Genomic DNA, 229,852 nt, shown 5'->3' with positions numbered 1-229,852 from the left:
GAAGTACCCAGTGCAGCGTGGGTCCACATAAGCCTGACTTTCAACTTAAGGCCTTTCTGCCTTATTTTGATCCTGCTTGGGCCTTATCCCTGGCCTCTTTTAGGGCTCTTCTAAATAGAGGGCAGCTTCCGCTGCCTGCTTCGTGTTTGTTGTACGTTGTTAGGCAAAGGGAGCACCGTGCTGGACCTAGGCGCTCTTTCTTCCGGTGGTTTGTGCTTCCACACCGGAAGCACAGCTTGGATCTGTTTTCTTCCTTACAGTTGCCCGAGACGTGTCCATATCCCAGGCATTTAAAACATTTTGTTACTTCGATTCTTCTTTAATTCGGCAGCTTACAAAGCCAACTCGTAACCTGCCTTCCTCTTCTACTTGTCTGGCAGTTGTTTTGTCCACCTTGATTAAAGCCAGCCTCTGTCCTCTGGCATTTGGCTTTAAGAGAGTAACTTTTGGCTCCTGGCTCTTAAGTCCAAAAGTCCTAGCGAAAGCCTTTTTGACCTCGTCTTCCTCAACAATGGCATCCAGGTCTCGGACCTCTAAAGTCACTTTTCTGCTGCTTATTTCGACAGTACCTTGTGCGGCTACCGACTTTTCAATTTGCTGTGAGAATGCAGTAGCATTCTCTACACCTTTGGCCTTAATAAGTATGTCTCCTTTTTTTGTAGTGACAACACTTTGGATTGACACGTCAGTCTTATCGGGGTCAAAATTCGCTTTCATCGTCTTCAGCACCGTTGCAAAGGTTTGTCCTCCAGCCATCTTCACTACTACTGTTGTTGTGGCGTCTACTTTTTTCTTCTGGCTTGTTTTGTCATTCAGAAGAATTTCTTCTTGTTTGCCACTAACTGTTCTCTTTTTTTTTAAAGACAAAATATGCTGGCGTTTCTCAGGGCTGTCCGATGGGCTCCTGTTTCTTTCACTACGTTCTATTTGTTTTAGGGCAGTGTTCAAGGTCTTCTTCTGAACATGCCGTCGAAAATTATCTCGCCTTTTTTCCCTCCACTGCAGCGATTCAAATGACGACTTCCAAGCGTTTACGTACGTTTCTTCTTCGTAAAGAAAGCCTTTTCTTAGCACCTCTGCCTCTTGGAGGTGTTCTAGCGCGGCTTTTAGCCCATTCTTAACAGCGTTCGCTGTGTTGCCGTACTTATCGTTAATTAATTGTAGCGTCTGTGTTATATCTTTCGTTGCTGATTGAACTTTATCAGCCAATTGCTGTCGCTTAACTCTTAGCTTAGCACCATCTTCTTCAAAAGAGGCAAGCTCCTCCCTTGTCTGGTTGCTGAATACTGACACGTTGCTGTCCTCGGTGTCGTTAGTGCCTATACTCGACAGGCTTCCTCTTCGTCCTTTGTCCGTTAGAAAAGGCCATGGAACATTTAGCAGTCCCTGTTGGCCATGAGACACGTCTTTGTGGCCCCCCTCAGAATCCGTGGGGCCTGCGTCAGTCACCCGGGCTTTCACCGGATCGGAACTGACGGCGGATTCCCTCAGAAAGGTTACCGCCTGGGGTACCTGTTTTACATTGACGTTCTTCATTTTGGCATCTTTTTAGTTTCGTACTGACCCGCGAAGGCCAGCACTACCCTTTTTTTCCTAGAAATAAGCATTTGGAAAGGGTTAAAACCAGGGCAGCAGCCCTCTCTGTTACCAGAGAGAGATGCTACTTGCTCGGGCCGGCCGGGAGTCGCCACTCTCCCTCAGTATCACCCGCGGAGACTGCCGTGGCGTTGAGTAACAAGTGTAAGAAGGGTGTTCGTGTGTAATGTATGTATTTGTTGGTACACAACAGTCATCTCAGCAAGACGAGCGGCAGGCGTACAGTCCCGAGACCACGCAGACAACCCAAAAAACGGGCTGGCGTAAGGCACTAAGGTGCCGTCACATAGCCTCCTCAGTGGTAGTAAGCCTAGATTAGTCGGCCCACCACGTCTTTTTTGTTAATGAGGCGTACAACCATATCAGATGTGGTTACCCAGACTTACCCGGGCCTCATCATCCGGCTTCACCCGAGGCCGGGCCCCCAACGCAAGCGCGGAAAAGGACCCGCCACACTTAACCCAGAACAATCCGTAAGTGTCCCTGTGTTTGTTTAGTAAGAGTGTGTGATGCATGTATCTAGTAGTAGTAGTAGTAGTAGTAGTAGTAGTAGTAGTAGTAGTAGTAGTAGTAGTTTTTTTTTTTTTTTTTTTTTTGTGGAGGGAGGGGAAATGCATTGAGGCACACCGCAGGGACAGCGGTAGTGTGGGACTCGGTGGATTTTTTTTATTAGACCACCCATACCCACTAAAACCCCCCCCATGCCGCGTGGCTTTTGATCCACCCCGGAACCGCGTTAGCATTACTTCGGGGTGGAGCCACCAGGGAGACCATCGCGTCTCACAGCATTAACGAGCTAACTCGCCACCATTTGCTAGAGGTGCTGATGCTCTCGAGTCCTGAAAAGGACTCGGGGTCCCTGAGGACCAGCACCCTGTCTAGCGCTTCATAGAAGGCCGCCTACTCAGCCAGCACCACTATAAGCTTAATGCTTTCCCTTGCTGATAGGTAAAAACTACCCAGCGCAGCGTGGGTCCACATAAGCCTGTCTTTCCACTGAAGGCCTTTCTGCCTTATTTTGACCCTGCTTGGGCCTTATTCCTGGCCTCTTTCAGGGCTCTTCTGAATAAAGGGCAGCTTCCGCTGCCTGCTTCGTGCTTGTTGTTTGTTGTTGGGCAAAGGAAGCACCGTGCTGGACCTAGGCACTCTTTCTTCCGGTGGTTTGAGCTTCCACACCGGAAGCAAAGCTTGGATCTGTTTTCTTCCCTACAGTTGCCCGAGACGTGTCCATATCCCAGGCATTTAAAACATCTTGTTACTTCGATTCTTCTTCGAATTCGGCAGCTTACAAAGCCAACTCGTAACCTGCCTTCCTTTTCTACTTGTCTGGCAGTTGTTTCGTCCACCTTGATTAAAGCCAGCCTCTGTCCTCTGGCATTTGGCTTTAAGAGAGCAACTTCTAGCTTCTGGCTCTGATGTCCAAAAGTCCTAGCGAAAGCCTCTTTGACCTCATCTTCTTCTACAATGGCATCCAGGTCTCGGACCTCTAATGTCTATTTTCTGTCGCTCATTTTCACGGTACCCTGTCCGGCTACCGACTTTTCAATTTGCTGTGAGAATGCAGTAGCATTCTCTACACCTTTGGCTTTAATAAGTATGTCTCCTTTTTTTGTAGTGACAACACTTTGGACTGCCACTTTAGCCTTATCGGGGTCAAAGTTCGCCTTCATAGTCTTCAGCACCGTTGCAAAGGTCTGCCCTCCAGCCATTTTTACTACTACTGTTGTTGTGGGGTCCACTTTTTTCTTCTGGCTTGTTTTGTCATTCAGGGGAATTTCCTCTTGTTTGCCACTACCTGTCTTCTTTTTCTTTAAAGACATAGTATGCTGGCGTTTTTCAGGGCTGTCCGATGGGCTCCTGTTTCTCTTACTTCGTTCTATTTCCTTTAAGGCAGTGTTCAGGGTTCGTTTCTGTACATGCCGACGGAAATTATCTCGCCTTTTTTCCCTCCACTGCAGGGATTCAAATGACGACTTCCAAGCGTTCATGTACAAATCTTCTTCAGTAAGACAGCGTTCTCTTAGCACCTCTGCCTCTTGAAGATGCTTAAGCGCCGCTTTGAGCCCATTTTTAACAGCGTTCGCTGTGTTGCCGTACTTATCATTAATCAGTTTTAGCGTCTCTGTAATGTTATTCGTTGCTGATTGGACTTTATCAGCAACTTGCTGTCGCTTTTTTCCGAGCCTAGTGGCACTTTCTTCTAAAGAGGCAAGCTCTTCCTGGAACTGGTTGCTAAATACCGACACCTTGCTAACCTCGGTGTCGTTAGTGCCTATACTCGACAGGCTTCCTCGTCGTCCTTTGTCTGAAAAGAAAGGCCATGGAACATTTAGCAGTCCCTGTTGGCCATGAGACACGTCTTTGTGGCCCCCCCCAGAATCCGTGGGGCCTGCGTCAGTCACCCGGGCTTTCACCGGATCGGAACTGACGGCGGATTCCCTCAGAGAGGGTACCGCCTGGGGTACCTGTTTTACATCGACGTTTTTCATTTTGGAATCTTTTTAGTTTCGTACTGACCCGCGAAGGCCAGCACTATCCTTTTTTTCCTAGAAATAAGCATTTGGAAAGGGTTAAAACCAGGGCAGCAGCCCTCTCTGTTACCAGAGAGAGATGCTACTTGCTCGGGCCGGCCGGGAGTCGCCACTCTCCCTCAGTCCCACCCGCGGAGACTGCCCTGGCGTAGTTTTTTTTTTTTTTTTTTTTTTTGTGGAGGGAGGGGAAATGCATTAAGGCACACCGCAGGGACAGCGGTAGTGTGGGACTCGGTGGATTTTTTTTATTAGACCACCCATACCCACTAAAACCCCCCCCATGCCGCGTGGCTTTTGATCCACCCCGGAACCGCGTTAGCATTACTTCGGGGTGGAGCCACCAGGGAGACCATCACGTCTCACAGCATTAACGAGCTAACTCGCCACCATTTGCTAGAGGTGCTGATGCTCTCGAGTCCTGAAAAGGACTCGGGGTCCCTGAGGACCAGCACCCTGTCTAGCGCTTCATAGTAGGCCGCCTACTCAGCCAGCACCACTATAAGCTTAATGCTTTCCCTTGCTGATAGGTAAAAAGTACCCAGCGCAGCGTGGGTCCACATAAGCCTGTCTTTCCACTGAAGGCCTTTCTGCCTTATTTTGACCCTGCTTGGGCCTTATCCCTGGCCTCTTTCAGGGCTCTTCTAAATAAAGGGCAGCTTCCGCTGCCTGCTTCGTGCTTGTTGTCCGTTGTTAAGCAAAGGAAGCACCGTGCTGGACCTAGGCACTCTTTCTTCCGGTGGTTTGAGCTTCCACACCGGAAGCAAAGCTTGGATCTGTTTTCTTCCCTACAGTTGCCCGAGACGTGTCCATATCCCAGGCATTTGAAACATCTTGTTACTTCGATTCTTCTTCGAATTCGGCAGCTTACAAAGCCAACTCGTAACCTGCCTTCCTTTTCTACTTGTCTGGCAGTTGTTTCGTCCACCTTGATTAAAGCCAGCCTCTGTCCTCTGGCATTTGGCTTTAAGAGAGCAACTTCTAGCTCCTGGCTCTGATGTCCAAAAGTCCTAGCGAAAGCCTCTTTGACCTCATCTTCCTCTACAATGGCATCCAGGTCTCGGACCTCTAATGTCTATTTTCTGTCGCTCATTTTCACGGTACCCTGTCCGGCTACCGACTTTTCAATTTGCTGTGAGAATGCAGTAGCATTCTCTACACCTTTGGCTTTAATAAGTATGTCTCCTTTTTTTGTAGTGACAACACTTTGGACTGCCACTTTAGCCTTATCGGGGTCAAAGTTCGCCTTCATAGTCTTCAGCACCGTTGCAAAGGTCTGCCCTTCAGCCATCTTTACTACTACTGTTGTTGTGGGGTCCACTTTTTTCTTCTGGCTTGTTTTGTCATTCAGGGGAATTTCCTCTTGTTTGCCACTACCTGTCTTTTTTTTCTTTAAAGACATAGTATGCTGGCGTTTTTCAGGGCTGTCCGATGGGCTCCTGTTTCTCTTACTTCGTTCTATTTCCTTTAAGGCAGTATTCAGGGTTCGTTTCTGTACATGCCGACGGAAATTATCTCGCCTTTTTTCCCTCCACTGCAGGGATTCAAATGACGACTTCCAAGCGTTCATGTACAAATCTTCTTCAGTAAGACAGCGTTCTCTTAGCACCGCTGCCTCTTGAAGATGCTTAAGCGCCGCTTTGAGCCCATTTTTAACAGCGTTCGCTGTGTTGCCGTACTTATCATTAATCAGTTTTAGCGTCTCTGTAATGTCATTCGTTGCTGATTGGACTTTATCAGCAACTTGCTGTCGCTTTTTTCCGAGCCTAGTGGCACTTTCTTCTAAAGAGGCAAGCTCTTCCTGGGTCTGGTTGCTAAATACCGACACCTTGCTAACCTCGGTGTCGTTAGTGCCTATACTCGACAGGCTTCCTCGTCGTCCTTTGTCTGAAAAGAAAGGCCATGGAACATTTAGCAGTCCCTGTTGGCCATGAGACACGTCTTTGTGGCCCCCCTCAGAATCCGTGGGGCCTGCGTCAGTCACCCGGGCTTTCACCGGATCGGAACTGACGGCGGATTCCCTCAGAGAGGTTACCGCCTGGGGTACCTGTTTTACATCGACGTTTTTCATTTTGGCATCTTTTTAGTTTCGTACTGACCCGTGAAGGCCAGCACTACCCTTTTTTTTCTAAAAATAAGCATTTGGAAAGGGTTAAAACCAGGGCAGCAGCCCTCTCTGTTACCAGAGAGAGATGCTACTTGCTCGGGCCGGCCGGGAGTCGCCACTCTCCCTCAGTCCCACCCACGGAGACTGCCCTGGCGTTGAGTAACCAGTGTAAGAAGGGTGTTCGTGTGTAATGTATGTATTTGTTGGTACACAACGATCATCCCAGCGAGACGAGCGGCAGGCGTACAGTCCCGAGACCACGCAGACAACCCAACAAAACGGGCTGGCGTAAGGCACTAAGGTGCCGCCATATAGCCTCCTCAGTGGTAGTAAGCCTAGATTAGTAGGCCCACCACGTCTTTTTTGTTCATGAGGCGTACAGCCATATCAGATGTGGTTACCCAGACTTACCCGGGCCTCATCATCCGGCTTCACCCGTGGCCGGGCCCCCAACGCAAGCCCGGAAAAGGACCCGCCACACGCAACCCAGAACAATCCGTAAGTGTCCCTGTGTTTGTTTAGTAAGAGTGTGTGATGCATGTATCTGAGAAGAATGTTTTAACCGCCGCTTACTTCTATACACGACGGGTGCTAGTTTTTGTTGGCCCGCATCAAGCAATGGAGTGCCACCCACGGAAGCAGCAAAAAGCGAAGAACACGGAGCACAAGTAGAGCCGGCCCATACATCCACACCGATAGAGGCATGGGGCACTAGTCCCCCGTCCACATCGCCGCAGATACACACGCCAGCGCCACACACGCCCCCCGATCCACGCCCCCGACAACCACCATAGAGAGCCACCCCAGCTGCCCATCGTCACCTCTTATTTCAAGAGGATGCCCCTATCCGCCACCCGGGGAAGCGCCCGGTATGGAGAAACCAGCGAAAACCCCACCCGGGAGTAGTAGTAGTAGTAGTAGTAGTAGTAGTAGTAGCAGTAGCAGTAGCAGTAGCAGTAGCAGTAGCAGTAGCAGTAGCAGTAGTAGTAGTAGTAGTAGTAGTAGTAGTAGTAGTAGTAGTAGAAGCAGCAGCAGCAGCAGCAGCAGCAGCAGCATCAGCAGCAGCAGCAGCAGGGACAGCGGTAGTGTGGGACTCAGTGGATTTTTTTTATTAGACCACCCATACCCACTAAAACCCCCCCCCCATGCCGCGTGGCTTTTGATCCACCCTGGAACCGCGTTAGCATTACTTCAGGGTGGAGCCACCAAGGAGACCATCACGTCTCGCAGCATTAGCGAGAAAGCTCGCCAGCGGTTGCTAGAGGTGCCAATCCTCCCGAGTCCTAAAAAGGACTCGGGGTCCCTGAGGACTGGCACCTTTGTCTAGCGCTTCTTTGTGGGCTGCTTTTTTACCTTCGTGCCTAGATCACCTCTGACGGCCTACTTAGAGCCCCTGCCTCTTGCGCGGCAGCTCTTTTCTCTTCTTTCTTACGCCGAATGACAGTCCCGACGAAGCTATCCACTGCCCTTCATCCTTCTTTGGTGCGTAGCATCTCAGAGATGATAGTTTCGGGGGTGAGTGCCACGCCAAGCCTGTCTATTACCTGCTGGTACTCATGGTACCATCTCTTACACACGAAGAACGTATGTTCGACGGTATCATCCAACGCAGGGCAGTAAGTGCATCTGGGTGATGCTATCACCGCCATGCGATGAAGATAGGCAGTAAACTGGCCATGCACGGAGAGGAACTGGGTGAGATAGTAATTTACCTCTCCGTGTCCTCTTTCCACCCATAGCCGCAAGTGAGGGATCAACCGATGCGTCAACCTACCCGCACCAGACTGACTCCACTGCTGTTGCCACATCGTTAACGTTTTCTCCCGCCTGTCGCTATCACTTTCGTTGCCGGAGCCCAGGAACTTTGTTTGCAGCTCCAACGTCCTAAGCCCTCGAAGCTCCTTATAATTATTGGTATCAATATGAGATTTCATTTTAAGAAGGAGAAATAAAAAGTTTTATTTTAGGTTAAGCCTCGTTTCATTAAAATTCTCAAATAATATCATTATTGTTCGTTTTCCTTATTGTTTTTAATTAATTAGACTCAAAAATCTGCTTAGTATATGCTACCCTCTAATCGGCAGCCTTAGGAAAAATCCACTATTTAAAAGAAAAGGCTTTTGTGTGATAAATTGACTACAGCATAACTAGATTTTTTTTGCACTTATGACAATTTTTTTAACAATTATTGTTTTAGGAATCTCTATCTCAGTCCAGCTTATTTCTACAGTACGTTTTACTGTTAAGTATTCTGATATAATTTAAATAATATAACAATAATAAGCTATTGTAATATAACAATAGTGATACATATACTGAAGTGCTAATATACTTGCAAATTAGATAAAAAAATCTTAATAATGATAAATGTGACAACAAAGCCATGACTAAACCAGACACAAAAAAAAATCTATGTGAAGATATTAATTTAAGTATAGTATAAACACATCAACAAAAACCGTAATATCTTAGAATATAAACATCAACTTGTGCAGAAAATACAAACTGCAGAAAACTAATCATTGTATTCATGAAACAATAAAATTTTCATCAAACAAGGACTTGAGCTCGAAATAAGAAAGACCCATGAGAATAAGAAAGGCATAATATAAGGAAAAAAAAAGAAAAAAAAAGGAAAGGAAAGAAAGCTTGGTAAGTACACATACATTTCCCATGTCCGGAATTAAGATCTCCGTCGACTTGGTCATCACGTATACACATACGCACGTAGAAGAACAGCATCGGCCTATCAGGTATAAGTACACGAGCACCGCACGCTCCGTCCTTCGAGCATCAGACAACCACGCAGAGAAAGAGAGAAGAAACCTCACACGGAGAATAACCGAAAAAAAGAGATGAAGAGCCTCGCGGTGGAGAGGACGAAATGCCTCGCGGCGTAAATACTAATACCCAGCTTGGAAATCACTGTATCTCAACGATTTGCTTTGCTGCTGCGCATACACACACACACGCACACACACACACACACATATACAGGTCGACCACCTGTGCTTTATTCTCTAATATGCATACACTTATAACCCTCTCGTAAGGAGAGCCTTCTTGCATTTTTTTCTTTTCTTTTGCTCCCCCCTCTGTAATATCTCGCTGCTCTCAACTCAATCAGTAGGTGAGGATTTAGTGTACTTAAACGAGCGCTCGTTCTCCTTTTTTTTTATTTTCTTTCTTACTACATCCGTGGCATTATTTCTCTTCTTGGTACTTACTTGTTTGCACCCATCGTTACGTTTTTTTCCTCTTTTCGGTCCGCTCCCGCAACTTTCACAGAGACAGTATCACGCACCACGCGTTGTATGCTCAAAAGATCGGGACGACGAGAAAAAAAAATAAAAAAAAAAAAAAAAGGAGAAAGGAAGAATCGCGCTTTAATAAATGAGCCTCGCGAGTATATTTCGCGGCCAAGCGTTCAGGACGCCCGATAAGTTGCAAAAACGCGTGATGTGCATTAAGGATCCCTTTTCGGTGTATTCTCCTTGGTTTTATTTGTACCTGTCAGTCTTGTAAATTAGCTCTAAATTACCTAGACAGTAAACTGTTTTTTCGTTTTCAGTAGTTACTTGCGCTCACGCATTATGCAATTGAAACTTGTTAACCAAAGAATGTGTTGTTTCACAAAAAATGTCACGAATGCTCACATTAACATTTTTTTCTGGGAAAGATAGATTTTATACTTTTGATTAAATTCCTTTATCGTTTGGTGTAAAATATCTGATAACAACCTTAATATGAGGCACTGAATCATAAAATAACAAAAAAATATATATATCTATATATAAATCTATCAAATGCTCTTACATTCGTATCGGGAAACGATGTTTCAAAATTTTTATGTCTGCTCAGAAGTGAAGATTGCTTAAATGCGATAAAATTTTCAAACGTTTAAGGATTTTTGTACTGCGTTGGTTTTTCCAATGAAGTTATGAGAAAGCTGCCAATCTCAATGGTTTTTGATTACGTAAGATATGTAGCTTAGGTAGGCCAAAAGAAATTTGATCTTAAAAAGTTGGCAGAACTCATGTATATGGAAGCTGAAATGTCATTAGCTCCAAAAGTGATTAAGGTACAAGCAAACAATTATAAATACAGCCAAGAAAAATCAAATCGATCTTCTCATAGAAATGTAAGTCAAGGCACAGTTTTTACAACAGCTGTATTGACTTATCAAAATGTGCAAGCAAGAAACATAAGAATTGATTTTCTCAGCGTTGTGCGCTTTGTCTTCAAAAAAATCATTTAATAGAAGATTGCGAGTTTAAGAAAAAGACTTCAGCTCAGCGCTGGAGATTTGTGCAATCACGAAGATTGTACAGGCTCACAAAACAAAAAAAATAGTTTCCGAGTTAGGCATGTGAAACATGTTTTCTTACGTATTTTTTGGTGCTGAATCCGAATCCAAAGTCAGAATGGGAGGTCTCGTGGGGAAGTGAAGATATTAATGATCCTTACACATTAAGCATTCGAACATGATGGATAAGGTGTTTTAGCCTTATTTTTTGAATTTTTTTACTTTAAACAGCGATTGACTCAAAATTTCCCCGCAAGACCCCCCATTCCGACTTTAGATTCGGATTCAACACCAGAAGATACGTAAGAAAATATGTTTCACATGCCCAATTAAGGAACTTTTTTTGTGGGCCTGTGTTATGTTTTTTATGTTTAAAAGAAGGATATGCGCGCGATAATTGTATCAAAGAGTACTGTAATTTATGAAATGCCTGACATCATATTCTTTTACACTCTAAAACTTTAAATCACAAAAAAAGACCCATAGCTTTAATTCCAAAACATGTGGAAAAGAGCACGCGAAAGTAAACTCAGAAAAATTTAATTTATGATAACAGTCAGGAAGATTATAGCTGTTTTTGCCATCAGTACAAAAGCCTTTAAATTAATTTATGTATTACTCGAGAAAAGTGTATGGTTTTATTATTAAATTTAAGCAACATTAAGAAGATAAGGACAATAAGCACGTTAATGAATATTCTTCTTTATTGTATTATAGAAAATGAATCACATTTGTCAGCAGAAAAAGTTGATGTCAGGATGAAACGTGGTTGTACAATTTACTCCTTGCCAAATGTTTTAGTTGTAAAAGATCTCGCTTTTTCTAGTCAAACTGTGGACGCAGAGTTGACAAATGCTTGCGCGATAAAAAAAGAGTTGTGGTTACTCCTTTCAATGAAATTTCTGCAATGCTGTTGGGTCAGCGTTACTGTGAATTGATTTTAACTCAAAAATTTTATTTTAAAAAATTAAGATTTTAGATTTTAGACGAAACGAACGTTAAATTTTGGACGTTTGAATCGTAAACTTTCAATTACAATGAAATTTTTAAATAATTTAATTACATAAATTAAAGTATGTAAGGTCAAGTATTCAAACCCAAGCCATATTAAGTCATTCATGCGAAAATTAAAAACTGGGCTATCAAAATGAAATTCGGAGAAGTCGTTTATAAATCTTTTATATTGCTATTTGTATTGCTATTTTAGTTTTTTCGACTCTCTTCAGCTTTTGCCATACAAGAGACCTTTTTTGCTTTTAACTTTTTGCCGTAACTGTACAGCGTGGCGTGCATGCCCCTTGCAAAGTTCTTGTCTGGCGACTCGGTCATCCATCCTACTGGGTACTATTTACAGGGCGCAGCGATTGTTTCAAGCACACCCTGGCTATTACTAAGTTTAATGAAAAGATATTTTTCAATAAACCATCTAACTCGCTGTACCGACCTTTTTATAACCAACAGAGGATTCACCCAGTGAGCTGACCAGGTATTGGCTTTCCTTCGAAAAGAAAGCCCCTGAAGATCTAGACATCGCCAGAAAAATCGACTATTCGTTTTGAAAACTTGATAAGTGGTGTTTTGGCATCTTGGGTACTTGTCCCATCGAAAAAGCCCGAGAAAAATATCTCGAAAATTTTCGACAAGATTCGAACCCACGACATCTCGAGTATCTCCGACTAGGAGGCTAGCATGCTAACTACTAAGCCACCGAAGCTCTAAAATCTTTTATATACCTCTATGTGAAATTTCAGATAGGCTTGTAGAATAAAATTACAAGATCGAGTCGTTTGAAAATGTCGTTGAGCACTCGTACAACACGAGCTTTCATGGACGTTAACAATTTTGTTACGGTAAGTCATACGATTACTTTTCGTAGAGCTGGGCCAAGATGACCAAAAACTAGTTATAAACTAGAAATCATCTTTTTTGTAATATTTCGTTGAAAATTTTACCTTATAGGACAAAATCAAAAGATATTGATTAAAACGCAATCATACATTTGCTATTTACTATGTTAAAAGCAAAGGTGATAGTGGACTGCTAGTTTTTTGAGGTTAATCGCAGTAACGCAAGCTAGTTTTTAGAAATTTTAACATTGTATATTACGATTCATCATGTGACATGGGTGCTTCATTTAATTTGATAAAGAATATTTAATAAAATCTTTACGAACATTGACAACTTCAACGAAAATTATCTATTCAGTTGCACATTTGACTCGTGCATGAACCACTTTAAGGTGCAGCAGGCGAACACTTACTTTCCAGATTTCAAAATACGAAAGAAAAGTACAATTATAGGTGTCTTTCTACGATACATAAGGAAATTTTGATATTTTCGCCAGTATAAAAAAAAAGAAGGATAAAACTCTGTTTTATAAATTAAATGATAAATTTTATAACTTGATGTTATAGGAATGAAATATCTAAATTCGCTTAATAGCCTGGGGCCATAATAGGAAGTATTAAAGATGGAGCACTAAGTCGGGAACAGGGTTGATAATTATAATTGTAGAGAAGGCTAGTAAGCTACTCAGCCATAGGCATTTGCATCAATGGTACCTGACCGACCATTCATTTGTAATTTTCAGGTTGTTTCCTTTTTTTATTAAGCTATTAAGCTAGTCTTTTAGCCACCAGCAGTTTTTTCAAACGACACACAACATCGGGTTAAATATTGATTTTTTTTTAATAAACGCTAGTTGCCTGGCCGTCGGCATTCAAACCAACAGATACACAATGTAGCGTTGTTTAGTTAATTTTTACTTTTACTCCGTGCCTGACTACTGTATTTGATTATTATTTTTTTACTCTTGGTTTTTTGTTTATTTTTGTTTTTTTAATTTTTTTTTTTTATTAAAATTTTTTTTTTTTTTTAAGAACACCAAGCCCATCAAAACCGCCTAACCTTTCACTTTATAATAAAGTTAGTTTTTGTTTTCACCGGAAAAAGTTGCTATAAAACCCCGGCTGTTTCGAGACGGGTTTTTCCTTCTAATTCTCCATCAGAGTAATTCCAGAGTTTTTTCCTTGCCCCACAGGTCTTCGGGCCTGGGTGAGTGCAAAACAGTGTTAAAGCTATAAGTAGGCATTAGCGGATCTGATGCCAGGTGACAGGCAGGGATCGCCAGCCTTACCAGCGAGGAGTAGTCCCTGAAACATAAAGCTTCTTTGGGGATATTAATTAGCCTAGATCTGATGTTTTGGCAGAGTGCTGGCTTAACCGGCGAGGAGTACATGTCCTGAAATACGGAGCCTCTCCGGGAAATGGCTACACAGAGGTGAGTTGGTGGCTCTGGTGACTAGGCTAACGGACTGTAGCGGTAACCAGGTACAAAAAAAGTTAGCTTTCTTAATGGGGATTTCATTTTTTGTGTAGACTTCTTAAGTCAACCTGTTATAATTAATAGAAATTTAACATACATGGTTTTAAATTGCATAAATCATTGGTTCATTTGAAAAAAGATTGGTTAAGTTAATGATATTTTAAATTAAACTTCCTTTTTTTAAGCTCCTTGAAATACTTTAGAGTCTCTGTAAAAACCAAATACTAGGATGTTGAGCACCTTTTGGTCATCATTTTTCGAAGATATCAAGAAGATAATTGACATACAACTACTGGTTTTTTTGACGTTACATATTTGTATTATAATTTTTTGATACACTACACTCTATTTATATTTATTTATATTTTTATCATGTACGTCTACTTTACATGTTGGTTTTGCATTTTGGAGTTGATCATTTTAATAAAGTCAGATTTAGTCTGTCACCCTCAGGTTTTCCCCTAACTAGGGATAAACCCTAGGTAACTGCGTAACCCACATTTACTCTTATGATCTCGGAGAACCAAGTACTCAGACGTTGCCTAACTAAGGGGCTCACACTGAGTTCATGTAAAACGAGATATACTCATGATAAATAACACTAGGAACATAACCTTAATATGAAAAAACCCCTAGGATGTCTAAAAATTTATTAATTCTTCAATTCCAGACGCAATCCTAGTCTTCAAGTTTTCGAGTGCGCTGAATCGGAATCTGAGGTCAGATTTAGTCCATCGCCCTCAGGTTTACCACAAGATAAAGAAAAACCTTGCCAATAGCATGAATAAGTTATTTCTGTGGCTCTGAGGTTGCCTTATCTCTAAACCAGATTCCAGATAATAAGAAGATTCTAAATTCTATTGCAGTGGTCTCATATTATATGAAGCTGTGGAGTACCTCCATTCGAAGCTTATTGCGAAAGACTTGAATCATAGTTGGGTTCCATCGTCGATATGTAAGGCTTGTAATAACATGTTCATGCGCTGAAAGGCTGCAAAAGAGCAAAGAGAAAAGGTTCAACTCAAAACCAAACAACTGACTCGTTGGAGAAAGCCCTAAGATGAATGGCAATGTTATTTTTGTAATACGAAAGTATCTGGGTTCAATGTAAAAAATAAAAGTAAAATAGTATACGCAGATGTTTGATCAGTTACGAGAGAGATTGAATGTGATCCAATTAATAGGAAACAGAATGAAAATTTACCCTCCCCAGTGAGTCAATCAAAAACTGATGTCAGGGGTGATGATTTGAGTGAACAGGGTGATATATGCAACGAATTAGATAGATCTGACGACGTAGATGAACCCGAGGATGAAGAGGAATTTGAGGACAAAGATGGAGACTTTAAACCATGCAATGATAAAAAGAAGCCTATTATATTGTATACACAAAAAGCATTGAATGACTTGATAAGAAATATAGGACTCCCAAAAGGTGCGGCAGAATATTTAGCTTCAGATCTGAAGAGGAGAGGTATGCTGAAACATGGTGTTAAATCAACTATCTACAGAGATAGAGAAAAAGATTTCCGTGAATACTTTGTTGAAGAACAGACTGAAAAAAGTAAGCTAATCTGCTGTAACAACGTTAAAGGGCTCATTGATACACTGAAGCCTGATGTATACAAGTCTGAGGATTGGAGGCTTTTTATCGAGTCTTCAACCCAGAGCTTAAAAGCAGTGTTGCTCAATAATAAGAATGTGTTCGCACCATTGCCAATCGCTCACTCAACCCAGTTGAAAGATGAATACATGAATTTGAAATTCCTTTTGGAAAAATTCCATTCTTCAGAGCACAACTGGCTGGTATGTATTTTATCAAAAAATCTTACTCATGATTTTGGGACAATAATCGGGATTTACCAAGACATTCTGCTATCTCTGTTTATGGGATAGTAGGGATCGCGAAAACCAGTTTAAAAAATCAAAATGGGATCCAAGACTGACATTTCAAACAGGAACACACAACATCATCGCTAAGCCACTAGTGGAATCTTCAAAAATTTTGATTCCCCCACTTCACATCAAGCTTGGACTGATGAAACAATTCGTCAAGGCACTTGATAAAAATGAAAATTGCTTCTAATATTTGAGTCAAAAATTTCTACAAATTTCAGATGCCAAGTTGAAAGAAGGAATTTTCAATGGACCTCAGATACACAAAAAATTTTAAGGGATCCTTAATTCGTTACAACATTGACAGGTCCTGAAAAATATGCTCGGCAAAGTTTCCAAAAAGTTGTCGAAAATTTTCTAGGTAATAATAAGAGACATGATTACAAAAAAAAAGTTGCAAAACTTGTTACAAAATACGGTAAGTTGGGGTGTAATATGAATTACAAATTTCATTTTCTTGATTCTCATTTAGATGAATTTCCAGAGTTGTGAAGATTTCAGCGAGAAGCAAGGAGAGAGGTTCCATCAGGATATAAAGAAGATGGAGAGGAGATATCAAGGCCGTTGGGATATCAATATGTTAGCTGACTACTGCTGGACCTTGCTGAGAGAGGATCAAGAAAGAAAAAAAAAAGAGATGGAACCCCCTTCACAGGTCGTTTAAAGACAAGAAAACAAGGTATTATCGAAAAACCATACCATAATCCGTTTTCCGAGAACAGATAGTTACAATTTTTATTCATACAAATTTCTGATTTCAGGTCCATATTGATAGGAAAGTCATCATTTTGGATATTGAACAGTGGTGGAGACGAAGAGAGAAAGATGCAAGATAGTTGGAATGATATTGACAGGATCCATTGTCATAAAGGATTTTCCTTGTTTTAAGGTTATGTTCCTAGTATTATTTATGATAAGAATATCTTGTTTTACATGAACTCAGGGTAAGCCCCTGAGTTAGGCAACGTCTGAGTACCTGGTTCTCCGAGATCATGAGAGTAAATGTGAATTACGCAATTACCTAGGTTTTATCCCTAGTTAGGGTAAAACCTTAAGGTGATTAACTGAATCTGACTTTGGATTTGGGTTCAGCGCACCCAAAAACTTATAAGTATATGGATTTTGTCTCAAACTCAGATAACTTTTTTCGTGTGTGCCTGTGTTATACAACTGCTGTAGTATTACTGGTTGTTAAATTTACTTTCAATTGACATCCATTAACACAATAACATTTAACTTTTTGCTGATTTCTGATATTGTAATTTTTAATTTCTTAAAATATACGGCTTTGAGAATTTTTTTGCAGAAAAGGTGTTACAATGTTAATAAATGTTTTATAATGCTTTTGTTTGTCTCAACCAGGACATTTGTTTGTTACGTTTTGTTCAAAATGGTAGCAAAAGTCAAGCAAATTCTTAACTGCAGTGTACCAACATGAAATAATGAGTTATCCTCAAGAGGAATAATCTTTTAAAGACTACTGAAAAATCAAAGTAATTGTGAATATTGGGGTGGAGTGTGGCCTTCCACGTATTTGGGCGATCCTTTGTCTGCGTGAGTTAATAAAACTATGAAAGTGATAAAAAAAACTTGTTTCCTTCAAATGTCCGCCAAAATATGTGCACATTTCTTAAATCAAAGGTATAGGACTATATTTCCGTAAGGTAGTAGCTATCAGCCAGTACTTGCAGTACGGTTGCCGTGCTGAATACTTATTTATAATATTAATAATTTATTCAGGACTATGGGGATAGTTATTAAACTATCAGCGCTGCGTGCAGGCTGATTTTATAAGCTGGGAAAGTAGTATCTTACAAAAAAAACAATATAAATAATACTATGGTATCATTGTTATCGTACTATAAATGACGTTCATCACAGATAGCGTTTTGCGTACAATCTTCCTGAAATTTCATCAGGATGCTCGTAATGATATTAGAAAGTCAAATGTAAAGTTTGAGACTGTTTCACAACACCGTTTTTGAGATGTTGAATGTTAAAAAAACTTCAATTCAACGCGTAACCTTATGGAGGAATCACATACAAATGGAATTTATTAGAAAACGGTATGTAGAATTTTTTCAATTTTTGAAGTGAAACTTCTTATGTTGGGCCGTAAACAGCCGCGTGAGGGGAAAAGCGTTACGAAAAAACGTAGCCACCCACCCTGCGGCCCAAGCCCTCTCCTCAATCTTCTCTCTTACACTCTCTCCCTCTTGCTCCGTCTTTCTCTTTCACAGCGCGCGCACTCTACTACTGTCTACTGATCCGTCTCTCTTTCTCTCGCATGTAATCCGCTTTCTCCCTTCCCCTAACGCTGTTACTATACCTATACATGTATACATATATTATAGGTATGTTAGTATGTATGTTTCTACGCTACAACTATACACTAAACCGATGCGCTTGTTCAAGCTGAGGTTTAAGTATGGAGAAAAGAGAGACAAAGTATACTTATGTATTCTGTATACATATGTACGTGTTGCACATCCCGGTCATTACATACATGTTCATACGTATACATGTATGTGAAAAAACGAGTGTATAAAGTTTTAAATATGTATAATATGACTTACTTTTGAAAACAAGAAAAAACGCTGTATCTTAACAGGCAAGCAAAATTGGCTAAAAATAATAATTTTTACGGGTTACCCAAAGGAAAACTACATGGTCAAAGTGCACGAATATGGAGGAGTTGGACTAAGCACAAAACACAGCCTTAATTATTTTTTTTTATGACTGAATCTTGAAAAGAATGGGAAAAATAAATTTTATTTTCTATGCCGTATTTGGCAAATTAATATGCATATTTACAAAATCTTCGAAAAATTTTTGGTACAACACATCCTTTCAAAGTTCAAAAAAGAGTCACACCTTGAAAGAGAATCCAGATAGGCCGAAAATAATTCCACGTATAGAAAATAATTTTTGAGGTGCAAAAATATATGTTACATGAATTTATACAAACAATCGTTATAATTATAAAAGTAGTAAGCCATATCTCAAAGGCAAAGCTACATCTTACATATCCTAGCTATAAATTAACTAATTTTTCATTATTTATCATATATTGTAATAATTGTTACGTGAAAAAACCTGTACTATTGTTATCAATTTTGAGATTAGTAGAAATTAGTTAGAAGGACGTGTAAATTTTAATTTTAAATTATAAATAGTCATTGAAAACAAATTGAATGAGAAGATACAACTTTACAATGGAAAATAGCTATATGTCTCTTGTTTTCCTTAGTCTCAATAGTGAATTATTTTACTTTTATGATAGCCAAAGTAAAAAATAATTTTTATTTGTCAGATACAATGATTTTAACAAGAATTGATAGTACATATACTTATGATGTCATATCAGTTGCACGAATTTTATATAAAAGTAATTTTTGTCCCGCGTAACTTAACAAAAATATCTTTTTCGGGGCACCATGGTGAAAATTTTTGTTTTGTTCTGCATTTCATGACCATAAATTCGTAAATATATAAATACGTATATCATAGCAAACATGGAAATACTTAGAATGTTTGAGTCACATGTTACATAAGTATATGTATTTTATGCATGTGCGTGCTCGAATACGTAATAAGAATAACATTTTCACTATGTTAATATTGGATGTTTAAGGACCTTTAAAAATTAGGTGTAATCTGATAATTTTTTCAGTTTGTGTTATACCGAGTTTAATAACATTTGAGTTGGAAGTTTCACTTTTGCCGGGGTCCCGAGACCCACACCTGGTTTTTTTTTTGCATGACGCAATACAATAAAACTAGTATTATAATCAATTTTCACAGATATCGACAAATTATTTTTGCAATTAAATAATAAAAACAGTGTCAGATGCCTATGTATAGGTGTACTAATGCATGCAAAACAGTTGCAGGCGCTGCCGCATGCTGGCTCCCCCCTCACTGCACTCTCTACAGTTCCCCTCTAACTTTAATGAACGTCCTGAAATTAAAATAAAATAGTATTTATTTAAGATGATTAAATCAAAGCAAATGAGTAATTAATTAAAAAAGATATGTGTGGTCTCGGGGAAGGTCGGATTTTTCGCTGTATCAAGAGTTGTACTAGTAGGCTCATACATAATCAAAATTTAATATTTCATGATTTTTCTAGTGTTAACAAATACATTTACGTGTTTAGAGTGTGCTGTTTACTTACGAAGTAAAGAGGGTATATTATGAAGGTTCCAGCCAAAAATGAAGAATGTTAAAAAACGCTTAAACAAAATTACTGGTATTTTTGTAAAAAAATCTTTATGAGCGTATACAATTGCACAAAAAGCAGTTTCGAAATGTCTCTTAGTTAAAAGTAAGCTTGTTAAAAATAAATTAACGAATTAAAAAGAAAAACCCTAAAAAGATTACTTTCAATAAAATTTAAATAATAACCTCTACAAGAGCCTATGGTAAATTGTAAAATAAAATGATTTTTTTTTCGAAAGTATGTCTGGTAAGAATATTAATAAAATTCATACGCATATTAAATGTTTTTAAAAAGAACAATTTTTTTCAGTATTACCTAGCATTCATTATTTTTTACTAGAACCAATTTGAAAAACATATGTTTTGAAATAAATTAAAGTTTTACAATACCATCATGTTTTAAAAACTTAAAAAACGTTCGGTCATTGATTGAATGCATCAAAGTAGCCATTAAGAGATCGAGAAATTTATTTTATTACATTTTAAATAAGAAAACCTAGTTTCTTCAGTTTTAAATACATGTTTCCAGCATGTCTCTTAGCATTTCTTCATCGGTATTTCTCATGAATTTCAAATTAATCATTTTCTAAATCTAGACTACTAATTGTTATATTTTTTCTCTTGGAATTTTTTTATGCCTATGTATTTCAAAAATACTTATTAAAAATGAAAAATTTAAACTGTATCTTATGGACCCCAAAACGCTCTCTATTGGTCGAGACCGTTGTGACGTCACGAATACATTAGCAGCCTCCCTTTAAGCTGCAGAGGATGCAAAACGTATAATTTTCGATTAATTCTATTGTATTTTCGGAATTTTTTTCAATTAAAAAGTGATCGTAGGTCTAAAATACGTATTACGTGTACATTATTTTTTTTTTTACAAGTCTGCGCTCAGTGCGAAAATAGAAATCGTAAGTTACTTAACCCAATTTATGTAACAACTAGCGGCCAACCATCTCAGCTTCGCCCGAGACTCACTAAATGTAACACCGTAGTGTGTTGACATATAATGTGAAACGTTTTTAGTTAGAAATTTTACATATATTTCTGACACTTCTCAGAACAAAAATCTTCTTATTGAAAAGATGTTTGTTTGGAATCCATACAGTTTATTTGACCAAATAATAAGCTGTAAAAATTAAAAAAAATATATCCTGAAAAGTACCGTGCGTTCCTTATGCCATAAAATAATCGTTGGCCATGAGGAGCCGTTAATTTGCAGTTTCTCCCGTATAATTTACGAAAAGGGCTATTTTTAAAAGCTATTAAGATTTAAAACACCCCAAAAATATCTACTAAAAAAATTTTTTGTCTCTTATCTCACAACTTTATTACCAGAGCCACAAAGTTCTGGAGCTTCATCTCTACATTTTTTATCACCAAAAGAATACAAAAACATTTTCTACTTATTTAAAAAACTGGAAGATTCAAGAGATTACTGTGAGGGTACAACGAAAAGCTTATCTCTCATGTAATGGATTCTTTATTTGCCGATTTTTGAGCTGCTGTTCCAATTTCGATAAATTTTCTGCGTCAGTTTCTTGACACCTGAAATTGTATTTATTAGATACGTTTGAAGCTTTTCTTCCAATTCACCCTCTTTCGACTTTTGGCATGCTTAAGACTGTTGTGACCCCTCAAGACTGTTTTTTGTCAACTTTTTTAAGTTCTAATATATTTGTTGGAAAGGTAGTCCAACGTCCGATGGCCCTAAAAAAGACCGGTAAGCTTCTTAAGTAAACTCTTTCTTGACTGAAATTAACAGAAATTGTGACTGCCTGAATACCTCAGGGTAATCTTCTCTGGGCTGCTGTTAAAGCCCCAGACTGATCGGGAGAAAAATTACAAAGTCCGAAGCTTTGGCTAGTTAAAGAGATCTTTCCCAACGTCTCCTGATATAACGTCGAAGACGTTGGTGTCTAACGCACCTTTTTTTTGCAGACTCAGTTATTTTGGTGATATAAGATAGAGAGATTGGTTCGTAATGCTTGCCCGTTGGAGACTGTCCCCTTGGCTCAAGTTTATTTTTCCTGCATAGCTGTTAGGTTCTTCCAGCGCAGACCTTGGAGAGGATAGGTGATTCCTGGTTAAATGCTTAGAGTCGAGAGGTTCGTCAGTTACCGGGGTCCCCAGCCTTGCGACAAACAACTCTGCTCGTGATGTTTGCCGGTGAATGACTGACTTCGTTTAATAGTGGCCGTCTTTAGTTAACATAGTCTTTTAGTCAACGAATTGCTTCCAGAAATGGTAGTAAAAATGTATTTGTTGGCAAGGTAGTTTAAACTTAGGTGGCCCTCAAAAGAACCGATGAAATTGATGGTTAAGTAGTGAACGTAAATGCTTATAGTGGCCCTGAAAAGGGCCAGTGATGAAATTTCCAGCTATTTCTAATTATTATTCTTGATGATAGAGAGCTGGCTGTGGGTAGCTTTACGCTTACCCTCAAAGTCTTTATGCACAGGGACTGTGATGGAGGGAGGTACGCCGCTGACCAAAGAATATCTCGTCTTCGGGTTGTTCCCCGGATAACCAACCACTCATCGTTAGTCGGGAAAATGTGGGTATGCCGTTGGGGATACGATCTCTGAGAAGGTAGCCGTTGTGGCTACCTGTGCCCCTCAGGGCTGTCTTATCTGGCTTACATTTGAAGCCAAAAATTCTCTGACAGCACCAGGCGGGATGGTTGAAAGGCAACATACCCTTGAAGTGTTGGAGCAGGTTGTGCTCTGGCTAGATACGGCTTCTGGAATTCCGCCGGAAACGTTATTGGTTTAATAATTTTTTATTGGTGGCACTCGTCAATCCTGGAGATCCAGGGTGAATGCAGACCTAGGTCACTTGCCCATTAGAGAAGAGTGTCGTCGGTAATCGGGATACCCAGCTGCACGACTATCATCTACATCCTCGATGCAGCTCGATGAACTGCCGGTAGACGACGGCAGAAATTTTTGAGACGCTCCGGCCTACTATAATCACACTTATTAAATACTGTTGCAGCTAGCCTCGATTTTATGTTGACGCCACCTAGCGGATTCTACTGAACTAAAGTGAAAAGCTGGAATGTTTTTGAAAAACTTTGACCTTATTTACTTCTATTGTTTTTAAATTTTTCAAGATAAAAACTATACTAAAACCATCTAGAAAGTTTTAAGAATTAGTGTGCAAAATTTTAGCAAAATCGGTTGAGTAGATTATGCGTTTCGTGATTACAACGGTTTTAGCGACTTTGCTATATATATTAGTAAGACATATACAAATTTTTTCACCAAATTAGATTACAATTTATTATTTTGTTTTATAAAGAATATGGATTGTAACAAGGATGGGCCATTGAATACTATAAAAAGCAATTCATACAAGTCATGTTGTGTTTCTTTGTGCCACAGTTTATCGTTAAAATGTCCAGAAAAAATATTTTTTGGTGTGCCAAAAGACTTGAAAATAGAAAAAAAATGGTTATAACTGGCGAGAAGAGAAGATCTGCCAATATCAAGTATATTTTATTGCTGTAAAGATTATTTTGATGTGAGTGAAAGCAACCTATATTTGCAATTACGAGTAAATTTTTTTTTATACAATGATTTTTTTGTGATAAAAAATGATAAGGAAAATTCTGTAAGGTTTCGCATTTATGATAGTTTTTAAAAACTAAAATCTGATTTTTTCCCTTACAAATTTCGATGGCAACAACAGAATTCGAAACTAAGTTTAACAGTTGAAAAATTGAAAAGAAAACGTTTAGTTCAAGTAATTTTTAGAGAATGTAACGATAACTTACTATCCTCCAGCAAGAAACATGCAGTTATGAATAAACCAGCAAGTAACACTGGCATTGATTACATTTTAGATTGTAACAACGAATGTCTTAGTCAAAATACAGTTGAAAGTATTGAATGTCTAACTGTACCTGATATTACTACTTAATCTGAGATAAATGTTAGTAGTTATACCAAAGAACCTTCATCTTTTGGAAATGGACCTTCTACTCCAGAAAAAAATTAAAAGCATGAAAAAATTTGTTGATGTAGATGTACGAGTTAAAATGAAGAACCTCGTACACTTTCGAAACAAATCAGTAATATGCAAACCTTCAACAAAAATGTATCATGCTATGGAAAACCAACGATCGCCGATGCAGCTTGCTCACCGAAACCAGTGAGCAATTATTCGTCAGCTACCAAGTTCTCGACAGTAATATCCTCTGATTTTAAATTAATTTCTGAATCGTACATCCCAACATCGCATAGTGGAAGTAGTGATCAGAATAACATTGATGCAAATTGTTACGAGTTCTCATTAAATATAACAGTATTGAAGATAACCGAATATGTAATAAAAAAATAATCCAAAAAAGTTTATTGGTATACCTTCAAATTGTTTGTGGATCATCAATTTATCATAGAAATCTCCCAAAATTAAGGAGGATCACATTTTACTTGTCCTTATGAAGAGCAAGACAAACGACACTTACAATCGCTTAGCTCATCAATTTGGCCTATACACATCTTAAATAAGTAAAATCTACAATAGAAACTACAAACACTTGGCTTATTTTTTGAAAGCATTAATTAACATTGTATCAGAATTCCAAATTGTACAGAATCTACCCATTCCATTTAGAGCTTATTACAGTTAAGTGTTTATTATCATTGATGCCTTTGAAATTCAAATTCAGAAGCCATCTAAATCTGTTCATCAAGCTTTGACATGATCTCAATACAAAAAATGTAACACCATTAAATATCTTGTTGGTTGTACTCCAGATAGCACCATTATGTTTACATCCAAGGGCTATGTTGGCAGAATTAGTGATGTAATGCTTGTTGAAGAATTTGGAATGATGCAAATACTGCTAGAGAATTGTGCTGTAATGGCTGATCGTAGGTTTAAAAGTATTGAACAAATCTTGGCAAAAAAAAAATATTAGATTAGTACGTCTACCAAATGTGTATGAATCTAAAAAATCATGTAAAGAAGAAGTGATTGAAACAAAAAAAATCGCAAGTTTACTTATTCATGTAAAAAGAGTAATAAGACGTTTAAGGGAGTATCACATGCTAGCTGCACATGCATGTTTAGATTTGTCTTTAACGCCCGTACTCGATAGCATAGTTACAATTGCTTGTGGAATAATTAACTTACAGTTACCAATAATTAGAACGTTAATTAGTATTGTACATTGTAAATAAAAAAAACTATCTATGAATGTGAAAAACGTGCTATATAATAAACATTGAGTACAAAAAAATTTTACAAATGTTCTTCATAAATTCTAGTTATTGATCTCATTCATATTTATCTACATGTCATGTGTCAGTACTGGATGAATGATATTTTTTCAAAATGCAGTAGCTTTTTCAAGCAAACTAGTCATATATTGGGCATCATAATTGATCTAGTACTAATAAATAATCTTATTTTTTTTAAAATGACTGTCAGAAACGCAAAATAAACCTTTCCTCTTATTCACTGCTTTCATTTATAGCATCAATTAAGCTGTGTATTTGGGTGCTACCTTTCTATTACATACATAATTTTTCATAGTTTTTTCTGATGTTGGACATTTGATTTTAACAATGAAATCTTTACCAACACTATCTGGTGATGCACCAAATATGGGGGAAATCAATACAAGTCCACATTTTTGGATGATATAATCTAGTTTTTCAACTCCAAGAACACTACGTCTTCTAAACTTTTTCCTCGTATCATACTGGAAGATTGATACTTTTTTGAAGCTCCTACTACTCTTTTAACTAAACTTTTATCTGAAATTCAACAGTGTGCAGTTTTATAAATAACAGATGCTGTTATTCCTCCATATCTTAATTCATACCACAATAAACTGTCACTTTGCTGTTGAGTTTTTATTTCTATTTCTTTGCATACATAATCATTCAATTCTTTCGATGCTGATTCTAAAAAATTTGTGATGTTGCTTCTCTGCTCTACTGGCAACGACAGAAGTATCTGCTGAATTGATAATTTATACAGTCTCTGTTTTTCAATTTAACTGTATACCTAAAAAGGTGAACTTCCACCTGATTCTTTTTTAGCTCCTTAACGACGTTATTAAAAAAAAAAAATTACTATCTGGAAATAAGAGGTCAGGTTCATTAGAAGCAGAATTCTTTAAGTCAGGGCATAACAGAAATTTATGTTTTGTACCAACTTCTGATAGGACTGATTTCTTCCAATAGCATACAGTTTCAGTGGTAGATTTTTCTTGACTCCAACGATGAGCCCACATTAAAAACGCGAATGCGTGCTTGCAACCATCTATACAACTAAGCAAAAGTAAAAACTCAATGTAAAAACATTTTTAAATGTGTAATACAAGTGCAATAGAAATACCTACAGCTGCAGCACAACTTAAGCATTGTGCACTTTTGATGACTCTATTCTCTTAATCAATGAGCAGTAAAAAAAAATAATTTGTACTACGAACTTTGTGTTCCAGACAAATCTGAGATTTCAGGGTACATGAGTGACCTCTCTTGACATGCACATAATTTACAGCATTATCTCCATGACTTTCTCTTGCAGATCTATATTTGAGGAAAACAACGGATATTCAATAAAAGTGTAAACATCATTTGTGATGGTCAAAGATCAGTCCCTCATCCACTACTGGAAGATTCCTTCAGTCGGCTTTAGTATAATTGGCTTTTAATTTATTAGCCATCTCTAAATTTTTACTAGTCAAAGAAAGTAGTTTTGTATAGAAAAATAGTTCTGTAATATATATAGATATATAAATGAGGTTAAGCAACTTACTATCTTTATTTTCGCACTTAGCGAAGACTTGTTAAAAAAAAAATTAATGTACACCTGATACGTATTTTAGACTCACCATCACTTCTTAATTGAAAAAAAATTCCGAAAATACAGTAGAATTAATCAAAAATCATACTTTTTGCATCCTCTACATTTTAAGGAAAAAATGTTTATGTATTCGTGACGTCACGACGCCAACGGTCTCGACCAATAAAAAGTGTTGTGGGGTCCATGGGATACAGTTCAAATTTTTTATTTCCAATAATTATTTTTGCAATGAAAATGGCATCGAAAAATTCTGAGAAAAAAAATGTAATAATTAGAGGTCTAGATTTAGAAAATTATTAATTTTAAATTCATTGGAAATTCTAATTATATTAGCTGTACAAGACCAAACACCATTTCAATTATACCATACACTGCTTATGTTGACAGTTATAACAAGACTTTTTTATATTAAGACGTATATTTTTACACATATTTAATAATAAAAATATTATTTAATAATATTTTATGTTAAATTTGTCAAATTCAAATACTTTTATACATTAATAACCCAATTAAATAGCGCACTTGATATGAACTTCATCTCGCAGCTTGACGCGTTGTACACGAGGATGCGTATTGAAAAAATTCCAATTCCAATAGTAACAGACTTTATATAAACAATCTACTTTGCTACAAAAAATGTGTCAAGTAATTTTAATTTGTATATTACTTCTTCAAAATAAAGTCAAATAAGACAGCCTCGATACTGCAGCAGAAGCATAACATGGCGTCACAATTAGTGGATGTGACTGTCAGGATAACACCAAGAGTTAGCTTGCTCGACTTTGAATGAATAGATAATACACGCGCTATAACTGATTCATAAAGTTTTCGTATAAAAGTAGATTTTTTATATTATCTTTTAACAATAGTAGCATAACCATTTGTTAATTTTTTTATTATAATGACTATTATTTTTAGATTTGACATGCTGGGAGTTGTCTCCCATCCAACAAACGTTAAAAAAAATAGCTCACTTAACCAGCTGTTTTTACGCTTACAACTAGCAACAATCTCTAAAATTATACTAAATTAATAAGTCGGCAATATTTACTTTACTGTTTGTATATTTCATTAATTATTTTACATATAAAAATTATAAATTTTCGAATTTCAGTAAAAACATTTTCTGACGTTAAAAGTGTTCATTTACACTATTTCAATACTTAACAATACCATGTTGTTTCAAGCACTGTTAGATGTTTCGTATTCCAATATTTCCGTTTCTTCTTCAATATATTGTATAATTTCTTCCGTATTTAATGTCTCTTCACTTTCACGGAGATCAGAAAGACTGTTAAGCTGATTCTTACAACTGTTTTCTTTAATGAATATCTCCTCTTTCTCTTTACTAAAATTACTATAACATTGCTTTTTATCAAGTTCTATTGTTTCTTCAAGTTTGATGGGTTCGAAAATTTTGCTATCATTTAAATTATCTTGATTACTTTCAAGTGCATATTCTCTACTTACAGTTTCAAGAGGATTTAAGTGTTTGCTTATTTGAGAGCAAGACACCATACTTATTTTTAGATCACGAAGTAAAATATCATCGTGTGTTAAACTTTTTACAAAATACTCACCATTTTCACTACTTTTCAAAAACGTTAAATTTTCTCTGGATTCAGCTCTAAAATTTTCTACTTCTAAATAATTACCAGTTTCAGTTTCAGTTGGTAGTACTGTCAATTCCTTTTGATTTTTTTGATACTCATTTGAGTTATCAAAACTAGTGATAACTATAGTGCTTTCATTTGGTACGTTACTCAAATTTATATTGTCAGATGATAAATCTCTGGAGGGTGACGTGTCAAAGCAAGTTCTGTATTTTTTAGAACAATTGTCCTCATAGCTTGGATATGAATTAAGATTTTTAACAGGAATACAATTCACGTTTCCCTTGTCACTATCATTTCTACGTTGCTTCTGAGAATTTATAACAGGGAACACTGAGTCTGTTACATCAGTACAACTATTGTTGTACTCGGCACATCGAATAGAACCTGAGATGGAATTTTGTAAACATAATGATGATGAATAATGTTTATGATTTGCCTGATGTTTAGACAAGAGTAATTCTGACAGAGCTACATATGAACACAGCTGGCATTTTGGAAATGAAATATTTATAGGAAGAGGTATGTTATGTTTAGTATACATATGGTAAATCAAAATGTTACGCTTAGTCGCTTTGTATCCACAGTACTCACAGATTCGTGGATCAAACTTGATACCATGAACACCTTGCATGTGTCTTCTATAAATAGAATAATTTGTATACATTTCTTCTAAATTACACTTCGTGCACTTCCAGGGTCCACTTTTACAACCATCCAAAATTAAATCATGAAGATTTTCCGAAATGACTTCATCGTCATGACAATCAACTTTCAAGGAATCTGATGTAAGTACTACGTAAGAAATCTTTGTTTTTCCGGACGAAGAACTTTCCAAACTTTTAGATTCTTTTTGCATTATTTTTAAACGAATGTTCTTGTTACGTTCAACTAAATGAGGATATTTTTTTAGAACCTCTCGTATAATGTGTGCATGGTTACTTACAGAAGTGATAGGTTTGATATTAATAATATTTTCGGTATTTTCATTATTTTCTTTTCCACTGTTATTACACCGGAATTTTTTTACAGAAGGCGGTTTTAGATCTTCTAATTCTACAGTAGACTCTGACTCTAACCAATTGCTAGCATCTGGACTAGTATTTCGCTTACACTGATCTCCTAAATAACTTTGATAATCAACATTTATGAATTTATTAGATAACGTGTTAGTAAGCACCTTTTTCATCGCTTCACCTTCATTCACATCTTCAGAAGCTTGCAAAATAGGTTTAGTATTGTATGTAATATCATCGAATGATGAAAACACACCAAGAGTCATGTCTTCTATTTCAGGAATATCAAATCGCGAGGGTCCCTCTGTATTACTTACATAATATTTTTCGAAATGATGGCTGGTACTATAATCATTTGGTGCATCAGTTAGCAATCGACTATCTTCCGTTTTATCCATCCGCAGTGATCTGAAACAATTTAAGATACAAGGTTGAAGATATTATCATACATCAACTTCAGATAAAGATATGCTTATACATTTTTTACATTTTATTTGAGACAAAGGTAAAATTATTTTAACAGATTGATTATGAAGCGTGATGAGGTATAAAATCAGTGTCAGCAAAAAGACCTGGCTTGAGAAATAGGTGAGATCTCCTTTAGGGCAAAGAAAGTGTATATCAAGCTAAAATAATTTGTTTTTTGTTGTAGTACAAAAAATAGTAACTACCGCAAATGATGCTTTGATAAAAACAAGCTATAAACATACCCTGTAGTGTAAATAATGTAATCATGTAATTTAGAGAAGATGCTACTTAATAAATGTATGTGTGTGTGTGAGTATGTAATTATATGTGCCTATATAGGTATGTATAATTATTGATGGGTGCAAACCATTTTCTTGATTTTCATTGTCTACTTCAGGAAAATAGGGAAAATACAAGACATATAAATTATTTTGTGTTAATTTAATAGTTCAAAATAAGTGTTTGATATTAAAATGTACACTAAACTGATACAAAGAACTGTATTGTTGAATATTTAGAACGATTGGTAAATATCATAGATTTTTTTGCATTTCTATACTTGTGCAGTCATTGCATTTTTAAGTATACTTATAGAAATCGACTAAGTAGAAAGTCTTGGAACCGTTGTTCGTTAAGTAACCTAAGGTACTTTCTGTCATGTGGTATTTCTGCGGCTTTGGGGTGCTCGCAAGAGAAAAAAACTCGAACGCAGGATAAATTCCCTTTATTAAACTCAAGCAAAGGAAAAGTTGGTGTATATGCCGCGGACTTAATTCTGCTCTCGACTCGTGACCAACTGATCCTCTTTCGTTTCGAGTAGCTGCCCAACTAGACTGCCCAATAAACTAACTGCTACTACGTGGGGCAATTCTTCTTACAGACTTTCTTATTGCGTCTTAGTTCTAGTAGCCGGGTGACCACGACAAATGCATTACGCACATCATTTCTGACATGTCTGAGGCTATGACGTCGACATCCTCAACAGCGATTTTTTTACTGGCTCGAATTTCGTGATAAAGTAATGTTTATGTTCTGTTGTTTGCATTGTATAATGTTCATCCATTTGAAAGAAAAAAGTTAGTTTTGAATTCGTTGTCTCTGTGTCTTACAGGAATTATTTGCGGTATGTTTTTATCGTGTAATTTTTGTTTATGTTACCACCCTTTCGTCATTTATAATAATCGTGCAAGACTACAAAAATAGTTTTTCTTATTTTCTTAAATACAATACGCACAAACGCGTTGTTTCATGTAAAAAAATCTTTAATATAAATGGTAACTTAACATTTCTCTTGTTTATATTATTCTACTATTTGTGTGTAAAAAAGTGTAGCTGCATGCTTACAACATCCATTCATTATGTTTTAGGTAAGATTTGATGATTCTGTTTATTGGACACATATAGAAAATTTTTTGTCCTTTTAAATTGTATGTATCTCACTAATATATAAAGCAAAGTTGCAAAAACCGTTTGAATAGTTAACCGCAAGACTACTCAACCGATCTTGCTGAAATTTTGCATACTGATTCTTGACACTTCTTAAATGGTTTTCGCATAATTTTTTTCTCCAAAAGTCATTAACAACAGCAATAAATAAGCTAAAAATTTGCAAAAATACGCTAGATTTGTGCTTTAGTTCAGTTGGATCCAAACGACAAATCACAACGACCTAAAACTGAATTAAATAAGTGTAGTTATAATAGGCCCGAGGATTTTTGTAGATTTCCATAGTCATTCACCGGCAGTATATCAAGAATAGAGTTGTTAGTCGTGCAGCCACATATCCTGGCTACCGACGACATTCTTCTCTAATGGGCAAGCGACCTACGTCCAACCCCACTCTAAACCAGTAAGATTAGAGTGCTACGAAAAAATAGGTGTTCTGAACGCCAACGTCTCTAGCATAATACCAGGAAACGTCTGGCCAAAGCACAATCTGCTTCAACACTTCAGAGTTTTGTGGCCGTTCAACTATCTGGCTTGGTGATGCCAAAGAATTTTTTGCTACAACAATAAGCCAGGCCAAGCAGCTCTAAGGAGTACAGGCATATACATCGGCTAAAAAAACGTCAGAATCAATGGTTTGTCTCAACAGCGTACTCACAGAAAAAGTATTCTAAAGGCCCATTTTTTCGATTAACAGTGAGCTGTTGGTAGTCCGGGGAACAATTTGAAGATGAAGTATTTCTCTGGCCAGCGACATACCTCCTTTCAACACGCTCTTCACATGCAGAGACTCCGAGGTCAAGAGTCAAGCTAGCCAAGGTCCACATATCTGAATCATTCAACTGCAGCCACCTATTAATTACTGAGAATAACTGGAAACATAACCACTGGCCCTTTTCAGTGCCATCAGTAATATTTACGTTTACTATACAATCATCAATCTCATTGGTCCTTTTTAGGGCTATCCAACTTTTAACTACTTTGCCAACAATATTTTTTTCAAACTATTTCAGATTAAAACCTTGGAGCGACGTAAGACAACGATATATCCACTAATATAGAGCTATATAAAGCCAGCTGATATTAAACCAAGTCAGTCATTCACTGACAGACGGAGTTTAGAGCAAAGCTGTTCGTTATGAGGCTAGGAACCCTAACCACTGACAATCCTGTATTATTATCTTAGCTATTAGCGTTTACCAGGAATTATCGTTTTTCCACAAACTGCTCTCGGCTTAATGATCTTGCTCACTGGTCTTTTTTAAGGCCATCTAAACTATTTCACCAAAAATATATTTTTAAGAACTATTTCACACAAAACTCTGGAAGCGACTTCCGATAACGATTTATGTACTAATAGTAGAGCTATTGTTAAAAAAGAAGTAAATTTATATTAGTTATTTAACTAGTAACATCTATTGTGTGGCATAAATACTATAAGTGCAAGTTGATAAGTATATATACTTTGTACACAGAAAAAAAATTTGTGTTGAATGAGTACACGCTACTTGTGGTAGGAAACTCCAAGTAGATACCGAACTTATACAGTTTGTGGGGACCTTCACACACACATGTACAATGCTGCTCTCCGTCCTTCTCCAAACATCCGCTATGTGTCTAACCATTCAAGTAAACCTTCTCGCAAGTGTCCGGATCTCATGTTGGTTAATATATAAGGGCGTTTAAGATGAGCTAGGGTATCCCTACCAATATAGGTGTCTAAGGCAGGGAGCAAGTCATCAGCCTTACTGATGAGTCTTGGCGTGCTCCTGGGATGAAACATCAAACAATCTTTTCTCTCTGATCATGGCATCACTTAATCGCCATAAGTTCAACTAATTGGGAACCATCTAGCTCACAACATTGTACTCGTACAGCTCAAGGCAGCTTTGAACTTTTTGAGTCCGTGGAGGGGGTACTCTTCAAACCCAATGGATTGGACTATTGGAGTACGACCTCTAGAGCTCTTGGCTTCAGCTATGTGTATATCTTACTAATGTATTAAGCAAAGTCGCTAAAACCGTTGTAATCACTAACCGCGAAATCTACAGAACCGATTTTGCTGAAATTTTGCACACTAATTCTTGAAACTTTCTAGATGATTTTAGAAAAGTTTTTATCTTGAAAAATTTAATAACAATAGAATAAATAAGCTCAAAGTTTTGCGAAAATACGCCAGCTTTTCATTTTAGTTAAGTGGGATCCACTAAGTGGCGGCAACATAAAATTGAAGCTACCTAAAACAGAATTAAATAAGTGTGGTTATAATATGCAGAAGCGTCTCAAAAATTTTTGCAGTTGTCTATACAGGCAGTTCATCAAGCTGCATCAAGAATGTAGATGATAGTCGTGCAGCTGGGTATTCCAGTAACCGACAACACTCTTCTCCAATGGGCAAGTGACCTAGGTCTTCTTCCACCATGAACCTCCAGAATTGACGAGTGCCACGAATAAAAAATTATTCAAACCGATAACTTCTCCAGCGGAATACCAGGAAACTTGTCTAGCCGGAGCACAACCAGCTCCAACACTTCAGAGTTATGTGGCCGTTCTACCATCCGGTCTGGTGCCGGCAGAGAATTTTTTACTACTAATATAAGCCAGGGAAGACATCCCTAAGGAGCCCGAGCAGCCCTAACGGCTTCCTTTTCACTGGTCGTCCCAACGGCATACCCGCAGAGAAGGTATTCTCTAGGCCCACTTTCCCGACTAGCGATGAGCGGTTGGTTATCCGGGGAACAACCCGAAGACGAGATATTCTTTGGTCAGTGGCATACCTTCTTCCATCACGAATTCCGTATACAGAGACTTTAAGGGTAAGAGTCAAGCTACCCACATCCAGCTCTTCATCATCGAGAATAATAATAAGGAATACCTGGAAATTTCACTACTGGCCCTTTTCAGGGCCATTAAGTATTTACATTCCCTACTTAACCATCAATCTCACCGATTCTTTGTAGGGCTACCTTTTTAAACTACGTTGCCAATAAATACATTTTTACTAACATGTCCAGAAGCAATTCGTCGACTAAATGTTAACTAAATACGGCCACTATTAAACCAAGTCAGTCATTCACTGGCAGTCGTCGTGAGCAGAGTTGTTCTTCGCAAGGCTTGGAACCACGGTAACCGTCAACACTTTACCCTCTCGACAGGCATTCAACCAGGAATCACCGATTCTCTTCAAGATCTGCGCTGGGCGAACCTAACAGCTATGAAGGGTAAAAATACTTGAGCCAACGTGCACGCATCACGAACCAATCCCCCATCTTAAATCACCAAAATAACTGAGTCTGCAAAAAAAAGGTGGTTTAGACACTAACGTCTTCAGCTTTATACCACGAGACGTTGGGAAAGATCTGTACAACTAGCTCCAAAGCTTCGGACTTGATAATTTTTTTCCCGATCAGTCTGGGGCTTAAAAAACAGGCCAGAGAAGATCACCCTGAGGTATCCAGGCAGTCACAATTTTTGTTAACTTCAGTCAAGAAAGAGTTTACATAAGGAGCTTACTGGTCTTTTTTAGGGCTATCGGACGTTGAACCACGTTTCCAACAAATAGCCTTTCGGGGTCACAAAAGTCTTAAGCCCGCCAAAAGTCGCAAAAGGGTAAATTGGAAGGAAAACTTCAAATGTATCTATTGAATACAATTTTAGGCGTCAAGAAACTGATGCAGAAAATTTATCGAGATTGGAACAGAAAATTGACAAATAAAGAATCCATTACGTGAGAGATCATGTTTATTGTACCCTTACAGTAATCTTTTGAATCTTTCAGATTTTTAAATAAGTAGATCATGTACTTGTATTTTTGTGGCGATAAAAAATGTAGAGATTAAGCTTCAGGGCTTTGTTGCTCTGGTAATAAAGTTGTGAGATAAGAGACAAAAAGTTTTTCTGGTATATATTTTTGGGGCGTTTTAAATCTTAATAGCTTTCAAAAATAGCTCTTTTAGTAAATTATACGGGAGAAACTGTAAATCAACAGCCCCTTATGGCCAACGATTATTTTATGGTATAAGGAAAGCACGGTACTTTTTAGCATAATTATATTTTTTTAATTTTTACAGCTGATTATTTGATTAAAAAAACTGTATGGATTCCGATCACATATGTATTTAATAAGAACATTTTCGATCTAAGAAGTGTTAGGAATAGATGTAAAATTTCTGATTGAAAGCGTTTCACATTACATGTCAACAGACTACAGTGTTCCATTTTGTAAGTCTCTGGTGGAGCCAAGACGGGGAGCCGCTAGTGAATACATGTGAACGTCTTAAGCGTGTCTTGTGCTGCGATCATCAAAACATAGGCATTGTTTGAACGTGTTGTTGAATAACAGCGAACAAAGGTAAGTTTTAATTACAATAATGTTAATTATTTAGTAGAAAGTTATGTTTTGCTATTATTTAAATAAGAAAAATGTGTAAAAACACGTATACGTGAAGTAAAAATATAGATTTGCACTAACGGCGAAATGAAAGTTGACAGATTTTTTTATGGGAACTCTGCCGCATCAAATGTGTTATTCTGTTTCGAGGACTTGTTACAATTTCTCGTAAATACATATGAAATGCCAACAAAGCTAAAAAACTTTTTGTTTACTAATACATAACCTCTTATCTGAGACTTGCTACTTTACGGCAGGGTATGTACAGGTGTACTTAAACATGCACCGTGTACCACCAAATATACCTATAAGTATTTTGTTGTTACATTCTAATGTTTGATCGTGTGTATGTGGAATTGTGCTTGGTGTACAGTACACGATACGCGGTGCGCGGTGTATGGTTAGGTGTATCCATGCACATTTTTAGATATAAAAAATAATTTTTCTGCAACATCAAATGTATGATGATTTATACAGTGAGTTTTAGTTTCAACTCTTTACCCCTGCTAAAATGCTGAAATTAAAATTTTTTTGAAATATTACAATAATGACTAGTAAACTGTTTTAAAATATCCAAGTTTTTTCAATGATAGAAATTCTTAATTTTCAATATAGTTTTTATTTATCAAAACACAAGAAGTGATATATCTTGTGCTGTTTTTTCTTCGTGCAACTTAAAACGAATAATACACATTTATGATGTATAATTTAATTAGAAATGTTTATGTGTACGTTGGTCATGTGTTAAATTTCTTATTAAATCTCTACTCCTGATAATGCGTTGTATTAATAATATTTTGTACATCTTCAGCTGATTGTGTGCATGTTTTTATAGACATATCATCAGGATGCAGGATCATACAGAAAGAGGTAACTTTAAATTGAGTATTTCATTATTCTGAGCACATGCAACTCAGAAATAATACAAGAGTTTTTGGTTTTTATTTGCAAAACAATAGTCGATATGTGTTTTACAGCTGATTTACAAACCCCGCTCGACGACGTATTTGACTTGCGATCTGCTCGTGTCCATTTGTCTGTAAGTGTTGCAAGCGCAAATATCAGTGGACCGATTCTTGATTATTCTATTAAAGTACCAGAGATTTGTGGGGAAGACATAAGCCTTAGACAGTCTCAGCCTAAGAAATCTCGAGTTCAGTCAGATTTACAACAATCAAATACAAGCTTAACGAACGCATCAACTTTTGAAGGTAACAACTAATTGTATTATTAAGAGAAAATATATTTTTAGATATAATATACGAGCTTAACATTAATTTACTCCGTAATATAGACAATCCAACTAGTTTAAACGATACTATTGAATTGACACCAAACGAGTTTTATGAAAAAAAGAATGCAATTTATTATTCATTGTTGAATTCGAGCAGAGGTAGATCTGCATTAGCTTCGTACCGTCTTGATACGATTAAGCTTGAAGGATCGTCTTTATTTAATGGATTTATTCACACAGTATGTGCTTTAATCATTTATTATAAATTTTTGAAAGGGAATCATGAGTGTGTATATGTCTTCTAAATTATAAAAAAAAATTACATTTATGTCTTTATAAAACTATATTACATAAATGTAATTACTTTAACCCATACATTGCATGTTACTATATCTAGCATTCACAAGGATCGTTTCATGTTATTGAGAGAACAGTTAATAGACTTGCTTCCTTCTCGAGCACCCGCAGAATGGTATGCTCTAGCTACGAATGACGTGACTGCAAGAGGAGGTTTGTTTCATTCATATAGACTTTTCCGTCAGAACTCAATAGGAACTGGTTTTTTCCAAGGTCGAGAAAAACCAACTCAAAGAGGTTCAAATATTTTTAAGAGATATATTACTTAATCAATGTGTTGTATAGTTTTACTAATCTTATATTTGTAGTTTTTCACCTTTTCGATTCGACAGTATGGGACACTGGGGAAATAGATGCTATTTTATTTAAAAAATGAATAGCATGGATCAATGAAAGAATTAGTGTGTACAAAAGGTCGACCATCCAAGAAGTTTTTACTCTTTACGCGTGCTTGATGTCTCCTGATGGATTGACATTAGTATGTAATATATACATAATTATTATTTCATTATAATATTTCTTAACAAATAAAAATCATTTATCCATTAAAAGAAAAACTTTTTTTAACAAATCGGACTGCTATATCAAAACAAATAATATCTTATGCATCTGATTCAAAAAAACAACAAATTAAATATGTTTTAGAGTCAATAATTGCAGCAAGTGGTACAAGTACACAATTTATTAGCATCAATTAATAGTATAAGCTTTACCTTACTACTTCATACAAATCAGTTATCGCTTTGAATCGGTAGTCCGGCCATATATAGTTATTTGTGGTCCGTTAAATGGAGTGACATCCACTTACATGGTTATTAATTCAAACTTTAAGTTTGAATATAAATCAGTGATAGACGCAGTTGACCAGTTATATACATTATTCAGAATAGTAGGTGCGAGGCACATAAAGCATTTGAAAAATAGTTGTCAATTTCTTAATCACCATGTTGTTAATTTAGAAGAAAATCCACTATTATGTATTATAAAACTTAGTCAAAAATTAAAAGGCAAGACTAGTGTCTCTAGTGTACCAACAAAGCAGGATTTCAAACTTAAATTAGGATGTGAAGTAAAAATCATTTTTTCATTTATTTATTAATAGCTGAAAATGCATCGAACTTTGTCACTAATATTTTAGTAATGAAAGTTATTGTAAAAAAATATTTACTATCCAGTTTTTGTCACCCACACTACTTTTTTTATTTTTATATGAATGAATAGTATCATCAATATTTAAAAATGTCTGAAAAATGAAGCCTCAATAACGCTATCTCTAAGTTGTGCTAAAGACTTGACAATACTCCAACTATTCCTCAAAATGCTGTGCAAGATGTTGTCACTCTTTTTGATGAGTTCATTTCTGATTATTTCATTCCAATCATTAACCACCACGTCGAAAAAGAAATTTTGAAATCGTCCGAGAAGTTTAATGTACAAAAAATTAAAAGTATAATCAACGAATACAAAAACGTATTTTTTAATTTAACTACAGAATATAAAAGGTTCAATATGTTCCAAAAATTTTCTGGTTTTATGCCACCGGAAGAAATTAAAATTGGGACGACCATTCACAGACCAGATCCAAAGGTACGGCTAGTAGACGTATATGTTGCTTACAGACCAATTATAAAAACTTTAAAAGTTTTTTTCGAAATTCATGGTATTTATGATAAAGTTATTACTTACATTCAAACCCTAAAAAACGGAAAAAATTTTATACGTAATACAATGCAGGCCAATTTATGGAAAACAAATTACGCTCAGTCAGAAAAGCTAACACAACCTTTGTTCTTCTATTTTGATGATTTTGAGCCAGGTAATTGTTTAGGTAGCCACTCGGGTGAGCAAAAACGAGGTAAAGGATACATTTTTAGATCTCGTTACAAAACTGAATTGCATATTTTTAGCAACAAATTTTCACTTAAAGTATAGAAAAGAATTTGGTAACAAAGTTATATAGTTATATTTTCACGCTTGATTCAAGATTTAAATACCTTAAGTTATGAAGGGATCGTTATAAATTTGGATCGAAACACACAAAAAAAATTTTTTATAATTGCATACTTATTTTCGGTGATAACCTTGGATTATATGAGATATGCAGCTTTGTTACCAGCTTTACAGGCGCTCGCTGTTGCCGAATATGTAGTGCTGATACAGCACAAATTGCTATTATGATTACAGAAAATAAAAAATTGTAAAGAAACCGTAGCAATCAATGTGAAGATGTTTTAAAAATAACCATGTAACTGGTGTAACGGAACCTTGTATTTTTAACGAACTACGTGACTTCCATGTAATAGAAAATCAATGTATTGATTACATGCACAATTTCGCAGAAGGTATTTAAAAATATTCCTTATCAAGAATCTTAACAAACTAAATTTTTCATGGAAAACTTCTAACAATTGGAACATTTAAACGGCGCTTACAATCATTTGATTTCGGTAAAATAGAACCTATCAACAAGCCGTGTAAAATTTCGAAAGAACCTTCAAAGAAAAATCAAAAAGGATTTCAAGGAAAGATTAAAATTAAACAATCATCTTCTTAAATGATGTGTCTAACTCGATACTTAAGTCTAATAATTCGTGATCGAATACCAGAAGGAAATGAAAATTGGAAAATGTATTTAGTGTTGTGTCAAATTGTAGGGATACTATCATCCCCCAGATATGTTGACTCAGACATATATCAAGTAAAATACCTATTAACAAAACATAATGATGAATACATTAAGCGATTTGGCAAATTAAAAACAAGAATGCACGTTTCTAACCATGTACTCATAGTGTTAAAAGATAATGGACCGATTGTGCATTTCTGGAGCATGTCTGGGAAGACAAAAATTATAAGTTTTTAAAAACCATTGGTATCAATACGAGTTCTACGGTTAATTTACCGTTAACCATTTCAATAAAACATCAGCTACATCAGTTCTATGTATTGAGATATTGTGATATTCTTAATATAGAAATTGTGTATGGAGATACTGACTTACACAATGATACTGAAATCAATTAATTTAAGCCTAACATCAACGTTTCTGATACTTTTAAATTTGTTGTTATTAATGATAAACATTATACATCAAATACCGTAATTGTTTATCAAGTCACTGATAATGGTCAACAATTTTGCATGATTAATAAAATTTATAATTTACAACATTTTTTTTTCTTGTAAAAAAATTACATACTATATTTTTGGCCCTCCATTATTATGCTTATAAAGTTTTTGTTAATAGTGAAGACACAGCGATGTATGAATCCAAAACGTTACCACAAATAGAGCCGTGTTTACTCGTTGAACTTAATGCGGAGTATTACGTTGCCACTAGATATAATATTAAATTTGTTTCTATAAATTTATTTATCATACTAAAATGTTGATTGAGTTCAATAAAAATTTTTTACAGATCATGCATTACTATACTTCTTACTCTAGCATAATGATTCATATTTTATTTATTTACATGAATAATTATTAGACATAATACAAGTATAGGACATTTTATGCAAAAAAATCTCGCTAGAATGCGCTAGTAATGAAATAAGCAATAGAGAGCTACTAGCCTCTTTGTATGATGCCTTATATACATGAATACGTTTGTATAAGTAACGTTAAAAATATCCTATGCTACGCATAGTTATACTTTAATGTTCGCAACGCAGAGTCGAGACGTTGATATGTATATACATATACATATGGCTGAAGCCAGGAGCTCTAGAGGTTGCACTCAAATAGTCCAACCCGTTGAGCTCGTAGAGTACCCTTTCCACGGACTCAAAAAGTTCAACACTGCCTTGAGCTGTACAAGTACAACGTTGTGAGCTAGATGGCGCCCAGTTAGTTGAACTGTATAAGTTCGGTACCTACTTGGACTTTTCTACCCCGAGTAATGTGTACTCATTCAACACAAAATTTTTTTCGGTGTATAGTGATACAGTTAGGTAGACGAAACATGTCCGTTGTCGCGCACGCACGCTCTCGTAGAGTCTCTCTCGGTACCAAGAGAGTAGACTTTGTAATCCTAAATAATTTTTATTTCTGTTATTAAATATATTAATTTTAGTGTCAATAACTGTAACATTATTGATCTTTTATCTCCTAATAAATATATTTAACAGCTATAGAAAGCCAGCCGACATTAAACCAAGTCAGTCATTCACTGACAGACGTGAAGAGCTGAGCTGTTCGTTGTAAGGCCGGGAACCCCAGCAACCGACTTCCCTGCATTATTATCTCAGCTAGAAGCATTCAACCACAAATTATCGTTTCTTTACAGTCTGCGCTCGGCTTACTGAGTCTTGCTCACTAGTACTTTTACGGCCATTTAACGGTAAACTACCTCACTAACAAATATTATCATATTTAAAAAATTGGCGAGAAATAGCCCTTTAGGGCTAAAAAAACTGTTTAACAATGCCTAGGATTGCAAGAAGACAAATCGGCAGGAGAACTTTAAATGCTTTAAAATTTTACAATTTTAGGCATCGAGAAACTGACGCAGAACATTTACTGAAATTGGAACAGCAGCGTCAAAATCGACAAATAAATATTTATTTCAGTGACAGGTCAGCTTTTTATTATAACCCTCACATTAATACACTTTAATCATACGGCGATTTAAATAGGTGAAGTGTACTTATTATGGTGCTAAAAAATGGAAAAATAAGGCCCCAGGATCTCGTTCCTCTAGTAGTAAAGTTTCTCTTAATGCAATGGAGAATCCTCCTGAATTAAAAACGTATAATGACGAATGAACATTTTCTATCAAAGCATTTTCTTGACAATATTAAACGTTATAATACTCAATTCCAAATGACTTCATTTAAAGGCAAAGAGATCTGAGAAAGAAACTTTATGCCAACTTTCAAAATTTAAAGTCAAGTGTACTCTACTTGATACGCAGTTTACTTCCAGAAAAGGAAAAAAGTCCGCACTGATAGTAAATTTATTTCATATCTGAAGCACAACAAATTTTTATTCACACAGATAATACTTTTAAAAAAACTAATAAAAACATTGAAAAAATTTGTGCATGATTTCAATCCCCATAAGGACCTTTTATATCTAATTATTCGAGATTTATATAAATATAAATGTCGAACAGTCTATAAACTTAAAAACTTAAGATTGATTATTTATGCTGACCGTACCCCTGTTGGCAAACTTTGGGGACGATACAATACGCCGAGGGTGAATGAAGTTGCTGCACTAATTGTTGACGAAAAAAAGGTCCCTGAGATATTCTTCTACATGGTTGACATGGGCGGTTGGAGCGAGTTTCTGAGCTCCCCCGATTAGACGACTCGTTGCAATATTCTCTTATGGATATTCTATTGATATACCACTTAACAGTCTTCCAAACAAAATTGTTTCTTGCATGTAATTCTACTCTTACAAATTTATGTTGAGAATTAACAGTATAAACTACCTGCTGTATTATAAGAACTTACTAACTTACGATTATAACTATTTGAATGATTTCGTTAAGCAAAATCTTCTGAAGCTAGTTCCAAATTAGCGACAAGCTCTTACTTGCCTTATTGATAGTGTCCCGCATAATAGTAGAAAAATCTTCTTCCTAGGTGCTCCTGGAAAAAATAGAAAAACATTCTTAATTAATCTAATGTTGACCAAAGCAAGATCTGCTGGAAAACTTTCCCTTGCTGTAACATCTTCTGGCATTGCTTTCAGTCTCTTGAGTAAAGGTAAAAAAGATCACTGTACTTTTAAGCTTCCACTCTGTGTTCTTTCTGGAGAAGATTACACGTGCCCAGTACGCAAAAATAAACCTCTTAGAAAAATTCTTCAAAATATAATATTCTTTAAAAAAGATGAGTGCACAAAAGGGTCATAGAGCTCACATTGAACTAATTAATAGGACATTACAAGGTATAAGATCAAACCAGAAATTCATGGGTGGCATTATACTCATTTTTGCTGGTGATTTAAGGCAAACATTATTAGTAATTCCAAGAGAAACTAAAGCTGATATCGTTTGTACCTGTTGAAAATCATCATTTCTCTGGCATTATGTTGAGTCTCTTTATTTGTGCATTCATATGAGAGTACATCTCTGTGGAGGAAACACAAAATTTCCAATACAGTTATTAAAAGTTGGCAATGACACGATGAAACACGAAAATGGTTTAATCACTGTAGATCAGTCGATGATTTAATTTCTGAAGATTACTTAGATATTAAACATTTATCCAACAAATAGTACCAATGCTTACGTGAGAGGGCGATAATTTGATGAAAAATGCTACAGCAGAGGACAGGTTTGTAGCTAATTCTCAAGAGTACCTCTCTATTGATTCACTCATCACAACCGATGATAATGTTAGTTATTCTCAGAAATTTCAAAACTCTCTAAATCCATTAGAATTATCACCCCATAAGTAAGGTTTAAAAGTTGCATCTCCAATTATGCTACAACGTAATCTCTAATTCGCCAACCTATGTAATGGGACTAGACTTTAAATTAAAACTTTGCGAAATAATTTTATACAAGCTACTATTTAAACAGGTCCAGCATCAGAAAAAATAGCTTTTGTTCCTAGGGTTCAGATGATACCAACTGTTTCAGTTCAAGCATTAAAAGTTTTTGGTAAAAGTTTGTTTTGACATGACAATTAACCAATCGCAAGGACATTATAATTTTTTCGGTGTAGGTTTGAAAACTGTGTGTAAAGCTTTCAAGAACTGGTAATCTACATCATCAGATTGTTTTACATCCTTCTGGGAATAAAACTTAAAATATTATCTTACTAATGTATAAAGCAAAGTCGCTTAAACCATTGTAATCGCTATCCGCGAAAACTACTCAACCGATTTTGCTGAAATTTTGCATACCGATTCTCAATACTTCCTACATGGTTTTAGTACAGTTTTTATCTTGAAAAATTAAATAACAATGAAAATAAATAAGCTCAAAGTTTTGCGAAAATCCACCTGCTTTTCACTTTAGTTCAGAAGGATCCGCTTAGTGGCGTCGACATAAAATTGAGGCTACCTACAACAGAATTAAATAAATGTGATTATAATGGGCCGGAGCGTCTCAAAAATTCCTGCAGTTGTTTACGAGCAGTTCATCGGGCTGCATCGAGAATGTAGATAATAGTTGTGCAGCCGGGTATCCCGGTTACCGACGACATTCTTCTCTAATAGGCAAGTGACCTAGGTCTGCATTCACCCTGAATCTCCAGGATTGACGAGTGCCACCAATAAAAAATTATTATAACCAATAACGTTTCCGGCGGGATTCCAGAAGCCGTATCTAGCTAGAGCACAACCTGCTCCAACACTTCAAGGTTATGTGGCCTTTCAACCATCCCGCCTGGTGCTGTCAGAGAATTTTTGGCTTAAAATGTAAGCCAGATAAGACAGCCCTGAGGGGCACAGGCAGCCACAACGGCTACCTTCTCAGAGATCGTATCCCCAACGGCATACCCACATTTTCCCGACTAACGATGAGTGGTTGGTTATCCGGGGAACAACCCGAAGACGAGATATTCTTTGGTCAGCGGCGTACCTCCCTCCATCACAGTCCCTGAACATAAAGACTTCGAGGGTAAGCGTAAAGCTACCCACAGCCAGCTCTTTATCATCAAGAATAATTATTAGAAATAGCTGGAAATTTCATCACTGGCCGTTTTCAGGGCCACTATGAGGGTTTACGTTCACTACTTAACCATCAATTTCATCGGTTCTTTTGAGGGCCTACTAAGTTTAAACTACCTCCCAACAAATACATTTTTACTACCATTTCTGGAAGCGATTCGTTGACTCAAAGACTATGTTAACTAAAGACGGCCACTATTAAACGAAGTCAGTCATTCACTGGCAGACGTCACGAGCAGAGTTGTTTGTCGCAAGGCTGGGGACCCCGGTGACCGACGACCCTCTCGACTCTAAGCATTTAACCAGGAATCACCGATCCTTTCCAAGGTCTGCGCTGGAAGAACCTAACAGCTATGCAGGAAAAATAAACTTGAGCCAAGGGGACAGTCTTCAACGGGCAAGCATTACGAACCAATCTCCCTATCTTATATCACCAAAATAACTGAGTCTGCAAAAAAAAGGTGCATTAGACACCAACGTCTTCGACGTTATACCAGGAGACGTTGGGAAAGATCTCTTAAACTAGCTCCAAAGTTTCGGACTTTGTTATTCTTCTTCTGATCAGTCTGGGGCTTCAACAGCAGGCCAGAGAAGATCACCCTGAGGTATCTAGGCAGCCACAATTGCTGTTAACTTCAGTCAAGAAAGAGTTTACTTAAAAAGCTCACCGGTCTTTTTTAAGGCCATCAGACGATGAACTACCTTGCCAACAAATATATTAGAACTTAACAAAGTTGACAGAAAACAGCCTTTAGGGGTCACAAAAGTCTTAAGTATACCAAAAGTCGCAAGAGGGTGAATAGAAAAAAAAACTTTAAATGTATCTAATAAATATAATTTCAGGCGTCAAGAAACTGACGCAGAAAATTTATCGGGATTGAAACAGCAGCGTCAAAATTGACAAATAAAGAATCCATTACGTGAGAGATCAGCTTTTTATTGTACCCTCACAGTAATCTCTCGAATCTTTCAGTTCTTTAAATAAGTAGAAAATGTATTTGTATTTTTGTGGCGATAAAAAATGTAGAGATTAAGCTCCAGGACTTTGTTGCTATGGTAAAAAAGTTGTAAGATAAAAGACAAAAAATTTTTTTAGTACATATTTTTGGGTTTTTTTTAAAAATCTTAATAGCTTTAAAAAAAGCCCTTTTAGTAAATCATACGGGAAAAACTGCAAATCAACAGCCCCTTAAGGCCAAAGATTATTTTATGGCATAAGGAACGCACGGTACTTCTTAGCATAATTAAATTTTTTTTTATATTTACAGGTTATTTTTGGACCAAACAAACTGTATGGATTCCAAACAAATATGTTTTTAACAAGAAGATTCGTGTTCTAAGAAGTGTCAGGGATAAATGTAAAATTTCTAACTGAAAACGTTTTACATAGCATGTCAACATACTACGGTGTTCCATTTAGTAAGTCTCGGGCGAAGACCTGGGGCCGCTAGTACATAATAAAGTGTAGTGTTAAAAAAAATAATTTAAAACTGTATTTTCTATCTGTTTTGAATCTTTACAGCGCTTTAACAAATAATTTTTTTCACATATAATAACGTGCAAATTCATATTTGTTTTTATACAAATTATTATTTGACCATAACTGTATGGATTCAAAAAAAATTTTTTTTAGTTAAAGAAATGTCAAAGATCGTTAAAAAATTTTCAACTGAAATTATTTTACATTTTGTGTTGACACACTGCGGTGTTCTACCTAATGAGTCTCGGGCGAAGCCGAGCTGGGGGGGGGAAGGCTGCTACATATTTTGGAAAAATGTGTTAGTACCTGAATAATCTCAATTGTTTCTTCATTAGTACACTTTTTTCCATAAGAGGAAAGAGAAGGACAGCAGACACTAAAAAAAATTGAATGTCTGTCAAGTATGATTGAATGATATTTGCGTCTTAGAGGGAGAAGCAAAATATAGAGAAGTTTGCAACGCGTCTCGAACGAATCAAGGGTCGATTGTCTCATTGACAATTTATTTTCTGAAATCTCCAACTATTTACCGGTTTTTAGGAGTGTTGGAGGTTTCAGATGCAAAGGGAGGGGCGTGCGCACCTATGCAGGCCTACTGCGTAGTGTAGCACACATCGGGCAGCAGAGAGGGAGTATCGGAAGAAATCAGAGTAAAAGAATTGTGAAAGATACAAGAAAAGTGACAGGTGAGATAGTAGAGAATAACAGAGAGAGAGAGAGAGAGAGAGAGAGAGAGAGAGAGAGAGAGAGATAGAGATTGATGATTGAAAATAGGTTGAGAATAGTACCAAGTTAGAGACAAGGAATATAATAAGAGCCACCTAGACGACAGGACAGCTGCCGCGAAGAGAATCACCGGAAGATAGCTTCAGGTAGTGCAGCGTGATCGTGAGAATATTGGAAAAGTAGATGAACTCTGCATAGTACACTAGAGTCAGGTACGAGGATAAAGGTACCGGGGTGATCCGAGCGAGCAAGTGTGTGGGTGCATGCGGGGATATAGTGAATGTTAGAAAAGCATAAGTGAGTGTGAGAGAGATTTTCGTTTTAGTGGCGTGCGTGAGGACGGTGGCCGATGGTGTGTCTGGGTGTGTGCGTGTATTTGTGAGATAGATGAGGGCCTCCTTCAGCTAAGCCAAGGAAAAGTTTGACAGTGAGGACGGCCAGGACACGTATACATTAATACGGGTATAATGATCTTCAATGCACCGTGTATTTATGCACATATTTGTATAAGTGAGAGAAAGAGACGATTAAAATATTGAGAGTGTGTAAGTGAGTGATAAATAGCACTGATGCGCTGTAAAAACATATAAGATTTAAGTGTATTAGGTTTTAGCTAGTGCTCCATTGTTTTCCCCTTTTTAGTTTCCGTTCAGGAGTATTTGGCGTTCCCCAGCCGAATACCTGTGGCAGACCTCCTATAGGAGAAGAAGCCAGTGGTAGGGACTCGGTAAGTGACGCACGTGAAAGAGTTTTTGTGAGAGGATCCAGGCGGCTGTTTATCGGCTGGAAAATCCTCGTCAAACAGTACAGTAAAAGATTAATTAGTTTCAATGGTACATTCATACGTATACAATCTTTTTTAATTCATCTTCTGTTACGTATTTTACGCTAATTGTTTCCATTTTTTTTATATCGGTGCACTTTCATAATACGTGTAGGTGTGTTAGAGTGTTTTCAACTTTGCTAAAATTATCATTTTCTTCTTTATTACTTCTTTTCACTTATGTTAGAGTTGTAGCTGTCCCAAGTTTCGGTCTTTGTGATTTACCACCGTTAACCGGTAAAATTGTGTCCCATACAAAGCTGTTCTTAAAGGTACACATGTAGTTATGCAAGTATCGTAAATTTTTGTATCTGGACCATTATTAGTCTCAGCGTAATGTTGTTGTTGAAAGTTGATTCCAAAGGATTTAAGCTTAAGATGTGCCCCCTAAGGGACTAAGGGACCGAACATTAAAAAGGAGACTATAACTTAAACTAATCAATTGTAATTATTGCAAAGGCCACGCCTAAAATTAATAATTTTAGTTAGTTACTATCTTGCTTTTCTAATAAACGCATCTTTAGGGCCTATGTTTGACAATATACATGATTTCGTGCTAAGATTTTTAATTTGAGCACATTTCGTAAAAAAAAAAAAAAATTATCATTTAGGTAATAAGTGAATTTCGGCCTTTATAACAGAAAACGAAAGATCGCCGAATTTAAACCCTAAACCTTCTTTTCCTTTATCAAAATCGTTTTTTAATAATTTATAATTTTGATAACACTCCTAACCTTTATGGTCCGTCGCAACTGGTATAAGCTTGTTATGTAAATGGCCAATGTTAACAACACGTTTATTTTAACTCCTTGTACGTCTCATGCATTAGAGAATTAATATAATTATACCTCGTAATAACGTTATTTCAAGAGACAAAATGTTAAACAAATTTGTTTATAAGAACCATAATATAAATTGTGTATTTTTATACCTTGATGATAACTCCTTACATGATAAAATCACACTATTTTACTACTAACTCTTTCTTTGTAGGTCCTTAATCGATTGTTACTCTAGTCCAGACCCTCGTCCTTTAGATATATAAGCTATATATCTAAGTATGCCCCGTTTCATCCTTAGTCTCACGTCCAACTTAACAAATATGGAATTATAATTAGTAGTCTTGTTAATTATTCTCGTAAAATTAAAATGTTAATTACCTTTTTAAGACCTTTTTTTAACACTAGTTTATACTTTTTTGTATGGAAATTAAAGAAAGGCTGAAAATTAAATGTATGATTTTTAATTATAAGACCGATGATTTAAAAACAAACGTGTTAAATGAATTATGATACATAATATTCTAAGATGATAACAATTGTTATTTCTTCATTAAGTTACTTTTTGTTAGTGAAAATTTCAATAGCTAGGTGGTACAAGTTGATGAGGTACAGTTTAACAATGGTTGAAGTGTAGTTTTGGTTTCAAGTTTTTTGTGATTATCAGGTACTTGATGGCACATAAGTATTTGTAACAACGAAATAAGAAATTTAACACGTGTAACCGACAGTATTTTAGAACTTATGTTGCTTTATAAAGCTGAAATCTACGGCCGAGCAGAGCCTGTTCAAGCCCGTGAGACAGTGAGAGACGAACAGCAAAACTAGCAGAGCGACTTCTCTCCTCTCTTTCGCTCTCACGGGCTTAAATAGGCTTGCTCAGCCGTTGATTTCTGCTGCATAAAACAGCGTTTGTTTTAAAGTACTCTTGTTTCTACTTATTGAGTACCTAACTTTATCGTTACAAACGTTTATAATCTTTGAAGTATACCTTATAATCACGAAAAACTTGAAACAAAATAAGACTTTTTACGTGGTTATGGCGTCCTTTACTAGCTTGTGCCACCTAGTTATTGAAACTTACTGCCGACAGATGGCTTTATCATCGGTACTTACCAAGCGTATAGTTTTTTAAAGAAAAATTTTACTGGGATAAAAATTACCCCTAAACTACGGTAAAAAGTATCCTGACTGTCGCAGTGTCACACTTTTACAGTTGCTTTCACGGGAAAAATGACAGTTATTTTTTTCTCCGTGTAGTGATTAGCTTTGGTATTACAAAATATTATTGCTTCGTACCACCACTGACCAACTCAAAACTGAGGTAACTCAAAACGCTTACTGCTTATACTTTATTAGTCAAGAATGTGTCACTTCGTAACACAAGCACCGAATACTAGATGACCATGGAGGATTTCTGACCACATCATTAGTAAATGAAACATCACTTGATAACACTAACGCTTCAGTTATTTATTGAATAGTATATTTTTTATTGGGTAGTGTTTTAATTATCCGTTATATATTCAATAAGTGTTCTAGGTCACCTGGTAATAAGCGCTAATGTTATGTATGGTTTTGATTGATTTATTTAGTAGTCAATAGTCACCCCCGATTACCTGATGATTAGCGCTCGTTTATTTAATAGTGATTTATTAATTTATGTAGATGCCAACAAGCACCCAAAAATATCTAGTGATTAGCTTGGGTGTTACGCAGTATTCTTGCTTCATAATCTGATAAAGTAGATTTAGTTAGCACCCCAACATTCTTGGTGTTTGGTGCTTATATCAATAATTAATGGTTAATATTTGAATAGAGTTTCTTTAAAGGGATCCAGCTTACCTAGTGTCTGGTACTTTTATTATGAACTAAAGCTTTATTATGTAAAAAAAGTGTCCAGTCAGCGCCCAGAGTTACCTGGTGATTAGCGCTTGCGTTATTTATTGTTTTTATTTCAATTTATTAAGTTTCCTACAAGCGCCCTTTAATAATTAGCGCTTCTATTACGAAGTAATAATTTATTAACTAATAAAGCAGTCAGTACGCGTTTCGAGTCACCTGGTGATTGGCCCTTGTGTTGTTTAATCGTACTTTATTAACTAATAAAGTGACCAGTAAGTACCCCGGGTTATCTGGTGATTTGTGCTCGTATTAATAATTTTCAATTAATGCATGTATGATTGTTTATGGCACTAAGTGATGGGGTTAAATAGTTCATGATAAATTGGGTTATGTGGTTATAGGCTTTGAAATTTCTGGGCTAAGGGGTTAAACACTTAAGGGTGACAGGGTTATTGGATTAAAGAGCTTAGGTAAAAGTTTTTTGATTTTTTCGGGATTTTGGAATTACTTTTGAATTTTGTCCTAATCCTACTAAATTGTGCTGCTTACTATTGATAGTGCTAATTCAATTCGATTGGGACATCGGGAATAATTTTCTATGCAGCTCTGGTTGTACCACTTATTATCAGTATGCATTTGCACTTACCGGATGTAAAATTTATTTTTTTGTCTCAAGTGTTAAGCAGCAAAATACTGTCAATAATATTTCAGGACAATCGAGCTTGCAATTTGTTTATCATACGGTTTTAATTTTTTTTGTGCAAAAGTTTCAGTATAAAGTCACGAGAAAAAATTTTTAACATTTGTTACAGTTAGTAATGTTTTCGATACTTTAAACTTCAATTATCAAAAAGCTTTGATTAATACTTTATCTTATTGTTGTTAATGTTTCAAACTGTATTTTTTGTGGAAAAATTGGTGAACGCATCGATTTTAAATATATTAGAATATTAACTTCATATTAGGCAAAAAGTATCTAAAGTATCTATATCATCACTTATTATTTATTAGTAAGCATTCGAATTTTTTTTTATTATAAATAATAATCCAATAATGTACGTCTTAAAAAGAGCATTATCAATAATATTTTGAAACAGTCGGGCTTGCAATTTTTACTTTAGTAACTCCACTGTTTCTAGTAAAAGTGCAAGGCTCTTTATAACTCCAGCAATTAGTAGCACTTTGTCAGTAAGATGAGTCGTCTGATATTTGTAACTCAAATTATTAAAAACGTTGGTTGATACTGTTCATACTTAACCCTTAATATTCGTAATAATAACATTTTTAGCAAAGTGGAGGCACGAGTTAAACTGAACTGTGTAAAATTTGGACTGTTAAGAAAGTAAATGAGTGATTAGGTAGTAAACACAATAAACAAAAAGGATTAACTAACACATAACTTTATTTAATATAACGAATTAAGATTAACAGTGATTTTTCTAGTTACTTTCACGATACTGAGAGAGCCAAGGCGTGAGCGTGCGTACCTGGCAACGGCCATAGTCAATCTGCGTAATTATATATACTCTTGCTCTGATCGTGTCCTGTATGAGTTGCATCTACGCCGTACAGTAGGTGTCGCTAACTGCGACCAACATAAATTTACTTATATTTGACACGCCTCCTCAAATTTACATTACATTCAACATTTCTCTGAATTTTTGAACCTTATTACGTGTTACTGGCTTTGCCAGAATATGTGCGACATTTTCATTCAAATCAACTTTTTTATATTAATGAAATTTTTCACACAACTCTCATTGACAAAATATTAATTTATAAATAAAAGTATTTTTCCTTACACCTCCGCCGAAAGTTCGTTCCATCTGACCCGATTTTGAGCTAGAAAAAGCCTCATATCAGTCCTGCCATATGTGCGCAGAACAAAGTGCGCAGATATATATATAGTTATATATTCAGCACCGAGAAGCAGCAGTAGTTATACACTACATATATATATATACGGCTAACGGAGTTATAACCTTTATAGTTTATACAACACAGAAAATCATTGGATATTTATTTACATAAATTATTGGACATATATATATATATTTTTTTTTTGCACAATTTACATGCATATATAAATTTATTAATTTCATATGAACAGAGTACACAACACAAAATTAAAACTACCAAATTAATGTTTTTTGATCAGTTACTTTCACTTTAATGATTTATTTAGTATATAAATGTAGTATTTACATGTCATATTACAAAAACAAACTATGAAATCTTTTATTTAATCGAATTATGCTTATCACAATTATAATAGTTATTGATAATAACCTGATTTATTTTGCACTTACGGATATAAACATTAGGATTTTTAAAATGATTTTTATAGGATCCATGATTCGAATTTCAACGGATTTCTCTTCCTCTCGTTTTGCCAGCACGACCAACCTGCACAAATCCTCAGCCCAATCTGATTCTATATAATATACTACAGTCTCGGCGAGCGTATATATATATATATATATACCTATACACATGTACACTCATCTGCGTGCATTTAAGTGGTATTGTTCGAGCGACCGATCGATCAACAATAATGCATAATGCACTAAATCTTTGACTGGATTTTTGAACCATCGTTTTTAACAAAACTAATACCGTGGTGACGAACTTTCGGCGGAGGTGTAAGGAAAAAAAGTATACGTACCACGGCCAAAAGTGGGGCTACATCTGACCGCGCATCACCGATAATATAGCGCGGTCAGTAATAGCCCCACTTTCTGGCCTAGGTACGTAATATACTATCAATGTATTCAGAAGTTATGAGTTTAGAATTTTTCGTAAAATTACCGTACTTTACAATACTTATAACAGCACTTTTGTCTTCATAAATTCTAATAGGTTCTTCAAACTCAACGTTGAAATTGTTTGAAATGTTCTTAATCACTTTCAGCTCACTTACACCCTTAGATCGTGCAATATACTCATCTTTAGTTGACGATTTTGTAACACTGTTTTGTTTTCTCTAGTTCCAAAAAACTACATTACCATTTAATCTTAGAATATAACCTGCCGTAGCTTTCTTGACATTTACATTACCCGCCTAATCAGAATCAACATAACAATCAATGAGATCACCTTTATGATTCCTTTTATAAACTAACTTTAAATCTTTTGTCAAAAGTAAATATTTCAAAATTCTTAACACATATTTAAAAAGTGTCCTATTGCAACTATTTGAAAATCTACTCAGATAATTTACTTAAAAAACTTGTATCAGGTCTTGTCCCTGAACTTATATACAACTAAGCTCCAACTAAGTTTTTAAATTTAATCCCTTTACATGCTGGTTGTACTGATTCTAATTTTAAATTTTGTTTTATTGGAACATCATACAGTTTTAAATTCTTAATACCATACTTGTTTGCTAATGTTTCAATATACCTTTTCTTATCAAATTTTTCTTTCCTTTTTTCATAATCGTAATCAATATTCATACGTTAATATGTTTTTACTTCTCCTAGATCTTTTATTTTAAATCTTTTCGACAGTAATCTTTTAATATAATTAAGTTCAATTTTATTGTTTCCAAAAGTCAATAAGTCATTAACAAACAAAATTAAATAAATAGTTTCATTTTCATTAGTTAATACACACAGACAACTCTTCACTCTTACTTGTTACAAATCCTAATTCTTGAATATCTGTATTAAAACACTTATACAATAGTCCCGGACTTTCTCTTAAACCATTCAAAGCCTTACATAATTTCAAAACTTTCTCGGTAGTTTCTTCATAACCTCTAGGTTGTTTAACATAAAATTATAATCTTTGTTTTTCATTTTTTTTTGTATTTAGTTTTATTTTTATTTCATTGTATTCTTTCATGTCTTTTTGTATCATTTTATATCATTTTTTAATGTCTTTTTCGATTTTATTCCCTTTTTTTGATTACATCTTCTAATAATTTTTCATATTATTTTTCATTATTTTTTTTTTAGTTTCCTTAACTTTATGTATTTTTTTTTTTTTTATTTTTTTAGCAGGAAGAGATTTCTCGTAAGTGACTTCGGTTTCATGAAAATCTGATGTTTTTAAAATTCCAGCCCCCCAAGCACACGACATAAATAACTTCGTTCTAAAAACCTCAATTTATTATTTAACCTTATGGAAGAATCACGTAAAATAGCATTTATAAGGGAATAATCTGTTGAAAGCTCCTAATGTTTTGTATGATAGATTACTATTACATAACCGTATAAAATTTTGAAATTAATCCACAAGTAATGTTTTTAATAAAATAAGAAAGAAAGGGTCCAGTATTCGCAAAAGCGCATATATAGGTATATCCATATGAAAAAAATAACTGCCAGAGTTGCTACATATTGGCGCTCCACCTACCTCTCTAAACTTTTTCCCCCCTAGCTGTGATGAATGTTTATAACTCAAAAATCACCTTAGTTTTAAATACAAAAATTATGAAAGAATAAAATGAAATGAAGATTAATTACTGTACTTATAGAACCTTGTATGAATAAACCATTGATAAAAAAATGATGAAAAAAATGTAAAGCTGTTGGAAAAAAGTTGGAAAACTTTGGAAAAAATGAAAAAATTGTTAAAATAATTATTTATTGATTTATTTGAAAATTAATGAATTAATGAGAATTAAATAAATATTCATTAATGTGTGAAAAAGCTGCTGCTAAAAAAATTTTGTTTTTAAGTTTAGAAAATAATTTTTCAATTTAAAAAAAATAGTTAATCGAAGAAATAATTTAATAATTAATATAACATATTATCAAACAAAATCAATTAATAATCAGTAAATAAATATTTAAATTCAAATTCAGTTACAAACCACCGTATAAGTAGAAGAAACCGGATTCCTTTGCCAGAAGCAATCGTAGCAGAGTGGGTTACCCGAGTGGGCCGGTTGGCGATCAATGTCTTCGGTGTGGGCGAGTTTGAATTGGAAAAAGTGAAGCTTTGCGGTAGTTGAGCCAGCAGAGACCAGGTAGATGAGCCATCACATGAGCCACGATAGGACAGGGCCCACCCCATTTTTGCGCAAAGCTGGCATAAATCTGTTCTGAAACCTTCGAGAGTGACTGCCGATACGTAGAGCTACTCGTCTGAGCTGGCTTGGAATGGTCTAGCTGACATATCCATTTTGTTTACATACTTTTGTAATGGTGGACTTAATTTTCTGATCAAGCCTAGTAGGTTTTTTTTTTTTTTTTTTTTTTTTAACGTAAGTCCTATAATCTGACGTGAAATTAGAGCCTGAGTCCCGAAGAGGAGCATTGGCATGATACCAAATACTGATGCCGGTGTGTCGAAGCAGCTGTTCGAGCATGGACGGCAGTCAGTCTTCTTTGTGCGGGTGAGCTTGAATTGGTGCGTCGTCCAACGTGGAATTGAAGCGTGAGTTCCGAAGAGAAGCATCGGCGTGATGCGAAGAACTAATGCCGGTGTGTCGAAGCCGGCGTCCGAGCATTGGCGGCGATCAGTCTCCTCTGGGCGGTCGAACTTAGGAAGTGTAACGTCCAATGTGCAGTCGGAGCGTGAGTCCCGAAGAGGAGCATCAGCGTAATGCGAAGTACTGATGCTGGTGTATCGAAGCGGGTATTCGAGCAGGTTGTCGAACAGTCTCCTCTGTGCGGTTGAGCTTGGGTGGTGGCAGTGTAATTTGAAGTAGTTCGGCCTGTGAACCAAAGTGCCTGACGAGTTGGTTGAACTGGGTGTATGGAGGCTTCTGCATATTTCTTGAAGGATGACAATACCATATACTGACTCTCTGCTTCTCGAGTGAAGAAGTTGCATTCCAACAGTAGCTGGGCCCGAGAAACTTCAGTGGTAACGTTAACGATGATTATTGCGGAGGCTGATACCCGCTCTAATTTTTTTCGGAGACTCGTTGCAAGGTGCAAGAACCTGCTGTGTAACTGATGTTCACGAGTTTCGAAGTTGGTTGGTTCTTCAGGTCCATATCCTTTTCGTGCTTGTTGTTGAGTTTTTGTAGGTTAGGTGTGTCAAGCATGTTCTCCTCTCCTACACTCAGAGATACTTTCCATTTACGTGCACAGTGTACGTTTGGCGTTCAGCCGCGTGGTGGCGTGTCGACACCCAACTAGCTGAGTGAATACCGAGCGCTCACTCAGCTTTCAGAGGAACAAATTTCGTTCACTCACAAATCCGAGTGAATGCACTCGACGGGCCGTACGAGTGTCTAACCGACCCTGAGAATATCATACGTATATATGTACGTACACGCGATAGACATTGCTGATTTTGAAGGACAGTATTTCTTTACGGAAGTGTTGTTACTCCAGCAGGAAAAGTTGACTAATATATTACAAATATTTTGCAATAGATTTCATAAATAACGAGTTAAAAACCTTAAATTTTGGTGTTTCAAATAAAAACGTGTCGTTGCCGATTGATATGACCTATGTCAAAAAATATCAAAAATTAAAAATGTCATCAGCAGAATCACTGTTTTTGGTAGAAATTTTGGTTTGATTGCAGGTAATAAAGTGCCTCATACTGATAATGCATGGCAATTGTATATATTTTTACGAAATATCATCCACATTTTAACATCTCCTACAATAACTAAGACCGATCTTTTTCAGTTAAAGTTTTATATAAATGAACACCATAAATTGTATTTAAATTTGTATGACCATTCAAAACCAAAATTTCATCTGCTAATTCATTATATTACAACGATTGTTTATACGTTGCCCCTAGGCATCGATTGTCAAGTCTAGTGCAATGAATTAAAAAATATTAAAAGTTATTGAACGAATTTTTGATAAAATAAAGTTTTGTAAAAAAAAATTCCGTCTTACACTTATGACTTAAATTTGATTTCTTGTACAAGTAACGACAGCAATGCTATCACCCTTCAAAATAAAATGATAAACATCATGTACATCCATGTATGTATGTAATATGTATGTATACGTATGATCTTCTCAGTGTCGGTTAGACACTCGTACGGCGTACGGCGTACGGCCCGTCGAGTGCGTTCACTCGGATTTGTGAGTGAACGAAATTTGTTCCTCTGAAAGCTGAGTGAGCGCTTAGTATTCACTCAGCTAGTTGGGTGTCGACACACAACCACGCAGCGGAACGCCAAACGTACACTGTGCACGTAAATGGAAAGTATCTCTGAGTGTAGAAGGAGTGTTGTTAGTTTCTGATTAGACGTACGTCAGTCAGTCGTAATGATTGACTCTGAGGCTCGTGGATACCTCCCTGCAGCAGCAGAAAGTTCTTTGAAGATGGCCCCACGGGCGCCAATTTGTTAAAAGCAGCCTATTGGGGTGGGTGGCTTTAAACAGTGAAAGGAAGTTGGGGTGGGCGAGAATGTCGAATTGGTTGTAGAGATGAATTAACGGTGAGAACCCTGGATTTGAGGCTCAAGGCGTGATGAGGCAGTGCTTCGGCTGGATTTCAATGCCACCGCTGGAGCTGATGCCGCTAATAGGTGGTTTGGCAGGGACTCGTTGCAGTCAAGAAGAACCCGTTGCCAGTATATTTGTCTGCTTTTCTTAGCCGTTAGGTAATAGCGCTAAGGTGTGTAGACAATGGTAGGTAAAAGTAGGTTAAAGAGCAGCGAGGCACTGAGTTTTATATAGTAGTTAACATTGCTGTTTTATTAACATCAATTAGTGCTCTAGCCACTGCCATAGCGTAGGTCTCATCGAGCTAGTGAGAACCTAGCTTTATTTTAACAATTAATAGAATAATACCCCGGACGGTAAGAAATGTTACCTGTTATAACTCTTAAAGTCATTGAATTTCTATCTTACCTACAAGTATTACAGTCATTTTTCAATACATCGAGCTAGAGGTGAAAAACAGCGAATAAAATTTAGAATGGGAACTTATTTAATCCTACGATGCGAGTGAGTGCGCAGCTCGTCGGTATCTCAAGTGGTAGAGCAACTATCTAGAAAATAAAAGGTTGTGTATTCGATCGACACACCTGGGAAGGATGTTTTTCTCATTTTAACTTATTTCTTAAGAAACTCTCTTGAAAAATAGAAAGTCAAGTGAAATTTAATTTTAATTTTTGAGTATGTTTGCTATCGAAACGGGCATAGATGGTTTTAAAGAGTGTTTATATAAAAAGTGCCGCCACCTACATATGCTCCAATTGATATGATGATGAATGTATCAATATTACCTGTCATAACTCATAAAGTCATTGAATTTCTAAAAAAAGGTAATATTAAAATAGATTAATCTTATTATATAAGCAGTTCTTATCAATAAAAATAATACACAATCCATAATATGGTTCTATCTGGCAAATAAAATAAGGGTTTTTTTTTTTTTTTTTTTTTTTTTTTAAATTATTACAAGATGTAAAAGTTTTAATGTTCTAATCAAGACGACTTAAAAGAAGTTGAAACAAACTATTTTTATTGAGGAAAAAATCACTTTTGTTTAAAATTTGATGATCTTACATTTTACTAGAGAAAAGCCAAGATTCACTTATAATCCTAATAATATTAATTTAAAACCGAAGCACGTCATCGTATTAGCTGTAAAAAATTAACTTAAAAGATACTTTTTATCGAAATATTTCGTTGCACCACTCCAAAATAACTATGGTGTACACATTAATTGGGACGTATAATGTATTCATTTATAAATTGTCTCTTAGTTAAGTTATTTAAAACTATTAATTTTGTGCATGCAGGCGTTTCGAATAAGCATTTGTTAGCTTGGATAATTTTATTTGGAACTTGTTAAAATTTGGAAGGTTTTGGTAAATTGTTTTTTTATTTTGCATTTATTTCATCTTATACTTTTCTTATCGCCTCGTTAGTACAGCAAAAAAGTAACTAGTTAAGATCCTTACATTTCTGTGTTCTTCTTTTTGATACGGTCATATATTCGTCAAAGTCTTTATTAAGCATGATACATGTATATGTGTTTTGACTAAAAGCAGACAAAAGTGTTAGATTTGCTTATTTCTTGTATATGTAGTAAATGTGCCCACTATTATGCCTCTCTTTCATTTTCCTTTGAAGCAGTATCCTCTTATTTAAATATAAATAAATTTGTTCATGTACCTCGATTCAGAAATTTATATTCTCAATCATACTCTTTTTGTTGAATTTTAGTCATATTTTTTTCTTTTCAGGTTTCCAGTTCAGCTAAAGAGATGTTTCTAAGTACGGAAAATCAGTAGGCTCCTGCCTTCTTCCATGATAGTTAGGATATTCCACAACTGCCTTCCACGCATGGTATGAAAACATAAGGTGTGTCATTGCGTACGGCAAATCAGACTTTTGATCCTAAATAAAGCCATGTTATCTAATCCGCCAATTATAACAACAAGGAATATTTTGAAAATCAAACAAATGTTTGTCAACAGATTCAAAAAATCAACATTTTTATCAGTAATTAACTAAAAAAACAAAAAACAAAAAAAAAAAAATTACAATGAATGAAAATAAAACAAATATTTTAATTTTCTTTAACATCAGTGTCCATTAAAAAATCAAGTAAGCAATTTTACATGATTTAGCAGCAATTCTTTTTGAATATAACTCCATTAGGCTTTACTTTATTTTGCATATAGCCTTATGTATGTCCTTGTTCTAACAAACCAGTGAAGGTATTTTATGCTGTTCTCAAATATCATACAAATCATAAAACTTACAAAGGGTAATATATGTACATAAAAATTACACAGTCTTGTATATCTATATCAATCTCAGTACGGTATTATTTGCAATGTGCACATGTGACAAAAATTGAACGTCATACTGATACATCTTATGCTTTTATATTGTGTTAGTGAAACAAATATTTGTATTATTTTTATTTTTAAACAATACAAATATTGATCAAGTATATATATATATATATATATATATATATATATATATATCCCTAAAAAAGACCAAAAAAAAAAAATACATTCTCAAATTTTCTTTAAAAAAATAGAGAAAACTCTATTGATCATTTATTGCTGTTCCAAGAGCCGTAGATGATAAAAATAAAAAGGGGAACGTCACATGTACAATTTATTCCACATGCTATTTTTATTTTATCCACTAATATACTAGCAGTTCATCTTATTACCGCGTTCTATCTGTTTTTTCTAGTATTATCATAATTTCTTTTTTTTTTTTTAACCTAAGCTACTGTGTTTTATTTTATAGGACGAGTCTGGGGCTCGAGGAAAAAAATAAGAAAATGAATAAATATTTCTACATGTTTATTTACATTTTCCTACTACCATGTGCTATTGATTTTTTTTACTCTGTATTTTTGTCTGGTGCAGGTGCTCCTAATGAGCATTTTTTTTTTTTTATACACAAATCATTCTATTTGCATTATTTCTTTGTAGTTTAACGTTGTAGGCAGCGGTAACGTTGTAAAGTCAGTGGCGATGATTCCGTACGGTTTACTTATTATGCATCGTATTCTTCTTTTGACGGTTATTTTAGAACATGTACTATTATGACTTCTACTAAAAATCTCGCATTTGATTTATCATAATAATATTTTGATAGCTATTGATTTTTTATTTCAGTCATTGCTACTGTGGTTCTCAACTGTGTAAGTGTCATGAAGTTTCATGGGAGTTTATCTTGTTGGCCGAATATAAGTTCGTACGGGATGTAGCCTATCCTCTTATCTTTAAATGTGTTGTATGCAAATATGCACAGTAACAGTAGTTTACTTTTTTTTTTATTTCTTGAAGTACGCTTTCAAACACTTCGCTACAAAATAGTTAATGCGCTCTATTGCGCCACTGCTTTGCAGGTGAAAAGTCTTGTAAACTCTATCGTAATTTTGTTTCTATAATGAGTCTTAAGGTCTGATTATCGTTTTTATGAAGTACGAAAGTAATCTATAAATGTATTCATTAAGGCTCTTACCATCGCTTCAACCGTCGCTATGCGCAGTCAGTCTTTTGCTTGTACATCGTATACTTTATTTATTCCCGTATGTCGTGTTCTTTTTCTGCAGATTCGTGATACTTCTTTATAAATTCATACCACTGGTTGACAGATGGCACTTATCGTGTGTTCGTGTACAATGAATCTTTTATTTTGAAACATTTGAAAATTACTTCAACTTGCAACTATCGGCTTGGGTTTACCGTCACTAAATCTTTAACTATTCCTACGATTTTTATGAAAAATTTTGATGACTATTAAAAAAGTTATGTGGCGTATATTCTCATCACAAATACATTTTCTGTCTTAGAGAGCATCTTCTTTACATGTTTTTACATCGTAATAAGGTAATGTGAGATTTATATACTCGTTTCTACGAATGATTTGTGCGTTAGGGATACTGTCCATTAGTGTACAATAAGCTAAGTTATTTAAATATCTAAATAGATGATTGTTTACTTTTATCACTTTTTGAAATTGCAGTACGACTTTATCATTTTTAGTAACCCTTGGTAGGAGTTACCGCGGAAGTCTCATTCTGCATACACTGTCTTTAGTAAGTTTGTTTTAAATTGTTGTTTTATTTACGTTCGGGTTTTTAAATATTATTATCAAAGTTAATGAATGCGTAATTTCAATCTTTATCTTCTTATTTTTCTAGAGACATATCTGACTCATCTTAAAGATGGGATAGTGGAGAAGCTTTAATGGTGGAGTTTTTGGTAGAGGTGAATTTCGGTCTTTGAGTAACTTCTCTTTTTATATTTATGTTTCCGTTTCTTTACCTTTAAAGTTTATTTTCTTCTTCTTAATTCTACTACCTTGATTATTTTCTCTATTTTTCATTTACTTCCCTTGTTAGTTGTGCTCTTACCCTTATTCTCGTCAGATTGTTTTTATAAAATTTGAATAAGAGCCACTCTAGATTCGTATGTTCATTTTTGTTTTCCATAATATTCCTTTTTTCAGCTGTTAACAAGCACTCATCATTACTATTTTTTCCATAAAATTCTGGTCAACTATTATTCTTGGTGATGCCTGAATACGTATACATACATTCTTTTTATATTTTTGGGAAAATACAAAAAAAAACATTCTCTGTCATCAAATTCGTATCCATGTTCTAAAATATAGAGAGTAACCTTCTTTGTATTCTCTTCTTTGCGCATGCAGGCTGGTTTACCGTGTATAAGACTCTGTGATAGGATTTCCATGCCGTTATTATTTAGTCATATTCAAGTCATGTTTTTTCTCTTTTGTTCTGTGGTCCGCACTATATGATGGTGCAACCTACTATTTTTATTCCTAATTTAATTTGGTTTGTAACTGCTTTCTTTTGTTTTTCCAGATCAGATGCTTTAAGAACAAGTTTACTGCAACGTGCGTTTTTGATGCTTACTCTTGCTGCTCTTACTTTTAAGATTATGTTCCTTTTTACAAGAGGTTAGAGAGAGACTAAGTAATTTTTTATATTTCTGGATTAAGTGTTTACATTATCAAACAAATTCAGGGAGTTGTTAAATCTTTTTCACATACTCAGGTAGTAGATTTTTTCACACTTTCTATCTTTTTTTGGGTCAGTTTTTATCTGACACTTTCCTACAATGTACCCCAAAACTTTCACTTCGTTTTTCAAAAACCGACACTTTTTCGGTTCGGTTAAGAAGTTTGTTCTTAACAATCGCTCCAAGAGTTCAATATAAGGTTTTCAATGGTTTTTGAGGTTTGACGCCAACACCATTATATCGTCTACGTGTACATTATATCTCATGTTCATGTAACACAGCCAGAGCTAGTTTCGTTTACTCTTAAAAATGTGTTAAAAGAGTCAATATAGCCTATAGACTTTCTTTTGTATTCTTTATGTCCGTCTATTCTCAGAAAGGCTGTTTCATGAGCGTCGTTCTCATGCATCTTGAATTAAAAAAAATCTTTGCTTCAAGTTGATGACAGTACCTTTGTCATATTTTCTAGTATGTCACTTCAAAAACAACTCATTATTATTTTGTTCAACTGACCAAACCTGTTGCCAAGCGCCAACGTTTTTCACCATCTGGTCTTAAATTTTCTGGGACAATCCACAAGTTTAAGTTATAAGGTGACTCTAAAGGTTTAAGTATGCCTCGTTCGATTAAGTAGTGTTGTATTTCAACTTTCATCTGATCTTTTAGAGATAGTGGAAATCTGTATTGCTTTGTTACTGTAGGCCTGCCTGAAGCCGCATTACTTCGATGGTTTCATATGTTTGTCGCTTTTAACGGTTCTCTATTGAGTTCAAAAACATACGGAACAAATTCTGTAAGTTCCCGCACATCTTTCTTCTCTTCCTTGTTGCAGCTCAATTCTTTGACTATTTGCAGTATCTTGTCAACTTGTACTTCTTGACTGACTAATAATTTTTACTCATTTCCTTTTTCATGTCTTTAAATATTTTTGGTGTTAAAGCTATCGCATTCGTAATAATGTTCTTTCCGTCGCTCATATTTCCTATGCTTCTATCAATGCAACCCTCTGTACTCTTACTCTTGTAACATAATCCTTTATTTCATTGAATCTATCGTTTATTTTTACTATTCGTATTAACGCTTACTCTAATGCTACTTTGTCATCTCTATCGCCGTCTGATCAGTCAGATATTTAAATGGTTTTGTTTCTTATAAATCAACTGTTGAGACTAGTATACTCGTAGTTTATCTGATGTATTTCAACACTTAGCATACGTCTTACCATTATCGACCATCGCTGTAAAATTTTCAAATAAAATACCCCTTTTTATTTTTTGTAGCCGCACCCAACCAATTTTTACTTATGTACGCGGTTTTTTCACGCATGTGTATTATTTGCTTTCGTAATAATTTTAAAGCTTTCTGACTTTGAAAGCAAATTTTCGATTCCATTATATCTAACTGTATTTTCTCCGTATTCATTTGGCTGCCAATTAACTTAAAAATGTCTCATCGAATAATACCTTCTGTTTTCATGGGAAAGTCATGAGGACCATGTGCAGGGTATACATAAAATTTTCCAGAGGTAGGTATTTTTATAGACCCAAAACCTGACGAGTTTTATGAGTCATATGTTTTCATCCTAAATTTCTTTTTGACACTTGACACTATTCTGAAATGTGAATAATTCTTTTTTATTATCAAAATGTCTGTACACGTATTAGCATGAAATTTTACACTTTTATTTATGTAAAGATTTTTTTAAATTACTAAGGGTGATGTGCGTTCTACATTTAACAAATTTAATTTCACTGTGCGAAGAAGTTGATGTGTTCCTTCTTATTTCTTAGGATTAGGATTTTTATTCATATGCGCGGGTTGTCACGTTCTTCCTTTTTCATTGCATTCGTATTGTATAGATATTTTCTCCTGGTGCCCCAAGTGAAATGATTAATCCAACGCAGAGTTTATCGTATTAGCTCACCTTTTTTCTGCTGTAGGGATCATGTCATATGCACATGTTCCATCAAGAGTCTTCTACACCTCATGTTACTCTATATTGTCCTTATTTCTAAATGCTTGCAACTTATCTCCGTTCGACTCCTTTTTTATTGCTCTATCATGCTAAATGATTAGAGAATTTGCGAAACATATTTCTTTTGTTCTTTTGGTAATTAAAAAATTCCTATTTATTTATTTTTTGTCATCCTCCCATGACTTTTCGCACCAACACAAAGAGTTTAGCTCATGCCCTTGTTAATATGAGCTACATTGTATATTATCCATCATGCCGTTATACTCATCCATGCCAAATTTTTCTGCGAAAGCATCACTGTTAACAGGGTCCACTATGGCGTCATACTTTTTCCCAGAATAATTTCTCGTATATCTTCAATTATACGTTATCATCGTTTGACAAAGACCTAATTCATTGTCTATGATGATAGTTGCCTTGATAGCCATTTCTCTGATTCAAAACCCGCTAAGATCTAATTGTATACAGCCTTCAGGTCATAGATAAATTGCCTTATTGCTTTTTTATCTAATCGTAATTTTACTGCAGTTTTCTTGGCCTGTAATAAATAATGGCTTGCATGGTATGACATAATAATTCCATTATGAAACCTCTGATGTCTAGACTCGTCCACAGTACTTCATGAGTAATTTATTATTTTATTGTAAAATTTTTTTCAGTACTACTAATACAGTTTTTGACCTTTTTATTTCGTCAAATCTTCTAGAGAAAGGGAGCTGGTAAAAAATCGTCAAGGAAATAAAACAAAAACAGGCATGTATAAAACTGATTTACCGCTATACCTCTCAGTCTATTTTTTGGGGTTCGGAATAAAATATCACTTATATTGATGGGAGATGGTCGATTTCGTTAATGTAACCATTTTCTCGACTAAGGGGTAATTAACAGGGTCGATATTAAATATGGGTATGCCATGAGCGAGGCTGTTTAGTATCGAAATAATATTAAAAACGATATATTTTAGTCAATAAAATTTTTCAGGAATAAAAATGCAACAGTGGTTGTTTTAAAACAGGGCATCTTAAATACATGCATTATTTGCACACATAGGTCACCTGTGCTTTTATGGCTTATGCGGTACATCTAATTATTCTGTTGTGTACTTTCATGTATTTGAGATGTCCTTGAGGATAGTGATAGTATATTGAAAAAATATTGGACACATATAAATTTGTCTCAATAAATAGTCCTGCTCTAAAAAACCACTATTGCATTCTTATTTATGGATTGTTTTGGACAGTAAGAGCAAGTAGTACGTTACAAAGAGGTTAAATTTCTATGAATAATAAAATTAGTATGTCTAGATAGTCAGGAACCAGAAAATAATTTTAAAAACTTGTATTTTACGACTGTTGATCAATCGAAATTAAAAATAGTGCTACAGTACATTTCTGTGTATACATATGCCGATGCTCTGTTTTCGTATATTTGTCGCTTATAGGTTTATTGTCAGTGTCTTCAGCCTACATAGTGTTGGACTGAGGTTAAGAGCTGAGAGTAGGGGAAGTGCATAGCTTTGCGCACGCCACGAAATTTGTGGTCAATTATTTGCGAGAAAAACAAAGCGAGGAAAAAAGACGATAAAGTCAGAGAAGACAGAGCGATCGTGCCACGTACAGGACATTTTTCGTTGTTTCTGTGTCATGTTTCTCGTTGGTTTTGTGTGTCGTATTTTTCATTGTAATTCTTCACCCGTGCCTGCAATCAGATTTAATTATGAGTGAGTAAACATTGATAACTTACACTGCGTGGTGTTTTTTTACTATTTGTAGGACATGTTAGATTTCAATTTTTAATTGAGTATTGAACACTATATCTTGTTGCGTTAACAGTTTGTGGTAAAGTTTCTTCGTTTTTTTTATAAGAATCATGTCTATACTTAGTATCACAAGTTTTGACCCACTTCAAGCCAACCCTCCATTCACAGATTATAATATAACTATAATCTTTTTTAAACAAAGTTTGCATTTATATTTTATCAAGCCTTGAAAAATTATGCTATTAATTGACAAGCAGGCAAAAAAAATATGTAGATCTAATCAGATTTTAAGAATAACAGCATTTTTCGGAAATACTCGGGAAAAGATGATCTGCAATGAGGGCTCCAGGAATATTGCAATGCTACTTTACAGTATACAAAGTATAGACTACTTTTTCTAAGCATATGTGGTATAGCTCACATACATACATGAAAAAAATTGAAAAGGACATAAACCAGAATTGTTAACGTATTATTAGTACATATCATTTGGGCACTAGTCTGTTTCTTGAAAGTTAAAAAAAACAAAGCATTTGCAATAACAAACCAATGGATAGTGGGTGCTGAACTACCCAAGTGTGAAGCTATACTTTTATGAAATTTTATGGTAGACAATGTATAAATATAAATATACCTTCTATAAAACGATATTGTGTACGAAGGTGGTGCACTTATCGTTGGAATAAGTAAATAAGTACATGTACGTTGATTAGGTGTGTGTTTAGCAGAGTATAGTCCTCTGCCGCCCTATCGGCTGCGTCTATGCGACGTCGCCGACTGATTTCTTAATTTTAATAAATAGGGAAACCGCGGTACAAATATAGGTAAAATTAGAAGTACGTTAAGAGATTAAATTCACTTTAACTAGAACTGATACACGAATTTACAAACAACTATCGGAACACTAAAAAATATGCTAATTTTCGCGTGGACTTCAAAACAAAATGATTAAATTCACTCGACCTTTAACACTAATTTGAATAACTCACTGAATTTAAACTATAACGGAGGAAAGGATGGCGTTGGGTTAAATAAAAGGAGACGCTATGTATGAGCCACAACGAAGATATATTTGTGACTCAAAGGAGGAAACTCCGAAGAGAAAACCCCCTGGAAGAACGACCAACCGATACAAAAGTGAAAAATATGAATAGAGGTATAAACAACTTCCTGGTGGAAACAAAAGTGTGTGGATATGCGTATGTGTGAAGTATGTGTGAAGTATGTGTGAAGTGCGCGTCCGCACTGTTCTCGCTCTCGATCACCGTTACACGGTTCCGCTGACGCGGATTTTCGCCGTGTTTGCTCGCAGCACGTCGATTTGAGACAACGAACACTAATAGCAAGAAGAAAAAAGGATATAACGCGTGATGTTAAACACGTGTACCCGGTATGCAAACGATGTAGGAAACTCCCTCCGCACGATGAGACAAGGAAATCCGATAAAACCAGCTAGTATTCGAGATCGCAGTAAAAACTGTAGACCGCTCAGTACGAACTGTAACTTCGGAATGACCGCGCCCCCGCCGCATCTTCTTAATTTTCGCATCTCGGCCGTCGGCGGCTCCACCCCTCTCCCTTCGATTTACCTTAAGTCTCTCGGATGACGTCCACCAATTAGCGCGGTAGAATAAGACAACTATATTAGACAATGCCGACTAAACACGAACAAAAACGATCATGAAAACGAATCCTTTGCCGGGTGCTCGACGTGTTGCGATACGCATCCGTGCTGCGAGGCTTGCTTCTCCGCCACTCACGTGGTGGCCCGTACGTTTTTAGTTGTTTACGACTAAACAGTGTGGTTTCAATAAATATTTTAATACCTAATAAACAAACAATTACAAATAATATATTACGTAGTCAAGAAAAGTTTACATTAAAGCCATGGCAATACGTGCTGATAACATATCTAATGTGTTAGCTTATATCTCGTGTCATGCTTATGTCTGTCAGATACGCTTACACACTTATTTCTAGTCCATATATAATACCCACAATATTTTTGTACTTAAAAGACTAAAAAAAACCATCCTGTAGTACCACTTTATCTTTAATAGGGTAGTATTAGATATCAGAGAATATTGTTTCAGAACGTATGTGGCACAGGTTTTTCTGACAGATATTATTCAAATATCGAACGTTATTATATATTTGAAATAGCATCAGAAATATCTACAAAAATTGCAGAGCGTTTAATTGTACTTTTTTGTAAACATATTTTATTTTTAAAAAAATCTTAATTTGAACATGTGACTTTATTGAAGAATAACGTAAAATTGCCTTTATAAGGAAATGATCTGTATAAATCTCCCAATTTTGTTGTATGATAGATTAGTTTTAGGTAAACCTATAAAATTTTAAAACAAACCCACAAGTTATTTATTTAATAAAACAAAGAAAAAGGGAGCGAGTATGCGTAAAAGCGTAAATGTAAGTTTATCTGTATGAGAAAAATAGTTGCCATAGTTGCTGCATATTTGCGCTCCTCTCATCTTTTTTAACTTTTACCCCGATAACTATGATGAACGTAATTGAGTCAAAAAAACACATAAGTCGAGAATGAAAAAATAGTGAAAGAATAAAACGCAGTAAAAATAAATTAATGTTGCTGTAAAACCTTGTTTGAATAAACTATAAATGGAAAAAGATTTAAAAAATGTTAAACTACCTCAAACATTTTTAAAAATTTTGTATGAAAAGGAAAAAATTGTCCAAGCAATGATGTATTTATTGAAAAATCAACAAATTACTAATAAATCAATAAATATTTATTAACATTACAGAAAAGCAGCCGCTAAAATATACTATTTTATAAGTTAAAAAAAAAAAAAAAATTGTTTCTCAAAAAAATCAGTACTCAATGAATAATGTACTAATTGATATAATTTTTAACCAACTAAATAAACCAATAAATAGTGAACAAATTGTGGAAATAAAAATAAATTACGAACCACACCATAACAAGGACTAATGGAATTTCTTATATCAGGACCGCTCATAGCATAGTGGGTACGGTATTCGGCTTGTGCGCAGTAGATCGCCAGTTCAAATCTCAAGGTGAGTTTTTTTTAGAGAGTTAGTAAAATTATCATCGATAAAATTTAATAAAATTAAAAATGTATACTGTGGTGACGTGGCATAACGGTATGGTGTGGTGTGGATGGGATGGACTAGAGCGTGGAGTGATGTGGCGTGACAGGGCGGGATGAGGGGAGAATAAAATCTGAAGATTAGAATTCTGGAATTGTTTATTTACTCTAGCGCATAAGGCGCCTATAGAAGTATAACTAAGATTGCTAAGAGAGTGAGAGAGTGAGAGAGAATAAGAGTAAAGTAGAAGAGAGAGAACGCATACGTGAGAGCAAGAATCAGGTTGTCCGAGAGGAAGACGTTCGGGTCGGAGAAGAGAGCTTGGCGGGCGTGATCGCTCGAATCGCGGGTGAGCCGATGCATTCGAGGTGACGGGAAACTGTAGCACTGCGTGTCAAAGAGGTGTATCGGGAGTGTGTGTCTGTGTGTGTATTCGAAGCAAAGCGTTGTCCGAGTCTCGGTAGTCAGCGAGAGGTCGACTGTCCACTGCGGTACGGCGATATGCGTGTGTGTATTCGAAGCGAAGCGTTATTTGAGTCTCAGCAGTCAGTGAGAGGTCGACTGTCTGCTGCGGTAGGACGTAATGCATGTGTCTATTCGAAGCGAAGCGTTGTCTGAGTCTTGGCAGTCGGCGAAAGGTTGACTGTCCTCTGCGGTAGGACGTCGTAGAGTGTGTGTGTATGTAAACGAGTTCGCAGCGTTGTCTGAGACTCTCTTCACATAACAAATTATATCTAACAATATTATCTGCGTAAGAAATAAACGTTTGGCAGAACGCAACAAAATCCAAGCGATACCGTGCATGTAAAAACGAAGTGACGTAGTCAACAGAATATTAATTTAAAATACAATATTAGTTAAATAGGATATCAATTTAAAATTATAAGCTAAAAGTCTATACTACTACAAGTTAATAAATTTATTAATTTCATAAACTACATCTTAAATGTATACTTTTCTGGTTCATTTATGATTTTTTTTTTTTTTTTATACGTTTTTTGACTGCTGTTACAGCTTTTTTTTTTTAAAAATATTTTTTAACAATAATACCACTTATTCAGAAGCGGCGGAAAATCAGTTGGTTACCACGCCTTGCAAGCTATTTTTAGCTTGGACAGTAATGGTTTTCTTGTTATACGTACTGCAAGTACATTAATCTCTGTTTATATCTATTTAGGTCATAAACGGGGTACATAATTCAGTTTGCTGCTGCACCGCACTTAACTACAAACCAAACTTCAGCGGGTGCCAGAGCACAGATATATTACATCTGTCACTCTAATTTTTTCAAAAAATTTCAGCAGAAATTTAGAAAAGGCTTTTTGCATGCATGGAAGAAAACGGTACACACACACGCGTGGACGCACACTCACATACCTTTTGTGCGTTACACCCGTGAATGACGTAAACCTCGCGGTAATTCATGCGCGTGAATATAAAGATATTTATAACATATAAGAATATTTAAACGGGGTATGAAATATTATGTTGTTTGATGAGACGCCTCCACCGCATACATATTTGTGTACACAGCCGTAACATAACCTGAGGATAGCGGGAGCGAAAAAGTTCCCATTCGCTATAATATTTAGTTCATTTACGGCGAATCCGATAAAATCTAGAGGAGGAAGTGCAATAGGCAGGATCGCTGAGTACTGTGGTAATGAAAAAATGCGTGCACTCCCACTTCAGTGACCCCCTGATGACATCACGCTTGCGCCATCCCCCGCTGATGCTGTTCCTGTTATGTGCGTGTGTCCAGTACTCCACGTCACCCAGTGGCCATAGAAGAAGTTTAAACTGTCCTGTGTGGTAAACTGTATGATGCAACGCTTTCTCTCTCTCTCTCTTTCTCATCTCTGTATCCGTGGTGAGTGCTGACTGATCGTGCTTCGCATGCGCTCTTAAAGGTTGCTGTCTATTTGCAATTTACTGCCATACTTTGTATCCGTTTTGTTGCAGATTTGCTCACCAGTAGGCTCGTGCATTGTTTAAGTAACAAACTATAGGGCTTTCTAAATTTATTGAGCCACGGAGGGTTAGAATCTGCATCGGAGACTTTCAGAAGTTAGACCATCTTTTGCCTTCTCCCGTAGCCCCTCACAAGTGCCAAGCCTTTCAGGTCAGCTGATTGGTCAGACACCTAAACACACATCCACTGATGACTGACGAATTTCATGCTGTGGCACCTGCGCTGTGACCAGTCAAGCGCATTACCTGAAACATCTATTGTTATCTCAGGCGCCCTACTCTACCTACGCTTTTGCCACCGATAACCGGGAGAGAAACTTTTATAATTTCACCGCCTAGGCGTGAGGCTGCGCTGGTGCTGGTTCACTCTGACACCCTTCAGCTTGTGTGTGCCTGGTCATCATGCTGCCCGTGGTTTACCACTTGACGTCTTATAGCTGTTGGTGTTTTCTCTTAATTGCTGTCTGTTGCCTACACTCCCACTTTACTAGGCCATGAGAGCTGCCTTGCTGTACCCCGTAGTGTGGACAATCAGTGTTTTGCTTGCTTAGCTGCGTCGCCTGCCTTGCTGTATCGCTTACGTCGACATTCCAATTTGTTCCATCACGCTCAGTAAGAGTCCAACTTGTAATATCTGTAAACAATCTATTTTAGGGATCCATACCAGAGCCGTCTGCACGCAGTGCTCGGGGACATTCCACTCATTCTGCTCAGCGTCACCAGATTTCTCCAGCCACAAACGTCCAAGCTGCTTCATTGCTCAACAATTCCTCCACATCTCTTATTCATTAGCAAATAGAAAATCTATCTACAGCTGCTACAACAATCTTTACTTATGCCAAGCCCCCGGCCTCAGCGCTCTCCCCAACACATGCAACTAAATACTTAATTTCGCCCCCCCACACCCTTATCATCACAAACCTCAAAAGCCCCCAGAATTCTTGACTTCACCTGCACCCCAACCCCCCCAGACTCATCTCATACCCCAGACTCCTCAATTAATATCACCCAAATGCCCATCTCTCCCACACACGCTCATTCTCACTCCTCTACCATTAGTCCACTTCCATTGCCGCAGAACACCCTGTCCTGGTTTCGCAGTTTCTACACTATTTATTCTAGTAACAACTATGAGCTGATGACTAGAATGGGCAGTCACGAGTCTCGTCTTAACGCTCTTGAGGCCACATCTGATCGAATGGAAATTTGCATTATTGGACTTCCACCCTCCCCCCCAGAACAGTACAAACCTCTAATGACTGAAGTTTTTGACGCCATTGGCCTACACAACCAGGCTAACCTTATCGTTAGGATTCGACCATGGATTAGAAAAACGCTACCTCCCAGCGCAGTCTCGGCTGCCACCCCACAACCAGCAATCTCCAGCCACTCTCATTAGTGGCCGAGTTTTCCACGGTAAGGATCCGAGATCTAGCCAGCCCACCTCCATAACCTTCTACTCAAGGCTTGAGAAGCACAGCGCCATCTCAATTACCTGCCAGCGATAGTTAAAGCACACGGATATTTATGCGGCCAAACCGCTCAGCAGATCTCATGCCCATCTTTTCCAAAGAAGACCTTGCTTGCTTACCACCACAACCCGCTCAACTCAGACAATGACTAGTTTCTCCCCGGCCTTCTACCCCCAATCATAAATCGACAAACTCCATTTCTGTTATCCACACCAACAAAAACCGCCTCCATCCTTCCCATCATATTCAACTTGAACTCTTAGTTGCGGACATGTCACCAGATGTTATCGCTATTGCCAAAACCTTTCTTACGCTTAAAACAGTGGATGCAATCGTCGGCATCGGAGGCTACTCCTTATTTCGGGTCGATTGGGTAGGGAAAGAGGGGGGCGATGTTGGCGCTTACATTCTCGAATCATTCAAAACAACCATTCGTGCAAGTTCAAACCCAGATTTTAATAACACACCAAAATTTTTTATTCTAGGAATAGCCGTAGCATCTCACAAAACTTTTTTTGGGATTTAATGAATCGAAGGCAACGTAGGTTCATATTAACAAAACATTTTATTTAAGAGAAGGAAAGGGCTTACGTGTTAACCGTTGGACGGTTGACAGCGAACTGAACTGAACTGAACTTATCTGTGTGTATAGTCATTGACGTCACATATAGGTATACGCGACGCGACAAGTTTGAATCGAGCGAATTAAGTAGCGCATTAGGCGAGAAGTAATAAGGCGAGATTTATGCATGAGTGCGAAATAATGAAAATATACGGGGAAAGAAATTGTAATACTAACACGCCCCCTCAATGAAAATCCGCGTATAAGAAAACACAAAATATAATAATAATTTAACAATTAAATTAGTCCAAGCTTCTTAGAGCATTTCTCGTGGGACGGTGAACTCAGTGGCTTGGTGAGAACATCAGCGGTCATCTCGTCCGTTGGAAGGTACTCTATATTGATGGGATGATCCTGGAGAGCACCCCTTATGAAGTGGTGTTGTATATCGATGTGCTTGGATCTTGCCTGGAAGATGGGGTTACAAGCCAGCTTCCCAGCAGACAGATTGTCGTTGAATATGACAATTTTGGCCAATTCAGGCTGCTTAAGTTCTCGTAAGAACTGTATGAGGTAGATGGCCTCTTTGCAGGCCTCTGTAAGGCATATGTACTCTGCCTCAGTGGAAGATAAGGCCACGGTCCTCTGCTTACGTGAAGACCAGGATACGGCTCCTTCAGAAAGAGAGATAGCGTAACCTGAATAGGATCTGCGGTCGATGATACACCCTCCCCAGTCCGCGTCGGCGAACGAAGAAACTCCTCGGTTATCCTTCGAGTAGACGAGTTTTCGGTCAGTCGTCCCTTTTAGGTAGCGTAGTACGCGTTTAGCTGCTATCCAGTGAGAGTGACCGGGGCAATTGTTAAATTGGCTCAGCATATTTACTGCGTAAGCAATGTCAGGTCTAGTACCAATGGCAAGGTACATGAGCGCCCGGACAAGTTCCCTGTACGGGTAATTGTGAGTGGTACTCGCAGGTTCTTCAAGCTTCAGTTTCTCGCCCAAAGCGACGGGTGTCTTGGCGGGCTTGCAGTCAGACATCCCAAATCTGGTTACAATCTCGGCGGCAAAGGCACTCTGACTCAATGTGATGCGTCCATAAGTCTGCTGTATGTTTATTCCGAGGCAGTAATTAACCTTACCGAGATCTTTAAGCTCGAAGCTCCATGAGAGTCCGCGCTTGATTTCCTGCACACGTTTCGAGTCATTTGATGTGATGATGATGTCGTCTACGTAGATTAGGAGGTACGTGATCCCGCTTCCTCGATTATCGGTGTAGACACAAGGATCGGAGCTTGTAGGTATGAGTCCAATGCACTTGAGGCTTTCATTTAGTTCAAGGTGCCACTGACGACCGGCCTGACGAAATCCGTAGATGGCTTTCTTGAGTCTGCAGACCCTGTTTCCGAATCTCAAATCTCGTAGGATGGCGGTCGCTTTGCGCGCCAAATCCGGATCCTCCTCGGCCTTGGCCATCCTTGACAGTGTTTCCTCCAACAGGTCCAGCGTTCTCATATGAGCTGTGGTGTCAATGTCACCGTGCAGGTAGGCGGTAGTGACGTCGAGCTGAGACACAATCAGGTCGTACTTTGCAGACAAAGAAATTAAAAGTCTCAAGGACTCAAGTCTTGCCACCAGTGCAAAGGTCTCGACAAAATTAACTCCGGGTATTTGGGAAAATTCCTGAGCGACAACTCTGGCCTTTCGGCGTGCCAGCGAACCATCCGCTCCGAATTTGTTTCTGAGTATGGTTCTGCAGCCAAGCACCGTGCCGTCCGCAGGTCTATCGACGAGCTCCTAGGTGTCGTTGCTGATGAGGCTCTTCGTTTCTTCGTAGATGGCGCCGAGTCATTCTGCGCGTTCTGGTCCGCTCAAGGCATCCTTCAGGGGAACTTCCGTGGCGACCATGGCGATTTCGGCGTCCGAGGGATCAACGTCCATTGCATCGTGCATGAAATCGTCCGACTCCTACGCTTCTTCTCCTATCCAATCCCTCGTTGGGTGTGTGTAGACAGGCTCAGCTTCGCGCGACGGAACGTTTCCTACACGGTTGTGCTTATCTACGTTGACGTTTACAGGGGGTCCTAGGAGAATTTCGCTCCGGTGGAATCCGCGGAAAGGTAGCTCCTCGTCATCCGTCAAGTCTTCTTGCTGAATGTCGTACTCAACTTCTTTAGGCTTGATTGGAAGAGTGACCTCGATGTCCAGGTAGTCCACGAATTCCTTGGAATTTTTGGATGTTTTGACTTCGTCGTCTGGTCCGGGACTGAGTAGGAACTTGACGTCCCTTGAGTTGCAAACTTTATGCTCGCTCGGGATCCAGATGCGATACGTCGACGACGACTCCGTGTAACCAACAAATTTTCCTGGTATTCCTCTTGCGTCGAACTTTCCCTTGGTTGGTGCCTTGTCCAAGATGTAAACCCTGCATCCGAAGGGCTGCATGAGCTGGACACTTGGACGTTCGCCTTTCCAAAGCTGATACGGCGTTCCGTGGGAGATAGACTTGGTTGGACAGCGATACCGGACGTAGTTGGCCGTCGTGATCGCTTCTGCCCAGAACGAGGGTGGCAGACACGACTCGATTAGCATGCACCTCGCCATCTCGACGAGTGTTCTATTTTTATGTTCGGCCACACCGTTTTGTTGAGGTGTGTGAGGAACCGTCGTGCGATGCTCTATGCCGTTGTCTATGAGAATTTTCTTGAAACTGTTGTTTATGTATTCGCGTCCGTTGTCGGACTGAAGTGCCTTTATCCTTCTGCCTGTCTGGTTTTTGGCATAGTTTTTAAATTCGAAGAATTTTTCGGCAGCTTCACTTTTGTTTTTCATGAGGTAAATAGCACACCATCGACTTTTGTCGTCAATGAATGTAATGAACCAGCGGTTAACTCTCATGGATGCGTTTCTCATGGGTCCACAAACGTCAGAGTGAACGAGCTCAAGAAGCTCGTCGGCGGAGCTCTTGCGGCTGGAGAAGGGGAGGCTGGTCATTTTGCCCGCTAGGCACGTCTCGCAGGTATTCAGTCCTTCTTCAAGTTTGAAATAGAGATCCTCTACGCAACCACTCCTTTTCATCAGTGCCATATCACTCGCGTTCAGGTGTCCAAGACGACGATGCCAGGCGTCCGCCTGAAGTGGCTCGGCCCGTGCGCACGTCTCGACGTTTCCTTCGACACAAAATAGATTTCCGACCCGGTCAGCCACGACTCTGCCATTTCCGTTCGAGTCTTTGACTTCGGCGCTGCTCTGCTTAAAAGTAACCTCATATCCTGCGTCGACAATTTTTGCGACTGAGATGAGGTCAGTCCGTAGGTCGGGTACGTAGAGCGCGTCTTTTAGCGTCATCGTGTCGCATCCGTTTTTAACGATACCGACACTAACGTCGCCGTTCGCTTTTATCGTCGTGGTTGCATCACTGGCGAGTCTCAGCTGATCGTTTGCGGCTTTCAGGTTTGTAAATGCTTCCTTGGTGTTGCACAGGTGCAAAGTGCAGCCACTGTCCATGCACCAGAGATTCGCTGTGTTCATGTCTCGTGCTTGTGCCGAGAAGCAAACATTGGCTTTCTCCGTTTCCGCTTGTTTAGCTTGTGCCTTCTTAGCGTAGCAGTCGGCCTCCTTATGCCCAATTTTCCCGCAGAATCCGCATTTGTACTTCGGCTTTTGCTTGCCTTGCTTGTTTGCGCTTGCGCCGTCTCTCTTTTCGTCTTTTTTCTGTTTTGGTTTTCTCGACTGTGCAAACATGGCGCTGGTGTCGACTTCCTTTTGTTGCCTGGCGTTGTACTCTTCAATAATTTTTATCTTGAGCAACTCGGCGTTGGGTAGGGTGTCACGTGACTCGATCGCACACCGAAAATTTTCGAAGCTACTTGGAAGGCTGTACAATAGCAGAATGGCCAGGAGTTCTTCGTTGACTTGTATTTCCATGGCCTTGAGCTTGTCGACCGTGTCAAAGAAATTATTTGTATGCTCTATCAGGTCAGCGCCTTCCTGCATGCGCGACTGTGTGAGTCGCTTGAGGAGTGTGGCCTTTCAAGCCGGTCCCTTGGAGGCGTAAACCTCCTCGAGCTTCTTCCAAACATCCTTCGACGTAATGCAGCCTCTGCTTGAGTTCCGAAGGCTTTATCGCTAGGATAATGTCGGCTTTTGCCTTTCGATCCTCGGTCAGCCATCGCGCTCTTGCCTTTTGAGAGTTCGTCAATTCCTCTCCTGCACCTCTTCTTCTTTATCCTCCGGTCTTTCACCTCATACGTATTGCCACGTATTGTTTTTGATCAACAATGCCTCTATTTGGATTTTCCAGGTGTCATAGTTGTCCCTGGTCAGCATCTCGAGTCGTGCTGTGTAGGACTCTGTGCTGTCCACCATTTTGATTTGATGGCTGCAGGAGCTCTTTCTCTTGATTTTGGTGTTTCTTGCTTTCACCTTCTCGTTGTCTAGACTTGTGGCTTTTACGACAACACGCGTCTCGCGTTACCTGGGCCCATAACCTTTTGGGATTTAATGAATCGAAGGCAACGTAGGTTCATATTAACAAAACACTTTATTTAAGAGAAGGAAAGGGCTTACGTGTTAACCGTTGGACGGTCGATAGCGAACTGAACTGAACTGAACTTATCTGTGTGTATAGTCATTGACGTCACATATAGGTATACGCGACGCGACAAGTTTGAATCGAGCGAATTAAGTAGCGCATTAGGCGAGAAGTAATAAAGCGAGATTTATGCATGAGTGCGAAAAAATGAAAATATATGGGGAAAAAAATTGTAATACTAACAACTTTAATTACCATTATTTACCGTCGCCCCTCAGCTGCTCTCCCTCATCATTTTTCTTCGACACACTTTTCGATCATCTACTGTCTTATTCAAATATCATCATCACTGTCGATCACAACATTAACATCCTCACCTCATCCTTCTTATCTCAGTTTCTATCCACCAACATTTCTGAATACTCCCTTTATCTAGCTCCCTCCAAGCTGACTTACCACGCCTTCTACCGTAATAACTCCTCCCATACTTGGATTGACATCTTCATTATATAAGACCCCTCTGCGCTCATTTACTATCAACAGTCCCCCTCACTCTTCATTGCCAGGCATAACTGGATAAAAATTGCCTTTTGTTTCCTCCATATTCCACGTACCTCTAAAATCATCACGGCCCACAACCTAAAACACATAAACACCGAAGCACTCTCATCTCACGTTGCCACGTCCCTTTCATCCGTAACTACATTCGTATTTCATTTGAATCCACTATCTTTTGACACTCTCACAGCCCACTTCTTGACCGCTATGCTCGAAGCCTTTGATTGTCTTGTCCTACAGGCCGATCACCCTGTTATCGCGTAGGAAGCCCTAGGTTAAACTCCAGATCAGAGACATGATGTCAGCAAGGGACCACGCCTATCGTGATGCCAGGCGCTCGGGTCCAACCTCTGAGATTGGTCTGTTCTTCGTAAACTCAACCTCACCATATTGGTTTTCCTCGATTTTTCTAAAGCCTTCGACACAGCCCTCCACCTGAAGTTTCTTCATAAACTAAAATGCTCCAACTTTTTCAATAGTGCCTTATCTCTTGTCCACAGTTACCTCTTTAACCACAATAAGGAAGGATAATGAGGAAGCCATCTTCAACTGTCGATCTGCTCCAATGGGCGTTCCCCAAGGTAGCGTCCTCGGCCCTCTCCTCTTTTCCCTCTACATAAACGACCTCCCTGCCTCCCTCTCCTATTCCAACCGTATGATATACGCAGACGACAAGCAAATTTACCTCCACTGTCCATTCGCCTCTATCAACAAGGGCCCGTCTAAATCGAAGCCATAGCATTTTGGGCTCATCAAAATGGATTACAGCTAAACCCTTAAAAATCTAAGGCCATGATCATGAGTAGCCTTGCTTATATCACACGACTGGACCTATCATCCCCCATGCGCATTCACATTAATGGCATCGTAATTCCTGTTGTGGAGAAGGCAATGAACTTGGGTGCCATCATTACCTCCACCCTCCACTGGATCCTGCAGGTTAACATAATAAATCAAAAAATACACCACACATTCCGCTCCCTCAGATTTCACAGACAGGCCCTATCCTGCAGCTTGCGAAAATCTCTCATTGAAAGTTTAGTTTTCCCGCACCTGGACTACGCATCATCCATTTTCTTTTAACAAGATGCCACTCACAATTCAAAAATACAAAGAGCCATCAATGCTTGTGTTCGATAAGTAGTCGGCACTGTCCCGAGAGCCGCTCACGTCACACTACTACGGTTGGACCTAAGCTGGCTCGGCGACGTAGACGAGAATACCACCTGGTGTGTCTTGCTTTCAACACCATTCGCCATCAATGCCCTACATATCTTGCTGATAATTTTTATCTTGCACACGAAACAGCCTCAAATGCGCGCACTTTACGCCACCCTCATCCCATACTCATTGTACCTCCCTTTCGCACCCGAGCTCCCGATGGTTTTTTTATATTCAGGCCTCTAATATCCTGAATTCGCTGTCCCCTATCAACCTTGCCGATTACACCTATTCATCATTCAAGACCATGCTCCATAACATCTTTCCTTAGCTAGACCAAGTGAGTGGAACGAACGTGTAGAGCGCGAGGGAATAGTGCATAGTAGCGACAGCAGCGCTTTTCGACTGGATTTCCCGCTGTTGCGGGTGGCCTGGATATGGGAAAGATCCCCCCCTCCCTTACATTCATGCACGATTTTAAACTGTCACTCTGCACCTCATGATTGCTTAGACTTCTTCTCACCTCGTTCATCAACCATAATCTCACACTTACCCAACTGCCCCAATTTCGCACTCACCCTCTTTACACCTGCCTCTTATATTTTTCTTACAGCCTTCTCTAGCCATCGTAATTCTCCAACTATCAAATCAATTCTCCAAGCCACCTCATGGTATTCATAAATAAGTTACAAATATTAAATTTTTGTACCTATGTATTTTAACACTGCGATACTTCATCTTGTCTATACCTTTTGAATTCTCTATTTTTTATCTATTAGCTTTGCTGTAATTTTTAGCTCTTAAGTAATAGTTATAAGCTTGCAAATGTATTTTGCTTTTTGGCCAGATGGGGATCTTTCCATAAAGCATAATAAACCCTCTACACACTCTCTCTGTTGCCTTAACACATAAAATTATGTAAAAACATCAAATCATAAAAAATTCCAACACCTAGATAATATCAACTCCAAGTGGGTTTCACTACGCAATACTATTACATACAGCCCACGAACGCTGAATAAGTGGGCGTACATGCTCGCTTACGTCTCTTCTCTTCCGTACATATGTAAGATCTCCTTTGAAGGAGAAGAGAAATCGTTTTCACGTTTGTAAGCGTGAGCGTCTATATCACTTTACACAATTTTCGTGCATGTGTTCTACCAAGTATATTAAGTAATTGGCTGGTTTGATCCACCATCTCACGTCGTGTGCAAGAAAATCTAGGAAAATATAGGGCTGAAGCTATGACCAGCCTTGCGTTTGACGCGTAAGCCAGGCCACGCGATGGATACACGGCTTGTCATGCGCACAACATATTAGAATTTTTCTTTCATACCATATTAAAGGTCTAGAAGAAAAGTAACACCGATCTGAATTTCTTACGAAAAACTAGTTATTTCGTCAACTTCTCTTGAAAACTAGCTTTTTATAGGAAATGTATTTAAGCGTAGCACCACTGTTAAATTTCTTGCGAAGCAAAGCACCGTTGTTAGATTTCTCGCGATAAGTAGCAACGCAGTCAGATTTCTTACAAGTAGCACTTGGTGCATATTTTTAGCGAAGAGCAGCTATGGAAATACTTGATTCAATTTGAAATAAAGCGTTTATCAAGTTGAAAATATTGAATTCATTTGCCGAGTTTTTAAATTCAAATTAAATTGAAAAACGTCAAAGTGATATAATATTCCTTTTTATCAAATGTAAGTTTTTGTTTATTCCCAAGGTGGACAGCTGAATTTACAACTGTATGACTTTTAGCATACATTAAGAATTCTTGTAGTCCCAAAAAGCTTTTATTAAACCCATCGGTATCTAGCATCAATATAATAACTTATTTCGTTAAACATTTCTGTTCCTCCGCGTTTTAATTTTCAAATTTTAATGTATTCTTTGTCACTACTTCTATGAATGTAGTCATAAATATATTTTATGCTTTGGATAAATTAACAACATTTCAAAATAACATAACATTTATATTTTGTCAATAAAAATTTAACACAAGTTACAACCATTTAATTATCTACTAAAATTTTATCTTTCGTCTAAGTTTTGTACATATGTTGATCAGATATGTTATTTGTTCTTTTACATTGCGGGTAACCATTTGCCTGGAATGTACTTTAAAATGTAGTACATTTGTAAAAAGTTTTGAGAAATTTTTTGTACACTTCTGGTTAGAATGAACCATTCCAGGACTATGTTCTGTATAAGAACCATAAATAACAAGTTTAATGAATAATTTTATAAGTTCCTCATCATCCGAAGAAATTTAAGCAGGAATAAAAGGATCAATTTTTTTAGGCGTAATATTTTTTTAACAGGACGGAGAGTTTTTGAAATGTGTGCATGAGGTAGACCACGTGACTAAAATTTAATTGTATAAGCGTATTCCAACACTTGACCAAAAATAAAATTGTTAATATGATCTAAAATCGATCGTAATTTACAATAAAATAATCCAACTGTAATATTTTGAATATCATTTGGTGTCGTGTTATTTGAAAATTTGGATAAAACATGTTAATATTATAAATTATTGTGGTATACCACATTTTTTTATTACAGCTATTGCATCCTTGTAATGTTTTCGCATATATCTTGTACTTCTGATGAATTTAGATAGCAGTATGAAGAAGTTTTCAATTTTTTTCATTGTTTTTAAATTTTTAGAAATATTAGATGCCTTATTAGTAATAGCATTAAATAACCGTTAGTAAAACATATTTTTAAAATCTTTCCAATTATATCTCAAATGATTAAAACGGATGTATTCAATAACGGTATGAGAATGTATAAGAAATTGTTAAGTTAATCTTCCCCCATATCATAATGGACTAAAATTCTCGTAATCTGATCCGTAAGACAGTCTGTGTTCATAATATTAAGACATACTAAGTTTTCTATATTTCGTTGAGTAATTGGTAACATAATCGATTTATTTACCAAAACCTTCTAGAGAAAAAAATTACGGACTTACCATCTAATCAATGAAATATGATGGTTTACTTAAAAATATTTTCTTAGTACAGTTATGTACTGCTTCAATAAGATTAACTTAGTCTGCTTTTCGGTTTGATTGCAGTTCTTTTAAGTTTAATCTTTGATCAATAGAAATATCTCCATATATATATAAACTATTTAAGGATTTGTAAGGTCAGTAAAGGTCAGTAGGGTAGGTTGGTAAAAAATAATATGAGTCTGAATATTGAATACGATATTTGCATACACTTAACACGTTATTAATATATACATAACCAGTAAATGATATTTACTAACATTTATACATACATGAATTATTTCATTTTCAAAGTTTATGTCTCATCGTAGTTTGTTCATAAAATAATATGTATACATGTATGTGTATGAGTAGATGTCGGAGTCCACGAAAGTAGGTTTAGTGTCAGTAAGGTTCCACAGAATTCGTGTAGTGGGATGTGGGAGTAGTAGGGGCTCCAAACAAAAAGTAAGCCAAGTTAAAATAAAAGTAAAAACGATAGAATTTTACCTTTTTTGTAGGAGACAGCGTTAACGACCGACTGGGGTCTGTGGGGGGGGGGAGGTAGCAAGGAACTTGTGGGGGGTATGTTGGATTTGGAGGGTTTGTGAAGATTAATACACACACTGATATTTATAAAGCAGTACCATGAAAAAATTGTTTTTGTACTCAAATGTTTAATTCAATGTATGATAAATTCAATAAAGATCAAATCACTATTTTCGAAACTATATGCAATCGAAAAGATATAATTTTTTATAGATGACCCAAGAGGTTCAGGAAGAACATTTCTTAATAGAAAATTAATGTATTAATTTATTTTTAATATTGGATTATATTTCAGAAAATCACTGTTTTCGCATGGTGCATTATACGTCGCGTTATCACGATGCAAAAATGCAAATGAAATTTATATTTAAATAGAACGAGATAATAATTTGAAAATAAAAAATACTACTCGTAGAAAAATTCTTGATAGTAAACAATGTGAAATAAATAAAAAAAGTTAAATTTTTATACATTTGCAAAAGTATATAATTTCACTTAATACTATCGCACAGTTCATTTGAATAATAAATGAATATATAAAATCATTATTTAAATGTTGTCCTATGATATAATGAGGTGAATTTCAATGATTTTATTAGATTTTTTACTTTTATAAAAAAACAAAATTGTACTGTATTATTACACGTAAATATCATTTTTACGTATACTGTTGAGTTTTATAAAATATCTTTAATTCAAAAAATATTTCTATTAAATGACTGATTTATTAAAAAAAAAAATATATAGTCAGTCCACGGATTAAATATTTTTTGAAATTATTTGTTATTACTTATTTTGTATAAAAATATCTTGTAATGCTTGTATCCATATTCATTAATGCAATTGTTAAACGTACTGAGAGTTGAGGAAAATAAAAACTAGCACGGTATAGTACTACCTCAAAGGTTGTGTGAAATGTGTTGACAAATTGTATAGATACAATAATTATTAAGAGAGTAGTGGAAAATGTCTGAAGAGGGCTAGAACAAAAATTAGAGCATTGATCAGATTATGCTATTAATTAATTATAATGCTTCTCATAAGCTTTGAGGTAGGAGACAAAAGGTTCAACTCGAAATCCAATACTTTATTTTAAGATAAGAGTTGTGTAATTAATAAAACTTTTTTTTAGTTATAAATCATCAGTCACGTAATTACATACTTTGAAACTTAAAGTATATTTTATATAAATATTTTTATAGAAAAAAAAATGGAAATTTCAGAACGGAAGTTCAACTAAAAAATTTTGTTGAAATTTATGACATTTTTGTTACAATTAAATATAAAAATTTTAATTTCTCTCACAGTATCACTTAATTTAAATTATCTCATTCAAGTAATCGAAGCGGGCATTATGACTTATTACAACATAATAATGTCAGACTTAAAAAAAACTAAAGGAAATAACGAACAAAAATTTGTATTGCATAAAAATAAAGTTGCAAGATAATATAAAAATAACAATTTTAAATAAAAAATAAGGAACTTGTAGCGTCACAAATAGTAAAATAAGATTAAAAAGTAATATTTTGTTAAAAAAAAGTAAGTCAACAAATGAAACAGATATAAGTGAAAATGATGTGCACAAAAAACAAAAAAATTATAAAAACAAGCTATTGAAGGAAACGTTCTTCCAAAGAAAATAGGTCGTCATATATAAATACAATTTACTGTAAAAAGGATTATCAGACATGTAGAAAAGATTTAGGTATCATATGACAAACATTACCTTGAATTTTTAAATTATAAATAGCTTTTTTCTTTACTCACAACATTGGCAGTATATCATGCAAAAGAGAAAAGATTATTGTAATATCGAATAATATATCTAAAACCATCATTGTTTCAATAGTTGCTTTAATACATTATCATACAGACTTAAAGCAGGTACATATATTTTTCTACGGTTACAAAAATTGAATTTTTGTCATTCAGAAATCTTTGCAAAACATTCGCTATGTTAATAATTTAAAACACGTCTGTTATAGATGAGTAACAAAAACTTGGGTAAATCAGAGAGTTCGAAATAATTTAACAATAATGAAAAAATCGCATTAATAAAGCAGAATCTTTTAAAATAATATGAACAGTTTACAGAATACTTTATGGTACATTTAAAGATGCTGCTATTGCTTTAGATTCAGGGGAACATAACTTCCCAATTCATAATATTTTTGAAGAAGCGTGTAACATTATGCTGCCATGCTATTTGAGAACTCTTTGTGCGTGACGCTTAATATCTTGAGAAATTTAAGGCAAAATTTTAAGGAATGAATTAAAATAAGTTTTATTAAGGATTTTGACAAAAAAAAAAAAAAAAAAGATAAAATGCTTTATTACTGCTTAACTAAATTATTCAATCGAAACAAAACTCCAAAAAAATTCTTAAAAAGCCTTTGATTGAAAAAACATTTAAAAAAATTTCTATTAGATATTGGAGAAGGAACAATTGAAACATTGCAAGTACCAAATACATGGAAAACAACTAATGTTTTTTTAATAATTTTGATAAAGATATTATTTTTTAATAAATAACATGACACTAACTTCAACTAACAAATATACTTAATTCTCAAATAATAAAATTGTAAATTATTCAAAAAGAGAAATGAGAACATATAACACCATAGATCATGCTTCTTACAAAGGTAGTGATAAATCTGATAGGGGTGTTTGTATGAATTTTTAATTGTATTTCGAAACGATATTCGTGAAGGCTTATCTCTGCATAAGCTTAATTTGAAAATTGACATAATTGTTATGAAGAATTTAAGATAAAAAAAATTTGCGCACCATAGCACTACCTTAAGGGTGGTGTGAAAATGCTTTAACAAATTTTATAGATATAAAAATTTTTAAGGGAGTGGTGGGAAAATTTTGAGGAAGACTAGAATATGTGTTTAAGTATAAAAATATAATTTCAACGGTGTTCGCTTTAGAAAAATTGCTCTACACTCTGTTCTCAGGAAATACCACCGTTTCATATCAACCTATATATTTTTGTGGATTAAAAATAAAAGAAAATGTGTACATATATGTGAAAAATGTAAATACATGCATGTATACGTACATATACGACACGTACACATATGTATGTATATCGTAGTCTGTGATGATCAGTAGGGTCTCCCTTAGATTCTCAAAAAATTGTATGTCTGGGGGAGGGGGTGGGTGGGAGCGATGGGTAGCTTTGACAAAAATCGTAATTTATTGATTTTAAGATTTAGAAAGGTTTTTATCTCAGCAAAGTTTAACAATAAAATGTATTAAAGATAAAATAAAATGTATATATATATAAATAAAATGCACACACACACGCGCGCACGCACACACACATATATATGTTTTGTTTGTAAAGATTGGTAGTATATCCGTCAGGTTGTCCAAAAGTGTTGTAGGGGCAGTGGCGGATCAAGAAAAATTGCGTGGAGGGCAGCAGGAAGTTTGTGAGAAACATTGAGGGCTTAGACAATAATCGTGATGTATTAAAATAAGGGGGAAAATGACGACATTTTACCTTATTTTGTGAGAGAGTCTGTGGGGGCTGTAGACAGTTGTGTGGAATAACGCACTTAGTTAACTGTATTGTATAGGAAGATATATATCTTATGAAGCAATTGAAAAATAAGATGTTTTTTTGGTAAGCTTTTTTAATACTCACCTTTCATCTGAAGCAACTCGTATCGTTGACGCATGTGTTTCTTTGATGTTTAAAACTTGTTTATCTTGCATTCCTAAATCTGTTTCTATATTTTGAATGGTAACAGTCTGGGATGTATGTTTTTCTTGTTGAGTATCAAGCAGTTTTACAAGTACAGTAATATTCATTTTTTGTGCTATATGATACAAAACATTTTCATCCGAATTTCTATACTCCAGTTGTCCTGTATAAATGAAACTGAAACATAAAATAATATTACATCTTAAGTTTTACAGCATATTCATAGAAAAATAGTGCACATATTCCGAAGAATATTATAAAGGTTTTAACGTTTTTTTTTTAGATATATCTAATTTATTTATTTTTATTTAATTTTTATTCAATTTAATTTATTTTATAAAATAAAGCTTAATCGTTCATTGGAAATGCAAATGCTTTCATAAGCAAATTTTAAATAATATTTATTTATTGCAAAATTGAGAAATATAAGTGTGTCACAAGTTTTAATTTAATCTATTTGTTATACTAAATAAAGTGATGTAGAATTTTGTATTGTTAACAGTGCTATGAGCAATAACTCAATCAAAATTTAAAAACACGCTAAATTCGTTATATTACTTCAAGACATTTACATCTATGATCTATTGAATATTAGATGATCCTACGGTTGTTCATTACTGGAAGTAAATTTATTAAGTCGTTCTTAGTGACTTAGAATTTACTTTTTTTTTATGAGTTTGCTATATTACAGAATATTATCTAAAAATGATTTTTTAATATTGAATTTTTGACCCTGCTATTATCATCATTGGTAACTCTGAAATAAACAAAGTTAATTTGAACATAGGTAAGTATATACAAAGAACACGAAAAAATTCTCACAGTGAATAACATAGAATAAACATGCAAAATTGGCTCTTAGAAGCTCATCGCTTAGTATTTTATTGAAAAGTAAATGTACATCATAATACGTAAGTTTTAATAAACCTTATCATAAAATAGTGGAAGATATGTATATAGGCACTTAAGAGAAAAAAATTAAACTTTAGTGCACTCTAAGCATTAGCTATAAATAAACACATGAACTGTAGACATAGGTGCTGGATTACAAGATCTGGTAAAACTAAGACTGTAAAAATTATATTTAAAATTAGATACATTTTTATGTTTACTACATGCAAAATTAAAAAAATGAGGTTGTAAGAAACTTCAAGAACATTCCTGCTAATATGTTTTATTTGGCTGTGAATGTCTTTGATTTCTACATCAAAAACATTAAAAGTGTGTTATCTCTAATATTTGTACAGTAGACTTTTAAACCTCAAGGTAAAAGCAGTACTAAGGTTCCGTACGAATAAATTTGAATCAAAAATCTATCTCACCAATTCTTGTTCCTTCACCTCAACTCCTTCCTTCTAGGAAGTTCCCTAAGTAGGTAGCTTCATAAGAAAAACGAGCTACTCCTAAAAGGAAATAAAAGGGAGATACTACACTACTAGACCCAATAAAAGAAATTTTATTTCATTACATTAAGCTCCATTTATTTGCTTTACGTTACAGTTCATAATACACCTATCCCATTTACGTTCCACTGTTTCTTCTAATCGATATACGTTAACATATCGTTTTTTTCGACTGGGCTCTTACTGGGCTTCTTGGCTCAGTGTTTTCGTCCTGCACGACGGCTATATAAAGACTTATTATGCAAAAAAAGGTACACTTATACATGTTCACTCATTTCTTTCTTTTTCTTTCAGTCTTGTGTTCTTCTCGACGCCACTTGGGGATATACTCCTCAAATTCCTTGTCTTCCCTTGAACAAACTCTGGTCCATTGTTTTACTTACTCTGCACTTCTACTTCGACTACTTTCGTCTCTTTTTTTTTACTTTCTCTCCTTTTCTCTCTCTTTCGGCATTGGTCTTTTGGGACGCTCTGCCATGTGAAGTAAAAATGCGAAAATCACTGTCCTGGTTGAGGGAGGCTTTATATAACTATTTGGCTAGGCTTACATAGCCTGGCCTTACAAACTACTTAGCTTTTACCAATATCTAGCCTATATCATTTGGTCACATTAGAATGTAATAATTGTAAGATACAATTGTAATCCACTGTATTATCATGTATGCTATATTTTTAGAAATTGTAAATTTCTTAGGTCCTTGTTTTTTTTGTGTTTATGTTTATTGTTACGGTACTAACAATGATTTGTTGCCATTCACTCCTTAGCATACATAAATTTTGTTATCAGTCAGTCAGTCTATCACACTCTCCCTTTCTCTCTCTCTCTCACTGCCTCTCTCACTCTCTAACCCTAGTCGCTTGGCATCTCGATGCTTCCAAACGTGCACCCTTGCGTCAGTGGCTAAGTTTTGATCTAATTACCTGCCGTGCTCAGCGCTTACTTTCCATTACTCTTCTTATCCTATGAGATGGAACTTTTCTATGCTACCGAACTCTATGTATTGGAAGTATCCTGCTCGTACTCTCTTGTACACTCTCATACACTGATCTATGTGTGCGCATCTTTCACCCAGGTCTTTTTATAGTCACAATTGCTACCATACATACACACTGGCTAGCTTTGGGAAGTTTTAACAATTTCCAAAGGGAATAGCTCATTCTCCCACTAGGGAGCAATAGTAAGTGCACTTTCAATTAGCCAAAGGCTCCACGTTGATCTTATTACCGTGTCAACAGTTATTTTTCTCAAGCAATTTGACTTATGGCACTTATACCAATGGTTGTAGTCCACCATGGTTTAAAATGAATCTTAGATAGGTCAATTACAGCATACAAAACTTGCATTTCTCCTTTTTTGCTTGTAACTCTGTCTCCATCAACATTTGCAAGGCTACCTTCAACTGATCGTCACTTCTATTACATGTTTTATAAGTGCTTGTTTCCCTATAAATTTATTAGTCTATCCTAAAGTATACTAGCTGTTTAATCTCAGTTCACTCTACCATAAATCTTCATGTTTACTTATCCCTGCACACTTTGGCGCATTACTAATATTTTTGAAAAAACGCCTATCTTCCTTAAGTATTCAGAATGATTTTCGGGCCAATTGTAGATCCATGTCAAATATGTTTTGTAAATATCGTTTGAAGATAATATTAAGATTTATATCTGTCACTGCTCTAATCAAAATTTTTTGCACGTGTCAATTAATTTTAAAAGCTGCTAATACCCTTTATGAGATAGCACACACGCTAACGATGGCTGCATTTATAGGTTCTAATAGGTTTCTCAATCGTTCGGCTAATTTTCTATTTTCCAAATCCTGGTTCTATTTCGAATTTGCACGGCTGACGTTCGAAAGTTTAGCTTGGTAACAGCAGCCCGATGGTCTGTTCTCCACTGGAAGAACTCGGCTAGAGCTGAACTTTGTGTTTTCATTTTTGTTCCCAAAATCCGTATAAAAAAGTTTTCAAAATTCTTCGTCAATCAACTGAATTTGCCTTTATTTCTTAAAGTTGCCATTTTCTGTCCTGTCTCTTATTATTTGACCTCTCAATCTTCAGTCATTCTGATGGTTTCAGAGTCCAAAATCGTCTACTTGTACGTCTTGGTTCAGATCCAAAACTTAAGAAAATTCAGAAAATTTTTTTTGAGTGCGGCTGAGTATGTGTGTGTATGTTTATGTGTGTAATTCATCATATAGGTCAGTTTTCTCCACCGATTTTGATACAGTTTAACCATTTTTTATTTATAGATACACAAAAATTTTATGATAGTAATAATAAAATAAAAATATACAAAAATACATACAGGTGTTTATAGGTGTATAAGTGCATATGTACATAATTAATACATTAATCATATAAAATGAGGAGATTTTGATGAACCTTGGCCTATATTTAATGTTTTTTTTATTTATTTGTTTTTACAATCACCACTTAAGCATAATATCTAAATTTTGTCGTTTAACTTTTTTATTTACATTTCATCATATTCAAGAAATTCAGTATTTAAAAAAATTGATATTTTAGCTTGTAATTGTTATTTATAAACATTTCACAAGAAAAGAAATTGTTAAATTTTTCACCAGAACTATCATGATCATGCGGATGTGCCTTGGAGTGCGTAGGCATATGTACGTATATAATCAGTTGTATTTCAAGACTTTAGGACTGCATTAGGAGATTTCGATTAAACTACGATTAATTTTTTAATTTTAAATACGTGTCAATGTGTGAGAAGACAATAATAATAAAACTAATTTTTTTTAATTTTTATTTTATTGGTTACGAAAATCAGATGTTGTGTTCAAGCATAATGTGTTACAAAATTGCAAACATTAAATTAAATTGATGTTTATTTTTAAGTTATTTTCTGATAAAACTTCAAGAGATTAAAACCTTTTTCATGTTAGTTCTTTATCCCTTCCCTTACTCCGTGTGTATATCCAATAAATAAAATAATTAAAAAGCCATATGTGAAGTGTATGTCTTTATTTCAATAAAAATTGTCTTTAACCTAAATAGTAAGTCAATATATGTTCCAGCCACGCTGAACAGACACATGTCCAAAAAACCCCCGATTGAAATTTAAAAGACGTGTATTTTGATAAAACAATATAACAATTATGATAATAATAATAATAATCATAATAATAACAATCATAATAATAATAATCATAATAAAGAAATAATGTCCAACTGATCTTTTTTTTGGTTACGTCTGTTCACTAAGTGGTCAGCTCAGCTCCAGGCTAACTTAGGACGCTTGCGCATCGGTATTTACGCTCGAGCCCATAGGATAAGGCCGGTGCTCGGCTTACAATCTTTCTCAAATGACACTATTTCTACGCAAAGCATGAAATGAAGAATAACTGGAGGGGCTTTATGCCAGGAAAGGCTCGCGAAAAGCAGAACACAGACATTTGAAAATCATAAGAACTAAATCTATATTAATTCACTGGTACAAAACATGTGTGTATGTGTGTGTGTGTGCGCACACTTGCGCGCGAGTGTGTATGTATGTGTGCATGTGTGTACTTCGCTCGGCAAGGCGCGTACAGCTGGGGAACGCCTTTCTCTCAGAGCTAACAGCACACAATAATTCGACTGCGTAGGAAGACAGTTTATGCAACTAATACGCTTTTCAAGCACGCACTGCACTTATCTGGCGCTTTGTAGCCTCGTGACTTTAAGGCTTTTTACAATAGTAAATACAAACTGCTAGAACAATTTATGTAAAATACAGTAAGTTTCATAAGTTTCACGTTACAAAAGAGTTGAACCAAGAAGTTCACTAGTATGTTGGAACTAGATGTTTTATATTAACCTAGTAAGTAGTATTAAATAAATAATTAATACAAATACATCGATTCTTAAGGAATAGATTAATTATTGCAGGTTAATTGTAATAAATCATTTTTTAAATTTGAGTTGCAAAACTTTCTATAATTCTGGAAATGTATTTGAAAAAAGCACTCAAATGTAAAAATAGAACTAAAACAATATTGAAAACAGCACACCTATTATGACCAGGATTGCAGTTATGGACTTAACTGTTGGTAAAAGATGTTGTTTAAAAGGTTCTTTGAGAAAATAGCTCAAGGACTCATTTTTTCCCTTTTAATTTATATAAGTGTAAGTGATTATTTGTCATGACAGTTGGATTTAATCTGGAGTTAAAATAAATTCTTACATTATTTTAACGAGTAAAGTTAAGCGTATTCATTAATTAGAAGAGAATATAATTTCACAAAACTTACAATAAGTATTTTTAGGTCTCATAACATAAGGTCCTTTCCAACACTACAATTTTTATCATTTTACAACTAGCAACATTTAAATACATGTTTATTAATTAAGTAACAACTATCACAAGTTGGTACTATTACTTAAACTTCTTATACTTCTTGCAGTCTTCCAAGTAGTTCCTGAAAACTAAAGATATTTTTTCGAAGCCACATAAAAACGATGTGTTTTCTGCTTTCTACTGACAAAGGAGCTTTTTTACTATTCCTTTCTCTTTAGCGTAGTCCAACACTTTTGATTCCAAAAAGAACACGCAAGCTGCCTCAGCTGACATAATAGACCTTTGATGTATTTCACGTCAAGTATACTTACAAGACGAAGGGAATCAAAAGTTCAATAAAACTTGAGAGGCCAGAAAAATATATAAAAAAATAACCCGCTTACTCTTAAAAAATTACCACAGAAATAAGAAGCAGAAATAATCATGGCCCATATTTTTAATTACAACTTTTTCCGCAATAATACGTTAAGTAATAATAGTACAACAGAACTCTGAAATCAGTTATAAATACCGAATAAAGTTTCTCAATGATATTTTTGCGCTTATGAAGTTTACAAATAAATTCGATTAAAATAATTTTTAAAAGAATTTCACAATTATTCTACCGCTACAATAAGCAACTCAACAATTTCACAATAAAAATCGTATAATTTAATGGAATAATAACACTGATGTGGATTGTTTCTGCTTTTGAAAATTATTACGCAAGTTGATCTATCAATTCATGTACGAATGCATTTATTTGTACATAGTGATCAGTTGCACCACAAATCAGCATTTTATATTTAATTAGATTCACACTCTTTATACTGCCAGTATATGCTGTAAGGTATGAGTGAAAAGATGAGACGTCAAAATTTAATGTACATAGATGTTTGTGGGACTTCACCCACACATGCTCTTTGCGCATCAACTCCCACTCAAGTCTCAAAGTATCCAATAAACATAAACTATTAAAACAAAAAAAAATTTTTAAGGTGCCTTCGGAATAAGGTACCATAGTAAGCAAGGGGCTGATAAGGTGTAAATATATTTTTTTAAGAGAAGGGTCGACTATTTGAAAATAATTTATCTCGGTCATATCTTAATTGAAATCATTTTGATTTTTCTAGGAAAACCACAATAGCCTACTGTCTAGTTACCGAAGCCACTCTCTCAATACTTCAATGCATAGGTGTATTGCTACACTCATTACTAATCACCTCAACTGATTTTAAAATTATTATAGCATGGGCACAGAGAGATTTTCTCTTATGAAACTCGTGATCGTTATCACATCTTGCCACTTAGGCAGGCACCCTCTGCACCAATGATGCATAGCATTAACTCAACACTGGGTAGCCTTTCCTCCAAATTCCAAGTGTCCACTCCTCGCTGATAAACAACGTACTCTCTGCCAAAGCATCGGAATCAAGCTAATAAGTATCATCAAAGAAATGCCATGTTTTAGACACAACTTTTATTCAGTAAGGCCAGTGCTCCTTGGGCTGACTATGTGCAATACACACAAGAATTGTGCACATTTTTGTTATGCATAAATTTTTGTACACAAAATATTATGCACAAGCTCATTAATAACAACCCCAAAATATTTTACTACTAGCGACCCCCCGTCTCGGCTTTGCCCGAGACTTACCAAATGTAACACCGTAGTGTCTTGACATGTAACGTAAAACGTTTTCAGTTAGAAATTTTACATATATTCTTGACACTTCTAAGAACAAGAATCTTCTTATTAAAAACATATTTATTTGGAATCCATACAGTTTATTAGGTCAAATAATGAGCTGTAAAAATAAAAACAAATGTAATTATGCTAAAAGGTACCGTGCGGTCCTTAAGACATAAAATAATCGTTGGCAAAAAGGGGCCGTTGATTCGCAGTTTCTCTCGTATAATTTACGAAAAGGGCTATTTTTAAAGCTGTTAAGATTTAAAATTTCCAAAAAATATGTACTAAAAACAATTTTTTTTTCTCTAATCTCACAACTTTATTACCAGAGCAACAAAGCCCTGGAGCTTAATCTCTGTATTTTTTATCGCCAAAAAAATATAAATACATTTTCTACTTATTCAAAAAACTAAAAGATTTAAGAGATTACTGCAAGGGTACAATATAAAAAGCTGATCTCTCACGTAATGGATTCTTTATTTGTCGATTTTGACGCTGCTGTTTCAATGTAGATAAATTTTCTGCGTCAGTTTCTTTACGCCTGAAATTGTATTTATTAGATACATTTAAAGTTTTTCTTCCAATTTACCCTTTTGCGACTTTTGGCATGCTTAAGACTTTTGTGACCCCTAAAGGCTGTTTAAGTTCTAATATATTTGTTGGCAAGGTAGTTCGACGTCCGATTACCCTAAAAAAGACTGGTGAGCTTTTTAAGTAAACTCTTTCTTGACTGAAGTTTACAGCAATTGTGACTGCCTGAATACCTCAGAGTGATCTTTTCTGGTCTGCTGTTGAAGCCTTAGACTGATCGGGAAAAAAATTATAAAGTCCGAAGCTTTGGAGCTAGTTGTAGAGATCTTCGCCAACATCTCCTGGTATAAAGTCAAAGATGATGATGTCTAAAGCACCTTTTTTTGCAGACTCAGTTGTTTTGGTTATCTCAAATAGGAAATAGGTTCGTGATACTTGCTCGTTGGAGACTGTCCCGTTGGCTCAAGTTTTTTTTCCCTTCATAGCTGTTAGGTTTGCCCAGCGCAGACCTTGGAGAGGATCGGTGATTCCTGGTTGAATGCTAAGAGTCGAGAGGGTAATGCAGGGTTGTCGGTCACCGGAGTTCCCAGCCTTGCGAAGAACAATTCCACTCATAACGAGTGCCAGTGAATGACTGACTTGGTTTAATAGTGGCCGTCTTTAGTTAACATAGTCTTTTAGTCGACGAATCATTTTCGAAAATGGTAGTAAAAATGTATTTGCTGGCATACCTTCTCTGCGGGTATGCCGTTGGGACGACCAGTGAGAAGAAAGCCGTTAGGGCTGCTTGTGCTCCTCAGGGCTGTCTTCCCTGGCTTGTATTAGTAGTAAAAAATTCTCTGACGGCACCAGACCAGATGGTAGAACGGCCACACAACCCTGAAGTGTTGGAGCAGGTTGTGCTCTGGCTAGACACGTTTACTGGTATTCCACCAGAGAAGTTATCGGTTGAAATAGTTTTTTATTCGTGGCACTTGTCAATCCTGGAGGTTTAGGGTGAAAGTAGACCTAGATCACTGGTCTATTGGAAAAGAGTGTCGTCGGTAACCGAGATACCCAGCTGCACGACTATTATCTACATTCTCGATGGAGCGCGAGGAACTGCTGGTAGACAACTGCAGGAATTTTCGAGACGCTCCGGCTTATTATAACCACACTCATTTAATTCCTTTGTAGGTAGCCTCAATTTTATGTCAACGCCATCAAGCGGATTTTACTGAACTAAAGTGAAAAGCAGGCGTACTTTTGCAAAACTTTGAGCTTATTTATTGCTATTATTATTCAGTTTTTCAAGATAAAATCTGTACTAAAGCCATCTAGGAAGTGTCAAGAATCAGTATGCAAAATTTCAGCAAAATCGGTTCAGTAGTTTTCGCGGTTAGCGATTACAACGGTTTTAGCGACTTTGCTTTATACATTAATAAGATTATATTTTTACGTGCATAAAATTCGTACCAAATTAACGTACGTTTTGTACACATCTTATTTACATAAAATGTTGTCTGAACAAAACTGCGCTGATTTAGACATAATTATCGTCCACAAAAAAACGTTATTAAAAAAAATTTGTGATTGTTTCCTACTAGCTTGTGCATTACTTTTGTTTAGAATAATTTGTGCACAACGGAATTGTGCACAGTTCTTGCATGCATTGGATATAGTCTGCCGCTCTCTGCCCAGTACCTGGCATCGGATCCGCTAATACTTACTTAAAGCCCTAACATTGTTTTTCATTCACCTAGGCCTGAAGATTTTGAGGCTAAAAAAACTTGCAACCACACTGAAGTAAAATTCCATGAAAAACCCTATCTCCTAAACATCCAGGATCCATACGGAGCTCTTTTTGGTTTAAAACAGATTTAAAAAAAGTAAACTCAATAGGAAATCAATCCCTCGACTCCTAGATCGGCGTTGTTTTAATAACAAGCATGCTAACCACTGATCCAATACTCGTTAACTTTATGTATAAGTTAATTAATTGTACGTATTGTACTTTAAAAGGGAAAATATTTTCAAAAACAAAAAGGAGCCTGCCGCATTAATATCTGCGCATGCGCAAAAATGGCTGATCACTTTTCTCTAGATTTTTCCAACCTATAAGTGATCTATTGCGTTTATCTAGAGTTATAATCAATTTTTTTTTAATTTAATTTAATGATTCAATTATTTCCAATAGTACACCAACGCCACCACACCACACCTCACACGAATGGTCCCAATATTAGAAATTCAATTAGTGCATGTTATGGTGTAGTTAGTAATTTATTTTTTAGGTAAATTTTTATTTATGTGTAATAATTGATTTGGTGTGATTATAAATTGAATAAATGAATAATTTATTTATGAAAATATGCTTTTTTTACATGTTTTTTCAGAAAACTTGGAAATGAGTGTATTCAAGTAGAGCAGCTTTCTAATGTATTTATAAATATTTATTATTTTATAATTAATTTGTTACTTTGTTAATAAATAAATATGTTAAGTGACAACTTGCGTAAATAAATAAATTTTCTATTTTTATTCCGTTTTATATTATATTTACTCCCTCCATGATATAATTTTAAGACTCTTAAAAGAGTCGTACTTAACAAAAGTCGTCACCTAACAAAGCTGACTCTGTACTTCATGGCTCTCGGAAGTGTCAAGTAATAACCGAAGTAAGCCACGAAGCCTAAACACATGAAGTTAGCAAGTACCGGCCCCATAGCAAGTAAGACAAAGAAGTTTAACTCAAACTTCGTGCAAGGTGCATTTTTTTGAGCAGCGTTTTAGTGAGTAGCCCACTGCCGCTCATCGAGTGCAGTACTTCATTAAACAGGTAGCTTGCTAAACATTTTTGTTAAAAAGTGACTGACTATTTTTTTCCTATCACTTTATATGATTAATTCGTATCTGAATTGAATAGAAATAAATCAAATAACAACAAATCGAATCAAGTGAAAGTAATTAAAATCATTATACTGATCTACCTGAAGTGGCTATAAATAAATAGAAAAAAGAATCACCGGACGACAGATTGACAGAAACGAAGTATAATAAAACCAAGGAGAATAAAACTAGGTATTCGATCTTTAATCATTCTAATACACACACACACACACACATATATATATACACATATATGTGTATAAATAAATAAAAAATCACATTACGCTGAGGAAAGTAAACAACCGAATAGTTGGACATACTGCTGGTCCTGCGGCCCGTTAGAGAGCGTGAGACTCAAGTCCACAAACATCCAGCTTCCACCGGATGATAAAGTTAAATAATCACGATTCATCATTTAACAAAATGTTAATACAATTTTTCATTTTTTTTTTAAATTTTCAAAAATTAAAAAAAAATTTTTTTGTACTGTACAAATACAATAATTGAACTTTATTGTGTCTTATTCTTGTACAAATTTTTCGTTCGTAATTGAAGTGATTTTTTGTCAAGAGGAACACTAATGTGTGCAGTAAAGCTAGCAATTGTTTTTTTTCATGTGGATGTACTCATATACGTGCATTTAGGCACACTCCATCCCCTCTTTCTAAATTTATTTAAAAACCAACTTGTACGTCAATTTAAAAATTTGATAGGTTTATCTAAAAGTAATCTTTTGTACCCAAAAAATTCGGAGATTCCTACAAATCATATAAATGCCATTAAACGTGATTTTTTCATATGGTTCATCTGAAATATTGATTTTTTTAAATTAAATATGTATAAAATAATAGTACAGTTAAATGAGTTACAATTTTTGTGAGAATTTTTTATGTAATTTCAATATACGTTTGATATTTGAGTAATATCTGTCAAAAAAACCTATCTGTGATGACCGTCCTGAAGGGACATTCACTGGCATGTAATACTACCCTATTGAAGAAAGAGATACTACAGGATGGTTTTTCCTAATTTTCTAGGTTAAAATTGTATTTTTGGTACTAATCATGGACTGGGAATAAGTGTGATAGCGTATGTTATAGATGTGAGCGTGACGTTACAGATGTAATCAGCGTATAGGCCATAGGAAGTTGCTTTGAAACTATCGGGAAATTAGATGAAAGCGCAGTCTTGTACCGGCCAGTCTATATTTTATTTTTATTTTATTGTGCCGTAACATATTGTTTACAATCGTCAACTTATTTAATATTCATTGAAATCATACTCAATTGACGTAAGTATACTTATTCCCATGACAATTGCAGTACCTTCGTACACAATATTGTTTCATAGAAGGTATTTTTATACTTATAATTATGTTGTTTGACATATAATTTTATAGAAGTATAACTTCCTGTTTGAAGCAAAGCACCCACTGTCCACTGGTGATCATACATTTTTTATGGCATGTTTCAAAAAATTCAATGTTATTTCCTCTTAATTAGGTTTAATGCATGGTATAAGAAAGGATAATAGACTAATAAAAAGTGCACTAGATATATATTTATTTATGTGCAAGTCTAGACAGTATTATTATATATATTTCGAAATTGTTGGATCATTTAAAATTAGGAATCAATCACTTTCAATTATTGATTATTGCAAGTTTTCTTTAATCTTGAAGAGTAAAATAATCTACAGTACCAAACAATTGAAAATCATTTCATCACATTGTAAATTGAAAACTGGTCTCAAATTTGACCTAGTCTTGATATAAAAGAGGAAGATTATCTATAACTTTGCAATTCGCACTAAGAACTTTGGCAGGTATCAAAATGCATTTCTCTTACCTATTAGAGTACTCTGAAAGTTATAGTCATCTTTACTTTTTACTTCAAGTCCTAACCACACCTAAGATCCACTTTTAAATTCCAAGTGTACTAGATCCACACCGATAAAGTACATTTTCGTTTGGACTGAAACTTGATTTTATACCTTAAGATAAAACGATTGGTATTTTTAAGTTTCATCTAATTTTCCAGTGTCAAATCTATAAACAGCACCAAATATCAAAAAATTACTTCATCGCTAGGAATCCAATGATTGCTGCAAATCAGAAACTGGTCTTAAGTTTCATCTGTATCTTAAAATGAAAAGACAAGATTACTTTTTCAGTAACAGGATTTGAATACACCTGGTAAGTCCATGCTAACAACTCCAAAAGCTCTGGGTAAAAAGTTCCCCAATCTCAATAGTTGCATATAGGCCATTTTGTTCAGATTCACAATTTTTCATTGTCGCTAAGTCATTTTCAACCTTACGTGGTATCTTTTTACGAATTCTGTTACTTTTTGGAAAATATTTACTCAGACGTACAAAAATTAAAAGGTGAAAATGGTATGGATGTATATTTAGGAAAGAAAATAAATCCTACAGCTCAGTATAAGATGGAAGATGACTGAGTTGTGACTTCTAAAAAGTAGCCAATACCTAACTATTGAAATTGGAAAAACTGCAAAACTTAATATTGAGAGCTATAGCAAGCGTAAACATAGATTGACCAGGTTTATTCAAATATTCTGAGTTTAAACGTAATCTCGCTTTTATTTTTTGTTTTAAAAACTTGATCGAATTTGAGATAATAACTTTTGACCTGCAGCAATCATTAGATTTCTAGCGATAAAATGATTTCTTACTGTTTGGTACTGTAGCTTGATTTTACACTTGAAGAATAAACGAAACTTGTTCAAATCAGTCAATTTAAATAAATGCTAAGTCTTCTAAGTTATGGAGACTTACGAATGCACTCAGTGTATATAAATTCTACTAAGAAATATGGTGACGCTAAAGTGCAAACGTAGACTTATTTCCACAAGGGACACCATGTAATGTATTTTACAAAGTTAGTTGTAATAATTGAATAAAAGACTGTCACCCAAATAAGACCCAGTAGTGGATATCTAAATTAAAAGAAAAGCATACTTGTGATAAGAGGACTGACAATGATTATACCTTTACCAAACTCTGTATTTTCTTAAAAATTACTTTTTCCATAACTTAATATAGATTCTTAGAAGATAGATTAGAAAACTTGCATACTTTTTATTGTTCTTATAACTCTGGAAGAATAAGAACTGGTTGAATTATTTGTATATAAATAGTGTTTATGGTAGAATCATGTTTATATTTTAAGTATATTACGTACATATGTATGTATATAAATTTGTATTTAAAATCAATAAAACTACACGTTTCGTTATAAAGCTCCTTTTAGTGCAGTATGATCTTTTTAGTAAAAACTTTTTTTAATAATATTAAAGATATTTTTATATTCGTAGATTTAATTTTGTTGTAATTCCTAGCTTGAATAATAGCTATTGATCTATTTTCCTTGTAAAGTAGAAGTTTTATATTAATACATAATAAACAAATGTGATTATTAATTACTCATAATAAATTCGGTTGAGAAATCATGCCAAAATTATTTCCTTTTTAAAAAATGTTTGACGTAGTTAGGCTGTATATATAATATCCATGCCGACAATAACTTTGTACTTGCATAATCTTAACTGTTATTGAAAAGTAGTTTGTAATACAGAGAGCTTATTGATGTTTCTTGTTTGTTAATTTCTTAATTGTAGTGCTTCTTATTTCTAATTATTCGTTAGTTGGTATTTTATTATCCTTAAGTTATCTGTGAGCATCCTTGTAAAGTGCGGCGACTGTCGTATCAACGAAGTATTTTATACTTTCTAATTTATGTTCCAATAAATATATTGCTTCAATGATATGCTAACACCCTGTACAGTGTTGCTAATTTTGTCACCAGCGGTAGTACAGTCTTTTCTAGATTGTGCTATTCACTATCAAAGTTAAGATCTTCAGCTTTAGTTTCTTAATCGATATTATTGTCAGGCAATTCAGGGTCTGTGTAATTGTTTAATTTTTTCTTGAACTTTTCTTGATCTAGTTTCAGTTTATCAGATATTTTTCTTTATTTTTGTTATCGTTTTCCCTTCTTTATTGGTTGACCTTATTTTTGTTCAATTTATTACAGTCAATTTCTTTGTTTAGTATTATTTGGTAATTTTGGTGTAACTTAAGCCAAGGTCCTTTCAAAGCGATTTTGCTGCATGGTAGCGTGTATTTTTTCAAGCGACTTGTATTCGGAATCTTTGATACTTTCATTTTACTTTAAGATTTTGTTTTGGAGATATCACAAAGATTTTCTGCGTTTGGCTAGCACATTCACCTGTTCCATTACTACTGGATTACGTGATAATGTGTCTGCAGATAAGATTTAGTCTACTTGAGCTGTAAATTATTTTGTTTGCGTATTTGGACAATTTAAATCTCCATTTCTGCACTCGTGCATTGAGATCTGCCATTTAAAACCATACAAGTAGTTCGTCATCCATGGCTACGGTAAATTTATGACGGTATGTATATAGAAAAAAGTTTGCAATCAGTGGAATATTGGTAGTGCTTCTTTCTCGTAAGTATCATATCTAAGCTCGGGTCCTCTCGATACACGAGAAATATACACGATGGGTAAGTCGTTTCCAATTTTCGCTTGTGACAAAATACCTCCTATAGTATAGCTTACGGCATCTGTTATTATAATAAACGGCTGATTCATGTCAAAGAATTATAAGAACGGTGCCATTTATAATGCTTCCTTTAGTTCTTGAATGACTATTTCTTAATAACTTCTCCAATAAAAATTTTTATTATCTTAGAGCATTTACTCAAAAGATTAGCCTTTTTGGCAAAGCCTTTAATGAAACACCGGTAAATTTTGTGAATCCTAGAAATTGCCTAACATTTTTTATGTTTTTAGGATGAGGGTATAACTTTACTGCTTTAATTTTTGAAGTCAGGACTTAGACCTTTTTCAGTTATTATTTGCCCTAAATAGTTTACTTCTCGTTGCATCAGCTTGCATTTATTAGGTTTTACTTTCCGATTTGCCTTTTTTAATCTTATTATTACAAGATCAAAGAGTCGCTTGTGTTCTCAAAGTGTGTTCACGTAAATTACAATATCATCCATGTACACTAAAGTCCCCTTGCCTATTAATCCATCGAGAGTTTGTGTCATAGTCGATGGATACTTAACAGCAGCATTTCTCAAAACCAAAAGGCATCCTAACGAATTTGTAATGTCGATTTGGGGTAGAAGACGCTGTTTTTAGTACGTCCTCGGGGTATACTGAAATCGGATAAAAGCCTGATTTGCAATCTATGACTGTGTAATACTTAGACTTTATCACTTGATTTAATATATGACTTATGTTAGGAAAAGGGAAACTCATCGGTATTGTTTCTCATTATTTGATGATCTGAAATCGAGAACTACATGCCATTTAGGATTTCCATCAGGACTTGTCTTCAGAACAATACAAAGAGCTGTATCATAGCCAGATTGCGGCCACCGTGATTCCATTTTCGATCAGTTCCTGTACTTGACGTTCGACTTCATCCTGAAAAGCATGAGGAAGTCGGTACTGCTTAGTAGTTACAAAAAAGTCGTCGATTGTTGATATCTAATGTGCATCTATGTTAGTGGCAATGAGCTCGTCACTTCCTAAATAAAATCTTTCATTGTGTCTGTTAAGCAATTTATTAGTTGGTTCCCTTAATGGTTCATTTACATTACTTAAATTCATTATTTTTGTGAGTGAAGCTGTTCTTGACTCAGAAATAGAGTGTGCAAAATTGCTGCTATCTTCTTGTGAGAATAAATATTTACTGATTTCATTTGGTATATCGAGTTCATTAAAAGTTTGATCTATTGAGTTTATACATGTTTCTCTTTTATGAAGGCTAGAAAATTCATTGATTATACCTCCGTTACAGAAAAAATCCCAAATAAAAGAACATCGCTTTCTAGCTCTGAAAACGATTCTACTTGTGATTCGCACATATCAGTCACATCACTCCTTGACTTGTTCAAATTACTGTATCCAAGCTATGACTCTTGTCGGCAATTAAATTCTACGTCTTTGTCTCTTACTGAAAGGGAAATTTTTTCCTTATTTACCACCATAATTTTATTTAAAAAATTAAGTCTAGAACTAAATTTGGTAAGAAAATCTCAGCCAAGAATTCCTTTGGATAAAAGTTTGGAATCGTTATCGATTACTGAAGAATTTACATAAATACCACTCAGACAAATAGTAGTCGAGTCAAGATTTTTCTTTTGAGTTTTGTCGATTCTGCAATTTTCGGACGAGTCGTTTTTTTGATTATACTAATTTCTGATCCAATGTCTACTAGTAGTTGTCTTTTAGGTCTTTATAAGTTAAAGCATAAAAATTCTTCTTGAGTCCCATCAATATTCAAGTGACACGTAGAGATTGAGTTGCACCCTAAATTTCGTTTAAGACCGATATTTCGTCCTGGAAATTTCAAGAATTTGTGCTTAAAGTTCAGGTCACACTTTGCATTTAGTAAGCATTTTATTTCAGAAATTTATTTTTTTTTACTAAAATATTTATAAGTCTAGTTACAGGTGACTTAATTGGTTAGGGTGAGAACCTTTTTTCTTTTACTTTGCTAGCAGTATCATTGAAAGTATTTTCTTTATCTTTTCTTGCGGTAGAGTAAAATATATTGGTTTCACGTATCGTTTGGTTTAATTCACTATTATCACTTTTTTCAATATCCAATGATCGGACATTTTAATAATTTTCATAGTTTACTTTTACTGATGTTTAAATTTTGGTTACAAGGCTACTACTATGCACATTGATCGACTTTACCTTGGAGTGTTTTACTTTGTGATGCTTGTTACCGTGTGAAATGTTTATTGCTTATTGCTATAAACGGTAATGAGAGTGCGTATTATTAAGCATAGCTCTCTTATTTTCTAACAAGTTTGGTTTATTCCCTTATGTCCTCTAACAGGGCTGTCATGTAGTGTTTGTATTATTTCATTACGTTCTTGAATTTATGGAAAATTGATCTTAGCGTACCAGACAGTAATTTGTGTAGGGATTTTATCAAAATTTGTTAATAACATTTTTGTTATCAATCCAGATTCTACTTTGTCTGTAAGATCTCTTCTTCTTGAAATTCGAAAAGTTGTAAGATTTCGTCACAACAACATTTTCCTAAGTGATTTAAAAGCTTTTGTGAGACTTTCTGAAGTTACTAAATTGGTAGGTGTTTCACTAATAATGATTGACAGTATATTATGTCCTCCATAAGGTGTTATTATTATTTGGCTAACTTTTGGTTTCTTCGATTTCAAATAACTCAAGTTCAGTGCACCTATCGATATCAACAGTCTTGAGACAGATGTGACTGGTTGACAATCATTGCCAATAAACTCTACTATATTGTCTCTTTTGTATGTAAAATAATATCTGGTGGTAATAACATTGTTTATTAGCTTTGCTCTATTTACGTTCTTATTATTGTCAGTACTACTGCTACTATCATTAAGGCTAACATACACCTTTCCGTACTGTTGTTTGTATCGATTAATTGGTGAGAAAGGGTATAAGTCCGATAGTAGCATAAAATCAGGGGCAATCAGCAGATTTATTGATTTATTTGCAGTTTGTTTGTTTGTTTGTTGTTTTCATTCAAGTTATCCAGGGTTTTTTTTTTGTTATTTGTTACAAGTCAGGTGCTTCAGATCGTCTATTTTTCGCAGGAATAGAAGTACTCGTAAGCTTCGGTGTTCTAGATCTTAAAGGTGTTTTTTCCTGAGTACGTGGGGTAATTGATGTTTCACTAGTCCTATATTTTCTTAAAATTACATCCTTATTAACTGGAGGTTTAAAATCTGTTCTACGACTTGATATACCTGCAGTTCTTTTAATTTATACAGGATTACTAAAACAATCGGAATCAGAAGGGTCTATTTCGGTTATTATGTCTTGAATTTTGAGATTTGGCGTATCTCCATCAGAAACGCTAGTTATTGATAAAAAGTCCGTATCAGATTGTTTGGGTTCATCATTATTGTTAGACTTGTTCAAATATTCTTAAAGACTTTAGTTGAATTTCTTTGTTAATTTTTTTATTTCTTGATAAGAAACCTTATTAGTTTGACTTGCCATAATTTAAGGTTGGTCTTCAAAAACGTCGTTATTTAAACCTTTGCTAAGTGAAATGGGTGTAACAGAGATTTCAGTATTTGTTGCGTTTAAGTCTGAATAAGTATCGGTATTTGAGTCTACTTTCACTTCAGTCAATTCTTGTCGTAATTTACTTTGTCTAAGGTCATACACTGGTGGTTCTACATCTTCTCCTGGCGATTCTTCAGTATCACTTGAGTCATTTTCGGAAAACATACTTGTCCTTTACGATGCACCAAAGTTAATTATATCTCTGACTGGTAATTGTGGCATTTCTTTATTTTTACTTACAAAATTCACTTTGAATGAGCTAGAATCTTTTGATGCGTTTCTAGTGACATTTTTTAATATACTCAGTCGAGATGTAGATGATGACTGTAGTTGTAGAAATGTTTTTGATCAAGTCCTTTGAGTAATCACACTATGACCTAACTTTAGCCGTTTCTTGTTTGTTTTTGAATTGAGGCGTCGTCCAGGGCCCCTGGCTAATTTAGGTACATTTGATTCTCATTTGGTCATGTTTTTAGGTTTTGTAACTTTTACTGTCTCCTTCAGGTTGTTGGAAATGCTTTAGGTTTGATTGTCGTTAAATTATATGTTATTACTATTCTTTTACTCTGATTTTGTAATTCTGGATTTTTCTTTTTCTCTATTTTCTTTCGACCTATCATCATATCTCTTGGTAATGGTAATCCATTGTTTATATTGTTTTCGCATAAAAAAATAGTCCTACTGGGTGTCTAGACAGTGCATCAGCATTGGTATTGAGTTTTCCCGGCTTGTATTTGAAAGTACATTCATAATCGGTGAATTTAAACATCTAGCGCATTTAACGCTGACCCGGATCTTCTCTTGCATGCATCCAATTCAACGGCTCATGATCGGCTACGAGAACGAATTTACTTCCTAATAAATACGAACGAAAATGATGCATTGCGTATAGTGCAGCTAAGCACTCCTTTTTAGTCGTAGAATAATTTATTTCGGCTTTACTTAGAGTTCTTGAAATATAGGTGACAGGATGATCAAACCCATCTTTTTCTTGACTTAATATCGCTCCAATAGCGTAGTCAGATGCATCTGTTGTCAACTCAAATGATTTACTAAATTCGGGAAATTGTAAAATAGGCTCTTGACATAGATGGTCTTTTAGTATTTGAAAAATCTTTTTTTGCACTTCAGTCCATTCAAACTTTTCTCCTTTTTTTCATAAATCTGATAATGGCTTAGCTACTTCTGAAAAAACTTTAATAAAGCGTCTATAGTACCCTGCTAGTCCTAAGAATTGTCTAATATTTTTTGTAGTTTCTGTTTGGGGAAATTCTCTAACAGCCTGCATTCCTTTAGGGTTTGGTTCAATTTGTCGTTGACTTACGAAATGCCCAAGACATATTACTTTTTTCCGCAAAAATTTAACTTTATCTGACTGGAGTACTATATTTGCTGATCTTAACGAATCGAAAAGTAATCTAATTTTACGATCGTGATCTACTAAATCTTTTGCATAAATGATAATATCATTGAAGTACACTAGCATCACTACCCTCCATCTTGGATTTCTATAGCTATCAGGTTTTTTAGGAACGATCCAGAAGGGTGAATTATACGGTGATGACGAGGGCACAACTATTCCATCGTAAAGTTTTTTTGCTATGTGTTCTTCTAAAACTTTTTTATGAACTGGTTGGTGATGATATTTCTCAGTGTTAATAGGGATGGTATAATCGACCAAACCGAATTTATAATTGTTACTGTCTAATTTAAACCTGACAAACCAGATAACTCGGAAGAAGATCTTAAAACTTTATTAACATTCTTAAAATGCAAACTTGACAAATTTTAAGGTGTTTTGTTAGTGAGTGGTGATTTTAACTCACGTGTCAGAGCTAGCAATCAATTACCCAAAGAACTAGCTGAAATCTTCTCCTTCAGAGATCTTCACACTGCCCAAAATACTATATTAAACAAACAAGGTAAAATATTATTACAGGGAATAAGCAATCTAGGCCTGGTTTTTTGCAACGAAAGAAGTCAATCTGACCCGCAGGGAGATCTTTCTTGTTTCAATTGGAACAGGTACAAGCACGTGGATTCTACATGGGTATATTGGAAAAGCTTACAAGTGTTTGGGGATTTTGCAGTTTTTAATATTGTTTCCTCGGATCAAGTCCGTGTAAAACAATAATAAATGTAAACCAAAAACAAAAACCACAATAAATGTCAACCATGTTCATCGAACGATTTTTTTGACTTTGAAAGCTGATCGAACTAATACTAAATTAATACTTAAATGGAAATTAGCTACGTTTGACAAATATAGCACCAATTTAATAAAGATCCTTCAAAATCTGTATGACCGAGTCTACATATTTGCCAACCTAGTGGTACATTCATGGACAAAATTCAGATAACCCAAGCTGTCTTGCAAGGCAACTCATTGAGCTTACTCTTTTTTTGAATTTTATTGCATGACATTGAGAAGTTTTCAATCAATGAAGGGCATATTAATATCACAAATCATGCATATATACTAAGAGGAGTTTTTTGCAGATGATCTCACTCTTCTGGCTAAAAATCCAGTAGATCACTAATCAAAACTCAACAGACTTGCAAAATACACCCATGCTAAGAAATAAGAAGTAACCACGGAAAAAACAGTATTCATGGAGTTCAAATAAAGTTCCAGGGCATAACCAACACTGGGTGTACAATTAAACAACGCCTCCCTTAAAAAAGTAAAAGAGTTTACATATCTAGGTGTACTATTTTTTCCGCAGGTACATTCAAATCTAATTTTAATAAAATGCTATTCAAGGGCAAGGTGGCTATGGGTTCAGTACGGCAAGTACTGTAGACAGCAAGAAACATAAGCTGGGACTCATAGATTAAGCTTTTTTACGCTATAGTTACATCAGTCGTACTATATGGTTCAGGCATCTGAGGGTTTGCTCCCTTCAAAGAAATCAAGAAATCTATATACTTTTTTTCCAGCGCTTTTTTTACCTACCAAACTATACTCCAGGATAAGCCACTAGAGTTAAGACCAGTAGTTAGTTTTAATTCTGTAGTGGTAAGTAGAGCCTTAAACTAGTGGACTAAATTTCTAAAATTGGATTCTTCACGTTTACCTAAACAGAGAAAAAAATTAGGAGCAAACGCACAGTGGCGATGGAAATCCCCCCCCCCCCGTTTTTGACCCTATGCGATTGTCTTGTCTCTTGTCTTGTGACGTGTATGCTTTCAACGCGTGTAAACTGTAACCAGGAGTGGCATTGGCTTAGTAGTAAGCGTGCTTGTTACTAATACAACATCGTTTTAGAGGTCGTGGGTTCGATTACCGCTGAATGTAGATTTTTTTTAAATACTGTTTTTACCAGAAAAAGTTCTTAGGAACTCCCAGCTGTTTTGGGACGGGTTTTTACGTGGAACTTTCTTTTAGAGTGATTCTAGAGTTTTTTCCTTTCCCCACAAGTTGTTGGGCCTGGGTGAATGCAAAAGAGAGTTAGGGCTATCGGTAGAGATTATCGGATCCAATACCAGGCGCCAGACAGGGATCGCCGGCCTTATCAGTAAGGAGTGATCCCTGAAACATGGGGCATCTCCAGGGATGCTAATTAGTCTGGATTCGATGCTTCAGCAGAGAGCGCCGGTTTAACCGAAGAGGAGTGTAGACGATCTGAAATACGAAGTCTTCTCTGGGGAAGGGGTACACAGTAGCAAGTGGACCCAATGTACCATTGGTGCAGAGAGTGTCAGCTGAACTGGCAAAGTGTTCCAGAAATATTCCCACTGTGGCCATGATATAATAGGTATAATATCAAAGTAAAGGATCGGTAAATAGGTGCGGCAATACACCCCACACAAAGGTGGAGAGTGGGTGACCCCTGTGACTGGGTCAATAAGCTGTCGCGGTAACCCAGTAGAAAAAATAACCCAATAACCCACAAGCATAAGCGTTAGCCACGAAGTAAGCGTATGGAGGCACTGGCTCTTATTTCATCGTGTCTATGGGACGTTCTTTTATAAACCGAATACCTTTCTGACCACATCTTACAGTTAGCTAAAAGTTTTTTTCATGTTCTATATTGAAAAAAAGGGATATGTGTGTGTATGTTTTTTTTTAGATCTAATTTCATGTAAATTAGAAGCGATAAAAAATTTGGGAGCTTGATGATTTTGGCTTGGAGACTAACTTTCAAATATTCATATTTATGATTTTATTAAAGCGATATTTTTTTTTTCATTTTAAAAGTAAAAAAATGAACTTTCATAAAAAAATTGTTTCACAAATAATTATCCACAAATTTATATTGTTATAAGCAATTAAAATATTTAAATCAATTTTTAACAAGTGTCCCATCCTCGTAGCTAGTTTTTGATATTACTATCGTATTTTACATAAAATTTACTGTCGAAAACTTATTTTTGTCTATTTGGGAAACAACTATAATTATTGCAATCACAGATTCTACCGCAGAATACATCGTGGAATAGATAATTATTGAAAATTACTACTCATTAATCTGAGTTTTTGAGAATTCTTTGTCGTATTTTTAATAGATGGAACTTATCTTCTTACTTAAGTATAAATTATAACTAATTTTCGCCTACGTTATCCATTACAATGCAGTTATTTCTAATGACTCACATTTTTTAAATATAATTATGAATACGTATGACTACATAGTCAGTTGAATAAAGCTTAATACCTACCTGAGCGTTGTTCATTGTGGCTGCAAGTATTCGTTTCGGATTTATCAGAATTTTGAAGGAAAATTAATCAATAGTATTAAGTACAAGCAGTGAGTTACAACTGAAAGAACTACATTTTTATTTAGTCAATAAAAAAGAAAAGTTTTAAATAAAAAAAAGTTAAGAAAAAATGAGTGCATTGTGATTTGTTAGTTTTTCAAAAATTGCCTCAATAATTCGGAATGCTGTTCAAGGTATCTATTAGTATAATGATCGGGTAACAACACATCCTTTTTCAATATATTACAAAAATGACAAAGATCAATTGAAAGTCAAATATTTTGTTTCCATTTCTGAATATTTAGGTTGTGACACTATGGCTGTTCATCGCTTTCAAAGACACGTCGTAGAATTTATTTAAACTAATTTAAAAGTCATAAATAAAATAATCTATTTTTTTTATAGTGCAAGTGGACAAAATAAAAACAAAATATTTTTTATAAGTGTTACTTATTACATATTTTAAAATAGCAGCTGAGTGGCACTTTTTTTAATCTCACATAGCAAAGAACAATGTGACAACGTAGGTGGAACATTAAAACGGTTTGCTGCTAAAGCTAGTTTTTGATCAGTAAATAATCCGATAAGCACACCGAAAGAGTCATTTAACTAGGCGTCTGTAGCTCTACTACATATAACGAGTCACTATTTGACTAATAATAATTATGAAGAAGAAAAAAGATTATTAACGCGTTTTCAGAAAGCTATAACAATAAAAACCACTTTAACGTATTATTACAAAGTTCCAGTTTCTCCTGAAGAATTGGAGGCAAAGTGATTATCATTGCACAAAAAAAAAACTGTTGTAAAACCTTTTAAATACACAAAAGCTCTACACGTATAGTATAGTAAATTTTCACATAATGTAGTACAAGAGTGAGCGTAAATATTTAACAATTTAACTTAGAACAAAGTACTTATTGACCAATAATATTGTATTAAAATCCTAATAAATAAAAGAATATACTTGCTACAATAATGTTTTGTATTTGTTTTTTTAAATTTATTTACGCAATAATTTTATTTGCTAATCAGTACTACTTAATTGAAAATGTCAAATAATAGTTTATTTGAAAAAAAAAAAAAAAAAAAAAAAACTTTATAAAGCAAGAAAATGAGGCATGCGATAGAATCCGCGTGCCGATAAAACGTACCACACAACTGAAATTGATTTGTTTATAATAGTAATAATAATTACCCCAGTGAACAAAAATACGTTTTCGATAAACAATTTGACTATCGAAACGATACATTCGTAGAATATGATGGTAACATTAAAAACTAGCTACGACGCTGGTGCAATTCTTAAAAATTGATTTAAATATATTAATTGCTTCTAAGATTATGAATTTGTTTATATTTATTTTTTGAACAATTTTTTTATTCAAATTCATTTTTGACCTTTTAAATGAAAAAAAAAAATCTAACTTGAATAGAACCAGAATTCTGAATTTTTGAAATGTAGTCTTTAAGCCGAAATTATACTTTTAATCGCTTCTATTTTTCATAAAATTGAATTTTAAAAAATGTGTAGTCTTTTCTTTCGATATAGAACATGTAAGAAAAATTTTTAGACGAATCGACAATGTGAGGATCGATTTTTGTCCAAATCTGTCTGAATTATAAAAGAACATCCCCTATGCGTTTCCGGGAGAGAGGAGATACCGTACTGTAGTCAGATATAGTGTGTAGTAGACTAGTAGTGTCTACGTACCGAAACATTGCTGGTACAGTACGGTACACTCTTTTTTCCAAACGATGTTTACGATAAGGGAGGGGGCATGCAATACGTTTATGTGCAACAAAACACTCTTTTTTATTCTAAAATATTAGGTTTCAAATTATATTTACCTAATAGTTGACGTACAAAAATTTCATGTTTTATTTAAAGGCACTTCTTTTGAAATCTTACTATGATTTGTGTTGATTAAGGCGTTCTTCGATAATATTGTTAAATGTGCTGATATTTATATTAATACTTATTGTGACTAACGTTGCTTCGTTTGCTGTTACGCTTTTTTTTTAAATTGTCATTATATCATAATAAAAACTTGTAATATTTCAATATTTAACAGTAATTTATCAAAAGATGTGTAATTTCAAATTTTGTTTTCGAAAATATAGAAAAATAAGTAAGTCAACGTAACTTTAGGGAAGGGGTTTAACTCTGATTTACACAAATTTTACACGGAGGAGGAGGAGGGGGGTCAAAAAATCGAAAAAATCGTCCATGGCATTTGGGTACGACCTCTAACGACTAACTCTAAACACAATTGGTTTACCTTAGTAAAAAGTCTTAATCAGAACTAATCACGAATATCTAATAAAATGTTAAGACCCAAACTCGATTATATTGGTCGTACCACCCATCATTGATGAAATTTTTAAACATAAAATACGCTTCAAAAAAAACATTGATCGGGTGAAACTCTTAAACTTCTGCTTTGACTACTCCAGACTCAAAAACCTCGTAGGAATCACGGATAAGCCCTACCTCAGTATGGCTCTACGCTGGTTTTTTATCTGGCTTCTGGCCAACTGTAAAGTAAGTAGTACGCTTGCAGAATGTATCAATATTAAAAATACAACTCATAAAATAATACCATCAGAGGCATGCTTTCTCTGCAATTTGCACTTACTGGAAACACTAGAAAATGTCTTACACGACTGCCCTAGTCACCAAAACTCAAGGCTGAAATACTTGAAATTCAACTACCTGCAAAAAACTCTATGCTGTACAAATAAAGATGAAGTTCGAAATCTTTTCTACTTTTCGACTGAAGCGATGAATATCAGGTCCTTTATATCTGATTAAAAGGATTTATGTTATTAAATAATATCAATAAGTCCAAGGGTCAAATTGAATCTCTGTTTATCGTTTCTTTTATTTGCTATCAATAAGATTAATTATTTGAAGTGCCAATACGGTCCTTTTATTTTGTCTCAACTTACATATATGTATTTCTGTTCTGTAAAAATGAATGTATACTCGTAATGGGTTGTACCCTATATAAGTCTCTATTAATATATGTATATATATATATGTATGTAGTATTTTTCTGTTTATCTTTTGGGAAAAATTTAGAAATAAGAAACACATTTTTTATAGCAACGTTCCGTCGACAAGTGCGTCAATCTCTTCAGGTCTTAGTAACATAAATCATCAAATAATTTTTCTTTTTATTATAGTCGTTTAGACATTTCTGAAATTATTTGTTCTTTATAATATGGCTCATCGTCCAATATTTTAACATCATCCCATTTAAAAGTTACTGTACGAAATTTTATACACCACATTGGAAATATCTAACGAATTTGTTCTATCTTTTCGTAGTTCTACAATGTGATTTTATTTTCGTTATTCTGGTAGTGCTTGTACTGAACTTTTTAAAATACTGTTTTATTTAGTCAAATAATATATCTGGATTCTTTTGGTTTTCTTGTGATGTTCATGGTGTGTTTCTGACTCTTGGTATCTGTGGGTGAGTGGTATTTTTGCCCTTTCAACTAGCTTTGGTGCTCGAATTGCACAGTGTTCACTCCTAACCTCAAACTGTCTTTTGTGCTGTTTCCTGCCACATAAATCTCGATAATTTTGGTTACTGCAAGAAGTCAGTGAGCTATAGGTCCTACTGTCACAACTGAAACAAGGCATATCACGCTTCTTGTGCGGCTTTCTCTACGACCAATACGGAGGAGGTGTACCGTTGCTCCAGAGATATCTACTTGCCCTCCCTGACGAATCATCTCCAATCCAGGAGTAGTCAAAGAAACAGCGTTCTGAGAGCTCAGAAGTCCTCCACCGCTGTCAAAAATTTATTCACTTCTGTAAACATGCTGCTTGCGGATACTGTTGAGGGCACTACGCTAGACGACATAAAGAATTTAATGAACTCCTTGCTCCTTAAAATCACTCAACTAGAAAGCAAAGTTGAAGCAAGTAATCTCTTTCAAGGCTCAAGTTGATAAACAAGACGAAACCATGAAAACGTTGAAATCTTTAGCAGTTTCTATGTTGAACGCAAATAGACGGCTTGATACCTTAGAGCCATCTTCTTTTACTCAGAATTTTAAAGAGGTTTACGACAGACTTGCCGAAGTTAGAAGCCGTTCTTTTCATTCCAACGAGACAGCTCTGGATGGCTTTACGACAGAGATGGAGGATAGGCTCAAAAGGTCTCTAAATGTCATTCCTTATAATGTTCCGGAGCCATCACCTGATTTTAGTCAGGGTACAGATAGTGAGGTGGCTGCATATAATATATTATCAACTGTTGGAATCACCAACATTAACCAGTTAGTTCGCCTGAGTGAATTGCTCTCTGCAGCTAAACCTAGGCCTCTGCTTGTCGCTCTGTGCGGCAAAGGAGAAGTCATGCATTTGATCTTACAACGCTCTAAGTTTCCTCAGCGTATCAGCATTTCCTCTGATAAAACCAGGACACAGCGAGCTTATCTTTCTAGGCTTGTGGATGAGGTGAAGCGGTGTAACTCAACCAATCTAGCCATTAAGAGAGAATAAAATACGTCAGAGGAACTCCAACGGTTATTGATAAGCAACAGTCCTTTCATTTAAGAGACTCACGTATGAATGTCTAAGATTTTCACGAACACTGTACAAAAGACTAACAGCGAAGTCAGAATTAGGACTAAGGATTGATATTCAGCAATTCTGGAACTTCATTAAAGCTCGCTCAAAATGCAATCAGTTTTAGATATGCTAAGCCTTAACTTAGACCACGCCTTTACTCCTATCGATATGTGCAACTTGCTCATTTAACACTTTTCCACTGTCTCCATTCCAGCTCCAGCCATTCAGTTCTCCTGGACATAGACCTCACTTAACTCTCGTCGACTACACTTGCTGTTATGTTACACTTAAAAAACTCTAATCATTCTGGCCCAGACTTAATTTCATCCTCTTTCATTATCAGTTGCTCTTCAGGAATCTGTATTCCTTTTGCACTTCTTTTCACTAAATCTCTGGCTGAGGCCGTCTTCCCAAATTCTTGGAAATAAGCTTACATTTTCTCATTTATAAATCTGGAAATCCAGAACTGGCCATTAACTACAGACCAATCGTTCTGCCAAGTACTGTCTGTTCAATCATCTAGTTTACCAAAAACTTTCTATACATCTCTTACCGTCTATCTCACAACATCAGCACGAATTTACTGAGGATCGCTTAACTGTTACAAACCTTTTAACGCTTAGCCAGTATGTCTCATTTGCATTCGAGACAGGTGCTCAGGTTGACATTATCTTCCTAAATGTGGCTAAGGCTTTTAATAGCGTTCCCCACAATACATTCCTTGCTCTGGCTAGCTCTTTTGGTATTAAGGGCACATTATATAGATGGCTCGCCTTCTTTCTCACAGAAAGAACACTGAGAGTCGGCCTTCTTGGCACCTTGTCGGATAAATTCGTGGCCATCTTTGAGGTACCACAGGGCTCGCGCATTGGACCACTCCTGTACACTAGTATACACTAATCACAATTATTCTTACACATCAAATTACTCGCTCCTTACCTGCAAAAATTTACATAAATACCATTATGGGTGATTTATTTACAGACTTATCCATAATTTCATGAAACGCCATGATCTGCTTGCTCTTTTCTTTGTCAGAAATATTCAACATGACCTCAAAAATGCCCAATGTTTTACAGAACGTAACTATGTTACTAACTACCTTTTCCACTCCCCTACATCCCGCCTCAAACGTTTACTCGACACCGTTACCCAAAATTTGCCTGAAACCGATAGCATACATGTTCTCAAGAATAATTTCCGTCAAAACTTACTCTTAAAGCACTAGCTCGTTTCGTCCTTGACCATCACTCTCCAGTCTTTCTATTATTTCTTCTCTGACATTGACTTTATAATATTTTGTTGATTGCTTTCTTAGAGACTAATTCTCTTGTTAACTAGCCTGCACACTCAACTAAGGTTGCACTATTTGTTATTAATTAACAGTCGTTCGATCTCGTTACTGTATACAACTTCCAATTAGTATGGATGTATCCACATTATTAATTTATTCAAGTTAATCTGCCACATATAATTCTACATATCTTATACTTTAGTTATTTCTTTAATTACTTAACGTATACATCCTTGTAAAATTTATTATGTGCTACGCTCGGCAACACACTTTTGTTATTTGATTGTAATTGGGCCCACGGCCCATAAATTCAATAACTAAATAAATAAATGCGATAGAAAAATAAGGCAAGCTATTAATGTTATTATTTTTACATGGTTCAAATGCATTGCTTAAAGATTTGTCAGTGCTTTCGAAAGTAATTTTTTTATGTATTTATCAATACAATAAGTAGGATATCCGTTTTCGTGCAGTACCTGTCTCATAATTTTAATATTATCACTATAGAACGAACGATCTGACAATTTTATGGCCCTGTCTAGAAAACGACATATGTTAATTTTTTGTTGTTTCTAATAGGCTAGCCAAAAATTCAAAAGTCTGTTTCCAGTTTTTTTTTCTGGAACCGATTTGTTTTTCTTGTAGTGTTATGTTTAAACATTTTAATATCCAAGAATTAATCTTGCAAGTAATTGTTGTTGAAAAAATTTGCGAAAAAATGATTTTGCATATGTAATAATTATATTGATTATTGAACTTATTTATATAATAAGTTATATTGATAAAACTAAAGAGATTGACGAACAGTTGTTTAACAAAAAAATTTATGATGCGAACATGGAGGAAAAGAAACATAATGGCTATATCCTTCTGTATTATACGGTTATTCGTACGGGAAATATCACAAAACCTTTGACAACCCCAACAGACCCCATTAACCACCACAACCTCTTACCAACCCTATCCAAAGTTAAAAAAATTTCGATCGTTTCATCAATCATTTTAACTCACAAAATTTTTATTTGAGAGTCCCCACCCTCTATACTATATACTACACTATACTATACTACAATATAAAGCTGTTTGTGTCAAAAATTCGACAGGATCCTTCAACCTCCAACTGCGCTTATAGACCAGAAATCACTACGCAGCAACTTCCGATACATCAAGGGAAAATACAGTTTTTTGCTCTGTTATTTCAACTTAAAAGATTTTTGTCCAGACTTTTCACAACTATCTAAGAACATAAGTAGTTATTACATTTCATACTCCATAGTATGAGTATACATTTAATAAAATGAATGTTATTTTGTTTTTTTTATAAGTATTTGGTTTCTAGAGGGCAAAACTTTTGTATGTTATTATTATTTTTTAATCGTAAATGACATTTTAGATTATAAATGTATTTTCATAACTTGATAACAACTCAAACATAAATTTTTTTTTCGTACTAATTTAAAATAAAAACTGAATGGGTCACCTCATTAAAAAAACGGATTTTTGTGAGTCACCTTACAGAGCCTTACGAAACTACAGAGAAATAAAATTTTTTTTGCCCCTTTGTTGAATAAAAATCATAACATGCAGATAATATACGAATTTTTACAATTAGATATTATATATATGTATATATGTATATATATTCATTCCTATATTATAATATAGTTCTATCGGTGAGGCATTCTACGCAACCCTCCACAGCCCCCACAGGCCCCCATTCACCCCCCCACGGCCCCTCCCCACAAAATAAGGTGAGAACCCGCCATTTTCTTTCTTATTTTCACACATTGCAGTTTTTTCCAAGACCCCCAACAGCCCCCCACATATTTTTTCGTGACCCCTCACCCCTCCACACCACTTTTGGGGAACATAACATGGATCATACAGTCTTTCTCGGACCTACAGACATGTACGTGTCGTATACGGATTATCTTTTATTTTTAATCTGCTTCATTATTAAATTTCTTTCAAACAAAACTGTCTAATCGACATGATTCATCTCATCGTCAAGAAGAAATTTGAAGTTATAATTGATTTATAGGGGGTCGTTGCGTAAAGCGTCTTTATTATTATATATTAAATTATAAAGTTATCTATTATATCATATAGTTAACTGTGTGGGGCATTCCAAGCAAAATCTCACCATATATAACCATGTATATTGGTAGTTAAAAGATTATTTATTCATTTATGTTTTACTCAAAGTCTTTCAATGAGAATATAATTTAGTACATCCTAAAAATAATATGTTATACATATTTTTGTACTGTAAAAATGTTCATTTGTAAAGAATGTTAATTAATAAGAACATGTTTTTTTTACAATAAACTTTTTTTTCATCTATTTCTCCACACCGATCAGATGGCAAATAGATGGACTTTATACACCCGGATAATTATTAACCATTTTATTTGTACAACTAAGAGAACGATAAGAAACCAATTCATATCAATTGTAATTCAATTTATTTGTAAGTATTAAGTTCTTGGTACGCTAAGTTTTTTTTTTTTGGCATTTATAATCAACTATGTGTAAAATGTTAGTTTTTATGTGTATGTATCATATTATTTTGTATATGTGTTAATCAAACCAATAGATACATAAATTTAAATTACATTTATTTTATCATTAAAACAAACCGTGAATGTTTCGCATTAAGATGACTTATTTTATGAGTAAACTTGTAAATCCCTATTAAATCGCGAAGACTTAGGTCTATTCCTATTCTGTTTTAAATTAATTTTGAAACTGGTGCAATAGATGCACTTAATGTATATTTATGGGATGTATTACTAGGTAATAAGTTTTGTCTATACGTATAAGAATATTCAAATCATGTTGTTGTTATTAGATACATTATAACCTGTAATCAAAACTTTTTTTTCCAAACTATATTTTCAATATCTAAATTGTTTTTTTTATCGATTTAAACAAAAATTCCATTTTTATTATTGCATCTCGATAAAGCCACCTACAATTAACAGAGAGAAAATGAAGGTTTTTTCATGAATACGTGGAAAATACAGTAAGATAGCGGAGGATGTAGAGCTAGGTCCTCTGCCGACACCGAGATCTTTTGCTTGTTGTAAAGAAAAGCCTAGATCAGGAGTGTGTGTATGTTTACTGTGTAGTGTGGTTTATCATATCAGTTGTGCTGACAAAAAAAGTTTAAAGGTATCGGAGATTTTTTTGTGTTATGCGGTTGTAATGAAGATACAACCTATAAACTAGCTCATTTTGTTAAGTTGGATGAAGGGGCAGAAGATATTGCTTGTAAGATAATAGAAAAATTAGAAAAATTAAGAATAGAATTAAATACGGTGAACAAGAGAAAGGAACATTTAAAAAGAGAGAATCAAATTTTGAAGGATCAAACAACAGCACGCGAAAAGAAGCAGAAAGATCAAGATCAAGAGGGATATAACTACGATAATCAAAAGGAAATTAATTGACTGCAGGAGAATAATATACTATTGAAGGAGTTGAATCAGGAATTAAAGAGTAAAAATGAATTATCACAACAACACATTGAACTCATGAAACCAAAAGACGCATAAACAAGACGAAACTAATGAAATATTAAATAAAATAATGTTAAATGAAAACTCAGAGAAAAAAATGTTTACGTTGATTTCTTAAAAAAAGTTAAAAATGAAATAATTGTATTGAAGTGTGAAACAAATAATAAGATTAAAAGCCTAACGACTAAGTTATTTAGTATTAAAAATTCAAAAGTTGAATTTATAAAGCTTAAAAACCCATTACGCAAAATTATTGGAGTGAATATGTCTGACATTTCAAATAAGGATGAGGTGGAAAAAGAATTGAATGCAAAAAATAATATCACAGAACAAGAAATTAAGGTTAACAACATTCATAAGCCAAATACATATGGATCCTCAAATATCATAATAGAAGTGCACAGCAATACATATTTCATATTGATAAGTAAGGGATATCTATGCATTGGATGCCAAAGATGTAGGATTTCTGATGAGTTTAACTTATTAAGTTGCAAAAAGTGCTGTAGATACTTTCATAATAAAAATAAATGCAATAATATGCCAAAATGTGCAATAAGCGCTAGACACCATGAAACTAATAAGTGCAGTGATACAGAGCAAAAGTCTATAAGATGTACATTGTGCAGTAAAGCAAATACAAAATATGATCTTTCTTTAGATGATAGACATGAAGTAAGTGAAATTAGGAAGTGCTCTTCTTACAAGAGACTACTTAATAGAGTAATTAAGGAACTGACTATCCATTTGAACCTGATACTAAGTTTTTATCAAAAACAAAAAAATGAAAAGTGTTGATTATCAAGAAATCACTAGAAAATAAATAACCTATGACAGTGTCCTAGAATACTTACATGAGGTAATTGATGATAATTTACAAATGCTATTTACTAATGTCAGAAGTACACACTCGAATAAACTGCACGTTGAAGAATATTTTAGTAAATTCAAACATCAACCACACATTTTGATATGTACAGAGGCCTGGCTGGCTAGTGGTCCAGCATTCTTAGATATTGAACATTATAATCAATACACCAATTGAAGTAACATTAATAAAGCTGATGATGTCATAATATATATCAAAAATAACGTCAAGCACTTAATAGAGACCCAAGTACATGGTAAACTTAGAGCATTAACAGTATCAGTCAGACATGGAAAACAAGCAATAAAGATAACGGGTATATATAAGTGTTTTGACTACAATGACACAGATTTTTTTATGACCTAAATACGTTTCTACGTACGAGAGCAAACGATAAACACCACCTTTTCATAGGTGATCAATTCAACTTCTTAGAAAAAGGCTATATACCTAGAGTACAAGGTGTAACAAGACCGAGGAACAGCATCGAACACGAAGAAACGTGCATAGACCATATATTCATAAGAACTAGCTTTAATTAATTAAGATATATAAGTTTATTGAAAAAATAACTGATCACTACCCAATCATTCGCCAATTGGATTTTATATGCAAAAGCAAAAATGTTTCTACAGTCATTGATTATAAAAAACTATCAAAAGAGGCAAATCGAGTGGAGTGGGATGTTATTGATAATTTGATATTATAATATAAATAATGAAAAAGATGTAGATATCACTCTAGGTTCTATGATGAAAAAGGTTAGTAACTGCATAACACATTCACTGATCACACCTCAAAAAGATAAGATCAGAAAATCCTGGATTACGCCGGCTTTAAAAAAAATCATGTAAAATTAAAGATAATCTATACAGAAAGTGGAAAAAAGACAGATATAATAAATTGGTATTCAAAGAACATAATAAATACAATAATATTTTGAAAAAAGTATTACTAAAAAGAAAAAACATGTATAAAAGTACAATATTAGCTAAATATTATAATGAGAAACTATGGTCTTATATTAAGAATAAGATCCACAATAAGAAAACTAAAGTAGAAAACTTTGACTGCATTAAAAGTGACAAGGGAAATCTTATCACTAATAATATTCAAATAGCAGAAAATTTTAATAATTACTTTAGTGAGATTGGAAATAAAACGGCCATGAGTATTAAAGAACCAAAGATAAAATATGATACTAAACGGGAGTGTTGCTGTACATCAACAATATTTATGAAGCCTTGCACTATAGAGAAGGTGTTGGAGGTAATATATGGAGGTAATAACATCACTTAAGAACACAATTTAAAAACAGCAGATGCGATACCTATATTTAAGGGAAGTAATAAGCATGAATTTAGTGATTATAGACCAATATCATTATTATCAAACTTTGCAAAATTTTTTAAAAAATTAATATATTCTAGATTATATAATTTTTTAACATCACATAAACTTATATCAGAAAAACAATATGGATTAAAAAAAATAAAGGGTGTACCAATGCACTTGCTTCACTAAATGATTTTGTAAATACTGAACTAGATTCATCAAATCCAACTGCAATTGCATTCATAGATGTGAGTAAAGCTTTTGACTGCGTTAATCATAAAATACTATTGAGCAAACTCGATAATTTAGGCGTAAGAGGAATAACACTGAAACTTTTTAAAAGCTATCTTAAAGATGGACTTATCAGAACTACTGTTGATGATGCTAGTAGTAACTATAAAACAATTAACATTGGAGTCCTTCAGGGTACAATACACGGTCCTGTGTTGTTTCTTGTCTACTTAAACTCACTACTTCTTCAGGTTCACTAACATTGACAAAGCTTTAATAATTACCTTTAGAAAATACACAGACTCAGTAGCTAATAATTTTACTGTCATGGTTAGTGGTCGAGAAATAAATAGAAGAAGAGAGACCAAATACCTTGGTCTAATTCTGGACAGTAAGTTTCGATGGGAAAGCCATATCAATAAGATGTAAAGAAAACAAAATATTTGCTCTTTGTCTTTTACAGGCTTTTGAAAATCAGCCAATTACTTACTGTACACTATGCTCTGTTTCACAGTATCACGACTTATGGGATCCTAGCGTGGGGAAAAGCATATCAAAATGTGTTGGGCCAATTACAATCTTTACAAAAGAGAGTTGTAGAACTGTTTTTTAATACTAAGTATGATTATATAAACTTAGTAAAGAAACCACTGGAAATTGAAAAAACTTATAATTATAAATGTTTACTCTATCAATATAGAGCGCTGCAGGAAAGGTACTTGACCGGTACAAGCAAAACTAGACACAAAAGAATCCCGAATCTAAACAGTCATTTAAATAGTGGGAAATATCGTTATAGATATAGATATATTGTAATATTTGACAAACTACCACATAAACTGAAAATTTTTAACAATACAAAACAGAAAAAAAAAAATTTCGAAAAACTCGTATAAGAGATTTATAAAATAAGTTAGACTTGAACTTCTGTCCCACATCTTATTAAATTTTCTCTTGAAATTATGTTACAACATTGCCAACTAGTTCTGTTCCCTTATCTAAGTAACCCTTCTTTGTTTTTTTTTTTTATTATTTTTAGTTGTAAGATTTCTAGATTTAAGTGCTCCACTCCAGTGTACAGGCACATTCAGTGCCTCCTTGCTGAAATACATTTAGTTTATAGTTATAGTTTTGATTCTTATTAGATAAAAATTCAATACTTCTTATTTGATAGAAAAATTAATGCAAAATTGTAAATGGTTAACATATTACATTATTATTATGATAATATTACATATGATATTATGTATATTATGTGGTGAATAAAAAAATACAAAAATACAAATCATCCTACATTATCAAAACTTTGATGTTGAGACTTTTTTATAGTCATAACAAATGCTACAACTAATGGAAATTGTTTTCTGTATAAAATAAAAGGTAATGATGAAGTATTTTTGATATTTATTGTTATTTTCGAAATAAAAACTTTATAACCATTATTTTTTCCGTAACTATTTTGCCTCTTACTTTATACTTCACAAATTTAGTAATTCGCAATCGTGTACTGTTACCGCAGCCGTCTGATGTACAAGAATTTCGAATAAACGCTACTATTGTAGCTATTTTAAATTCAAGTTCATGAGGTGGCAAGCCTTCACTAATGTTGTTTAACATTTCTACGGAAAAATTTGTATGAATATTATCATCTGACTTTTCAACACCTTTATAGGTTGCATTATCGATGCTGTACCCTGAATACAGCTTGTCGATCCGAAACAATTTCCATTATTATTTCCAGTAGGAGATGTAGGATGAAGTACATACGAGAGATAAAAATTTTTTACAAGAGTAGAAAATCTTAACTTGCTTCAATAATACAATTAACAATTTTATGCATGTATAAATTATAGATATTACGTTAGAAAGCAATGGAATAAGTTTTTTTTGCAATAACCGAAAAATTCTAAGGATTAAATGTTATCAAAGATTAATAGATCACATAATGCGTAGTGCCTCGAATAACTCTAAAAATTTTGAAAACAATAAAATTGGAAGTAATTTTATTTTACCTTCAATGTACATCAATAGTACTAGGTATATGCAGAAACACAACTTAAATGCAATGGCAATAATGCGGAAGTTTAGACGACCTGATTTTTTCTTTACCGTAACGCTTAACCCTAAATAAAAATTTATAAAGCAAATTTTTAAAAACTTTCCTAAAGGTACCACTTTGAATGATACACCGAATATAACTGTTAGATTATTTTATACCGAACTGAAATTAATTTTAAACGGTATACCTGAACACAGTATTTTCGGAAAAGTTATTGCTTACGTTTATACCATTAAATTATAAAAAAGAGGATTACCTCATTCTCATATTATTGTAATATTGCATCCAAACAATAAATTATATACTACTACAGACATAGACAAATGTATTTCAACATAAATTTTGCTTGATTCACAAATACAAAAATTAGTATTTAAACATATGCTTCATGGACCTCATGGTAAAGATAGTACATGTCTTACTAGTGACCAAAGAGTTTGTACAATAAAGTTTCCGAAAAAGTTCAGTAATCATAAAGTTTTTACGAAAAATAAATATCCAAACTACAAAAGAAGTGACAATAGATGTGATAATCACACCTGTACAATCAAAGATACTGATGAAAAAATTTTAGTTGATAATTCAATGGTAGTACCATACTATTCAATTTTATTAACGAATTATAATTGCCACATGAATGTTGAGTATTGTGCATCTATTCAAAGTATAAAGTGTATTTTTGATTATGTTCATAAAGGAGGGGATAGAGCACAACGTTAAATAACGAAAACAGATACGAGTGATAAAACAGACAATGTAGAAATTGTGTCAAAGTTCTACGGTTGGTTAAACTATAACGTATCCATTTTCATGGAAATACTGTAAAATTATGAAATTGAAAAGTAATATGTGGTGTTCAGATTTAAGATTTTCATATTGTTAATGGACATTGGGAATAGGACAATAAAATCTTTCGAAATTTTACAGGGATGGTAAACTGACGATGTTTCTAAAAAAATTTATCGGGATGGTGTAAATCGCTGCCTATGGAAAGTAATTCTTACAATTCATAACGAACTTTTGTACATGTCAAATAAAAAAATTTTGAATTTTATTTAAGAAAAAAAAGGACCTATTACAGCATAGATTATGCAAAATATGAAGGTAGTGATCGCACTCATAAAAACATAAGCATAAAGTTTTTTATGGAAACTCTGAATAATATACATGAAGGATTACAGCCATATGTTTCAAATTTTAAAGTCGATGCAATTGTTAAGTTGATAAGAAACTTGAGAATATTTGATGGATTCTGCAATGGCATGAGCCAACGTCTGACAAAATTATTTAAATGTAATTGAGAAGCAAAAATGACACCTAGTAAAAAGTTTTTATTTTAAGAATCACGGTTAATACTGGTAATAATTTATTTTTACCGTTCATCATATACAGAAAGCAATTTTCAATATGTCTACCTTTTTCCATGACAATTTATAAATCGCAAGGTCAAAGTTTTGATAAATTAGGATTTTACTACAAAAGATCTTTGTTTTTTCATGGTCAACTATACATTTTGGTATCAAGATGTGAAAGTCCTGAGAATATATTTCTACAAAATGATCCGGAAAACCAAGCAAACATTGAAAACATTGTATGGCAAGAAACTATTGATTGTTAACAATTTTATTATTTGTCAAAGTTAATTTCTTATAATTTTTTATTTTTGTCTAAGAATTCAAGTTTTTTTCTTTTTAAATATGAAATACATCGTGAAAATTAGAGCTCTAACAAGTGAAAACATAAAAAAAAACTGATACATTAAGATACAGTATTTTTAAGTTCTTACATTAAAAAAAAAAGAAATGCTCACATTACAAAATTTTTCATGCATATTATAACTTGACATTTATCTTGAAAATTGTGAATTGTGGTAAAAAATTGATTTTAGGAAATTAAAGGACAGGACAGCATTTAGTTTCGGACTAGAAATTTTATTATAACAAAAACCGTCGTACATTTTCAAACGCTGATTGCATAATTATAAAAATTCTATACTTTTTTTTTGTGTCAAATACCATATCGCTGCTATGTTAAATATCAATTAATAAATATTTTTATTTATTCGATTATACAGATGCGTACATTTTTCTTTTACAAAAAAGCCTTTTAATAAAATGTTCATCTTTGAATACTCTAATTTCAAATATAAGTTGTATTTATTATATAATAAATAATTTTGATACGAAACTACATGCTGTATGTATATTTCAAGTATATTGGAATACAAAAAATATCGTTCAGAAAAGTAAGCAAACTGAGAAACAGTTGATTGTTCATCTAACAAGTCCATCCTTTTGTATATATTAGTTTTAAGCTATATGTTGATGTGAAATGTTTAAGTTTTCCATACTCTTGGGGGGTTGGCACGTGAAGCGTGCAGAGGAGCGAAGCTCCACTAGTATATTTATATGCGCTAGTGGGGCTTTACCCCCTGCGCTTTAAGTCCTAACAGTAAAACTTGTAATTTTTTTAATAGGGTACAGGGGAGTTCTGTCTTTCTATATTTTTTAGGACTAGCTGGCTTTTTGTCATACTATGAAAAGATGTTCTATCACGAAAATACAGAAACATCTGACGTAAAAATATTTTTAATTATTTAACCCTGTAAGTATATGGATCATCATCCTAAAACTATAATATTTTAAGGGTTGAAAAGAACATACGCTTAAAATGGATTTTTAATTGTTGAAATATTTTTTCTGTTTTGTACGTGACCATGATAATCTAAAATTTATTTGGACCTGCTAGATCTGCATAATAAAAATTTTTGCGGCAACTTTTTATTCTAGTTTTGATAAATAGATGCATAACAGGCTCTTATAAAATTCTATTTTAATCGAAATAACGGGGCTCTCCATAAAAACTTGACTTTATTCTGACATCAATATCATTTACTTACCATTAACTCTAACACAGAATTTTACTCGTTGTTTATTGCTAAGTATATGTATAAATATTTGCGCCTTGTTGATTTTACAACAAATGGCGGCGGTTCTGCTGCTCACTCTCTTGAAGCTTACTATGTTATAGAGGTTCGAGAAATATTTTTATGACTAATCTACAATTCGTAAAGTGACCCAAATCTTTTTAAATTAGGTCCTGGCTTCACCAACTAATCAGCACGTTCTTCTCTCTTAGCAAATCACACCGGAGGAACAGACAAGATGTGTCTCCATGCATGTTGTCTGCTGTTACTTTCGTGCAAGAATTAAGCGGTTTTAATGGCAAATCTTTACTTGATACGTATATTTATCGTAAAATACGTGGGTTGAAAGTACTGCACCAGAACTAAAAAGTAGAAAAATAACGTCATAAATTTTTAGTGAATTATTCATCGTTCCCTGAGATATTAGGTTGAAGTCAATAGGGTAATAGGCAGGGGTAGATAAATGACATACAACTAAGATTTCTGACACACACATGTTAGAAATCATCGAAAATGTAAACAACGTGTCATATATGTCATAAGTGGCATCAACATTACACTGAGAAAAGTTTCAAGGAGCTGCCTGTCTGAAGTTGAGGATCAGAGCCCCTATTACTGTTGAGCAGCTACTACCCAAAATTTGAGTAGCTGGCCCTTAAGGCAACCAAGTAGCAGGCATACATTCTCATTGAGTGACATTTCGAGCTTGGGAGTACTATTGCGATTCGTAGACTTAATATAAACAATTATCCGCTTACAAAACATCTGTCGTCCATAAATAGTACAAGAAAAAAAATTATACTTATATGTGTAAGTAACATAGCACTGGGGCCAGAGGTCGACAAAAGTGACTAAAATTTTTGTAGACACGAAAATTAAAAATTAAAATACGTATCAATTACAGCGATTAAAATTTTTTCCAGCTTTGGCTTGTGCGCTCATCTTGTTATGATGTGAGATTAGAAACGTGACCATTAAAAGGTGTTACGAAGTACAACCGTGTGGTTTTAAAAGTGATTTCCGCTATAACCAATATTTCAGTTCAAATCGTGGGACATATAATATGTCATTAAAAAGAAATTGAAAAAAAAAATTTGTCAAAATTGTGATAAAGAATATGTAAGATGAGAACACCTGAAAAGACACTTAAAGTTATGTAATCAAAATAAAAAAGATAGTTCATTTAAACATAATAATTCGGTGTTTGATTTTTTTTGAATTATTGTAAATAAAAAAAAAAACTAATTATTACAACAGGTGATTAATATTATAGCAAAAATATACAAAAAAAAAACGAAATAGATATTAAAGAATATTAAAACACTGCACTTGTGTTAAACAAAATAACGTATTTGAAGTCTTGATGAAAACAAATAAAGTTCATACAGATAAGAAAGAAAGCAAAAGAATTTTCTTTAATTTTGCATGGGGGCTGTCAAAGGACCGACTAAAGTTGGCATGGGGGTGTTGACAACCCCTCTAAAACAACTATATAATATAGGAAAATTCAATGAGGGGGAGCTGGGGGGAGTCCGAGAGGATCTGGAGGGGAGGGAAGTGAGGAAGAGTGGACTTAAAATTATCAGGATTCATTTTATGGGGAAATCAGAACGAGTTTTGCCTTATTTTGGGGGAAGCTGAGGGGGAGCCTGGGGAGGAGCCTGGGGAGGAGCGGGAGGAGTTAGTACTCACCCTGAAACCATAAGACTATATAATATAGAAAGATATAAATTTATGCACACGTGCGCGTGTTTGTGTGTGAATTTTTTAATTTTAAAAGACCCGTACATGGACTACTTTAATTTTTATTTTTCCGAGTATATTAATGTTTGTTACACTATTTTGATATTTTCAAATATTTTATTAACTTCTTAAAAAATTTGTTCTCAAACAATGTTTTCAATAGTATTATGGTCGTTTTATTGTAATTGAATAAAAATATTTTTAGACATCTATACAATGCTGCATACAATTGACCACGAGAAAAAAAATATTTGCGTTTCACATAAAAAAGGTTGTATTCCTTAGAAAACATACGATAAAAAAAAATTATTCTCTAAACATAATGTAATACTGAACGAAATGCTTCTGATAAGGAGTGCGATGAGCTAAGTGATCGCAACTAGACCAGTGCCTAAAAAATGATGAATGGTGTACTTTTTGATGTGCCAAAAGCTACACTTGCAGAGCAAAAATAATCTGTACAATTTTCTAAAGTTGTTGGTGGTATTTACATATTACTAGGCTCTAAAAAATAAACACTTGACTTGCTTCTGCGTCTTTCTAGAGCAATTAATGTTGCACCTGACATCAGCTGAAAAAAATGATTTTCAACTTGACGCCGCACGTATACTTATGTATGGTTATATACACAGAAAAGATAATATAAATTCACTACATATTACAACATGCCTTCTTAAATTTAGCGTGTTTCCTGTTTCCTTCTTTTTACTTCGTTTTATTTTAATTTCAGTTGCATAAGTTTTAACATTTAAGTATTTTTTTATAAATAACTATTTACTCAAACTTTTTGTTACAATGGCAGATAAATTTTTGGTAAAATTAATCTTAACTATATCAATACTTTCAATTTCATAATTTTCATTAATAAAGTGATATTCCACTCCATTGTGCTTGGAATTTTTGTAGAGTTTCTTAATTTAGCTATAATATCTATGCTCAAATTATCTTCATAAATCTTTATAGGCGTATCAAATTTACTATTAAACATTTTATACAACGAATTCCTTACAAACAATACTTCAGTTACTGTTTTAGATAATGCTGTAACTTCTGCAAAAGTTAAACATTTTGTTACATTATTTTATGTATGGGTTTTCCAAAAAATTATACTATCAAACAATCTAATTACATAAGCTGTTGTCAATTTTCTGTTATTATTATTTTCAGCATAATCTGAATCTACCATAAAATTTAAAATATTACTCTCCTTATAATTATATATTATTAATTTCATTTCTTTTGTTTCAACCAAACAATTCAAAATTCACATTGCATACTTAAAGTAAGTTTTATTACAACAATTTTAGAATTTGCTTGAGTTATTTACACTGTAAGTGATATCTGGTCTCATCCCTGCACTTATATACAAAAATTCCCGAATCAAGTGTCGATAATATATTTGGTCTTTACAATTTCTGCTTATTCTAACTTTAACTTTGTTTCTATAGAAATGCTATAAAGTTAAAAGTTTTCTGATTAGTATTTTTTTTCTAATTAATCAATATAAGTTTCTTGGCTTACTTTCATGATTTTGTTTCTTTATCATAATTGATATCAATTCCAATATATTGTTTAATTTTTCGCAAACAATCTATAACAAACTTATGTAACAACTTTTGTGCAATCTTATTTGTTTTCTTAGAATGTTTACAGTAAACTAACAAATCAGCTACTAAAATTAGAATATAGATTGGATTTAATTCTTTCTTAGTTAAATGACAAAAATCGTAATAATTTCGTGTAAAACTTTCTTTGCTTATGAAATGATTAAAAGTATCATACCAAATTGTGGGCCTTTCTTTCAAACCATACAATGTTTTCAAAATAAGGAAATAGATTAACGATCGCTCGAGGACAATAAGTAGACACCACTAACTTTTGACAAGGCAACGTTTCGCTGGCTTAGGTTCTGCCATACTCATCAGGGAAAAATAATTTGTTGACAGCAAACTGGCGTCACTGAAAAGGGTACGAGTGCAAATTTACTCTCGTCAACTTTAAGTCTATATTAAGTAATGGTCTGACTCTATGTAATGAAGCTGTCAGAACGTAAGCCAGCGAAACTTTGCCTTATTAAATGTAAGTGGTGTCTACTTATTTTCCTCGAGCGATCGTTGCTCAATTTCCTTATTGTATGTTAATACGGAGGACGACTATAATTTAACTATTTCATACAATGTTCTGTTTAATTTAAGAACATTGTTTTTATTAAACCGTAACCTTGTGGTAAGTTTACCTAAACCTCTAATTTTATTTTTTATTAGGCACGACTGATACTCAGGAGTACCTCATATTTTTTTCAGAGCGAAAAGTGTAAGTACCTTTGAAACTAATTGTTTTTGTGTAAAATAAGTTTTGGTACAAAAAAAATGCGATCGCGGACCTCAGCGTCAGGGGTGTATGTTTGTATGTACGGGCGTAATAAGTTTTTTTATTAACTCATGCAGTTTTTGTCGGATTGGGCTAAAATTTGACTAATAGCTTTGTCTTTTATGTCTTACGTGATGGTTTAAAATCTGTAAGGTTCCCTCTTTCAGAAAAAAAATGGCAGTCATTCTAAGATGGTACTTTCAGTGAAAAAAAAAAACAGTTTTTTCGCTATAACTTTATAACATGATATTTTCGAGATATGCTGTGAAAGACAAAGTTGTAGATATCCTTGGAATACAAATTTTTCGTTTTTTAAATTTTTGTCCAGGATGTAACCCAAACGTTCTGTGAGCCAAAAAGTGCTCAAAAATCGCAAAACCGTAGTTTTTCCCGAACTTATTTGTTCTGTACTTTGAATTATGATAGACTTACATGTATTGTGAGCAGTCCTCCCATCTTGGCTTCGCCCGAGACTTACTAACAGAAACACCGTAGTGTGTTGACACGTAATGTAGATATTTTCAGTTAAAAATTTTACATCTATGCTTGACTTTTCTCGAAATAAAAAAATTCGAAAAAAAAAAATTTTGATTGAAATCCATACAGTTTTGTTATTTTTAATCATAACATTTCAGTATAAATAACATTTTTAGTTTTATTCCTAGAAGGAATTAAAACAATCTGATGATGTAGATCACCGGTTCTCAAAAGCCTGACATACAAGTGAACATGTAAAAAGCAGTTTTATCCTAAATCTACACTTACAAAATTATAAGTCTGTCCTTTCAACTTGTTAAATGTCATGGCAAAAGAAACTTTGACCGACAACTGTAAACGCTCAAAATGAAAAGGTAAATCAATGGGTATCATCCTAATTCTAGTAACAAAAGATATTTTTCCTGATGATGGACCTGTTGAAATAGTAGCTTCTACAACTTTGTTTTGCAAAGTCTGGCATCATTAGGCAGGTTTAGGGGTTGAAGATTACGTAATAGCATAGCCAGAGATCCAACTTTTAAACTTTACTTATGAGATGGAAATTCTGATGGAGTAAGGGCGTTTAAAAATTCCAGAGAATAATTAACAACATCTTTAGTTGCGATGACTGAATCAACAGAAGGGTACTCTAGAAAATCAGCTGCAAACTTTTAAAGAATATTGTTGTTAATTTTATCTGCTGTAGCATTTCTTGGTGAAATTATTACTCTTTCATATGGAAGCTCCGGACGAAGACTACGCCCAGATTGGCCCTGGACGAAAATTATGCCCTTTTGACGTCCCCGGAGAAGATTATGTCCTTTTTTCTAGTCCAGACGAAAACTGTGCCCTTTTTTCGGTCCCAGACAAAGACTATGCCCTTTTTTTCGAGTCTGGGCGAAGACTATGCCCTTTTCTGGCGTCCAGACGAAGATTATGCCCTTTTTTTCTAGTCCAGACGAAAACTATGCCGTTTTTTCCGAGTCTGGGTTAAACTATGCCCACATCTGGACGAAAACTAAGTTAAAGAACATTAAAGAATTATTTACTGACTCCTCTAGTGTTGTACTTCTCTTAAACTAAAAAAAAACCCTTCAGATTTGCTGATTCATGCTTTTGGCGGCCAACAGCCACTAGTACGCTGGAAAAAGCTCCCGAAACCGAAGCTCCTAAAAACGATTCAACATTTTATATTAAGGTTTCACGATACTTGTATTCAAGTCTATACGAATGCCTTTGTAAAAAAACAACACGAATCTATTATTCTTAGCAAGTCTAGTGGCTTTAGTATTTGGAGTTTAAATAAGTTTTTGAAAAAAAAACTTTTTTAAGAGATTTCGTAAAGTAAATATTATAAAAACTGTAGGCAACAACCACTATATAACTATATTTGACTATATATCTAATTACAAACACAAATAAAAGGTGAGCGTAAATAAATTTCACTTCGTTAGGGCTCTAGAAAAGTGCAACATCTTCGTCTACGCTTGGAGAAAATGGAATAATCTTTTCCTGGACTAGAAAAAAGGGCATAGTTTTCGTCCGGACTACACAAAAGGGCATAGTCTTCATCCAGACGCAATAAAAGGGCACAGTCTTTGTCCGGGACTAAAAAAAGGGCATAGTTTTCGTCTGGCATAAAAAAAGGGCATAGTTTTCGTGTGGAATCCCAAAAGGAGATAGTTTTCGGTCGGACTAGAGTAAAAGGCATAGTTTCCGTACGGACTTAGGAAAAGGGCATAGTTTCCGTCAAGGCTTCGAAGTAGGGCATAGTCTTTGTCTGGGGCATCGATATAACCATTGGTACGATTTGTAAGATAAATTTTCAATATCCAGGTGAACGTCAGAAATTAAATCATCGACAATTGTAATCAGTTTTTCAATATATTGATCCATAGTAATTAAACCATTTTCGTTTTCCATCGTGCCATTGCCAACTTTTAATGACTGTATTGGAAATTTTGTGTTTTCTCCATAGAGATGTGCTCTCATACGAATACGCAAATGAAGAGATTCAACATAATGCCAGAGAAATGATGATTTTAAACAGGCACAAATAATATCAGCTTTAGTTGCTCTTGGAATAACTAATAATGTCTGCCTTAAATCACCAGCAAAAACGAGTATGATGCCACCCATGGATTTCTGGTTTTAACTTATACCTTGTAACGTCCTATTAATTGATTTAATATGAGCTCTATGACTCTTTGTGCACTCATCTTTTACGATAAATATTGTATCTCGAAGAATTTTTCTAAGAGGTTCATTTTTGCGTATTGGGCATACTGGAAGCTTAAAAGTACAGTGATCTGTTCTACTTCCACTTAAGAGACTGAAAGCAATGCCAGAAGATGTTACAGTAAGGGAAAGTTTTCCAGCAGATCTTGCTTTGGCCAACATTAGATTGATTAAGAATGTTTTTCCAGTGCCTCCAGGAGCATCCAGGAAGAAGATTTCTCTACTATTATGAGGGACACTATCAATAATATAAGTAAGAGCTTGTCGCTAATCTGGAACTAACTTTAGAAAATTTCGCTTAACGAAATTATTTAAATAGTTAAAATCGTACTTACGTCTGATGAAATGCTCAAAAGGATTGTTAGTACAAAGCTCATCTTGAACTCGAGTCTTTAGCCCAAATTATGCCAAATTCTTTTCTGAAAGAGAAATGACCTTGTGTTTAATTTTAATTAAACCTCTGTTGAATATTTCTTCAAAGATTTTTAATTCACAATCGTTAAAGTTGTCAAGTTGTCAAAAGTTAAATTTGTCAAGAGTAAAGAATATCTTCGCATAATTGGTGATTTAACATATCTCACAAAATTTGAAGTTGCGATAGCTCACAAAGCACTAAAATGATTGCAAATATGTCACGTTATTCAGATAGATTTTCAGACAAAGCAGCATCTGCGAGAGTATATTTCGTTGATCATAATTTTTTTATAAACCAAGTGCGTAGCAAGCAGCTTTAAGAGTTGCATTAGTTGCACCATCAAGGATTTTCAAGTACTTAAATAAAGTTGGACCTCGAACATTAACTTTCAAAGATGGAAACACTCTGATTGGGTGGGATGAATCGTATAAACTGTACCTATGGCTGAATTTTTTTACTCCTGACCAGCTTGAAACAACTTTTTCTTGTTTTCTTATCACAAATTTATTATTGTCCCATCGGTAATAGACGGCAACTTTTAAATACCAGAGTTTTAGCAAAATTATCCAGTACGCCAAATTCAAAAAACGCGATCAACGTTGTTTTTCTCAGATTTTTGAAAATTTGTTGAACGGTTTGCTGATTGATGTAAGCTCTTTGATAATTTCCAAGGAAGATATCTAAATATAGGATATGACAGGATATAAGATTTTAGGACACCATGTGTGAATCTTAATATAAAAAAAGCTAAGAATTCCTCAGAGGAACAAATATAGAGTCCGTTGGCACAGTTCGCGATTTCGTCAATATTTTCAGGTGAAAAAGTAGCACGAAACGTTCCTTTGTTAATGTATTTCGAAAAATATTCAACTGCTTGCACTAAATGACAACATTTGACATTAATGTGAACATTGAAACATCGAGATAAGATGGGTGAGTACGGAACAACCCAACGGTTATCGATTGATACATATTTACCATCAATTGTAACTATAAAACATGATCTTCACATGTAGAAGATCTTCTACAATAAGCAGAATAGCCGTCATCTGCAGTTTGAGTTTCTTTTACAAAATTCCGAGGATACTGTTTTGTACAATTTTCAATATTCACAAATGGCGAAGCCAAGAAAATTTGCTCATTCATCCTTTAAATTTAAAATCTCCCGCTCTCCCACATACAAGTAACAATGAAAGTGTATTGGTGAGACGCCAGTGTTTAAATAATACATCTCTATCTCTAAATTGCAGCTTGTTCTGCTGTCCTCTGGCAGTTGAGCTTTCTCATGATTCATCCTCATTGGTCATAATTATTTGATTCTATTGCACGTAGCTTTGTTTTTACTTCTACACCACCTTGCGGACTCTACTGAACTAACGTGAAAAAATAGCGTAATTTCGCAAATTTTGGAACTTTTTTATTGGTGTTGTTAATGGCTTTTTCAGAAAAGAGTTAAGTGAAAACCATTTAGGAAATGTCAACAATCAGTGTGCTAAATTTCAGCAAGATCGGTCGAGTTCTTTTCACGGTTAACTATTACAGCAGTTTTAGTGACTTTGTCTTATATATTAGTCAGATTTTTTTTTGCATATTCATTTAACATCTAACACTTATTTATTTTTGGTTTTTCAACAATGTCTCGAGTATTATTTCTATTTTAATTTTTGATTTTAATATTCACAGCTTCTTGTCGTTTTTTTACTTTCGTTAGAACTTATCGCCTTTTCGAATGTACTAAGTGGATTTTTATTAAAATAATTTACATAAATAACATAAGTGATTAGATAAACATACATCTCAATCGGATTTTTGTTCTTTCAAATTATTTCATGAGCTTTATATCATCGATTTTTTCTGATTCAATTTCATTTACTTATTTTTTATGTTTACTTTTACATGAATAATTATTTTTATTTTTTTTTTGCTATTACTTCAACATTGTTATTTACATTTTTATTTAAAAAAATTATTTTCATTTTATCTTTATATGTCTTTACATGTCTAGCTACCACAACTCGATTATTTAATAATACTCTTTAACCGTTTCCCTCGTAATGAACTGCAATTTCTAATTGTGCTTTATCATACTATTTATTTTTTCTTTGTTATTCTGGCTTTAGTTCACGGATAAAAGGTGGGCAAGGTAATAATTCGATTTGTTTGTGTTTGATAAAATTGTACATTTCTCGATTCAAATATTCAGTCTCCTTATCACATTAAAGTTTTTTAAATTTTTTAATTTAACCAATTTTTAACTAAATTAACACAATTAATAAAGCAATTTACAGTTTTTAATCTCCTTTCACACCGCAAAATTTTGTTTATTAACTATACTCGCTTTTTTGAATCCCTTATTCGACATTTTACTTTTCATGTAGTTGGACATTTCATTTTAATGTTTTTTAATTTTTCTGGTGTATCATCAATCATTTTTTTTTAACTTATTATTATTAATATTAAAAATTAAGATGACAACGCTCTGTGACATTTTTTATTATTTGTTAATTTTTCATAATTGGTACTATTTTTATTTTTCTCTTTGCTATGTCCTTACATAATCTTATCTCTGCTTACAAAATTTTTGCTCTGCTGTTGTAGTTCTACCTCTGCGTAACGGCCTCGGCAAAAAATTTTTCCCCAACAATGTTTTTAATAGTATTACAGTCGCTTAATGGTAATGGAACCAAAATACTTTTAGAATCTTTGCATCGACACAATGCTACCATAAGATAATTGACCATAAGAAAAAGGAGGTTTACTCAAATAAAGACTAACCTGATCAAAACTCTGACCTTGAGATTTATTTATTGGCATTGAAAATACTAAAACTGTAGGAACGTGTTTTCTATACAAAACAAAAGGTTAAGAAGAACTATTTCCTGAACATCAAGAAATAGTAACGATGTAAAAGAAAATTTATGTCTATTTTTTTTACCTGTGATAATTTCTCCATAAATATTGAATTTATGTTATTTTGAAACTTGTCGTCTTGTACCATTACACCGTGCATTGTTGATAATTGAATGTTTTATCAACATCACTACTGCTTCGATTTCCAAATTCAATTCAGATATTTTGTATGGCAGGAGGCTTTCTGTAAAAATATTCAAAACTTCTATTGAGAAATTTATGTATGTCATCATCAAATCCATGAATACCTTTATTAGTAGCAGTGCCTACACTATAATACATGACAATATTTCTTCCATTTTATTAGAACTTTTATTATTCAAAAAGTAAGTGTATTCATCGTGTGATATAAGTATTGCACAACAGAAATTTGAATTAAAAAATTTTCTGAATATATTTCATTGTGTATCACGAGTAATCCAATTTTTAGGAATATTAAAATTTTTGAAAACAATAGTTTAGAAAAACTTTTATCTATTGATCGCAAGTTGGTTTGTAACTGAAAAATATTGAAATATTTCCATGAATGTGATGATTTAATTGTTATAGATATTATTATACTTCTATCACTACTTTTTAACACACGTAAAATATCACATTACGTTGTTTTAAATAACTTAACCTTCTCCTTCTGTTGGTTTTATATTAGTTTATTTTATATTACTTGTAAAAAAACAAAAAAAAAGAAAAAACATCTGATCACTTTCCAACAAGTTACTTTCAAATTATTAATAAACTTCTGCACTCGATGAGTGGCAGCGGGCTATTAACTAAAACTCCGCGCAAAGAAATGCACCTTGCACGGAGCTTACTATCAACTTCTTTGTCTTACATGCTATGGGGCCGGTGCTTGCTGACTTCATGTGTTTAGACTTAGCGACTCGCTTCCGTTGTCACTTGAGACTTCTGAGAACAACGAAGTACACAGTAAGCTCTGTTGGGTGACAACTTTGGTTAAGTTTGACTCTTTTAAGAGTCTTAAAATTTTATCATTGATGGAATAAACATAATATACAATAGAATAAAATTAAAAAAATGTATTTATTAACGCAAGTCGTCACTTAACATTTCTAATTGATTATCTTAATGACCATATGAGAAAATATATCTTAGAAGTATTCATTTTCATTTTGATCTATTTTAAAAACAATTTGAATGAAAATTTACTGAAAGTTTTTCCTTCATTCATATGACCCTTTTTTTTAAAAGAATTTTGTCATTTTTTAAATTCTATTCATGATGTGGGGACCTGTTTTCATTTTAATCCGTTAATCATTTCACCTTCTTCCTCAATTCTTGGACACGGCAGCCATGGGACTGCCAGCTTAAGGCGACTCCTAGGCAACACACGTACCCCATAATAGTATCTGACTTACAGAATTTAAAAAGTAATAATTAGTTTTTGTACGTAATAGTTTGTTATTTTCAATACATGAATAATTTACGTACCATATCAGAGCTTCGATGGCTTAGTGGTTAGCGTGCTAGCATCCTCGCCAGAGATACTCGAGAGGTCGTGGTTTCGAAGCCTGTCGAAAATTATCGAGATATTTTTCACGGGCTTTTTCGATGGAATCAGTACCCAGGATGCCGAAAAAATCACTTATCCGATTATTATAATTAATAGTCGATTTTTCTGGTAATGTCTGGACCTCCAGGTGCTTCCTTTTAGAAGAAAAGCCAACATCTGGCCAGCTTATCGTGTAAAAATCACTGTCGGTTGTAAAAAGGCCCGTTTAGTGAGTTTAGATGGTCTTTATTATTTATTAGATGGTGGATTAGAAAGTATCATTCTATTAAACTTGATAATAGCTGGGGTGTACTTAAAAGAATAGCTGCGCCTTGTAAATAGAACCTAGTAGGATGGATGACCGAGACATCTGAGGGGAACTTTGCAAGAGGCCCGCACGAAAGACTCACACACCATGCGGTTAGGGCAAAAAAATTGAAAGCAAAAAAGGTCTCTGATATGGCAAAAGCTGAAAAGAGTCCTAGAAATGAAAATACCAATACCAATACCAATACTTATCATATCCTTGTTCGTGAATAACACTATTTCTTAAATAAAGCTATTTATTTCGTAGACGGCTTTTTTGTTTCTTCAGACTGTTTTTCTAGGAAAAAAGATTTGCTATATGAATCATTCGTAAATAATTTTTTTAAGTTATCATAGTTATAAAACAACAAATTTTTTTGAAGAAATGTATAGGTCATTTCACCAAAAGCAGTCTTTTTTGGGTCCCAGTCAATTACAACTTCACGTCTAAAAACTTCTTAAAATAATTAAGTGATGTATTTTTCTGAAGGCATTACATAATTTAAATCATCAAAAAGTATTACTCTAGTTTGATTTGCAAAAAAAGGCCTAAAATAGAGTCACAGGTTCATGTCTCAATCAAAAATTTGCAGTTTTGACGATGATTTTTGATGAAATTTTTCCTATTTTTCTATTCCAATAAGCCTGTTCCACAGACTCGCAAATTTGTAAATTCGACCTCCCCAGAATGAAAACCTGAAGCCTGTAACGCTAAAGAATGTTTTTAATTTTTTTTAAAGTGAATACAAGGGCGCAAAGTGTGACCCGAGGGCGCAAAGTGGCAGTTGCACTTTGGGCCCATGGTGAGAAAATTGCACTTTGCGCTACAGGTAAGAAAAACATTATACGGACACTCATATTGGTACTTTGTGCCCTTGTAACGTAACGTACTAAATTCTGAAATCCAAGAAGTTGGCTGTGACAAAAAATTTTATACTTGTAAAATAAATTAAACAGTTTTATTTTCTGAGCGGCGTTGGCTCAGTGGTAAGCGTGCTTGTTACTGACACAACACTGTTCTAGGGATCGTGAGTTTGATTCCCGGTGAATGCAGATTTTTTTTAATCTGTTTTTATCGGGAAAAGTTCCTATGTAACCCTAGCTGTTCCAAGGCAGGATTTTCTGTGGAACTTTCCTTCAGAGTAATTCCAGAATTTTTTCTTTGCCACACAGGTCTTCGGGCCTGGGTGAATGCAAAACAGTGTTAAGGCTATAGGTAGGGGTTAGCGGATCCGATGTGCCAGACAGGGATCGCCAGCTTTACCAGCGAGGAGTGGACGTCCTGAAAAATGGAATCCGCTCCGGGGAAAGGCTATACAGTTGCAAGTGGACCCGATGCACCACTGGTGCAAAGAGTGTCAGCTTAATTGACCAGGTGTTTCACAGGAGATACTCGCACTGTGCCCATGGATTAGGTGTAACATCAGTAAAAGGGTTGGAAATGGGTGCGGCAATACATCCCTACATATAGCTGGTGAGTGGGCAGCCCAGCAACCAGGCCAGTAGGCTGTTGCGGGAACCCAGTAAAAAAAAAAAAAAATGTTTTATTACTTATAGCAGTAAAGTTCTATATAAACAGTGTATTCCGTACCTGGGGTGTTTTTATGGGTTTGGTGGCGACATGCATCACCAGGTACGAAAACTACCGTTTCTTACCTAGGGTAAAGAGTACGACTTGTGCGCCTGAAGCGCACTGTTTTAGTGTGTTTGTGCCTGAGACGAGAATTACATTTTTTTCTAGGGGGAATGAACTTTCAGCCTGGTTGTGCCAAAATGTTGGTTCTCACTTGAGAGCGCAAAGTAATTAGCTGTCGAAAAGTGTGCCTTAGGGCGCAAAACACCGCGCCCGAGGAACGAAATGGTAGTTTTCGTACCTGGTGGCGCATGTAGCCAGGATAAGCACCAATTCCACCAGCTTCTTAAATCCTGGGAGCTATTTTTGTAGATATAATACTTGAGTTTTATTATAAAAGTTTACAATGAAAAGTAATGGTGAGATAGTAAAATCCGCAAATATAACTGAACTTACCTACGCTCGACTAGCTATCAGAGGTTGTAATTAATAATGTAAAATGATTGTGTGTTTTCGAGATTTTGACTGTCGTATCGATTGGTTATGAAACTTGAGCATTACATCGGCTCTACTAAGCCAGCTCCACCAAGATACCAGGCAGACTTAGACACGAAAGTAGTACATATGCCAAATGTACTTTTCAGGTACTCTTGAGGGGTGCTTGAAAGTCAAGGTATGCCTTTAATAAAAATTGTGCAATAATTCGTCACAATACAAGGTTTGAAGAATTTTACACTCGAATTGCTCCTCCATCTCTCAAGATACAAAAATGTTGCTTCTGACATTAGCTGCGAAGAATGATTATGTGCACATATAGTACGTAGTACTTCAAAATCCCTTTAAGCAAAAAACTGTCCAGAATTGAAGGGAATTACTGAAAATAATATGCGCTTAAAAAAATATTATGTTTTACTTCACGTAAATAAAAATTCACGGTGAGCTTGGTGGGATGCCTTTTGATTATAAGCTACACAGCCCTATTGGAGTTGTTGGATCATCTTATTCTTGATAGCTGTTGACCTGTTAATCAGGTAAAGGAATGGAAATATAATACTATCAGAGTGCACCCATACAAGAAGTTGCATTTTTTTTAGGCTCCTGTTACATAAGCACGTTGGCCTTCGTTCACGTTGTAGTTTCTGTGGTGTTAGGTAAATGCGTTTCACGCTTATATAAAGGGGTTTTCATCGTTCTCTTGGCTGGTTCAATTCTTCAAGGAAACAAAACAACACTCCTGGAAATCGAACCGTTAAAAGATACGGTAAAAAATTACAAGTACAATGAATTGAAACGTTTTTCAAGACGATTAGTGTTAGACTTAATAGTTAGCCTAATCTTAATGTTTACCTTAATCCTTGTATAATGTCGTATACAAAGACGATTTCATCAATGAACAGTTGATAATGCAGAGATGTCGGTGGCCTTGTGCAACTATGTTTTACATACACTTTTTTCCTATGTTAAAAGTACATATTGTTTTCTCCTTACTTTGACTTTGCTTGCCCCTAAATAACGACACATTCATTTTATTTACCTGTAAAATTTAACCAAAAAAATTCATTTCACTAAAACTCTCCCCCCCCCAGATTTTACCATGGATAAGATAACTTTGTATAGTAGGGTTTCATTGTAACAACTAATATCCCTCACTCCCTCACGACTCTTCGCCAAACACTATATGTATTTATACGCAGCTCGTGTATGATGTCATACTTTATTAGCGTTTTTTATTTGTATCACATATTTCTAAATATTGTTTCAAATGTTCTCATCTTATGCAACTGTTTTTAGTAGGTAGTTTCTTTTGCTATAAGAATAGCACCTTAAGCGGATAAAACCTTTTACTTGATAAGACTACGATTACATAATATTTTCATTACGATTTTTTGGTTGTTCAAAAACTTCGTTCTTATTAATATTTTAAATTTTAAATATGTTTTTAGATTCCAATTCCACAAAAATTTTTTTAGTTTTTTTACTTCGTGATAATGCGACATACAATTGTCTATGAGAAAATATTGGTTATGCAAGATCTAGATCTAATTCATTAAGACTTTGATATTAGGAAAAATTGTCTACATATAATGTTATTTGGTGCACGAAGACTTTATTTCTTTGTTTTTTCCTAGTAGTTATTTCAGTTTTGATGCTGTATTCGAATAATTTTGTGATGTTTGATCTTATACCATTATAAAGCCTTTCTGGTATACATATTTCTATTATTAATTAACATAACACAGCATCAATACTTAGATTTTGTTTATCTGGCGAGAGTCTTTTCTCATACTTTTAATTATTACGTAGAAAAATTTGTGTAAATATTTTTATGTGTTTCATCTACTTTTTTAACATATAACATAGAATTTCTTTGTTTAAAAAAAACACGTGTATATTGTGAAATGTTAAAATAGCTATACTTTTTTGGAAGCCATCAGTGATACTAAAAGTTTTACAGCATATGTTATTTGTCTTTTACCTTTCAAATATTTTGGAAATTGTAATATTCTTTTTTTCTATGTCCAACAACAATGAAGAAAAATTTTTATTCATTTATTTTTTTTGATAATTGGCCACCACAACAAACGTGTTTTGAAGTTTTTTACCATAACGGGCCATGGCCTAGAGGACGCTAGGGGTACACATTGGTAGGCTGCCTTAAAGACAATGATAGACATATTCAAAAGTATATATGTGTTCCGAACAATTACTCCAGGAGGCACGGCAGAAAAACATAAGTGCGCTGTCTTGAAAACGTTTGTAGACATTTCCAGGAGTTTCAGAATATTACAGTAGAAGACCAAAGTGGGCGTTGTGGAAGGACATCAGTACACTGTTTCGAGGACGGCAACAGATGTGTTGAGAAGATTTTTAACGTTATTTACCTCGTGCAGCAATCTGCAACAGCTTTACCTGCGTAAAAAATAGTTACATTTACTTTTAAGTACAGCATAGCCACCTACGGGACGGCAACTTTCTGTCCTATTTCTGTAATGATAACGTATTTTTTACAAATAAGATAATTTGCACTAGCGCTAAGCATAGCTTTTTAACTGAAAATTACTTTTTTTGAAGCATCATGATGAAAAAAAGTTTTCTCATAAGTAATTCTCTCATAAATAAAGTACATGTTATTTATAAATTATTGCAAATTTTACCGATGGTGGCTCTGATTCAGACTTCTAGACTAAGCGAATAGATCACTATTACAGGTGCCTCTGTGATTATATGTGAATGCGCTACCTTGAGAGCGTAAAGGTACGTATCCAGAAGTGCTCAAGTGTTATAAATGACTACTGCAGGGAACGCTGAGATAAGACGTAAGTGTGCTACTCCAGTAACTTAGGGACGTTAACAAGTCTGTTCTAGAGTTGCTAAGTGTAACGGACAATGACCTGAGGGGGCTCTGCAGGAAAATATGTTATAAAATAGATAGTATATAAACGTAAAGAACAAGGACTATCTTTGTGTAAGTTTAGCGACCACTTCACGGTCATCCAGTGATGTAACTGTCTTTAACTTGGGCATATCGCTAAGTTCTGTAAGGGGACACAAAATTATGGAAAGTGCTCGAAAATGCATGCTATGCGTGAGTGCCAGAACCATCCCTCTCTGTGTTGCGCGAACTGCAAAGCGGCGAAGATGAGAGGCAATATTAATCACTCAGCATTCGATCGTTAATAATGCCCTATTGTAAAAACTAGAGTATTAAATAAATTCGAACAAATTGACTATGGGGAATACGGATAGTGCATACGGAGATACGCGTTGCTTTCGTTTCGGCCACTTCAACGCGCAATCAGTTTGCTCACATAGTGATGACATACGTCGCGTAGTTCAATGCAATGACCTTCATGTAGTATCAGTAAGCAAGACCTGGCTTAGTGAGGACTAGCTTGAGACTAGACATTCTGTACTAGGATATACAATCTATAGGAAAGACAGGGACAGCGGGGTCGGTAGAGTAACGCTTTATGTGCACTTGTCACTCAGTGCGAGAATCACGTTCACCTCCAACTACCACGAACAGCACTTAAAAAGACCAGAATTTATTGGGGTTGATGTGATTGCATATAATGAAAGGCCTCTATTTGTAGCTGTTTACAACCCCCTGAAAGCTAGCTACTGGGCAGAGGTAGACAATGCCATGTTGCTCTGCTACTTGGGATACGATGGGGTAATACTTTTGAGGGGCTTAAAGATAGACTGGCCCATTTTGCGCAATTCCTTGGCTTCGTTTGGTCTTAGTGTCATACCGTTTAACCCAACGCACCGTGCTGATAATTCAGATACAACCATTTATTATCTGTGCGTTAGTTACCCGGAGAGACTGCTTGCCATTCAGCAGACACCGGCGCATTTTATATCACGACCTGCTTACAGCATCCTTAACATATAATGTGCTCGATGCAAGCCGGAATATTATCTGGCGTCGCGATCACCAGGGCTTTGACCTGGATACTCAGCATACAAAGCTGCAGCGTTGAAAATTAGGAATAGGATTTGGTGAGCTTGTCGACCTCAACATATCGACGGATGGTATCTCGGTGACATCTTCCACTGTTCTAAGCCAGCAGGACGAGACTGGCATGGGGCGTGAGCATCCGTGTCTGATGTCATTTGGATGGGAGAACTTTGACGAAAATCAGCGTTTCCTACAATTGCACTAACAGAAAAATAAAGCTTTTAACCATAAATCTTAGCTACGCTAGTTTCAATAGCATAGTAAGGTGAGGTTTGGTCGTATAAACTCGATAGACACACGCCATAATGACTTCGCTATAGACAAGCAATAACGACGAAGCTTTGTTAATTAGTATTAACTGAGTTGTTTAATGAAATTAATAAAATTTATAAAATGTATGTCATTGTTAGCATTGTGGATGTGTGGGTATGTGATCAGGCAATAAAATTTACAACACTATCTTTCTTATTATAAAACACGAACACGTTCATTCTCACTATCTTGAGTGTATGTTATCTTTAGTCTTTACAATCAAGGATACAATCGTAAGCTGAACTGAAATAAAGCATGATGAAATCAAGTAAGGAAATACGAAAATCAGGGAGTGCGTATCGACAGACTGACCATGCGAGAAGGAATAAACTATAGGTATTAGATGCTAAAGTGCAGCGTCACGGCGTCTCGTCTTGTTGCTATTGCGCATGCTTTAGAATTGAGTTACGAGCGCCAAATATACATCTAGCACTCCCTTCCGTTCGTATCTGAATTTAATAAAACAGTATAAAATAAAAAAGTAAAGACATGTTTGATTATTAACACTGAGTAATCATATATAGAAGAATAAGTAATCAGCTGAAGATGTGGAACACGTCGGCTTCTTGACCACTCATTGGGGTTGGTTGAGACAAGCTAAAACATACACAGAGAAATACATTAATCAGCATGTCTATTACCATTATCTATCTATTATCAGTTTATTAATTTTACTATCTCAAGTTCAAGTTTAACTATCATGCAATTAACAATGATTGACATTCAAAAATTCTTTCGTTAGTCTTTCATGCAGTTCAAACGGCAAGGGTTTTGCAAAAATATCTGCCAGTTGTTCCTTGGATGGAATCCATTTAACGATTATTTTTCCTCTGGCTACACATTCTTTAATGTAGTGAGCTTTGATCTCGGTCATGTGTCTTAGTCTTTTGCCACCATCTACCGTAACACTTGCTCCGGCGGCTTTGTTGTCACACCAAAGGTCCGCAGGCAACAGAGTATATGACAATATTAAGCTGATTGAGTGTTTCAATCCTATCAGCTCCTGACTTGCATTACACATCGCCACGTATTCTGCCTCGCAGGTTGAGATTGCAACATAACTTTGTTTTCTCGTCTTCCAAGCAACTGTATCGCCATACAATCTTATGAAGTATCCACCTGTCGTAATTAAGCCTTTACAGTCTACCAAACTCGCATCTGAAAAGGCTTCCAGTCTATTTTTCGGGCCTCTGTAGGTTAATTTCAGAATTATGGTGTGTTGCAGGTATCGAAAAACTCGTTTGACCAGTCTCCAGTCATCTTCAGTTGGGCAGATTTGGTGTCTACATAGTACATTCACAGAGTACGAGATGTCTAGTCTGACTGTGTTAGCCAGGTACAGCAGGCCTCCAACTACTTCTCTGTAAGGTACATTTTCTTCAGTTTTAGTTTTTTTTCTGTTCTCGACTTCCTTCTCATTTTTCTCTGTCTTTTCTTTGCCGATTCCGGACTCGATTTATCACCATTGGTGTTCTTGGTGGTTTTGAGTCGATAAATCCAAACCTTTCCAGAACTTTGTCGATGTATGGTATTTGCGTAAGTGAAATTGAATTATGTTTTCTATCTCTTTCTACTGTGATAACTAGGAAAGTGCCAACCTCGCCAAGATCTGACATCTCAAAGTCAGACTGCAGACCAATCTTAATTTCTTTTGGTTTACTTACACAATTTCTTGCTATCATGATATCATCTACATATGGAATCAAGATTAAAAGGTTAACTTTTTCTTTCCATGCGTAAAGGCAAGTTGCATTGGTGTATGTTTGTGATACTAGTTTCAGTGCAGCCACACAAAAACACTTGTTCCATTTCTTCAAGCTGATCTTGAGTCTATAAAGAGCTTTTTCTAAATCACATACTTTATTTTTCTTAAGTTAATCTTCGTCAAACAGACTTCCAGGTAACTCTATACATATTTCTTCCTTGATTGAACCATTCATAAATGCTGTCTTGACATCCAGCAGACAAGTTTCTAGATTAAATTTATTAAAAGTTGATATTACCGATCTCACAAGAGCCAACCCACATACAGGAGCATACGTCTCTTGCAAGTCGTACTTATTCCTATCTTTAAACCCAGGAATCACCAACCTCACTTTAAACGTCGTGGTTTTCATCTTCATCTATCTTCTTCTTTAGGACTCATCTGGAATCTATGATGTTCGGCTTGCTTCCTTCAACATTCATAGTTGGTTTATCTACAATTTTCCATACTTCATTTTATGCATCGATTCCAATTCTTCGTAGATTGCTTTGAAGTTTTCTTGAACAAGCTCTTAATTTTTCCTCAGTCGTGCTCATTTTATCTCGACTCCTTATTCTCCCTCCGTTTCTAATAATACTTCACGACTATCTTTATCAAACTTAATGAACCACTCATCTTATTTAATGTCTATCTTATGATTATTTCAGTTTGCTATTATGTCATTTTCCCAGACATTTCTAAATACAAGTCTTTCATGAAATCTTACACCCAGAACCTCATAAAATTTGCATTCTCTGGTCTTAGAAAAATGTAGCCGGTAGTAGTATAGCCAACTAGTACTACTCGTATACCTTGTGGGCTGTATTTGGTTCCAGTGTTCCTTTGTATCTTAATAAAGGTCACACGACCAAATCTTATTTGATTTATTTCTATCTTTAGATTGGGGGTAAAATTTCCTAAGGGAGCTGTTATTTTGTTGGACAGGTGTGGTGTGCGATTATATGTATATACTGCAGCATCTAAGGTTAGATCCAACATATTCCCCCGAAACCTGGAGTCATATATGTAGGTTCACACTTTGTCCTGCAATGTGCGATTGATTCGTTCTGAAACGCCATTATATTGAAGATTGTCTGAACAGACCAGTTGAGACTCAGCTCCCAATCTCTGGAGAATTTACACTGTTCGACCTCCTGCAAACTCTGTGCCTTGGTCAGTTCTGTAATAGCACATCTTTGCATTAAAGTCCAGTAGATTTCGTGCACTGGTCGCAAATTTGTCCATATAATTTCTTGCTTTACTTTTCACTTTCACAGGGTATGGCATCGTCAATCTTAAGTAGTCGTCTGTGTGTACTATCATAAATTTGTATCTTTTAGGATGAGTTGTTTCGATGCCCTCTCTCTTTTAATGTTAAAAGGCAATATTAAAGTTTTAGCAATTTGATACACTTTGCATAATGCAATGAAGTTATCGAACACAGACTTATTCAAATCTTTATTGTCCACAAACTTTCTTTGCAATGCCTTAAGATATTCCTCTGATAAATGCCCGAATCTTGCGTGTCAGAGCATGGCTATGTTATTTCTTTTAAGTATTTTACCCCTTTATTTAAAGGGACTTTAAGCCTCTGAAATCTCACTAATCATTAGTTCTTTACTGTCATTAACTTTTCTATCTTTAATGGTTTTATCAAATCAAATTCATTGTTTGAGATTATAGGTCAGCTCTTGCTATAATTGGTACTGACTTGCTGAACCTTTTCGGCCATTGCTGCACAGGCACTTTCTATCATTAAGCAATCTATAATTTCTTTACGCTTCTTGTTGTTGCTTGTACTGTGACCATCTTGCACTAGTCCCACTATCCAAGAAAGACTCTGTAGACATCGGAAATTAACGTCTTGTTACAGCGTGGGTCAAATATATCTGTCTTAAGGTTGTCTAAATAGATACACATGCCTCTATTAACAAGCTGACGAAGCGACAGCAAGTTTTCAGCGAGCATATTGGCGCATATCACTCTATTTAGAACCATTTTGTTTTTGTTATTACTACCCAAAACCCATCTTTCTCCCTCCGCTCTTAAGTTCAAGGAGGAATTTTTATTTGCGCATTTAATCAATTTTCTTTCATAAATTCTTAGTTTCCGCCATGCACGTAGAGAGCAAAGTTTCGGGTCCAACAAAAAATATACTACTCCATGCGTTGGCTCTAAGTTATTCTATATTACTTTAACCTTCTTTATCCTTAACGTAAATATTTATAGGACAAGTCCTTCTCGCTTTTAAACAATCTGTTAGTATCTGCAATTTTCATATCTGGTACTTTATTGACAATCTTATGGTAAAAGCCATCTCTTTTCTTATCTTCAGAGTTTTACAAACAAGTTCAAAATCTATCAAAATCCATTCAAAATTCATCATAGTCCATCGAAGAATTCGCAAAATTTAGTTTCACTTTGCTTTGCGAGATCAAATCTAACAGTGTGAATTTTGTTGTGTATTTGATACGCCTTCATCTGTATATCACTTCTTTTCATATCATTAATTTTTGCACTATTACTGTGGGATAAGTAATAAAGTACACTTGGTCTTAATAATCTAGGGATAATCCACCTAGCATTAAATTTAAAGTCTGCTCTTTATCTTCAATCAACTTTTGAATCTCCTAAGTATCTTTCTTGTAGGCTCTTTTAGTCGGCTCTATCTTCAGGTCGTTATTTTTGCCCGCCATTTTGTTATGCAAATTATCTATCTGTTTCTTTAAACTATCTTTTCTATTTTTTAGATCCTTGAATGTGCTATCTATAGTGCATGTATTAATCGGATCCTTTTTTTTTTTTTTTTTTTGCTATCTATTATTGAAGTTTATTAATCAAAATCTAATTAACTTTCTCTTTTTCAAATATTTAATGTGCTATCTTGTTAGAATATTCTTGTATCAATTAAATCTATCTTGCCATTTTTTAAAGCTTTAATTAGCTTTCTTGTTAAAATAATCTTGTATCAATGGAGTCAATCTTTCTATTTTCAAATCTTTGCTATTTTTAGTTGAGGTATCATCAAAACTATCTTTCTATTTTTCAAATCATTAATTTGCTATTTTGATAAGGTATGAACCAAATTTATTTTTCTGTCTCTCAAATTTTTATTCTTGTCTTCAGATGCGGTATCAATCAAATTTATTTTTCTATCTCTCAAATCTTTATTCTTGTCTTTAGATGAGGTATCAATCAAATTTGTTGTTCTATCTCTCAAATCTTTATTCTTGTCTTTAGATGAAGTATCAATCAAATTTATTCTTCTATCTCTCAAATCTTTATTCTTGTCTTTAGATGAGGTATCAATCAAATTTATTTTTCTAACTCTCAATTCTTAATTTGCTATCTTGTTAAAGGTTCCCTTTGTTTGTGTCTATCTTAAATTTTTGTTTACACGTGACTTATTTTATTCAAATCTTCTATGTTTAATCTATCTAAAGAGCTTTTAACTGAAATGTGCTGCGTTGTGCGCGTAAGGTTAGTGGTTTCCTTATAGGAGTAACACGGAGATCGAGCGTGAGTAAATCTGAAGGAAAATGGCACCAGCATCATATTTAACAGGCATAGAGAGAGAGAGAAAAAAATGGCCGATTAACAGTATTTATTCTACTACGCGCGCCACCAGCCGTAGCGTGAGAAAACGCGCACGCTCAGTTCGGCTGAACGCAAGCCGTAACCGAAACGCGCACCTCCCCTCCTCGCCTCGAGGCGTCCCTCTTGACGATGACTGACTGATTTAGCGAAAAACGCGTCTCTTTTGTCACGATGCGGGCACATCTCTCACATAAACAAACGCGTGCCGGCTCTCGAATTCTGCAAATCTCTGAACAAAGAAAGCCTTCTAATAAAAGAATCCTCAATCATGCAATCTTAAGTGAGCTGTCTTGTTCCATCTTAAGGCAAGACACAAATCTTTTAAAGAGAACGATAAACGAGCATGAGTAAAGACAACAACGCTTCACGTACATACCGAGTCTTTAAGGCAATATATATATTTAGTACTTACTGCTGCTCACTTTCTTCTTTATAGCGTCCTTCCTTATTGCTTCGCCCAAGGCCTCGAGAGTTGGGCCATCGTTCGCATCTCGAGGTCATTCGGCCGCTGCACCTCCATCCCGACTCTGCTTTGCCGCCTCCTGGGGCTGACCCTCGCCCTTATCGGAGAAAGTTGGGGTGAGAGGACTGCCAGCTCCTCCGTCTCACAGTGCTCGCCACCCGACAAAGAGCTCGCCGTTGCTTCCGCCATTACGGTAACACGTAATAGTAAAAAAAACACACACACAGGGAACGCGCGATGAGCTCGAGCACGAAGCGGAAAGAAGAAGGAGTGAAAAACTAAACGCGATCGAGCAATTACGCACTCACATTACAATTTAGGGCCCATAACCTGTTAGCAGAATGGGTTTATGTGTAGGCGATTGGGAAAATAAATGTACAACACTCTAACTTTTATTATTAAAAACAGACACGTTTATTGTCACTATCTTTAGTCTTAATTATCTTTAACACTTTACTATTTTAAGTACAGTAGCTAAACAAACAGAAAAGGTAGGATCAAATATAAAGGTTATACGAAGACAGAGAGTGCGTGTACAAACAGACTGACTGACCGTGCGAGAGGGAATAAACTATAGGTATTAGACGCTGAAGTGCAGCGTCACGGCGTCTCGTCTTCTTGCTATTGCGCATGCGTTAGAATTCAGTTACGAGCGCTAAATATACATCTAACAATCATAAATACACGAACGATTATTAGAATAATAAATAGTAATATTTGATAACATAGTTAGAATTTATGTCAATATCAGTTAAAAAATTAAATACTGAAACGAATAAAAAATATTTATTGCAAACATCTGAGTGTTTACTATATAGTGTACTTTGGTGCAATATAAGATTCACTGTCATCTCTAATTAATAAACGAAAATGTATATTTAACAGTGAATAAACATTGCTTAGAATATAAAATTCTGGCATAGAAATTAGCGTGGTTAAGTCTGCTTGACTGCGTAGTTACTATAGCGAGAAACTTCAGCTATTATTACACGAGTAGACCAAAGCCGTTTTGGCATGGCAACGTTAGTTATAACTGTGACATTTTTCTCTGAATGTGATACTGTCCATTAATGGACTTAGATACGAGAATAAGCATATTTTGACTTTGTTGACAAGCACCTGCACATAGAAGTGGATAAGCTTAGGAAAAATTCAGTTGGCACTATTACTTTACCAACGACAAAAATCAAAATTATAGGTGTACCGACGTCCTCTGATCGGCCAGCAATTGACATTGTATACACTCTGCTTGTGTTCTAGTCCTAGAGGTGCACCCGGTAACGCCAGGCAAGAGCAAGGGTTGAGACTCGGATGGAGGCCTTTCGGGTCCTCAAACTGGAGCAGTCCCCTCCTTCAAGTTTCTCGTGGTAACCTTCAAGTCTACTATTACTAGAGACTTTGTAATAAAGGCGAAAAAATTCTATAAGAATGTTGCATTTTCAGCGCTTTGCCCTGGCTCGAGCGATGATTCAATCATCAGGCTGTATAACATGTTACAACGTTCAGTCCATAAACTTTCCTTAAAAACCAAGGATGTAACTAAAAAATGTGGCTACAAGTACGCGTAGACGCGTTAGGGTGAGATTTTCGTTTGAAAGGAGGACAAAGCCTATAAAATACGGATTGCAATGGAATCCGATCTCAAAAATATAACATGACTTACTAACTAGCCTTCAACTAGATCTATGTATGCTAAAAAGGATTTTCTACGGGTAGTGCATATTAATGCTAACTCTATGGCATTACACATGGGAAAAATCGAGTGATTTTTAAGATGATATAATATTGATGTTCTTTCCATTTCCGAATCCTGGCTTACCCTGTTCTGTGACTCTTCCTTGTATGCGATTCCTTTATACATATTGTTTTGGAATGATCATGGCTTCAAATCTAATACAGGAAAACGAGAATATGTGCAGGGTGGTGGTGTTGCATACTATGTAAAAGCTACTCTCTAGGATAAGGTAGTAAATTCTTTGAAGATATCTTGCGCGAATGAAAATGAATTTCTGTTGATTGAATTGAGCTCTGGGCTCTCATATAGGCTTTTGTTTTTGGCGCCTTCGTCAGGTATTCCGTGCGTTATTCTAACCTTCATATGATAGGCGATCTAAATACCGATATATTGAGAGATGACTACTACGCGGCACACTTGCAAAGGCACTTATTTGACTACCCAATGACATTGGATCTATTTAAACCACGCACCAAAGTAAGAATGCCCACACTTAAATTGACCATATAGCTGTTGACTCATTTAATAGGGTGTCGTCTACTAGTCAATCTGGTATACTTTCTATTAATGGCCATGGTTTTATTTACGCAGATTAAAAATTCGAAGGAACGGATTCCAATAAGTTGCATTTACACTCACAGAATTTTCGGGACTGCTCCGCGGTAAGATTCTCGGTCGATCTCGACGTGAAGATGCGACGCAAGAATCATACTCTATATAGTACCGATGTCAATTTGGCTCTCACGACATTCAAAGAGATAACCATTAGTGTCTTGGATAGGCATGGCCCCTAATGATAGACATGTTAATCGCTTGCAGAGAACGCCTGCACCTGGGTTTGCAGATGACCTTAGGAGGCGCTGCAAATGCTGTGACCAGCTCTATAAGAGGGCTCGGCACACTGGTAGGACCCATCTGATGGTGGAATATAGTAAGACTCGAGTGGCTCTAAAATTGCGTTCGTTGCGAGTGGACCTCTTTTACCACTTTATAGTCTCTCCTCGGATCTCTTGGCTGATTTCTACTCATCAGTGACGTGCAGGCATGCTCCCTGCTCGAATGAAGATCTGGCAAACGTAGTGGGTCAGCTTCCAGTCACGGTTTCTTGTTTTGCCAGGTGACGGTCATCTACGTGCGTCAGGCTATATTTGACTGTAGGGCTAAAATACGGAGTAAGAGTAGAGATGGTTTGTCTCTTAATTACATCAAGGACGTAAAGCCTCTTATTGCACTCTTCCTGACCCATTAATTAATACATCATTGGTCTCAGATATTAAGCTCAGTATGTGGAAGTTATATTCAGTAGTGCCACTCTTGAAGGCGTCAAAATCCTAAGTTTCCTTTTGAGACTCGACCAATCGTGAATCAGCTTCATCATACAAAGGTATTTGACCGTCTGCAAGCAAATCAGATCTATCAATACTTAGAGCCTGCATATCTCTTGTCGATATTTCAGTTTGGATTTCGTTGCGGGTTCAGCACTCAGCCTCCGGTTTTACGAGTATCGGATCATCGTGTTTTACTCTGGACCCACAGGTACTTACATTTTTCGGAAAACTCAATTCGGTTTTTCCATTCCTACCTTACCAGATGGTCACAGACTGTTGTGAGCTTGTATGGGAGGAATACCAAGCCACGCCCTGCTATGTCTGAGATACCACAGGGCTCGTCATCTAGTCCAGTTCTTTCCTTTATCTTTATGAATTCCCTGATTTCGGTGATGTGTCACTACAAGGCAATGATGTTTGCTGATAACTTGCAGATCTACATACAGTGCCAGCCACCCCGTGGATTTGACAGCTGATATCAGGAGACTGAATGAAGATGCTAAGCGTGTCGTGCTTTGGGCTGCTAGTCATGAACTTTTGCTAAATTTAAGCAAGCGTAGAGCGCTGTTATTCGCGACAACTTAGTATCATATGCGCATAAATTGAGCTGACTTACATTCCGTATTAGTCTATGGCCATCCTGCCCTCTTTGTGCCTACGGTTAAGAACCTTGTCATTAAGTTCAGCGAGGATCTGACTTGAAATGCTTAGATGTCACGGGTGTCGTCCTCCGTCAACAGAGCCCTTTATAGGTCAAGATACAAGGCTGGATCCCTCTCATAGAGCATTAAAAAAGTGTTAGCTAGTGTGTTTCTTCTGCCATACTTCGATTACGCAGCGTTGGTCCATCTTCATACGTTAAAGTATCTGGATACTAAACTGCACCGCTTATGCAACACGGTTGTCCACTTTATTTTCAGAGTAGGTCAGGACGTGGAACTGAGGCTGTACTATGGACGTTTGGGTTGGCTGACTAGCGGATCATGACAAAGGTATCTTTTAGAACAAGCCGTCTATCACCTGCTAGCAACGAGCAGAGCGCAATACCTGCGTGATCGGCTGGTTAGGGCTAAAGGGGCGTCACGTTCAGTGAGACGAATGGTGAAGGAATTTCACAGGTCTTTTGTCTGAACGGTTACGTGTCATTTACCCTTTTAAAAAGTAAGTCAACGTCAGGGGGGGGGGCAGATGGGCTCTCTTCAATCATGCTTAGATTATCTGTCAATTATATTGCATTCCACATTGAATTTTTAATTAATAAATCGTTTGAAGATGCTGAGTTCCCTTTGTCCTGGAAGCGTGCATTAATAATTCCTAAGGAAAGGAGCCAAGTCCTTGAATTCACCATCAGAAGCTCGTCCCATTTCAAAACTGACTGAACCTTTTAAGATTGCCGAAAGACATGTTCACCAAAAACTCTATACACACCTTGAAACTAACAAGTTTTTAAACCCCTATTAAGCTGGCTATCGAGCTGGCCATTCCACTCCGACTTTTAGGCATTTTCGCGTACTCTATATTGGCGCGAAATAGTCCCACCTACTGGGCTGCACGTTACTCATTGATGCTCTCTCACTCACAATTAAGAAGATCCACACGCTTATCACCGCAATATCTGTTATGTCCTGCCTTTCGCACTGAAACTATGAGAAATTTTTTTTTTGATTCAATCAACTACACTTCCAATACGGCTACGTCAAACAATATTGGATCCAACTCTTATCGCCTCATTCAAACGCACCCTATTTACTCATCAACTCACTCTCAACTCAAATCATTGGAACGCAGAATGCAGACTTTCCCCTCGGTTCTAGATTACCCTTTACTTTTTGCTTTTCATGCCAATTGTCACCCATCACCCACCTCTTTTTATATTCATATAGATATACATATAGATAGATAGATGAAATTGTATTTTTGTTGATTTATAAATAATTAATTATATTACATTCTATTTAAAATTGCAAAATTATTTTGTATATTTTACTACAATTTATTTTCCACTGTAATTTAATAGAAGCTAGCTGTATGCTATTGATGTATAGCCTATCTATGCAGCTGTATGTTATGGTATTCATTTAATTTCTGGTTGGCTATAGATGTTAACTACGCACCACAATAATTTCGTTTCAAGTTATTTATCAATTTTTTTAGCAAAATTAATTTAAGTTAAGGATAACTTCTTGTATATTTAAAAAATATTAATATAAAAAAAATTTTTTTAAGACTTCATACTAAAATCTTGTTTTATGGGTATTACAGTTATGTTTTCGTTGTGTGAAAACGTTTTAGAAGAGCTAGAAAAAGCTTTTTGTAAACCAAAAAATTTTATCAATGTTTGGCAAAACTAAAAAAGCAGACCAATCAATGCTCAAAAGCTGCAAACCATAAGAGATATTTAAAGAAAGTATCTGAGTTTAGTGAGTTCGAGTAAACACCAAATGACCCCACCAACAAACGGTAAGAATGTATCTTTAGAGTATGATTTCATTTAAGGTGCTTTATTTATAGGCTTAGTCAAAATTTCAGTAGGGGGGTTGTAAAAAGTGTTTGTCCTGACATTAAGCTAAAGTATTGCTGCTTATGAAAAAGCAAAGAAGTATTTAGACTTGATAGACAAGAGATAAAAGAATATGTTGAGAAAGTATTTAAATAATATAACGATTTAACGAGTAGTTATAATAATAAACTTGAACATCTAACAGAGTTTCTAAAGAACTCATCAAGAATTTGGAAACAGAGAAAAAAAGGAAAACTTTATGTTGAATCAAAAATGTTTTAGGTAGTGGTGGACAACGTGAGTCATATCTATTTTTGTAGGCCCTAGATGATTCAGAGTACCCAGTTTCAATTAACTCACTAATTATTGGTGTTATCAATATGAAAATTATAAAAAAAATTAATATATATTTTCCAGAACTTAAAGAATCTCATAATAGCCACCAAACTCCACATATTTTGTTACTTAAAAAACGTTGCAGCTAAAAAAATTACGAAATTCATAAGTATAATTATCGGAAGTGTATTAAAATTTTGAAAAATTTAAACTTCTTTAATAGAACATTTTTGAGTCATGTTCAAAGAATATAGGTATCCAGTTCCAGATACAAATTGCAACTAGAAAAATTTCAAAATCAATTGTGTACAGATGCATCGCACACTGGTGTGAATTTTCGAGGTTTCTATTGACATTTATTTAAGTATCCTCAAAGTAAAGGGCAATTAATAGTGTTCTCTCTTAAGTTAAATAGGTTTTTGCTTTTGTACTTTCTTTCATTAAATTTCATAGATATTTTTTTTTATGTTTATTAAGAAAATACTTGAAAACATATTAACCCATGTATATTTTTTTAAAACTAACATACTTTCTGTACGTATTTTGTAAAAAAATAGCATGAAAGCATCAATAAATTCTCACCTTAAAAGATTGATTGTTAAGTAAATAAAGTCTTTTTATTTGTTACGTGATTGGTTAAGACTGGTCACATGGTTTGTTTGGCAAGATTTAAAAAAAATGATATAAATAAAATTGTCGAAACATGATATTAAAATTATAGGGATTTTTACTGTTTGTTTGCATGTATGAAAATTAAAAAATTTGGATTTTAGTGTGGTCCATTGGAGTTTTGAACTTTCAGCCAGACCCTCAGTTTTACAGTTAATTAAGCATTAACAAAACAATAAACGAGGCTTGTGCTTATCCCTACGTACCTTTTCGTCCATAAAAAGCTTTTTTTTTTAAATATATAATACGTATGAAAAATGTCCTGCGTTTTTTGCTATCTAAGCATTATGTCTATATTTCAGTGTTCTGTTTACATGAAAAATTACGATTGCTCATAAAAAAGTTATGTCCTAAACAACTTTTGTCTTTAACATTGTCTTCTATATCCATCCTATATGTTTTCAAGATATTAATGAAAAACGCCAAAAAAATAGAAAAATACTTTTACATTAAATAACCCATGACACGTAACTTGTTTTATGTAGAGACTTTCAGGTATTGTTCCTCATATTCTTTTTTAATTCTAAGCTTCAACACGCTTTGTTGGAAACAACTACCATGTCAAAAATCATTTGCCTAGCACTTTGAATTGTTACTGGTAAAAGTTTTACTGCTATCCCTGCATTTTAGGAAAATCATTGGACATCTCAAATAAGAAACCACCTACTCATTTCTTCTGATTAACTACTGCTTTTGTCCATTGCCAGAAAGTTAAATGATATTTATTACTTACTGAAAATTAATTTAAAAAATGTGTGTCTTATGATTGTCATTGGAATATCATGTTAAGTTATTGCAGCAATAATACAGTAAGCCAGTATACATAGATTCCTTTATCGTGATTTTTTATTTAATGATTTACTTTGAAGCATGTAATGATGTTTATTTGAAAGAACGTTGAAAATTTACTTAGGCTCAGATTATATAATTTCAGGTATACGCTTACATTTAAAGTGTAATTTAATATTCTGCGCAACAAATGATAAGTCTACCAAGCACACATCTTATAATGTCTCAAGAGGAATTAAATGGTAAAACTTTCAACTCTTTGAGATAAAATAGACTAATTTACGAGATTACGAGATTTTAAATACATCCAAAGATACAACTGTTATATTTTGTATTACCTCAAGACGAGATATTCTTTCGTTAGCAGCGTACCTCCTTCCTGTACGGTCTCCATACCCAGAGACTCCAAGGATAAGAGTCAAGCTACTACCCGCAGCTGGCTGTCCATCATCAAGAATAATAATAAGGAATAACTGGAAATTTCACCACTAGCCCTTTTCAGGGCCATTATAAGTATTTACGTTTCTTACTTAACCATCAATCTCATCGGTTCTTATAAGGGCAACCTAAGTTTAAACTACCTTGCCAACAAATGCATTTTTACTACCATCCGAAAATGATTCGTCGACTAAATGACTATGTACAGCCGGCCACTATTAAACGAAGTCAGTCATTCACTGACAGACTTCACGAGAGGAGTTGGTCGTCACAAGGCTGGGAACCCCGGTGACCGACGACCCTATGTTACCCTCTCGACTCTCAGCATTCAACCAGGAATCACCGATCCTCTCCAAGGTCTACGCTAGGAGAACCAAACAGCTATGAAGGAAAAATAAACTTGAGGCAACGGGATAGTCTCCAACGGGCAAGCTTCACGAACCAATCTCTCCACCTTAGATCACCAAAATAAGTTAGTCTGCAAAAGAAGAAGGTGCTTTAGACACCAACGTCCTTGACGTTATACCAGGAGACGTTAAGAAAGAGCTCTACAACTAGCTCCAACGCTTCAAACGTTGTAGTTCTCCTCTCGATCAGTGTGGTGCTACAATAACAGGCCAGAGAAAATTATCCTGAGATATACAGGCAATCACGTTTGCTGGAAACTTCAGTCAAGAAAGAGTTTACTTAAAAAGCTCACCGTCCCTTCAGAATCTTTGGACGTCGAACTACCTTGCCAACAAATTGTAATTACAACCTAATAAGGTTAAAAAAATAGCCTTTAGGGATCACAAAAGTCTTAACTATGTCTAAAGTCGCAAGAAGTCGAACTGGAAGGAAAACTTCAAATGCATCTAACAAATACAATTTTAGGCTTCAAGAAAATGACGCTAAACATTAATCAAGATTAAAGTAGCATCAAAATCGATAAATAAAGAATTTGTTTAGTGAATGATAAGCTTTTTACTATCACCCTCATAGTAACATCTTGAATCTTTCAGATTTTTAAATAAGTAAAATGTGTATTTCTATTTTTGTGGCGATAAAAAATATAGAGATTAAGCTCCAGGACTTTGTTGCTGTGGTAATAAAGTTGTGAGATGAGAGAAAAAACTTTTTTTTAATTACGTATTTTTTGTGAACAAATATGTTTTTAATAAGAAGATTTTTGTAGTAAGTAGTGTCAGAAATAGATGTAAAATTTTTAACTAAAAACGTTTCACATTACATGACATCACTTATCGGTGTTCCATTTAGTGAGTCTCAGGCGAAGACGAGGGGCCGCTAAAATGTTATATAATAAAGACTAAAACTACTGTTAATGCACAAAGAACAGATAAAGTAATACCGAGATTCAGGCAAGCTAAAAAAAAATAAAGCACGTTGTCACACTTCTTTATAATAATTATTTTTTGATTTCTACAAATAAAGAGCTGCAAGATAAAGTAATAAACGCAATGAACAAAACAGATAGAACGAACACGAGTTATGGTACTATGAAGTCGTGATGAACTTGACGACTGAAACATTTTTCCAAGCACTCTAATTGTGCCTTCACACGGACACTCATATACACACAAAATTGTAACTTTCATTACTTCTAATTGGTCAAGCTTGTATAATCTTCCCCGATTTTTTTAACGGGATTCTTATAAGAAAAGAGAAAAAACGACCATAAAAGTCTCTCTCACATCTTAAAAAAACAAATTTCTCAAGTGAATTCTGTTAATTTCATGTCAGGGATACTTGTACATACTAAATAATACATCATGGCATTGCTGAACCAGATTTTTGTCATATAAAAGTATGAATTCTGACCAACTTGCAGTGTTTATTCGTAATACAAAATAATCAAGAGTTTATTCGTAAAATTTTTTTGTAATTCTTTTCGCTGTGTGCAGTAATCTAAAACAGCGCTACCTAAATGGTAAGAAAAGGTGATGTTGGATAACACGAGTACAAAGCCTCTTATGTGCTGCAAACTTTGGTAATTATTTTTCACAGTTTTAATGCATTTTTAATACTTCAAAGTATGGATTTCCAGTGTTAAAAATTTTAATTATTTGTTTTAAACAGATTTAACAATTTTTGGTTACAATGTTTATTAATTGTTTTTAACTATAAAATGATAGTTATATGTTTAAAACATATTCTTGACACTGAAAATTGATACTTTATGTATGAAAAATGCATTAAAACTACAAAAAACCGTTAACAAAGTTTGCAGCCTTCAACAGGTTATGCAATTGTGTTATCCAGCACTATCTCTTTTTGCCGTGTAGGAGGCGCTGTTTGAAATTACTGCACATAGCGAATATAAGACTGGAATTGATTAAAAGAAAGCTACCATACTGCTTGACAACAAGGGCTTGTTTCATAAAATAATACAGCACAACAAAAAAAGTACTAATGTAGGGTAATTGTAATTAATTTCAATAAAAAACAAGGTATTATATGTTCCACCGAAAGTCGACTCCACAGGTCAGCGCGTGCGCAACCACACATATAGGTAGGGTACAGTATAGAGAGAGTGTCAGAGATGCGGGCACGTCACGTTCTTTCCAGCCACCGAGCGCGACCAGATAGCAAACAAGAGAGCCAGAGAGGTGAGCGAGCCGGCCAAGCGGATCTTTTGTCGTTTTCCGTTTTTTGTGTGTGCCGTGCACATTTTCATTTACCCACCGAGGGAGATTTTATCAGCTTGTCGTCTGATCTGTTCGTTGGTTTCATGTATGTACTCGCTTTATGAGCATTACATGTTTGTGTCCAAGTATTAGTGCGTCGCGTTTCAAGGTCAATTCGACAAGTTCAGACAAACACGCACATGAATTCAATCACGAGAATCTTGACGCTTTTTTAAAGCTCACAATCAAGAAGCGTTTAATTAATAAATAGTGCGAGCCTAAGATGATGTCGTTAGTGAATCCAATTTCGAATGTCGCACAGCGATTGACTATTGTGACGTAATTTTGGTATTCACAGTTGAGAGTTGAATCATGCGATATAAACTTAGATGTAGCTTAGTCGGATTCGTGGAAAAGCATTTTACTCGACAATGTGATGTGTTTCAAAAAAACATCACACAGAAATAGATCAGGACACACGAGCCCTCTTGTTTACTTGACGTGAAAACACAAACAATTCTGCAAACCCTCTTTTTTTTTAATACAAGTGCTCGCACAACGGTATGCATATTCGTGCGATCACCACCATTGACTTTCTTTACGAACACACGAGATAACGTATCCAGGCATGAATTAATACATGTGCTTCGTATTCAAATTTTCATAAAACTAATAAATTTTTTTGTTATTATACACAATTGAGGCATTCAGCCTTCATAACTAGTGAAAGAACAACAGTTCCCTCATTTCAAATCATGCCCGTCAGGGTCGTCAGTTAAGGCACTCAGACTACATATTAAGAAAAGAGACATCAGTCACTTTAATCCGAAATAAGACGATCAGAGAAATTTATGCGGTCGTTAGTGAGACAACAGTCTATGCGACTGAATACAGACCTTTGCGTATACAGGTAAAATCCATGGTATTTATTTGTTCAGCTGTTCAATTTAATGCGTTACAATTACGTTAACATGTTTTATTTGCATATCTTATTAATTCTGTTTCTTCGTTTTTTCGTATTATTTTTGTTCAAAATAATGCATTATATGTATCATTTACTGTTGATTGATTTGTGATTTCTCAAACAATAAAAAGGGTTTTTTACATGTTTTCCTTATAAGTACGTTGTATTTCTTTGTTGATGGTTTTTTTTTTTTTTTCTACCGGGTTACCACTAGAGCCTACTGGCCTAGTCGCGGGGGCCACCTACTCACCACCTATGTGGGGATGTATTGCCACACCCATTTCCAAACCTTTTTCCTCATACCCTACCTTAATCCATGGGCACAGTGTGAATATCTCCGGTGGAACACCTTGCCAGTTAAACTGACACTCTCTGCATGACTGACACCAATGGTGCATCGGGTCTAATTGCCACTGTGTGGCCTTCCCCCGGAGAAGACTCCATTATTCCAGGACGTCCATTCCTCGCCTGTTAAGCCAGCGCTCTCTGCCGAAGCATCGGATCCAGGATAATTAGCATCCCCGGAGAAGCCCCATGTTTCAGGGACCACTCCTCGCCGATAAGGCCGGCGATCCCTGCCCGACGCCTGGCATCGGATCCGCTAATCCCTATCTATATAGCCCTAACACTGTTTCGCATTCACCTAGGCCCGAAAACCTGTGGGGCAAGGAAAAAACCCTGGAATTACTCTGAAGGAAAATTCCACAGAAAAATCCGCCCCGAAAAAAGCCGGGGTTACATACGAACTTTTCCCTATGAAAACAGTTTTTGAAAAAATTTGCCATTCACCGGGAATCGAACCCACGGCCCCTAGAACTGCGTTTTATCAGTAACAAGCACGCTTACCACTGAGCTAACGCCGGTCTCTTTGTTGATAGTTATTATATAACCTTATATTTATCAAAACTTATTATCTTAATTGGAAAAATTAACATTTAGAAAGCTTGGGTTTCACTTAAATTATTAACAGAATTAGAGATAAGACAGGAAAATTATATAAAGTAAGTAATTATTTCACGCAAAGTATTTACAGTAAACCTCTTTGGTTCACTGGGAATTTATACAAAAAATAATATGCACTTGTACATTGAAAGATTTGAAAGTATATCAATTGTGACATCCCCACCTAAGTAACAGATAGAGAGATAGAGACGTTTATACACCACATCCCACTATGTCTTAGATTACCATAGTACCATATGCTGATTGTTTCCTAAGCTTTAACGATAGAATGTTACGATCTGAGATTTTATGTAAAAATTTATTAGGGACAACTAAATATAAGCTTTAGAAAAGCTTTGATTTTTTTAAAACATATAAAAGTTTCTTTGGTTGGAGTTATGAATTCCATAACTTTCAAGGATGTGACATTTTTTTAAATACAAATCACTATACTAAATTTTGATCAAACAGTTCAGTTAGAATCTGAGGATTTTGGCCATGTATTAATGGAGAATCTATTTATCTTTTGGGAATCTTATACTAACATTTCATTGAGTATTAGCAGATTAATTGTAACTCGTTATTCTTAATCAGCTAAGTGCCATGAAGGATAAGAAATCACCTTACAATGATGACTGCAAATCTTACTACAGACAGATCGTTAGCAAAATTGTTAAACATAAGTAAATTATCTTCGATGGACCAAAATTACTATAATAATCTGTGACTAATAAGTATTGAAAGTGATTTTACTATTTTACAAACAGTTCAAAAAAAAGCTGAAGATAATCTAGGAGTTTTATTTGTAAAAATAAAATTTGAGTCACAACTGACTAAATAATCTTGTACCACACAGTGTAATAAGTAATCAATAAGATGCACTTTTTTGGGTAAAACAAATAAATCTCTGCAACAGCATTGATAATTTATGTTACAGTTCCAACTATATAAAATAAATATAAAAATTGGTAAAGTTTATGAAAAATGAGCAAATGCATATTTATTTAGTCCATATAGTTAAACTTTTTTTTTTTAATTTTAATAACGGTATTAACGAATTATTGTACCCAATTGTAATTTATTAATTTGAAAAATATTTGGTTTTGTGAGACTAAACTAGCTTCGAATTATGATAATTTTATGTTAATTCTTTCTTCTCACATATGCCCTAGAAAAACCAGCCTGAGCCCCACTCTAAGCAGAATAGTTAGTCTTGGATTAATAATAATAATAATAATAATAATAATAATAATAATAATAATAATAATAATAATAACAATAATAATTCTCCGAGGGTATGGAAGACCTTGTTGAAGATCGCACTGCTTGCAGCTTAGATCGGGTAAGGGAGCTTCAAACCAAGAAACATACTACCCCATCCTGTATAAGAGTATGCAACGATTACAACATTTTCTTCAGAGTTAGGCCAGAATGGTCAAGCCAGACGATGAGACTTAGTAATGCCAGGTAACCACATTTGATAGGGATGTATGTTTCGTTAATTAAGACGTGATGGGTTGAATAATACCGACTTACTAACACTGAGGAGGCTACAAGGCGGTGCTCCAGCCAGGGCTGCCAGACTCGTGAGCTGACTGGGGGTATGTAGGCCTAACAACCTTTCTCTGGGGCGAGCCCTCTCGATATTTTTTGCGGATTTATCGAAGGGAAATAAAATCATCGAGACGCACGAATGGGAGATGTTGGACAATATAAAAAAATAATTATACACTAATTGTATTTGGGATGTATCGTCATAAACTTGAGGTACACTTAAAAGAAAAATTATTGCACGCTTGGTATGATAATATAAACGTGCAAAAGTTATTTAAAAATAATTATACGATAACAAAGCCTATGAAAAACAAATATAACGTTCATATGGAAAAGAAAAAGCAATATCGCATGATTGTGATAAAAATATAACCGTTCAAAAGTTATTTAAAAATAAATATATGACAACACAGCCTTTCAAAAACAGATATAACGTTTATATTGATATTTCGTACGCCAAAAATTACAAGTTTCACAGGATTTTTAAAGGAAATCACGAACATTAAGTCTCACGAATAATTGAAGATTTGTCGATGTACAACTATTACCCTAACTTATTTTGATCATTTCAATGTCAAGAAATTTATTATATTTAATTTTTTTACAACATTGAGTGTAGTAACAGACAGTCTTTAAGTTTAATTTTTGCCAGTGGTCCCGAGACTTACACTTTGGATTTTTTTTTCTATTAATATGAGAAGCTTTACGTATAAAAAGTAAAGCTTAAATCAGACTTTACTGAGTTTTATTAATAGTAAAAAAATCAGGATTTAGAAAAATGTTTCTAGTACATTTTTTTTGTAGTAAATTTTCGTTATGACAAGATAAGTTTTAATTTTTTTGGTTCTCTTTAAATCCAGAACCACCCTAATACGATAATATTTTATTTTTAGAACGTGCTCTGTTAGTAGTTAAATTAAAGACATTTATAGATTTAAATGTATTTAATTTAACTTTTTAAAACGACATTTTGTGAAGAAAAACAAAAGTTGTTTAAACACTGCAGATTTTTCACTTCCAAACGTCTAACTTTCAATAAAATTATTTCAAGAGTTTCTATTTTGTAAAGCTGATATGACCATAGATATTTTGTAGCATATCTTGGTGCTCATTCTTTTGATGTTTATTTTTATTTAACATACAAATAATTCCACTGCAAAAATATGTCTGAATTTTTCCTCAACCCCTAAACAAGTTTAACTCGACAGTTATTCTAGTGGGGTTCTAAATGCCAAAAGTTTAATCGTAAGATTTTATAAAAATAAGTGTAAAATCATAAAATACCTTATAATGGATTTAACATATTCATAAGGCATATCTAAAGGCATTATGATACCATCTGTACTGCATAAACCATTATTCTGCTTGTTTTCAAGTTGAAGAAAATAATCAGTGCATGTAGATATGACTAATCTGTGAACCTGGAATTGAATTTTAATAATATATTGATGAGAAAAATACACAATACATAGAACAAACTAAATTTAAAAAATTAACATTCAATTTTATGTTTGCAACAGCAAAAACAATTTCTACCAATATGTCTATGAAGCTAGAAAAAAAACTCATAAGATGCTGATTATCCACTTTATTTGACAGTGCTTTAAAACTGTAAGATGTTTTGTTTTTAATATTATTTTTGTAAACATATAGGAAGGTTCCTTACAAAAACTTAATTGAATATCACAGCTACTGGTTCAACCGTTTAATTCTAAATCATAAGTTAGCTTTCATCATCAGAATACATTTTTTAAAGATAAATTTCGTTATCGTATTAGTTAATTATCTAAGATCTGTTTAAAAAATTTTTTTATGTACATTTACAAGTTATTTCAGGTCCCCACACAGGTCTTATTTAGATCTGCAATACTATGTTATCAAGCATATGTACTCTATCGTTATTGGCACAGTAAGAAACTGCTTTAGATTTGTTGTGAATAAATAATTTACACAGCAATAAGGACCTAAATTTTGCAAAGCTTGCAAACCTTTGGATCATAGTTGAAAACATGTACACAAGAAAAAAGTTTCCCAGAGGTGCAAGTCAAGTTAGTAAGGTCTTGAACTTTAGGGCATGTATTGCCAAGCCCAAGCTACAAGACCACTGTGCTGTTGTAGCCACATTGAAAATTTTAAAGATGAAGACAAGTTTAATGGAAAAAGCAGGCTGGCAATTCTGCATTACTCTGCATGTATACGATAAAATATTCACAAACCACCTTGGATTTAATGTGAATCAATCACTTACACAACAATAAAGACATCTTATTTTACATGGCTTTTGAATAACGGGCCATAGTTGGACGTACGCACATTAAAAAAAGGTTTTTTCAGAGGTAAGAGCCTTGTAACTGAAAACTGTCTCAAATTCGTAAGTATATGTTATCGAGCCCCCAAGCTACAAGAATTGCAGCCTAAACAACTATGCTATAGTAGCTCGGTTTTTTAATAACTTGATAACTAAAGGTTACATGACAAGTGATTTAGATAAATAAATTTTGAATGGATATAATGTATAAAAATATAGGTAAAATCTTAAACTAATAATAAATCTTAATATTTAAATTGCATTTTTTATAATTAAAGAAGATTTATCTCTTTAAAACTACAAAACATTAATCTATAACTGTAAAGTCATTGTAATTGAAAATACTTTGTTAAAAATAAGAAAAATTTTATTATATTAGTCATTAGCACGATGATTACCAAAATCTGTTTCAAAATCTCATATGAATTGTCATAAAATTCAAAGTAAGCAATGAACCTTCAATAAGAAATTTACAGTTCACTGTTTTTCAATTTTTTAGTTCTATCAAAAAAAGACTGATGACTTTTATTATTAAAAAATACAAAAAAAATAAACACCACCTCATAAATTCTAAAAAATATATACTGCACTAGAAAAGTTTTTGTGTACATTACAATGTCGTCTATATGTACAAAGGTTCCCTTGCCTATTATTTCTTCAAGTGCTTTAGTCGTGGCTGATTGATATTCTATTGCTGTGTTTCTTAATCCAAATTTGTGTTAAGTGCATCGTCTGGATAAGATTTGCTGAAACCCTGACTTAAAATTGATCACAGTATAGTACTTCGAACTCCTAACTTGGTCTACTACGTCGGTTAAATTTGAGAGCGGAAAACTTATAGGTATCGTCTTTTTGTTAAGAGATCGGAAATCAAGAACTACGCGCCACTTAGGTGTTCCATCAGGGCTCTTTTTTAACACAATCCAAAAAGCAGTACTATAGCCAGATTGCGATTTCTTTACAATTCCTTTTCTAGTAGATCTTGTATTTAGCGTTCGATTTCAGTCTTTGATCCGTGGGGTAGTTATCCGAGGTACGGGATGAAAGGCCAGAGCACAAGGTTAAATAAATACTTACAGAAGAGAGTATTAACTCTTTAACTCTATTTATTTAATACAATATAAAACCACACGGCTTCTCCACAGCACCACTCTGTAGGTTTGATATTCAGATTTATAACGACGTAACGGTGTTAGCGGTAGCACGGGTACTGCAGAACTGCCTCAGCTGAACTGCGCGTCTCGCTGCGAGCCTGCGCGACCACCGCGCGCAACGGCTGAAGGATAGGGAAAAGGGGGAACCATCTGAGAAGTACCAGCAGCGTTGATGGCAAAGCTATTCAGCTAGACACTCCCTCCCTTTGCCACTCTATCAGCTCTGGTCGTCTAGTTTCCTCCACCTGTGAACACAATGGAATTGAATATCAGTACTCTCCTTTCAGATACAAACCTCTAAATTAACTTAATCAATTTAATCCAAAATTATAATTCTATCTTTAAGTTCTCTATGTGTCTCCAATGGTAATGGTTTAGTCATAATATCAGCAACATTCTCTTTTGAGTGTATCTAAAGGACTTTCAACTTTCCTTGATCCACACATTGCTTTATATAGTCTCTATACGTTACTGACATATTTACTCTAACTCCTGATTTTTCTCTCTTCACTAGGTTATTCGTTATTTCCTCTAAATCCTCGTCGAAAATCTTAAGTTCATGACAACCGTCCATCATAGTACACTTGAAAGCCGACATGTTGTCACACCAAATTGTAACAGACATCAGAGTTCTCCCTAATATGTATCTTATTGACTTTGTCTAGTGATGTTAACTCTTGACAAGGATCGCTCATCGCCAAGTATTCGACTTGACAAGTAGACAGTGTGACGTATGTCTGCTTATGACTTCTCCATGCCATTTTATCTCCGAACAGCCTAATTATATAGCCTCCCGCGGAGGTAGAGTCTTTACAATCTCTAAAACCTACATCTATTGACACCTTTAGTATTACAGCTCTGCCTCTAAAAATTATGCCTATACTTGAACTTACTCTTAAATACCTAAAAATTCTCTTCAACTTCATCCAATCCTCTTCTAATGGTTTCAGTTGACTTCGAGATAAATAGTTTACTGCAAAAGCTATGTCTGGTCGCGTATTATTAGCTAAATACGTTAGACTCCCTATAGCTTGTTTATATGGTACTCTTTTGATTTCATATTTAACTGTGGTGCTCTCAAGTTTTTTTTCTTCCAGTTTATATCTCTTGGATCTGTTACTCACTTGTCTAGTCTACATGGGTGTATTCTGTGGTTTACACTCTTTTATATTAAATAACTCTAAGATATTCTCTATGTATACACTCTGATGCAATATGTATACAATCTGTTTTGTCAGTTCTATTTCTCTCTATACTTATGCCAAGAAAAACTTTAGGTTTGCCCAAGTTTTACATGTCTAACGCTTTGCTTCAACTCTTTGTGATTTCATTTATTTTATCTCGAGCGTTCCCTGTTATCAGCAAATCATCTACGTAAAGTACTACAAAGATTAATTTTCCTTCTCTCACCCAAGAGAAGAAACATGGTTCATGAAGATCATTCTCTAAGCCTTATTTTAGCATCTCTGCACTAAATGTTTTGTTCCATCTCTTTGTATTTATTTTTCATCCATACAAAGCTTTCTTTAATTTGCAAACTTTGCTCAATTTAGTGTTTTCATCTACCTCTAAATCATCAGGGATCACCATACATGTTTCTTCTGTAATTTCTTCGTTTAAGACAGCAGTTTTTACGTCCATTTGAGTAACGTCTAAGTTGTATTTGTTCACAATTTCTAGAACTGCTCTACCTACACTCAGTCTAGAGACAGGAGAGTAAGTTTCTTCTAGATCGTATATATTCTTGTCTTTAAATCTTCTAATGACAAGCCTTGCTCTAAATCTCGTTGATCCATCGTTTTCTATTTTTCTCTTAAACACCCACTTAGAGTCTATTATGTTGGGTTTTCTCTTGTCGATTCTAGCCTTTGGTATTTCTACAAGATCCCACGCTTTATTTGCCTTCATTGACTCTAACTCTTCTTCAATTGCTCTCGTCCAGTTTTTTCTCTCACTAGTTTTAAAGGCCTCTTCATATGATATGGGATATGTTATGCGTATATTTATTTTAATAGCAATTTTTTACAGTATACAAACAGAAGTCTATATTACGATATAAAGTAGTGTTAAGAATAAAAAAATGTTTAAATACTTAGCCCGGATTGAACACTAAATAGGAGATAATGGTCCAAGCCCCAATTCGACACTAATTAAAAAGTGCAATAATAGAGCGGTACCAGTTCGACACTAATTGACAAAAAGAGATGACATCTTGGCTTCTACTTGACCATTTTTTTCGGCCCTTATTTGACATTCCCCCTTTGCTTCATTGCAACCCTACAGAAATAAGCTTAGAGGTATATTTTCTCTATCAAATTCAGATATAATTTTTAAGGCATCATTAAGAGTGACCGTTTCAGCTTCAATGTGTTTTGCTAATGGGTTAGCGAGTTTGGATTCGATTTTTTCACATGGTAAAAGTACGTTTTTCAGTTATAGTGCCATTACTTTAAATGTACCGTTGTCTCTCAAGGTAGAACTGGGTAGGTTGATTTTGCTGACAGTGATTTCAAAATGTCGTTCTGTCGTTCTCGATGCTTTCCGAATGAATGCTTGTGTTTAGAGTATGACCTACTCCTTCCAGTGGGGATCCCTGATTTGTATAAAAAGATTGAATTGATGATAAAGTTATCGTAGTAACTTGAGCCTTGGGATTTGTATGTGTTAAACGCGTATTTATCGATCTTTCCTTGAAGCGTTTTTACTCTGTAGAGCTTTCTAATGCGTAGTGCGTTTGTTGCTTAATATTTTGCTTTCTTTTTACGAAGAATAGAAAAAAAGTTTGTTCCTATTCGATTATCAAGACTTTTCTTCATATGTCTCATTTCTTTTTTTTTTTTTTTTAAATCTTAGTTGATCGATTTCAAAGACGGTGAGTTATCCAAGGGCATACTTGCGGTTCCTTATTTTTCTTTCTTGATTGGTGAATATGTTTTAAATACTTCTTAAAAGCCGAATTTTCTTCTACCATATTGTTTGAAACGAAGACGAGTTCATCGTAGATCTCACAATTCTAGAATTCTTCTAGAATTGTATTCCGTGCTATGACTCTTAAGGTGATCTGAGTTTTTTCCTTTTTTATTTTCTAGATCTTTTAACTTTTGTTCCCCTTGTCCTATCATTTGCAAGGACTCTTATTTCTCAATCAATGTCTTATAGGGTAAGTGGTTTTGAAAAGAGATTTTTTAATTAACGGTAGTTAAAAGGAGGGGTTGCAAGTGAAGGCAGTGAGTTTGTACATTTGGCATTTACGGGATCAGCCTTCACCACAGCAGCCGTATCTTTAAGGCACAAGCGTGTATGATTTTGAGAAATCATCAGGAATTTTTGTAAAAAGAAGCTGCTTATTATTAGCGGGGCAGGTTTCTTAGGTATTAAAGAATGAGTTTTTTTCATTCTTTGTCGTATTGAAGGAATGTTCTTCAGTCGAAGTCCTTTTCAGCCATATCTCGTGTGTAAGTGCTCCTAGAGTTGTTGGCATTTCCGAAAATTCAATTCTTTTTACTACGAAGCTTTCTTAATGCATACTTGAATAACTTTCTTGTATCTTTCTCCGTTGGAGATATGTCACCCACAGTTTTGTTGCTTTTTTTAATTAGTAGGTGCGTCCCACTATAAGGAGAAAAAAATAGCTTACGTAACTCTACGGCTGTAAAGCTTAATTAAGAACTAACAAGGTACATGTATATATCTTACGATACTAGAAAGTAATTTTAAAGGGTCATTCCACACAACCTTTCTCCACCCCCCTCAACCTCTCTTCAACCTAACCCTCAATCCCCCTTTAAAGAAGGTAAAATTCTAACAGTTTTTACGTTCCTTCTATTGGACTGAAATTTTTGGTTAGTCACCCTCCACCACCACTCCACCCTCCTTAGCCCTCCCCACTCTATGTTGATAAGCCACCTTCAGACCCTTCTCAGCCCCTCCCTGAGTGAGGCAAAATTCTATCAGTTTTTACCTTATTTTATTAGAGTTAAGCTTTTGTTCAGCCCTCGTCCACCCCTCACAATTTTATGACCCAATAACAGTATAACTCAACACTATTTTGTTTAGTCCACCTCCACTCCCCTCCCAATTTTATAACACAATAACAGTTTATCCCAACACAATTTTAAAGATTTTCCTCCTGCCACCCTTTAGCTGCATCTCTGAGGTAAAATTATATCAGCTCTCGTGTCACTTATTGTTATATTACTTCTTGCAGTCTCCCCCCCCCCCTTCAGCACTCCTTACATTTTTAAGAAAGCTTTTAAGTCCCTTTTACAACTTCTAAGCGCATTGTCTTAGCAACGCTCCAATATTTGTTCTAGCCCTCTTCAGCCACTTTTCACCACTCTCTTCATAATTTTTTTTATGTACATAGGTATATTTTTTAGCTCGTTTCCACACCACCTTTGAGGTAGTGCTAAGGGGCGCTGGTTTTTTTTAATTCTCAAAAAGTTTGCATTATTGAATATGTATTGAAGATGTCGCACATGTTGAATAATTAGAAAATTGGAGACATATATATTGCCGTCGACATATGTTGGAGGACCACGATATATGCAACATTATCAAGATGCTATAGCTATAATGAAAAAGTGCAGTAGACCAGACTTATTTATAACAGTAACATACAGTCCTAAATAAAAAAAATTGAAAGTGGTTATGGCTAAATTTCCAAAGAAATAACAGTGCCAAACCTTATACTAAATATAACTGTTCGGCTAATTCACAAACAATTACAATCAATTTGAGACGATGTAACATTTTCAGTAATATATTAGCTTATATTTACATAATAGAGTTCCAAAAACGTGGACTACCGCATGCACATTTGCTCAGAACATAACATTCTGATAGTAAAATAATCACTCCTTAGAAAGTAAGTAACATAATATCTGCTGAGATTACTTTAAATAACAAAAAACTTAGAAAATTAATTACTTAACATGTGCTACATCTTTAAAACATATTTAATAATGCAATCAATAAACTTTTTGAGAATTAAAAAAAAAAACAAACGCACCATAGCACTACCTCAAAAGTGGTGTGGAAACGTACTAACAAATATACGTATATACATAAAAAAATTATTAAGAGAGTGGTGGAAAATGGCTTAAGAGAGCTAGAACAAATATTGGAGCGTTGCTAAGATAATGCACTTAGAAGTTGTAAAAGGGACTTAAAAGCTTTCTTAAAACTGTAAGGAGTGCTGAAGGGGGGGAGGGGCTACAAAAAGTTAGATAACAAAAAGTGACACGAGAGCCAATATAATTTTACCTCAGAAATGCGGTTAAAGGGTGGCAGGAGGAGAATCTATAAAATTGTGTTAGAATATACTTTTATTGGGTTATAAAATTGGGAGGAGAGTAGAGGTGGACTAAACAAAATTGTGTTGGGTTATACTGTTATTGGGCCATAAAATAAGGAGGGGTAGAGGGGGTGGAGAAGTGCTCAACAAAAATTTCACCCAAATAAACTAAGGTAAAATCTGATAGAATTTTGTAGAAAGGGGAGGAGAAGGGGCTGAAGGTGGCTTATCAAAATCGGTCGGTGGAGCTGAGGATGGGTGGAGGAGATAGTAAGAAATCCAACCCAATAAAAAAAAAAAAACTGTTATAATTTTTCCACATATAAAGGGGGGTGGAGGGGGAGCGATGAGGGGTGGAAATGCGGAAGTTGTGTGGAATGACTTGAAAAAATCACTATATAATACGGTATGATTTATGCATGGATACTTATTTTTTGATTGAAAAGAAGATTTTAGTGAGATCTTAGTCGAAAAGAATTGGTCTTTGTTTCTATGAGGAACAGGTCGTATGTCGTCTATCTCAATTACGGTTTTAGGCAGATTTATAGAGCACAGTTGCAGAATATGGGGGAAAATCAGCCCTGCTGCTATTGGTTTAATCGTCGTTGTTATATCCCTGTTAAGTAGTAGTAGTTTAAAGGAGCTTTTACTAATTTTTTTTAGTTCCATGATATAACTACTAGGAAAATTCATTAATTTTTGAGGCGCAAGAAGTTTTTTATCAGGTTCCGTTTCAATCGACAAAAAATTATTCTATAGTAATAGCTTAAATAATATCGTGGGTTCTTCGGTGTTCTCACTATATTTCTACAACATTATTTAAAACAATTGCATAGAGTCCTGCTTTGTAGTTTTCAAGGTTAAGAATTTCTTCCTTTAAATTTGTAATTTCGTCTTTATTACTTTCTGACTCAGCCCAAACGCATGTTAGCACTTTTTTGAAGTAGAAAATCCGTCGTCACTAACAATTTGAAGTATGTTGTACATCAAATTATTTTATGTTATCAAAAATTTTTTGAAGTTAGGGTATCGAGATTAGTTTTTGAGATACTTAAGTTTAAAGTATCTTTTTTTTACATAGGTTAAATGTTAAGTTCGCCAGCTTGTCGCGTGCACCGATGCCAGAAGAGACCAATGCTTCGTCAGGAATAATACAATAACTACACGCCGATGATCGGATGATATCCCCTTCTTTTTCACTCTCTTCGCGTCTTTTAACTCTTTTCCTCTCACACTTTTTTACTTCTCGACCCACGCCCTCACTCGAATTTCCCTATACACTACTTCTCTCTATCTCTCTCTATATCTTTTCTACACAGAGAGATTTTTGGTACAGAAAATTGGTTCCAAACTGGAGTAGGGAGACTCTCTCACTTCTGGTGAGACACATTGTCTTACATGGAAGGGAGATTCGAGGAAACTTATATATGAAGCCTATAATTAAACACGTATGATCATAAGAGGGGATAAGTTCAGCAAAAGTACAAAAGAGGCGAGGTAACCGGAACAGACTAGTTTACTTCACCTTAATGATGATAATGATGACAATTTAAAAATCATTCTTTTTGATATGATTTTCTACATATACAAATACGGTTACTATTATTGTTACGAGACATAAGATATCAATTAAAAAGTGTTTTGCTTCTTAATTATAATTACAGATAATGTATTTCTTGATATGAATATTTTTTTTTGGGCTTATTTTACATCATTCTTATAAATTTATTGCATTCAAAATATTTGTGACACTGTATTTTTCTGTGAACTCTAAACGAAAATTTATTGGCATAAATAATAAAACAATTTAACATCAAGATGTATATGAATTTTTTTTTTAAATTATGTCAGATTACTGACGTTTTCTTTTAATAAACAATTTGCTAAAATAAATAAATTTAACTTTACTGCATATTTTTGTGTACTATAAAAATGCTTATATAATTTGATATTTATAAATTTTTTCTCCGTGTTAAATTTTTAAAAAAATTTTTAATTCTTCTACACTTGACATTTTGGTTGATTCGTTTGACAAATAAAAATCCATAGTATTGGATAGTAAAATAATTAAATTTTTAATAATTGTTCCTATTGCTCACACAAATTTTAGCTACAATCTTGTAAATAAGCAAAAACTTTAAGTAAGTTATTGAAGTACTTACAAAAAATTTTCTCTACTTCCCTAATTTACTATATAATATAGATAGATGATAAATGATTGGATGTATATACGTATAATTATGCGGACACGGTAGCACAGTAGTTCAGGCTGAGGTTCCTATAACTCGGGAGCTTTGTAACACAGGCTTCTGAGTTTCGAGAATCATTGTTTTTTTTACTTGACTTGCACCTCTGAGAATCTACTGTCTCACGTGCGTATTTCTAACTGTCGTCCGATGGTTTGAAAGCCATGTAAAATAAGGTCCCCACTGCTGCGTAAGTGATTGATTGCATTAAATCCGAGCCAGTTTTTTAAAATGCCAATGACGCAATGATGTATATGACGATAGCACATACATGCAGAAAAACACAGCAATGCAGAGCCTATTGGGCATTATTCTTAGAAATCGCTGTAAAATATGAAAAAAATATTATTAGTGTTTTGGAAACTTGATTGTTTTAGTTTATTAAATAATATGATTCTTTAAATTCTGTTGAGTTCCCAATAAATCAAAAATTTTTCTTTTAGGAGAAGGTAGAGATGAAACTCACTTTTGTTTCTACAACTATTTTCTATGTACATGAATGTATATATTATATTATATATATATATATATATATATATATATATATATGTGTGTGTGTGTGTGTGTATGTGTATATATATGTATATTCAGATCAGTACAATAAAGAGCCTTTTTGGAGGTAATTTCAAGAGAGAGCTTTTAGGAAGAGCCGTTTCAGTAAAAAGTTTTTTTACTTGGCTTCAAGTTGGTAATACATTGAATGTAGATGTACAGATCACCTTTAACAACATGTATTATTGATACGATGTGGTTCTCAACTAATAGAATTATTATCAATTACTAAAACACCATAGACCAATCAATCCACAACCTAACGCGTGTCTTGAATATGAGGTAAATAAATTAAATAGGTAATTTTTAGAAACAAATAACGACTCTTAACTAATGAAGTGACGCTTTTCTCGATGGATGAAGAGATTAGTAATAAAAAAAGCACCTTAAACCTTTGGACGTCAAGCAAGTTTCTGATCGTAAGGAGACAATTATTGCAAAAAGCGTCGTTAAATTTGTGGCACAAAAAGTTTATTGATTGATAAATTAACTATTAAAGACTGTTGCGCCTTGAACCAAATCGTTATTTGCTATTAATTAAAATAACTATTATCATTGTTCTTGAAATATAATTAATGTAATTTAAAGCATTACTTTAATGTCAACTACAGAACATAAATATATTGTTATTAAACTTTTTTTGTCTTCAAATCCTTATTAAAATCCTTTATATAATAGTTTGTATGACAGATAAAACCACAAAGCTAAAGTTATAAGAAAAGTTAGACGTTAAGACATTTTGTATATTTATATTAAAAGCATTACCAACTTAAAATCAAGTAAAAAAAATTTTTATTTAAGAAGGCTCCTTCTTGCACCAGAGGTTGAAAAGACTCTCGCATACTCAAAAATCTGAAAAGGCTTGCCATTAAGTTTAAAAACGCTTGCTCTTGACGCTGCCTCTGAAAAGGCTCGAAAAGGCTTTTTTTGCGCTGACCCAAAGCGATTTATGTATTAACTTGACACAAAGAAAAATAGACATTAAAAAAAATTACTATACAAATCAAAGGAACAGATAAGTAAATGAAACACCGCGGAAGATGGTGACATAAAACCGGCAATTAAAGACAAGTTGTTAAAATACAGTGAGTAGTGGTATATTTAAGGAAGAAAGAAAACAGATACAAGACAAGACAGAAGAAAAGATACTTAAATAAAGAGAACAAGAATGTAGTGGGGTTGAGGAAAATAGAAACAAAGCATATAAAAATCCGTCCGATTAAGTAGATTTTTAATTTTCTACATAAACTTGATCTTAAAATTTCAATTTAAATTCTTATTTGATTTGATCGAATCTTTGTTAGTTGTGATCCTGAAAGGTAAACGTATTTTTCAAAGCTAATTTTTCATCCCTTCAGTGATCATATAAACAGCAAACTTTCAACTTTTGCAGCAAAATATTTACTTCACCTTGTAGTAAGTATATTCTAGCAAATTTTGTTACTTATTTCTAAGCATTTTTTGCAATGGCTACTTGGGAAAATTTTTATTCACTTTTATTCCTTTTACATTGTATTTAATTAGCAATAATTTAGTTTAACCTTTTGTTCAGAGCATTGGAAAATAGAGAATCAACAGCAATAAAAAAGGGATTTCTATATTTTGTTTTACACAATCTTTGTAATAATTGGAATTCATTGCAGGGTCTTGATTAGACAAGATAAGTTTGACGTTGCAGTTTTTAGTTACGTATTTAGTTACGTAGTATCAATGTCTCCTACATTGATTTAATTAAATTTCCAGTAAAAATTTGTCTATATTTGGATGTGTATTTATCAAACAGCTATATTTGTGAACTGTGCCCAATAGGCTCTGCAATGCTGCGTTACTATGCATTTATATGCCATTGTCATAGGTGTAGTGAAAAACGGTCTCAGATTTAATTGGCCATCAAATCACAGTTGGAAAATACGCACATGAGAAAGTAGATTCTCAGAGGTGCGAGCCAAGTGAGAAAAGTCCGAGTCTTAATTTTGTGAGCATGCGTTATCAAGCCCCCCGAGCCACAGGAACTGTAGCTAACACCTCAGTGCTACCATGGCCTCCAACTACATATGTATAAAGGAAGTGACAGAGCATACATAAAAATTGTAAAATTCAAAGATGTTTAATGAAATTAATATTGACGCTGATGCTAGATATGCCAATCAGAATTTTTATCCAATAGTTTTATTATCTGATTATGTATTCCTTCCCTATCTGAACATGTACATCGATAAGGTCGTTCATAACAATATTTGTCCATCGTATCATCAATGTGGGCTTCGTAATCTTTGATAGTAGTATCAACATCACACTTGTCTTTGGCAAATAATGAAAAAAATCCATGGTATTTACCAATTGATTCTTTTCTGAGAGCTTATTTAAGTCTAAATGACTCATTGAAATTACATGAGTTTACATTCATGTATTCGTTAAAATTTATTGCATGCATATCTATTTGTTTTCTCATATTTCATTGTATTATTATTACATTTTTTTATTGTTATCTGATACACCCTAAATACTGACATTTAATTTATTTAATATTTTAATAATACAAATTAACAATTACAACTTGGTAAAACACTTTAATGTTTGCAAAACTTTTGTCGTACTATATTATTTTTAGAATAGTATCTTGTTTTTTCTAAATTTTCAGTTAATTTTTCATCGCTATACCGGGACATTAGGAATTACTTTACCAGCAATAAATGGCATAAAGAGCAACGTATCCCAATTTAAAATCCATCATCAAAGAATTTTTTAAGAATCCATTTTTTAACCAGGTCCATTACAAAATTGTTCGAAATCAACCTGTTCTGAAAGAATTATTAGTAATGAACTTTGCTACAGTATATAGTTTGATATTAATAAACAACTACATAGCAACAAACTTTTTTTCAGTAAAAAGCCCAGAAGTACCACTTTTGCGACCAACATGTGGCACGCTAATGTTCTTGCAAAGCGCACAATCACTGAAACGTGCAACTATCATAGCATAAGGTACTTTAACCAGTCAAAATTTCTAATTATATAAAAAAACGAAACAAAGGAGTGGCATTAGCTCAGTGGTAAGCATACTTGTAACTGATACAACATTGTTCTAGGGGTCGTGAGTTGAATTCCCGGTGAGTGCAGATTTTTTCAAAAACTGTTATGACAGGAAAAAGTTCCTATGCAACCCTGGGAGTTTCGGGGTAGGTTTTTTCCATGGAATTTTCTTTTAGAGTAATTCCAGGATTTTTTTCTTGCCTCACAGGTCTTTCGGGCCTAGGTTAATGCGGAAAAAATATTACGGCTATAGATAGGCATTAGCGAATCTAATAGGCCAGGCAGGGATCATCGACCTTACCGGCTAGGAGTGTTTCCTGAAACATGGGGCTTCTCCGGAGATGCTAATTAGCCTGGATCCGATGATTCTGTAGAAAGCGTTTCCTAACGGGGGTTGGGGCGCAATTCACTTAACAATGAAAACGTTTAAAAAAAAAAAATGTTGTAAAGAAACATTTTATGTACAGTGTCACCAAATTTGAACACAATTACGTTAACAGATTTCCAGAAAAAAATGTATCAAGTTTATTTTTTTCGTTGCCTATAATACGGACTTAAATGTAAATTGTCAAAAAAGTTGTAGAAAAATAACTATTACGCTTGGCCTGTTATTACATTTTTTTTATATTCTCTTGCATCTTTGTATTTATATATCTCCCCGGTCACGCAGGACCGGTTATCGAAAAAACTCTTTAAAATTCTTATTTTTCAATCGCTTTTATTTTTTTTTATCTTAAAATTATTCCTTATCCTAAGTCGGTTTCATGGATTCGATACCTGGCAAAAACCATCAGAAAAAATGTGAATGCCCCCGACCGGGAATCGAACCCACTACCCCTCGAGCTGTGTTGTTTCGGTGGCTAGCACGCTAACCACTGAGCCAACGACGAGGTCGTACGATATATAATTATTATATACTCTTCTATATAGCTATGTATACGGGTAGTACACTTTATAAACGAGAGAGAGAGGCGACAGTGAGCGCGAAGAGAAAGAGAGCCGAGCTGAGCCGAGCCGAGCCGAGTTTAACCGGAAATTGTGCCATCATACGGGTCGCTTCATCGCGCCGGTCGAACATCCAAGCGCACCAATAGATGTTTTACATCAAAAAATATTTAGGCTATTTGATTAATACCATACAAAACTAGATACTTTGAAGAACATTTTTTAATTTTTTTAAAGTATATTATTTAAAAACTAACGAGTACTGGCGAGTTGGACACAAATGCATTTTCCGTAATTGAGAGAGCCGACGGTTTTCGACTAGTTTAGTACAGCAGACTTTATCACGGCACCTTATGCATATACACGTGCTCACCTTTACCCCCCCACGGGAGCAACCCAACTCCCTTAACCAGCGAGGGCAAGGAGTGGACGTCCTGAAATACGGAGTCATCTCCAGAAAAAGGCTACACAGTCGAGAGTGGACCCGATGCACCTTTGGTACAAAGAGTGTCAGCTTAACTGGCATGGTGTTTCATCGGAGATATTCCCACTGTGCCTATGGTATAACATAGATATGATATCAATTAAGGAATTGGTAAATGGGTAAGAAAATACTACATACCTACACATAGGTGGTAAGTGGGTAGCCCCAGTGACTAGGCCAATACCTAGGCCAATAGGCTGTCACGGTATCATTTAGCTCGAATTTGAATGTTCACTTGAAGTTAAATAATTAATAATTACCGCTAGTCAACAGGCTAAAAAGTCATCAACTATTAGAATAAGTACTAACTTATAAGACAATTTAATTTAATTTTCAAAAATTGTTAATTGTTGCGAATAATAACGGTCGCGGATACAATGGAGAAAAATTACATACTACTCAATCATCATGTAGTAAGCACTTTTTTTAGGGTTACCATCTGCAAAATCAATGAAGTAGGACAAAAAAGTCAAAAAATCCGGAGATTTTAAATAATAACCTTGACATAATTGCAAACATTTTTTTTTTAATATTTCGAGGAAATTAAATGAAACATTGTTGTATTTTAATTTTAAAATTAATGTAATTTTAACGTATAATGAAAAGGGGTACGCACCTCTTTTAACTGTGGGGTTTGCAGTCTATTTAAAGATGTAGTTTCCCATTACGATGTTCTTAGCGGTGCGAATTGAAGACATACCATACTGGCAAGACCTATCTCCTGAGATTTTCGGCTCAGGATCCTCTTTTGCGTTAAAACTTTGAGCTGAGAAAATTCCCGTTGCTTATCTTTGCTGATAACTTGAGTAAGCTACTTTTTTATTTTTTTTATTTTGAAAGGTGGGGAAATGTATTGACGCACATTGCAGGGATCGCAGTAGCATGGAATTCTATGGTTTATTTTTATAAGACCCCCAATATCTACTAAACCCTGCCCTTATGCCACGTAGCTTTTGATACACCCCGGGATAGTGTTAGCATTACTTCACAGTAGAGCTCCCAGAAACATCATCGCATCTCACAGAATTTAAGAGCGAGCTCACTACCAGTTGCTAGAGGTGCCAATACTCTCAAGTCCTGAAAAGGACGAGATCCCTGAGAACCAGCACTCGTGTTTGGACTTTCTTGATAAGCTGCATTTTGTAACGAATACCATTATATGATGGATGGTTTGTTTAGCTCATAAGTAAATGTACTTAGTGCTGTATGGTTCAGCATTAGTCTTTACATGTCTAAGAAGTCTTGCCGCTTTACTTACGACCGACTTGGGCCTTTTCCTGGCCTCTTCTAGTGCACGTCTAAATGTCGGGCAGCTTCCACTGACAGCTTCATGGCTCATATCTCTTATTTTGCAGAGATATCCTAGGCTTCGGAAACATTTAGTTACGGCCAGCCTCCTCCTTACACGGCAGATGATAAATCCAACCTTAATCCTACCTTCGTGCTCTACCTGCTTTGCTAGCATTTTGTCAAGTGCTATTACGCCATTCTTTGTTAGAACGTTAGCTTTTAGAAGTTGGATCTTGAAGTCTTGGTTATGCTTTCGGATGACTTTCACAAAAAATTTTTTTGTTTTTCTTTTTTCATTGAGACCATCTAAGTCCCGAACTTCAAGCGTCGTTTTTTGTGCTGTAGTGACTACCTTAACTCGGTCTGCTACTGACTTTTCCACACTTTGGGAAAATTCTACTGCATTTTCAACTCCTTTAGTTTTTAGAAGCAAGTTCCTTTTTTTGGTTGTGACGACATTATACACAACAGCTCCTGTCTTATCAGGGTTGAAGTCAGTCTTTATCGACTCAAGCATCGACGTATAGACTCATTCACAAAGCTAAACAAGCGAACTCAAAGCCCTACTTATATTTCTCAGTGCAGGTCAACGGCAACAAAGGAGTTACACAATCTACAAAAAAACTTTATGAGTGCACATAAAGGTTCACTCATAATTCTAGGTACAAATCAACGCAATAAAAAAGTTAATGAACATACTGAAAGTTATTTGACCGTTTGATAATAACGAAATGTATAAGTGTATATATATATATATATATATATATATATATCTTCATGCAATTTAGTGAAGTTTTTGTTTTACTGGACTTATAAACATTTTGTATTTTCATCATTACGTACACTATTGATATCTAATTTTACATTTATTATTATTATTATTATACAAAGAAATAAAAAACGTTTCTATAAACTCTGTCTTAATGGAAAATTACGTCATTAAGGCGAAATATTCATTCATAAGCTTTCGAAGGGCGTGGTTGTTGTATGTTTGTGCTCGAATCACATATAATGTTTTTCTTACCAGAGGCACAAAGTGTAATTTTGCTCTTGTGGGTAGACTTCACGACCAGTAAATTACTTTAGGCCCTAAGGCAGACAAGTACTTTGGGCCCAGAGGGCGTAAAAAATTGTTCTACCCGTGGGTCAAAGTAATTACAAGGACACAAAATGTGGTGTAAGGGCTTGAAATATGGAACGTAGATCCAATCATGAAAAAAAAAAAAAAAACCTTTAACTCGAGCTAAGCAAGATTTCCGGTTGTTCATTGCAGAGAAAAAACAATGACGCTGCTAAGAGCGAATAAAAGAGATAAAATATATGACAAGATTGCTAATAGGCTTTACTAACTAGCGAGTGAAAAGATGTGTTCAAATCTTCATATACTACGGGTGCGTGGGCAGCTGCAATCAACGTAAAAAAGATAGTGAAGAAGAGGCCCGATGTTTTGCTGGCAGAACAGGAAGAGTCAAACATGCAGCAGGGGGCAGCGGGTGCCCAGAATTTCAAAATGCACTAGAGAAGGCTAAAAAAAAGGTACCTACAAGACACAAGGTTGTTAAAGACGGCCTCAAAGCTGCCCGTCAATATCTAATAGCAGTGGAACGCTTGAAAGAAGAGGTTCTCAAAAATAAAGAGAAGCACATCAGATATTCAGAAGATAATTTAAATTCCCTGCAGTATAGAGAATAAAGAAAGATAAACTCTGACAGCAAGTGCAGATAACAACTTTGAACTTTGCACTTAAGGAAGTGAAACGAGTCAAGAGAAATAGGAGTCCTTCGAATTATCCGAAAAAGAGCCTTAATTTGGTGATACCCAAAAGAAAGAGAACATACGATGACAAACAAGAAGAGACCATTTCCATCCATAGAAGTGGCTAAAAGATAATGTGTTTGTTTTCATGGTGTTAACAATATACTAAAATTTTCGGAACCATAGCGTCACAGTTTTTAAGAAAAAAAATAGCAAATTTAGGATCTTATACACAGGCTCTTACGATAACGTCGTCGCAACATTTACATCAATAACTTGGAAAATATTCTTACAAATCTTTTGAAAAACTAGTATACTATTATAAATAACAATTAAAATAACATATCCAATTTGAGAAAGCCTGCCGTCACGGTTTGGAAAACACTTATATTAAGAGTTTGAACAAAATGACATTGATATATCTGCATACAGAAGACGGGAATAAAACATTGCACATAAATTCAATTTTGAATTATTAACTTTTGTTTTTTTAAACTTATTAGTTCTTCTGCTGTACCATATGTAATAGCCCACATGATTCATTAAGAATAATAATAAAATGCACCAATTTTTAATGTTAACTGACTTTCAAGGCCACCTGTACCGCTTTAACCCCCTCAAAGACCGAATAGTCAGTAATAGAAACAGGCATAAAGTGATGACGCTTATATACCTGCAAAAACGTATGGTAATTTTAATATTCTCTAAGCGTAGAAGACCTTGCGAATACGTATGCGCAAGCAGCGGCTGAACAGCAGTTACAGAAATTGATTAAGTTCAGGAAAATTTAACTTGTAAAAAATATTCAAAACCCAAATCCAAAAATCAATAATTTGCATTCTTTTCAAACTTGAACCTTACTTTTCTTTACCTTAGATTATTAATTTAAATTTCAGTATTTTAAAAACTAAAGAGTACAACTGTATATCAGGACCACTTGCCACTGTGTAGCCTTTCCTCGGAGAAGACTCCGTATTTCAGGACGTCCACTCCCCGCTCGTAAGGCCGTCGGATGCAGGCTAATAAGCATCCCCATATAAGCCCCATGTTTCAGGAAAAACTCCTCACCGGTAAATCCGGCGATCCCTGCCTGGCGCATCTCCGCTAATCTCTATGTTGAAAACAATAAAAAGTAATTGTTGGTAAAAGTTTTAATCATTATCGTAGTAATCATATGACAAAAAAAAATTATGGGGGGAAGACATAGGATTTTATTTTTCGCAATACTCTTGTATGGCAATTAACAATAAAATACTTTTCCAGTCCCACCAAACACTAAGCATCACCTACCTTGGCGTCAATACAAGCTTTGCAACCATCCATGAAGCTTCTCCGGGCTTTGAACACGATCTGTTTCGCACTGAAGTGTCGTACACGATCGAATTTTTATTACTATAGTAATCATTCGTTTCAAAAATGGCTCGAGTTCATTTCGTTTAAGCAGCGATTCATATATATAGAAACTCGGTCCATATAATTTTTCTCTGTTAATTTATGTGAAACCCAAGTATCGAGCCTTTTCCGGTATCTAGCCTTATGTAATGTTTCAAAACTGTTTTATTTTTAATTTTATCAACTTTTTCAACGATTGGCCTACCAGGATGAGGTTAATTTCTAACATCGAAATTTCCAGAATGAAGACAAGCAAACTGATTCTGAAGTTGGCGTTCACTAAATTACTCATTACCGTATACACTACACAATTTTCGATGAGCTTGCACGGTATTTTTTCCTTTTTGGATGTAAAATATTCAAGTATGACGAAAATAACTTTCTGGAATCTCTATTATCAAAGCACAATAACTTCTGCTTGAGTACGTGAATGGCGCCATTTTTATATCTACAATATTTTATGGACTGTCATTTTTAAAGTATGGCTTTATTGAATAAGTATTACTATCAATATGTTAGTTAAACGCTATCTATTGAAAAAAATCAAAATTACTTTTTCCCCAATCCAATATTTACCTTATACATACGAAAAAGTTTCATGATTACTTATAATATGTAATATTTGCCAATTGCTAAGCCAAAAATTTAAATACTACAAATCGAATAGACTTGTTAAGAATAGACAAAATGTTACAATATAAGTTTGTCATTTCGAATAGTTTGAAATGATGATATTATCAAGTTGTTTTGTAGCTGCAGCTATGACAAAACATGATTCCGATTTTTGTATGTTTTTTATGAGCATTTAAGAAACTATGATCTAAATCCATTTTTATGATAAACTGTAACCCACTTAAACAGTTATGACTTCAAGCTATAGGTTTAAAAACCTGGACCAAGAAGGAGGTTTATCTGAGCCTATTGTTAGTTGGTGTGAGTAGTCTAGTAAGCAAAAAAGTGCTTATTATATATGTATTTAAAGAAAATATTTTTAATTTTTGCGAATATCTTGAAACGGAAAATTTGTTTCTGTAACATATTTTTTCAAGGTTGTATTAGTAAAAGAATACAAATATAAGAGACAAAAGTTTTTTTGCGATCAACTGCCTTATTAATAGAATTAATACAATCTAGATTTTATTATAATCACACTTAAACCTTGACGAAAATTTTAATAAAACCATTTTATATAGTACTAGCGGCCCCCCTGTCTCGGCTTCGCCCGAGACTCACTAAATAGAGCACCGTAGTGTGTTGATATGTAATGTGAAACGTTTTCAGGTAAAAATTTTACATCTATTTCTGGCACTTCTCACAGCGAAAATTTTCTTATTAAAAACGTATTTGTTCGGAATCCATACAGTTTATTTGGATACATGTGCCATAAAATAATCGTTGGCCCTACAAGGTCGGTAATTTCCAGTTTCTTCCGTATAATCTACAAAAAGGGCTATTTTTTTAAGCTGTAGAAATTTAGAACTCACAAAAAATACATAATTGAAAAAAAAATTTCTTCTCTTATCTCTCAACTTTATTACCACATCAACAAAGTCCTAGAGCTTCATCTCTACATTTTTTATCGCCACAAAAAAACAAATACATATTCTACCTATTTAAAAATCTGGAAAATTAAAGAGATTACTATGAGGGTTATAGTAAAAAACTAATCTCTTACTTAATAAATTCTTTATTTATCGATTTTGATGCTGCTTAAATCTCGATATATGTTCAGCATCATTTTCATGACGCCTAAAAATGTATTCTTTAAATGCATTTGAAGTTTTTCTTCCAATTGACTTCTTGTGACTTTTGGCATAGTTAAGACTTCTGTGAGCCTTAAGGGGCTATTTTTTTTAACTTTATTATGTTGTAATATATTTGTTGGCAAGGTAGTTCGACGTCCGATGATCCTGAAAATGGCCGGTAAGATTCTCAAGTAAACTCTTTCTTGACTAAAGTTTCGAGCAAACGTGATTGCCTCGTTATCTCACGGTGATCTTTTCTGGCCTGCTGTTGTAGCACCAGACTGATCGGGAGGAAACCTTCGTCTGTAGCGTTGGAGATAATTGTACAGCTCTTTTCTAACATCTCCTGGTGTTGCGACGGAGACGTTAATGTCTAAAGCACCTTTTTTTTTTGCAGAATTCAGTGGTTTTGGTGATCTAAGGTGGGGAGATAGGTTCGCGATGCTTGCCCGTTGGAGACTGTCCCGTTTGCTCAGGTTTATTTTTCCTTCATAGCTGTTAGGTTCTCCCAGCACCACTGGAGAAAGAGGATCGGTGATTTCTGGTTGAATGCTTAGAGTCAAGAGGGTAATATAGGGTCATCGGTTACCGGGGTTCTTATCAGCCTTGCGACGAACAACTCCGCTCGTGATGTCTGCCAGTGAATGACTTACTTGGTTTAATAGTGGCCGACTTTACAAAGTCTTTTAGTCGACGAATCATTTTCGAAAATAGTAGTAAAAATGTATTTGTTGGCAAGGTAGTTTATTACGTTAGGTGACCCTGAAAAGAACCGATGAGGTTGATGGTTGAGTAGGGAACGTAAATACTTATAATGGCCCTGAAAAGGGCCAGTGGTGACACTTCCAGCTATTTCTTGTTATTATTTCTGATGATAAAAAGCTGGCTGGGGTAGCTTGACTCTTACCCTCGAAGTCTTTATGTACAGGGAATGTGATGGATGGAGGTACGCCGCTGACCAAGGAATATCTCGTCTTTTGGTCGTTCCCCGAATAGCCAACTGCTCATCGTTAATTGGGAAAATGGGCCTGGAGAATATCTTCTCTGTAGGTATGTCATTGGTATGACCACTAAGAAGGAGGCCGTTGTGGCTGCCCGTACTCTTCAGGGCTGTCCACCCTGGCTTGCATTTGAAGTAAAAAACTCTTTGACGGCACCAGGCTGGATGGTTGAACGGCCACAAAACTCTGAAATGTTAGAGCCTGTTGTGAAGGCAGGTTGTGTGAGCAGAACGACTGCAATATGCGACAATTTGATAGGGCATCTTATAACCACTCTCTTCTATCTTTGATTGCGGGTGGCTTCAATTTTACGTCATTACCACCTAGTGGATCCTACTAAACTAAAACGCAACGCTAGCTTATTTTAGTACAACTTTGAGCTTATTTATCGTTATTGTTATGAACTTTTTCAATAAAAAAACTATGCTAAAACCATCTCGGAATCATCAAGAATCAGTATGCAAAATTTCAGTAAAATCGGTTCAGTAGTTTTTGCGGTTAGCGATTACAACGGTTTTAGCGACTTTGCGTTATTTATTAGTAAGATAATCATTGATTACAATAATACTATTTTAGAACTCATTATTTATTTAGGGAGTTTAGTATATAAAACTGAGTATTTAACTAAATTGCAAAAATTCAAATTGTTAACTAACTTTTTTGTTTGATTGCCTGTACACGCAAAAGAACTACAAAACAGACTTTAATAAAAACAGAGAATTTTTTATTCGATTGTATGAATTACGTAAGTGTTGCATGCTGCTAAATTAATGGACACTGACGTTTATCAACCTTTGTATTCGTATACAAGGATAATAATGACATTGATGTCATTTGCTAACGAGTTTCAATGACAGTTAAATCCTTATTTTTTGGGTAAAATTGAAGGTGTAATGAAAAAGAAACCTTAATTACTTTTTACAAATTAGATTTTTTTACCTTATTTAAATTTTTAAATATTGAAAAACACCACGTGCATGTGCTCTTCAATAAACTTAGAAAGCAATAAAGTTATTCGCATACCTTTATATGTCGGGTAAGAACTAAAGATACGTTTTAAAGTAAATTTAGGATATTCTTTATGTCTTCTAGATACGACACTAAAAATTGCCATATTACAAGGGAAATTTGATGAGCCTTGCTGGTACTGCTGCAACGTTCGAAGTTTTGGACTAGTACCAAACTTAGACACCATAAATGGAGCCTAGGATGCTTAAGAATATCAAGGCAAAGTGATAATGCTACTTATAAAAAAGAACCAAACTTAAATGGATAAAGCTTATTAAGTTGCTCAAGTTATTTCATGCCCACCTGAAAGCATTAGCCATGTTGACTAATCAGGTAGCTTGTGAAAAAGCTTGAATACATTCATTGGAAAAATTTTATCTTTCTATTTCAAAAACTTTTGTTTAAATTCACAAAAAAGGCAATTGAATCATACCACTAATTATTGCTTATTCCGATGGATAAATATCATGCGCACCGTAATATACCCTAAGTATGAATGTGATGTGCCAATAATAAATGAAATAATACAAAACAATTTATTAGATATATTTCTATGTGGAAACGTTTTTCCAATTAATCTTGGTTTTCGTGGCAAAGGCAAATCAACAGAGGCAAAAGGATTCGTAAGTAATTTTACAGATAATCTATCTATACTTTTGACTACAGAGCAAGTAAGTTTTTCACACTTACTAAAAAAATGCCATTACATTTTTAAATACGTGAATAGAAGGATATAAGACAAATTTAAATTCTTTGCTTCTAGTATACAGAATATCACACTATTAGTTTTCTTAGATGAGTAAAAAAATTTCTGGGCTACATTTAACATTAATTTCAACAGGACTTCAATTAAATAGGGGAAGCTTAATCTTTCAAAATTGCTAAACAAAAACGATGACGAACCAACTTCTAATTAAGAAAAATATTTTAAATGTATTTAATCAGATAATTCATGGAATCTGAATTATCGAGTTAAAAATTTTAATTTATGTGACAGTTAAGAACTATTCACTATTACATAGTATTATTAACAATTTTTCGTTACTGTCATTAAAATTGTAAAAAGAACTTATACTAGATTGTTTCTATGTAGGATTGTATAAAAATTAAATAATTCAAAAGTGTTGACATTCTAATAGTGATTAACTATCACGTGTGTTATTGTACGTAAACTTTTTCAATTAAGAAATACATTAACTGTTAAGCAACATTTAAGTGTCAAAAACCATACAGTTGATTCTTAAAAATAAATACTTTTCTAAGATATTTGGATCAGCCTATTTAATCTATAATTATTATATCAGAAATGGAACATGTATTAGAACTTATATGTTCTGCAAATGTAGAATCAATCAGCTTTTTCATCATTTGTATGTATTCTTCAAAAGACTTCGTAAAAAAATTATAGCATTGAAATTATTGTCCGAATGTAACAAAATAATAAACTCTTATTTTTATTTAAATGCATTCCATGAACTTAAAAAAGGTAGTCTCCTCAAAATTTTTTGAAATTTCTAGAATCACGACCGTGTTTAGCAAGTAAGAGTCATAAAGAAATTGTTTTATGCTTCATGCCGAACCGGTGAAAATTAGTACTTTCGAAACATCTGTAGACTACCATTTAAAATTTCTCATTTTTATATAAGTTATAAATGGCAGCTTAGCGTACAGCTAAGAGAAATTATCCCGAAATGAGATATTATTTAATTTGTACTCGATGACCAAAATTGACAAGTTTGAAATGTTGTTTAAAAAGTGATTACATATGTATAAAAAAGGCTTAAGTTGTTTATTTGAAACAAAAAAAAACAGTTAAGAAAACAAAATAAAAGATAATTGAACAGCATTATTTAAAACCTTTAAAATTATGTCAATTAACGTCTATTTTAGCTAATCTTCATGACTTTTTTTTATGTATAAAATTAAATAAACTTAGAAGTAAACTTGTAATGGAAATGGCCTACAGCTTATACAGTCATAAAGCAAACCAATTATACGAACGCAAAATATTAGTCGAATATAAAAATACCATACTAAAAATGTCTAGACGTACACACCATCAATAATTTATCATGGAACAAGTAAAATAAAAAACAAGGTAAATACGTAACCACACAAATGATATACTTATCTGACCTTATCCGACTCTCACAGGATAACTAGGTCGATACTAGATACAGTAAGTACGCGTCTGAAGCGTACTATATTATACCCGGTGATATTCAAACCCACTTGACTCGCATTACATACACCCATGAGCAAATATAGTCAATTTGTTGAATAACATTAGAAAGAATGAACTACTTTACATAAAATTATCATTCGCAAATAAACGACAATAGAGGCGAATACAATATCTGTGACAATTCTATTGTTTATATTTATATCAATTTTTACTCTTTTTTCTAGCGACAAATTGTATGTACTTTGAGGAAAGGTAGTCAAATATTTTTTAATACGCCGTAAATAACAAATACTTGTGATTCTAACTACAAATCTATAAGAATATATAATTTTGATCTCGAAATTCAATTATTTGTACAGTTTCCTTACTCATTATTATTCGCGTTGTGAGGTCACAAGTACATTTTTAATTAATATCTCATTTAAAATATTCAAATTTACCAACAAACCGAAGCTTTCGTGAATTTGAATATTCGCGCCATTAAAAAACGTAAAAGGGCCTTTTAATAAAAACACATTAAAAATGACTGTCTGCGAAACAGTATATCACCGCTGACGATCAACTAATTTTGTATATAGACAATTTTTCTCATAGTCATTGAAAAGAGTAATATTGTGTGCAGCAAAGTGCTGGCATGCATAATCAATAGATTTCTTAGGATTATCATTAAAGTATTCTCTTGCATATCATACGACTTTGTACTTAGTATAACGTAAGATTTTTGTCAGTTACAAGTACTGCAACTGTTCAAGAACTAACACAGACTTAAAACAAAATACAACCAAATTTTTTTTTTGATTTTCCTGGTATTAACTTTTTTTAATAGATCTGATATTTATTTTGATGAGAAGTTACGGTAATACTAAATACAATAAAGATAATTCTATGAGATGTAGATTAATTTAGAACCTATAATCTAAAAAATTGGTGTTTGGTGGGTTAGTACTCTTACAGAAAATGTTATTATTAAGCTTTGTCATAACTTTCATTATTATATTAAACCATGTTTAAAAAAAATAGATTTTAAAATTATTTAGAAGATGCCGTTATGATCATTCTTATATCTCGTTAAAACTATACAAATGTTATGAACATCTCACTTTAAACTATTGATATTTTACTTATAAGGTTTGGAGACACTGTTTGCTATACGGATGCTATAATAAACTTCTTAAAGTTTAGATGAAAAAAAAAGAAAAATCACGCTGTTGTCTCAAATTCATTTTGTTTATTTAAAAAACTATAACACCATGTCAGGTAGCAAAATTTGCTGTAAAATGTACATTTTTCTGTATTGCAGTTTCAATGAGTGCTCCCAGCTTCTGCTTTTTGTTACACTGCCCAGGAAGTGAACTCACAAAATTTCGTCAACGTTGTGGACATTAAGAGTTTGATCATGTTTTATTTCAGAGCTTATCGAAATGACTGTATTTGTAAAAGAAAATGGTTCGCTTAAAAAAAATAAATAAATTTTTAAAAAAATTTTTCGATGTCACTGGCATCACGATTCATTCTACATAACGTCAATTCATTATACGATTTTAACAAATAGAAAAACAAATAATAGAAACTTTTTATGGACTTTCTTAGACAGCATATACGCATTCTTAGATTAATACAAATTTCTTAGAAAATGGAAACTGAAAAATGTCTTGTGACAGTAGAGCTCAACACGGAACAATTTAAACAATTTTTTTTTTTAACACGCCTAAGTTACAAACTGATACAGACCTTTGTAATAAGTTGGCCTAGTATTGATTTTTCTTGGAAAGGAAATTCTTAAAGATCATAGATAATTAGGAAAAATTTACTATTTGTCTTGAAAACCGAATAAGTAATTTTCTGCTATTCTAGGTACTCATTAAAAAAAAAAAACTAAGAAAAAAAATTTCAGAATTCAAATTCAAGGTCAGCACACCGACATATGACCGATAGCAACTACGCCATTAAAGCTCTATGCATACATTTTAGATTAAAATAGTAACAGTAATTGATATTAATGACTAAAACATAAAGCTGTCTTAAATCTACGTAAACGAGGTTTCTAGCACAGCAACTTAAGGCATTGAAAGCTTAATCATATAAATATTTAAGATTTAGTTAACTTTGTCACTAAAATATATTACTAATTAGCATTTTTGTTTATAAAGCTTGACATGATACCTTACTATAAATGTAACATACTAAAAGCAAGAAGCAAATTAATAAAAATCTCAACTTTTTTAAAAAGTCTCTAGATTCACCCTCAAACTCTAACTAGTCATGGATGCAACAAGAATAGGGAGATCTTAAATCTCAATACAGTAATAAGCAAACTCTACAACATAGTTTCATTTTTGTAACTTTAAAAAATTCATGATAGCATTTATTTTATATGAAACAAAAATTTACTTAATATTTTAAATACTTACGTTTAAAACATTTTCTGTTGCGTGAAATTTAATTTTTAGATCCAACAAATCTTCGTTAAAGTATAACTGCAATAATCGCTGCATCAGAAAAGTACCCCAGTTATCGACTTTAACTTGTTTTAGTCCTTGAACAATATCAGTATTTCTATTTCTATACAACGATTCCATGACTTGGATAGAACTAGTTCCTTAAAATAAAAAAATTTAGCTTGAATGAAGAAATAAGATAATAGTACAGATATATTGTATCTAAAACTCTTCATGCTACTTCACAAAATACAATATTTTATGAATTCGCATACACATTTAAAATTAGAATTTTATTTTAAAACTAAAATTATTTCTACAAAATTTTTTGACACATGTCCTTTTAAATTTAAGTATAAAATAGTTTATACATTGAGTAAGTTAGAACATTATAATGGGAGAATAACTTTGTACAATAACCTGCTAATTGGCAGCAACAAAGATTGCGAATTGAAAACAAAAAAACTGCTACGACAGCATCCTAACAAAAAAAATGTATCCAATAAAATAACGTCAATTATGAACCAGTATTATTGTCGTTGTCATCATGATCAAATCATAAAAGTATTTTTATAAGAGAACTCATACAGAAATTTCCGTCTGTTAACACATGTAGTAGGTTTGCGGAGGCATAAAATTTTATAAGTCAAAATAACGAAGAAAAAGAGTTTTTTTTGGGGGGGGAGGGGCGGGAGGAGGTAAACATATTTATTTATACATTATAGAATTAATTCGTGTCAGTCAGAAGTGAAAGCTCCCCACACTCGTCACAACCCCAACGTGCTAACATGTTTTTCCTTTAATCAAACATAATTATGAATTAAGGCGAAAAATGACTATTTGTGTCTCGTTTTATCATGATAAGTGTGATGCCACGCTTTTGTACGACCGTCCACACTTCTTTCATATGCCCTCCCACGTTCATAAAATAGCCCTTCCACAGCCTCCCTACGCCAATACAAAATAAGGTGAAAAGAGAGTTTTATTTAGTCAAAAATTTTTGTGTGCCTCCTCTCGCAACTTAGACATATTTGAACCATAGAAATTCTCCTAATTTGAACGTCATTTGTACCACGATGAATCGTATTTGGAAGTTTTCAACTGTCATTCAGCTTCCAAATTTATTCACTGATTTTATACTAAAAGATTAAATTTTAAATACTGATTCGTTTGACCATGTCTTTTAATTTTGGTGTAGCGTTAATAAAACATTAACAAACTGGGAAGACTAGGTTGTGAAATCTCGCCATGACTCAATACATTACATGTCATACTCTTGATAAATAGCATTCAACACACGCTGCCTCAATAATTTTCAAGATTTTTTCCTGTTTCATAAGTTTAATTTTTATCCTAACAGAATGTTATCTTATTGTGATCTTTGACATTCCCGGGGTAATTCGAGTTTTTCGTTGAACACTAATATTAGCTAATGTATTATATAAAAGTATCAAATTTTATAGTATAAAAAAATTGAACGTCTCAAACATTAATGAATCAAAAGTGGGTGTAGCGACGGAAAATACTTTGTTGAACATTTTCAATTAAAAATGTATTCAAGTGTTACAAAAAAAACTTTGGTTATTTATTTCTTCAAACACTAATCGAAACAAACTAAATACCCTTGAGTGACATCACTTTAAATCAACAATTTGTTTGATATAATGTAAGACATTAAATCCACTTTAATGTGATACATTGTCTGCACTTTTCATCATAATTAATTTGCGGAAGTGATGGATACTCAATAACTCAAAACAGAACATAAAACTGTAAAAGTGTCTACTCTCTTTATTTCCAAGATAAAATTTAGTAATCTCTGTACTCAAAAAATATACAGTAAAATAAAGATAAAAACTTTTTCTCATAGAAATAGTGTAGATTGTCGCAGAAACTACTGTTTGTTCTTGCTACTGCATGCCAACTCCACAGAATTTCAGAGTCTATCATAATACTAGAAGAAGGTAGCATGTGACGAGGTAAAATTAGTGCCACTAATTTCCCTTCGACTTTGCGACTCCTCCTTGCTCTAATCTAATTCGGGCATGTTTCGTTGTCATATATATAATTTTCTTGGTATTTATTGTTTTTAGAGCCTGTGCGAGTTGGACGTGACGATGGAGACGCAAGGGCTCATTGGGCAACCAAAGCGGAGGGGAGGCACCAAGCCTGATCGGCAGAAACAACAGCAGCTGCAGCGGAAGAAACAGAAAAAGGCGCGAAAAATCAGAGTAGTGTGGCAGGAATCAGGGAGGAGGGCCGGCACGAGAGCCTGGGAGGGGGGTCCAGTCTTGCTCAAACTGTGCAGCGTAGCAGTCGAAGCAAGAGCGTGTCGAGATTCTTTTTCTTCTTCTTCTTGAGAATAAAGTAGCGAGCAGGTGTTGGAAGATCTGAGTAGCGGGAGTAAGGAAGCGGTGGAGAATATCAAGGTATACGAGAGTTGTAGCGTAGGGAAGAACGAAAATCAGGGACGGAGATCAGGGTGCAGCGTCACGGCATATGAACAGCGGGGTCGAGGTCACGTAAGCCAACCGAGGAAATCAAGAGGACCAGACGGTTGTCGAGGGCTAACCTTCCGCCAAAGAGAGCGAGAGAGAGAGGACTGAGATCCACCTAGGAGCCGAGGACCGAGGAGCCCACTCTCGGGGTCAGACAGCGTCGCGACGAGGTAGGGTGTTCTGATCCTTCGGGTGCGAGTGAGAGCGAGGGGATAGAATATTCCGGGGCCGAAACGAATAGAAAGGAAGTGTACAAGAGCGAGAGAAAGGAGTGCTGGGACTTGATGAGCCGGTCTGAGTAGTGTGCAGGTGTGTGTAAACACAGAAAAGAGACAGAAAGGAGGAAGCGTGGAGCAGGGCACGAACTGTGGAGGGCAGTAGTACTGTGTATACGTGGAGGACCCTGGACGTGAGAGAGAGCCACACTAGCAAATTCTGCAAATGGCCGGCAAACTGCATAATGTGTGGAAAAGTCAAACATGAAGGTTAACCTTGTGAAGGCACTATCCCTTGTTGCCTACACTGCAAAGCGGAACACAAAAGCACAGACACCAAAAACTGTAAAGAATTTAAAGACCAAAAAGCTATTCAAATCTTGATTATGCCAATATGTCTTACAATAATGTTAGATGCCTAATGAAAAGAAGATTTGGTGAACTCCAGAGGAATAAAAATGATTTTCCAATTTTAAGAGAAAAAGCTTTAGCCAAGATATATGGATCAGTTGATGTCGACGTAACCTCATATAGTTACTCAATCAAGAAGCCTATCTTATACAAAGGTTCCACCAACGCACAGACAAACAAATCAAGCAACAAAGTTGGAAACACAGTAACTAATCAGCCCAATCGCCAGATACTAAGCCAAAATAAAGCATCAGACATTCAAAGTATACAACCAACCTAAGTGAATAATACTCTCCGTACAACAGAGAGTCTCTTAAAAATGCAGAATCTCAACGCCTTACTCGCAAAAGGAGCACTTAGTGTTTCTAGTAGACCAAGGGTTGGAACTAATCAACAGAGTCTCTTAAGGACAGTGAATGCGACGACTTCTCAACACAGTGGGACTACTGGACAAATGCAGGATTTCTAAACACCAAATGAAGGCAGCGAGTACTTTGAAAAAGGACTAAATAAAAATGACAACAGCATTAAGGAAGAAGTCACCCAGCAGAGGAACCAAAATAAAAGTGACAATAAAGACTATATCCCAAAAACATCACTAACAAGCCTACAGGGAAGTTCAACAAAAATAATCAAGACATTAAAGTTGTCAATCAAAACAAAAAAGGCTGGTAGTCTTCAACTTTATAAAAATATACATACTCTTTTTCTAGTAACTCAATTTTTTATTATTCTTGTTTAATTTATTTACTTTTTGAATTTTAAATCATACTTAATCTTACTTGGCTGAAAATATGAACAATTTGAAAATTCTACAATGGAACTCTAGAAGCATCTCCAATAAACTAGATTTACATAATCACTCACAAACGTACGATATAATTACTACAACTGAAACCTTTTTAGGTGGTGGTATCACCTTTTTTATTAAGGAAAACATTATTTATGATGTAATAAAATTTGATACGCTGTATAAAGGTCTGGAAGTGGGCATGGTATCTGTAGAGTCAAGCTCTGGACCTATACACATTGCAGCTTGTTACAGGTGCCCATCAAATAATTATAAAAGATTTAAAGAGTTTTATCTGTGAATTACATCCAACACTCTACTGATAATTTGTTATTATTTGTTTTAGGAGACTTTAATGCTCACCATAGTCTTTGGGGAAGTAAGAAGAATTGCCCTAGTGGAAAAATAATTGCTGATAATCTTAACTATGAAAAATATTTTCTGCTAAACGATGGAAGCTATACTCATGTAACTGTATCACAAGACACTTATTCCTTTTCTTGTATAGACTTAACTTTTGTGTCAATGGATCTAGCTATCCAAACCGAATGGTCAGTAGCAGACGACATGACACCTGGGGCAGTGATCACTTTCCCATAGACATTTCCATTAATACCAGCCCAAAATTTCTATCTCAAATAGACATTAGATCTAATTTGAATAAATTAAACTGGGAAAAATTTAATTCCGAACTTAAAAAAGGTACCTGAATGTTTACTTCAGTCAATTGTATTAACAATAAATCTATTGATCAGTATGCATTTTTTGTTGACTTTCTTAATGGTTGCATAGTAAACTCTCTAAACTACAATACAAATAAACAAACGATGCATAAATACAAGAATATCGGTAAGTCTAAAAGCAAAAGATCCATTTGGTGAAACGAAGAGTGCGATAAATCAGTCAGAGTTTGTCTGTCCCTGTCTTAAACCTTTTAAAGTCCAACATTCATCCGAAAGCCCCTCGTTACCCCGAATCCTTACCTTTGTCTCAAATTAAGGTATTGTATAAATGAATAATCGAGTCCGGTTTGTTGAAGTCATGAAATTAATTTTTTTTTTTTTTTTTAAAGTTGTAATTTTTAAGTAAGTACAATTATTATAAATACAATTGTTTTCTTATCTTTTGGATAAATGAATAGTCTTGTATGTAACGTTCAAAATTTCATACTCTGGATTTTTTTGGATCCAGTCTTTTACTGCTGCAACATTCTTCACCGCATACTTTAGATCGACGTGGAAGCTATGATGTTTGCATGGTATGTAGTCACGTGTAAGAGTTGCAAGAGCTGGACACTTATACTCCTCAATGTTAGTAACCCTAAAATTACAAATATAAGAAATTGAAAATAATACTCAATGTGTTTTTCATTTATTAGTGATTTCAAATACATACTTGCATGATAATATTCTTTGAAGCCAATTTTTCTTTTCACGACCCTTGACGTAAACCTCTTCAACATCAACCAGCATGCGTTGAAAATTTCCAAGTCCTCCCTTGTAAGAAATGTTGCCAAAATTCCAGCTTATGCCATAAAAATTAGCCTCCAACCATTTATTCAGACCTTTATCTTTTTTTGATAAACATTCTAATGGATAAAGTGGCTTGAGCACTACAACAACAGGTATGGCGTCTTTCTTTAACTCAATGAAAGAAATCTCCTTAAAAATGAAAATATTGCCAAAGTTCTGGAAGCCCTGACAGTCTACGATGTACTTCATTTTGATAAAAAGAAAACTGATGTTGCTTAGTTAAGCCCAGTTAAATGACTGAATTCTGCCGCTAAAAACTTACAATATAACCACGCCACCATACTCACCCCGCCCCTTTCTCATCACTTACCAATAAAAAATAAGTCCCTCGTCCTCCCACCACTTTTGGTAAGGATTTAAAGGGGATATATTAGCTTGAGCAGCTCACTTCTACGCGAACGTTACACTAGTAAACTTCCTCGTGAGAGTTTTAACATGGCTTTTATTCAATATTTTAAAGATATGGTTCATTGCATTTGGCAATCATACCAACAAATTATCAATAGTGAAGTTGATACATGTCACATTCAGCGACTATTGGACATTAGCCTTACAATTCTTAGAGATACAAATATTTTTACTCAAAATAATAATAATTTGACAACATCAGATAAACAAATACTACAATCTGTTGAGGTTTTACTAAAAAGTGTTATACAATTACACTTACTTTACGATCGTTTGGAAGTAGTAGATGCAACAAAAATATTGAGGAATGAATCTGAAGTATTTATACCAGACAGTAAGAAAGAAGTGGCAGCGGCAGTCGATGCTTTAAAAAATAAGCCAGAATTTTTTGTACTGGCGGGTAATTAAAAAGTCCTTCTAGGTCAAGGCATAGCCACAGCAGCAGCAACAGCATCGGCAGCTGTAGTTTCAAATTTAGAGAACGTTGAATCTGTAAATCTAGATGATGTTAATACTGCCTTTGAAAATCGTATTGCGTTGGCTGTAATTGTGAATTTGAAGCACTTAGATGTAAAGAAATTTCTGAAAGATGCCAAACAAAAATTTATTCAGCAAATTCAGCAGTCTCTTAAGAATCATCAAGCATTGAAAGTAAATACAGTTTTAGCAGCTCAATATGTGATAATCAAAGATAAGTTGAGGATACTGATTTAAAGTATTTTAATACAAAGTCACAAGCTATTTACCAGACGACTGATCTAAGTGAGTGGTTCGAAGTAAATGTGCAACAATCTATAAGAAAAAATTTAGACAATTTTCAAGATAAAGAATCTGGCTGGTCTCTGCGCTCGATTTTAAACTTATAATTAAAATTTATAATATAATAAATAAAATTTATAATTAAATATAAAAATTGTACTCTTGTCATCAAAATTTTAGTATCATCTTCAGTCCATTCTTCTTTTAAATTATCTGATAGTGTTGGTACCATCAAAGACAAAGGAGAAAAAGAAGACTGTTGAGCTGATGATAATTATGGTTCAGGTGTTAAATAGTATGCAGATAGTGCATCTTCGGCTGCTCTCGTTGTATGCAGTGTAGGTGGAATAATGCTCTACTCTGAAGGTGTTGGAAACGATTTTCCTTCCAAATTCCACTTTTTATCAAGCCACCACGAATCTGATTGCGACAATGGTTGAAAATGCTCGAGGCAATCCAGCTAACCAGGTTGCATTACCTGCATGGACTCTTCTTTTTCTGTAAATGACAAACAAAAGTTAGAAAAGACATTTTCAAATAAAGTAATAGTGAAAATTATATATTTTACCATTTTCCGCTGCTGACATCGTGGCTTCAAAATTATTTTCTTCAGCTGTTGCAGTATCTAAAGAGTTTGAGTTTTCTGCTGCTGCTAGAGTATCTTGAGAAAATGGGTTTTCTAATGCTGATGGTTCCTCAACTGCCAGCTCTAGTGCTGGTACTTCCTGGAGTGAAACTTGAGCTACTACTTCAGCCATAGCGTCAAAATCTCTAGCATAAACTGCTAGAGCCCGTCGCAGGAGTCGTTAGTGGTACCTACTGATGCCAGAAGCTATTGTCTTCTTAACCATTTGAAAACTGTAATGCAAGAATTATTAAAGTTAAAAATTTGAATCATAGTTAAGCCATGCAACGCACAAAAAAAGGAATTTAAAGAACTCAACATTAATTCTGCGCCAAGCGAAGAAGAAATACATTCAAAGAGACTCTCAACATCATTTCTGCACTGAGAGTAGAAAAGTTGTAAAAAGAACTCGAAATCATTTCTGCACCGAGTGAAGAAAAAATATATCCAAAGAGACTCTCAACACCATTCCTGCGCTGAGATTAAAAAAAAAGGTAAAGACTCTCGACATCATTTCTATGCCGAAAGTAAAAACATGCAAAACTCTCGGTGTAGTTTCAACGACGAAAGTGAAATAAAATAAATTAACTTAAAATTTTACTTACCTTATAAATGTTGATTACTTATATGTACTTCAACTACTTTTTACTTGTATGCACCTTTGCTCTGAACTTAATCACGTTTGAGCTGCTTCGCTATCACTAAATAGTAGACTAACTAGATCACTTAACTAAGATTAACTAAAACCTCTTCAACATTTTCTTGGTACAAAGTGCGGGATGAAATATAGTTTATCCTTTTCTAATATTTTTCATTCAATGACAATTTTTCTATTTCTAAGTTCGGAAAATAATAGGACCATGTGAAACTGTAAATATAACTATATTTTTCTAATCCTTTTTCACACCACCAAAATTCACATCTCTCACGTAGAAAAAATATTCAGGAGGGCTGAGTTTTCCCCCTCTTACTCAGGAACAAGTTGTCTGATTGGATATTGCAAATTTTCACCGTCAGAATGCATATGCATATGTGTCTCATCTCATGGATATATGATAAGGGTAATTATCTGCCTTTTTTGGAGTAACTCTTCCAAAGTGAATATAAGAGAGGTCTTGGATTGTGAAGATTCAGTTTGAAAATCATCGCAAGCATGACCAGAACAAGATCTGTACCGCACTTCTGTGACATAGACATGTTACAATTGGAAGAGATTGAAGACACTATTAATCATTGGTCATCGTAAGATGCACGCAATGCTTCTCGAAGGGGGGATGGGCAACCTTCTCGCAGCAAAACTGTCTAATTTTTCCCTAGTTCCCTCCCATCCCTCTTCCCTTCTTTCTCCCAAGTGCTCAGTGACCAGAATAGTGATCTCTACAGGAGCCGGCAGTATAGAACTATAATGTATATATACAGAGAGGCAGAAGGAAAGGGAAGCTGATAAGCATATGCTGAATCAAATTTTTAGTTTTCAGTTGCGTTGTGTTAATTATAATTTTTCTAAGTCCTAAAAAAAATTTTGACGGTAAAAAAACTCCGTGTAATGAATTTCTATTTACGTTTTTGCGGTTTTTTTTTATATATTGAGTATTGAGTGTTATTACTAACTAGTAATTGTTTATATTTACAAAAACAATGACAAACTGAACCATAATGCCATAATGCGAAACTCTTACAATGTAAATACGTTTTGTATACATGGGTGATTCTGACATAAGTGGTTCCAAATTACTTTAAGAATTATTAAAAAAGAAGTTCAAAGCCCTTTAGTACCTTCGTTCAAAAATTATAGCTGTTAAAAGAGGAGCGATACAAAATTGCTACACATAAGAACAAGTCGATTTTTGCCGGAAATTCGTTTAAAAAAAACCTATAACTTTTGATTGGTGGCAGCAAATTTAACACATTTTTTTATAATCGTTAAAGCTTCATTTCAGCAGTCATTTAAGCCTTTTTTGACCACCAAAAATAGTACACTCTTGTGCTATTAATGTTAGAAGTGGAATCGATATTCATCGATGTGTCTCGCACAAAAAGGCCAATTAGACAAAATGCCAAGATACGTGTCTTATTTTTTAGCTCAAAAATACTGGAAAAAAAGTTTCGTAAAGTTCTGATGCACAAAAGCTAGACAAAGAGACAATTTTACTTTCTAAATAAGTATATGTTAGCAGTACTTGTGTTTCTCAAGCTCTACACAAGTGCAAGCATATATATGCACTCATACATGCTCTGTTTTTACAGTCGCAATCCATGTTTTTATTTTTTCCAATCTTGTAGCATACATGACAACGCCAAAAACACAATTTATCACTGAACATTAACATAATACACACGTAAATCACTGATTTATTTGGTCAATTCACTCTTAATAACCGTTTTTTGAATTTATTAAAAAATTTTCTTGTAAGGCTCCATGCATTCTGGCGATCTTAGCGAGGGACAATTTTACTCACTCGAAGGCGCTACCTGACATAGGCGCATATCAAATAGCTGACAGATAGCGAGACACCACGCTTGACATAACACCTCTTTAACGTTTTAAATCAACATCAAACCAATGTGTGGAACTCGGAATCCCTCGGTACGAACGAAGTTCTCGCACTTATGTAGAAATCACACGTATACTGTAAACTACAAGATTCGTAAATACATGTGAGTTCAATACGTATTTTTTTTGCCAGTTTGGGCAGTATATTTATGTCTTCCTTGTACATTTTTCATGTATGGAGGCTCGAGAACTTTTTAAAATGATTTTTAAGGTTATTATATCCTACAAATTTGATTTATTTGTGCAAATATGCTATAATTTTTCCAAAAAATTTTTATCTTTATTTTATTTAGAAATATAAAAAATATTTAAATTTGAGGTTATGTCTTCATATAACTCAACACCTCTCTGTTTGTCTGCCACAATGTTTGTTTTACCTTTAGAAAATCCGTAAAACATGATATTTTTGCTCTATCTTCCTTCCTTTTAAAGATGTGGCGTATTTTGTAATATTTGGAGGTTATACAATATTATAAAAACCCGTTTTATCAATACTGGCTATCTGCATTGATCTGCCATACATGCAAATATTATTTGTTAACTTACTCTAGTAAAATAATAACATTAACTAGTGTATATGATTTTAATATTAACTATTATATTCCATACACATGCACGCAGGTTAACATGTACACACTTGCACAGTAAAAGTAGAAAGTACACACACACCACACACGCACACTCATCATACATGCACACTTTCATGGTTGCATCCATAATTCTGTAAACAAGTTACAAACACATACATACGTGCATGTATACATTGTATACGTGGACACTGCACACAGTAAGACACTATGACACGGAAATAGCAATATGCATAACACTACATGCTGACTATATATCTTCCTATATTATATAGTCATCTCGGTGGGGTATTTCACACAAACATTTTCTCCTTTATTTTGACACATCGCAGTTTTTTTAAACCCCTCCATACACAGACCCCCACACATTTTTTCGTAATCCCCCATCTCCCCCCAGCACCCCCACACTACTTTTGGGGAACCTAAAAGAGATCATATAGTCTTTATCACTTGATGTGTATACAGACGTGTACGTGTCGTATACGGATTAATCTATTATTTTTAATCTGCTTCTTTATTAAATTACTTTAAAACAAAACTGTCTTATCGACATGATTCATCTCATCGTCAAGAAGAAATCTGAAGTCATAATTGATTTATAGGGGGTCGTTGCGTAAAGCGTCATTATAATTATATATTAAATTATAAAGTCATCTATTATATCATATAGTTAACTGTATGGGACATTCCAAGCAACGTTTCACCATATAAAACCTTTTATATTGGAAGTTAAAAGATTATTTGTTCATTGATGTTTTACTCAAAGTCTTTCAATGAAAATATAATTTAATACATCATGAAAACAATATGTTACACATATTTTTGTACGGTAAAAATTTTCGTTGGTGAAGAATGTTAACTGATAAGAACGTGTTTTTTTTTTTTTACAATAAACTTTTTTTTCATCTATTTCTCCACACCGCTCAGATGGCAAATAGATGGACTTTATACAGAGGAATAATTATTAACCATTTCATTTATACAACTAAGAGAACGATTACAAACCAAATTATATTAATTGTATTTCAATTTATTTGTAAGTATAAAGTTCTTGATACGCTACGTTTTTTTTGTTAGCATTTATGTAAAACTATGTGTGAAATGTTAATTTTTATGTGTATGTATTATATTATTTTGTATATGCGTTAATAAAACCAATACATACATAAATTTAAATTACATTTATATTATCATTAAAACAAACCGTGGATGTTTCGCATTAAGATGACTTATTTCATGAGTCAACTTATTGTAATGTCGCACAGTAGGACAAATCGCCAAAAACTGTCGAAAATTCAATTTTTCAAGTTTCGAATTTGGCATTTTTTGTGATGTTTACTTCTTCTTATTACTCAAGAGCATATAAATCAGTAAAGATCATGACCCAAAAAAATTTTTTCTTAAACGTACGCAGCTTCCAGGTAAGTGAATTTCGCTTTTTCCGAATTTTTTTTTAATTTTTGTGTGATTTTTGTTTCTTAAATAGATCGTAAAATTTTTTAGTTCGATTTAGCCATTAATTTTTTTTTTTAATATTATTATATATGATGTAAAGAGTCAATTTTCTTATTGACTTATGAAAATAAATAAATCTTTAGGTATTGAATTTTATTTTCAAAAAATGGTATATTCATGCAAATATTTAAAGAAAACGTAGAAAATCAAAAAGGTTTTTTTCGAGCTTTCACGGGCTCTCTAGCGATTTCATATACCTGAACATACCTAGAAAGTAAATCCATCAAAAAATCTTGCCCACATTTGCCCCTCCTTCAATAAGATGAAAAATCATTTCTTAAGTAAGGGCAATAGTTCGACTGCTAGGTCTTTTCTGGTGTACAATTAGTCTGCACCGGATGAATAAAGCTTTTTTTAGAGTTTTTTTTAGTGTTTATTTTACGCAGAATCCGTATTAACTTTTTACAATTTGTTTAGAGTAGTACAATTTTTCTAAAACGCAATTGTTTAAGCAATTATGAAAATATTCAAAAAAATCGAAATTTTGGTTTAAAACATTTTTTCCCAGAATCTGGCATATTTTAAGAAGAAAAAGTCTCTTGTAATTTTTTCGTAAAAAGCTTCTAAAAAAGTTATAAGTTTTTGAAGTCCCCAAATTGGGCATTTTTCATGAACTGTAATTGTTAATATCTTTTAATAGAAGCATTTTACAGAAAAGTATCAAGAGAACATTTATTCTTCAAATGGGTTAATAAATCAGAAACATAAGTTTTTTCAAATATAAGTAACACTTTTCAATATTTGATAAAATAATTGCCTTTTTTAAACAACCACGTACCTGAACTGACACCACGCTACTAGGTATGACCGTGTAACTTAGAATTTCGCACTGTTTTATTAGATTAATACTAGCAAAGGTAAGATGCAGTTGCATAATGCAATCTAAAGAAATCCTTTAATAATCTACTATCATATTATTGTTATAAGTAAAGTAATGTTGTCTTGTCCATTGTAAATTTTCCGCGCGTATATATACAATTTAACGATGAATAAAATAAAACGGTCTGAACTCCATTATGCTTACCTGAAGACCACTGGAAAATCAGTTGCCGAAACGAAAGTCAAAGTTATACAGAATTTAACAGATAAATTTAATGTTTCTAACGATTATGTTACAAGAAAAACTCTTGAGGATAAACTAAACTCAAGATTTCACAACAGATACAGTGAAAAATGGAATGCATCAAAACGTAATGATGATCGATTTTTTGTGAAAGAGCAAGACTAGTGAAATACCGAAATAGATTTTACATTTAAAAGCCACCTCCGTAAGTTTAATTTGGTCTTTCAATATAATACGCAATTATTATCATCATGATTAAATCATAGAAAAAAAAGAAAACGCAAAAAGAGGAAGAAAATCAAAACCATTTGGCAAAAGTTCTGATCGTAGTAAAAGACGGAAAACAGAATTTCTTCGTAATTCAAATAGTGTAAATGCGTTAACGACTGCAGCATCAATGGCCTTATGTTCTGATGGAAATAACGCTGCTGCAGAACTGTTAAAGAAAACCTCAGAAGGTTCTCTAAATCGCGCAAAAAAAATTGTAGATTCATGGAAAAACTCACATAATCATGTTACTAAGTATACGCCGGAAGAGGCTTTAACTTTTATAATTGAAAACCGCTTTACTTAGCGACAATACGAAACCATACGTCAAAATGCAAAAGCAAAAAATTATGGTATCCATCCAACTTACAAAAATATCGTTAAAGCTAAAAAAGCTTGTACTCTTGGTATTACATGCCACCAACGGTTTATAAGGTAACTATTTTTTGTTTAATCTATTAGCAGACCCCAGGGTATAAAATTTATAAACCACGACCCAAGTTCAGAACAACTGAAAAAGGTCTACATTTTGCAAGTTACCGAACAGGACTAAATTAATTTATCACCAATCTTAATTTTTACTTTTGTACGTGTCGGGAAAAATCATATTATCTACTAACCTGCACTGCGTTCCAGATTTTAATTCATGGCACATCAGTGATACAACATTGCGTATTACCTCTTGGTCGATTTACAGAAGAAGTTCAAGAAACTTTACACAAGATTACAAAACTATTGAGAAGAGACAACAGCAGGAAAATGTCGCGTACTAAGACTAACGAAGATATCATTCATGGACTTCTTTCACACTCGGATCCTAACATTTTATTGTTAGGAATTAAACCTAAGAAAACAAAGAAGCCATTTTCAACTGATGTTTTAAAATTATTAACAGATACTGGTTGTATTACAATTCCCGCTGACAAAGAAAACGAATCTAGTGATTCCGAATCAGAATTAGAGTTTGATTGAATACTAATGTTTAGTTTTGAGTTTTAAAAATTTTATTACAAGAAAAATAGATAAGATAAATAAAAACTTATAAACAAGAAATTATTTCTTACTATTAATTTTAATTTCTTTATTATACACCTAGAAAAATATCATTAAGGGGTAAAGGGGGTAGATTTTTGTATGTTTGATATTAAATTCGTAATCAGCGACCTCAAAAACCTTGAAAATGGTATACAACTTGGTAACTTTCTAAATTATGTGGTATTTCATGAAAGGGGGTGGTTCTTGAGGGGTGAAGGGAGTGGATTTTTGTATGTTTGATATAAAATTCGTAATTAACGACCCCAGAAACCTTGAAAATGATATACAACTTGATAACTTTATAAAGTATGTGATATTTTATGCAAAGGGGTGGTTTTTAGTGGGTGAAGGGGGTGAATTTTTGTATTTTTGATATGAAATTTGAAAAAAACGACCACAAAAAACCCCAGAGTACTGTACTTTAGATCAATTACTTAATTTTTTGATTTTTGGCCAGCTTTTTGGCGATTTGCCCCACTGTGCGTCGGCGCGACGATTTATTTGAGCTTTCTCTTAACAACTCGGGACTCACGCTGGGCGCATAGGTGGAACGCGGGGCTAAAGGATAGTTTAATCTTACGACATGGTAATTGGAAAGGGCTACGACTGTTTTAACACGACTTAAGGCGACTACTATGCAATATCCCGATGCATTGGCTCGCGTTAATCCGATTATTCCTGGGTGTTCTGGTAGTACCACTAAACACCAATACACGGTGTACTAGCGCAAATTAAAGTAGGAACCGCACTCGTGAGGGACTGGGCGATAACAGAGGCAGACTCTAGCTATCCAGTCAACCGTTCGAGGGTGACAATAAAAAATTGACTGCTCTTCGGGGCCTCTAGACCCTTTTTATAAAGAGTACCAGACCTCGACCACGCGCTGGCTCTATATTGACGCAGGAAATCTTGCAGGGGGAAATCTTAAGGGAGTGATAACAGCCAATAATTCAATCGGCTAGAACTGTGTTGACACTTCCCACACCTGGATTTTCTCCTGTACGCGTCAAGAGAAGGGAAGACGATCCGCTCATTCAAAGTCTTTCTTTCTCCTTTAACATCAAGATGTTACAAAATTTTACGATGACCTAATATTAACCTTAAGATATAATATTATTTATGTTTGCTGATGCTTAATGCTGTTCGTTCATTTAGTCGAGCTGATTGAAAAAGGAACGGTCGAAGTTGGTTAAGATTTTAAGAGATGCTCGGGTGATAAACGATCGGTGTGTTATGATGTATCAATTAGCACTAATACTGTTGGAAATGAGAGCGACCGACAGTAGGCCCGGCTTTTGTGTACATTGTGTACATTTGTAGTCTCTGTTAGCTCAACGCTCTGTGCGTGTGCGCTTGGTCGACTTGGCGCGCTGCAGGTGTGTGTGTGCGTATTCACGCGGCAAGCTTTGTATACTGTAAGCGCCAGATTATACTCAGCTCTCGTCTAAGATAGACTCTCTCAATTTACGTTGCCAAACTCTAGCATTCAAAGGAGCATACATCACCTTAAATGCTAGTGTAAATCTTCTGATTAACTCTCGCAATACAGTGGACAAAACTCAGTTGTGCAGTGGAGTGCACTTAGTGCTTTGTTTAAGTTGCTCATTGCATAATTTGCAGACCAGCTCAAATAGTTAGTCTCATCGAAGTACCAGTGATTATCAACAGCAAGACTCAGTGGAACTCTTGTGTATTTCCACAGACAGTAATTGTGCATTTTTTACAGACAGTGGTTTATAGTTAATCAATATTTCAATCAGTCATACTCTATCAGTGCTTTCATTTTCACATTTATTTCATGTAACTTTCAAACTCTCTTGCGAGCTCAAGGCCAGTGCGTGTTTACATATTGTGTTATTCAACTTGACTCTTTTCTTTCTACATTCTTCACCTTTATATATTTCAATAGTTCGTTGCTTTAAGACTATAGACAGTATTTATTTTCTCCGGTATAAGTTTGACCTTTACAATTTTTGTGAATATTAACTGTGTTTTCTTGGCCTGTGAGTGACATTAAAAGTTGTTATTTTTATGCTGTTTAATTTTATTGTGTTTTATTGTGTCTTCCCAATCACCCTATCCGAGCCTAGTGTGTGCTAACGCATACGCCTCGTACAAATACTTAGGCGGTAATAACAGTGGTTCTTGCATAATATCTGGTAATTATAATACTAGTAGTAGTAATACTACGAATAATAGTAATAATAGCAAAAATAAAAGGAATTGATAATAGTGCTGCGTTTGTTATGAGTTAACATAACTATGTTTATGGATATTTATGACTAATTATAATGTTGAAAAGAAAAAAAAATAAATCAGAGTTTTGGTAGGATTTTGATAAAAATGTTTTCACCGCTGGTCGTTAGAGGGGAAATTATCCCGCATGTGTCCGGAAGTAACGAATTCTATTGCCCACATTGAAGATAAGTGTGTGGATTTTCTTACAACTTGTCCGAGTCAGGGCGAGACTTTCTTGTTATCCCTTACATTTGCCATCGCGTCTGCGAACATGAACGCTAGAAATCGGTTAACTCCTTGGAAGTTAAAAAAAATCGTTCCGTTAGATTCGCCGTAGTTAAACCTTTTATGGCTGCTACTCGCTACAGGTGTAGCATATATGAGTTGTTTTATTTAATATGTAATAACTGTGACATTTAACATTATTTCATTTTTATTTTAACCTACGTACATTAATTATAAATTATTCTAGCACTATATCTCAGTGCAGCTGCTCCCAGTTAGACTTTTACCATTATTGGTTTTTCCCTAAGGATGTTTTTATTTGTTTTTGTATGAAATAGTACTATTTTTCATTTTCAGTTAACATGAGCTAGCAAAAAAAATTATTAGTTATTGTAGTCTACCGACATAACATTATAAAGCCCTTTTAAATCACGAAGACTTGAAACTATTCCTAGTCTGTTTTAAATTAATGTTGAAACAGGTACAATAGATGAACATAATATATATTCATGGAATGTATTATTAGGTAATAAATTTTGTCTTTACATATAAGAATATTCAAATCGTGTTGTTATTATTAGATACATCATAACTTATAAACGAAAATTTTTTTTCCAAACTATAATTTCAATATCTGAAATGCTTTCTCTATCGATTTAAATAAAAATTTCATTTTTGTTGTTGTATCTCGATAAAGCGACGTACAATTGACCATGCGAAAATGAAAGTTTTTTAATGAATAATCCCACATTATCAAAACTTTGACCTTGAGACTTGTTTATAGTCATAGCAAATGCTACAACTAATGGGAATTGTTTTCTGTATAAAATAAAAGGTAATGATGAAGTATTTTTAGTGTTCATTGTCATTTTTAGAATAAAAACTTTATTATCAACTTTTTCTTCCGTACCTATTTTGCCTTCTACGTTATACTTCACCAATTTAGTAATTCGCAATCATGTACCGTTACATAAGCCGTCTGATATATAAAAATTTCGAACTGTCGCTACTATTGTACCTATCTTAAATTTAAGTTCATGAGGTGGCAAGCCTTCACTAATAATTTTTAACATTTCTACCGGAAATTTTATATAAATATTATCATCTGATTTATTAACATCTTTGTAGGTTAAATTATCGACGCTGTATGCGATATACAGCATATCGATCCAATGGTATTGCCTTTATTATTTCCAGTAAGAGATGTAGGATGGAGTACATGTGATAGACAAAAATTTTCAGCAAGAGCAAAAAATCTTACTCTGCTTCAATATTACGTATATCAAACTTCTTATCGACCAAACAGTAAAATTTTTAGCCCCATACTCTATGCTAGAAAATTAACGCAGTATTTTTTTTAGTATACAAATTTTATGATAAAAAGCAATAGAATAAATTTTTTTCGCAATAACCGAAAAATTCTAAGGATTAAACGTTCTCAAAGATTAATAGATCACATGATGCGTAGAACCTCAAACAACTCTAAAAATTTTGAAAACACTAAAGTTGGAAATATTTTTATTTTACCTTCAAGATACATCGGTGGTACTAGGTATATGCAGAAACACTATCAAGATGCAATGGCAATAATGCGAAAGTTTAGACGACCTGATTTTTTTATCACCGTAACCTTTAACCCTAAATGAAAATTAATAAAGCAAATTTTAAAAACTTTCTTGTTGATAATTTAATAAAAGTACCATACAATTCATTTTTGTTAACCAAATATAATTGCCACATAAATGTTGAGTATTGTGCATCTATTCAAAGTATAAAGTGTATTTTTTAAAACATTCATAAAGGAGAGGATAGAGCATCACGTAAAATAACGAAAACAGATACGAGTAATAAAAAAGACGATGTAGAAATTTTTAATGAAATATCAGAGTATGTAGATGGCCACTATTTAAGCTTCATCAAAGCAGCATGGCGATTGCAAGTGTTCTCTTTGTATGGACGTAATCATTCTGTATTAAATTTACCAGTACATATTGAAAATAAACAAAAAATATTTTTTCAAGAAAGTAATGTTTAAAGCAATAGAGAACTCATTAACAGCATTAACGGATTGGTTTAAATTAAATAAAATAAATAGTTTCGCGAAAAAATTAGATTCGTGAATATTCCAGAATATTATTGTTTCAATTTGACAGTAAAAATATGGGTTAGAAAAGAAAGATCTAGACGTAATTTGACAATAGAGCGACTAAATATAGTGTCACCTAAAAACTCTGAGCATTTTTTGTTTTAATTCATTTTAAATTGGGCGAGTGGAACTTAATCTTTTAAATGTTTGAAAACAGTTTATCACATACTATACAGTACGTTTAGATACGCTGCTATTGCTTAAGGTTAAGATAATCACGACTTTAAAATGTATAAAATACTTAAAGAAGGTTGTAACGTTATGCTGCCATATCAACTGAGAAAACTTTTCGCATGGTTTTGAATATGTGAAGACGTTTGTGGTAAGTCTATTTGGGAATCACTCCAAAAAATTTTCATTGAAGATTTAAAGACCATAAACAAAGTAATGCTTAATTACATTTAAATAAAATCTTTAAATTTGAAGGAAATTTATGTTAAGATTATGGATTACTAGAACCAAATAAAACAGTAAAATTTGAAATTATTGAGGACAATAAAACTGTAATTCATTTAGAAACAAGTTTTAAGGATTTATTTTCTAACCTAAATAGTGATCGAAAAATGATTTTTTATGGAAATATTAACAGTGATACAAAATCATTTTATTAATGGTTCAGGTGGTTCTGGAAAAACATTTTCATGCAAAACATTAATTTTTTTTCGTTTAGACAGGAACTGCTTCAATTTCATTACCTCAAGGAATGTTAAGTCATAGAACATTTCGATTACCATTAAATGTTATCAACATTGACAGTTTTTCTTAGCATACAAAGCTGATTAAAAAAAATTATGAGAAGTAAATTTTAATATTTTAGACAAAGCTTCAATGATCTCTAAAAAGCTTTAGAAATAGAAGATAAAACTTTAAAAGATTTATGTGATAATAATATTCCAGTTGGTAGAAAAATGATTTATTTTAGGAGGCGATTTTAGACAAAGTGGTAAAGCATGAGTGTAACAATTCTACGATTGGTTAAACTATAACGTATTCATTTTCATGGAAACACTGTAAAATTATGAAATTGAAAAATAATGTGTGGTGTACAGATTTAAGATTCTCATTGTTGTTAATGGACATTGGAAATGGGACAATAAAATCTTTCAAAATTTTACAGGGATGGTAAACTGACGATGTTTCTAAAAAAATTTATAGGTATGGTATAAATCGCTGCCTATAGAAAGTAATTCTTACAACTCATAACGAACTTTTGTACATTTCAAATAAAAAAATTTTGAATTTCATTAAAGGAAAAAAAATACCTATTACAGCATAATTTATGCAAAATATGAAGGTAGTGATCACACTCATGAAAACATGACCATAAATTTTTTTTATAGAAATTCTAAATAATATACATGAAGGATTACAGCCATACGTTTCAAATTTTAAAGTCGATGCAATTGTTACGTTGATAAGAAACTTGAGAATATTTGATGGATTCTGCAATGGCACGAACCAACGTCTGACAAAATTACTTAAATATAATTGAGAAGCAAAAATGATACCTAGTAAAAAATCTGGTAATGAAGTTTTTATTCTAAGAATCACGGTTAATACCGGTAATAATTAATTTTTACCGTTTAATATATACAGAAAACCATTTTTAATATTTCTACCTTTTTCCATGACAATTTATAAATCGCAAGGTCAAAGTTTTGATAAATTAGGATTTTACTACAAAAAATCTTTGTTTTTTCATGGTCAACCATACGTTTCAGTATCAAGATGTAAAAGTCTTAAGAATATATTTATACAAAATGATCCGGAGAACTAAGCAAACATTAAAGACATTGTATGGCAAGAAAATGTTGATCGTTAACAATTTTTTTGTTTGTTTAAGTTTATTTCTTATAATTTTTCATTTTTGTCTAAAAATTTAAGTTTTTTTAAAATATAGAATGCATCTTGAAAAATTAGATGTTTAACGAGTGGAAACATGAAAAAACGGTGATATATTAAAATACTGTATTTTTAAATTCTTACATTAAGAAAAAAAGAAATGCTCACATTACAAAATTTTTTATGCAAATTATAACTTTGACATTTATCTGCAACTAGAAATTTTATAATGACAAAAATCGTCGAATATTTTTAAACGCCGATTTCATAGTTATAAAAATTCTATAGTTCTATTTTTTGTGACAAATATCATATCACTGCCATGTTATGATAATATTAAATATTGAATAATAAATATTTCAATTCATACGATTGTACCCATATGTACCTTTTTCTTTTACAAAAAAGCCTTTCTAATAAAATTTATATCTTTGAATACTTTAACCCTAAATATGAGTTGTATTTATCATATAATATAAATTTGTGATATAAAACTGTATGCTGTATGTATATTTCAAGTATATTGGAATACAAGGAACGTCATGAAGAAAAGTAAGCAAACTGAGAAACATTTGATTATTTATCTAACAAGTCTATCATTTTATAGATATTAATTTTAAATTATATGTTGTTTTATTAAATTTTCAAGTCTTAAATATTCTTGGGGGGTTGGCACGCGAAGCGAGCAGGGGGGCGAAGCCCCACTAGTATATATATGTATCGGAATCCGAAGGCAAACGATAAGACTCGATCGCCACCAAGCTGCAGTATATGTAGATATATATATATATATATATATATATACCTATGTTATATAGTCGTAAGAGTTAGAGCGAGGTTTTGCTCCCCCCCCCGCTCCCCCCTAAATAAGGTAGTTATTTTTTCATTTTCTTGCATTTTTCGAGTAATCCTACTTTTTTGATAGCTCCCCCCCACTCCCCCAGCTCCCCTCAGCTCCCCCCCATTTTCCCCATATAAATTGTAAATATATTAGTAAAGCCTTGTATATTAACTGTTACAAGTGGTCTAATTTTCACATACAATTTTATTTGACCATAACAACAAATTTTGTTACAATTATCTTACTTACGATGTTTATTTTGATTACACACTCTAAAATGTCTTTTTTTGTGCTCTGCTTTTAGGGGTTAACGCACCATCTACCGCACACCCGTAAATTCACTTTATTTTGTTACCATGATAGTAAGACAGTTTGATACTAAATATTGACTCAGTAAATTTTAAATTGTTGTTTAGGATCTTAAGAGAGCACCAAAATTTTTTTAAGGTGTTAGAGCTTGTTAAAATAATTTTGTAATAAAAATAAAAAATTAAGTTAACCCTACATAACTTTTTCCACAATTTCGACAAATATTTTTTTGAACGTTTTTTTCATGACTTTTCAAATGTCTCTGTAAGTGATGATTTCTTTTTAAACTTTTTTCGCATTTAATACTCTTAAAAATTTTTTCAATGTTTTGGCATTCCTTTGTGTGACGCAAATAGTTTTTCTTGTTTAATATTATAATGCTACACAGATCACATACAAAAAATTTTTTTTTGTGAATTTTTTCGTGCGATGATAGACACTCTTGATTTGAAAATTTTGAGTTACATTTATCACACTGATAAAATTTTGCATCCATGATGGTGTATCTGAAAACATGTAACAAAAAACGGATTGTTTATGATTACATAAATCTGGGTACTAGACGGTACTGAAATTTGCTTTTTTGATGAAAGATAAAAATTGCAAGAGAGTATAAAAATAGTAATGAACTATAGAATAGTTTTTTTGTTACTCTAAAATTTTATTCCAAACAATATTTTTCATTTCAAATTTGTTTTCTGATTCAGTTGGGATAAAAATTTTTTTTTGGTTTCAACATCTAGACAGTGAAACATATAATTGCCCATTAGAAAATAATGGTTTTCTAAAGTACAACCCTAAGGCATCAAAACTTTGACCTTAAGATTTATTGATAGCCATAGGAAGAGTTAAGATAAATGAAAATCGTTTTCTGTACAATATAAATGGTAGTGAAGAAGAATTGTTTGTATTGAGTGTTATACTTAGACTAAAGACTTTATTTCCTTTTTTTTACCTGAGATTATTCCAGCTTTGATGTTGTATGTAAATAATTTTGTAATTCATAATCTTGTACCATTGCAAAGTCCTTCAGATATGTTTAAGTTTCGTATTAACATAACAATAGCGTTGATTTTTGAATCTCATTCGTGTAAAAAGACTTTCTTTACTACTATTTAAATATTTTGTAGAGAAATTAGTATAAATATTATCGTCTTATTTATCTACTCCTTTGTGATTTGCTTTATCAATACTATAGTACGTTACTAATATTCCTACCATATTATTTAAAATTTTTTTGTTCAAAAAGTGAGTGTATTTATTGTGAGATGTTAATATAGCTTTACTTATAAAAGAATCATCATCATTATTAAAAACTTAAGAACATATATCATTTGTTTTTAATGTCTGAGGAATTATAAAAGTTTTAATTTTGCCTTCTTCTATATCCAGTAGCAATGAAGACAATTTTTTATCAATTGAACGTATATTATTTTTTAAATAGAAAATATTAAATAAAGGCCAAAAATTGAAAAATTTTATGGTTTCTTGAACAATAGTAATTTTGCTTCCGTTTTTTACTACTGGGAGAATTAGACGAAAGTCTCCACCTAAAATTATTGTTTTATTGTCAAAAGGTTTATTACCACTAGATAAATCTTTTTAAGTCCTATCAACGATTTCTAACGCTTTTTTCGGTACCATAGAAGCTTCATCCCAAATAATTACTTTTACATTACGTAATTTTTGTTTATCTGGCTCAAACTTGAAGAATGCACTTTCTATAGTGCTTAATTAATTCCAAAGGAAGTCTGAAAGTTCTGTAAGTGGCCATTCCCTTTGGAAGCAGAATAGAAGCAATACCTGTCCAAGCCATTGTAAGAGTTTTTTTTCAATTAATATGAAATAATAAATTAATCTTTTGTATAGAAAAGTTTTTCTAGATCCACCAGGACCATCGATGAAAAAAGTTTTTTTTTTTAATTTTATTATTTCTTGAAAAATTCGACGTTGATCATTGATGATTGAGTTGTAAAAATATTTCATGGAATTAATGTTTACAAAATATTCTTGCATCATTGTCAGTATCAATATTTTTTTTCATCGTTTCTGTTGGTTCTGGTAAACTGAAATCTTTACAAGACATATTTTTAGAATTAAAAATTTCGTTTAAATGTAAAAGACCTTTATTTTGATCATCTTCACAATTTTTAATGAAAAATTTTTTGTATTTGTTCCAAATAATATTACCAAAAAAATTTTCAGACATAATAAACCATGCGAAAAATTGCTCGATAAATTTTTTGCACTAGAAATACCGTAGCATATCACAGGCTGTTTTCCTACACCTTGCACTGTATAAACTTGTTCTCTGTGGTAAGCTTTCGATCTGCCGAACAACGTTTTTGTCGAAACTTTACCATCAATGAGTGTAAAGATTTTATCCATGGGAAACCTAAATGTACAACTGTCTTGAATATGTTGGCATACTGTCAACTTCATTAATTTGACACGCGTTTTTACGCATTTTTGGAGGTTTTAGAATGCGTGCAAGAAGGGATTGATGTCTCCATTTTGCATGGTACAAGCACTAGGGATACCCGAGATGTTCACATTGTCGTAGTCTGTCCTATCATAAGTTTGTGATTTTCGTCGTTGCTTCTGTCATGGGAATCGACATAATAGTGTAGTGTGTCCTTGTTTGTGACTGTATGAACAGAATCCTTTTTTTATCGGCTCACAAAGTACAAAGAAAACAATATTTCTCAAAGTTGAAGTTAGTTGTTTGTCTACAAGCATTGACCTGTATCTGGACATCAAGCATGTCAGTTTCTGATGGTACCGGAATATCGTTGAAATTAATTTGTTGTAAGGTTACTCGAACATCTTTGTCTCGAGTTACTTTTCTTTTTTTGGAAGGTGGCTCTACTTTTAGTTTCAAGTAATTTCTTCTGTATTTTTCGTGTACTTTAACAATTTTTTCCCTTTCCCACTCATGCCAGAAGTTATCCTCTCTTATTTGGCTTTTTAATATAAAAGTCGATATATGTTTCTATTTGATTTTCTTTACATTGTCTAAATAAAACATTTCTTGTTCACATAGCGAACATATTTTTAATTTTTTTGAAATGTTCTTTATGATCTACGACACATACTATAATTACAGTTGGTTAAATATATTTAATAGGGAAAAACAGACAGTAATACTGAAACTACGAGTTTCGTATATCTGTAGTATCTTAACTTATCATCAATAGGGCTATTGTCTTGAATCAAAGCCAGCAATAACTCAGGATTTTTTTTAATCTGCCAGAATACCAAGATTACACAGGACCACAAAAAAAAATAAGTGGAAGGGTCCCTTTCAGAAACAATGCATTTCTTATGTATTTTGAGGCGCTGACTTCATTCGCATTGTCTAAATTGCTCTATCACATCACAATTCTTTTTTATTAACGAAAAACGTGTCCATAAGCGGCAATGCTTTTATTTCAGTAATTAAAGTAGTCCCCATGTTAACAAGTGTAAAAAATTGTGATGTGATAAAGCAATTTAGACAATGGGAATGAAGTCAGCGCCTCAAAATACGTAAGAAATGCATTGCTGCTGACAGGGACCCTTCCACTTATTTTTTTTTGTGGTCCTGTGTTATCTTTACATCCAGACCACTAAGCGAATGGGTCGTGACAATACTAGAAAAAAAAAGGAACATGGATACCAATCAAAAATAAGAACATTAAAAGAGCAATCACACAGCTGTTGCACTAGCTGACGAAAAATACTATTATTATGCTGAAGCAAACTGGGTCAAACTATCACTCAGAGTCAGCCCAATAGTAATGTCATAAACAAAGAGTTACCCTGAAAAAAGTGTACCTGTCTCATAAATAACAATCTACAATTGTATTTACAAAATCGACAAAAAATGCAACTCTCTGCGGCAACCACTGACAGTTAAGGGGTACCCGCTCGAAAAGAAGGCTGTCGTCAACCTTAATATAGCAGTTGGCATTATCGTTGAACTCTAAATACAAAAGAAAAAAGATTTTTTGGGCAAGAGAGAAACGTTAGAGTGTGACGGTTAACTTAAGAATGGGAGTACTTATGAGAAAACATCTTGTGTATACCTGCTGTATTGAAAAAATAGTGTACGATACCCTACAATTTCGTTAGCCCGATCGACGTCAAAGCCGATTAACTGTGGCGACCAGTGATAATTAAAAAGCACTCCTTCAAGAAGAGCGATGTCGTCAACCGCGACAATAGCAGCCTACATACGCAAAGAAAAGGAATGTAGGGAGATCACAAAATCGAAAAGTGCAAAATGCTACTGATCTTGGAGCTACTACACAACCCAGATATCCATCAATCCGGTTGAGGAGTTTTTTACACGCTGGAATTTTGTTTATTCTGTACATCAAACCATCACAAAATATAAGCAAAACGAACTTTAAAACACGATTTTGACATTATCAGACCAGTTAAAAATAATGATAACCATTTCATTTTAAATCAGCGGGCTGAATTAGATATAATATATAAAAAACGTTCAATTATCGTTTAATTTTCTAATTCAGAAGTTTCTCAGTTGGTATCCATAAGTACTAAGAACAGAGAACAGATCGGCGTGCTGCGTAGCACAATCGATAAGGTCCCCGACTACCAATCCGAAAAATGTGGGTTCGATTCTCGGAGTCAATACAGTTCGGAAATTTTATTTATACATATGTTATATATACTATATACATATATATCATATATAATATTTACACATATATTATGTAAAATGTATACCCATATGTATAATATATATGTACATATATAATGTATTTCCTATATATACAGTACATATAAGATGTTTAATTATATATGGACGCGTTCACTTCTATATAGCAATATAGACGGACAATACACGTGCTTCATAAAAAAAGCTATATATGTATACACGACAACATACCTGTTGGTACTATATATACGTACATATAGATGTAAAAGTTCCACTGCCTGTATATATATAGAGGGAGACAGAGGACGAGGCTCCAGTGGTGGAGTGAAAAGCAACTGAAGAGGCCTTTTCGTTACATTTTTCCCCTCACGCGACTGTTCACTGCCCTCCATAATATGTTTCACATCAAAAACTTATTGTGATAAAGAGCAGTATTGTTTTTACTAACGTAACATTGATGGAAGAGAAGAAAACTGTAGATATTTTTGATTGAGTTAAAAAATAGTTGAAGTACGTTAAACGTACTCATCTGCCAAATAATCGCAGGGCTCTACGTTCATAGGGCTACGTTCAGGGCTCATTGTTCATTTTATAAATGATTATTTATTTTTCACAGTACATTATCAGTATTATGTTGTCAGTGAAAAACTATATCGCCCTTGATCTGGTAGATAATCAAATCTTAATGTTGATGTTTGGATTGGAACTCAGCTATCAGCGCCACATACAGGCTGATTTCGTAAGTTAGGAGAGTAGGCTCTTACAAAAAGAAAACAGGTAAATAACACTATCGAATCATTGTTGTCTTACTATTCAATTAAAATAAAATAGTATTCATTTAAAAAGGTTTAATAACAGTAACTTTAAAAATGTGTTATCAGCAAAAAAATCTGTGGTCTTTTAAGAGAGCCCAGGTGGTTTGCTGTGTCAACGGTTTTACCAGTAGGCCCATGTTTATACAATTAAAATTTGTCATTTGGTGATTTTCCGGGAGATGTGTAATAATACACAAAAGATACTTAGGAGGTTCCGGCAAAAAAATGAGAAATTTTAGATAACGCTGAAACAACATAATTACAAATTATTTACGAACATTTCATGTGCGTACATATTTTTTCAATTTTTTCCCTGACGTATTTCTGAAAAAAACTCATTTAATTTTACAATTGAATGTAGGCTTTTATACGGGTCATTGATTGACTTGGAAGAGTATAGTTTCGCAGCTTTATAGGTTGTGTACGAGGGTGCACATATTGCCAGAAATCTGATCCCAATACGCAAAACGTACTTACATTGCGAAAGTTTTGCGTTTTGGTTTAGTTTGCCATTGTTTTTGTGAATATAAACAATAACTCGTTAGCATTTCAACACTAAATAGTTTTTGTTTCAGAATCGTGTGAGTAAGAACTTGCAAAAATCTTTCAAAAAACGCATTACTCCAAGACTTTATTTTTTACCGTCAAAATTTTTGTCGGACTTAGAAAAATTATCATGCGCAACCCAACTGCAAACCAAAAATCAGATACAATTTTTGCTTATCTGTTTCCCTTCCTTCCTGCCTCTCACTACTCTTTGTGTGTATAGTATGTGAATATATATATATATAAACCACCGTGCATAAGATGGCAGAGCTTAGAGGGGGGAATGGCTATACTCTGTGGCTTGGCTGCGCCGCGCTGCACCACCGCTTGTGACCAGAGATTAGTAGGGAGATTGCTGACTGCCATGCTACGAAGTGTGCCCACTTTTTTCCAGTGGTTCGAGCGCCCCGCCACGGCCAAGCGGCCGAACCAGGCGCACATTTTTTTTTTTTTTGGGAAGCACGGTAGGGGTATGAAAAGAGTGGATTCGCGTGGAAATGTCCATGTAGGCGCACATTTTGGAGACGCGTGGAAGGGGTATACCGAATGTGTGCCTACGAGGAGAGGAGTGGAAATGTCAGCTGTATAGCTGTATATATCTGAGCACACAGCCAAATTAAGCGACGACACGAGTTTTTCTCTTTTGAGAGTCTTTTGACTCTGCAACCGAGTACATGCTATGTAGGTAAATCTTATTCAATTAAATCGTTGAACTAAATGCTCATTAATTATATACACAGACTATTGATTTCAATACATTATTTTTTAACGCTCCCGTACTCTTAACGTTCCTAAATCCATTTATGTTTTGAAAAAATATGTAGCTTCAACTATTTTTTAAGGTCTTCAGTACAGCTTTAACCATTAATTTATTAATTTTACACATCCTAACTGTTGTAAACTGTAGGACAAGCTCCGGAGGATATCCATGAACATATGTGACTTCGAAAGGGAAATCTCTCGTTCTTCGGATAGCTAAGATGGGTAAGGCTTATGCCCCTTGGTAGATTGTTTTGCACTTAAGGGTTCAAATCCACTTCACGGTAGATATTTTTTTTTTTTTTTTTTTCATTTAATTTATCATTTTGTCTTCATTTCTTTTATTTATGTTTCGTTAAAAAAAAATGTGTATATATATATATATATATATATGACGTCAACATTTTTTTTTCGGATACATCAAAATAAATTAATATTGTTATTTTGATACTTCTTGTTAGCAAGGCAATTCTATAGTTTTATAATACTAAAATAACTTTTAAGGATTTTAACATAATTTGTGTATTTTAAAACTCCTAAGAAATTATGAACATCCTTTACACGACAAAAAAAAGCCGCCCGTCTACTGTTATTTACTTAATGTTGAAATTTTAATCAGTAAATAAATTTGATGAACACAATAGAAAATAGTTTTGTAAATATTTTAAAATTGTTTGCAAATCTTTAACAAGGTGTGCTACTTTTATTGATTTTCAGACGGCCAGAAGTCAATAATAAATGAAACAGTTCGATGAATAAATAATAAAATTTATTCGGCAAGATTCTGAGACAAAACATTTGTAATACCGCAGTATTTTGTTTAAAAAAAAAAAAAATGGATTTCCATTAAGGGTGATAATTGTAATACACATATTTTTAGGCTGTAGATTGTTAAGGAAGTTTAATCATTTATATTGAATGCAGAAAAAGCATCGTAACACTTTTTACAATGATACCATCGGGTGAGTGCAAGAAAGAGTCTTTTTAGAGTAAAAGTCAAGAAAGAGCCTTTTTAAATTTTCGGGCAGTAGAAAGTCTTCTTAAACTAAAAGAAGAAGCCTTTTTATACAGAGGTACACTCGCACTGAGGTGTATTAAGCCGGCGTCGATTGGTATAATTAAGCCCAACGAAACGTCGCTCAAGATTATTCTTCGACATTTTTGAGTTCTCATTTGCTCCTCACCTAGCTCTCGGTTGGTCTCGTACCTCTCTACGAATCCACACATTTATTCTATACTGGAGAGCAAAACGAGGAGTTCAGCAAAAAGACATCAATGCCTTTTTAACCAATTTGTTTACTTCTATTTTAAGGTAGTATTGTATATATTTTTATAGATCAATTATATATATACACACATAAATTTAGTACCAACTTAAAATCAGAGAAATAAAAATTAAAGGCTCTTTCTTATATTCAGTTTGAAAAGGCTCTTTTACGCCTATTACTCTGAGAAGACTCTTTATTATGCTAACGTGATAAATTATTTAGAATCAGGAATTGTGAGAACTACAAATTTTTTAACTACAAATTTCTATATTAATAAAAACTGAGTCTGGGTCTATTTCTGCTAGCAAAAACTTCGATTAAGAGTTAAGGGGGATGTTGTGATATTTCATTGTTTTAAGAAATTTCTGAAAAAATTTGAATAGGTACGTTTCAGCATCATAAATAACATATTAAAATTTCAAAGAGCCTAAATTCACCGTTTTGGAGAAATAAAATCGCGAAGTTGGCCACTTATACACATGCTTTTAAGAAGGACCTGTCGGAAAATGCACGTTTGTACTCATAACTCTTGAAATTTTTTTAAGAATCTTTTTAAAAATTAATATGTTAGGGTTTATTATAGTTGAAATAAGTAAACTAAAATTAGGGAAGCCTAGCTTCACCGTTTTTAAAATACAACAGTTTAAAGTCCAGTTACAACGTTACTAAAATACCTATGTAGTGGTACAGTCCGAGGCGAAAGTTAGGTTAATTTGTTGTTTTAACGTTTGTGTTTACTTTCCAAAGACATTTCTAACACGAAAATTCAAATTTGAAATTGACTGTACCATGACAACCCCCTCAAAATAGAATCAACATACACATTTGTAGTGCAAAATCTTTAAAAAATTTACAGTTTTCTGAAAAAATCGACCAATTATTTATTCTAGTTTTCCATTTTATTCTTAAAATCGTGAAGAATTTCAAACTATCATTGTTAACTGTATTTAAGTGCATACTTCTTTATGATAAATTAATTCAGCTATGATTCTCAAAAATTAATATGTGGAGCTATGAAAAAGGCATTTTAAAGATTTCAAAGTTAAGCTACTCGTCGTGAGAGTTCAGCGAGCTTTTTAATAAAAGCAACCTATGTCGCGTGGTTGAAGATACTGATAATACGACTGTTACTATAACTACAAAAAAAAAAAAAAAAAATTAACTGCCTTGCGTTGCATGGCTAGAGATGTTTTTTGATGGTCTATCTTATCAACTACAAACAATCGAATAAATTTATGCGAATCATTAAGTGTTGCATACAATGTAAAATTAATTGATCGATTGCGATAATTAAAAGAGCAATTTAAATGGTGAAATTCTAATATTTTGTATAGTTATTTATCTATAAAAAACATATAGTGCCACCTTCAAAACAGAGGAAAAAAATTTTTGTTAACTGTGTGTGATTTACGCACTGTCAAAAAATTTTGGTAACTATTTCTGAAAAATTACAGTAACAATTTATTGTAGGTAAAAAGTTAATTGGTAAAAGGTTAATTGTTTATACATAATACAACTTTTTTTTGTAAATCCATACTTCGAGTTACAAGTGGTTGAAACTCATATGTCTTGAATGAAAAAAGCTTAGTTCAGTTTCTGTTGGACTCTTTAATCTAAAATACGCACTATTTATAAAGACTAAAAAATCTACTTTCATGTTTGTATGCATATATGTAGTACGATTTTTGTCAATGCAATAACCACAAGGTATTGATAAGGAATGTAAATACAAGCTCAAACATATAATATATGTACGTAGATAAATATTCACGTGTAATTGGATGTAAGTTGTACTTTACTGGTAATGATCATATTTAATATAATCGCAGTAAAAGTATAAGTTTTCTTCTGCTTTCGGCTTTTTTTTGTCGTGAAAAGGATGTTCATAATTTCTTAGGAGTTTTAAAATACACAAATTATGTTAAAATCCTTAAAAGTTATTTTAGTATTATAAAATTATAGAATTGCCTTGCTAACAAGAAGTATCAAAATAACAATATTAATTTATTTTGATGTATCCGAAAAAAAAAAATTGACCTCATATATATATATATATATTTATACACATTTTTTTTAACGAAACATAAATAAAAGAAATGAAGACAAAATGATAAATTGAATGAAAAAAAAAAAAAATATCTACCGTGAAGTGGATTTGAACCCTTAAGTGCAAAACAATCTACCAAGGGGCATAAGCCTTACCCATCTTAGCTATCCGAAGAACGAGAGATTTCCCTTTCGAAGTCACATATGTTCATGGATATCCTCCGGAGCTTGTCCTACAGTTTACAACAGTTAGGATGTGTACAATTAATAAATTAATGGTTAAAGCTGTACTGAAGACCTTAAAAAATAGTTGAAGCTACATATTTTTTCAAAACATAAATGGATTTAGGAACGTTAAGAGTACGGGAGAGTTAAAAAATAATGTATTGAAATCAATAGTCTGTGTATATAATTAATGAGCATTTAGTTCAACGATTTAATTGAATAAGATTTACCTACATAGCATGTACTCGGTTGCAGAGTCAAAAGACTCTCAAAAGAGAAAAACTCGTGTCGTCGCTTAATTTGGCTGTGTGCTCAGATATATACAGCTATACAGCCGACATTTCCACTCCTCTCCTCGTAGGCGCACATTCGGTATACCCCTTCCACGCGTCTCCAAAATGTGCGCCTACATGGACATTTCCACGCGAATCCACTCTTTTCATACCCCTACCGTGCTTCCCAAAAAAAAAAAAAAATGTGCGCCTGGTTCGGCCGCTTGGCCGCGGCGGGGCGCTCGAACCACTGGAAAAAAGTGGGCACACTTCGTAGCATGGCAGTCAGCAATCTCCCTACTAATCTCTGCTTGTGACTGACGAATCACTCATTCTCACTTATTCTTACGGCAAGTAGAAAAAATGCTGTATAAATTTTTTCTGTATGAATGTTACGTGTGTTAACAGGTAAATCAAACACCATATCGATAAAAAAATTTCAGCTTGATCAAATTGACATGTTAGAAAAGCCAATTTGCGCTTTAAATTTCTCATTCACGGCTTAAGGAAGTTCACTAGCTAAGAGAATTAACGTTAATATATAGATTTTTTTGTTTTTATCATTATGCTTTACGTCTGGCTCTCTTGTAGAGGCACTGCTTAGGGCACGTAGCACTTGGGATTGGAAGGGGTGAGGGCCCTAACAACTGCTCCGCATTCGCCCATGACGATTGTCATGTGGACCAGAAAAACCCCGGGAAATCTCCCATAGGAAAAACCTGATCAGGAACAGCCCAGTGTATCTGCCCCATTTCTGAGCTGATGGTGACGAAGCTGCAGACTTACATAACGGGGCAGAAATTTGGCATACCTCCCGCTCACGATGTCGAAGGGACAGAGAAACAGTCAATCAACCCACGAAACAAACAGCAGAGGCGAAACGGCAAGACTTGAACGGTCACCCATCCAAGTACTAACCGCGCCAAACGCTGCTTGACCTCGATGATCGACGGGACTGCAACTCTACCGCTGAGCCATCGTGTCGGTGTCAATATATCGACAATACTTAAAACAGAATTCAATTAGTGTATGAAAAACCTTTGATTCAAATTTCAAATCTCTTCACAGCTTTCAAAGTGAAATATTGATAATTTTAAAACCTTTGATTCAAATATCAAATCTCTTCATAGCTTTCAAAGTGAAATATTGATAATTTTATTTTTTGAACTATGAACGTGCAGTCTTAAGAGAATCAGTACTGTTCTCATACATAACCTGCAATATCTGGATAATCGACGTCAAGATTTGATAGGAAATTTTTTTGAAAATAGCTAAAAACTTGGTAATTACGTAGCTATTGTCTAATCTTCATTCATGGCTCATGGAATGACCAATAAATAAGTGAATAAAATAATTCTCCTCTGACAGCGACTGTTAGTACGTCACGTTATATCTGTATAGTATGTAGTTATACAGGTTACATACACAGCTGATCTTATGCGTCAAAAAGGTTGGGTACGTGTAAACTTCCATAACCGAGTGGATTATTACATCTGTGAAATGTTCTTCAACTGATTGAACTTATGAACGACTTCTTCAAATTTTAATCATGCAAATTTAAAAACCTTGATTTTTTTTAATCTTCACTGTAAGAAGACACGATGTACTAGATAGTAATTTCTATTATCCATTTATATAGAAAATGGTATGGATGTTGAAAATTTCTACTACACAACATTTTTTCAAGTAGTTTATCGCAACAATTTTTGACAAGTAACTGACCAGACTAATAGCTAACATGAAACCATCTTCATCATAAGCACTGTCACTGTAACTTAAACACGAATTCCACTCTATATGACTGTTTGCCTCTTGTTTTGAGTGTAGCCATTTCTTAACAACGAGCAATGTGGATACATATTTTCATTTTAATAAATTTTTCAGACATTATTTTGATAATTGGAGTTAAATTTTAAAAACAGAGCTCTAAAACAATTGTTTTTCTTTTTTACCTGACAATCTAACATTATACGTTTAAAAAATATGGTTTTGAGGATCTTGTACATTATTAACAAAACTTTGAAATAAATTTCGATGACATATAATTGCATAAACACATATGTAATGCATAAAAGAGTTAAACCGAAAAAATCAGTAATCATCACATTATTAAGGATAGTAGTTATCAAACAAAAAACTGTAATAGTTTTCTATAATGGAGAACTTAAAGTTTTAAGTACATGTCTGTCATATTATAACTAGCCCAGTACTTAGAAATATGACTTAAATAACGATATAACAAAAATAGAATGATTACCTTGTTAAGTTCAAATAAAAATTTTTAGCTACTTATATGTTTTCTGCTTTCACATGCTTAATTTTATAGACATTTTGCACTTATCGTAGTGAAAATCACTATTTCAATACATTATAAAAGAAAATACAATCGTTAATGCTCACAAATTTAACTGTCTATTATTTTACAGAAGAAATTCTTAAAAAACAATCAATGCGAGGTAAACAATTTGAGATGCAATTCCACAATTGCCACCAATGCTACTAGTCAGGTTTGTGTGTGCATTATTCGAGATGTGGCAACGTTGCGTCAGTAAACTACAGAAACCGCGGTTATAGGTCGCGGTTACATGGCTGCAGAAGTGGCCGACGGAACGTAACTGCGTCACAAAAAAAGGTTCCCCCACCATCGGTTTAGCAAGTGACGCTTCCGTTTCCGCTAGACAAAAAGTGCATCGTGCACATGGATGCGGAACTCGGCGTAACGTATCGACGGAAGTCAACGAAATATTAAT

At 34.3% G+C, this 229,852-nt stretch overlaps 1 protein-coding gene across 4 annotated transcripts; it reads right to left on the bottom strand.

The window, feature by feature from the left end:
- Window positions 1-27,871: 27,871 nt before the first annotated feature.
- Window positions 27,872-229,629, bottom strand: Cp190 (centrosome-associated zinc finger protein CP190). Of its 4 annotated transcripts, XM_089597229.1 has the most exons (5): window positions 229,360-229,629; window positions 194,619-194,806; window positions 167,098-167,234; window positions 87,310-87,546; window positions 27,872-29,847 (listed from the first exon to the last, which is right to left on the bottom strand). In XM_089597229.1, the coding sequence occupies exons 2-5, from the start codon at window positions 194,784-194,786 to the stop codon at window positions 27,993-27,995; spliced, it is 2,397 nt and encodes a 798-aa protein (XP_089453355.1). In that variant the 5' UTR covers window positions 194,787-194,806; window positions 229,360-229,629; the 3' UTR covers window positions 27,872-27,992. The 4 variants fall into 4 exon arrangements, with proteins under 4 accessions (XP_089453355.1, XP_089453356.1, XP_089453358.1 ...); XM_089597230.1 differs by lacking the exons at window positions 167,098-167,234; window positions 229,360-229,629 and having other exon boundaries at window positions 194,619-194,682; XM_089597232.1 differs by lacking the exons at window positions 167,098-167,234; window positions 194,619-194,806; window positions 229,360-229,629 and adding an exon at window positions 137,993-138,046.
- Between the last annotated feature and the right edge of the window lie 223 nt (window positions 229,630-229,852).

The sequence above is a fragment of the Copidosoma floridanum genome, unplaced genomic scaffold, assembly GCF_036245765.1.
Source record: "Copidosoma floridanum isolate Cflo_tuat_1 unplaced genomic scaffold, Cflo_Japanese_pri ptg000031l, whole genome shotgun sequence".
In the NCBI taxonomy this organism is placed as follows: Eukaryota; Metazoa; Arthropoda; class Insecta; order Hymenoptera; family Encyrtidae; genus Copidosoma; species Copidosoma floridanum.
The sequence above is the reverse complement of the archived record's forward strand: the minus strand, read 5'-3'. Positions and strand labels throughout refer to the sequence as shown.

What these genes read in the sequence shown, in the direction of transcription:
- Cp190 (XM_089597229.1), bottom strand. Translation starts at nt 194,786, where the DNA reads ATGGAATCGTTGTATAGAAATAGAAATACTGATATTGTTCAAGGACTA. An exon ending in TATGTTAAATCCATTATAAG is followed by an intron (nt 87,547 to 167,097) that starts GTATTTTATGAT and finishes TTTATGTTTCAG; the next exon opens with TTTCATTTATACAGGACAAC. An exon ending in CGAGTTGCTTCAGATGAAAG is followed by an intron (nt 29,848 to 87,309) that starts GTGAGTATTAAA and finishes AAATTGTTTCAG; the next exon opens with ATCACTGCGGATGGATAAAA.